Genomic DNA, 281,683 nt, shown 5'->3' on the forward strand with positions numbered 1-281,683 from the left:
AGTGGTGGCTGCGCCATCGTCCCTCTGGTTCTGGTAACTAAGGACTCTTTGGGTGTCCCGGGATGGAATGTTGGGGCTCCCTGTGTTCCGCCCCAGCCCAAGAGCCTCCCCAGCTCCTCCTGGGCAGGGAAAGGGTTCAGGGGGGCTGGGCTGCCTCCGGCCCCCACGGGCGGCTCCCAGGGGCTGGGGCTGCAAGTGCCTTTGGCTGGAAGCCTTGGGCCGTTCCCAGAGCTGGGACATCCTTGGCATGGGGGGACTTGGTGGGACGAGTCCCCCGCCTGCAGTGCTGGGCAGAAGGGTCCGGGCTGGGCAGGAGGGGTGGGCAGGGCAGGCGAGGTGGAGCTGTCGCACGGGCTGGAAGGGAGAGCTTGGATGCTGCAGCCCTTCCAGTCAGACGGGAGGGGGCTCAGAGCCCCTGCGGGAGGGTCAGGGGAACAGTTTCTTCCCCAAAGGGCTGTGGGGCATTGGAACAGGCTGCCCAGGGCAGTGCTGGAGTCACCATCCCTGGAGGGCTGGACAGACGGACATGAGGTTCTGAGGACATGGGGCAGTGCTAGGGGTGGGCTATGGTTGGACTCCATGAGCTCCAGGGGCTTTTCCAACCAAAATGATTCTATGATTCATGTTGTTCCTGATCATTCCACGATCATCTCTGTGTGCAGTTTGATTTCCCAGCCGGGCTGGGTGTGCAGGGTCTTTGGTTCCCACACGAGGGCTCTGTCCGCATTGGCAAAGGCCGCACGTCGGGTTTTCCAGCAGAGCCCATCCTGACCCAGCCCCGCCCGGGGAGAAAGTTTCATGGGCTTGTTCCTCGCCCTTGAGAGAAATGGGGAGAAACACCCGCACAGAGTGTTCCATGTGGTGCTGAGGGTCCCTGCCAGTCACTTGCCTGTGCGCACTCAGGAATTGCTTTGGGCTGCACATGTATTATATAATACATTTTGTGGTTTGCGTTGAGTTGTTTGCTTTGTTTGGGTTTTTTTGGGTTTTGTGTTTGGTGTTTTTTTCAGGTTCCTTTTGCAGGGGCCAGTGAGAACTTGATGACGTGAACCCAGACTTTTGGACTCAGTGCAGCACTTTTGTCCTGTGCTAAAACACATTGGCCTGGGAAAGGAAAAGAAAGACGGAAAGAAGAGAGAATGACAAAGATAAGGTGAAAAGAGCAAGGGGGTTGAGAGAGGGGGTGATGTGTCCCCCTGTAAGCAGCTGAAGCAAGGGATCAACCACAAGATCCAACACTCAATGAGCCAAATTGCACCTTGAAAATAAAATGTATGCTATATCTCTTCCTTTATTTTTTTAGGGGGAACATCTCTGGTTTTTGTTGCCACCTCTTTTTCCAGACAGGATTTTTAATGCTGCGTTTTGAGCATTTGCAGGAGCACGAAACCACGTGGACTCTCTCCAAATTTGCCCCTAGAAAGACCGAACAATCCCGTGGCCATGGCTGTGGCTGGATGCAGCGGGTTTGGCGCTTCCCGCACCAGCAGCTCTGCTCCTCTCGCCTCTGGGAGCAGCGCCGAGACAGACCCAAAGAGCTGCTGAAACAAAACCAACCCCAAATCAACCAGCCCCTGCACATCGCAAGTGAGTCACATCCTTGGTCTCTGCTGCTGGTTAAAAGCAGGTAGGAGATAGATAACTATCGATATATACATATATGTTAGTACATGTCATCACCGGCATGTCTCTGGCACCAGGAGGAGGAACCCGCTTTCCCCAATGGGTAAAGACCTTCAGACACCTCCCCTTCTCCCCCCAGGTCGCCTCAACATCTGGAAAGCAGCAGCCGTGGTTGAGAAGCAGCTCTCGGGGCTGGTGCAGCAGCGGAAGAGCAGAGCGCGAAGCGGGGGACGTGACAGCCGGGGCCGGCGACGCGTGTGGGGTTGGAGCTGTGACTGCAGCCACAGGAACCACCGCTGCCGCAGGTCTCTGAGCTCACTTTTGCTCCAGGGTGGGGACCAAAGGCACCTTTAAGTCTGACTCTTAATGCCACGAGGGCAGGGAGCGGCCGTGGCGCTGACCACCGTCTACGCCAGGCCAGAGGTGCCGCCGCGCTCGGCTCCCGGCGCCCGCGCGAAGCTTCCCGGTGAGTGACCGTGTCGGGTGCTGTTGCTCCGCTCATCCCGGCCCCGTGGGACTGGTGATGGGGGGGGTTGGAGGAGCGGGTGTCCCGGTGCTGCCAGACCCCTGCCCTGCAGGGAAGCACAGGGACAATGGACTTTCTGGGCCTTTTCCAGCGCTTTCCTGAGCCCACGGTGGCCAACACCCAATGTTTTGCTTGGAGTGGGATCGTTACCCATCTCCAGCCCGGCACAGAGCGATAGCACATGCAGATTCCTTTCCCATAGCCCAATTTTCTTGAAAAGGGAGCAAAACTACAGCCGACCCCCAAGGACACCCCTACCCCTTCACACAGGGCTTCATGTGCTCCACTATTTAGCAGCTCAAGAAGGCTGAGCAGGACCCGCACAGCGACCTGCACCCTCTCCCCATCTCTTCAAGCACCCCAAGGGCTTTGCTTTGGGTCCTTCCCACCCCCGGAGCCCCCCGGGTGCAGCACAAGGAGGAGAGCAGCCCAGCTCCCAGGCTGAGGCTTTGCAGCTTCGCTCGCTGCAGCTTCCCCGGCCAAGCAACCAAAGCAGTTGTGGCTTTTCTCAGCTCCACGGCTCCTACAGGCACTCGCAAGGTTTTCTCGCTAAGTTTCCTGAAACAAAGGGCATCGAAAACTGGTCAAAGAGCCCAGAAAAGCTGCTTCCTCCCTCACTGCCAGTTCTGGTCGCTGTTGCAGGTCCTTGGTACTGGGCGCTGCTGGGAGCCGGATGGGTCGGGACCGCGGTCCTGACACGTGTCGTGCTGTGGCTGCTGCAGGGACAGGGTGAGCGGCAGGGTCTGTCACCCCGGAACGGTGACAATCTCCCCCAAACCATTACAGCCCAGCCCCTGCCTGGGCCGGAGCGGATTCCTCCTGTATTTCTAGCAGGGAGCAGCTCCTGGGCCAGCTCTGCACAGCGATCCCCACGGGGCAGGAGGGGAAAAGCTGCCAGCGTGTCCTTCACGGGCTGATTTGTCTGGTTTTGGAGCCTGTCCTGATATAAGTCCCTTTCTCCACCCTGACGGTGGTTCAGAGACCCCAGGGGTCCCCCCGCAGAGTCCCGTCCCCAGGCAGCACCTTTCTCCGTCCCCCAGAGCTGCTTTGCACAAGGGGGTCACCCCAGCGCCTGCGTCCCCCGGTCCCAACACAGCAGCACCATGTGCGGGTCAGACCGTCCTCATTTCAGGTGGAAACGGCCCCGTCCTGAGCCAGGACATGGAGACCCCAGCCAGCAAATGTTCCTGGGAATCCTGCCTGGTCACCAGCAGCCGCCGGGACGTCCCGGAGTTCAAATGCTCCTTGAGCTGCTTCCAGCTGCAGCTCAGACAGCGGCTGTGTGAGCCAGGGAGCCACAACGTCACAGGTACCGTTCAGCATCACCCGCAGCTTCGGTGCTGGGGACCTCGCCTTGTTGCCCCTTTTCCATGTGGAAGGGGGACAACAAGGCCAGGAACATTGGGAAAACACCGCAGGACCCCCAAGTCATCCCAATTGCTGTCCCCATCCCCATCGCCCTCTCCCTGCCCCACCCTGCGCCCATCACCTTCCTCTATTGCTCCTCTTGCTTTTCCCCCATTACCAAGGGACATTTTTCCAGCACGGGCAGAGTCCACATTCCCCAAAACTGCACCTGGAAGGGCTCCAAGGGCAGGAAAAGCCTCAAGTGTCCCAAGGGGGTGCAAGAGCCCGGTGCCCCAGCCCTGCCCCTCGCCCGCGGTGCCCAGGGGCTGAAGCAGCACTCACACTCATCCTGTGCCGCAGGCGCCGCGGCGTGCCGGCTCTGTCCCGCCGGCTGGCGGCCGTTCGCAGCCAAGTGCTACTGGGTGTCCAGAGAAACCAGCACCTGGGAGGAGGCGGCGGAGAACTGCGGGTACCAGCGATCTCAGCTGGCGGTGCTGGAGAGCGCGGAGGAGAAGGTGAGTAACTGCGGCGGGAAGGGCCCGAGCGGCGCCTCTGCTTTGAGCTTCTTTTAAGCTTTTCTTCTGGCAAAAAGCCACGTTGTGGTTGAGGTTTCTCCTTCCTGGCTGGCAAAGCACCCGAGCCCACACGACCAGTGTGATGGGTCAGGATGAGGGACCTGGGGGTTCAGCTGGAGAACAGGAGCTGAGGGGAGACCTTCTGATCTCTGAACTGCCTGAAAGGAGCTTGGAGCCAGGGGGGTCGGGCTCTGCTCCCCAGGAACAAGCGCCAGGAGCAGAGGAAACGGCCTCAAGTTGCGCCAGGGGAGGTTGAGGTTGGATCTGGGAACAATTTCTTCCCCAAAGGGCTGTGGGGCATTGGAACAGGCTGCCCAGGGCAGTGCTGGAGTCACCATCCCTGGAGGGCTGGACAGACGGACATGAGGTTCTCAGGACATGGGGCAGTGCTAGCGGTGGGGGAACGGTGGGACTCAATGATCTTGCAAGTGTTTTCCAACCAAAATGATTCTATTATTTCAGGGGGGAAAAGAGCCTCAAAACATAAATCAGAACTCAGGTGAGGTTAAGGGAAAAGGGCAAATACATGTTGTCCCGTATACGAGATTCCGGGCTCCTCTGTCCCAGGCTGGTTGGGTTGAAGGGACCTCTGGAGATCATCCAGTCCAACCCACCTGCTAACACAGGGTCACCAGAGCAGATCACACAGATTCGTGTCCAGGCGGGTTTGAATGTCTCCAGCCCTGCCCGTCATCTCCAGACCACACTCCCATCTCTTCCAAAGCACCCACCAACCCCTCCAGCCCCCAGCCAGCACCCGCGATGTGCCGGGCCCATCCCGACCAGACCCTCATGGGCAGGATCAGGTCTCTTTGCCACGCGATCACCTCTGAGTCTCTTCTCCTCTCCCAGGCTTTCATCGGGGAGATGACCAGAACCAGCCCCGCAGCCTGGATGGGGCTGAGCATCGACCAGACGCGCGGGCAGGAGTGGAGCTGGTGGGACGGATCCGCGTTACAAGCAGCCCTGTGAGTGCCCCTCGCTCCGGTTCACGAGCAGGTTCCAACAGCCCCGGCCCAGGGGAAATGTTTCCCAGCGCGATGCTCAGCACAGACCCGGCTGCCCCCAAAATCCCCCTGGAGGCGGCAGCAACGCTCATAGGAGCAAAGAGAAACCAGAGCAACACGGGTTTGTTCTCTGCAGCCCAGCTGTGAAACAGGGAGAAGAGAGGGGAAAAAGCAATTAAACCCTTATTCCTATTATATAGCCAAATGCAAAGTGCAATAATGTGTAAATTGCAATCGATCTGACAGAGCTTATATTTGTTAGTACACACATAGGGGTGTGGGGAGGGGTAATTATCTTTTGGGGTGAGCACGGGATTACCGATAGTTCTGCTTTCCCAACAGCTGGAAAAACAAGAGGGTGGTACCATCAGCTGAGCTGGCAGCGGCTGTGCCGGTTCAGGTTGTGGGGGGAAAACACTGTGATGAGAGAACTGTTGTAACTGAACACACGGCGCGGGCGCACGGCGCCAGGCTGATGGCCGTCCCGGTGCTCCCCAGGTCGCCGGTGCTGGGTCCCGTCCAGGCGAAGGCTTGTGCCGCGATTCGGGGGGGTCAGCTGCGTTCCCACATCTGCATCGCTCCACTGCAATGGGTTTGCCAGAAACAAGCCACCGAGATTTAAGCCGGAGGAAATGACCAGGAGAACCAGGACAAACTCAGCGCTGGGTAATTCACCGAGACGCCAAAACACATCCCAGAGCAGCGGTTGGGGCTCCTGGCTGAGGTCGGGGTCTCCACTTTGTATTTCTGCCCATTGCCTCCAGATCCTCCAAACCCAGATAAAACCAAACCAAAACCAAAACCAAAACCAACACACGCAACACCGAGGACGGGAAAAGCAGCGGGACTGAGCTCCGCGGGGCAGCGGCAGAGCGGGGAGTTTTCCAAACCCCTCAAGTGTCCCCGAGTGTCCCCGCAGCTGCAAACGCTGGAAAGACACTTGTGGTCAAACCCCGAGCGAGGATTCTTTGGTCTCAGCTTTGTGTCAGCGTTGTGAGGCGTTTCTGCTTTTGTAACCTCAAACCAAAATGAATTTACACCATTGCTAACACGTCGTGGAGGGTTAATAGCAGCTTGTGGCTGATGCCCTCTGCCGAGGGGGAAATTTCAGGTGTGCTATTTTTGGAGGTTTGTTCTATAGGGAGATGCTCTGATCTCCTCCCCGTCACCCCGATGTGGCAGCCGTGGCTTGGACTTGCAGCCACCCCCATGTCCATGTCCCCTGTCCCCCTCCTCGGGTCAGCAAACTGGGGTCTGGGTGTTCGCGCTCCTTGGGTCTGGCCCAGGCGCTGCCTCGCAGCCGTTCACCTGCCGCGTGTTTACTTTTGGATTGCTTGATTTCTTCTTAATCCTCCCCCCTGGACAGAAAGGGATGGGTACAGTGTGCACGAGGGTGTGCACGAGGGTGTGCACGAGGGTGGGTGTGCACGAGGAGGCTTCTCTGGTACAGCAGGATGCTCCTTCCACCCCTCCCCGTGAGCAAACTTGCTTGGAAACACCACACGGAGCCAAATTAACGTCATAATTAATTGGTGCAGATCTGCTGAGCAATGCCAGTACCGCAGCCCCCACTGAGGGCCTGATCCTGGCCCGTGCCCACGTGTCTCTCCTGCTGTTGGCCCATTTTGTGCCCCCCCTGCCCCCTCAGAGCTGGGTGGCTTCTTTCTGGCAGATCCAGGGAGATCCCAAGCTGCACCTTTGACGCATGATGCTGTTCCCCTTCAGCACCCCACAGCTTCCTCCAGACCAACTGCTCAGCCAGAACCTGGGGCTGCAGGAAGATCCTGTGTCACAGCACGAGGGTCCCTGGGGTGCCCCCATCCCAACACCCATCGCACCCCAAGCGCTCACTGGTTCCAGTCCACACGGGAGCCGTTCAGCCAAGTCCAATCCTTCCCATGAGAGGAGCGGGAGACGCCGATCCAGAAGTAGCTGCTGGGTTTCCCAATGATTTTCTTTAGGAAATCCTGTGTCAGGGGAGAGGGCAGGTGGTGACACTGATGTGTCACTGATCGCCATCCCAAAACAGGCTCCAGCCTGTCCCCACGCAGCCCCGAGCCCCACCAGTGTCCCCCACACTGACACCGGCCAAGGCTCCGCAGAGGTTTGTGCACAGGGGTGGGTGCTGAGCCCCGGGACCCGTCCCACATCCCCGATGCCATCGGTCCCTTTACCAGCTCGTCCTCGTCCCTCGGCATCAGCAGCTCGGCCCCCCGACTTGCACAGTCCCCCCGGCTCTCGATCCACGAGCGCATCCCGTCAGCAGCCCAAAAGCACTTGGTCCCACTCGCCATCCAGCCCCCGGGGCAGATCTTGCACCCCCCAGCCTCTGAAAGACAGGCGGTGCCATCTTCAGCCACCAAGAAGCCACCTTGTCCCCTGCCCATCCAAAGAAGGACAAGTGTTTAAGTCCTGCTGGCTCCCCAGGAACACGGGGACGGCCTGAGCTTCACTTGCTTCTCCAGTTTGGGGGTGCTGCAGGGTTTTGGGAAAGCAGACAGTGTGGAGATGCGTTGTGGTTGGCGTTACCTTGCAGATTTGGCAAGCAAAGCTCTTTCCGCAGCTCTGAGCGGATCTTCTCCAGGGTGCTGTTGCCACCTCCTGCGTTCCCGCTCCCGTTTTTGCAGCTTTCTGGGTTCTCCGGCTGCTGGTGCAGAACTGCAAGGGACGGAGCGAGCAGGGGAGAGGGACGGGCTCCCCAGGCACGATACCACCCAGATCTACGTGCACTGGTCCCCGCGGGCTGCAGGGAAGCGTCTGGGCTGGATCCTCACACAAAGTGGGTGCTCGGAGTCCTCCAGCCCCCTCACCCTTCCTGTGGTCCCAGCTCAGCCCAGGCCTCGATCTGAGCATCTCATGGGGGTGGGAACCAGCCTGGGGGCCCCAACCCAGAGCAGACTCCCCGTTTTGGGTACGGGGTCCCCACCTCTGAGCTCAGCCCCGCGCCTGCAACCGCCTTCACCCGCTGTTGCTCTGCGCTGCCAACAGGATGTGGCCCCTGCACCCCTGCGCGAGATGGAGCATGAGATACGGAGCCATCAGCCCGGCCGGCTGCAGAGAGCCCGGGAGCCTCTGACCGCTGCGGAAATGGCCTCTAGTGCACAAACCAGCTGTGCCAGCCCCAGCTGTGCAGCCCAGAGGGGCCTGGCGCAAGGGTGAGGGGCTCTGCACCACCTTCCAACTACCCCTCGCAGCACAGCGTCATCACAGACAGCTGCAGTGCGCACAAAAGGCTTCCAGGAGATGCATTTTGGGGTTTCTCTCCAGATCTGAGCCCACAGAAATTCAAACCACCAGCCCCAGATCCTTGCTGGTCCCAGTTCCACCCCACAGCAGGGACAGCAGATCCCTACAAAGCCACCGACTCAGGGCTGGTACCCAAATCGCTCCCGCATCCTCAGAGCATCACCTGCGTTCTGCAGCTCTCGGAGCCACGAAGGGAGCTGAGCCTCATCCCTTTGCTCTTCCCTCCACACCCGTGTGCCAAACGCTTGGCAGATCCATCCCCAAAGTTCAAATCCACACCCGAGACCCTTCCCAGCACAAGATCCACTGGACCCCCTTCCCCTTTGGAGAAGGATCTCCTCACCAAGATCCACCACTGATCATAAAAAGCAGATTTGCCTCCTACACAAGCACCTGAGCCAGCACCCCCGGAGCAGGGACCCTCTCTTCGGATGGTCCCCTCTCCGGATTGTCCTTCGGTTGTCCCCGTGCCAACAAGCAGATCTACTCACATGAGCATCCCATCGCCACCAGGGCCACCCCGAGGACGAGGTTCCCGGTCCAGCCTGCGCAGAGAGCCGCTCGGTGCCACCGGGGACAGCTCGATGCTGCAAGGGAAAGGAGCTGTTTTAGAAAAGCCCTGTCCCAGCCCCGCATCCAGCCAGCCAGACCTGCAGCGCAGATTCGGGCTCTTTCCTCCCCAAAATCCCTCTGTGGTGCTGCCGCTGGTCGTTCTACAGGTTTGGTCAGTTGTCCATGTTTTGCCATTGCCTCCCTTCTCCCGACCCTGCTGGCGCTGGGGAAAAGATGCGCGTGATGAAGTTGTGTTGGTTCTACCCAGATATGCAAGAATTGGCAATTTCCTGGATGTTGTAAAGTCACTAGAAGCCAAGGGTAGAGGTGGACCAAGATGGGAGGGCAGGATGATGCTTCTGGCCAAAGCCAGAGCTCACCTGGACCAGCAAAGGTTCGTCATCTGCTTCGCAATAAAACAGCAAAGGAGGAACATCCGATTCCACCTTAACATCAGGTGGTGGGTCTGGCAGAGTCCTTTGAGCTCAAAAGGGGTGTGTTTGGGGCAAATCATGGAATTCTTGCAAAGAAAAGACATTGTGGGATGCTGCCTGAAGATGCCGTCACCACGCAGAGATCTCTTCCAGAGGGGAAAGAGCAGCAGTTAAATCTTGGCTGCAGGCAGAGCAGGCGCAGCAGGAAGGGTGAGGGAGGTGTAAGGGGACAACGTGGTGGCCGCGGGCAGGAAAGCAGCATTTCAAAGGTGCTGGTAGGACTCGGGCAACACTGACCCCATTTCAAATAAACCCTAAAACCATTTCCAGAGAAAACTACTGAAGGAATCACAAAGAGCAGACGGGATCCTCCATCGCTCCCCACAGCCACGGGCCCTTCCCTTCCCGCTTGGGGGGCAGGAGCCTCCCAGCACAACCACAGCCAGACAGTAAATATCCCCCAAAAAACCCCTCAATGCACTTACTGCCAGGCTGAGGAAGCGAATGCTCTTTCCTGCTGCACCTTCCAGACCTGATATTCAGGTCAGCATAGACAATTTCCTCGGCCATAGCGGGAGAGGCGGGAGGATCACCAGCGGTGCCTCTGGCTCCAACGGGGCCCATCCAGCCCTGAGAAAACTGGCTTTTTCTGCGGTTTTTCGCTCCTCTGGTTTATCTCCACAAGTTCCTCTCCAGGCCAGAGCTCTGCGGGGAGAAGTAAGAGCCTCTGAGCGCTCGGCAAGCGCAGCGAGGCTGCAAGAAAGCGCATGCGATGCGCTGGGCAGCCCGAAAACGAAACTTTACGCCCTTTGTGCTGAATTAAGCCAGGGAAAATGTGTTTGTCTCATCAAGGGAAGCAGCTCCTGACAACGTGAAGCCTTTTCTATTCAATGTTGAGCCATATTCTTCTAAGGTACCAAACTAGGCACCTTGAATAATTGAAAAAAGGCGCAAACAAACCCAAGATCCACAGTTCGGCAAATGGGCCGTTCCAGACTTTGCTCCGCTCTGTCCGAATGGGTCATTTTGCACGAGAAATAAGGTGTTGTGGCGAGAATGATCCGCGACCTCCCAGAACGTTCCTACCAGGATTGCGAGAATCGGGATTTTTATGAAATAAATAAAACCAGATCCATTCCACCCTTATCTCCTCCCTTCAGCTGCTCGAAAGGTGTTTTCTTGCCTCGGTCGCTGCTTCTCCCCACCCAAACCTATCCCAGCATCGCCACTTTTACCAATTTCCCTGCAATTTCACTGGTTTTCCAGCCTGGGTTTAAAGCACATCACCATTTTGCTGCTTTGCCAAAAAAACCCGGGAGACTCTGGAAACAAAGGGTTAGAAATGAGCCCTTTGGGGGGAAAGATGGAAAATGGCCCAAAAAGCTTAGGAAATCAAGCTGTTCCTCTTCGTTCCTTGTTTTCAAGGCATTTCCAAGAGACACTCAGCTGCTCCCTTTGGGACCCGGGACTGGAGCAACTGAAGGGCGGGGAAGGTCAAAAATGAAAACACAGCCCCAAACTTATAGAAAATATAAAGGTGGGAAGTGACACATTTACTGGTTTCTTTGGAAGATTTGCTCATCTTTTTCTGCACCGAGGAAGAAATCCCATGCGAGAATTTTTCAACCCCAATGAGATGAAAAAGCAAAGTGTCAGGACCTATTGAAACAGCCCCAAATTAGCTATTTATCCCTTTTTAGGGGAAAGGGGTTTCCAGCCTGGGCAATGTGAGCGCACGGAAGGGGCTCGATTGTGACCAGAGCAGGTAGAGAAAACCCTGCGGAGATATAATAGGAAATTTTATTTGAGAAATACCAAACACAGGAAGGGTTGCGGCTTCTCGACCAGCAACACACACTTTAGTGTAAAGGTCTGCAGGTTTTAAAGGCTTTTCTGCATCTAATCTGACTGCACAGAGGCAAAGCAACAGAAGCCGAGCTCCCAGAGATGCTGCAGAGCTGACAGCCTCGCTCAGCTACCTGTGCTGTGTCCCTTATGAAAAAGGGGGGGCTGCGGTTCACAGCATCAAAAGGTGCCATGAGAAGGGCAGCTTGTCACAGCTGCCACGTCCATCAGGTCATCTTGAGCTGCTGCAGCCCCAAAAGGCCGGAGCAACCCTGACCCGGGGGAAAAGGCGCCTCAAAAAGGGGGATGTGATCCTACGTCTCCCACTTTTCACCCACCGCAGCCTGAACCCGGCTCTGATGTGCGGGATTCTCTCTCTTTGAGCTGGACTCGCAGCCTGAATGGGGCAAAGGTCGAGAGGAAGTGAAATGATGTGAGTGCTACGGGAAGGGAAATAAAACCAAAACAAACAAATGTCATGGGGGAGAAAAATAAGAAAGAGGAATATCTGCCCATGGCAGAAGCCTCCACAAATAGGATTTTCCCAGCTAAGGAAGAAAAATGGGCTGAGACTGTCCCAACAGCATCCCCAGCGCTGCTGGAATCTGCCCCGACTGGAAAGCCCAAGGATGGACGGACTGGGAGCACTGGGAAGGGGCCGTCCCGCACAGCCACCGCTCGCAGGGGACGCAGGGAGGTCTGTTCACCCACCAGCAGGTGGGTTTGTCCCCAATGCCCACGGCTGCTTTCAGCTGCTGCTGGGGCTCCTGCGGCAGCAGCTTCTGGGGGGCGGCACACAAGCCCCCGTGCGCAGGAACACAAGGGCTGATGGGGAGAACAGTGGCTTTCAACAAGCACTTTGCGGAACAGAAGGGACACGCGTGATTATTTACCACGTTTTAATTACAAAAAATAGCAGAAAGGTCTGTATCGGTAACAGGTGCCACACAAGGTCACTTCACGTCCCAGCACAGGGTTGGGGACCTTGGCCAAGCTCCCTGCGCCCATGTCATCTGGCAGCAGCACCTCGAGCTCCATCACCACAGTGCAAAAGCAGACTCAGGGGAATTGTGAGAAAAGCAAGATGAGTGCTGCAGTGGGCCCAGGAGAAAGAAACCAGTTCCACGTGCAACCCCGGCTCCCAATCCACACAGCCAGATGTCACCATCCCCGGTGTCTGCCCCTCCTGCAGGTCCCTCTCCTTGAGACCGGGCAGCAAGTTGTTACTGAGACCTGGAGAAACCCAGAGCTGCAGCTGAGGGAAGAACAGCCCCAGGTCACGCTGTGCTGCTGGAAGAGGTGAAGCTGTGGAGGTCCCAGCATGGAGAAGGTCCTTTCTCCATCCTCTCTTTCACATGATGGCTTGGGGCTTGCTGCAGAGATACGGCCGGAGCCGTGAGCAGCTTGAACTCACAACACCATGGTCATTAAAAAACGCACACTCGCCTTGGTCATACACCAGGTACCTGCGACAAGAAGCACAGACAGCGCTGGCACCCTGGGGGAGCGGCTGTCCCCTCAGGCAGCAGGAGGGGACAAGGGCTGCCTGCACGGGACAGTCCCCACAGCCACGTCCCACCGCAGGACGGTCTCCCCACGGCCCTGGCTCGCAACGGGACTCACGTGTGGTTGAAGCTGCTGCCGCTCACCCACTGCAGCCGCCCGTCCCGTCTCCGCAGCCCAGGCCAGTGATCAATGTTGCCCGTGAGCTCTGTGTCCCCACAGGAGCAGCTGCAGCAGCAGTATGGAGGGGGACCCGGCCAGCTCCTGGTGGACACCAGCCACCTCTTCCCCGTGCACCTGCCCTTCGCCGCATCCCCCCTGCACCTGGACGAGCTCCACATCCCCGATGCCCTCAACCTGCCCTTCCTCGTGCGCCTCTGAGCCCAGCCCGGCCCTGGGCCACAGTGAGGGGGCTGAACCCCCAGGGCTGGGGAGGCCATGGAGGTTTGGGGGCAGCACTTTTGCGCATGTTGTTCTTCTGTTGAGCGATTCATTTATTGGAATCCAGGTGCATGTTGTGGCACAGCCGGGGCCCGTGGCAGTCTGCGCTGGGGCTTTTGGCCACATTTTAATCCTTTGAGGTTATTAAAAGTCTTTGCAGATAACTTTGGTGTCTGGGGTGGTTGTGCTATTTGCAGGCTGAGATGGGGGACCTTGAGGACCATTGCTGGGGTTTTTTGGAGCTATGGAATGGTTTGTGTTGGAGAAGACCTTTAAAGGTCATGTGGTTCCAACCCCTGCAAGTGGGAGATCTTTCACTAGATAATATTGCTCAAAGTCCCATCCAACCTGACTTAAAATGCTTCCAAGGTTGGGTTTCTACACGTCCTGTGGGCAACTTCTTCCAGGGTCCCACCACCTTCATTGTAAGACATGTCTCTGTTAAGTCCAGTCTGAACCTAAAATCCAGCCTAAATGCTCTTTCCCCTTTCCCCAAAGGGCAGGTGTCCCATAGAGGATTTGGAGGATAGTGAGGGTCCCACAGGGGCTGTGGCGAAGCACAGAGAAGTTATTGCGCAAGCCCTGAGGAGAAACATGTGGATGAGAAGCCCTTCCCCTGATGGGGGATCCCGAATGGGCAGACACCAGGCTGGGGCTGTTTCACTGCGCTCCCTCCCCCTCCCACACAGACACGGAGCAGTTCTGGACAAACAAGGTTTAATACAGAAACACAAGAGAAAAGGTCCCAGAGCTACTCTGACCCCCCACCCCAAACCCACCACCCCCTCCTCCCGCCCCCACTAACACCCCAAACACCCCCCTCCTCCCACACCTCCCCTGACCCACCCACCCCAAACCCACCACCCTCCTCCCACACCCTCCAACCCCCCAGACCCCCAAACACACTCGCACTCCTTCCACACACCCCAGACCCCCCACCCCCAAATACTGCACCCCTCGTCTCCCAACCCCCACCCCCGGTGTTCTCTGGTCTAATCCCCCCCTCCCACCCCCCTGCTCCCTGCCAGAGCCCTGCGCTTGCTGGGGGGCTCTGCCGAGGGGCTCTGCCCCCGCTTCTGCCCCCGCTGCTCCCCTGGCCTGGGGCTGCTGGCGGGAGTGTCCTGGGCCACCCCCAACACGTCCAGGGACCAGCCGAAGATCTCGAGGGTCTCCTCCAGTGGCACCTCTTGCAAAGCCGTGAGGTGTCCCACTGTGTCCCCAGGAGCTGTGTGGTGGGGGACAGCAGAGGTGCTGGGGGGGCTGGTGCTGCCCAGGGGGCTGGTGCTGCCTGGCAGTGTCCCCATGGTGGTGGCCGTGCCGGAGACGTTGAGTGGTCCCAGTGGCCCCTCGTGCCCATAGGTGGTGACAGACGTTGGCAGCAGGGGGGAGGCTGGGGCCACCAGAGTCTCGTGTCCTTGTGTGTCCCCAGTGTCCCCAGACGTGGGGCTGCTGCTGGCACCAGTCTGGCAGAGCTGCCCCATGGCCGGGGGGCATCCGAGGAGCTGCAGGGCCTCCTCCATCAGCTCCTCATCAGAAATGCCCAGGCTGGCTCCCAGGTCCCCAGGCTCCGCAGGGTCAGGAGCTGTGGGGCCACTGCTGGAACCGTCTTCAGTGACCCCCACGGCATCCCGGGAGACACCAAAGAGCCGATGGGCCTCTTCTAGCAGCATCTCCTCGGTGACATCCTGGAGAGCTGCTGGGTCCTCCTGGTCTTTCTTCTGGGGAGCAGTAGAGGAGCTGGTGGGGACGTTGCTGCTCCTCGGGGGGTTGTTCCTGCCCCCAGGTGTCCCCGCAGCGGTGGCCGTGCTGGAACTGTAGGGCTGTGCCCGTTGCCCCTGGATGTGCTGGTAGCCGGGGATGGGCGTCAGCATCAACACAGGGGCTGGGGCCACCGCTGTGCCCTGGTGGCCGTAGGGCATGGCACACTGGAACTGGAACACCCGGGGGTCGAACCAGCAGCCGCATGGTGCTCTCTGCAGCCCTGTGTGGCGGAGAGGGAGCCGTGCTGGGCCGGGGGGACCCTCCATGGGCACCCCCGAACCGGCCCCCAGCGCCGACGGCCCCGGTTCTGCCCAGCGCCGTATGTGCCGGGGACAGGGGTGGTGGGTGCTGGGAGTGCCCGGGGTCGGGGATGGCGAAGGGGCCAAAGGTGCCGGGGTGTCCGAGCAGACAGGGGTGCCGTACCTGCTGGTGGGGCCTGAGGGGCCGGGGGTGCCCCCCCCGCCGGGGGTGCCCAGGCTGCGGGGAAGGGCTGCTCCTGCCCGGGCAGTGGGCACAGGGGGGCTGAGCCTGCAAGAGAGACAGGAGCCATGGCCGGCGCTCACCTCCGCTCTTGCCCCCAGGAGCGTCCCGGGCTGCAGGGGTCGCGGTGGGTCCCTACCTGGGGGGCAGAAGCTCTGGGGGAGCACAATAGGCTGCAGGGGCTGCAGGAGCTGCATAACCGGGGGGGCCCGGGGGCCGCGCGCTGGGAGCCGCAGTGGTGGCTGCGCCATCGTCCCTCTGGTTCTGGTAACTAAGGATTCTTTGGGTGTCCCTGGATGGAATGTTGGGGCTCCCCGTGTTCCGCCCCAGCCCAAGAGCCTCCCCAGCTCCTCCTGGGCAGGGAAAGGGTTCAGGGGGGCTGCGCTGCCCTCGGCCCCCACGGGCGGCTCCCAGGGGCTGGGGCTGCAAGTGCCTTTGGCTGGAAGCCTTAGGCCGTTCCCAGAGCTGGGACATCCTTGGCATGGGGGGACTTGGTGGGACGAGTCCCCCGCCTGCAGTGCTGGGCAGGAGGGTCCGGGCTGGGCAGGAGGGGTGGGCAGGGCAGGCGAGGTGGAGCTGTCGCACGGGCTGGAAGGGAGAGCTTGGATGCTGCAGCCCTTCCAGTCAGACGGGAGGGGGCTCAGAGCCCCTGCGGGAGGGTCAGGGGAACAGTTTCTTCCCCAAAGGGCTGTGGGACATTGGAACAGGCTGCCCAGGGCAGTGCTGGAGTCACCATCCCTGGAGGGCTGGACAGACGGACATGAGGTTCTCAGGACATGGGGCAGTGCAGGGGTGGGCTATGGTTGGACTCCATGAGCTCCAGGGGCTTTTCCAACCAAAATGATTCTATGATTCATGTTGTTCCTGATCATTCCACGATCATCTCTGTGTGCAGTTTGATTTCCCAGCCGGGCTGGGTGTGCAGGGTCTTTGGTTCCCACACGAGGGCTCTGTCCGCATTGGCAAAGGCCGCACGTCGGGTTTTCCAGCAGAGCCCATCCTGACCCAGCCCCGCCCGGGGAGAAAGTTTCATGGGCTTGTTCCTCACCCTTGAGAGAAATGGGGAGAAACACCCGCACAGAGTGTTCCATGTGGTGCTGAGGGTCCCTGCCAGTCACTTGCCTGTGCGCACTCAGGAATTGCTTTGGGCTGCACATATATTATATAATACATTTTGTGGTTTGCGTTGAGTTGTTTGCTTTGTTTGGGTTTTTTTGGGTTTTGTGTTTGGTGTTTTTTTTCAGGTTCCTTTTGCAGGGGCCAGTGAGAACTTGATGACGTGAACCAGACTTTGGGACTCAATGCAGCACTTCTGTCCTGTGCTAAAACACATTGGCCTGGGAAAGGAAAAGAAAGACGGAAAGAAGAGAGAATGACAAAGATAAGGTGAAAAGAGCAAGGGGGATGAGAGAGGGGATGATGTGTCCCCCTGTAAGCAGCTGAAGCAGGGGATCAACCACAAGATCCAACACTCAATGAGCCAAATCACACCTTGAAAATAAAATGTATGCTATATCTCTTCCTTTATTTTTTTAGGAGGAACATCTCTGCTTTTTGTTGCCAATTCTTTTTCCAGAGAGGATTTTTAATGCTGCATTTTGAGCATTTGCAGGAGCACGAAACCACGTGGACTCTCTCCAAATTTGCCCCTAGAAAGACCGAACAATCCCATGGCCATGGCTGTGGCTGGATGCAGCGGGTTTGGCGCTTCCCGCACCAGCAGCTCTGCTCCTCTCGCCTCTGGGAGCAGCGCCGAGACAGACCCAAAGAGCTGCGGAAACAAAACCAACCCCAAATCAACCAGCCCCTGCACATCGCAAGTGAGTCACATCCTTGATCTCTGCTGCTGGTTAAAAGCAGGTAGGAGATAGATAACTATCGATATATACATATATATTAGTACATGTCATCACCGGCACGTCTCTGGCACCAGGAGGAGGAACCCGCTTTCCCCAATGGGTAAAGACCTTCAGACACCTCCCCTTCCCCCCCAGGTCGCTTCAACATCTGGAAAGCAGCAGCTGTGGTTGGGAAGCAGCTCTCGGGGCTGGTGCAGCAGCGGAAGAGCAGAGCGCGAAGCGGGGGACGTGACAGCCGGGGCCGGCGACGCGTGTGGGGTTGGAGCTGTGACTGCAGCCACAGGAACCGCCGCTGCCGCAGGTCTCTGAGCTCGCTTTTGCTCCAGAGTGGGGACCAAAGGCACCTTTAAGTCTGACTCTTAATGCCACGAGGGCAGGGAGCGGCCGTGGCGCTGACCACCGTCTACGCCAGGCCAGAGGTGCCGCCTCGCTCGGCTCCCGGCGCCCGCGCGAAGCTTCCCGGTGAGTGACCGTGTCGGGTGCTGTTGCTCCGCTCATCCCGGCCCCGTGGGACTGGTGATGGGGGGGGTTGGAGGAGCGGGTGTCCCGGTGCTGCCAGACCCCTGCCCTGCAGGGAAGCACAGGGACAATGGACTTTCTGGGCCTTTTCCAGCGCTTTCCTGAGCCCACGGTGGCCAACACCCAATGTTTCGCTTGGAGTGGGATCGTTACCCATCTCCAGCCCGGCACAGAGCGATAGCACATGCAGATTCCTTTCCCATAGCCCATTTCTCTTGAAAAGGGAGCAAAACTACAGCCGACCCCCAAGGACACACCTACCCCTTCACACAGGGCTTTGTGTTCTGGTCCCTTTTAGCAGCTCAACAAAACTGAGCAGGATGCGCACAGTGACCTGCGCCCTCTCCCCATCTCTTCAAGCACCCCAAGGGCTTTGCTTCGGGTCCTTCCCACCCCCGGAGCCCCCCGGGTGCAGTACAAGGAGGAGAGCAGCTCAGCTCCCAGGCTGAGGCTTTGCAGCTTCGCTCGCTGCAGCTTCCCCGGCCAAGCAAGCAAAGCAGTTGTGGCTTTTCTCAGCTCCACGGCTCCTACAGGCACTCGCAAGGGTTTCTCGCTAAGTTTCCTGAAACAAAGGGCATCAAAAACTGGTCAAAGAGCCCAGAAAAGCTGCTTCCTCCCTCACTGCCAGTTCTGGTCGCTGTTGCAGGTCCTTGGTACTGGGCGCTGCTGGGAGCCGGATGGGTCGGGACCGCGGTCCTGATGGGCGTCGTGCTGTGGCTGCTGCAGCGACAGGGTGAGCGGCAGGGTCTGTCACCCCGGAACGGTGACAATCTCCCCCAGACCATCACAGCCCAGCCCCTGCCTGGGCCGGAGCGGATTCCTCCTGTATTTCTAGCAGGGAGCAGCTCCTGGGCCAGCTCTGCACAGCGATCCCCACGGGGCAGGAGGGGAAAAGCTGCCAGCGTGTCCTTCACGGGCTGATTTGTCTGGTTTTGGAGCCTGTCCTGATATAAGTCCCTTTCTCCACCCTGACGGTGGTTCAGAGACCCCAGGGGTCCCCCCGCAGAGTCCCGTCCCCAGGCAGCACCTTTCTCCGTCCCCCAGAGCTGCTTTGCACAAGGGGGTCACCCAGCGCCTGCGTCCTCCGGTCCCAACACAGCAGCACCATGTGCGGGTCAGACCGTCCTCATTTCAGGTGGAAACGGCCCCGTCCTGAGCCAGGACATGGAGACCCCAGCCAGCAAATGCTCCTGGGAATCCTGCCTGGTCACCAGCAGCCGCCGGGACGTCCCGGAGTTCAAATGCTCCTTGAGCTGCTTCCAGCTGCAGCTCAGACAGCGGCTGTGTGAGCCAGGGAGCCACAACGTCACAGGTACCGTTCAGCATCACCCGCAGCTTCGGTGCTGGGGACCTCGCCTTGTTGCCCCTTTTCCATGTGGAAGGGGGACAACAAGGCCAGGAACATTGGGAAAACACCGCAGGACCCCCAAGTCATCCCAATTGCTGTCCCCATCCCCATCGCCCTCTCCCTGCCCCACCCTGCGCCCATCACCTTCCTCTATTGCTCCTCTTGCTTTTCCCCCATTACCAAGGGACATTTTTCCAGCACGAGCAGAGTCCACATTCCCCAAAACTGCACCTGGAAGGGCTCCAAGGGCAGGAAAAGCCTCAAGTGTCCCAAGGGGGTGCAAGAGCCCGGTGTCCCAGCCCTGCCCCTCGCCCGCGGTGCCCAGGGGCTGAAGCAGCACTCACACTCATCCTGTGCCGCAGGCGCCGCGGCGTGCCGGCTCTGTCCCGCCGGCTGGCGGCCGTTCGCAGCCAAGTGCTACTGGGTGTCCAGAGAAACCAGCACCTGGGAGGAGGCGGCGGAGAACTGCGAGTACCAGCGATCTCAGCTGGCGGTGCTGGAGAGCGCGGAGGAGAAGGTGAGTAACTGCGGCGGGAAGGGCCCGAGCGGCGCCTCTGCTTTGAGCTTCTTTTAAGCTTTTCTTCTGGCAAAAAGCCACGTTGTGGTTGAGGTTTCTCCTTCCTGGCTGGCAAAGCGCCCGAGCCCACACGACCAGTGTGATGGGTCAGGATGAGGGACCTGGGGGTTCAGCTGGAGAACAGGAGCTGAGGGGAGACCTTCTGATCTCTGAACTGCCTGAAAGGAGCTTGGAGCCAGGGGGGTCGGGCTCTGCTCCCCAGGAACAAGCGCCAGGAGCAGAGGAAACGGCCTCAAGTTGCGCCAGGGGAGGTTGAGGTTGGATCCAGGGAACAATTTCTTCCCCAAAGGGCTGTGGGGCATTGGAACAGGCTGCCCAGGGCAGTGCTGGAGTCACCATCCTGGAGGGCTGGACAGACGGACATGAGGTTCTCAGGACATGGGGCAGTGCCAGGGGTGGGGGAACGGTAGGACTCAATGATCTTGCAAGTGTTTTCCAACCAAAATGATTCTATTATTTCAGGGGGGAAAAGAGCCTCAAAACATAAATCAGAACTCAGGTGAGGTTAAGGGAAAAGCGCAAATACATGTTGTCCCGTATACGAGATTCCGGGCTCCTCTGTCCCAGGCTGGTTGGGTTGAAGGGACCTCTGGAGATCATCCAGTCCAACCCACCTGCTAACACAGGGTCACCAGAGCAGATCACACAGGGTCGTGTCCAGGCGGGTTTGAATGTCTCCAGCCCTGCCCGTCATCTCCAGACCACACTCCCATCTCTTCCAAAGCACCCACCAACCCCTCCAGCCCCCACTCAGCACCCGCGATGTGCCGGGTCCATCCCGACCAGACCCTCATGGGCAGGATCAGGTCTCTTGGCCATGCGATCACCTCTGAGTCTCTTCTCCTGTCCCAGGCTTTCATCGGGGAGATGACCAGAACCAGCCCCGCAGCCTGGATGGGGCTGAGCATCGACCAGACGCGCGGGCAGGAGTGGAGCTGGTGGGACGGATCCGCGTTACAAGCAGCCCTGTGAGTGCCCCTCGCTCCGGTTCACGAGCAGGTTCCAACAGCCCCGGCCCAGGGGAAATGTTTCCCAGCGCGATGCTCAGCACAGACCCGGCTGCCCCCAAAATCCCCCTGGAGGCGGCAGCAACGCTCATAGGAGCAAAGAGAAACCAGAGCAACACGGGTTTGTTCTCTGCAGCCCAGCTGTGAAACAGGGAGAAGAGAGGGGAAAAAGCAATTAAACCCTTATTCCTATTATATAGCCAAATGCAAAGTGCAATAATGTGTAAATTGCAATCGATCTGACAGAGCTTATATTTGTTAGTACACACATAGGGGTGTGGGGAGGGGTAATTATCTTTTGGGGTGAGCACGGGATTACCGATAGTTCTGCTTTCCCAACAGCTGGAAAAACAAGAGGGTGGTACCATCAGCTGAGCTGGCAGCGGCTGTGCCGGTTCAGGTTGTGGGGGGAAAACACTGTGATGAGAGAACTGTTGTAACTGAACACACGGCGCGGGCGCACGGCGCCAGGCTGATGGCCGTCCCGGTGCTCCCCAGGTCGCCGGTGCTGGGTCCCGTCCAGGCGAAGGCTTGTGCCGCAATTCGGGGCGATCAGCTGCGTTCCCACATCTGCAGCGCTCCACTGCAATGGGTTTGCCAGAAACAAGCCAACGAGATTTAAGCCGGAGGAAACGACCAGGAGAACCAGGACAAACTCAGCGCTGGGTAATTCACCGGGACGCCAAAACACAGTCCAGAGCAGCATCCTGGCTGAGGTCGGGGTCTCCACTTTGTATTTCTGCCCATTGCCTCCAGATCCTCCAAACCCAGATAAAACCAAACCAAAACCAAAACCAAAACCAACACACGCAACACCGAGGACGGGAAAAGCAGCGGGACTGAGCTCCGCGGGGCAGCGGCAGAGCGGGGAGTTTTCCAAACCCCTCGAGTGTCCCCGAGTGTCCCCGCAGCTGCAAACGCTGGAAAGACACTTGTGGTCAAACCCCGAGCGAGGATTCTTTGGTCTCAGCTTTGTGTCAGCGTTGTGAGGCGTTTCTGCTTTTGTAACCTCAAACCAAAATGAATTTACACCATTGCTAACACATCGTGGAGGGTTAATAGCAGCTTGTGGCTGATGCCCTCTGCCGAGGGGGAAATTTCAGGTGTGCTATTTTTGGAGGTTTGTTCTATAGGGAGATGCTCTGATCTCCTCCCCGTCACCCCGATGTGGCAGCCGTGGCTTGGACTTGCAGCCACCCCCATGTCCATGTCCCCTGTCCCCCTCCTCGGGTCAGCAAACTGGGGTCTGGGTGTTCGCGCTCCTTGGGTCTGGCCCAGGCGCTGCCTCGCAGCCGTTCACCTGCCGCGTGTTTACTTTTGGATTGCTTTATTTCTTCTTAATCCTCCCCCCTGGACAGAAAGGGATGGGTACAGTGTGCACGAGGGTGTGCACGAGGGTGTGCACGAGGGTGGGTGTGCACGAGGAGGCTTCTCTGGTACAGCAGGATGCTCCTTCCACCCCTCCCCGTGAGCAAACTTGCTTGGAAACACCACATGGAGCCAAATTAACGGCATAATTAATTGGTGCAGATCTGCTGAGCAATGCCAGTACCAAAGCCCCCACCAAGGGCCTGATCCTGGCCCGTTCCCAGGTGTCTCTCCTGCTGTTGGCCCATTTTGTGCCCCCCCGCCCCCTCAGAGCTGGGTGGCTTCTTTCTGGCAGATCCAGTGAGATCCCGAGCTGCAGGTATGAGACGTGATGCTGTTCCCCTTCAGCACCCCACAGTTTCCTCCAGACCAACGGCCCAGCCAGAACCTGGGGCTGCAGGAAGATCCTGTGTCACAGCACGAGGGTCCCTGGGGTGCCCCCATCCCGACACCCATCGCACCCCAAGCGCTCACCGTCTCCAGTCCATGTGGGAGCTGTTCAACCAAGTCCAGTCCTCCCCATCAGAGGAGCGGGAGAGGCTGATCCAGAAGCAGCTGCTGGGTTTCCCAATGATTTGGTTTAGGAAATTCTGTGTCGGGGGAGAGGGCAGGTGGTGACACTGATGTGTCACTGATCGCCATCCCAAAATAGGCTCCAGCCTGTCCCCACGCAGCCCCGAGCCCCACCAGTGTCCCCCACACTGACACCGGCCAAGGCTCCGCAGAGGTTTGTGCACAGGGGTGGGTGCTGAGCCTCTGACCGCTGCGGAAATGGCCTCTAGAGCACAAACCAGCTGTGCCAGCCCCAGCTGTGCAGCCCAGAGGGGCCTGGCGCAAGGGCGAGGGGCTCTGCACCACCTTCCCACTACCCCTCGCAGCACAGCGCCATCACAGACAGCTGCAGTGCGCACAAAAGGCTTCCAGGTGATGCATTTTGGGGTTTCTCTCCAGTTCTGAGCCCACAGAAATTCAAACCACCAGCCCCAGATCTTTGCTGGTCCCAGTTCCACCCCGCAGCAGGGACAGCAGATCCCTACAAAGCCACCGGCTCAGGGCTGGTACCCAAATCGCTCCCGCATCCTCAGAGCATCACCTGCGTTCTGCAGCTCTCGGAGCCACGAAGGGAGCTGAGCCTCATCCCTTTGCTCTTCCCTCCACACCCGTGTGCCAAACGCTTGGCAGATCCATCCCCAAAGTTCAAATCCACACCCGAGACCCTTCCCAGCACAAGATCCATTGGATCCCCTTCCCCTTTGGAGAAGGATCTCCTCACCAAGATCCACCAGACATCTGAGACTCCGTTCTAGCTGCTTAATGTGCTTCGGGGGTGCCGTGGGTCGGGGCAGCAACAGGTGCCACCAGCAACATCACACCCAGCACAAAACTCTTCCCAACAGGGCTGCGTGTGGCCCTGAGCTCGGCCACAGGGTGTCAAATCCTCACCCCGACACAGCTGAGAAGTTTCCAGTGGTTTTTGTCTCGCTGGCCAACCGAAAAAGCCAAATCTCCTCCACCCACCAGTTCTATGAAATTCTGATAAAAGCCACAGCTCATAAAAAGCAGATTTGCCTCCTACACAAGCACCTGAGCCAGCACCCCTGGAGCAGGGACCCTCTCTTCCGATGGTCCCCTCTCCGGATCGTCCTTTGGTTATCTCCATGCCAACAAGCAGATCTACTCACATGAGCATCCCATCGCCACCAGGGCCACCCAGAAGATGAGTTTCCCGGTCCAGCTGGCGCAGAGAGCTGCTCGGTGCCACCGGGGACAGCTCGATGCTGCAAGGGAAAGGAGCTGTTGGCAGAAAAGCCCTGTCCCAGCCCCGCATCCAGCCAGCCAGACCTGCAGCGCAGATTCGGGCTCTTTCCTCCCCAAAATCCCTCTGTGGTGCTGCCGCTGGTCGTTCTACAGGTTTGGTCAGTTGTCCATGTTTTGCCATTGCCTCCCTTCTCCCGACCCTGCTGGCGCTGGGGAAAAGATGCGCGTGATGAAGTTGTGTTGGTTCTACCCAGATATGCAAGAATTGGCAATTTCCTGGATGTTGTAAAGTCACTAGAAGCCAAGGGTAGAGGTGGACCAAGATGGGAGGGCAGGATGATGCTTCTGGCCAAAGCCAGAGCTGACCTGGACCAGCAAAGGTTCGTCATCTGCTTCGCAATAAAACAGCAAAGGAGGAACATCCGATTCCACCTTAACATCAGGTGGTGGGTCTGGCAGAGTCCTTTGAGCTCAAAAGGGGTGTGTTTGGGGCAAATCATGGAATTCTTGCAAAGAAAAAGACATTGTGGGATGCTGCCTGAAGATGCCGTCACCACGCAGAGATCTCTTCCAGAGGGGAAAGAGCAGCAGTTAAATCTTGGCTGCAGGCAGAGCAGGCGCAGCAGGAAGGGTGAGGGAGGTGTAAGGGGACAACGTGGTGGCCGCGGGCAGAAAAGCAGCATTTCAAAGGTGCTGGTAGGACTCGGGCAACACTGACCCCATTTCAAATAAACCCTAAAACCATTTCCAGAGAAAACTACTGAAGGAATCACAAAGAGCAGATGGGATCCTCCATCGCTCCCCACAGCCACGGGCCCTTCCCTTCCCGCTTGGGGGGCAGGAGCCTCCCAGCACAACCACAGCCAGAAAGTAAATATCCCCCAAAAAACCCCTCAATGCACTTACTGCCAGGCTGAGGAAGCGAATGCTCTTTCCTGCTGCACCTTCCAGACCTGATATTCAGGTCAGCATAGACAATTTCCTCGGCCATAGCGGGAGAGGCGGGAGGATCACCAGCGGTGCCTCTGGCTCCAACGGGGCCCATCCAGCCCTGAGAAAACTGGCTTTTTCTGCGGTTTTTCGCTCCTCTGGTTTATCTCCACAAGTTCCTCTCCAGGCCAGAGCTCTGCGGGGAGAAGTAAGAGCCTCTGAGCGCTCGGCAAGCGCAGCGAGGCTGCAAGAAAGCGCATGCGATGCGCTGGGCAGCCCGAAAACGAAACTTTACGCCCTTTGTGCTGAATTAAGCCAGGGAAAATGTGTTTGTCTCATCAAGGGAAGCAGCTCCTGACAACGTGAAGCCTTTTCTATTCAATGTTGAGCCATATTCTTCTAAGGTACCAAACTAGGCACCTTGAATAATTGAAAAAAGGCGCAAACAAACCCAAGATCCACAGTTCGGCAAATGGGCCGTTCCAGACTTTGCTCCGCTCTGTCCAAATGGGTCATTTTGCACGAGAAATAAGGTGTCGTGGCGAGAATGATGCGTGACCTCCCAGAACGTTCCTACCAGGATTGCGAGAATCGGGATTTTTATGAAATAAATAAAAAAACCAGATCCATTCCACCCTTATCTCCTCCCTTCAGCTGCTCGAAAGGTGTTTTCTTGCCTCGGTCACTGCTTCTCCCCACCCAAACCTATCCCAGCATCGCCACTTTTACCAATTTCCCTGCAATTTCACTGGTTTTCCAGCCTGGGTTTAAAGCACATCACCATTTTGCTGCTTTGCCAAAAAAACCCGGGAGACTCTGGAAACCAGGGGTTAGAAATGAGCCCTTTGAGGGGAAAGATGGAAAATGGCCCAAAAAGCTCAGGAAATCAAGCTGTTCCTCTTCGTTCCTTGTTTTCAAGGCATTTCCAAGAGACACTCAGCTGCTCCCTTTGGGACCCGGGACTGGAGCAACTGAGGGGCGGGGAAGGTGAAAAATGCCCGTCCCGCACAGCCACCGCTCGCAGGGGACGCAAGGAGGTCTGTTCACCCACCAGCAGGTGGGTTTGTCCCCAACGCCCACGGCTGCTTTCAGCTGCTGCTGGGGCTCCTGCGGCAGCAGCTTCTGGGGGGCGGCACACAAGCCCCCGTGCGCAGGAACACAAGGGCTGATGGGGAGAACAGTGGCTTTCAACAAGCACTTTGAGGAACAGAAGGGACACACGTGATTATTTACCAAGTTTTAATTTAAAAAATAGCAGCAAGGTCTGGATCAGTAACAGGTGCCACACGAGGTCACTTCACGTCCCAGTACAGGGTTGGGGAGATGGGCCGAGCTCCCTGAGCCCATCTCATCTGGCAGCAGCACCTCGAGCTCCATCACCACAGTGCAAAAGCAGATTCAGAGGAATTGTCAGAAAAGCAAGATGAGTGCTGCAGTGGGCCCAGAAGAAAGAAACCAGTTCCATGTGCAACCCCGGCTCCCAATCCACACAGCCAGATGTCACCATCCCCGGTGTCTGCCCCTCCTGCAGGTCCCTCTCCTTGAGACCGGGCAGCGAGTTGTTACTGAGACCTGGAGAAACCCAGAGCTGCAGCTGAGGGAAGAACATCCCCAGGTCACGCTGTGCTGCTGGAAGAGGTGAAGCTGTGGAGGTCCCAGCACGGAGAAGGTCCTTTCTCCATCCTCTCTTTCACATGATGGCTTGGGGCTTGCTGCAGAGATACAGCCGGAGCTGTGAGCAGCTTGAACTCACAACACCACGGCCATGAAAAAACGCACACTCGCCTTGTTCTTGCACCAGGTACCTGCGACAAGAAGCACAGACAGCGCTGGCACCCTGGGGGAGCGGCTGTCCCCTCAGGCAGCAGGAGGGGACAAGGGCTGCCTGCACGGGACAGTCCCCACAGCCACGTCCCACCGCAGGACGGTCTCCCCACGGCCCTGGCTCGCAACGGGACTCACGTGTGGTTGAAGCTGCTGCCATTCACCCACTGCAGCCGCCCGTCCCGTCTCCGCAGCCCAAGCCAGTAATCAATGTTGCCCCTGAGGCGTGAGAGAAACTCCTGGGCAGGAAAGAGAGAAGCCCAGAGTCAGGAGCTGCTGCCGCCCCAGCGAGTCCTTGTCCCAGCCCCACGCCAGGCCCTGGGACGGCAGCAGCTCCCACCCAACGGCTGCTCCGCCAAGCTCCAGAGCTTCTGCAGGAGCTCCCCAGCCCGGCTGGCCGGGTTGGTCCTGCTCTGCCGCAGCTCTGCGCCCAACCCGCACCCCCTGCACCCCACACACCCACAGCCGCCCCTCACTCACCATTTCCCACTCCCTCTCCAGCACAGCCAGCGAGGTCCCGAGCGAGGAGCACCGTTCCTGGCTCCACTCCCAGCTCCCCTCCTGCTCCCTGCTCGACAGGTAGTAGCAGACATTGCGGTACCCAACCCAGCCGTCAGGACAGCCCAGCACCGCAGCTGCTCTCGCTCCAGCTCTTCCTGCTGCAGAGAGAAGGGAGAAGCTCAGAGGATTCCGCTCCCCAGGGACCAGGGCACACGGCTCCGGGGGGCAGGGAAGGAGGCAGCCCCGGGCTCCCCCCGTGGGGATCCCCCCTTTGCTGCCAGGGACCCCCAGGGAGCAGACACCCCGGGGGAACAGCCCGGCTGGGCTGCCGGCGGCACACACGGCTCTGCACCCAGGGACGGACGGAGGCAGCCGCTGCTCCCTCACCTGACAGCACAGCAACAGCCACCAGCAAAACCAGGAGCAGAACCAGAACCAGGACACACGCTGCATGGCGCACGCACCGCCCGCCTGGAGGAGGAAAAGCCACCGGCAGTGAGGACGCTGCTGTCCCAGAGCAGGCACAGCCCCTGTGTCCCCGCCACCCCCCACACCAGCTGCCCAGGGAAGGCAGGAGGGACCCCCAGCCTGTTTCGCCCCCCAGACAGCTGGAAGAAGCCTCACACTTGCCAGCCCCAGTCCTGGTGGGGTGACACTGCCACAGGACACTGTCCCCTCCCGACAGGCCCCAGGGGCGGCCCTGCACTCACCCACACGTCCTCTGCCCGTCCCTTTGTCTGTCTGCCCAGGCAGCTCTGGCTGGCGGGACACCCATCCGCACTGGGGACCCAGGGGCTCGTCCACATTCCCATCTGTGTCACAGAACCTGTTCTGCTCCCCTTGTCCCACAGGCAAACGAGACGGGGAACCTCTTTCCTTGTAAGCAGTGGAATCTTCGACCCAAGGCATTATCTCCAGGGGAAAAAACTATTTGCAGCCAAGCCTGGATGCAGTTTTCTGACCACAGCCCCATGGACGCTGCAGGCTGGGGAGGAGCGGCTGGAAAGGAGCCGAAGGAAAAGGATGTTTGTGAGAACAAACAGAACAATGAGAGCAAACAGGAACAGTTTGAGTGAGCCAATGGAAACCGAAATCAGACACAGCTCTGGGAAAGCGACTCTGTCTTCTCAGCCTGCACACACCAACTCCTGCACAGGGGACAGGGGAAGCCACAAGCAGCCACTCCACTCTCACCCTAGCACCAGAGAAAGGTGGGAAACGGAGGAACATGGGGAGGGCAACCAGCCAGGCTGGAGCACCAGTCCCTCTGCAGAGCCCCGGCAGCACCAACAGGAATCACGGAGCTCAGGGCCCAGCCCTTGGCCCCCAGCCCTCCTCTCCTGCATCCCCCGCCCAGGCTGTGCTGGGACAGTCCCCCTTCCCACCGACGAGAGGTCCCTACCCGGCCCCAGCAGCTCCTCAGGCCGCTCCTGTCGCAGCCGCTGTCCCGCCGGTGAGAGATGGAGGCGCTGCCAGCTGCTGAACGGCCCAGCGCTCCGGCCTAAAAACCCAGCAGTCTGAACCCCGGCCAGTGCCGCATGCTAGGCCAAAGTTAGAAAGATCACGAGCAGCCTTTATGGCCAGACCCCGGCCACCCCACAACCGCCCCATGAGCACCAGGAGACACTGTGCAAGTACAACAGGAAGAGGTGACTACAGAAATTATGTCCTGTAACTCATTTTAATAAGAACCGCCTTTTCGGGGGAAGGTTATGAATACGTGTAGGCGTTCCTGTGGTTCTGTATCAAGAACGCTTCATGCCGAGGTCAGTTGTGCATGACTAGAGGAAAGTCCCTTCTTGCCCCCAGCACTGGATAAACGTCCCTTGTTTATAACCTCGCAGGTTGTAAATGAAATAAATAACTTATGCTTTTTCCATGAATAAACAGCATTTGGTTATATCCGTAAACATTAAACATGTTAGCACGAATCACAACTGCATTGCTCACAGTCCTTTTTGCACCCAGCACTGGATAAATGTACCTTCTTTATAACCTCGCAGGCTGTAGTTTTAAAGCCTTACAGGTTGTAAAGCTTTTTCTGTGCATCAGCACAACACTCTTATTTCCCTTTGCCAGTTTTTCCAGGTCGTTTCTCTGCTTGTCTGCAGCATTTTCCCCCGTTGTGCAGTTATGAAAATCCCTCATCAGTCTGTCAGTCCTCAGAGTATAAATGTGTATGAGCTTTGTTCATATGTGTTGTTTCTCAATAGATGCTTCAATGTGGTTGGGGTAATGGAATTTTACTGGAGATTTTGGTATTAAATAAATTGGGGGGGCGGGGGGGGTAGCAGCCCTAGAAATAGAGACTTTGCTTTTCAGGAGCCTGGAGCTGTGTGTGGGGGATAAAGGATCCGTCTGCCCCTCCCACGCAGTTTTGGCACAGACAAGCAGCAAGAATGCGGAAACTGGGTGACTGTATAAGGTTCAGGCAATTATCTGTGTGCTGGGTCACCTGAATGCTCTCAGTGAGCCGTATTGGCTGAGAAACTCACGGGAACAAGATTTGCCGTAGCTATTGCTCAGCCTCTGTCCTTGTCCTTGTTAACAGCACTGGGGAATCTGCCCCACTGGATCCAGAACTGTGGACGTCCCACAGGTCCTGCCCGTGCCGAGCGCGGGACGCTGCCGATCCACCCGCGTTTTGGCTGGGGAGGATATGTTTTTGCTGTGAGCGTGACCAAACGCTGTCACAGGATGCACAGGAAGAGAGGCTGTGGGATTTGAGGGGGTGACATCTGTGTGGCCCGAAACTGCCACTTAGAGCCCTTGAGCTGAGACCAAAGCAGCGGGAAAGAGGGAGCAGCCTGTGATCGCAGGTCCCTGCAGCCGCGGGACTGGAGGGGACCCGCTGGGGGGTTTCCAGGCTTGTGCCCCACACACCTCTGTACCCTCACTGCTGTTCGGCTCCGCCTGCAGCACAGTGATGAGCTAAAGCACATGTGAAATGCAGCTGAATGAGCTGATGCTAAACGGTGCGAAATGTCAGTTCTGGGCAAGGGTAATAACACTGCCAGGGACACAGCCAAAGAGAAGCCTAGTGACAGAAAGTATACATGATACATGGTAGGTGTGATTGAGTTTTAGGGAAAATATCAGCCAAATACAACTATAAGCATTGCAACGTGGACAGGGTAGAGCAGAGCCAGTGTGAGCAGCAAAGGAGTGCGACTGCCATAGCCGAGGTGCATTTTAATTAATGAGCTAGCACTAATCTCCACTTCTCTCAAGTAACAAGCGATAGGACGAGAGGCGTCAAGTTGCACCAAGGGAGGTTTAGATTGGATATGAGGAAAAATTTCCTCACGGAAAGGGTTGTCAGGCATTGGAACAGGCTGCGAGGGAAATGGCTGAGTCGCCATCCCTGCAGGTGTTTAAAAGGCACGTAAATGGGGTTCTCAGGGACGTGCTTTAGTGCCAGTGTTAGGTTAGTGGTTGGACTCGATGGTCTTGAGGGTCTCTTCCGTGTTTCTGTGCGTGGGGGTATTTAAACACAGTCTGGACACAGTCCTGGGCAACCGGCTCCACATGAGCACTGAGGTCTCGGCCCAGTGAGAAGGGTGGGGCGGTGGCCAAAGACGTGGTCACGGGCCCCCGAGCAGGGCCCTTTCTCCAGGGGGAGTCTCTTTCATTTTGGGGTTTGGACCACACGCCCCTTTCCCTGCACATCACGCTTTGCACATGGGATGGTTTGGCTTCTGCACACTCACTAACCCCAGCCAGGGAGCGGTGAAGCCCAGCGGGCTGACACAATGGACCCCGTGAGGAGTTAACTGAGAACACGGCCACCGCCTGTCCCCCCAGAAACAGAACCACAGGATCCCAGAATGTCAGGGGTTGAAGGGCCCTGGAAAGCCCATCCAGTGCAATCCCCCCATGGAGCAGGAACACCCAGATGAGGTTACACAGGAAGGTGTCCAGGCGGGTTGGAATGTCTGCACAGAAGGAGACTCCACAACCCCCCTGGGCAGCCTGGGCCAGGCTCTGACACCCTCACCCCAAACAAGTTGCTTCTCATCTTTAAGTGGAACCTCCTGTGTTCCAGTTTGCACCCATTGCCCCTTGTCCTATCACTGGTTGTCACCAGCAGAGCCTGGCTCCATCCTCCTGACACTGCCCCTTTCCATATTGATCCCCAGGAATCAGTCCCCCCTCAGTGTCCTCTTGTCCAGCTCCAGAGCCCCAGCTCCCTCAGCCTTTCCTCACACGGGAGATGCTCCACTCCCCCCAGCATCTTGGTGGCTGCGCTGGACTCTCTCCAGCAGTTCCCTGTCCTGCTGGGACTGAGGGGCCACAACTGGACACAAGATTCCAGGTGTGGTCTCCCCAGGGCAGAGCAGAGGGGCAGGAGAACCTCTCTGACCTACTGACCACCCCCTTCTAACCCACCCCAGGTACCATTGAACTTCTTGGCCCTCTCAGCTCCCGCGCCCACCGAACGCTCTGCCGGGGCCGGGACGCGAACCCGCGACCTCTCGATGCGCTCGGACGTGCGCGCCGCCACGCGCCCCTCGTCAGAACCCGCCGTGGCGCTGCCGGCGCCTGCGCGGGGAGGTCAGGGGGGCGGAAGTGTCGCAGGGCGCGCGCCGGCAGCATGGCGGGCGCCCGCTGCTTGCGGCTGTGCGGGCGCTGGCGGCCGGCGCTGCTGGGGCCCCCGCGGCGCCGCTTCTTGGCGGCCGCTTCCTCCGTGATGCCCCCGGCCCCGCCGGGCCCCGCGCCGCCCGTCCGAGTCGCCTTCAGCACGGGCCCGCCGTGGCAGCAGCGGAGCGCCGGGGGCCTGGCGGGGGGCGACGCGCTGGAGGGCGGCGGCGGCGAGGACGGGAGCGGCGGCAGCGGGGAGGACGGCGGCGGGGCCGGGCCCGTCATGACGGCGCTGACGCCGCTGCTCGTCCCAGAGCATTTCCCCAACGTGCCGCTCATCGCCGTGACCCGCAACCCCGTGTTCCCGCGATTCATCAAGATCATCGAGGTGAGGGGCCGGGGCTCTGACAGATACCAGGGGCGCTTTTCTCTTCAGAGCCACGCTCTGTGTCCTTACAGGTTTATTTTAATCGTAGAGGTTTGGGGGGGGGTAGCAAGGTGTGCAGCCTTCTGCTTTTTAGTGTTTATCTGGAGCATCTTTGTGATGAGGAGAGACTGAGAGAGCTGGGGCTGTTGAGCTGGAGCTGAGAGGGATCTGATCAATGGATCAGCATCTCAGGGTGGGTGTCAGAGGATGGACCAGACTCTGTTCAGTGTTGCCCAACGCCAGGGTGAGGGGCAACGAGCACAGACTGAAACACAGGAGGCTCCATGTGAACATGAGCAGAAACTTGTTTGCTGGGAGGTGCCAGAGCCTGGCCCAGGCTGCCCAGAGCGGGTGTGGAGTCTCCTGCTCTGAGACATTCAGACCCCCTGGACCCCCCTGTGTGATCTGCTCTGTGACCCTGCGTGAGCAAGTGGGGCTGGGGATGCTGTGATTTCTAACTATACATCCTCACCACATGGGAATGGTGGTTTCTTCTGGGATACGGACTTTGTGTTTCATGGGTGTTGCATCAGAATCACTAACGCTGCATCTAACGGGGAAGGTCAATGATTCACACAGAAGCTATTTCAGGGTCTGCTGGTTTCTCCGAGTTCTTTTGCTGAAGGTTGAGCAAATGTGTCCTTGGTTCGGCTCCATGGGGTTGTGTCGTAGCACCAAGAACAATATTTGTGAGAACTGCGAGGAGAAAGTACAAATTCAATACAGAGCGATGCTGCTGTGACAGGAGAGGTTGTGAGGGCTGGGGATGGGCATCGCAAAATTTCAGCATGATCTTTCTCCTCTACACCCCATATGTATTTTTAAGAGCCATAAATTTGCTCGTTGCTGTGTGACTTGAGCTCATAGGCCACAAATCCATATTCCTCCTGAAATGCAAGCATTTTGGAACAAGTACTCATATTTTTGCACCTTACTAGTATTTTATCAATCTGATTTTGGAGTAAATGTAACAAGAACTGAATCAATATTTTCCCGTTCACGTAGTGTTATTTATAATAATATCCGCTGTAGTATTTTTCTGCACGTCCAAATCTAATATGTGCCTCATCTATTGTCTTTATAGAAGTGTTGAGGGAAGGGGAAGGTTATATATTACTATGATCTTTAGGCACATGTTCAAGTCATTCATTTCAATGCATAGATCAACAGTGTCTTATATTAAAATAATTGTTAAATATTCTCTCTCATTCTGCAAATTAATTCTGCCATTTAATACTTTATTTCCTGACGATGTGAAGGCTCTACAGTGAATACAGAATTATTACTTTTCTTCTCTCTGTTAACGCCTGTGACGCTGGCAAGCATCGCTTTGCTAGACATTGTGCCAAATTACAACAGCCGTTGTTGTCCTAGGTGAAAAATAAGAAGCTGGTTGAGCTGCTGAGGAGGAAAGTTCGTCTTGCCCAGCCCTATGCTGGTGTTTTTCTGAAAAAGGATGATAAGTAAGTAATTTCTCTTGATCTTTTTGAAAATAAGTTATTTCCATTAATAGGCTGCGTTTGTACTAAAAGTTGTGATCTGAAGTTCCCTGCCCTGGATAATGTTACAGAAATTGTGTTTATTGTTGCGGTTATTATTTGGGAGGGAGATGAACCATCCAGGCAGGTGGGTGATTTGGAAAGGAGCTACGTGGTGGTTACAGTGGGGATAAAGTCGAGTATCTTTGCTCCCGAGTCCAGTTTAAAGTTCTGCAACCAGTGATCGTTTCTGTCCTTTTTAATGTTACCTGCTCTCTCAAGATGCTGAATATCTGCTCCTTTTTCCTCTCAATAGCAATGAATCGGACGTGGTAGAGGATCTGAACGAAATCTACCAAATAGGAACTTTTGTGCAGATTCACGAAATGCAGGACCTTGGAGACAAGTTGCGCATGATCGTCATGGGACACCGAAGGTGATTTCTTACTTGTCCTTCCGCTGCGTCTCACCAGACTTCTTTATAAACAGATGTATCCCTTTATTGTTTTCACCACGTATATTCATTTTCATACACAACTTGTGTATAACAACCTTTTGCTTTGTTACGACACATATCCTGATAGAGCTCTGGTGCTCCAGCCCCAGTATTCTGTGTAATATTACAGATCCAACAGGTTAACCCCACAAAGGAAGAGCTAGTGCATGTCATTCTTATATAGATTTTAATTTGATACAAGCAAACACTCATTAAGCTGAAGTATAGTGGTTTCTTTGTCATGTACAGCAAGGTTCTGAAATGATGAAAGTATTTCTCTGGAACTAATTCAAGCCAGTATTTTTGCTTTAAGAAAAAGAAATGTGATCCAGAACTATAATTATGTCTTGTCTTTATAATCTTGTCCAAGAACCAAACTGAAGAAAACAGGATTATTGTTGGGAATATGGGTGTAGCTATATCGTGCCAAGTATTTTGAGCTAAGACAATATAAAATCATGGTTTTAAATGTGTCAAGTAATGAATTTCCATTTGAAGGGAAAACAAAAGGACAGAAACATGGTGGGGAGACATTGAGGGTGGGTTTTGCTTTGAAGTGCATTATCAAAGTGCAATTTTGATTAGATTTTGGAAATGGGCAACTGTTGGTTTTGGTTCCCTTGGAACAGAAAGTTCCCTGGACCTTGGAAGGGTGGAGGATTCATCTGTATTGATTTGAGACACAGAGCGCTGGTCAGTCACTGGAGCCACACGGGACATCGGATGGGAGGAACGGGCTGTATTTACAGGGAAAAATATAGAAAAGGAAACTCTTTGATTGGCAGCCAAATGAACAAAATGTGGTGTCCTGCAAGCGTGGGTCCTCTCATTTCTAAATCCTTCCTTTATCTCTCCCCGAACACCTTCTAGACACCTTCTGTAGTTAATCCAGAGCTGTTTCCATGCTGCAACCCCACCCTCCAGAAAATGACTTTGCACTCTATTGACAAAGAGTCGTCAAAATGAGTCAAAAGTTGCCAGTGGCAGAGAGTTGGAGTAGTTGGGGAGCTGTTAGTTTTTAAAGATCACATGGAAAATAAGACCTACACCCTGCGCATAATGCAGTGATCGTGTGAGCGGGGAGTCTGCTACACCACAAGGGTTTTTGACTCCGTATTCACGGCCTAGTAAGACAGATTGGTCAAAGGCTGTTGCGGCTCCTGAGCGTTTGTGTAGCGCTGGTCTCTGTGGGGAAAATTTAAGGCAGTGGAGAGGGTGAGACTTTGATCCCGTTCTGGAGAACTGTAGGTCGTGCTCTGTACTGCGAACATCTGACATGGGGTTGGATGCACAGCAGGAAAAACTCAGAAAAGCTTAAAAACAGTAATGGGGAAACTGATTTTTTTGGAAGGTGTTCATGCCATGTCCCTTTTAGGGACTAATACTTGATTAATTGGTGTGGAATATACTGTGGGTTTCATCTCTTCCAAAATCATGATCTAGGAAATCTGTGTATCAAACCAGAATTTCAAATCTCTGTGTATGGAATGACTTCAAAATCTGTTCTACACATGGTATATAATATTTAGTATTACAGTGGATAGTGCAGCAGATGTGACTTAAAGCAGAGAGACTGCTGAGAATCAGAAAACTGAAAGAGCAGAACATTATATCCAGAATTAAAGTGCAAGAGCGAACTTGCTTTTCTGGAGAGACAAGAAGAGGGAATGAATCCACATCAGAGTTGTTGGTTCATGCAGCTCCTGAGCTATTAACAATGATGCCTGATTAATTGTTCTGTTCATGTGCTGCAGCATGTGGCTGAGAATTCAGACAGTCTGGTGTTATTTAGATTCTTTTAACCATTAGAAGTCTGGTTTTGTAGTTCTGCAACTGGTTAAACTAATAGAGTTTACGATAAAGGTGCTGTCAGCCGCCCTTGCCCTCTCATTAACCCACTAATTCAGTGGTTAAATTTGTTTGTATGACAACTTACTGTAAATTTATTTAGTAAGTCCTGTCAGTATCTAGCACTCATTTACTATGTTTTATTCAATCAAGCCTTATTTTGACAAAACAAACCGAAAGCTAAATCTTGTTGAAACACGTACAAGCAGTTACCTTTGTCAAAATTGGAAATTTAAGCTTACTCAAAATATAATTTAGACTTTCCTTTTTATGGCGAAGAGCTGAAATCACATGTAACAGAATTGATTTTAGCTGGTTTCTTTTGGCTTTCAGGATCCGTATAAACAAGCAGCTGGAAGTTGAGCCTGAGGAGCCCGAGAACAAGCAGAAGGTTCGAAGGAAACAGAAACGCTCCAAGAAAGAGGCTGAGGAGGAGCCTGGAGCAAAGGACCAAGCTGTGGAAGTGGTGCTGGATCCTGTCGCTGCGGCCGCGCAGGAGGTTCTCATGGTGGAAGTCGAGAACGTGGTTCATGAAGATTTTCAGATCACAGAAGAGGTTAAAGTGAGTGAATTAATCACGCAAACCTGGACGTGTTCTGTAGAGTGGCTTGAAATATCAGGCTCTAATTTCAGGCCTCAGAAACATCAGTTCGTGCTTCTCACAGCCACTGCATGAGGGGATTAGATGAAAAGAATTATTTTCCATTGCCACAGCTCAATTCGCTTCAAAACGTTGCTGAATGACGAGGCTGGGCTGTGCTTAAATCTGTGTAATATCCTCCATCAAACTGGGTGACTTGAGTGGTCGACCTGATCATATCTTGTGGCCAAAATCCAGTTGTTTTGTGTGTGCAGGACCCCAGCCTATTCCTCTTCTTGCCTTTCCTTGTCTCCTCAGCAATAACCGCCCCACCGCGCGGTACCGATCCCACACACCATCACAGCGGGGACCAGGGACTGCATTGCTGTGCTCCCGTGCCGGAGACGTCATGGAATGTCATATTTGTACTGAGGCCTTATTTGTCCCTTTCCAGTCTTTTCCTTGATTAAATCTTTGGTTTGTTTATAGGCTCTTACTGCAGAAATTGTCAAAACAATCCGGGACATCATTGCCTTGAACCCCTTGTACAGGTACGTATCCCACGTGTTCTCAGAGGTATTTCTATTCCACTTGTCTATTGTCGTAATGAAGAAGAGAGATTTGCTGGATTGGCAGCTGGAATTTTGGTTTGGGATGCAAACTTTGTCATCCCTGTTTGGAAACAGAGGGGGAGTTTTGAAAAGCTGATGTGAAACTCCGATCTGAGGTAGGATGATAAGTTCTATGGCAGGTGATGTGGGTCTAGGTGAATAAATACTGTTACTTATCACTGCAATGAGTATCACAGTTTGATCGTTGTAATATGAGCGCAGTATAGGTCTCTGCATTCTGGCACACAGAAATTTTCTGTAACTGTTAAGAGAGCATTTAATATATTTGGTTCTGTTTATCACACAGAATCCCAGAATGTCAGGGGTTGAAGGGCCCTGGAAAGCTCATCCAGTGCAATCCCCCCATGGAGCAGGAACACCCAGATGAGGTTACACAGGAAGGTGTCCAGGCGGGTTGGAATGTCTGCACAGAAGGAGACTCCACAACCCCCCTGGGCAGCCTGGGCCAGGCTCTGACACCCTCACCCCAACAAGTTTCTTCTCATCTTTAAGTGGAACCTCCTGTGTTCCAGTTTGCACCCATTGCCTCTTGTCCTGTCCCTGGTTGTCACCAGAAGAGCCTGGCTCCATCCTCCTGACACTGCCCCTTTCCATCTTGATCCCCAGGAATGAGTCCCCCCTCAGTGTCCTCTTGTCCAGCTCCAGAGCCCCAGCTCCCTCAGCCTTTCCTCACACGGGAGATGCTCCACTCCCTGCAGCATCTTGGTGGCTGCGCTGGACTCTCTGCAGCAGTTCCCTGTCCTGCTGGAACTGAGGGGCCACAACTGGACACAAGATTCCAGGTGTGGTCTCCCCAGGGCAGAGCAGAGGGGCAGGAGAACCTCTCTGACCTACTGACCACCCCCTTCTAACCCCCGCCAGGTCCCATTGGCTTCCTGGCCACAAGGGCCCAGTGCTGGCTCATGGTCACCGTGCTGGCTCATGGTCACCCTGCTGTCCCCAGGACCCCCAGCTCCCTTTCCCCTACGCTGCTCTCTAATAGCTCATTCCCCAACTTACACTGAACCTGGGGTTGTTCCTGCCCAGATTCAAGACTCTACACTTGCCCTTGTTCTATTTCATTACATTTTCCCTGCCCAGCTCTCCAGCCTGTCCAGGTCTCTGATGGCAGCACAGCTTCCAGTGTCAGCCACTCCTCCCAGCTTGGTGTCATCAGCAAACTTGTGACAGTCACTCTGTTCCCTTGTCCAAGTCATTGATGAATATATTGAATAAGTGATGTATATGTTTGTTACTGACTATTAGCTTAGACAAATTTTTAAAAATTACTTATTTAGCTATGAAACTGAGCTGTGTGTCATTTCTTTACTCTGTCATGACACGTAAATAACTCTATAAGGATGCTCCCTTAGGAATGTAAATGTTGACTGTGCATTTGGGGGTTTATCACCATTTTTCAGAGAGTCTGTGCTCCAGATGATGCAGGCTGGCCAGCGCGTGGTCGATAACCCCATCTACCTGAGCGACATGGGGGCAGCGCTGACAGGGGCAGAGTCGCAAGAGCTTCAAGACATCTTGGAAGAGACCAGTGTAAGATGAAGCTTTTAACTAAACCTGTGGGAACTGCGTTAAAAGTATGTTTGGTTTATGTCATGGTTTCTGTACCATCCTCAGTATGGAGGGGACTTCAGTACCGTGTTTGCTAGGTTACTATCACTAGGTTCCTGTTGAAGGATGTAGTAAGTCCTTAGTAACATGCCTTAAGGTTGGATGCTCTGCATCTTTGATGGCAGATCATTTTATTTTATGCATTGGTTGCATGTTGTGGAGTTGCTGTGTGGTTCATCTTTCCACATCTGCAGGTGCTGGAAAGTTCTCCCAGAAAACCTGTTGGAGCTTTTCATTCTCCCTTTCTCACTGGGAGTTGGCTGAAAACTCATTTCTATATTTTCCAGATTCCCAAACGACTTTACAAAGCCCTTTCCCTCCTAAAGAAGGAATATGAGCTGAGCAAACTTCAGCAGCGCCTTGGAAGGGAGGTGAGCTTTTCAAGTAACAAATACCTTGAACGTATTTGTATCATGTTGTGTGCTGTTAAATTGTGTCCAACTTGTAATTTCACGCAAGCAGGAAAATCCGTGAGGACTGCAGTTACCAAGCATCTGTGTGAAAATACAGCATAGTACTGTATATAGCACGTACTTTAAATAGCACACATTACTTTAAAAGAGTCTGCTCACCACTGCGAGCTGCGGTAGTTCCTGACTCTTGTACATTTTAATCAGAATACAGTAACTGCATCAAAATGGTAACTAAGTGTATAAAATACAGAGATTTGTGTATACTGAGTCAAAAGTTCCTGAGTTTATTAACTCCAAATAATTGGGGCTTTTAAAAATTCACGTTAAGTACAAAGTGCTTTTGGACCAGTGTAGGAATTGTTGGAGACTCTTAAGCAAATTAGTCACATGTGGTCTGTGGGACCAGATGAGGTGCAGCCAAGGATGCCGAGAGGGCTTATCTACGTCATTATTTTGTTGTCTCGGTCACCTTTAAAACACTGTGGTGATTGGGGAGGATCCTGGTAAGTGGAAAAGTAAATGCTAAGCCTGGCTTCAAGAAAGAGAAGCAGGCAGGCTGCAGACACTCCAGCCTGCCCTCAATGCCTGGAAGGTTATGGGGACAAACCTCCTGGGAGGTGGGTACAGGTGAATGAAGGTGATTTGGAAGAGCCAGAAGGGATTTTCCAGGAGCAAACTGTGCCTCATCAGCACGGTTGCCTTCTCTGCTAAGAATGACTATTGTATATGGCATTAGCAAGGCCTTTGTTGTGGCCAGTGATAGTGCTGTGACCAAATTGCAATGTCATGGACTGGAAGGATGTACAAGGTGGGTGAAAGAATTGGCTGGACTGAGCAAAAAGGGTTGTGATCAACACTATGAAGTCTGGCTTCACCGAGCTGCCGCTGGTGTCCGTCAGGGAGTCACCGAGAACCTCCTCAAGTTCTTAAACTTGAAATTCAGTCCTGCACCGGGGCTGGAATAACCCTGTGCAGCTGGGTGGAGCCAGATAGAAAATAGCTCTGCAGAGAAGGACTTTGAGGCCCTGATGGAAGCTGACCCTGAATGCGCGGTCTGTCCTTGTCAAGGAAGGCCAGCGACGTGCTGGGCTCTGTTTGCAGCTGTGGAGACAGCAGGTCAAGAGAAGTATTACAGTTATTCCCCTCTATTGGCACGAGGGGATCACATCTGGCTCGTTCTGCCCAGCTTTTCATCCCCCAGCACAAACAAAACATTGAAATACTGAACCATGGCCAGCGGGGGCCACCAAGATGTGGAGGGAGCTGGAGTATGTCATAGAGTCACTTATAGAACACGCTGCAAATGGTTTCTGAATAGTACAAATGATTTCTGAATAGTATTTTCACTTGCTGAGAAGTATTTGGAAGCATTTGATGTTTGACGGGTTGCAGCAGGAACAGAATAGTGACTGCGTTTGTTGCTGGGTTTAGGTTGAGGAGAAGATCAAGCAAACACACCGCAAATATCTTCTCCAAGAGCAACTGAAGATCATAAAGAAAGAGTTAGGACTGGAAAAAGAAGACAAGGATGCTATAGAAGAGAAATTCCGGGAGCGACTGAAGGAGCTGGTGGTGCCGAAACACGTCATGGATGTGATTGACGAGGAGCTGAACAAGTTGAGCTTGCTGGACAATCACTCCTCAGAGTTCAAGTGAGTTCACGGCTCTGTCCTCTGCGGTGAGTCGGAAGAATGAGGGAAATCAGTACAATTCTGTGGAGCTCTTGCCTTTAGAGTTTCTATTCTCCTTTTGTCATAGTTGCTTTCCCTGAGTGTAGCATACGATCACATCCCAGCTAGAGGATTGTTCTCCGAATCTCCTGTGTTTTACTGTAGTTTACCTCTTTTGACCACTTCAGCTCTTCTCTCGCAGCCTGTGTTGTGGATAAGAACTGTGCGGTTCGTTACCTCTTGGGAAACGTGCAGTGATTCCTTCAGCCCTTAATTTTGGCCCTTTTGTACTCGAGTGTTTTCATGTAAGAAAAGAGCAGCTGGTTGCTAACACATGATATTGGCTGGGCTGAGGTTGGCCCTGAAATTTTGGGGCAGGGCTGGGATTCTGAATAGCTTTTACCGCATAATCCATGACGTGGATTGTCAGAAACCGAGCTTGCTTTCAACGTTTCCGTCCAGACGGCGTGCGATCCAACAGAGCAGTCAGTGTGCTCACCAGCACTTTAACGTCCTGGGTCTTTGCTTCCAAACAAGACATCTTTTATGGGTAAAGACTGAGAGCAGACATGTCATTTGGATGAGGAACGTTTTGATAATCGTATCCTAGGAGGAGGAGGGAGAAAGCTGGGAAAGACACACTGGGCAGAGTTTTAGAACCAAGAGTGCTGCTTTCATGCCCTTGTGTTCTCAGCAGCAGTCTGTTTAAACTGATAATCTCTGCTGTTAACTTGAGCTCTGACACCCTTATCTCCTGGGTTTACATCTTCCTCTGTCATGTGGCACATCCAGCTGCTTTTCCTGCTCCAGGAATCTCTTCTTTGCATTGTCCTGGTCCGCTGGGGAGATGGAGAAAACCGTTTTTCTATCTTTAAGTTCCGCGACCTGATCCGAACAGTTGACAGTAGCGCTGAGGTTACAAACAACCCTTCAACACACAACACAACAGAAAATCATGCAGGGAGTTGGTGTGATCTCTGTGTGCAGGTTCTTTGCCTCAGGAAAGCAACACTTGTGAAAAAAAAGCTTTTATTTTCTTTTGTTTTTGTGGAGGAAAGGAGAAGGGAGTGAAGGCCATGACAAGACCACCCAGGTTATGATGTCCATTTCATGGTCTCCTTTCCATGAGAAGTTCATACCCCATGTGTTCGGATGAGGTGCGTTTGGAAGGCGTGAGCTGGTTGTGGTCGAATCACTCTGATTTCTGTCTCTCCGTCAGTGTTACACGGAACTATTTGGACTGGCTGACGTCCATCCCGTGGGGCAAGTGCAGCGAGGAGAACCTGGAGCTGACCAGAGCCCGAGCAGTTCTGGAGGAGGATCATTATGGGATGGATGACGTCAAGAAGCGAATTCTGGTAAGGCGGGAATAGGCAACGTGTCCCATGTCACACTCTGCTGGGCATCAGGCCTTCCGGTTGTTCCAGACTGCAACCGTCCGTTGAATTTGTGTTAATCCATGGATCAAACAGAAACCTGAATGAAAGAGCAGAATGTTCTGGTGACCAGAGAATCATTTTGCTTGGAAAAGACTGTCAAGATCATGACAGTCCAACCATTAACCCAACCCCAGCACTAACCCGTGTCCCTGGGAACCCGTGTTTAATAACTTGTGGCAATGAAGGTCAGATTCTGATTTCAAACAGCAATATCCTGTTCTGCTGCTTGATGCTGAGCGAGTGAATAAGTGTCCAAGGGAAGCAGTCTCTGGATTTTAATTAAATCATTCAGAGACTATGAAAATGATTCTGCTTGACTGGCAGAGCCACTGCCTTTCCAAAACATGCTGATCCTCTACTCACACCTCTCAAATTAGGAGGGGAAATGAGCTAAGATGCATGTTTGCCTCGCAGCGTTTACCTGTCCCCGGAGTTGTGCTGGATGCTGAAGGGTTTCTGGTCAGTGCAATCCAGTCCTTGTCTCAGACGGGGTAGTTTTCAGCGTTGCCTTGTTCCACGACTTCTGTTGCTTTAGCCTGAAGATGTCCTGCCTGTGCTCGCTGTTAGGGAGGTGTTGGAGCTATGAGTAAATGAGCAACAACTTGGTGTGGGAGCCACATTCCTTTCCAGGGGACAGGAACAGGCTCCTCCAGCACATTCCAGCTGTGAAAGACAATCCCAGTGCTGGCAGGATTTGTATCGTTCTGGGCAAGTGCATGAGAGAGGGGAGACAGGTGCAGATACCGACTTTGCATTAGCAAACCATGGGGAGAGCTTAGCAGGTTTGGTGAAGTGTTGAGCGTAGCCAGGCTTCAATTTGGCCGTTCCCTTCCCCAAACTGCAGTCAGGCAGGTTCTCCCGCTGCTCCCATGTGCTGTGCGAAGCAGAGATTGTGTTACCTCAGGGGCAGCACTGATGGTACTTAGGCCACCTCAGTAATTGTGCACAGAAGCCCTATTTATAACAGAACAATGTCATTTTATATAACAAATAGTAAATTCTGAGACATCTTGGGGTTTTGCTTTTATTCAATTGCCTTGTTCCCGAAAAAAGAGAAAGGTTTTGAAGTAGATTTGAAGCCAAAGGGGCTCCTTTCCCTAGCAGTGCCCAAGACTTGTGAGTAAACCCCACTATGTGATTTATGATTTTGAATGATTGATGGTAAGCCTGTTGTTGCACACTTGCAAGCAGAAATCCCCTTTTGAGTACCAGTCTCTTATGTTAATGCCCATTAGGCCCAGCCTTTATACAGCAACAGATTGAGTTGCCTCGTATGGGTCTGGGGCTTTGATTATCAATGGGATTAATTCCACGCAGCGAAGATTCCGCAGTTGTGGCGATGCAAGCGAGGTGGATGATTTTAGGGTACTGAGAAATACCTGTGCAGGTTTGAGCCTTAATTAATCATTCCTATCGTCCATGTATTGCTGCAGCATTCAGTGCTGTAGGTGGAAGAGATCAAGGCTCATCTTTGCTCAATAACCAGCTTGTTAGAGGCGAACCACGTCTCAGTGCCCGCATGCACAGTGATTTCACAGTATCACAGTATTTTGGGGATTGGAAGGGACCTCAAAAGATCATCCAGTGCAATCCCCCCATGGAGCAGGAACGCCCAGGTGAGGTTGCACAGGAAGGTGTCCAGGTGGGTTTTGAATGTCTGCACAGAAGGAGACTCCACAACCCCCCTGGGCAGCCTGGGCCAGGCTCTGCCACCCTCACTGAGAAGAAGTTTTTTCTCAAATTTAAGTGGAACCTCTTGTGTTCCAGTTTGAACCCATTACCCCTTGTCCTATCATTGTTTGCCACCGAGAAGAGCCTGGCTCCATCCTCGTGGCACTCACCCTTTATATATTTATAAACATTAATAAGGTCACCCCTCAGTCTCCTCTTCTCCCAACTAAAGAGCCCCAGCTCCCTCAGCCTTTCCTCACACGGGAGATGCTCCACTCCCTGCAGCATCTTGGTGGCTGCGCTGGACTCTCTCCAGCAGTTCCCTGTCCTGCTGGAACTGAGGGGCCACAACTGGACACGAGATTCCAGGTGTGGTCTCCCCAGGGCAGAGCAGAGGGGCAGGAGAACCTCTCTGACCTACTGACCACCCCCTTCTAACCCACCTCAGGTCCCATTGGCTTCCTGGCCACAAGGGCCCAGTGCTGGCTCATGGTCACCCTGCTGTCCCCAGGACCCCCAGGTCCCTTTCCCCTACACTGCTCTCTAATATGTAATTTCCCAACCTATACTGGAACCTGGGGTTGTTCCTGCCCAGATGCAGGACTCTACACTTGCCCTTGTTAAATTTCATCAGGTTATTCCCCGCCCAGCTCTCCAGCCTGTCCAGGTCTCTGATGGCAGCACAGCTTCCAGTGTCACCACTCCTCCCAGCTCGGTGTCACCAGCAAACTTGCTGATAGTCACTCTATTCCCTCTTCTAAATCATTAATGAATATATTGAATAATACCGGCCCCAGCACTGACCCCTGAGGCTCTGCACTAGATACTGGCCTCCACTGTAAGCGAACGAGCAGTTGAGATTTCATTTCTGAGCTCCCATCTTTTGATTTCTCCAGTGCTGAGGGTTATTTGAGGTTTACCCAGTGCAGGAATGTGAAGAGATATGAGTTTAATTTAGCAAAGAGGAACTGATGCGGTGGGAGATGCTCACAGGTAGGTGGGTGAACCAGGGAAGCCGGGAGAAGAACTGGAAGTCTGTCTGCCTGCTTCAGGACAGTGGAGAGAGGCAGACGGACGGACAGACAAACTGCTTCTCCCGGTGACATGAGTACAGAGCACAAAACCCAGTGTGTAAATAACCAGAGCGAAAAGAGCCGCACCAGCATCCTTACCCTCGCCCTCCCCAGCTCCTCCGAGGACCAGATCTGTGTACAGTGCCCATTTTGTCATTGTTGCTCCCCTGGTAACGGGGCCGTTTGGTGTTGCTGCGGTTCCCTCTGTTCACCGCGGGCGCTTCCTCCGTTCCGCAGGAGTTCATCGCGGTCAGCCAGCTGCGGGGATCCACCCAGGGCAAGATCCTGTGCTTCTATGGCCCCCCCGGGGTTGGCAAAACCAGCATTGCCCGCTCCATCGCCAGAGCCTTAAACAGAGAGTATTTCCGCTTCAGCGTCGGAGGGATGACCGATGTAGCAGAAATAAAAGGACACAGGTCAGTGTAAATTGAGTGATTTCTCTGTCCAGCAGTTTTTACGGGTGTTCTCAAAACAGGAGCTTCACTGAAGTTGGACAACGTGCTTGATTTTCGTGTGTGTTCTCCCAACCCTTGCGGCCGGGAGCTGGGATGCAGGAGGTGGAAAGGACAGCACAGGGCAGAGTTTGGAACATACCGGATTCGTGTCTCTGAGTGCAGTCGCTCCCTGTTTCTAGAGTTTGCTATGGGGAGATCACTGAAAAGCTGTGAGCCCCCCAAGAGCATCGCACTGATGCCAAATGCGAATGGTTTCTAGTAGTCAGGAAGCGCTGCCTGAGGAAAAGCTGGGAAGAGGGATATTCCCGGGGAGAACACAAGACATGGATACAAAAATCAGTATATCCAGCCCTGCCACAAGTTTATTTCCCTTCCACAAACACCTGAAAATAAAACTAACAGTGTTTTCAAACTAGTAAAAGCAACTGTTCTGGAGCGCGAGGTGAACCTGTGAGGTTCTGCCCTATATGATACAGAACCAGAGAGAAGTGTTTTATTAATACACACTTTTCGGAGTGTTCTTTTGGCGTTCACACCTTTTACCCTCTTCTTTGCTGCTCCATGTACCCGGATGCCAGTTCCCTCTGGCAGAAAAATCATTTTGCTGGTCGCAGTTTGTTCCTTCGATATCTTTTGATTTACACTCATCTTCCTTTTCTGTCCCTACCAAGTGAGGGAATGAAACGTTTCCTTTGCTAATGTTTCTTTACCCAAGAAACAAGAAGTCGCTACTCAAGCATCTCTGTTCTCAGCCTTAACTCTTTGCTTCGCTCTCATTTAAATGTGGCCAACATTCATGTCTGATTACTAGAAACAGACTTGATGGGTCTTGGTGCTTAGTGTGGTGATGGAGATGCTTTTGATGGGTGTAGAAGCAATGTAGACTTATTTACCAGCGGGATAAAGATATTCCATCAGCTGCATGTTGTGGTGTGCGATGTGTTTGCGCTTTACAATGGTTCCCTAAACAGAGTCTCTGCTAACACAGGAGGACGTATGTCGGAGCAATGCCAGGAAAGATCATCCAGTGCCTGAAGAAAACCAAGACAGAGAACCCACTTATTCTGATCGATGAGGTGATGCACTTGCTCTTTCTTCTAGTTTTTGCTCTTAAAAACATTCTTGACCCCAAAGGGAAAGGAGGAGCAGTAACTCTCCTAAAAATCCCAGGTTTTATATGTTTAAATGAGGCTGGGCTCTCAGTCTTTGGGTGGCAGTGGTACCTTAAACACTTTGTTTTCCTATAACAGACTTCAACTTTAATATTTCAGTTGTGCTGTTCTCGTTGAATTGCAGCTGTTTGGATCGTGAGGATCCTCATGCACATTCAGAGGCTTCAGTAGCTCTCCTGTTCCCTGCCTGCATGTGGGACATCATTGTGACAAAACCACTATTGCCCACGTGATTATTAGAGTCGCTTTCTCAGCCGGTCTAAAGCAAGATTATAAGGAATGAGATGTCTACAGTCAATTTTTTATCTGATTTGAGAATAAACAAGACAGGGCTACCAGCCTGCTGCTGTGTGGAGAAGCAAATAAGGACAGGATTTAATAGCAGGTGTTCAGAACACAACCTGTGTGTCCTGTCTGGGGAAGAGCAACAGCAGGTGTCTTGGGAATTATAGAATGGTTTGTGTTGAAGGACCTTCCCAGCTCCCCAGTGCCCCCCCTGCCATGACAGGGACATCTTCACCAGCTCAGGGTGCTCAGAGCCCCGTCCAGCCTGGCCTGGGATGTCTCAGGGATGGTTCATCCACCCCCTCTCTGGGAATGGTGTGGGACGCCGAGAAACTGCGTGGTGTAAACAATGAATATCTTGATGTGAAAGGTAATGAACCCCACGGGTCACGGCACTGAAGTGCTGTTGGTGAGGAGCCTTGGCCACTGTAGCAAACTGCGTGATGTCCATCTAGTCAATGCTGCTCTTTAGGGGGAAGAAGCAGTGGAGAGCAGCCCTGTTGTGCCCTCTTCTGAGGACGTGAGTAATGCTGATAGACAACAACCCTGGACGTTGTCTGGGGCAGCTGGCTCTAGGTGGCCCTGCTCGAACAGTGGGGTTGGACAAGGTGAGCTGCAGCAGTCCCTGCCAGCCAGCCAGCTGGAACCACACAGTCCTGCCACTGCGCAGTAAATACTCTGGTCTGTGACTGTCGCTTGGCTTAACTGAAGGAGTACCCACTAATCCATGATAACTCACGTGCTTTTGATTGTGTGCAAACTCCCTGAGACTTCCTGGTGCTTCTCTACAATCCTGAAAGTCCTGGGGCTCGTGTCCTGTGCAGTGGGACAGCGGGGACTGGGGTGGATACACAGAAAACTGACAGAGTGGTGAACAAACACATGAAGATTTTCAGATGGAGCCTTTAAAGAATCACAGGATCATTTCGTTTGGAAGAGACCCTCAAGATCATCAAGTCCAACCATAACCTGTAGCACTAAACCTTGTCCCTAAGAAGCTCATCTGTCTTTGCACGAGTCTATTGTGGTGAGAAACTTGTAAGAGTGTTTAAAGTTTTTCTCCCATAGGTGGATAAAATAGGAAGAGGATATCAAGGGGATCCATCCTCGGCCCTTCTGGAGCTGTTGGACCCAGAGCAGAACTCCAACTTCTTGGATCATTACCTCGATGTTCCTGTGGATTTATCAAAGGTATTTCTCTCGTAGCAGAGGTTGTAGAGCAGGAATGTGTGACTGTGTCACGGAGAGATGCCGACACTTCAGTCAGCTGGAAACTCAGACGGGTGGGATTGAGACACAAGCGGTGCAGGGCTGTTTGTGGCTTCAACCAACGCGTCGGTATATACTTAAAATAACCCGATCACCAGTGTATGTCCTACAGCCCCACTCCCTGCCGCGCAGGGACACGGTGTGCGCGCTCAGCTGGAAAAGGCACCTTTTCTGCTACATAATGACTGACGGGGTTGTTAATGAGCGAGCTGGCCTCGTGCTGCCATCCGCCTTTTTAAATGGGTTGTCTTCACACGCTGTCACACTTTTTCTGCACTTAACGTTAATTGCAGAATTGATGGATCAGAAATACATACTTTGGTTGCTTCGCTAACTTCCTAGAAGGCAGAAATAGTAAGATCTAGATCTCCTCAGACCAATAATTTCCTTGTCCATGTCAGACCATTCTTATATCAGTTTGTGCTGTGTGTTTCTAAACGTTTATTTTGAGGAGGGAACATCCCACTCCATAGTTCTACATCCAAAACTTCTCCTGTGATAAAAACTTGATTCCGCAGAGATGATGATCTCGCTCCAGCCTTTCAAACCGAGCTGAGAAAACTGTTGCTTGGAATAAAACAGCAGGTTAATGAATATGCTTAACATGATCTTGTAATACTGCCAGGTACTATTTATTTGTACTGCCAACGTAACGGAAACCATTCCAGAGCCGCTGCGGGACAGAATGGAGGTGATCAATGTGTCGGGATACGTAGCAGAAGAGAAACTGGCGATTGCAGAGGTAAGAGAAACCGCTTACCTCTCCAGCTGCAAACAATGAGACACGTGGCGTTTTGGACAGAGTTCCTGTGATTTGAATAAAGGAACTCGAGCTTTCCATAGGCTGTGGACTGCAGAGAAAGGCGTTGGGCTAAGCTCAGCTCAGCTAAGCCAGCTAATAGCAGCATGGAGCTGAGCGACCTGGAAGGCCGGGCTGTTGTCACAAGCGCTAACAGGCGCGGGGGTGATCTCTTTCAGAGGTACTTGGTCCCTCAAGCACGAGTTCTGTGTGGTTTGGATGAAACCAAGGCCAGAATCACCTCGGATGTCCTGAGAGTTCTGATCAAGCAGTACTGCCGGGAGAGCGGCGTGAGGAACCTGCAGAAGCAGGTGGAGAAGGTGAGGGGCGGTTGTGTGTGGCTGTGACCCCCGGGCTTCACCTGCTTGGCTTTTCTACAGAGGCAAATCACCGTCTTGCGCAGGTGCTGAGGAAATCCGCCTATAAAATCGTGAGTGGAGAAGCAGAGACGGTCCAGGTGACGCCTGAAAACCTGCAGGACTTTGTGGGGAAGCCCATCTTCACCGTGGATCGCATGTACGAAACCACCCCCCCGGGAGTGGTGATGGGTCTGGCCTGGACAGCCATGGGTGAGACAAATCGCTTTGGGGTTACTGGCTGCATTTCTTGTCTAATTTTCAAAAACTGTATGTGATAGTCAAACTGAATTTCTCCCTGAGTCCAGTGATGTTCTGCTGGCACCAGTAAAATTGACTCCTATCACCTTTTAGATCCCGGTTTCTTCCTCCCTGCAGAAGACACCCTTGCTTATTCCCTTCCCCAGGCTCAGTTTAGCTTCAAGCCCACAGGTTTTCTCTTTATGTTCCACATACACGAACCACACGCATTAGCAACAGCAAAGACCGAGAGCTTAAGGGTTTTCAGAGAGTTCCAGACCTTCTGTGCCTCCCTCAAAGCAGTAAATTGGGGTTTATGTGCAGCACAGTCTGGAAATACAGCCAGAGCACAGGATGTGAGCCCTGTGTGCTCCGATTGACCTCGCGTGGAATTGTAGTTGAGAGGGAAACGATGAGCATGGTGGGGATGGTGAAGAGATGTCTGACACTGCAGAGCTGGACTGGCTGGAGGGGTGTTCTGGTATGAGCTCACCTTGCTTTTTGGATACAAAGAGCCTGAAATCATTATAGAAACGGGTGGTTTCCACAAAACAGGGGTTGCAGCGGTATTGGTGAAGTCCAAATGGAGACTGTGCAGTGCTGTGGGGATTCCTCGCTCGCTTTCCTGAAGGAATTCAGAGAGCAGATCTCAACTCATGAGCCCCAATTCCAAATTCCTGACCTTCTGCATCACCAGAACCTTCTGGTTTGATGTGTCCTTTAACTTTCCTTAGGATATTGTTGTTCCTTTCTTTCTTAGGAGGTTCCACCCTGTTTGTTGAAACCTCCCTGCGGCGACCCAAAGACAAGGAGAGCAAGGACGGGTCCCTGGAGGTGACCGGGCAGCTGGGAGACGTCATGAAGGAGAGTGCCAGGATAGCCTACACGTTCGCAAGAGCCTTTCTGATGCACAAGGACCCCAGCAACGACTTCCTGGTGTCTTCCCACATCCACTTGCACGTGCCAGAGGTGACTGCAGAGTTCACAGAGATCCCTGGTTTGCTCCCCGAGACATGAAGCTGGAAAGCACTTGATTTTTAATATGTTGTGTAGAATGCCCTCTGGCAGTGGTAAAACCGCTGCATCTGGGCAGGAACAACCCCAGGTTCCAGTGTAAGTTGGGGAATGAGCTATTAGAGAGCAGCGTAGGGGAAAGGGACCTGGGGGTCCTGGGGACAGCAGGGTGACCATGAGCCAGCACTGGGCCCTTGTGGCCAGGAAGCCAATGGGACCTGGGGTGGGTTAGAAGGGGGTGGTCAGTAGGTCAGGGAGGTTCTCCTGCCCCTCTGCTCTGCCCTGGGGAGACCACACCTGGAATCTTGTGTCCAGTTGTGGCCCCTCAGTTCCAGCAGGACAGGGAACTGCTGGAGAGAGTCCAGCGCAGCCACCAAGATGCTGCAGGGAGTGGAGCATCTCCCGTGTGAGGAAAGGCTGAGGGAGCTGGGGCTCTGGAGCTGGACAAGAGGACACTGAGGGGGGACTCATTCCTGAGGATCAATATGGAAAGGGGGAGTGTCAGGAGGATGGAGCCAGGCTCTGCTGGTGACAACCAGTGACAGGACAAGGGGCAATGGGTGCAAACTGGAACACAGGAGGTTCCACTTAAATATGAGAAGAAACTTGTTGAGGGTGAGGGTGGCAGAGCCTGGCCCAGGCTGCCCAGGGGGGTTGTGGAGTCTCCTTCTGTGCAGACATTCCAACCCGCCTGGACACCTTCCTGTGTAACCTCATCTGGGTGTTCCTGCTCCATGGGGGGATTGCACTGGATGAGCTTCCCAGTGCCCTTCCAGCCCCTGACATTCTGGGATTCTGTGAAAATAGGACATTTTCCTCAGGGTCCTTTGAGAGTTCCCTTATGAGCCGTGTTTCTGTTCCTCTCTTCAGCATGTGGCAAGAATATGGAGGTTTGGATAATGCTGTAGGAAATCCCAGAATTTAGTGGTATCTGTTGGCCCTGTTTGCAGGTGGGGAAACCGCAGCGTAGAGATCAGGGGGCTGGAGAAAAGCAGCTACGAGGAAACCAAAGTTTAGGTCTCTGGAGCCTTCAGAAAGGTTTCATATCCCTGCCACAGGGCTGAAGATACCGCTGCCGGTCTCTGTGCTGCGGTTCCTTGGCCATACGGTGGCAGCAGTTGCATTTTTCCAGTGTTTGGGGCTGGAACACACACACACGGTGCTCAGAGGGGCTTTGTGCTGCGGAACAGGCTGTGGGCGGGTGTCGGCGAAGACAAATTCTGTATTGTGACTGTCCCCAAGCTTCAGTTCGGAACTCTCGCAGCTCTAACCCAGCCCAGTCTCCTGGCTGCAGCTTCTCCCGTGTCCAGCCACGTGCTCGGGTTTTGTGTTCGTTTTCTGGAGGATCAGAAACCAGCAGCCGTTATCTGTGCCTCGACTGCCCCCAAACATTAATTCTGTCCTTACCTAAAGGATCTGTGTGATCTCAGATAAATTCAGAATCACTAGTTTAGGCCTGGGTTTTGTTGGGCTTTCTAAACAGAGCGATCTTTTCTGCCTTGAATGATTTTCAGTGTTTTCCTGCACTATTTCATGACTCCTCGCTTGTGGCGCTGACCTGTGTCACCTGTTGGCTCAGCTCAGCACAAAGCTCCAAAGCATTCACGCTCTGGATTTTGCTCATGTTGCTTGTTCAGAGTCCGGAGCCTGATGAGGATCGTGGTGGCACCAGGCCAGAAAACAAATTGTAGACTTGTGGATTATTCTCCATGAACAAGGTGAAGACTGAGCCAGTTTGTAATAGATCAGCCAGTTCAAATAGCAGCGATGCTTTCGCAGAAACCTTTGAAACCCCCTGAAACTGGGGCCGTGTTAAAACAGCAATGACAAAGGTATTGTCTGTCTGCCTTTGCGGCTCTTGGAATGAGCTAAAGGCAGGTTTGTGCTGCTTTTTTAAACAGGGAGCAACACCCAAGGACGGACCAAGCGCGGGCTGCACCATCGTAACCGCTCTGCTGTCGCTGGCCATGAACTGCCCGGTGAGGCAGAACGTGGCCATGACGGGAGAGGTGTCGTTAACTGGAAAAATCCTTCCCGTGGGTGGAATCAAGGAGAAGACCATTGCGGTAAGAGCTCTGGTTGTGTCCATGGGGAGAGCCCTGGGCTGGCTCAGCGGGGACGGGGACACCCAGAGCGGTGGCTCCTGCAGCGATTCCTGAACCCCGTGGAGAATCTGCTGGGGCAACATGGGGACCTTGGCTGGGAGGAGGGAGGTGGGACCCCAGGGTTTGTGCCCCAACATCTGCTGGAATTCAGGCGGGGAGGGATCGTGGTCTGAGAATCTACTGGGCTGAAGTGCCTGTTTAAGGCGGACGGCCAGTGTAGATTTGATGGCATCGCCCTTCACGTTAAGGCTCTGCTCCCTAGTTCCAGCTTAACTTGTCTGACTTACAATTTCACAGAATCATTTTGGTTGGAAAAGACCTTTGAGATCATGGAGTCCAACCATAACCCACCCTGGCACTGCCCCATGTCCTGAGAACCTCATGTCCATCTGTCCAACCCTCCAGGGATGGTGGACTTGATCGTTGGACTTGATATTAAGGGTCTTTTCCAACCAAAATGAGTGATGATCCACCCTTAGTGACATTTGTAACACCCTCACTCTCCAAAGAACTGAGCAAAGCCAGATCATGCTCCTCAACAACTGGCTTTGCTTTCTTAAAATGGAGAGTGTGTTTCCAGTAATCGACGGATTTCTAGACTCAGACTCCACAATTCTCCCTGCAGGCGAAGAGGGCGGGTGTCACCTGCATCATCCTGCCATCAGAGAATAAGAAGGATTATTACGACCTCGCTGGGTTCATTACAGAAGGACTAGAAGTGCATTTTGTTGAGCACTACAAAGAGGTGTTTGAAATAGCGTTTCCAACGCTGGATTCCGCAGGGGGGTGACGTTCAACAACCCGACGGCTGGAAGCCAGTCGGTCCTTTAACGGGGTGACTTGGGGACAACCCTGAAGCGGGACATGGAGCTCTTGCTGCTGCGCAGCTGCTGAAATGAACTACAGCTTTGGTAGAATAAAGTATTTCTCACTGTTTAATATTGAATGATGACCCGAGTATTTCCAGTAAAATGAAGTTTGACCTAAGGACCATGCATCGTACCAGCTACTAGAGTGGAATTAGGTCATCTCTGAGAATTAAAGATTTTCAGTTATTTCACTGCAATCCTAAGGACCTGCTCATGGAAACAGCAACTACAAGGAGTGCGGGGGTTTTAACTCATGTAAAATGATGTTGGTAGTTGAGTGGCACTTGGAAACCTGCCCGTCTGCCCTGTGACCCTGTGCTCAGCTGGAGGGGAAACTGAAATTCTAGGCCAGTTCAGGTGCTGAGGGACGTGGTTCCCTCCAGGTTAAACCACAGCTCGCTACAACTTCAGGTGGAGGGAGAGCAGAGGTGGAGGAACCAGCCCTGTGCTCGGCATCCTGGGCTGGCTGCGCTGGGCGGTGAAAACAAAAGGAATTAAATGTCTTAGCGCAACTATTGTACCAATAGACACAGACCCGAGTATTTCATCTAATGGCAAATACTAGAAAAAAGAATTTATATAGGGGAAGAGTCCAAAATGTGTTTCCTTAGGGAGAGTACGGAATCACGCTGGTGAAATTCAGGGAGCTCTTACTAATGGGTGATCTGCTAACTGCTGAAAGTCAGGCAGGAATGGAGGGTGCGAGCGGAAACGCGCGAGCAAGAAAAGCCGCACAAGGCTGATGTGCTGTGGGGAAGGAGCGGAAAGTTGTTACTGTTTGCAACGGCAATTTCTGCCCGGACTTCTCTCCACCACCACCTGGCTGGAAGGAATCGCAGCCTTCACAGGCGCAGCTACTGCGGGGGCTTCCAACGCAACGCCGGTGCCGGGATGTGCCGCAGGGCATCGCCAGCACCTCCGGCTGCAGGTAAAATGAAACAGCAATGAGAACTCTGTTTCTCTAGTTTAGAGCCCCCTGAGCCCCTCAGGATGCCCGGGAGCGCCGCTCCTGCAGCCACCACACCGCTCTGTGAGAAAGGACTTTATTGAGCTACAGCCCGTACAGCTCAATCCTTCTTCGCCGCCGCTTTCCTCATGGCTGCCAGGACGTTGCTGAGCTCCTCCCGCTTGCGCTTGGCGCGGATGTGGGTGCCGACCTGCGGGCAGAGACATTGGTCAGTGTCCGTCCCGCGGGGGGCAGGTGTGATTTGGCCGCTGCCAAAAGCACTGCGGAATCCTGCGCTCAGAAAGCAGGACGGGAAGGTCCTGGTAAATACGGACTCGAGCCCCAGCCACCTCGACTGGCCCTTTCCCCAAAAATAAGACAGGGTCTTATATTAATCTTCACTCCAAAACTTATTAATTTTTTACATGTATAGATGCCCAGACACTATTTAAATTGGCTTTTTAATGAACTGAATCTAGGGCTTATTTTTTGAGTGGGGCTTATATTTTGAGCATCCTCAAAAGTCCCCCCAAAAATCACGCTAGGGCTTATTTTCAGGGTAGGGCTTATTTTGGGGAAAACAAATGACATCCCAGTAGTATTTCTACTCAGTTACCTGAGGAAAGGCAGAAGCTGCTTTCAGCTCTCACAACTGAACCCGTTTCAAGTCACTTCATTAATGTACCCAACCCTTTGGGTACATTTGGTACGGTACACATTTGGTACGTGTCGCTCCCTTTTCCCTGCACCACATTCACAAATACCGCAGGAACAGCTGAGGCTGCGTTACTGCAGCTCGGGGGCTTTTTGGCAAAGCACTTTACATCCATCTCCCACCCAACCCAAACAACATTCCCCCCGCTCCCTTGCACCAATAACTTCCCAAACAAGTGAAAAAAATAAGAGAATTCATTAAAAAGCAAAATATCTCAAGGGAAGGGGAGAAACCAGAAAGTTAACAACAGCAGGGTGTTTGCCGCCCTCGCTGCCATGTCAGATTGACTCACCCGCTTCTTGATGAACTTCAGGGCACGTTTGTCTTTGGAAACTTTCAGCAATTCCATGGCTCGTCTCTCGTAGGGCGCGAAGCCGCAGACTTCCCTGATCATGTCTCGCACAAACTTGGTGTGTTTTGTCAGGCGCTACAGGAAGAAGGAGGAAAAAAATATGGATTGTGAGAGCTAATTAACCCTGATCGGGCTGCCAAGAGTCACGGCAAATTCTGGGACCCAAAACCAGCTTCTGTTACCAGCACGTCTCAAGGAACTGTAGGGGAAAGGGACCTGGGGGTCCTGGGGACAGCAGGGTGACCATGAGCCAGCACTGGGCCCTTGTGGCCAGGAAGCCAATGGGACCTGGGGTGGGTTAGAAGGGGGTGGTCAGTAGGTCAGAGAGGTTCTCCTGCCCCTCTGCTCTGCCCTGGGGAGACCACACCTGGAATCTTGTGTCCAGCTGTGGCCCCTCAGTTCCAGCAGGACAGGGAACTGCTGCAGAGAGTCCAGCGCAGCCACCAAGATGCTGCAGGGAGTGGAGCATCTCCCGTGTGAGGAAAGGCTGAGGGAGCTGGGGCTCTGGAGCTGGACAAGAGGACACTGAGGGGGGACTCATTGCTGAGGATCAAGATGGAAAGGGGCAGTGTCAGGAGGATGGAGCCAGGCTCTGCTGGTGACAACCAGTGACAGGACAAGGGGCAATAGGTGCAAACTGGAACACAGGAGGTTCCACCTAAATATGAGAAGAAACTTGTTTGGGGTGCGGGTGCAGAGCCTGGCCCAGGCTGCCCAGGGGGGTTGTGGAGTCCCTCCAACACAAACCATTCTGCTCCCGTGACCGGGGATAGGGCGGATCGCGCCTTTTCCCGCGCTCTCCGGTTCCACACACACAACCGCAGAACAACGTTCCCACCCCTGAGCCTCAGGCCCCGTGCGGAACCCTCCGCAGCCCCCGGACCCTCCCCCGCCTCATACTCACCCCGCGGCGGCGGCACTGCCGGGGCTTGGACACGTTCTTGGTCACCTTGTAGCCCTTGTTGAGGCCCACGGCCATGGGGTAGCGGATCGCCATGTCTGCGGGCAGGGAGCGCTGGGCGCGGCCGCGGATGGAGCCGGATGGACGCGGAGCCCGGCGCTGCCTCAGCTGCCGCCCCGCTGATGGCTCCGAGCCGGAAAGAGGGAGTAGCGCGCGGAACGCTGGGACAACATCTCTTCCGGCTCGGCCGCGCCGAGCCGAGGGCGCTCTATCTCCCACCAAGACCATAGTAGCCGGGAAGAACGGCGCTCCCTGGCGGTGGGCGGTCCCCTCCCGGCCGCCGGAGCGGCCGAAGAGCTCGGCCCCGCGGGGGGAACCGTGTGCAGCCACCGCGGCCCATGGGGATCCCCGCGACACGGGGGTGACCCAGCGACCCCCGGAAGGGTCTGAGGGGGCCTCTGTTTTAGTATCAATGGGACAAATCAGGTCAAAGCCCGTGTGGCAGTTGTTGTGTGTGGGTGTCCCCCCCGCCAAGCAGCCGGTGGACCGCTCTGGCCATGCTGAGCTGACAGACACGCCCCTTGGCTGACAGACAGGGCCCCTGACCAATGAAACGCCTCGTCTGGAGAGACCGTCCAGGGCCACTCCCATAACTGGGCACAGCGCGGGTGAACTGAGCTATAAATGGGGCCAGGGATGGCTCTGGGGTTCGTGTCCTGGGGGCGGTGGGCCTGTGGTCACACTCTGTCCTTCTCGGAGAGTTTTCTGCCGGACACTTCTCGTTAAAACAGAGTCTGTTTGGAGCTCATCGCCTGTCTGGTTGATGTTTGCGCTGTCCCCGTGCGGGGTCGCTGTGGGGGGAGCTGCCCCCGGGGCCTGTTCGTCCCCAGCCGCGATTGTGGAAACAGGAACACGATTGCAGGAGATCCCGGGTTTGTGCGGCTCCGTGAACACGGAGCACATGTGAGTCCGGCATCAAACCGCCCAGGCACCAAACCCCCCGCAATTGCCGCCAACGCAGCTGAAGGTCCCATCACTGTGACTAAAACCTCTTACAGGTTTTATTTTCTCCCACAAATTTGAACTTCTGTATTGCTTGGCTATAACTTGGTCACGCGTGACAGACAAGACAAAAGAAACAGGTGAAGTTATTCTGTTAAAATGGAAGAGTTTGGGTTTTTTCTTCCCTGGACAAATCGGTACCTATGCCAAAGGACCGAGGCAGACGTGTTCAACCCATGAGCTGTATTCTGCTTTCAAAACCAATTCTATTTAATCTATTGAAACTGAAAATATAAATTCAAGTGAAAAATTTGAAATCTTGATTTTTTTGGAACAAATTTCAGAATTGTACGTTCTATGATTCTGTTCTAACTCTCTGGTTTTACATCCTGCTGTTGGGCACGCTGTAGAACTGCTGTTTGCGGTACCAGGGCTGTTGTCCCAGCGCACAAAGTCTGGTTGGGTCTCGTCACCCCACTCAGGACACAAATTCAGCCGCTGAGGAATATTCACCCCTTAGTTTGACAACTTTTACAGTCCAGCTCTAACGCTTCTCTCCACAGGAGGGCAGAACGCGGACACACATCTGCAGGGTGGGTTTGACTGTCCTGGACAGACAGACGGAACCGCCCAGCAGAGCCCCTGCAGACATGGGATCTTCTCCTCTCAGCCTGGCCCTTGCTGTGCTCCAACTGTGACACTTTCCTCTTTTCTACGGCATGTGCAAACATGTAGATTTTCAATTCCCAAACTCTCCTTGGGTTTCTCTTCATTTTATCTTCCTATTCTTCACCGAACACGCCCCCAAACACCGCCGAAAGAAAAGGTTCTTTTGGACTCTGCCTCCTATGATTGCCTCATAGAATCATTTTGGTTGGAAAAGACCCTCAGGATCATTGAGTCTACCCATAACCCACCCCTGGCACTGCCCCATGTCCCAAGAACCTCATGTCTGTCTGTCCAGCCCTCCAGGGCTGGTGACTCCAGCACTGCCCTGGGCAGCCTGTTCCAATGCCCCACAGCCCTTTGGGGAAGAAATTGTTCCCCAGATCCAACCTCAACCTCCCCTGGCGCAACTTGAGGCCGTTTCCTCTGCTCCTGGCGCTTGTTCCTGGGGAGCAGAGCCCGACCCCCCTGGCTCCAAGCTCCTTTCAGGCAGTTCGGAGATCAGAAGGTCTCCCCTCAGCTCCTGTTCTCCAGCTGAACCCCCAGGTCCCTCAGCCGCTCCATCACACTTGTGCTCCTTTACAAATCCCTATTAGAACATCCAGTTTTCCACTTTCCAGAGGCTTTTGTCCCATTCCAAAGGGGTAAACGCCTTCTCCCGCATTCCCAGCATTTAGTTTGCATCTCGACTGAATTTCCTCCTCTCTTTGAATTCTTCATTAAGTCCCCACACTTTTTGCCTTATTGCTTTCCCAGAGTCATTACAGGCAAAGACCCCATCAGGTGAGTGTGACAGGGAGGAAAGAAAGGGGAGAAAAGGTGAAGGAAACCACTGGAAGCCCCAGGGTGGGACTGGCCAGCTGTGCTGAGAAGGACCAAAACCAAACACAGAATTCCAGATGTGACGGGGCAAGTGCTGGGTAGAGATGCCAGATGTTTCTAGTGAGCGGCATGGGGCACCCTGTGAGCCAGCAGACCCGAGGGGCTGAGATGGGCTCAGCCTCGTGCTGAAATCCAGGCTGCTTTACATTCAGAGGCTGCTGTCTGGTGTTAATTAACAAAAGCACACGTAGCAATGGGTGCGGAAGCACTTCAGCACCGTTCCCACAAGTAGCCAGAGGCTTCTGCTTTGAGCTGAGACCTCGTTGCTCTCGGTGCGCTGGTTTGTTCTAGAAATGCCCCTTCCCCAGAGCATCCTGCCCGTCCCACCGGGGGCTCTGGAGCTCAAACACTCCTGCAAGTCTTGGTTCTGCGCTGAGTTCTGCCCCGTTCTCCACCAGCTCAACTTCATGTGTCCACACAGGATGTTTCCCAAGTGATGGAGCCTCAGTGTCTCCCAGGAAACAATTACAACAGCAACCAGCAAAATCCCTGCACGGGGTGCATTGTACGCAATATTTCTGCAAGCGAGGCCCTTGCAATGAGGGATGGAAATACCCCCCGTGCACCACGAAGAACAGGGCTCTGAAAGAGGATGTGGGGACAGCACAAGCGATAACATCTCCGTGCCAGCTAAGAACGGGCTGTGAGACACACAAACGGTGACGATGAGGAAGGGCACAGGCACGCAGGGCTGTGCTGGCACCGCCGGGCGCTTGGTTGGGTTTATAGAACTAGAATTATAGACTCATAGAACTGTTTGGGTGAAAGGGACCTTCCCAGCCCCCCAGTGCCCCCCCTGCCATGAGCAGGGACGTGTTCACCAGCTCAGGGTGCTCAGAGCCCCGTCCAGCCTGGCCTGGGATGCATTGGAAGCTGCCTTTAGATTGCTAATTCTAATGGTTTGTTGCTAATTAGAATGGTTTGTCACCAGGGTTCCATTCTGCTCTTTGGAGGAGCAGAACAGGGCTCGGGAAGATCTGGTTGGTGAGATGCTGGAGGAGCCCCTGATGTGTAACGGGGATGTCCAGGGAGCAATGGGAGCCAAACCGAGGTGGCTCTTCCTTGCTTCAGCTGCTTGGGAGGGGAGTGAAGATTCTGTGGTGTCCCCATTGCTCCTCTTTTAATTAAAACAACCCACAGGAATGACTCTTCTGCCTTCGGACGCTTTGTCTCTCTGCTACACGGTGTTGCCAAGCAAGTCTCAGCACGAGGGAACGTCCTGCATCATCTCAGCCCAGCTGGGCGAACTCCGGACTGTCTCTCAAAGCCCCGTTTTGAGGCCATCAGACTCTAACCGCTTTATTTGGTGGTGGTTTATTAGTTAGTTTAAGCATATTTTTAAACAAAACCCTGCTTTGCACACACAGTGCAGTTTTCACATGGGTCCTTGGTTCTTCCAGCTCAAGTCATTTGAACGTGACTTTAAAGAAATCTCCAGTCTCGGCAAGTAAAGTGGGGTCCAGACAATATCCCCGGGAGTCTTTGGGAACTTGCAAGACTTTCCGTAGCAAAATAAGAAGCCGGCAGCCTCTACCACTGAAAGCAGGAGAGGAACCGGCCGCCTAAATCCTCCTAAATCCTCCCAGCTCACCCCGCGAGCCGGGGCAGCAGCTGCTCCGCAAGAGCCGCGGGCTCCGCGCTGGAGCCGCTCGTGCGCGGGGACACGGACACGCACAGAGAAGCCACAGACCCGCTTTGCTGGGAGAGGAAAGGCAGACGCCGCTGCGGCCGTTCCCCTGTCGCTGTGTGATAAAGGGAAGGGTACGTGTTCCTCCGATGCCGTGTTGTGCTCCTCTCCCGGCACAGACGTGCTGCTGACACTGCGCCCGCGGCCCGGCACCTGTTCCCAGCCCACCCGCTCCGGGGGAACTGGAAACAACCGCTGCTTGTTCCCCGGAGCTTGTGCTGAGCAATGGTTTCCATCCACCTGGCCGGTCCGACCGCCTGCCCTGCCCGAGCCATCTGCAGCTGCCGGGCCAGGCAGCGGGTCCATCTGCTGGAGGATTTAACCCTCTGGGGTTTATAACGCTTGGATTTCAGTCTGGGCTAATCCAGCTCACCTCCGCTGCCGTGCAATGGAATGCCTTAATTTTGTATCCACTTGTGCAGTTATAGGTGCCTCAGCTTTGGTTTCCCTTGCAAGTTGTTCATCACTTCCAAGAGAAAAATATATGCGTGGGTGAGTTACATTTATTTCTGGTATTGAAATGCAAATTTCCTGCTTGCTTGTAGGGAATGACATGGAGGAGTGCCTCAGTTTCCCCTGGTGCATCACACGCTGCTTCTTCCCCGTGTCAATGCACCTTTCAGCAGGACTACAGGGACTCACCTTCCATCCAACGTGCTGCTACTGGGGGTGGAAACGGTTCAGCCTTATCAGGTGGGAAAGGCCATTTAAAACCCTACAGATTTCCCTCAGGAATAGCCAGTGTGGACAAATGCAACTGCCATTGGTGTTACTGCTGACTTTTACAGGGCAGCCCCAGGGTGACCTGTGCATCTCACAGAACCCCAGAACCCCAGGCTGGTTGGGTTGCAGGAGCTCTGCAGATCCCCAGCCCCACCTGCTCACGCAGGGTCACAGAGCAGATCACACAGGGGGGTCCAGGGGATCTGAATGTCTCAGAGCAGGAGACTCCACACCCGCTCTGGGCAGCCTGGGCCAGGCTCTGGCACCTCCCAGCACACAAGTTTCTGCTCATGTTCACATGGAGCCTCCTGTGTTTCAGTCTGTGCCCGTTGCCCCTCACCCTGGCGCTGGGCACCACTGAGCAGACCTCATTCACGTTTACAGATATATAAAGGAGGAGTGTCAGGAGGATGGAGCCAGGCTCTTCTGGTGACAACCAGTGACAGGACAAGGGGCAATGGGTGCAAACTGGAACACAAGAGGTTCCATTTAAATATGAGAAGAAACTTGTTGGGGTGAGGGTGGCAGAGCCTGGCCCAGGCTGCCCAGGGGGTTGTGGAGTCTCCTTCTGTGCAGACATTCCAACCCGCCTGGACACCTTCCTGTGTAACCTCATCTGGGTGTTCCTGCTCCATGGGGGGATTGCACTGGATGAGCTTTCCAGGGCCCTTCAACCCCTGACACTCTGTGACTCTGTGTGAGTCTGGTCCATTCTCTGACAACCCCTCTGAGATATTGATCCCATTGATCAGATCCCTCTCAGCTTCTCAACAGCCCCAGCTCTCTCAGTCTTTCCTCATCACAAAGATGCTCCAGACCCTTCAGCATCTTTATAGCCCTTGTTCGACTCCCTCCACTAATTCCTTGTCCTTACATTTACCTCAGCATCCCCTGGCGCATCTGCTGGGAGAAGCCAACTGGCACTATCAGTTGGACTCTGCCTTCCCAGCCCTGGTCCCACTAAGCCAGGGCACGTCCCTTCCCAGCCCCACGAGGGCTTTGACCGACACGTCCTGGTGGAAGTGAGAAGGGCTCCCCAGCACACAGGCTGCTCTTCATTTCTGCAATGACACCGTTCCAGAGGAGCAGCTGCGGGTGAGCTGCTCTCAGCTGTGCTGTCCCCTCACACCGTGTGCCACCAGACAGCTATGGAGCGTTTTTCCATGACCCATCTCATGATGCAGCATGTTTAGCGAAGGTTTCTGGCTCTGACACTTCCCACTCCTCGCTTTCATGGGTGGATTACCTGCCCACGCTTTATCCTTGGAGCTGGGGACATCTGCAGAGTCTGGGGCAGCGCTGTGACCTCCTGCAGCCTCTGAGATGCTCATGCCAAAGGGAGCCAGAAAAGCACCAAGAATAATCATAGAATCATAGAAAGAATCACAGAATGGTTTGTGTTGGAGGGACCTTCCCAGCCCCCTAGTGCCCCTCCTGCCATGACAGGGACATCTTCACCAGCTCAGGGTGCTCAGAGCCCCGTCCAGCCTGGCCTGGGATGTCTCAGGGATGGTTCATCCACCACCTCTCTGGCCAACCTGGGCCAGGCTCTCACCACCCTCCGGGCAACAATTTCATTATATCCATCCCAAATCTCCCTCCTTTAGTTTAAAACCATCACCCCTTGTCCTGTCACAACAGGCCCTGCTCAAAAGTCTGTCCCATCTTTCTTATTGGCCCCTTTTTAGTACTGCAAGGGTTGAGGGGACAGCAAAGGGGCGTCCTTCCCAAAGTGAGTGTTTTTGGAAGCCCCACCAACAGGCCAGGAATTGCAGGGACAACCAACAGGACTGTTTTCTGAGAAGAAGGGGGGTAATGGGGGCATCCACCTTCCAGGGAGGTGTGTGTGCCAGCAGGAGTCCTGTGGAAAGCAAATGTTGCTGTTGCTTTTACGTAAGAAGGCGTTTTTGACAAGAACGAATAGGAAAATTGCTCATGAACTGGCTAGACTGGCCAGTTGCTGACACCAAAGGAGAAATGTGCAGGGTGGGGAGGAGAAAACTATTTGAATGAAAAAGTAAACAGAATTCAAGAGATTTGTGTAAAGACAGCAAAGGCAAGGGGGGGAGCAGTTGGTGCAGGTTCTTCACAGAGGATTATTTTCTCCTCATGGGGATCCCGCAGGCAAAGGTGTCCTGAGGTTGGCCAAGCACCTTGGGCACCTGAGGTTCCCAGTTGCTGCACTCGAGCACTCCCAGCGCCTTGGCAACGCAAGGTGGATGTGTTTGTTCTGCTGTTCTCTGTTCTGTTATGTTCTTCTGCAGCCCCAGCCACTGGGAAACAGGGTGAGGTGGCCGCTGAACCGGAACCACCAGATGACGTGTCTTCAAAAAGTATTTGATTAGCAGGAGGGGTACAGTGGGTGGATGGTGATTTCTATTGTGCTTGCACGGATCTGCCGCTCCAAACCAGTTCACATGAGCACAGGAATGGGAAAGGGGACGCTCACATCCAGCTAGCAGCATGCTGGATCCCACCAGCGGTGGTTCATCTACACGATGTCGGCCACGCACGTGGTGTTCCCCTGTGGACACGTCACTGACTGAACTCTTTACTGCTTCTTATATTAAATTGTCGGTATAAGCTGCTGGTGGCTTGTCTGACCACTCAACCCCACGCCAACCTCTGTACGTTCCCCCAGACCTGAGGCCATTTGCAGATTCCTCGCGCTTCTCGGCCTCGCACGCCAAATGTGTTATGAAAATGCAAACCCAGCAACAGCTGCACACCGGCTTATCAGCCGCTTCACAGCATCACAGACCCACAGAATGTCAGGGGTTGGGAGGGGCCTGGAAAGCTCATCCAGTGCAATCCCCCCATGGAGCAGGAACACCCAGATGAGGTTACACAGGAAGGTGTCCAGGCGGGTTGGAATGTCTGCACAGAAGGAGACTCCACAACCCCCCTGGGCAGCCTGGGCCAGGCTCTGCCACCCTCACCCCAACAAGTTGCTTCTCATATTTCAGTGGAACCTCCTGTGTTCCAGTTTGCACCCATTGCCCCTTGTCCTGTCACTGGTTGTCACCAGCAGAGCCTGGCTCCATCCTCCTGACACTGCCCCTTTCCATCTTGATCCCCAGGAATGAGTCCCCCCTCAGTGTCCTCTTGTCCAGCTCCAGAGCCCCAGCTCCCTCAGCCTTTCCTCACCCGGGAGATGCTCCACTCCCTGCAGCATCTTGGTGGCTCTGCTTCTTTACTATCCAGCAGCTACCAGATTAATGTTGCTGGTTAAAGCTGAGCAGGCAGACTCCAGGGCTCACACGCCAGGCAGGTGTTTTCAGGTTGACCATGCTCCGAGACAACCACCAAAGGGGTGCAAGACCCAAACAGGCATCGGGAACATGTCCACGGGGGTTGCACACATCTGGATTACACCTGGGTGAGCATTGATGTTAATGGTGTGAGCAAATCCCCAGGGACTGATGAGACCTTGAATTATTTGTGATGACAACATCATAGACCCTTTCACCTCTCCACACTACTGAGAGTGACAGACGGACACCATGCTGGTGAACTGAGGCATTCTTTCCTGATGTGCTGAGGGGAACAGGCCTGGTCTCTTTGTTTCATGGCAGGAACTGTCAGCAAGTGAATTCGTGTCATTTATTAGTTCTCTGCAGTTTGGGAAGCTCAATACTTCGAACTCACCAGTTTATCTGGATCCCGTGGAGTTCTAGATAATCTTTTGCACTTGAGGGAGTTCAGAGGCTCAGTCAGCTTGGGAAGTCCTGCAATGGGTGGATCACCCACCGAGCAACAACGTCTCTCCAGCTCCCACTGTGTAACGGGCCCAGTCTGTTCAGTGGGTAAAACTGCATCCACGCTCTCCGCACTGCACCCCACAGCGCCGAGCTGAAGCGCATTTTACACCAAACATTTCTGCAGACACTGTAAACCACATTAAATCCTACAAAACCATAATAATCTCATACCCAGAAATGGAGTTTAGCAGCACTGGGGCAGCCTGCAAATATCTCCATCAACCTAAAGCTTCTCCTCGCTTGCTGTAGCTCGTGCTCATTTACTCCAGCCAAGCAAATCTCCTTTGTGGTGCCCAAAACACCTGATTTTGCACCTGCCCACCCCCAGTGCGCTGGTGGTAGAGAAAGAAGGGACGTGATGCTGCTGGCGTCCAGGACCCAGCGCAGGGCAGAGCGGGAGCGCAGGGGCTCTCCTGCTCTGTACAGTCCGCTGCCAAACTCAAGACAGCGAATGGCTTCTTGTCGCAGGTTCACCTGCTGTCCCCAGTGTTAGGGACATGCAGGGACAATTGCTGAGCCTCTGCTCCAGCACGTCACCGCTGTCACCAGCTGCGGACTGGAAAAACGTTTTCCATTGAGACAGATGCATTGACAGGACCTGAAAGCCGGGTCCAGCGAGCTGTTCTGTGAAGCTCAAGAAATACAGATATTAACAGAGTAATCTTCACGGTCATCTTCATTTTGTCTCAAGATCGTTATAAAACCTGATGAACCTTTGTAAAATGCTTTGGGTGGAGCGCGCTTTGGAATTGCAGAAAGCACTCTTTTAATCTCCTTTATTAAAGTAATATGCACAAGAGAGACTGGTCCCATGCATGTAGCTCTTCACAGCCCTGTCTTCTCCCCTCTCACGTTTACTGCGTGAACTTTACCTTTGGCAGCAGCTCTGTCCTGAGGAAGCTCAGCGCTCCCAGATGTCCACAGGATTGCTCATGTTACGGTGCGCCGTGGGCTAATGATCTTTTAAAGGGGAGCCAAGACTTTCTGCTTTCACCTTCCTTTGCTAAAAACGGAGCTGCTAACGCACTGGGCTTGGTTAGTCTGTTTGTTTAACAGAATAAAATTGAAGCCTTAACCAGGGAGCCCAGGACAGAGGCTGAGCCAGCGCGGCCTGACGTGGGGTACGTCCCAGGTTACGGCAGCTGCTGGAGGGAAGTACATAAATAGCCTCCTGGCGATGGGCGCCGAGCCAGCTGCAGTTCGGCTGCGGATTTGAAAATCAGGCGCCAAATGGTTGTTTTGAAAAAAAGAACCCACTGGGTTTGTTGCCGTGAGCGCGGCGAGCAGTGCCAGCTCGTACGTAACGGCAGCCGTGATTTCCAGAGCAGCGCTGCGATTGCTCCCGGCTGATAAAGCAGCTTTGTGAGCTCAGAGGAGCCGCAGCTCGGAGCGCGTCCACACCCTCCAAACTGCCGCACGGCGAAAGGATTCCGGGCTTGTTTGTGTTCCTGAACCTGAACTGCACCCAGAACCTGGGGCTGCCCTGAGTCTTTTATCTTGGGATCCCTGAAAGTATTACGAGAAAAGTCAAAACTCATTATGTTAGAGACTATTGGCCCAATGTTTCATTAAAGGTGATATGAATAATTCCTTCCTTGATCTTAGATTACTTTTGTTATTTACCTACATAAATAGCAACTAATTATGCAGGCGAACACCCATGGCTGCGTCTCCACAGGCTCCAGCGCAGCCGGACTAGAAGGAAATGGTGCTATTGTTCCTACCTGGCCACCTCATATGTTTTCAGTGGTGTTTTCATGGTATTTTATTACTATGAAATCTTTCTGTTTCTTCAGGAGAATTGCTGAGTGCTGGGGAAATGGTGAGGGGAAAACTCAGCTGCCGCCGCTGCGCTGGGGCTGTGCTGAATCACACTGTGACTCTTCCTTCCTTCCTTCTTTCAGCCTGATAAAGACTCTGAATTAACTGTAGAAACCTCTCCGCTGCTCTTGTATTACAAACGTGGCTCTTTTTTAGCTTATAAACAAATCAATGTGTGGAAAAGCGACAAAGCTTTTGCAAGTTGAGGAGTCCTGAGCGCTGACCCCGCGGCTTCTTCCTTTGCCACTTTTCTGTTGAGACGGGGAGGAAATGTGAGAGGTTTTAAAATCAAATTCTCATTTATTTCTGGTCATGTGTGACCAGGTCTGGCTCCAGCACGAGAAAAGAGCCACCGGGGCCCTCCTGACCATCACCGTCACTCGTGTTCTTGCTGTGAAGGAGCGAACAATCCCAAGTACAGCCCTGGGTTATCCCCTGGGTCTGGTTAACTCTTGGGGTACAGGCTGAATCCTGCCCCAGCAAGGAGGTAAATGCTGTAGCAGCATCTTATTGTTCAAGGCTTCTGCCAAACCTTGTATGCCTGGAATTAGAAATAAATACACCTTGTACACGTTACAGCATGGAGTCATCTTGAAAATAAATCCCTGTTCTACATACAATCCACTGTTTGCACAACTGTGCACTGTGTTGCTCTTTTCTACATGTCTCGTAGCAAACTTTCTCCTAGCGAATGAGGACAATCTCAGCCATGACACATGGCGTTTTCTCTGCTTGCTTTGGTGCTTTCTGACCCTGCGGGAAGCAGTTTTAGTCAATGAAAGCTGAAATTCTGGAGCAGAAATGTGTGAGGTGTGGATGCTTCTTCCAGCCTTGCAGTCATTGCTAGAAGTTTTTTAAGCACTGCTACTGAGCTGGATTGAATTTGGACTGACAGGAAGATGTTCTGTGCTGTGTGTTCAGTCCTTCCCCCTCCTGAAATCAATGAAAATATCTGAGACAATCAATTCAACCCCAACAGGCTGTTCAGAGTGAGATAAGGAACATAAGGCAGAGAAAGAAATAATCCTGGTAAAGGCATACAAATAATAACGTGTAAAATGAGAAAGGGGAGGGCATGGCAGCAGCTGCTGAGAAACAGAAGCAGTTGAGGGAAGAAATAGCAGAATTCCAGCATCCCCTGATCTGTGAAAATGTCAGAGTCATTATGAAATCCTGAACAGCATCAGAAAACTCGTTACACCCAACTGTACAGGAAACAGGTCAACGACGAGGAGATGCTCTGCAGCAAAGGGTACGTGAGGTTTTCCTTTGTGTTTATTACGTTCTGTAGGTGATCTCTTCATTTATCTGGCAGGGAAGCGCCCCAGTGCCAGGCAGAGCTATCGCTGCTGCGGTGTTCTCTGACATCCCAAAACTCTCTTATCCTGTGCAGACAGACAGATATGTTGCAAATACCTTTGAGGAAGAGCTCTGACACCGAGCCCAGGGCACTGCCAAGTTCCTGACTTTATTTCAGGGTGAAACCTGTACCTGCAGCAGCCTTTTTCTGTGCCCCGCTTCCACAGCGCAAACCTGGCGATGGGTGAGCCTTGGAGTTCGAACAGATGCTAATTCCACGACTGAAGCATCCATTGTACTGCCTGTAAAACACACTTGTCTTGTGGGCTCTGGGCTTTTGCACTTTCCCCCCCGCCCCTTGATACTTTCCTGTCCTCATCCCACCCCAAACTGCTCATTTATTTTCAGCAGAGATAGATACGTGTTCAGTTAACAAGGAGGGGAGACCAGCGGAGCAAAGTGTGCAAGTGTTCTGGTTACTGCTAAAGGGATTGCCTAAAAATTATAGAAAGTATTAGGGATTATTGTTGGGATGTATTTCAGTAAATTTGTTTAAAACCCCACAAATCTTACTGCAGCACAGCTGAGATCAGCACTATAAAAATAACTGGTAAAATATTAGGACCAAACAAACAAAGCACTGGAACAATCAAAGTGTTTAAGGCGTTATCTAAAAAATCTGACAGACAATAATGGGGGGGTTTGGGCTAAATTTTATGAGCAAAGGGGATTTACATCTGGATTACATTATCAATCAAAACTACGCAAAAGGTTTAGAAGAATTTCCAAAATATGACAGATGCGCAGAGCATCACGTCAAATCACGAGACAGGAGCTAAGCCAAAAATGCTTATACAGAGGCTTTCAGCATTCCTAGCGTTTTATTTTTTCTGGCTTCACATAAGAAAGCTTAGAACTGCTCTTCCACGAATTAGCTGGTGCTGGAAAGTGTGTGTTGAGGGGGAAATGTCGGTTCTAAGCGCCGCTCGCTGCCCACACGCATCCCCCGGCTCTGCTCGGGGAAAGGCTGCGATGTTTGCCATGACACCGCGCACAGGCGGGTCCGGCCGGAGGCTCCCGGGCTGGGCTGGAGCCGATCCAGCAGCAGTTGGGCTCCAGTTTGCAAACAGGCGCCAAAATTCAAAAAACGCCCCGTAACTTCAAATCCGGAGGCGGCCCCGGCCCGGCCCGGCCCCGGCCCCGGCGGGAGCGGCCTCCGGGCCCGCGCAGGCCGCGGCACCCTGGGACTTGTAGTCCGCTCTTCGCGCTGCTTTCTTCTGGAGAAATTCAACTCAAAACCTTAAGATCTGGAGTATTATTTCCCCCAAACTATATTTTTACTGAATATACCCCAACTTCTGACAGTTCTTGCTCATTAACCAGTTGAAACTCAATTCCTTATGTCCCAAAACTTCAGAGGCTGAAAAGCCCACACTTCCCTTGTGCCTTTTGGCTCCCAGGGAAGCCTGAGGAAAGAGACATTTTTTGCCTAAGAAGTTAAAAAAATACATCAATATCTGTTATTCATATACATAGGCAGCAAATTTAAAAAGCAGCATGAGCGTAACACAAAGAAGTGCTGTGCGGAGGGAGAGAAACAGTAAAGAGAGCAAGAAAATGCTGCTCACGAGGTCTGAAAAGAAACTTAAGCAGCCAGGCTGAACAAATAGATGTGAATGGGTTTATCCTCAAAATCGAAGCCACACAATCCTCATGTTGGAGGATCTGGGATCCTAATATCAACTACGCCTCAAACTGGAAAACTTGGGGGGGAAATAAAACGTTAGGAATGCTGAAAGCCTCTGTATAAGTCAAAATGACCTCGAATTGGGTTAGAAAGCTGAGTTTTGCACTGAGTTTTGTGTCATATTATCAGAGCTCACTGATAAAGACATGGCAGCTGTCACCGTCAAATAGGGAGGGTGTGTAAATGTGCACAGAAAAAGAGATCTATAGGCTTATTTTCTTTTTAGATATTATTAATAAACTCCCTCCAAGCGCCCACGGCTCTGGTGTGGAAAGCCCTGCCCTGGCGGAGGCGCAGGAGCAGCCCGGGCTGTCCCGGAGACACGGTGCCCAGGGCAGGACAGACGGACACTCTGTCATCTATGGAGGAACCCAGGGCAATTTTCATTATCAGATGCATATTTTTAAACAAGTGCATTCATGTGAAAACCTACTGTTTACATGGGGCAGATGCTAAAGATACGCAGTGGTTGCAAGAGGGATTTACAGTGATTTGCCAACCAGAGCAACGCGCATCTGGAATTCATGGATTTATTCCGAGGTTTTCCAGTTTGAGGCGTAGTTGATATTAGGATCTCAGATTCTCCAACATGAGGATTGTGTGGCTTCGATTTTGAGGATAAACCCATTCACACCTATTTGTTCAGCCTGGCTGCTTAAGTTTCTTTTCAGATCTCATGTGCAGCATTTTCTTGCTCTCTTTACTGTTTCTCTACCTACATCTGTCCTCCCTCCGCACAGCACTTCTTTGTATTACGCTCATGCTGCTCTTTAAATTTGCTGCCCATGTATATGAATAACAGATTTTGGTATTTTTGTTTAACTTCTTAAGCAGAAAATCTCTGTTCTTAGCCTTCCCTGGGAGCCAAAAGGCACAAGGGAAGTGTGGGCTTTTCAGCTTCTAAAGTTTTGGGACATAAGGAATTAGCTCATGGCCGTGGTAATGCAGTTTAAACTGCTAATGAGCAAAAACTGTCAGAAGTTGGGGTATATTCAGCAAAAATATAGTTTGGGGAAAATAGTACTCCAGATCTTCAGGAAAACTCAGTTTGTACAAAATTTGGCTGCATTCTTGAGCGGCCCGATCAGAGACTGGGAGACAAAGCAGCATCTCAATAAAACCTCGGGAGAAATGTCTAAAATCTACAGAACTGCAGTCCTAAGCGTTCACCTTTGGAAATGGCCGATCAGTATTTTTTCTGAGACTTTCCACCCCTAATTTAAGAAAACAGCAGGTCCCTGACCTACTAAACTTCAGTGTTAACAGCAAAGCACAGCAAATTCATGAACAGCACAAACCGGGGCTAGATATAAGCGAAGTGAACACATAACTAATGTGAAAACGTATCTTGTAAGAGAAATACTGCACAGGTTGTAGTGCAGTTGTGTCAATGAGCAGCACGGTGACAGTTCCCACCAGCCTGATGGTGACAGATGGTTCAGGTGGGTTTGCGGAACGTGGGGCGTTACGGACCGGTTACCTGCGCCCACCAGAGCCCGGGGCTGCCCTGACTGGGAGCGGCACCGAGAGCAGCTGCTGGCAGCTGGGGAGCCTGTGAGGAACAACCCTGGTGGGCAGCGCTGCTCCCTCCCGGGTTTATTTAAAACAACAACAAAAAAAATGCTTTTAACATGGGCTTATTGTTTCCTGAGCTTTACCAATGCTCACGACCGCCTAATTTTGTAGTTTAATAGACAGAACGAGCTACATTTTTGGCTGGAGAACAGGCTCTGGCCCCGCGCCACAAAATGGCGGGCGGGACTGCAGCTCCCAGCGCGCCCCGCGCCGCCGCCATCTTGGCGCCGAGACTTCATTTCCCAGGCGGCGCGGCGGCGGGGGAGGCGATGTCCGCCATCTTACCGCTCCCTCCTCCCTGGTGCGGCGGGATTGAATGAGCCCGCTGCCTGCCCGCCCGCCAACCGAGCGCCATGTCAGGCACCCCGAGCCGCGGCACCCCCGGCGGGACCCCGCTGTCGCCGACTCGCATCTCCCGCCTGCAGGAGAAGGAGGAGCTGCGGCAGCTCAATGACCGCCTGGCCGTTTACATCGACCGTGTGCGGGCGCTGGAGCTGGAGAATGACCGGCTGCTGCTGAAGATCTCCGAGAAGGAGGAGGTCACCACCCGGGAGGTACGGCCCGGGCGGCCTTCGCGCGGCTCTCCGGGGCGGGAGAGCGAGCGGCGGTCCGTTGGCCGCCGTTTTCCCGCTCGGTGCCGGGGCGGCTGCGCGGCCCGCCCGCCCTGTTCGCTGTTCCCGCGCTGTGGCGGCCCCGCGCGGCCTCGCGCTCGGCGGCGCCATTGGGGCCGCGCCGCGCCGGGTCTGCCCGGGCCCGGCCGGGGCTTGGGGGCTGAGGGCGAGCGCTGTGCGGAGCTTCGTGCGGGGGGCGGCTGTGGAGATCCAGCGCCTGCCTGGGGCTGTGCGGCCCCTCGGGGGCTGCCGGGGGCTCTGTGTGTGGGGCACAGGCTGCCGGTGACACGGGGAAGGCGGCTCAGGATCGTCCCCGAGTGAGAATTCGACACCCGCAGCGAGCGCGGTGGCGGGAGCGGCCCTGGGCGGGGGGGGGAGGGGGACGCGCTTGGGGCCCCGCGTTTCCCGCCGTGTTTCTGGCGGGTCGGGCTGGCAGCACCGGTAACACCAGCACCGGTAACACCGTTCGGTCGGTCCGATCCGCCGCGGGCCGGGGCTTTGCTGGAGTTTGGAGTCACCCCGTGCTGAGCACATGCGTCCTGTGAATTGTAGTAACACGAGCGTTACTTTGCGGTCTCTGTCCTGACGGCTGGCGCGATTAAATGAAACATTTGAAAGGGTTTAGACTAACTTTGCTTCCCACCAGAGGAAATCTTTCTTAGTCCCTGTAACTGCCAGGAATCAGATCCTTGCGGCGTGAGCTGCTCTGTGCTGACAGTCCCCGTCATGGAAGCGAATTGCTCCCCGTGATTTAGAGGCAAAACTGGCCGATCCTTTTTCCTAAGCCACGCTTTGCTTTTCCCTCTTCTGTTTTATCTACTTTTCCCCTTCTAGACAGTCCCACCCACCCTGTACCAGCCCGGGGTGAGGGGTCCCCAGGCCCCACCTCGGCCACGAAGTGAAACTTTGTGGGAAGCCTGTAGATAACAGCTTTACTGTAATGTGTGTGATGCAATGGATTGTTATCTGTGCAGGCTTATTTTTCCCCTCCCCTTTAAGGATCTGGTTTGATGATGCTGGGGGTGGCGGTTGGAGGGTTTGAATTAATTTAGTTGAAGCAGACCGGATAAAGTAGCGTCTTGTTTTGGGAGTATACAGCACCCAGGATTCAAATACCTTAAAGTCCCTTTGTACCACTTAATGATATGTTATAATTTCAACATTTTCAAAGAATAACTAGATATTTCTGAACGTAAAACATGACTACGTTGCTTGTCCTATGTAAAGTCATGCTGTAAACAAAATAATCATGTCTGGTTCAAGCAGCTTATAAGTTGTTTATTGCTGGAGGCTAGAAGTATGTGTTGTATATGTAGGAGGCAGAACGTAGATCTGTTGACAGTACACATTAGTAGAGTAAGAACAGGACAAGCAGAAAACATATAGATATAATCTCATTGAATTTTTAATATTAAATCTCATTATAGATTTTGAATATAAACCAACTCCTAGCAGCAGTTCTGGGTATTATCAGTTGTGGGTGTTATCAATTACTCTGATGCAGTAGTTGGAAAATAAACTTGATTATTTTGTTATAAATATTTTATTTACTTTGCCCTAGTGCTTTTCTTCTTTACTTTCCTTCCAGACTTTAAAAAAGTCGTAATTCTTCGACATTATTCTAACAAACTTTGTCAGGATTCCTCACACTCTTTGGCACATCAGAGCCAATGTGAGATACTTCAGCTGGTCTTTGGCCCAATTTCGTTAAATGTTTACCCCATTCCTTTAGGACAGCTTAATTACTCTTTACACGTGTCCAAAAAGGAGCATTTGTAGTCTTGTTGTTTTGATGCACGATAATGGACAGTGGTTTAGCACGGCGGGAGCAGTAAAACTTCAGGTGTCTGTCGGATTTTGCATTTATTGGAATGGGAGGATCCGGCCCTTTCACTGTCAGAACCAGTCTAGTAAACTGGATTTTCTGCTGACAATTCAGTTTTCTTGTTACACTGTTGGGATTGGTGTTCATAAAATGATTTGGCTTAGCATGAAACGAGACACTAATTAAAAATATACCCTCCAAACGCTACAAAAAATCCAGAACTCAAACAAAGCCCAAAGCAACTCTAATTTCTGTGTAGAAACACAGTCAAGCGTAGTCCAGTGATATTTGTCTACTGTGTTATATCTTTATACTAGCTCTACATGCTTAAAATAGACTATTTTCTTTTCCCAGTGTGTTCAAGATGAAAATTCCTCAACTATGTTTAAATATGACTCAGATTTTTTTGGTTGGCGGTCTAAATATTCTAATATTTGTGGCTTATCTATGGTAGTGACAGGGACCATCATCTGCCCGGTGGTGGATGGAATGATGCGCGTTGTGGGATGACAAGCTGGAGTGATGCTCAGCAGTGGGCTCTATGGTAACACCTGAGACTTTTGTCTGGAAAACAGGTGATGTGTCCATATCCAAGGTGTTTCTGATCATCTTTTCAAAGCTCTAGTTCAGGGGACTGTCTTCTAGATGAGGCAAGTTCTGCTGATGCTGTTCAGCCAAAGACTGTCACTGTTCTACCAGACACTAATCATCAGCTGGTGTTCCTTTTCCCCATTGTTTTCGTCACCAATCTGCAGAGGACACAAGAAAGCAGCCACTTTGTCCTCCCCTGTTGGACAATCTCCATAGTTTTATGGACCACAACTGCATCACGGCTTTGGAACAAAATAACTCCTGTTGCTCTTTTTGAGGAACACAAGGCTGCTGCCTTTTAACAGGAGAGAAAAGGAACTCAGCAGAAGTTGAGAGTCATTTCTAGTCCTCTTCTAATTACAACCCTTTTCCCCACTTTCCCTAACCCTGTCCAATGCTGTTCTGCCTTTATGTGTATGTAGTAGGCCTTTAGAGAAATAAATATGTATACAGTAAGCCTTGGGACAAATACAAATATTTTGCCTCTATAGCTGAGGGAACCTGTAGTTGACCTCATTCTCTCTCTGTTTGCTCTCTTGCAGGAATGTAGTAGTTTAGATTGACAGAAGAGAAATTTAGCTCATCCCTTTGTTTTTGTACCTCCCTAGTATGTGACTGATGCTGTTGCCACTGTGTTGGGGTCACTTTTACAATAATCCGGGAGGGGAAATACTGGAACGGCTGAGCAAGGAGTCCTAGAGCTCTCCTCCGTTCCCTTTCCATGAACTCCCTGGAGGGCTTGTGATTACAGGCTTCCAAAAAAGATGTTTTGATGGACACGGGAGTGGTTCCTACACTGTTCTGAGCACATCCCACTGTTCTCGCCCACAGAAATGAGAAGTAGGGAGAAAAAAAGAGGATCCCTGTGAGCCTCGGCTACTGCCAGCGATTGCTTGTGATAAAAGCAGCATCCACAGGGGGTTCCCTCTTCACCGATGGCTTCCGAGCTCTGCGGTGTGATTGTGGTGGCCACAATCTTGAATGGCAGAGCTGTCAGAACTGTCACCGTAACCTCACCACCGCTGCTGTGCTCTTCATGTGCACCGTGTGTGGTAACCAGAGCGACTGTCCTGACCAGGGTACCTGAGTCAGGTGTTGCCTGGTTGCCACCTGAAAAATGCACGTTCAGATGCTGCTGTGGATGGTGGGTCATTCAAGACTTGTAGCCTCCAAGACATGGGGTTAAATGGTCTTCTGGCACTATAGACATCACCTGGGAGGTGACAGTGGTGATGTGCAACTCGTCTTCATTGTGCTTGAGAACTTGACTGATGTCCTTGGTGAGTCTGGGATGCAGCTGACTGGTAGTCAGTCCATAGCTGGGTGAATAAGAACATACTGAACCACAACTGGTGGGAATTCACTTAGGTTTTGCACATTGAGATTGTTTCCTCGCCAAATTTGTCTGGACTCACTTGTGGCTGGATGGGGTATTGTTCTTGCCCAGCATGTAGGTTCACTGTCACCTTGGCATGTTCCCTATGTCTTTATTAAGTGACACCTTGTGGTTTTTCCCAAATGGTGGCTGTGGGAGGGTCTGCGTTTGTGTGTTGGTCCCTATTCTGCTTCACAGGGAGCTCTGACTGTTCCCAGCACAGGTTGGTAGGTTCAAGAGCATCCAGCAGTCCTGCTTTTCAGACTGTGCTATGGAAATGTTACTGTTTTCGTTCGCCACATGCTCTGCTTCCCTTGAAGGGTTTTGCCAGCAGAAGAGGAAAAATGTGAAAGCACATTTGTAGTGCAATTTGTAGGGTGTCCAGGTTGACCTCTGTGCAGGAGGAGTTAGGCTGGGTGTACGTTGCCATGCCGTGGGTCAGCCTGCAGCCTGTCTGCCGGTTCCTACTGAACTCCATTTGGAGCTTTTGGTTTTATTTCTTCCATCATCTTCAGATGGGAGAGGCTACATTTTCAGAGTGGATGGACCCATTTACTGCGCTATCTAGGAATGTTTTCTGCTTCCCAGGAGCTTGTACTCTGGACTTGTAGAGAAACTCCTGAGGCTCACTTGGCTGTATGACTGTTGTATTTGCTGTGATACTGTCAGGAGTGACCTGAAAGGTATCAAACATGACTTAGGTGGCTCTGGATGATTGTTAATGGCGTGGGGAAGGATGGTTTGAGGATGGCTGAGCAGATCCTGCAGAGCGACATTTGCACAGCTGCTGTTGGCAACAGCATTTTGGTTTCTCTGGCCATGGAATCGTCTTTCAGGACTGACTAGTGCTTCAAAGGGACAGGATCCACCTGAGGAGGGTAAATGTATCTTTGCCAAGAGGGCTGGTCAGCCCGCTAAGAAGAACTTTCAAGTGGGAATGGTGGGGGAGGGAGAAATTCTCAGGTAGGATCAGGTGAGGAAGTGGTGGATGGAGTAAGCAAGAAAAAGGCCTGGGGTTCTGTGCAGAGCAGAGAAAGCAATAGCAGAAGAATGAAATGGCAATGTTCCAAGCACAGGCATGTAAAGAAGGAACCTCCTGCAGGACAGCCCTGGGGGGGAGCTCTGCTGCCCTTCCTGGGGATCGTCACACTCTGGTGCCTCTGAAATGCCTGGGACATTAACGTATGCAGCATGGAGAACAAACGGGGAATGACAAGTCTGGGCAGTTACAGATCTGTGAGTGATTGGGATCAGGGATGGCTCACCCCACCAGAGTGAAGTGACAAACACATACAGGATTTTCAGGAAGGTGGGGACAGGGAGTTGCCGGGAGCTCTGCCTGGGGACACGGTACGAGCCGGCTGGAGCTCGTGGGTCGGGATTAGCGATGAACATGGGTCACACTGTGCCATGTGTCTGCTGCTGGCCTGATCAAGAAGAGGTAAATGAACCCGTTTCTGTCAGCTGGAAGAAGACTCATGCACTAGTCTTTGTGCTCTGCTGGACCTCATACTTACTAAATAATGAGGAACTGGTCAGGGATGCGAAGGTCAGGACAGTGAGCATGAGATGGTGAAGTTTGGGATCTTTAGAGGATGGAGCAGAGCAAAAAGCAGGACCCACAGTCAGGAGAATAAACTTCGGCGTCTCCTGGGCTCTTCTTGGAAGAATCTTCTGGGTTGCAGCCCTGGAGAGACAAAGTGTCCTTTAGAGCTGGGTTGATGTTCAAGGTTAACCTCAAAGCTCTGGAGTGGCCCATCCCAGTTGCCGGGAAATGGAGCAAAGGTGGGGTGATTGGGGAGATACGGGGAACTACAACCAATCTCACCTTTGTTCCTGGAAGGTAAATATCTCTGTGTGTCCTTTTTCTTCTTTATTTCTGCTTGGACCCTTATAGGAGCCTTTGGTGGACGATGTTCAAGCCTTTGAGGTATCCAGGCTTAGCCGAGTCTCCCCTTTCTGCTTGTTGACTTCAAACTCTTGTTCATGTGCTTGTTCCCTTGTCCACTGCTTCTCTTCCAAAAAGCCATACCGAGGTCTCTAAGAAACAAGGTGACTGCTGGTTTTTGGTACCTGGAGACAATTTTTGACACTATTTAAAAAAATTGTAGAAGCTGGGAGTGTATGTGAGTGGAAAATCCTTGTATGTTTGCCTCATTCTCTATACGTTTTCTCCTCAGCATTTGGTGCCAGCTGCTGTTGTCGCTGGCATTGCCTCCAAGGATGAGCGTCTGTTTTTCTCAGATGTGAGGAGCAGGATGCGGTGGGCTGTGGTAACCCAAGCAAAATGATGAGAAACAACCAACGAATGAAGGAATTTGAATTGCTAGATTGTACTGATAGACAACAACAAAAAATGGAAGGTGTTGTCAGGTTATCTCTTGCATCCAGTGTCTGGGAGTGTTTGAGGACAGGGAGACGCTGTCTGGTGTCACTGTGCTCAGAGTGTGATGGGACAGCACCAGAAATGGGCTCCACAGGTGCCAGATGCGTTTATTCAGCTTCCTTCTCTAGTTACTGTGGATTCTGGCTGTTGTTGCTATTGACTTTTTTGTTTTCTTGTCCGGAAGGGGCATGTGAGGCTTATCTTGGGAGGTTCTGGTTTGCTTTAACAGCACCATTTTAAGAATGTAGGGAAGTGTTGCTGTACTAGAGACCAGACTGAGTAGCAAATGTGAAGTGATGAACAAAGGGAGTTTGTAGAGCCAAAGATGATAGAGGCATCTTGGGGACTGTATTCTTGGGAGATTTTCAGAGACTCAGCAGATTCCCAGTTAAGTTCCTTCCACCAGATCAGAATTTGAGGGGTGACAGTTTCAGGGAACAGAAATACATGCCAGATTTTCTCTTGGTGCTGGGGTAGAACGGTGATTTCCATGAATAACCATCCTGGACTCTAAGTGTTGTCAAGCACACAACACCAGACTAGTTCAGCTGAGCCAGTACCACTTTGAGCCTTTGGTTCTCTCTTCACTGCTTGATAAGTGCTGAAAATAAACAAGATGTTACTTTTAATGATCTAGAAAGACCATCTTGAGTTGTTTGATAATAGGAAACCTTTTTCAGTCTTACTGTGTATCCATGTTCTCTTTGCATCTTGTTGGTAGAGTTATGGGGAGGATTGGTGTGAGTTGTGTTTTTGGTTTTGGAGTGTGTCGTTTGTGTTTTTATATATATCTTCAAATGATTGAGGGTGTCCCCGGTGCCCCCCTGTGCAGAGTGTCCTTATGTCTCAGTGATTTCTGTCCGCTCAGTGCATTAGCTTAAAATTCTACTGAAAATGGCTTTTTGAGCGACGCTTTGGGCTGTGAATCGGACCTGTGTGTTTCCTTCTCCTGTTAGTGGAACCGGAGCAGAGAAGAGGTTAACAAGCCACAGGAGAAAAATACTTAGTAAGCAACCACAACTGGTTATGCTGTGGATGAATCAGTCCTTTCTAATTAAGGAGCAAAGTCTCTGGTTCTCTTTTCACCAACAGGTTCTGAAACAGCTTTCATCGTGCAGTTTTTAGCACCATCCAGCTCTAGTCTCACTACACAGGAATTGCGTTAAGTGTTTATTCTCTGTTCAGAATATTGTTTGGGTGGTGTTAAGCTGTGAGTTGTCTGTAATGCTTCAAAAGCATAAACTGCTTACTGCCTGTTGTCAGTATCACACCAACACCGCCTTTTAGTGACAATATTCACCAAAACCTGGAGAAAAAGGCTTTTTTCCTTTCTGCCTTACCATGCAATTCCAGTTCATGCCCTGGAATACTGGGAAGAGATTTGTCCTTGTGTCAACTCTGACTTAGTGTGTCTGTGAACCCGCAGCAATACAGCCCCAAATTCCTGGTAGGTGTCCTAGGATGAGGATTTTGGCACATTTAAGAGCTGAAGGGATGCTGGGGATGCAGGACCTGATGGTGCAGAATCAGTGCTCACCCTTTGGGCAATTGTGTTTTGTATTGCAGTTTGCAAATACTGTATTGTCACTCAATGGTCATCCATAATGACAGGCTGTATGGCCTTAAAATCTCATTTGATTTTATTTTTCTTGGCATTGTGAACTGATAATACAGAGTTGTGTTGGCTTGTGCCATAGGCAAACTCTGGCTCTGAGCCATGGAGGGGGAAGAAAGAAACCAAACCAAACCCAAACCCCTGAACTGAAGTTGAATAAAGCATGAAAGAATTAATTCTTTAAAGAACAGAAGTAAGGTTGCATGGGAAGACAGCCAAGCTGTGTCTGGCATGTGTAATGCTTGTAAACTAAGACTTCTCATCCCTCTTACTGTCATGTTTTAGCTAATTTCAGAAGTTCTATGAGAATGTAGACTATCAGGAACTTAATTATATCCTGACTGCTGTTAATCAGTCTTTTTGAAGACCAGATGGTTGAGTCTGTCACTGGTGCTGCAATAGCAATGGCACAGTTTGCTTGCTTGTTTCTACATTTCACGCTTTGTTATGAAATTCCTCTTCCCACTGTCGGTACATTGTGCCTTTGGCTGTTCTCGCTCCCTGATTGCTCCGTTTTGAATTTACATCAGTAAGAGTTGTTCTGGTATCTTTTCACAGAAGCAATAGCGACAGTTGTACATGGTCCTGACATTGTAACTACCTGATACACAGGATCCCAGAATGTCAGGGGTTGGAAGGGACCTCAAAGCTCATCCAGTGCAATCCCCCCATGGAGCAGGAACACCCAGATGAGGTTACACAGGAAGGTGTCCAGGCGGGTTGGAATGTCTGCACAGAAGGAGACTCCGCAACCCCCCTGGGCAGCCTGGGCCAGGCTCTGCCACCCTCACCCCAAACAAGTTTCTTCTCATCTTTAGGTGGAACCTCCTGTGTCCCAGTTTGCACCCATTGCCCCTTGTGCTGTCACTAGTTGTCACCAGAAGAGCCTGGCTCCATCCTCCTGACACTCCCCCTTTCCATGTTGATCCCCAGGAATGAGTCCCCCCTCAGTGTCCTCTTGTCCAGCTCCAGAGCCCCAGCTCCCTCAGCCTTTCCTCACACGGGAGATGCTCCACTCCCTGCAGCATCTTGGTGGCTGCGCTGGACTCTCTGCAGCAGTTCCCTGTCCTGCTGGAACTGAGGGGCCACAACTGGACACAATAAAGGTGAAGGTGTGGAAGATTTGAGGTGCTCTGCTGCAGTTGGAACAGCTGAATATTCAGTATATTGGGTTGGGACAGGGAGATGTCTCTAGATCCTTATCCTGTGAGGTAGAAAGCAGGAGTGGAATCTCATCTCTGAACAGTTCACACTTCTCTAGTTCATGTAGTTTCAAATTCTTTCTAGTGTGAGAGCAGCAGAGTCAAATTTGGCCTCGGACCTGTATTCCACAAAATACGTCTCTCCCCATTTATCTTTAAGTGATACTGCTGCTTTGGGAGATTTTTGAAAGCAGTAACATTGGAAATGAGGGCGAGCACCAAACTGCTTCAGTTTCTCTCCTTGGCAGACTTGCACACTTCAAACATGGTCTGTTTGGTTATGTCCCACTGGCAATAAAAATTAAATCTTATCTTTGGGACTAGATCATGTCTAATTGTAGGTCCATATTAATTGAAAATGTTCAATATGGAATATTCTTAAACAACAGAAATAATACAATACATCCTTCTATTTTTCAAAGCAAACTGTGTGAATCCTGGTGCTGTGCTTCAGTTCTTTGGTTGTCTTTGGGATGTTCTCGTGTTTAAATACGTGTTTCCCCCTAGGTGAGTGGAATCAAGAGTCTCTATGAGTCTGAACTGGCTGATGCTCGCAGAGTTCTGGATGAAACCGCCAAAGAGAGGGCGAGATTACAGATCGAAATAGGAAAACTGAGAGCGGAACTTGAGGAGTTCAATAAAAGGTAAGGAGAGTCCTGCATCTTTTTTTGCTATTATAATGGACAATATTTGAGGTGGGAATGATACTATAGATGCTTTTTAAAATGCCTTAGTGTGTGTCTTCTGGAAGATTGCAGGTAAAGAAGATTGTTAAAGGGAAATTCCTCAGCTATTCAGAGCAGATAACCTAACCAGTATATCCGCAGATCTATTTGTGGATATAAGATTAATATACTGTGATTTGAGCAATTTGGACATCTGGAGGCTGAAATGATCAGTTGTCCCCACTCTTGTCCTCTGATACCTCTCTTGATGTGAGTGTGACACATGCAGCTGCTTGGTAAACTGGCTGGAGAAACTGATCTACCTCAAAATTGGCCCATCTAAGGAAGGTTAATTGTTTAAACATGGTCAGTTTTATTGTCTGCTTGTGGCACTGAGCAGTTTGGGAATATGGAAGCAGCGTTGGCTTCGAAACACTTGAAGCTACAATGTAAGTGTGCTGGAAAAAGAGCGTGTACTGATTGCATTTAAAAAGCTGCTGTTCCGTCTGCATGGAAGAGAACTGCCCTAAATAAACCAGCTACTGAAGCCAAACGTAATCCATTATCTCTATTCCCAATAGGAAGGTTTTGTAATCAAACACTGTTTAGTAGTTGAAACTTCTTTTAAAAATGAGTATATGTGGTGGCAAAATGATGTTTTTGCTTCTGATTTGAATTTTAGTACATATTTTAATCTATAAACTTCGGGAGTGTTAGTTTTTTCCTGAGCATGGCAGTATGTACATCACCCATATATGAACATTATTGGTCATAGAATGCTTTAAATCCAGCAGCGCCAGTACAGATGTGCTGTCAGTACAAGCCTTCTGTCTCACTTCTTTGTGTCTAAGAGGGGTGAAGCCGTTGATTCCAGTTCTTTATGCTTTTGATAGCGCAAAGAGATTCTACAAATATCTTGCTGTAGAATGTTGTGCACTTAAGTGATGGAGATGGTTGCTTCCCTCGGGTCATCTCCCTCACCTTTTGTTTGGACAATGGAGTTGCCCCTCACCAGTCACCACAATGACTGATTCATTCTGCCACACTAATTTAAAACATTTTTAAAAACTGTTCTGCCATAGACTAATATGAGGAAAATATACCTGGTGTTCACTCTATTCTGAGTGGAATTAAATTCTTCTTGGCTTGAAAGTCTATTCCACCTGTTTGCTTCTAATCCCTTGAGATGCTTGTAATGTACTTGGATTGTTCCCAGGGTGTCTAGCTTGGGTCGTATGGAAAATTACTCTTGTGATGTGGCCACATCTTAAATGCGATTCTTGCAGACGTGGTTTTTCCAAGTCCTGTCTGCCCGGTTCGCACGGTGTCCACTTGACGCCTGGCTCCTGACCGGAGCCTGTCCTGCCCACACCGACAGTCTGCGCACCAGCCGAGCTTGTTTCGGTGCTTTAAAAACTGTGTGTAGTGGGAAAGTAGGCAGGTTAGTGTGTGATTTTATGTTCACTGTGATTACCTTGGTCTTTTATTTTTTTCAAGTTCATGACAGACAAGAAAGATCACAGATATCGCCACTTTGTTGTTCACTTGGAAATAGGTTGTGTTACTGGGAGAGGAGATAATAGATTTCTGTCCCGAGACATATCTCCTCTGGTCTCTTGTGAGAGAATCCCAGAATGTCAAGGGTTGAAGGGCCCTGGAAAGCTCATCCAGTGCAATCCCCCCATGGAGCAGGAACACCCAGATGAGGTTACACAGGAAGGTGTCCAGGCGGGTTGGAACGTCTGCACAGAAGGAGACTCCACAACCCCCTGGGCAGCCTGGGCCAGGCTCTGCCACCCTCACCATGAAGAAGTTTCTTCTCAGATTTAAGTGGAACCTCCTGTTCCAGGGAGAAGAAAAGTCATAGTGCGAGTATGCAGAGAAAATATCGACTTGAAAGGATATCTAGGAAATGTTTCCTTAGCATTAGAGTGAACTGAATCTCAGTTGCAAAGCTTTTCCAGCCACAGGATCCAAATGTAGCCAACCTGCTGCTTCACCAGCTGCCTTCTCATTGTTTTCTCCTAAAGCCTGAGTCTGTGAGCTGAGAAGCCCTGGCCCGAAGGCACTGAGGATGCTCTGGGGAGGCCATGGGTGGGGCTGGGTGTGGTGACATCAGGCCTGGTTTGTGTCCAGAGGAGCCCAGGGCTTATCCTGCTCTTGGTTTGTTCTGAGCCTGCTTGCACAGCTCCATTGGGTTTGAGAAGCAGTAACAACCTTGGCACACAAGGATTTGTGACACAAATCCAAATCACAGCCCTTATATTAGCTACTATGAAGAAAATGAACTCTATTCAGCGAAAACCAGCACACTCTCCACTCCTTATTCCATACCAGTTACATCCTGCTCAGGTCCCATGTTATCTAATACATCCTCATTAACCACCACCCCCTTCCCATAATTTGCTACAACACACAGATATTGTTTCCTTAGTCTATGGACCACCCCTGTGAAATGTCTGTAAAATGTCCACTGAGTTAATTTAGCCCGTGACTTCAGGCTCCGTGCCCACTATGTCATTGAAGATATTAAACGGTGCTGGTCCCAGTATGGACCCCTGAGAGATACCACTTGTCACTGAGCTCCAGCTGCACTGTGAGCTTTGACCCTCGACCATCCTGCCAGTTCCTCACCAAGTGAGGCTTCCACCCAGCAAATCCATCTCTGTCCAGTTTAGAGAGAAGGGTGTTGTGGAGACCTTGTCAAAGGCCTTACACTAGTCCAGACAGGTGTCATCCATAGCCCACCCTTTGTCACTCCAGCAGAGTTCCTGGGTTCCTCCTTTCTACCCTTTTTAAAAATGGGTGCGATGTTTCCCTTTTCCAGTGACCAGGGACTCCACCGGCCTGCCAGGACTTCTCAAATATCACAGAGAGTGGCTTGGCAGCTACAGCAGCCAATTCCCTCAGGACTCGGGGCTGCATCTCATCAGGTCCTGTAGATTTATGCATGTTCAGGTTCCTCAGGTCGCAAACCTGATCTTCACTTTGCAGGGCAGTTTCATCATTGAGTATGAAACACTGGGGACGCTCGTGGGCCTCTTTGGGACGTGTGCACGCTCTGTTTCTCAGAACCATAACCCAAAATGATAGGTAACAGCAATTAAATGTGCTGTGCAGCCAGGAAATGAACAAATACTCTTTACACCTCGTGTGTAAAGCAGATTTGTCATCTCTTAGCTATCAGAGTTACTGTTATACCTTGTTTTTCCCTTGTCTGCCCATAACATATGTTCTTCTTTAGTAGGCAGTGCATTTACAACACATCGCTACAAGCTGTGAGTTTTAAGAGGCGTTTATGATGACTTTTATTAACTGTGTTTGCAGGTTACTGCGGGAGCCACCTGGTGGTACACTAATCCTAACAAAATGTGTGTAATAACAAAACACCTGTAGCTGTAACCAAGGCATGCACAAGATGTATGTGTATCCACATAAATACAATCAACTTTGTTTTTTCAGCTACAAGAAGAAAGATGCAGATTTGTCCGTGGCTCAGGGTCGCATTAAGGATCTTGAAGTGCTGTTCCACCGAAGTGAAGCGGAACTCAACACTGTCCTGAATGAGAAACGCAATCTGGAAGCAGAGGTGGCCGATCTGCGTGCCCAGCTTGCCAAGGTACGGCCGTGAACGCTTCCTTGCTTTAGTGTATTGTAAAATGAGTTATTTTTATTAGCAGTTTATAGTCTGAACATCATTGATCCAGCTTGCTTGCTGCTGAACCTTTGCCTGGCCCTCTTGGATATAAAATTAAATTATAAGAAATCTCTGTAAGGCAAAATGGTGGTTTAGAAATGGGAAACAGGGATCCAGACAAAATGAAATCTTCACCCTGAAAACTCTTTCCTAGGCTGAAGATGCTCATGCTGTGGCCAAGAAGCAGCTGGAGAAGGAAACGCTGATGCGCGTGGACCTGGAGAATCGGTGCCAGAGCTTGCAGGAAGATCTGGAGTTCAGGAAGAATGTGTTTGAGGAGGTATTGCCAACCTAGTCATCTCATCATAGTCTGAAGCTTTATGTACCTTTTATTCAGACTGACTATAAGCAATTACCGACTAGTTCAGTTGGGGAAAATCAGTGTTATCCTTGCTGTAAATGTAATAAAATAGCTAAAGGTTTTGAGAAAAGCTACATGGTGGCGGAACTGTCGTGAGAGCCAAGGGCTGTTGTTCTGGGGCAGGTGAGTTCACAGCTGACTGCTGGGGAAAGGAAAGTCGGGTCCAACAAGCACCAGTTTTGGTGGGTTTGGATGTGACCATAACCTGCTTGTATTGATGAGAACAGCGTGCAATCGCCCTGCTTTGTGCAGGGCTGCTTTTGTGCCTGTTTAGTTTGTTGGCTCGCAGAAGCACCAAGGAGAACCAGATTTTTTCATAAAGCAGATAGTGAGAATGCACGAGCGGGGACTGGGGGATTGGGAACGGGAAGCGTGACCTTCTCTCTGTACCAGACCAAAGCGTTATGGCAGTTTATTCCATCTTGTGGAAACCGACTCTGACCTTTGGTTCTCTGCAAGCTCTTTCAGTTAGCGGCTGCTGAGCCACTGCCACACGCTTCTGCCCTTATCTCACGTGTGCTAGTTGTGGTGTTTGGATCATCAAACCATTTCAGCCTGATCAGCTAGTAGAATGCTTAGGGGTTTTTGGTTGAGTTTAATTTTTGCCAGCTTAGCGGCTGAGTTACATCCTGCCGCGGAATGGGACGGTGAGTGTCTTCACCTGACTAGGTGAAGCTAAACAAGGCAGCAGAAGCTGATTTTGAAGTGGGGTGGTTCCTTTCGCCATCTCTGGAGCTCTTTGATCCTTGTATGGACCAATTCAACACACGAAGAAACAAAGGAATTGCTTTTCTTTAGAATTATTTTGGTTCATTGAAGGGTCTGGAGTCCCATTAGAGTTGGAACATTGCGATGGGGAGCGTGGCAAGTGAAACCTGCTTGTCCTCGTGGTGTTGAACTGCTCAATCAGCGCAGCCCTTCACCTGATACCCTGGGGACTATAGAGTTATTTCTGTGGCCTCGGAGGGGTCATTGCCTGCAGTTCTGAGGGGCTGCTGCTGGCTAGGTTTTGTGGCCTAAAAATCCACCACAGAAGGGAAATCTGCTTCCAGATCCCATCAGGACACACAGCTGCGAGTAGAGGGGCACATTTCCAAGAGTCTTGTTTTAGATGGAGAGCATTTCTGCACAGCAGCTTGTAAGGCTCTCTGAAGCAGTGTTACCCTGCGGTGACTGCAGTGCAGTGCAGAGCCAGCCCTGCTCCCTCGGCTGCTCTTCCTTCTGGCCCTGCTGCTCCCTTAGGCCTCCTCCCCATCCTCAGAACCACTCTGTTTTGTCCTGCCCCAAAGGGAGGAATTGTTCCCGTCTCAGTTCGGGCCTGGCCGGGTTTCCGCAGGGCTCAGCGTGAATAAGCACATGAGAACGTCACCTCGCTACTTTGGGACCGGTATTGTAGCCAAAGAGAACTCTTGCTTCTCTAAAAATGAACGTTTCTTAGTGCAAGCTCTGACCAGAAAAAGTTATATTTATGTCTTCAAGATGGCTTGGGTTGCTGCTTTATTACCAATATAATCAAAACCTAATGAGTAGAGGTCATCCACTATATAGAAAAAGAGATCTGCGTATGCTTTAAAGTGGAATTTGTAGATGCAGTTTTTCTCTGTAATGATTATTTTTCCAATACGTGTAATGGTCACAAAAGGGGTTCCTTTTCCTCTGAGTCCTTGTGGGGTGCTGTTGCAACGTAAGGATGTATGGTGAGAAGGAAAGGGTTTGACCTGCAGCACATGGAGTCTCTGTGTAAAATTCATGTTTTTTCTCCTCCTTTCCACCCACTTTGACTTTTGTAGCATAAATCAGCTCCTTATTTAAACCGTATATGAATATTTTTAAACCTGTTTTCAAGTAGGATCACTTTTCGTACCAAATGAGAGTGGTAACTTGCATCTGTTAGTACCTGTAGTAATTCTTAGCCTTAAATGCCTTTAGTATTGTAGCTTCTCTATACTAGAATTAGAGAATCACAGAATAGTTTGGGGTGACAGGACCTTCACAGCTCATCCAGTGCAACCACTGCCATGAGCAGGGACATCTTCACCCAGCTCAGGTACTAAATAATTAATGCTGAAATAGTTAATTGTTCTCTGACTGTCATTGCTTCTACTGTTTACCCTAATGGGGGAATTTTTTTTCTTGTTTTTTGTGTGTGTAGGAAATAAGGGAAACAAGAAAACGACACGAACACCGTCTGATCGAGGTGGACACTAGTCGCCAACAGGAGTATGAATCCAAAATGACTCAGGCACTGGAGGATCTGCGAAACCAGCATGATGAACAAGTCAAACTGTACAAAATGGAGCTGGAGCAAACCTACCAGGCCAAGGTAAGTCCTGCAGTCCCCAGATCTGTCTGACTGAGCTCCAGCTGGGGGATAAAACCATTTCCATCAGCCTCGCTATCTTCACAGCATCCCAGCCTGGTTGGGTTGCAGGATCTCTGTAGATCCCCTGGCCCAGCCCTGCAGGGTCACAGAGCAGATCACACAGCGGGGTCCAGGGGGTCTGAATGTCTCAGAGCAGGAGACTCCACACCCGCTCTGGGCAGCCTGGGCCAGGCTCTGGCACCTCCCAGCAAACAAGTTTCTGCTCATGTTCACATGGAGCCTCCTATGTTTCAGTCTGTGCCTGTTGCCCCTCACCCTGGCGTTGGGCACCACTGAACAGAGTCTGGTCCATCCTCTGACACCCACCCTGAGATACTGATCCCATTGATCAGATCCCTCTCAGCTTCTCTTCTCCAGCTCAACAGCCCCAGCTCCCTCAGTCTCTCCTCATCACAAAGGTGCTCCAGATAAACACTAAAAAGCAGAAGGCTGCACACCTTGCTACCCCCCCCAAACCTCTACGATTAAAATAAACCTGTAAGGACACAGCGCGTGGCTCTGAGGAGAAAAGCGCCCCTGGTATCTGTCAGAGCCCCGGCCCCTCACCTCGATGATCTTGATGAATCGCGGGAACACGGGGTTGCGGGTCACGGCGATGAGCGGCACGTTGGGGAAATGCTCTGGGACGAGCAGCGGCGTCAGCGCCGTCATGACGGGCCCGGCCCCGCCGCCGTCCTCCCCGCTGCCGCCGCTCCCGTCCTCGCCGCCGCCGCCCTCCAGCGCGTCGCCCCCCGCCAGGCCCCCGGCGCTCCGCTGCTGCCACGGCGGGCCCGTGCTGAAGGCGACTCGGACGGGCGGCGCGGGGCCCGGCGGGGCCAGGGGCATCACGGAGGAAGCGGCCGCCAAGAAGCGGCGCCGCGGGGGCCCCAGCAGTGATTATGCAATTCTTCTAATAAACTTCCCAGATTTCCGTTAAAATGATTAGAGATTAAATAGCTTCTATTTTTCACTGAAAGGATATTTGCAGAATATCCAACTCGGTGCAAGTGACGTGTATCAAACTTGCCTTCCAGCTGGAAAATGCCAAACTGTCCTCTGACCAAAACGACAAAGCGGCCGGTGCGGCACGAGAGGAGCTGAAAGAGGCTCGAATGAGAATAGAAGCTCTCAGCTACCAGCTCTCTGGCCTTCAGAAACAGGTAAAGGCACTACATTTGCTCTCATAACTAATCCAGAGCGCTGTGGTGTTTGGATGGATTGACATTTCCGCCCCTTTGCGTTCCCTGAGTTTTGCGGAGAGAAATCTTGACGTCCATTTGGGAGAGAGATGGATTTTTTAATGTTTTTACTGTACCCACATAGATGCCAACTGTGTTTTTCACAGGCCAGCGCTGCGGAAGATCGCATTCGCGAGCTGGAGGAAATGATGGCTGGCGAGCGGGAGAAGTTCAGGAAGATGCTGGATGCAAAGGAGAGGGAGATGACAGACATGAGGGACCAGATGCAGCAGCAACTGACCGAGTACCAGGAGCTGCTCGACGTTAAATTAGCACTGGACATGGAGATCAGCGCTTACCGAAAACTCCTGGAAGGAGAAGAGGAAAGGTACGTACAGAAAACGTTTTATTCTTAGGACTAGCAGGTGTTATTTCCAGTTCTTCTGCTTGTTTTTTTTTCCTGTTGGAGCAGGAATGCCCAGATTTTGTTTCCCTGCAGTCACATTGGCTCCACACCGCGATGTGTTGTGTGGAATGCTTGCAGGTGTTCTCATCCAAACATCATCTTTATTTTATTTTGGTTTTTATAATGTCTCAGAGTACAGTGGAATAAATCATTCTGTACTTGACATTCATCTTCTCTTTTTATTGAAGTGCTTAGACCTCTTTGTAAATGATGCGGCCCAAGAATATTGTGTTTAATAGTAGATACACTGAAGGGAAGGTTATGTGACCCATGTTGCTCTCCTTAGTGTGACTTTGCATGTCACATAATAATAGTACCAGAACATTTGAGGAATTTCTCAGGTCCCTGCTGCTTTCCTCTGGGCGGTCCTGCTGACACACACACAGAAGCTGCTTTCAGCCTTGGGTCACATCAGTCTGTGTCCAGGTTTTGATTGCGAGGTGACAATAAACCATGGCAGATGTACTGTTAACCTCCTCTTCCCCATTTCCCCCTACAGCCCCTCTGTCTCCCCTCTTCCCACTCAGGACAGGCGATTGGGAGGGAAAGGAGGACAGAGAGAGGAGAGTGGGAAAAATTAAAAATGTTTTAATAATGCTACTGATAAAGTAGAGGAAATAATACAAAATATACAAAACCAATCTTGAAAGTCCCAGCAACTGCTGGGTTGGCACCCGAAGTCCTGGACTGGACTCTGCAGCCAACCGGAGCTGGATTCAGTCTGTCACTGGCCTCAGTTCACAGGGATGACTCGCAGGGTCCTCTCCGAATGTCGACCAGAAGGAAAAAAGGATGAGATCCTCGTGATCTCCCACTTTTAGGGCAACGAAGATGATTAAGGGAGTGAAGCATCTCCCTTATGAGGAAAGGCTGAGGGAGCTGGGGCTCTGGAGCTGGACAAGAGGAGACTGGGGGGTGACCTCATTAATATGTATAAATATATAAAGGGGGAGTGTCAGGAGGATGGAGCCAGGCTCTTCTGGTGACAACCAGTGACAGGACAAGGGGCAATGGGTGCAAACTGGAACACAGGAGGTTCCACTTAAATTTGAGAAGAAACTTGTTGGGGTGAGGGTGGCAGAGCCTGGCCCAGGCTGCCCAGGGGGGTTGTGGAGTCTCCTTCTGTGCAGATGTTCCAACCCGCCTGGACACCTTCCTGTGTAACCTCATCTGGGTGTTCCTGCTCCATGGGGGGATTGCACTGGATGAGCTTTCCAGGGCCCTTCAACCCCTGACATTCTGGGATGCTGTGATTTTATATGAAGTATCACGTGAATGGGATGTTATACCCCGTTGGTCAGTTTCTGGTCACCTGTTTCTTCTTGCCCCTCTCAAGATGTCCATCCATCCTTAGCAATAACCTGGCATTCCATTGCTATGTTTACCAAAACATGTATCTGGTTTTCCAGGAAAATGCAACTAATATGAAAGCTTTAGCTGGCAGGGAAATTCACTAAAAGAGAAACTTGTTTTTAACAAAACCAGGACAGTCTGTTCACTACATGTATTGTAGCATTATTGCTTTGTTCGTCATTCCCTAGATGCATTCATTAAAATGCTGCTTCGTTGTTTTCAGGTTGAAACTCTCTCCGAGTCCGTCCTCCCGCGTCACGGTCTCTCGCGCTACCTCCAGCAGCAGCAGCAGCAGCACGTCCCTCATCCGCTCCTCCCGAGGCAAGAGAAAACGGCTGGAAACCGAGGAGCTTTCGGGCAGCGGAACCAGCGGGATCGGCACCGGGAGCATCAGCGGCAGCAGCAGCAGCAGCTTCCAAATGTCCCAACAAGCTTCAGCCACGGGGAGTATCAGCATAGAGGAGATTGACCTGGAGGGCAAGTATGTGCAGCTGAAGAACAACTCGGAGAAGGTGAGTGTGGGTGGAACTCCTAGAAAACGAGGAGCTCAGTCGCAATGTTTGTAGCACAAGGAGCGGGGCCGCTCAGAGCAGGAGCGGGGCCGCTCAGAGCAGGAGCGGGGCCGCTCAGAGCAGGAGCAGAGTCGCTCAGAGCAGGAGCAGAGTCGCTCAGAGCAGGAGCGGCGTCTCAATGTGCAGCGTCCTGCAATAATTCACAGGGGTGTTTGGAAGTTGAACGTGATAATGTGCTGGTGTGAGTGTAGTTTTTGCAGGGAATTTGTGCCAGATGTGTGCAGTTGCTCCTGTAAATGGCCTTGTTGGCTCTAGCAGAACTTTGCTGTGTGAAAAATTTAAATTTGGCTGAATGACCTTACAGGATTTACACTTCAGACTCTTAATGTGTGTAGAAAAACACTTAAGTTAGAATGCAGGTAGCTAACAACCATGTAAATGAAGTTATATTCACATTATTTTAATGACAAAGAGACCTCGAGGAAGCTCTGGTGCCTGTTTGTGCTGTTTGCTCACCCTAAATAACCTTGCGACTCTTTCTGCAGGATCAGTCTTTGGGTAACTGGAGACTGAAAAGACAAATTGGAGATGGAGAAGAGATTGCTTACAAATTTACTCCTAAGTATGTCCTCAGAGCTGGGCAGACTGTAACGGTAAGTTATAACTTACATTATTAGATATTATTAAGTATACAGTACGCCAACAAAGTGGTTTTATTTGCGCTTGGTACAGCCAGATTTGCCGTGTAACTCACTTTAGAGGGGCAGGATTTCAGTTGTAAAAGCTCAGAACACTAATTGAATTTCTATATTAGCACTGCAGTACTTAGGAGCATTTTGGGCACAGAGAACATTGAAGATAAAGGTATTTTGGGAGTGAATCATGGGCTCCAACTGCTCCAGCTCCTAATGAAACAGGAACATTTCAGAGCATTCACTCAGTCCAGTAGACTTGAAGACCAGACTAAGCGTCAACTGGAATAGGATAATTGCTGTTCTATAATTCTGTATTTTACTTTCAGTCTGTAACAGATTTTATTTCAGAAAAAAATGGCTTTTAATCAGTTCCACTATTTCTACTTATGTATCAATTGTTCAGATACATTTAAAAGATTAAATTGATACATTATAATTCCTATCTTGGCGTCATACAGTGTAATCATTGAGACAGTGGCAGGAGAAACCTGTGTATTCGGCAAAGAATTGACAAGCACAATATTAGTTTGTGTGGGGTGTTTTTTGTTGCTAGTGTTATTTTTTTGTAGTAGACTGAGAATATCTTCCGACAAGTAACAGTGTAGGTGAAAAGCAGGGTGGAAGCGCCATCGGAAATTCAGAAACAAAATGGGTATGTAGAGAGAAGTAGGAGAATTAAGGGGTTCTGTATATTGAAAAATAGAATGTGCGTGAATATCTACTCACAGCATGTGTTCCTCCCTAGATCTGGGGTGCGGACGCGGGCGTTTCTCACAGTCCCCCGTCCGTTCTGGTGTGGAAGAACCAGGGCAGCTGGGGCACCGGAGGGAACATCCGCACGTACCTGGTGAACGCCGAAGGAGAGGTGGGATGTGCCGGGAAACGGGGCCGCGTCACCTCCAACCGCTTCGCTTGGGAGGCAGAGGGGGCTGACAATGACAAAACCCCCGTTTTAACATCTCCATTATTTTCTCCTAAAATAAGACACTTTATAACACTGAAATCATTAAATATCTATATGTATCTCTGAGATTTTGGGGTAAATTTTGGAAAACTCTGATCGTCCTGATTACATCCATAGACTTTTTTCTGATTTTAGGAAAACACTTTGGTAGGAATTTGAGTGTGTATTTTCAGCAGAGACAAAATAACTATTGCTGGCAGTTCAAACTTAGATTATATAGTATCTACAATATTCTGGCGTGCAATGTAGGTATTAATGTAGGAAGATAACTGTTCTTTCGGTGTTATAATTACATATCCGTACCTGTTCCTACCTTTAGTATCCCTGCTTAGAAATGTATGTGTAGGGCAACTTTTTCCCCAAGGAGAAATTTGCACCTGTGTACAGAAATATTTTAGTAAGAAAGGAAGTTTTCTGCATTATTAGAATCCTTTTTAGTGCCTGGTTTGGAAGACCATCCTGACAATTGATATATGCAATTGATATAGAATATTTGGTGGAAATAAGGAATATTCTTAACGCTGTGTAATCGTATTGAGAAAGTTTAGTTCCTCACGTTACAATGTGTCTCAGCTCCTACCTGGTTTTCCTATGAGCTGGTATAAAATTGATTAATGACCACCTGAACCACGGCTGCTTCCTATCAAATCCTTTGGTAAGAAAAGAACATTCCTGACGCTAAATTACACTGCCATGCCTTTTAGTGGGTAAAAATAGGAACGCTGCTGTGGTTTGTGGGACATTACCCGTATTTGTGTGTGTAGCTCATGTAGAATGTATGATGTGTTGCTTTAAACCCTCCAAAATTTAACAGGGGTGTTGTATTATGAATGGGGTGGAGTCCAGTTGAGGCCTATATCCAGTGCAGAGCCTCAGGGGCAGTGCTGGGGCCCCTATTATTCAATATATTCATCAATGATTTGGACGAGGAATAGAGTGACTGTCACAAGTTTGCTGGTGACACCGAGCTGGGAGGAGTGGCTGACACTGGAAGCTGTGCTGCCATCAGAGACCTGGACAGGCTGGAGAGCTGGGCAGGGAAAATGTAATGAAATAGAACAAGGGCAAGTGTAGAGTCCTGCATCTGGGCAGGAACAGCCCCAGGTTCAGTGTAAGTTGGGGAATGAGCTATTAGAGAGCAGCGTAGGGGAAAGGGAGCTGGGGGTCCTGGGGACAGCAGGGTGACCATGAGCCAGCACTGGGCCCTTGTGGCCAGGAAGCCAATGGCACCTGGCGTGGGTTAGAAGGGGGTGGTCAGTAGGTCAGAGAGGTTCTCCTGCCCCTCTGCTCTGCCCTGGGGAGACCACACCTGGAATCTTGTGTCCAGCTGTGGCCCCTCAGCTCCAGCAGGACAGGGAACTGCTGCAGAGAGTCCAGCGCAGCCACCAAGATGCTGGAGGGAGTGGAGCATCTCCCGTGTGAGGAAAGGCTGAGGGAGCTGGGGCTCTGGAGCTGGACAAGAGGACACTGAGGGGGGACTCATTCCTGGGGATCAATATGGAAAGGGGGAGTGTCAGGAGGATGGAGCCAGGCTCTGCTGGTGACAACCAGTGACAGGACAAGGGGCAATGGGTTCAAACTGGAACAGAGGAGGTTCCACTTAAATCTGAGAAGCAACTTGTTGGGGGTGAGGGTGGCAGAGCCTGGCCCAGGCTGCCCAGGGGGGTTGTGGAGTCTCCTTCTGTGCAGACATTCCAACCCGCCTGGACACCTTCCTGTGTAACCTCATCTGGGTGTTCCTGCTCCATGGGGGGATTGCACTGGATGAGCTTTCCAGGGCCCTTCAACCCCTGACATTCTGGGATCTGTGTGTGTAGCTCATGTAAAATGCATGGTGCGTTGCTTTAAACCCTCCAAAATTTAACAGGGGTGTTATATTCATGATACAGCGAAAATGTAAATAGCTATAGACAATGACCATCCCCTTTTTGTTGTTTTGCGTAGGAAGTCGCAGTGCGGAGTGTTACTAAATCAGTAGTTATGCGAGAGAATGAAGAGGAAGAGGATGAAGCGGAGTTTGGAGAGGAAGATCTTTTCAACCAGCAGGTAATTCACGCAGCCCAGATGTTGAACTTGCACCTCGTTAGTTGGGTTAATTAGGCATCAGATTTAGGGGGGGTTCCCTTCAATAGCTTAAATAAACTGGTGTTTTCTTAATAACACCACCTATATGTTTTCATAACCCTTAGTTAACTACTGTGAAATAACCGACCAGCAGCATGAAAAGAGATTTCATACAGGTGTTAGAAAATATTTCACGTTTATTTCAAACTCAGCCAATTTGTTCCCATCTGTGGCCGTTTCCCACAGAACTCGTTCTGTGCAGGTTTGATAGTGAGTTCTTAAAGATTTGGTTTGGTGTCAGGAGGTTAAACAGCATATTGATTTGTAGTCTAAAGCTGCTGAAACAGAAACACTATTGACGCATCGTAGGAAACCACAACCCATGTCTTAATCCTGGCAGTAAGCTGTGATGTGTTCTCTATAATTGTGATGTTCCCAAATATAACTAAATTACCAAAAACCCAGCTTTTAAGGACTAGGCTGATAAGCAGAGTCCGGCCTTACAGTGGGTGCAGCCACTAAACACTGAGTTCAACCACGTCTGTCTCGTTTTAGGGGGATCCCAGAACAACCTCCCGAGGATGCGCAGTGATGTGAAGAAAGAAAAAAGAAACTATTATTTGCTATTTTTGTTTTTCCATTTTATTTCCTTTTATTTTTGCTATTTTTTTCCCCTCCAGAGCCACTGAAAACTATTTTTATATGCATCAGCGGATTTCTTTGACGTTTACTCCTTGGTACCTTTTTATAAAAAATGTCAAAAGAAAAAAAACCTTTCCTGAGCAAAACCGTTAGAATTTTTAATAGATTTCATTCTTTTTCCCTCTTTGAAACACTATCTGGGAATACAATGTTATCCCCCATATAGAGTTTAAAGTCTATATGCAGCAGAAAAGGAATTTTTAGCTACAGTGGGATGAGGCTCCTTGAGTTTATGGTAAATCTGTAATTGCACATAACCGGGATAACTTAGAAACAACCAAACCCTCGGCTCCATATCGTGATGTCGGAGGATGGAGAATGATGGGTTCTGCTTACTGAATATATATATATATATATGTGTATATACACTATATATATATATATATATACACCATCTTAATGTAAGGAAGTGTCAAAACCAGAGGTTTAACTGCTTTATTTTCAGGGAATTTTGACCTTATCACAAATGAGACCTTGTGAGATCCCGGCCGCAAATCGTAGGGGTAACGTTAATTAAGCATCACTATTTAATGCCTGTGACGCATTCGGCGTTGGACAGAATGAATGATTCGGATTTTAGATACAAAAAATACTTTTGGCGATGCTAAATATTGGGGATTTTAAAGATTATCCTTTTAAATGATGCAGCTTGTTCATAATTTTCTTAGATTCAAAGGGGTGTTGCCAGATACCTTAAGGAGCAGTTTTGCAAAATACCACAGGATTAATAACTTCTTTTTTTAATTAGTTGCTGTTATTCAGGACATAAACATTGCTCCGCAGTGTTCAGATGTTGGAAATCGAACGGTGAGCAAAGGGTGAATATCACTTTTTATAGCAAATGCTCCGAGTTGCATTTTGTACGATGTGTTTTGTAGCTGCTGCTGCCCCTTTAGCTTTAGGTTTCTTCTGCTGCATTTCTTTGGAGGTAACTGACTCCCCAAGGGTTTGGATTTATCTAGTAGTGCATCTTTAGCACTAGAAAAATACTTGACCGCTCCAAAGAACGTACAAAACAAAAGGTTTTTCCACTAGTTATTACAAAATATTCCCCAAAACGCGGATATTGTTTGATGGCAACACAGGATCCTGGTTTTACCTGCGCTCTGCTCTTGTTCCGATAGTTGAGACTCATCACACGAGCTACAAGGTTTGGATGTTTTCGGTGGCTTTTGGACATTATGTTCTCCGAACAGTATCGTGACTGACAGATATAACCTAGAGAGTCAGTTTAGTGGCTTTGACTGATGGCTTCGTAATGCAAGCAGGGTGGGAACAAAAGGGGCTTTTAAGCTTATTTTGCCATTTAAGAAGAAATCCAAGTTCCTGCTCTCCTCTGGGAGTGGGGTGAGAGAATTACTGAGGTTAAACTAATAGAGATTTAGATTTATGTTTCGGAAGATCCATTACAAAAAGCAGGATGACCATCCGGCTCTTTGGGCTGAGGGGAGAACTCTGGACCTACTTGGCCTTTTTCTGATGGAATTTTCCCACTCTGCTTGAGTAGAAGGTTAAATATGTAGTAAATCATGTCTCTCTCTCTCTCTGTAAAATGTATTTAGTGAAATTATGTTTCTCAGACATACCGTTACCAATTAACTTGTCTAAATTTGTTCTGCAAACGAATGCAATCAATGTAAAAGTACTTTTCCAATGCACCTTCCAACCACTGGGCAGCATTTCCCTTTGACCCACAGCTTCTCTAATAGACGTACATAACATTGAGGGCTTTTTGTGCTGCTTTTTTTTCCTAAATATCTGTATTGATGTTGGTTTATTTCTTTTTTTTTTTACATTGACCAGTTTTCAGATTGTTTCTTCAAGATCATCCTGTGAATTTAAGATTGTTCTGTGATCTTAAATACTAAAGCAGTGAGTGTGTAGTTAATTGGGCTGGGAAAGGCAGCTTGAACGAGGAAAATCCTCTTGCTACCTGAGCCAGAATTCTCCTTCACAGCTACTGTATGGGGAACCTCTTTGGAGCCTCGACGCTGGTGCTTGTGGTGCTGAGCACTGCGCCCTTCAGGAACCCTGCACAGTTTGTCCTTAGATTTGCAGCCGTGCCCTTTACCTTGGGAAACGGGCCGTTTTTCATTGTTTTAATACCACGCTGAGCTATATCCAGGTGTCGATATCAACCAGCGCTCGACGCTGACTGCAAATGCTCTCAATGGGGGCGACCCACAAATATGAAATAATTCCTAGCTGTAAATCACAACACGCAAACTACTGTATTCCGTGGACTCTTCTGTGTGTGTCTTCTCCAATCCCATCCTCTCCTCTCGCTTCTGACGCTGAGCTGATTGGAACAGCGCGACCCCTCTAAAGCTGCTCCCTTCTGGGAGGGTTTTTTGGCTTTAGTGACCCAAAAAGCATCATTTTCCTGTCCTTCAAGGATTTTTCTAATTTTATTTTCAGGAGAATTAAAGCTTTTTGTTTGAATAAAATCCAGCATCCCCTTGCCCTCTTTTCCTATTTGATCCAAATGTGAATCAGGTTTGTCAGCATTTCTACCCCTGCATCTGATATTGGGTGTAGAGCTTGATGGAGAAATAGATTTGACTTGGCAGGAGAAAAATTCTTTTAAGGTTTCTCTGATTAGAGAAATTAAGCGTTGGAGCTTTTATTAGTTACTTGAATGTAACTACCCACATGGATATTTATCCCCAAAAAAATCCTTATTTTGATGAAAACATCATGAAAACATGATGAAAACATCACCATGAAACCAGAGAAGTATGTAATGATCCAGACTTTTATCATTTCAAATGACTTTATTCTGGATGAAACAGTAAAGATGACCCCTAAAGATCCGCACTGGTTAAGAGGGGCAGTAACAGAATAACTACAGCTGGATAGTTAAGCCAATCTGTTTATTGTATAGATCAAAACAATATCATATAAAAGATGATATAAACACAGTACCTACTCCTGAGTTTGCAGCAGGTGGAGATGCTGGTGTTGCTGTTTGCAGAGACCCCGACGCTTCGTGCCGCTTCTCCTCCCTCTCTTTGTTCTTCCAGCCGTTGTGTTGCAGCGGCTCATTCCACGATCGCAGGGCTCCCATTCCTTTGCACGGCTTGATCCCCTTCTTCATTTCTCTAGATTGGCCCCGACAAACCCAACAGCTTGTAGCGACGGCTTGAGCGCCGTTTTGCCGCTAGATGCGTAGTTTGGCGTTTGTAGCAGGAACCCAAAGTCTCAGGAAGAGAACAAAGCTCTGCTCCCCGCCAGCCGCAGCGTCGGCCCAGACGAGCTCGTGTCGCTCGTGAGAACGGCGTCGTGGCGCGGAGCGGCCTGTACTGTGAACCATCGCTTGATGTGCGTCTTCATCCTTGAGCAACAGGACACCTCACCTTCAGTTCAGGGATCTTACTGGTTTTTATACGCCTTTTTGCTTCTTGTTTTTTAATGCTCATCCTGTACAAAAGCCCTTTAACTGCAGCCTGAACAGGGGTTGGTTAGAGCTTTGTACAAATCCTCTACGCCCCCTAGATTATTTGAGAATCGGTTTCGTGTGCATCGCATTTGACGCTGTTTGAAACACGCGTGCCGTGGGGTTTATTTCTCTCGCTGTCGAGTCGTTCTGTCTTCTCTCTGTATCTTCTTTCCAAAGTCTTATCTCTAAACAAAGGCATATCCAGATTGCTCCTGGATTTCATTGCCACTGTTGGGTCCAAACCCCGTGTGAGCAGCAAACAAAGCTTGGAAACCAGTGAGTGGAAGGTGAGGCAGCGATTGCATTTTTCGGAGCGTTCCTTTAGCTGAACGTCGAGCCAAATTCTATTGGAGAGTTTCTTTTCTCACTTAAAATGGCCTGGGAAACAGAATTTTAATTTGCCCTTCAATATGCTTAGCTTTAAACCAGTTTAAAATAATTTAAAAGTGGTTTTTTATACAAGACCATATTTACATGCAATTATTATTTGTAAACATAATGCCTTTCTTGAAATGCTAATGTCTAGAGAGTGAAAAAGATGCTTAAAAGGGAAAGACTTGGTTCAGAACAGCACAAGCAGTGAATTGACTTGGAGTTCAGGCACATAAAACATGTTCTAATTGGCTTTTAATTGCCGTGACTGTTCCACGGTGACGAGGTGGGTGTTGTTGTGTATTCCAGCTCGTTACACTAAAATTCCAAGCAATAAAGTATTTTTGAGTTGAAAACAAAACGCTTTCCATTGGGGCCCAATCTCAGTTCAACTCTGTTTTTTGTAATAGTGATGCCTTGTGACTTGAATTGTGATTGTTTTAATTATTATTATTATTAACACAATCTCTGGTCGGTTTAATCACCCACCTCCAGTCAGCTGCTGCAAATGAGGATTTTTGGAAGGCTCAAGTTTTTCAAATAATAACGGAAAAGGTTGCAAATTGAAATTCAAAATGATGAAAACATCACCATGAAACCAGAGAAGTATGTAATGATCTAGACTTTATCATTTCAAAGTGTTTTTCTTTTTAGAATATGCATGCCAAATGTCTTGTCTTTTTCAATGATTTGTAATATACATTTTATGACTGGAAACTTTTTGTACAACACACTCAAATAAATGTTTTGCATTTTGTTTCCTCCTTTCATTAAACCCGCAGGGGCTGGTTGAGGGGCTGGTCCTGGTGCCGTGTCCCATCGCAAGAAGTTCCTTTTCTTTGGGTTTCCTGTTGCAGAGAATCCACCATGGATGCCAGAAATTCTTCCACAATAAGTAGTTTATTCACAGGGCCCAGAGCAATCTGGTGCCTCCCCAGGAGGGACCCTCAGCAAGAACAAACACACAATTCTACCCCCAAAATCAAAGTGCCCACCCCGTGCATCGCTCCAGGCCAAGTGCACAGAGTCGGGGGTCCCGCTGTTTTTTGGATCTCTTTGTTATCACCAGTTAAAGCTCTGACCTTCAGCGGCTGTTTTGCAGCTGAAGGTGGAGAAAATGAGCACTTGAGGACAAGTTCTTGTCCTGTCCCTTCACCTCAAGGGATGCAGCTTCTACAGCTTGATGGCTCCAAGGCCTTTTTGACTTTACAAAGCACAAAAGTCAAAGTTTCGCAGCTGCCAAAAGTTACGCTGAGCAAACTTACGCTAAGTGAGTCCTATATTAACAATTTCTAACCATGTTCTACAAGAAGCTGTACACACAGCCATTCAATAAACTAAAGCTGTTTATTCCCTAACTTTAGAGAACAAGAGCAGATACGGAGCTGTGGCAGTGACCGATTCTTAGGAACCAGAAGTGGGCAGCAGTGTTGCTGTGTGTGGCTGTGTCCACCCGTAGCCCAGCGCCATTTCCAGTCCACTTCACTAGAAAATTGTTACCACAGGCACCTACCGCAGCGTTAGCACAAGCCGGTGGTAGTTCTGTGAGGTGTGGGAGTGGTTTCAAGTGGACAGACCCACGGACAGGCTTGGTTTAGAACCACAGAATGTCCTGAGCTGGAAGGACCCACAGGCTCATGGAGTCCAACTGCTGTCCCTGCACAGGACACCCCACAGGTCACCCCGTGTGTCTGAGGACGGTGTCCAGTCTCTTCTTGAACACTGTCAGGTTGGGCCGTGACACCTCCCTGGGAGCCTGTTCAGTGTCCAGCACCTCAGGGGAAGAACCTTTTCCTCATGTCCCACTGACCCTCCCCAGCACATCTGCTGCCGTTCCCTGGGCTCTGTCCCTGCTCACTGAAGAGAAGAGTTCACAATAAATACCGAGTCTCCTGGGTGTGCTCTAGCTAGTGAGGATGAGAGTAGTTTTGGCTTTAGCTCTGTTGTCAAGTCTCATTGTCTCACATTGTCCAAAAATCCCTCCATAGCGTTGTCTCTCATTTGCTTCTGCCAACTCTCATGGAATTCCTACATTCTCACTTAATGGGACATAATCACGGTGGAATTAATGCAGGTTTTAAGGTATGAGCCTCTTACCTGAGCCATCTACGGCACAGAGAAACATTGACCTTCCTCAAAGACAGAACCATTCACTCCAGAGAAAATTCCCTGTGGGGTTGCTCTGCAGGGAGACTCCACAACCCCCCTGGGCAGCCTGGGCCAGGCTCTGCCACCCTCACCTCAAACAAGTTGCTTCTCATATTTCAGTGGAACCTCCTGTGTTCCAGTTTGCACCCATTGCCCCTTGTCCTGTCCCTGGTTGTCACCAGCAGAGCCTGGCTCCATCCTCCTGACACTGCCCCTTTCCATATTGATCCCCAGGAATGAGTCCCCCCTCAGTGTCCTCTTGTCCAGCTCCAGAGCCCCAGCTCCCTCAGCCTTTCCTCACACGGGAGATGCTCCACTCCCTGCAGCATCTTGGTGGCTGCGCTGGACTCTCTCCAGCAGTTCCCTGTCCTGCTGGAACTGAGGGGCCACAACTGGACACAAGATTCCAGGTGTGGTCTCCCCAGGGCAGAGCAGAGGGGCAGGAGAACCTCTCTGACCTACTGACCACCCCCTTCTAACCCACCCCAGGTCCCATTGGCTTCCTGGCCACAAGGGCCCAGTGCTCACCCTGCTGTCCCCAGGACCCCCAGCTCCCTTTCCCCTACGCTGCTCTCTAATAGGTCATTCCCCAATTTACACTGGAACCTGGGGCTGTTCCTGCCCAGATTCAAGACTCTACACTTGCCCTTGTTCTATTTCATTACATTTTCCCTGCCCAGCTCTCCAGCCTGTCCAGGTCTCTGATGGCAGCACAGCTTCCAGTGTCACCACTGCTCCCAGCTCGGTGTCACCAGCAAACTTGTGACAGTCACTCTATTCCCTCGTCCCAATCATTGATGAATATATTGAATAACACCGGCCCCAGCACTGCCCCTGAGGCTCTGCACTGGATCCAGGCCTCAACTGGACTGTGCCCCATTGACCACGACTCTCTGGCTTCTTCCCTTCAGCCAGTTCGCAGTCACATAAACTCGGGACACGAGTCTCAGCCCGATGCCCGGCAGGACAGGCGGGACAGGCCCATCCGCAGGACCTTCGGGGGCCCGTCCCGCCCCCCAGCTCCGGCACCGCTAGGGCGGAATCAGCGGCCGCGGCCCCAGCACCGCCCCGGGCCCGTCCCGCCGGGCTGCGGGGAGCGGGGGGCGGCGGGCGGGGCGCGGTGCTCCCTGGGAGCCGTAGTCCCGGCAGCCGCCATTTCGCCGGCAGCGTGGGGGCCGCCGCCCGCCCTGACTTTGCGCCATGGAGAGCGGCTTCGGCTCCGACTTCGGCTCCGATTTCGGCTCCGGAGGTGGCGGGGGAGGGAAGCTGGACCCGGGGCTCATCATGGAGCAGGTCAAGGTGCAGATCGCCGTGGCCAACGCACAGGAGCTGCTGCAGGTCAGGAGGGGGCGGGCAGGGCGGTCGCGGTCCCGGTCCCGGTCCCGGTCCGTGCCGAGCGGCGGGCGCTGCCCCGCGGCCTGGGGGAGCTCGGCCGGGCCGCGGGGAAGGGAACGCGGCAGCGGCCGCTGCTCCTGGCCGGGCCCACGGCCGCTTTCCCGCCGCTCACGGCCCTTCTCTCCCGTCCCTTCTCCTCACGGCCCCTCTCTCGCTGTTCCCTCTCGTCCCCTCTCTCTCCCGCCCCTCACGGCCCCCACTCCTCACGGCCCCTCTCTCTGTTCCCTCATGTCCCCTCTGTCCCTTCTCCTCCCGTCCCCTCTCTCGCTGTCCCCTCACGGCCCCTTCCCCTCTCTCCCGTCCCCTCTCTCCCCGTCCCCTCTGTGAGTAACAAGGCAGGCAAATTATTTATACTCAGCCTTTTAAGTATAAAACAATTTAGAAGCAGTTCATGCAATATGCACGCAAAGGAGTGCAAGTCCCCTTGGGGTTTCCTGCTACATTGAGCATCTGCTGATCACCACACGCGAGTCACCACACACGTGTTAACATCCTTGAGACTGGGGAGCACCACCCTCAGTTCCTCTGAACAGTTACTTATGTAAACATAAATATACAAGTCCCCCCTCTCTCCCATCTCCTCTCTCTGTCCCCTCTCCTCACATCCCCTCTCTCTCCTGGTCCCTCTCTCTCTGTCCCCTCCTGGTCCCTCCTGTCCCGCTCTCCTTACATCTCCTCTCTCCATCCCTCTCCTCATGTCCCCTCTCTCTCCTGGTCCCGCTCTGTCCTCTCCTGGTCCCTCCCATCCCCCTCTCTCTCCCATCCCCTCTCTGTCCCCTCACCTCCCATCCCCTCTCTCTGTCCCCTCACCTCCCATCCCCTCTCTCTCCTGGTCCCTCCCGTCCCCCTCTCCTCACGTCCCCTCTCTTTGTCCCTCCCGTCCCCTCTCACAGCGTATGACCGACAAATGCTTTCGCAAGTGCATCGGGAAGCCCGGGGGTGCGCTGGACAACTCGGAGCAGGTGAGCGAGGTCGGGAGCAACGGGTTCCCCCGCGCTGCCCCGGGTGAGCGCTGAGGGCTCTCTGTGTCCCGCAGAAATGCATCGCCATGTGCATGGACCGCTACATGGACGCCTGGAACACGGTTTCACGAGCCTACAACTCCCGGCTGCAGCGGGAAAGAGCCAACATGTGAAGTGCCCTGGAGCAGGGAGGGACCATGTGGGGAAGGGACGAGCGGCCAGTCCAGGTGGCTGGGGCAGGGATCCTGCAGCCTTTGCAGCCCCCGCCATGGCAGAGCAATAAACCCTCGCTGAACCTTTTGCATCCATTGGCTTTTATTGGCACTGGCCCCAAGAGGGAGTGAATTTGCCAGCCGTGAGAGCCACTGTGAGCTGCTTGGTTTGCCTCATGCCCTTGCCAGTGGTCCAGACTGGCCAAGGTGCATAGGAGCACCTTTCCTCACACGGGAGATGCTCCACTCCCTCCAGCATCTTGGTGGCTGCACTGGACTCTCTCCAGCAGTTCCCTGTCCTGCTGGAACTGAGGGGCCACAACTGGACACAAGATTCCAGGTAGAATCCCTGGTGGAGGGGCAAGGAGCCTTGTGTGGAAGAGGGGGCCAAGCCAACACAGCCCCCTTGCCCAGGACACAAGCACGGACCCAGCCATCAGTAGCTACTCAGTCCCTTTTCATCAGTGGAAAGGTGCCGTAAGATGCTCCACGTGCCACACTTGGCTCTTTCTTGCCTTGTGTTTGTACAGCTGTATGCAGGGCTCACTTTTGGGCTCGTGGGCTCTTCCTCAGCTCAGGTGGTGTGGGGAGCAGGGCCGCTCTGATCAGGGTTGCAGCACAGCCTTGTCAACAGTTGGACAAGCGCAGCTGGGGATGAAGAGGGTTGGGAAGTACTTAGGTGACTTTCTTTATGGAATAAAACATGTTGTGTGACTGTGATATTCTGTAACTTCTGGTTTGGCTCTGGCACAGACGTTCCATCTTGGTGCCTACTTGCTAGGCATCAGTTTTTGGGGTAGGAGCACTTGTGCAACAGGGCGCTTGGGTCTGAGCTCTGTCTTGTTCTCAGCTCACACACCTCTCCTGGAAAGGCTGGTTATGCCGTGTACGCAGCAGCGTGCACACCAGCAGCAGGAGGAGAGCGTTGGAGATCAAAAGTGCCCATGCCCCTGTAGTGGGATATTTTTAAATCCCTTTCGAAGCTCTTCTGTATTTTATAAAACATTTCAGTTTGCTGGGGCAGGGCACAGACTGGATGGTGGCTCCGTACCTGCTAGGGCATTCAAAGGGATGTGGGCAAACCTGATTTCATTTAATCTCCCAATGTGGTGGCTCCTGTGAAGGGACTAAAGTGTTCTAATAGTGAACTATTAGGATTTCGCTGGATATTTGAGCAGGATGACTACTTGAAAATAAATGCTTTCCAGCCATGTTTGCTTAGGGGCTTTTTTTACTTTATGGCTGTGTGAATTTTGTGCAGTCCTGTTTCATCGATGGGAGCATCGCACAAGTGTTCCAGCCCGGTTTGGAACTGGGTCTGCCACCTTGGTGGTGCTGGAGCTGGGAAGGTGCTGATCTCAGTGCCAGCTGGGCTGGGCAAGAACAGACCTCTCGCTGCACCCAAATGCAGAACTTAAGTGCCCAAGACTAGGAAGGGGGTTGGGGTACGACCTACTCTTTAGTTTTGGTGATTGGATCTATGAGAAGATGTCTAAGTCCGCCTAAGGCTTAACATGTGAGCTCTGCAGCAGCTTTTTCTTGTGAACAGAGGTGTCTGTGTGCTTTACGCTGGTGAGTGGGACTGGACTTGCCCCTGAAGGAGCTGGATCCTTGGGCCACCAGCTCAACACTTGGGATTTTTCCCTCCTAGCTTAACCAGAAGTTGTCTGTGTGGCTGTGCCTTCATCTTTGTCAATTTAATCACCTGTTCCCTTATGCAAAGGGAGCTGGGGGGTTGTGGTGTGAGAAGCCTGTTCTGATTGTAATGCAGGTGAGGTCTATGCAGCCTTAAGTCCAAGTGGTTTAGTCCTGACTGCTCTTGTGATCAAGTGGTGAGCCAGGGGACGCGCTGAGCACCGAGTGGAAACACTTGTGTACCTGTTCCAAAAGCCATCGCACAACGTGACGGCTCCATCGAGGCAGTGAGGCCTGAGGCTTCTGGGCTGAGGTTCCCCTGTCTGTTGGCTTTGGGGTGACAGCTCACAGGCGGAGCTCAGCCAAGCTACATGAACCTCTGACAGGTTTTTCGGGCACCCCTCCAACTAGAAAGGCCACATTTTAATGCGTAGGATGTTTGGCCAGGTCTTAAGAAGGGACAGGCCTCATTTATTTATAGAAAATGTCTAGAATGGTACCTTTCTATGCAAAGCGGTTACCAAATGCCCTGGTGTCACAGCTGCAGTGGGTGACACAACACCGGCATTTGCTTAATACCTGCAGACCATCCTCACCCCTTTGCAGCATCAAAAGAAAAGTACAGTAGCTGAGGGGTTAGTGCATCCTCTGGCTATTACTCCTCTCATCCGTCGGCTTCCCTGAGTGGTGAAATTCAGCTTCAGAGCTTGAGGTGCTGCGCGATCCAGCCCTGGACGGCTGTGACTTTGGTGTAGACACCAGGGAAGTATGGCCGGGCGCAGCCATAGCCCCAGCTTGTGATTCCTGCCAGAAACCACCGCCCTGAGGGTTCTTGGCACGCCAGGGGTCCGCCCGCATCGCCCTGCGGAGAGAGGAGAAGGTCCCATGTCAAGCAGAGAGGTGGCCCAGCCCCTAGCTGTGAGATGTGTGGGACACGGGAATGTTTGCTGCCCTATTCCCACCCCCAGGAGCTGCTTCCAGTGATGTGCTGGGATGCACGAGCTGAGGTTGGGGGTCTGGAGCAGGGAAGAGCATGTTTGGAGGCACAACAGGGTAATGAAAGGGGCTGCCTGTGGTCTCTGCCGTGGCGTTGTCTCTCTGTGCATTTCCCTGACGTATCACGGGTTGGTGGGACGAGCAGAATGATGTGTATGGACTTAGGTAGCGGTAACAGCCGGTGGGGACGGGTGGACGCGCAGGGTAAGGGCGTCCACCCTGAGGGCTTTGCATGGGTTTGCTCCATCCCAGCTGCAGCATTTGCTGCTCTCACACTCACCGAGCAGCTGTCGACGGTGCCGTGCGGGAAGCCGGCACACAGCATCCTGCTGCTGATCTGCACGGGGTAGAACTTCTTGCAGGCCTGGTCTCCGATCACGTTCACTGCTGCTTTTTGCAGATGCTTTGACATGAGACCTGAGGACACAAGTGTCGCTGTGAGTTTGCTGCAGAGCCGCTCAGAAGCAACAGTGTGTGTAGGAGAGGGGTTTCTTGCCAAAGGGAGAGACCTGCACTGGGAAGGAGAACCAGGCCTGGCTTCTCCCCAGCAGAGCAAGCTCAGGAAGGTCCCTTTGGTGTGTGGTTTGTCAGGCTGCTTGGCTGACCTGATAAAATGGGATCAGGGTGGTCCGTGTGCTGCGGGAGCACAGCTGGAGCAGCTGCAAAGGGATGTGCAGCACTGTGATGCGACGGGGAAAGCTTGGGAGGGCTGCAGGAGGGCAGAGGTGTCACCGAGTGGAGGAACACAGGGCCTGGGAGGAGACTGGTGACACCAGGGCTTGCGCAGGATGGTGTCCCCTCCAGGGTCCAGCCTGCTGTGGGGAGCGCTTGGGGCAGCGGAGCGGGAATCAATGATATTTGAGCTCAAAGGGGATGGGGCACGTGCTGTGGCCATCACAGAATGTCCTGAGCAGGAAGGACCCACAGGATCATTGGTTCCAACTGCTGTCCCTGCACAGGACACCCCACAGGTCACCCCGTGTGTCTGAGGACGGTGTCCAGTCTCTTCTTGAACACTGTCAGGTTGGGGCCGTGACACCTCCCTGGGGAGCCTGTTCAGTGTCCAGCACCTCTGGGGGAAGAACCTTTTCCTCATGTCCAACCCGAACCTCAAGGATGTGGTGGGGCCCTCTCAGCCATTACCTCCTTCCTTCGTGGAGCCCCAGCCTGTGATGAAGCATCTGGCTCCTTCATGGAAGATGTGTGAACTGTCTGGGAGACATATGGGTCTGATGGTGCTGCTGAACTTGACGGGCGCGTTCAGCTCCAGCAGTGCCACGTCGTAGTCCAGGCTGTAGACGTTGTAAAAAGGGTGCTTGTAGATCCGGAATATTTTCTCCGTTTTGCCATCGATGCCGTTCAGGAAGGGTGTTCCTAGAAAGGCCACCCACATTTTGGGGTCACTGTAACTGCAGAAAGACAGCAAACCTGGCTGTTAGGAGCATGGCCTCACAAGGAGGGCTGTTCCTCCACTTGTGTGACTGGGATGCACCACGGCCACCCCTTGTGAGGCCAGGAACCCGTCTCCATCACCGCGCGGACATACCCGGGCTCTGCTCCACTCATTCGTCTTGGCACTTACCATCCGTAACAGGGAGCATGTGCTCCTCGTGGGGCACAGCATCCCAGCCACGGCGCTGGATGGGGAGGAAGGGTGAAGCCAAGAGCCACCTGGTTCACGAGCCCATCTCAGACTTACATATCGAAGCAGTGAGCTGCGGAGAGCAGCCAGCGGTCGGCGATGAGGACGGCCCCGCACTTGTGCTCCTTCCGCCGCAGCCAGAGGCTGACTTGCCAGGGCCACTCTCCTCGAGCCGCGGCGCTGCCACCCACGATCTTGCTGAAGGCCAGAGCACTCGTTAAGCCACAATCTGGGACAGAAGAAGAAGCACCATGGTTTTAATTTACTGTAAGTGGGAGGGATATCTGCCCTCCTTTCATAGCCCGACCCACAGTGGGGCCTTCCAGGGAGACACACACGGGCCAGTGGGATGTGATGGATTTTATTGACCCATAGGACTTGAGGGAACGGCAGCAGATGTGCTGGGGAGGGTCAGCTGGACATGAGGAAAAGGTTCTTCCCCAGAGGTGCTGAACACTGAACAGGCTCCCAGGGAGGTGTCACAGCCCCAACCTGACAGTGTTCAACAAGAGACTGGACACCATCCTCAGACACACAGGGTGACCTGCGGGGTGTCCTCTGCAGGGACAGCAGTTGGAACCAATGATCCTGTGGGTCCTTCCAGCTCAGGACGTTCTACAATTCTGTGATCTGACATAAGACTGGGCAAACATGGCATATTTGGGAACAAGTTTGGGAGCTTGTTACCACAGATCACACCTTCCAGGGATGTGGTACATGAGGAGGGGCCGTTACAGCATCTTCTGGGCTGCCACGTTGTGCAGAGCAGTCTGGCCAGCTCGCACCAGCAGAGTGACTGGCCAGGAGGCCCATGTGCTGGCAGACAGGTTCTAATGTTTATAGCACACGAGAGGAGGCCACGTGCCCTGGCAGAAACTTTGGACCCTCCTCGTCCAGCTTTATCTTATAGGCTCTGACAGATCAGGTAGGACCTGGAACACAAGGGGCTGGCCCAGGGCCCCAGTGCACAACGTGAGGCCCAGGGTGGCCCATGAGAAGTTGGTGGTTGCCCTGGGGAGGCTGGTGATATAGAATAAGGCTGCAGAGCAGCGCTCACCGCAGTTGCGCTCATCAAAGCCGTTGCCACAGTCGGCAATGCCGTCACATTCGGGATTTTCTTTTCCAATGCAGACGTTGCTGGAACACTTGAAGGTGAAGCTGGTACAAGGCACCACTGGAATGGAATAACCCAGAGTGAGCTCAGCACCTTCTCTGCTGGGGCTGGAGCTCTCCCACCAACATGTCAATAAATCTGTCATCAGTTTTACCTGGGGTTTGGGTGGGCTTGGCAGGCTCCGTGGTTTGCAGGGCTGTGGAGGGTTCTTCGGTGGCTGTTGTGGTTCTGTCGGTTGGACTGGCAGCTGTGGTGCTGGGCTGGTGGGTGACGGTGGCTGCAGCAGCCGTTCTAGCGAAGGTTGAACTGGAAACAGTGCCTGTGCCAGTACTGGGCAGCTGCGAGATGGTGTCCAGGATCCAGTCTCTGAGTTTGGTAATTCTGGAGTACACGCCGGGATTCAGGGGCTGGGCACAGCCGATTCCCCAGCTCACGATGCCGGCCAGATAGAACACTCCTGGGGTCACCTCGCAGGCCAAGGGTCCACCCGAATCTCCCTGAGGAAGAAGCAAGGCCATGGTTGCTCAGGCCAGGGCTGCGTGGAGCTGCCCCTCAGCCGCACCGGGGGACACAGCTGCCCCAAACTCTCTGTTCTCCAGCCCCGTGGGGCTGTTGCTGCCGGGCAGCGAGTGCGAAAGAGGCTGAACCTGGGGTCAGTGGCTCAGCCTGGCTCCACGGGTACAGGTGGCATTTGTCAGGAGAGTTAATAGGTCCTGACAGCTCCTTCCCCCAGTGCAGGGCAACAAAGATGCTGAAGGGAGTGGAGCATCTCCCGTGTGAGGAAAGGCTGAGGGAACTGGGGCTCTGGAGCTGGACAAGAGGACACTGAGGGGGGACTCATTCCTGGGGATCAATATGGAAAGGGGCAGTGTCAGGAGGATGGAGCCAGGCTCTGCTGGTGACAACCAGGGACAGGACAAGGGGCAATGGGTACAAACTGGGACACAGGAGGTTCCATTTTAATCTGAGAAGAAACTTGTTGGGGTGAGGGTGTCAGAGCCTGGCCCAGGCTGCCCAGGGGGGTTGTGGAGTCTCCTTCTGTGCAGACATTCCAACCTGCCTGGACACCTTCCTGTGTAACCTCATCTGGGTGTTCCTGCTCCATGGGGGGATTGCACTGGATGAGCTTTCCAGGGCCCTTCAACCCCTGACATTCTGAGATTCTCTGAACAACAACCACCACCACCTACCACCACCTGGCTGCCACAGGAGGAAACCGGCTCCATCCAGGAGTCTAGTCTGGCCCAACAGGACAGGGGGATATTGGTCTAAGTCGTGCTCAACTTGATGGAGCTTTTTTTACTTCTCTAAAGCCCCAGGGGTCAGTAGGCTGGGATTTTACAGCCTGGCCACAGCAACTCAGCAAATATTTCCCAAGGCTGTGCTGAGCAGATTATCCCGGCTTTCTGCAACAACACACAGAGGAGCAGAGAAACTGCAGGCTCTCACCTGGCAGGAGTCCACCTTGCCCTCCAGGAAGCCGGCACAGATCATTTGGTCAGTGAGCGAGAAGTTGTAGAGGAAATCGCAGGTCTCCTGGTCTATGATGCCCACAGAGGCTTTCTGCAGGATCTCAGGCCTGGTGGCTGCGTGAAAACCACAGGACGGGTGAGCACGGCAGAGGGGAGCGGGAACTATCGGCTTTTAGACTGACCCAACACGTATTGCAGGAAAACAGGCTCCAGTCCCACCCAGAATCTGAGTCCTGTAAGAGCCGCCCTGAGGCTCCTGGCTCACCCAAGGTGGTTCTGTCCCCGTGCACAGGACACATGGGCAGCAAGTTTCTGTTGTCCTGACAGCCAAAACCTCTATTTATAGAATTCTTTCTTGCCAAAAAGATACCTGTCCTCTACCTTCCAGGTTCCACATAGCCAGCTGTCTTGTGCACTACAAATCTGCTGCTGCAGGTGCTGGTGATAACGGCATTTTGGAAGAGGAGTCAGAGAAAAAGGACCAGATGTACTAAATTTATGAGCTTTGTTCTTACAGTTACGCAGGAAAAAATGTGAGAGAATAAAAATGATATAAAATAAAGGGATTGGACATTTAACCTGTAAAGATTTTAGCATAACAAAAATTGCTATATAAAGTTGTTCTAGCCAAAAGAAGAGAGTATGAGTTACCTAATAAATGTATTTGTAAGAAATATAATTCACCTCAGGTAACTCTTATTTTTAGAGGTTTCATTTAAAACCAAACAAACAACAACAACAAAAAAACCCAGACAACAAAACAAACTACTCAAGCAACATTTCTATTTCAACTGGGTTTGATTGACTTAAAGCATAATTTTGATAAATAACAAGGCAGTTGTATCTAGATCAGCCCCTGGTCACCTGTCAGAGGGGCAGCAGGACCTCTTTGGGAGCACACGTGCCACCCTCAGGTCTTCTCCCTGCAATCTTTGCATTTTCTAATTGCTTGGAACACCTTTGCAACCGAGTGCGGTTGCTGTGGCTGACACTGCCCTGCCAGAGCTGGATCAGGTCTCTGAGCTGAGCTTAACGGGGAGCCCAGCAGGTCGCTCCTGGTTCCTGCCAGACTGCTCTCTGTCTTCTTGTCTGCTGGTGGCTCCTAAGTAACTGTGGTTTAAGATGCCCTTATTCTTGCTAAGTCTTGTGTTTCTGCCGGTACCTGACTGTCCCCATTACCATCCCCATGCTGGATGATCCCCAGACTCAGGCTTTGCTGCTCCAGAACCAATTAACTGATAACGAAGGAGCACAAGTGTGATGGAGCGGCTGAGGGACCTGGGGGTTCAGCTGGAGAACAGGAGCTGAGGGGAGACCTTCTGATCTCTGAACTGCCTGAAAGGAGCTTGGAGCCAGGGGGGTCGGGCTCTGCTCCCCAGGAACAAGCGCCAGGAGCAGAGGAAACGGCCTCAAGTTGCGCCAGGGGAGGCTGAGGTTGGATGTGGGAACAATTTCTTCCCCAAAGGGCTGTGGGGCATTGGAACAGGCTGCCCAGGGCAGTGCTGGAGTCACCATCCCTGGAGGGCTGGACAGACGGACATGAGGTTCTTGGGACATGGGGCAGTGCCTGGGGTGGGTTATGGTTGGACTTGATGATCCTGAGGGCCTTTTCCAACCGAAATGACTCTATGACATCAGTGCTTACCGTTCCCCTCCTCGAGGAGACCCCACCCAGAAATGACGCATTTCTTGCCAACGGGAAACTCCTGCGCAGCCGTTGGGAGACAGATGGGCTGGATGTGTTTGGTGAAGACAAGAGGTGTCGCCAGCTCCAGCACAGCCACATCGTAGTCCAATATAATAGGGTTGTAGAGGGGATGCTGGATCACTCTGGTTACATTGACTTTCACCCCACTCTCCTCTGTTCCATTCAGTGATGTTGTTCCCATGTAGGCTTCAATCTCTTCTGAATGTGTCCTGCAAAACACAGAATCCTAAACACGCACGTTCACACACACACCCCCAGCACAAATTCTGACGTTGGAATTGCAAACAACTCTAAATGCCGAGTGTTTGAAACGTTACTTTAGCAAAGCAGAGCCCAGCACAAAGAGCAGCTCTGCTAGGTCAGGCCCAAAGAACCGTCTCCAGCGGCGGCACTAATCGGAGGGTCCTGAGGAGCAGGTAAACCTGCAGGAATCCTCCCCTCACCTCCAGGAATTTGTCATTTCAGGAGTGTCCTGGCACACAGATGCTGTCTCTATATTCAGTAGGTTTTGGTGGATTTGGGGGGTTTTATTTGGATTTTTCTCAAGTTGTGCTGTTTGTTTTGTTTTGTTTTAACCCCGTGTGAATTTTAAACGTTCAGTTCTATGACATTTCTGAACAACTGTTTCCTTTTCCTTGTTTTCCACCTGCTCTTGGTGGTTGTTTGATATCTTAGCAAAACAGTAAGAATGCATTTCCTAAACACTTTGTACCCTTTGTAACTGTATAGTCCCTATCACACGCTCCCCACCCCGCTTTCTCTTTCCCCAGCTCCAGTCTGATCCATCTTGTCGTGCTTGTTTCGGATGCTGATCCACATCCTTGTGTTCACCATTTTACGTTATTCTAGCTCTGCGTGCAACGTTTGAGAGGTCGTTGTGCTGTGAATTACCTGCAACACACTGGTAATCTCTGTTATTTTTCTAATAATTACTATTGATTTGCTCTTTGATTGCCGGTGCCCACAGAACTGCTGTTCTCGTGGCAAAATCCACAGTATTTCTGACCTTTTCTGGAGGTAAAAGCCGATGGAGACCCGTCCTCATGTGCAGACGGGTGGCTCTGCTGCTTTGCAATGCGCCTCACTTCACACGTGCCCACCTTGCATTTCACTCACTGCTTTATTGCTTTATTTAACACATAAGGCTGTTTTGAAACTCTTCGTAGTTAGTCCCTCACCCTTTCTGCCTTCAGGAGTTTTTATTCCTGACAAACATCACCCTCTGGCTACTCATTTCTTTATCTTGGTTATTTCTAAACCTGGACTTGGGGTGTCGCTGTTTAACTACTCAAAATCAAACTGATAATGGCATTTTGGAAGAGGAGTCAGAGACTGACCCAGCTGACCGTGGGTCTCTATTTCCCATCTTACAGCCAATTTCTAAGGTTAAATTTCTTGCAGCAACTCGTGGCACCTTTCCTTTTCCACCCATTAGAAGCGCTGCCCGTGCTCCCTGCCCAGGCTACTTTTACCTTTCCCTTCTCGTCCTGCCCTCCCCACAAAGCCCGTTTACTATGAATCTCTAGCAGAAACTAGAGATCTGCTGGCCGCGCGGCGCGGGTCGCGTCTCACTCGTTGAAGCAGTGGGCTGCCGACAGCAGCCAGCGCTCCCCGATCACCGTGGCTCCGCAGAAGTGCATCGAGTCTTCCCTCAGGCTGACTTGCCAGGGGATCTCTCCTCTGGAAGCGTCGGTTCCTCCCACAATCCTGCTGGGTTTAGAGAACCCGGGTCGTCCTCCGCACGCTGAACAAAAGCAAAAACGTGACTTGTGAGAATTCCTGGCACAAGATAAGGAGAGAATTTTGCTGCTTCTAACCGAACAATGTATTCATCAATGATTTGGATGAGGAATAGAGTGACTGTCACAAGTTTGCTGGTGACACCGAGCTGGGAGCAGTGGTGACACTGGAAGCTGTGCTGCCATCAGAGACCTGGACAGGCTGGAGAGCTGGGCAGGGAAAATGTAATGAAATAGAACAAGGGCAAGTGTAGAGTCTTGAATCTGGGCAGGAACAACCCCAGGTTCAGTGTAAGTTGGGGAATGACCTATTAGAGAGCAGCGTAGGGGAAAGGGAGCTGGGGGTCCTGGGGACAGCAGGGTGACCGTGAGCCAGCACTTTGCCAGGCTGCTCTGGGCTGAGCAAGGGCCACCAGATATTGCCACTTGTGCCTGGGCGATTAGCACTTCAGCTCCATGGTGGAACAAACACGACATTTGGACCCGTGTCAGCCCCTCTTCGTGCCATGCTGTGCCCACCCTGGGGGTGCTCGTACCTTGCGGTCCTGATGCTGTCACCGGTGCGCTGGCAGCTGGGGCTGGTGACGCGGTGGGGATGGTGCCGGTGGTGGTGGCGTTGAGGTCCGCAGAGCTGATCAGGTCACGGTTCGCACTGGAGTGTGGTAGGGGAACGGTGTCGATTGTGGAGGTGGGGGAGGCAGAAATGGCGTCCAAGATCCAGTCTCTGAGTTTGGTAACACGTGTGTAGACCCCGGGCCGCCTGGCTTCACCGCATCCGATGCCCCAGCTCACAATTCCCGCCAGGAAGAACTTGCCAGATGGTTCTTGGCAAACCAGGGGCCCGCCAGAGTCACCCTGCAAGAGAAGCCACATGGTGAGCTCGCCCTGGGGACACTCTGAGCTCGTCCTGGCCACCCTCAGCATCTCTGTGTCCCTGTGTCCCCCAGCTCAGCTCTGCTTATTGCCCAGCCTAGTGACGAGTGGAGCATCTCCTGTGCTGGCCCTTGGCTGCTCCTGTGTGCACACTGCGCTGCTATTAGCAGTACCCTGCTGCCCTTGAGACTCCAGAAGAGCACAAGGACATCCTCCAGAAAATCTAGGGTAAGCATTTCTCCTGGTTTAACCATTTGTTAAACTGCTGCTCTGAAAGGTGAAGCCCAGCAGCCACTAAGCAGCCAGACGATGGGTGTTCATTGTGTGATGCACAACCCAGGGGGACCATGCTAAGCTTTGCATGATGTTTTCTCGGTTTGGCCTGTGGTTCCCTGGTCAATTCTTTGGTACTGTGCAGCCATGTGAGTGTCACTGATGTAGGACATGAGGTGTCTGCGAAGCTGGCAGTGCCTTCTGGGGGCTGGGTTGCTCTAGGTGAGCAGTGAATAACCGGATGGGTCACGTTCATCATCCAGCCTCAGAGCCTCGGTGGTACAGAGACAGGAACCACTACCGCCAGAGAAGGGCGGTTTTGCTCAGCTGGTGGCTGTGGCCAAACCACAGGGTCACCATGGACATCAGAGTCCCCTCTCCCCACACATGGGATGTTCTCCAGCTGACCACTTGCAGTGCCAGGCTGGGTAAAGGCTGACGAGGCAAAGAAAACACCAAGTTGTTCACCAAAAACTGCTGTGTGTGTTTCAGTTTCCACTGCTGACCTTTGCCATCTGGATTTTGATCTGAGGACCTGCCAGGTACATTGGTAGCACCAGCCCTGGTTACAGCTCAGGAAGTGAAGGAGTTAAAGAGCCAAAAGAGCCCCTTACACAGCAGTGCCCTGCTCTGAGCACTAGAGAACATGTCCTCATTTTTGTCTTCTGCAGTCCTTGATCCCTGCTTGGGTCTGTGGCCTCGAACTTTGGGGGGAACCGTGACCATGGTGTCAGATGCTGCTTCTGGCAGCGCTGCTTGGTGCATACCGGGAGGGAACAGCCTCGTGTGCCGGCTTCCCTGGGCAGCGCTTACCTGGCAGGAGTCGATTTTCCCCTCCAGGTAGCCGGCGCACATCATCCTGTCCGTGAGGGCATGGCTGTAGAGGCTGGAGCACAGCGTCTGGTCCAGCAGCTCCACCGTCGCTTTCTGCAGGAACTCGGGTTTCACCACTAAACGAGAAGATGTGGCCGTGAGCTCCTCGCAGGGAACCTCGCACAGGACCCTCTGCCCGTGTTACTGCCACCCTGCCCGGCCAGAGCGTGACCTGGGTGCACGAGGAAGAGTGTGAGCAGCAGGTTCATCCTCCCCCTCTGCTCTGCCCTGATGAGGCCACATCCACAGTACTGGGACCAGTTCTGGGCTCCCCAGATTAAGAAGGACAAGGAATGACTGGATGGAGTCATAGCAAGGGCTATGAAGATGCTGACAGGTCTGGAGCATCTTTGTGATGAGGAGACACTGAGGGAGCTGGGGCTGTTGAGCTGGAGAAGCTGAGAGGGATCTGACCAATGGATCAATATCTCAGGGTGGGTGTCAGAGGATGGACCAGACTGTTCAGTGGTGCCCAACGCCAGGGTGAGGGGCAACGGGCACAGACTGAAACACAGGAGGCTCCATGTGCACGTGAGCAGAAACTTGTTTGCTGGGAGGTGCCAGAGCCTGGCCCAGGCTGCCCAGAGCGGGTGTGGAGTCTCCTGCTCTGAGACATTCAGACCCCCTGGACTCCCCTGTGTGATCTGCTCTGTGACCCTGCGTGAGCAGGTGGGGCTGGGGATCTGCAGAGATCCTGCAACCCAACCAGCCTGGGGTTCTGGGGTTCTGTGACCTGAGTTCCCTTCCCTCACGCCTCCTGCTCCACTCACACCCACCACACCGCCCTCCTCTGCCTCGCTGTGCTTACAGAAATCCCCTCTGAGGTAGCCCCAGCCGGAGATGAGACACTTCTTTCTGGTGGGGAAGTGATGCCCAGCGCTTGGCAGGCACACAGGCTGGATGTACTTGGTGAAGGTCACAGGTCTCTTCAGCTCCAGCACGGCCACATCATAGTCAGCCGTGTCGGTGTTGTAGGAGGGGTGCGGGATGATGCGTGAGATGCTCATTTTCACCGCCCCGCTGTCTGAGCGGAGGGAGGTGGTTCCTGTGTAAGCTGCCCACATGGCCGGGTCCTGAAACCTGGAGGAGAGAGGGTTGGGACCACGTGAGCCCAGAGCTGCAGCATTGCCTGCAAACCAGAGCCGCAGCATTGCCTGCAAACCAGAGCTGCAGTATTGCCTGCAAACCAGAGCCGCAGCATTGCTGGGCAAACCAGAGCCGCAGCATTGCCTGCAAACCAGAGCTGCAGTATTGCCTGCAAACCAGAGCCGCAGTATTGCTGGGCAAACCAGAGCTGCAGTATTGCCTGCAAACCAGAGCCGCAGCATCACCTGCAAACCAGAGCTGCAGTATTGCCTGCAAATCAGAGCCGCAGCATTGCTGGGCAAGCCAGAGCCACAGCATCACCTGCAAACCAGATCCACAGCATCGCCTGCAAACCAGAGCCACAGCATTGCTGGGCAAACCAGAGCCACAATATCACCTGCAAACCAGAGCCACAGCATTGCTGGGCAAACCAGAGCTGCAGTATTGCCTGCAAACCAGAGCCACAGTATCTCCTGCAAACCAAAGCTGCATTATTGCCTGCAAACCGGAGCCACAGCATCGCCTGCAAACCAGAGCCACAGCATCGCCTGCAAACCAAAGCTGCATTATTGCCTGCAAACCAGAGCCACAGCATTGCAGGTCAAACCAGAGCCACAGCATCACCTGCAAACTGGAGCTGCTGCTGAGCTGGTGCTGCCTCTGCCCATCCCACCCACTGCAACGGGAGATCCCGGAGGGAAACCAGGCGTGTTGGGGCAGGGCACAGTAGGGGCTGGAGCTGGAACATCCGGCAGCTTTTGGAAACGGGGAAGAGGGGGGCAAGCTGGTGTGGCTGGAGCTTACTCGGTAAAGCAGTGAGCGGCAGACACCAGCCACTTCTCGGTGAGGATGGCGGCACCGCAGAAGTGCTCGTTGTTCTCTCGCAGGCTGACTTGCCAGGGGAACTCCCCTCGCGAGGCGTCGGAGCCTCCGACGATCCGGCTGGCGGTCTGCATGGCGGGGCGGCTCCCGCAGTCTGCAACGGGAGACAGACGGACAATCAGGGTCCTGCTCGCTGCACCCCGGAAAACTGATCATGGGGTAAGGGAAAAGCAGCTTTGTGCGCAATCCCAGCACTCGTGCAAGCAGCAGGACATTGCCAGGGATGTCACAGGGCATCTCTTCTCTGCAGACATTCCAACTCGCCTGGACACCTTCCTGTGTAACCTCATCTGGGTGTTCCTGCTCCATGGGGGGATTGCACTGGATGAGCTTTCAGGGCCCTTCAACCCCTGACATTCTGGGATTCTGTGGTTTAACCCACAGGCTCGGAAAAGAGCACTGCAAAGCACTGGCCCATCAGAGCGCCCTCCCTGAGACTCTTCTAAAGCAAGAAATTCTGAAGGCAAATATCTCATCTGGTTTCACAAGCTCAGCCACTGCCCTGTGACCTGTGCCCAGCAGCCCGTGGCCATGTGGCGTTTGCCCCGCACGCCAGCCCACCGGGAAGGGGGACTTGTCGTGACCTTTTGCAGCTGGTGGTGGGACCAAGGTGTTTCTAGGGCACAACATCCTGATGCAGACACTGGCCTGACAAGTTGTGCCGTGTCCTCGGCTCACTTTGGTGCCCAGAAGCCCTGTCAGGGTGTGCAGCCGTGGTTTGTGGCCTGTCCCCTTGTCCAGGAGCCCGGCAGCGGGAGACTCACCGCAGCCCCGTTCATCAGAGGCATCAGCGCAATCTTTTCGGCCGTCGCATTCCGGGTTTTCTTTCCACACGCACTGGCTGTTGCGGCAGTTGAACATGTCTCCGGGGCAGCTCCCTGCGGACAGCAAGCCTTGAGTCTGTGCTCTGCAGCCCTCCCAGAAGCCATCCCCAGGGACAGCCCCGCGGTGTCCTTGTCCCTCTGCTCCCGGGCAGTGCCCGAGTCCCCGCGGGACAGAGCCGGGAGCAGAGCTGCAGCTCTTTCTGAGCTTGCAGGGGAAAGGGCTGCAGGGCCCTGGAGCACCAGCTCAGGAACAGGATGGGGAACAAATACCCCGGTACCCGCAGCAGGTCAGGCTGCACAGCACAGACACAGGAGCGGCACAGAGGGTCTGGCCGGACTCCTAGAATCACAGCATCATTTAGGTTGGAAGACACCCTTAAGATCATTGAGTCCAACCATAACCTGGCTCTAGCACTAAACCTTGTCCCTAAGAGCCTCATCTATACGTCTTACCTGATTTCAGTCCAGGTCTGTGGGGAGAAACCTCACTGGGACCTGCAACAAAGTGGGCGGAAGGGGGGTTAGTGAGGGTGTCCCGGTGCTGTGTGTTCCCGTGGACTGCGCAGTTCCCTGGCCAGGGCTGGCAGAGCCTTTGCTTCATCCGCTCCTCCTGCCCGGCCATTGCTTTCCCTGCCCCAAGGCCAGCGCTGAGCTCCTGGGCCGCTTCCTTCCCACAGCCCTTCCTCGGTTTGCTCCGCGGTGCCCGTGCACAGCGGGGGAGCAGCATCTGCAGCATCTGCAGCATCTGCAACATCCGCAACAGCTGCAACATCTGCAACATCTGCAGCCCTGTGTGTGTTTGGGGCAACCCCGGGTGCAGGGAGCAGTTCCCAGGAGCTGCAGCTTTGAGGAGGCTCCGGGGCTGAAGCGATGCCGGCTGTTGACTAGAGCCAAGGGGTGTCTGTGCACCCCTGTTTGGGCTGCACAAGGCTCCCAAAAACACAGGGACTCTGCTCATTGTTGCAGAGGGAGCTGTGGAGGAAACTACACCTGCATGTTTTCCAGGCACATTTGTTTTTAAATCTGCTGGATCTGGAATCTGTGGTCACAAGCGACTCCACAGTCGCTGAAGGAAAGGAGAATTTCTAAATCAGGTGGTTTCAGAGAGTAGTTCAAATATGATAAGTATCTACCTAAGCAGGAATTACTGCTGCAGCTCTGAGGACAGCCTAAGGTACAGAAACCCAGCAGTCCACCTCCTGAACCCTGATCTGTTTTCCCCCAGGCTGGTTACAGGTGCTACAATAAAAACAAAAGAAGCTGCAATTTATGCTTTGGGCTCTGTTGTTGCTGCAGGTCCCTGAAGCTGCTCTCTATTGAGCAACCGCCAAGATCTGGGCATGATTCTGCTGCTCTTTGGTGAACCTGGTGGCACCTGGGAGCCAGGCAGAGCATCTCTCGCGGGTTTGCTTGGGTGCCGGGCAGCACCTCCATTTCTAACGTTGCTGCTGGGTGTGAAGCCTTCACTGGACACCCAGAGCTGCAGCCCTGCGGTGGTTTGGCCGAGACACAGCTTGTGGCTTTCACAGCATCCCAGGCTGGTTGAGTTGCAGGATCTCTGCAGATCCCCAGCCCCACCTGCTCACGCAGGGTCACAGAGCAGATCACACAGGGGGGTCCAGGGGGTCTGAATGTCTCAGAGCAGGAGACTCCACACCCGCTCTGGGCAGCCTGGGCCAGGCTCTGGCACCTCCCAGCAAACAAGTTTCTGCTCATGTTCACATGGAGCCTCCTGTGTTTCAGTCTGTGCCCGTTGCCCCTCACCCTGGCGTTGGGCACCACTGAACAGAGTCTGGTCCATCCTCTGACACCCACCCTGAGATATTGATCCCATTGATCAGATCCCTCTCAGCTTCTCTTCTCCAGCTCAACAGCCCCAGCTATCTCAGTCTCTCCTCATCAGAAAGATGCTCCAGACCCCTCAGCATCTTTGTCACTCTCTGCTGGACTCCCTCCAGTCATTCCTTGTCCTTCTTAAACTGGGGAGCCCAGAACTGGTCCCAGTTCTGCAGATGTGGCCTCACCAGGGCAGAGCAGAGGGGGAGGATGAACCTCCCTGACCTGCTGCTCACACTCTTCCTCATACACCCCAGGTCCCGTTGGCCTCTTGGCCACAGGGCACATTGGTGACCCATGGTCACCCTGTTGTCCCCCAGAACTCCCAGGTCCTTCTCTGCAGAGCTGCTTTCAGCAGCTCAACCCCAACCCGTACTGGTGCCGGGGGTTGTTCCTCCCCAGCTGCAGGACTCTGCACTTGCCCTTGTACAGTGTTGGGTTTTCTTTTGCTGCTGCGACCTGTGGCGCCAGCAGCACGGGCACAGAGCACCCAGCTCTGCCTGGGCGAGGAACGCACCTGTAAGCGAAGCCGCGGAGATGGTCCCGTAGGCGGGCAGGGCCAGGCCCCGGTCGCGCAGCGCGGCCGCCAGCCCGTGCCTCAGCGCCTCCTCCTCCAGCGCCGAGCTCAGCGGCCGCGCGTCCCGCGGGGCGAAGCGCAGGCGGAAGCGGACGATCACGCTCGAGTTTCCGTTCCTGCTGGACAGCGGAGAATCAATGGCCGCGTTGGCTCCATGGTCAGTGCAAGCGACAGGCTCTTGCGAACTCAAGAGATGCAAAACTCATTCTTAAGAATTTAAGGTGCGAGTTTCTCTGGAGATGTGCTCTGGGTTGAAATCGTCATTTGCATTTTTTTCTTTAGCCCAAAGTTCAGCTTTGTTTGAACCAAGCAGTTTTCCTCTGCCTTTCTGACTATATTTCGAAATGGGGGAACCCAGAACATTGGTGTGATCCCAGAAGGAATTGCAGCCTTGACCAAAAAGCAGTTTGTCCCGGTTTGAATAAGAACACAGGAGTGAGCTCACCCTCACGGAGATTCCCAGGGCAGGAGCTGCCCACACTCACCTGTAGCCCAGGACGGTGCAGCCGGTGCAGCTCCAGTCCAGCTGCGAGTCCTGGACACTGGACAGGAACTGCAAAGCAAAGAATGACGGTCACAGACCGGGCAGAAGACCCCGGGGGGACGGGACTAGAGGATGCCTGGGGTTTTGCAGGGAGCTGAAGGTGGCATTTCCTCTTGTCTGTAGGCAGCAGGACCACTAGTGCCAGCTCATGTGTGGTCTTTTGCCTACCCTGGCTCGGGGCACGAGGCAGAACATCCCTTCTTTAGACCTTTCTAGCACCTCTCTTTCGCAAGGAACAGGCCTGAGCACACATTTCCCACCCTGCAAATGTCACTTAGGGCCCTGACACGACCTCTGAAGTGCAGCTCAGCCCTCTGCTGATGTTTAAGAAACCCCTGTTCTCCTCCTGCTCTCGGCACCCACACTCCGTGGAACGAGGAGAGTTGAGCCGGACCCAGCGGAACCGCCAGAGTCTCTTCCCGCCAAGCCCAGCAGAGCTCACCAGCCTCTCCAGCGCAGGCGTCAGCACCCTGTAGTAGTCGGAGGTCTCGGTCTGTAAGCTGCTGTTGAACGCGATGCCGCGCAGCTCCACTGTGTGCTCGAAGCTGGTCTCTGCCGCAGGGTGACAGGCTGAAGGGAGGGAAGGTGTCAGTCATGGCACAAAGGACACACGGACATTCGGGGCCGTGGCTGGACCCAGCTTTGCTCGCTGTCTGCTTTGGAACAGATCTCGTCGTGTCCTTTAGACCCACCCTGGTCTGAGCAGCCCCTGGTCACCCCGGCTGCCGTGGCGGTGCCGCTTGGCCATGCAATAGAGGAATTTTGCACCAAACTAATTTGAATGTGAAAATGGTGGATTTTTTTTCAAGCCTGAGACAGAAGTCCATGAACAGGTGGGTACAGCCTGGCAGTGCACTCCCGGACCGGCCCCATCCTGGCAGAACAGGCTGGGGAAAGGTGTATTGTTCACCAAAGGCAGCTCAGGAATTCGTATGGCACTGGTGAGACCTGTCGGGCTGGGGTCGACCCCAGAGTGCTGGTGTGAGGTGTCATCTGGCCATGAGACACCAGAGGCAGCAGGATGGGGGTGGGAGAGGCAAGGAGACGGTGTCACCCCCTGGAGAGTGTCCAGAGGAGGAACACGAAGCTGCTGAAGGTTTGGAGGGGAAGCCGGATGAGCAGCGGCTGCAGTCCCTGGGTTTGCTCAGCTGGAGCAGAGCAGCCTGAGGGCAGAGCCCATGGGCTGCAGGTTCCTCAGCAGGAGCAGGAGGGGCAGGGTGAGCTCTGCTCTGTGACAGTGACAGAGCCCAGGGAACGGCAGCAGATGTGCCAGGAGGGGCAGTGGGACATGAGGAAAAGGTTCTTCCCCAGAGGTGCTGGACACTGAACAGGCTCCCAGGGAGGTGTCACGGCCCAACCTGACAGTGTTCAAGAAGAGACTGGACACCGTCCTCAGACACACGGGGTGACCTGTGGGGTGTCCTGTGCAGGGACAGCAGTTGGAACCAATGATCCTGTGGGTCCCTCCAGCTCAGGACATTCTGTGATTCTATGAGTAAACCAGGCAATGGTTGGTGGCAGGAGGTGCTGGGGTAGCAAGACACAGCAATAAGAAATTTGGCAGTCACAGAGTGAGATTAGAGGGGAGGAACAGAGCACACGTGTCATGAGACACTTAAGATTAAGTGCTTCAAAATTTGATATTCAGAACAAGTTGGCTACAGCCCTTGCAGTCTGTGTGTGTGGGGAGGGCTGACCACATTTTGTCCTCAGCAGAAGGCTTTTGAGGATTTTTGCTACGAGGACTGTGAGCTGCACAGACCATTTCTCTTTTCTTTGAGCAGATAAGCTGAAAGAAGGTACCGGGCTGCACACTCACCCAGCAGGATCCCCAGGTAGAGCGCGGTCACGCTGCCCACCACGGCGGCAGCCGCCGTCACCTTCCAGCAGCTGGGCCTCGGTCCCCTGCTCTGGGTGCTCAGCACCGGCTTCATCTGCTCCATGTTTGCTGAGCAGCTCTACAGATGGCTTCTGCGATTAAAAAGAGGAGGAGGAGAAGAACCAGACTGAGATGAAGAGCAACATGCCAGCTTTGGTTACCCCAGGAGCTCCAACCAGTGCATTATCACAGGTGAAAGGATGGACACACACGGCATCCCCTGAATGTGCCTCAGGCTGCCGCCAGGAGATTTAACTAATAAATCCAGGTTATAAGACTGGAACACATCAACCATGGTGGCCTCTTCCTGCCTGGTTCCCCTTCCCTTTCTTCCTAGGAGGCCACTGCTGAGCACGGCCATGTCCCTTGTGAACATGAACCAGCCTAGTGCCTCCATCTCCGCGCTCTGCACGGGCACTTTTGGTGACACCAGCTCTGGGTGAGCGCTGAACCAGTGTCCCAGTGTCCCAGTGTCCCAGTGTCCCAGTGCCACAGGCCCTGCCCGGGGTCCGGTCAGGACAGCACACGGTACCTGCTCTCCAGCAGCAGCCCCGGGCTTGCTCAGCAGCAGGTCCTAACACCCATGACGAACTAGTAAGAGTGTAGACAGAAAAACAACATAAATGCCCTATTTTTGGCACTTTCGAGATCACGTTTGGAGTACTGAACATCTTCAGTGCATGAAAAGCATTAAGGTACTTGAACAAGTCTGGCAGGGACGAGGCTTGGCGCCTTGGCTTGTTCTTTCTGCCTCAGACATCACCCCTAGAGAAGATCCTAAAACCAGCCGGCATCACTCGTAGATGCTTTAGTGCCGCTCAGGAGTCCTGGGGCTGCAGTAGCAGGGGGAACAGTTAAGTTGGAAATTACATTTATCTCCAAGCAATCTTATAGGCCTGCCAAAACCAAGACTAGATTGCAGTCTCAGCCTTAAATACAAAACTCTGCAGTCCAAGGAGAGAGCTGTGGAGAGAGACCTGCTTGATCCTCCAGCTATTGACTATACCAGAGCAATTGGACTGAAAACTGCAAGAAGCTTTGGCTGCTTCTACTGGACCATTCTGACTTGGCTGCTGCAATCCTGACACTCGGCTACTTGTATCCCCATGGTATATGTTCTGTGGATTGAAACTGGCTAAGAAATAAACTTCACCCTGTAGCTGTTCACGGGGCAGGTTCCAGGGTGAAGTTTCACATGTTGCCCAATGCTACTCCATATTTTTGCAGGAATTGTGAAAGAAATATCAAATCACAGTCAGTAAATCCAGTGGGTGACAAAACTCCCTGCAGTGGAGCTCCCAGTGCATAGTGATGCAGAGCAATTTATCTGTGCTTTAATTACAGCTATGACACCATCCCGATGAGCGGTTTCTCCTTCCCTGTGCTCAGCACTGACGCTGGTGCTTCCAGTATTTCCCTTCGAATGGCTCAGACCTGCACAGGAACCAAAACCCCTTCACATGATCTTCACATATGGACCCAGTGGCCTCTGCCAGACTTGTTCCAGTACGCCGATGCTTTTTGTGCGCTGAAGATGCTCAGACGAGACACAGGACTCCAACTGTGATCTCCAAAGTGCCAAAAATAGGGCATTTATCTTGTTTTTCTGTCTGTATTCTTGCTTGTACAAACCACACTGTTGCTGGTTTGGTTTTCTTTTTGCACATCAACAACTGGATATTGATAGGAATGAAACAGGCTGGAATATCCTCCTTTTTCCCCAGCCGGTCCATCAGCCGTACTTCAGCCCTGTTAATTTTTGCAACAAGCCTAACGGGACAAGAAGGGGCTCTGGTTTCCTGCAGCCTTGAGATGTGTTCTATGAAATTACTGGGTTAATATTCCACACAGGCTGGCAGAAGACACACAGCCCTTCTCTCCAGACTGGTGCCCAAAAGTCCATCTAAGACAGTTTGGTTGGTCAGAGATGAAACACATCAAGTCCAACCTTCTCACCAGAGGTCCAGGGCTCCTCAACCTCGAGCTGCTTGGAAACTTCAGATTTACAGGTCACAGGAGAGTCTTGGCAAGTTCACCTCTCAGATTTACTCTGCCTGGATATCAACAGCTTCAAGAACATAAAACCCACTCAGATTTTCTTCCTCAGTCCCAAATTCTGTCAGCTCGTCTGGTCCCTTCCTATGGGTTCAGAAGATGCTGTGAGTGGCTGGGCTGCAAGAGCAATTTATTGACACTATAAATCAGGCTGTGGCTTCAGCAAACAGGGAACAGCCTTTTCTAATGCAAATCCACCCAGCAATGAAAGAGAAAGAGGGAGGAAAGCACCCAGGGAGCAGCAGTTTCAGAAGAGCTTTTCAGCCTTTTCCAAGAGGCGTCAGCAGCTCTTTGAACAGGAGCCTCTAGATAAGAGATTTTAAAAGGTCACTTCTTTGTGAGGCATCGGACAGGGAGAAGGGGAGAGGGAGGGAGAGGCTGTCCAAGATGCCTCTTTTTTTTTCTAGCAGACCTCCAAATATCCTTTTTCAGCGGTAACTGAGCCTGGCACAGATCGGCACGTTGTGCCTGGTGTTTGTTCGAACAGTATCTCCATTTGACAATTCAGCTCTGGCTGAGAGGAGGCAGGCAGAAACATTTGTTTTTCCAGTGGTCCTGGTGACCTGGATACATACAGATGAGTCCTGTGCCTTCCAACAGGTTTGGAGTCACCGGCTCTCTTGTGGGATGCTGAATAAGCTCAAAAATCTGGTCCAGATATGTTGACCAGTGGTCTTATACCAATGGGCTTTACAGGTAGGACAATCGCATCTGAGAAAAGGAAATAACAGACAAAACTGGCTGTGGCTGGGTGTTATTTTGATGGTACAAGTGAGTTGAACTCATCAGGGTCCCTCCTGCTCTTCTGCAGCTTCTCCTGTCGCTCCTCTGCCGTCCTCCACCACGAGGACATGGCCAAACCAATGGTCTGGTGAGCAGAGGAAAGAAGCAGGGAAGGAAACAGGGAAGGAACAGTGGTACCCGTGTCTTCAAAAGTCAACTTCGTTCACAGATAATGAATATGAGACAAAACCAAACGTCCCCAACTGGCAGAGCCCTGGAGACTTTGGGCTGCATTTCTACATTTTAGCATGTTTGGATGGTTTTCTCCAACACAACAATTATAATGGGCAGCCAAGGTGCTGCAACCATTTGAATAACCGTGTGTTAATAAAACATTTGCTTTATCCCACATTACGCTGGTACCGTAACAGGGTGCTCTGGCTCCCGGCACAGCAACACGGTGTCTGCTGGGGGTTGTAAAGCCACCTCCTGGCCTAAGGTCACACCTGTGAGTCCTCACCAGACAAAGCCTTTGCGAAACACGGCATTGGTATGAAAAACACGCGACTTGCTCGGGGCAGACAACAGCAAATCCACCTGCAGCCTCAGGAAGTAACGAGCATCTGGTCAAAGGTGAGTGAAGGACTTAAGGGTTTTATGACCGAGATAAGACCTATGGCGCTTCAGAGGAGGAATACGGCAGAGGCAGAATCACTTTGGGCTAGAAGGAGAAAGCCCAAAATGAAAAAGTAGACCCGTGTGCCTTGTTTGGTGGGTTCACCATTCAAAGATCACAGGTGCCAGAACAACAAACCACATCTGTGCCACCAAACCATGAGCTGGAGCAAGACAGAAGATGGTCACGTGCAGTAAGTGAAATCAGCAGCATGACCAGAGGAGATGAAGCAATGTGGGTGTGCAAACAGCTCTGCCGAGAACAGCAAACCCCAAATATCTCAGTTAAAATAGGGCTGAGCATTGTGATTTTTTTTCCCTTACAGCTGCGAGTTTGTGTGCAAATGGGGCTCAGCGACTCGGGGCAGCAGCTACTGGTGGGAGGTGGGATATTTTCCATGGGGAGTGGGTTTATCCCCAGTGGTGTTTGCTGGGTGGTGGTTGTGTCAGTCTGGAGAGGCCAAGACCCGTGAAGCTGTTCCCTCTCAGCGCTCGGGGACACCCCGGGGCTGCACCGAGTGGGGCCCGGAGAAGGGAGGGAGTGCTGGAATAGCACTGGTGCTTCCTGGGGCGTCCTCCCTTCAATCTCCCGACGAGATGCTGATGCACCATGATACGCCATGGTGATACGCCATGATGCGCCATGATGCGCCATGATGCGCCATGATGATACGCCATGATGATACGCCATGATACGCCATGATGCGCCATGATGATGCGCCATGATGCGCCATGATGCGCCATGATGATACGCCATGATGATACGCCATGATACACCATGATATGCCATCTGGAGCAGCCGGCCCCTTCCTGAGCAAAGACACAGCCCACACGCTCGGCGGACACGGTCACACCAGGTTTGGCTGGCGTGGCCTTTTTGTTTCGTGTGGCACAAGCGTCTCCTGACACCAGAATGGTTCCCTGAACCACCCAGCACTGAGTTTCTTTAGTCCTTTTGCTTTAACCCAGCTCCAGCTTCTGTAACTGGGCATGTGGAGCTGTGCATGTCCCCCCTTGCTGTTGTTAACGTTTAGGGGGGCTGTGCTGCATCTGAAGGCTACACCCGACTTCCCAGTATAAAAAAACCAGTCACTTTAGAGGCTGCGGACCCCGGGCTGAGGATTTGACACTTTCCACAGAATCACAGCATCCCCACCTGATTGGGTTGCAGGATCTCTGCAGATCCCCAGCCCCACCTGCTCACGCAGGGTCACAGAGCAGATCACACAGGTGGGTCCAGGGGGTCTGAATGTCTCAGAGCAGGAGACTCCACACCCGCTCTGGGCAGCCTGGGCCAGGCTCTGGCACCTCCCAGCAAACAAGTTTCTGCTCATGTGCACATGGAGCCTCCTGTGTTTCAGTCTGTGCCCGTTGCCCCTCACCCTGGTGCTGGGCACCACTGAACAGAGTCTGGTCCATCCTCTGACACCCACCCTGAGATATTGATCCCATTGATCAGATCCTCTCTGCTTCTCTTCCCCAGCTCAACAGCCCCAGCTCTCTCAGTGTCTCCTCATCACAAAGATGCTCCAGACCCCTCGGCATCTTTGTCACTCTCTGCTGGACTCCCTCCAGTCATCCCTTGTCCTTCTTAAACTGGGGAGCCCAGAACTGGTCCCAGTTCTGCAGATGTGGCCTCACCAGGGCAGAGCAGAGGGGGAGGATGAACCTCCCTGACCTGCTGGTCACGCTTCTACTCATGCACCCCAGGTCCCATTGGCTTCTTGGCCACAGGGCACATTGGTGACCCATGGTCACCCTGTTGTCCCCCAGAACTCCCAGGTCCTTCTCTGCAGAGCTGCTTTCAGCAGCTCAACCCCAACCCGTACTGGTGCCGGGGGTTGTTCCTCCCCAGCTGCAGGACCCTGCACTTGCCCTTGTTAAACTTTCCTATTGAGGTGGATGAGCAAAGAGCCCCCAGCACTGTCAGCAGGTGACCCACGTCCCTTCTGGCCCCATCCCAAGCGGCCGCTCGCTCTCGGCTCTGCTGGAGCTGCCCCGGTGCAGCCGCAGTCCTGCTCTCAGCAGACCCGTGACACTGCGCAGCCTTGTTTATTGTCCCTCTCGGACTTCAAATGTCTCTCAGTTTACAGGTAAGAGGATCCTCTCCCCGCCTGCCAGCTCCGCGGGCTCAGCTGGGACATGACAGACAGGCCGAGCTCCCACCGCTCCCATTATCCCAGTAACAAAGGCTCTAACATCATTTCCACTCTGTCTCGGGCTCTCACCGGGCAGATTTGTACCTGCAATTACTTTTTAAACTCTTAGCCATGGATTACACAATAAAATTAAAGCTGCCTTCCTCCCCCTAACTGCGCTGGCTTGAAAACCGGGTACAGATAGTAAATACTGAATACACACGGGAGTATCCAGTCAGCAAGGAAGTGCCATTTTTGTCCAGCGGCTTTTCACAATAGGAGCACTATATCATTTGATACTTTTCAGCTCATGAATGGCCAAGAAAAACTCACACGCTCAGCTCCTGGCATTTCCTTTAGCGCCAGCACCCTCCTCCTTGGGACACCGTGTCCCATCCAGCGCAAAGGACCCAGCACGGTCCCAATGGCACTGGTGACATAATGGGACTGGAGGTTCTTGGAGGAGCAGAGGTTAAGGCAGATGTCTTCATTTTGCAGACAATCACATTTTATTCTTTCTTACCAGCTTACACAAATTAGAAGCAAAGTGTAAATTACTTTGTTGCTTAAGTCTAGTTCCAGCTGTTACTACAGTTTGGCAGGTTGGCATTAACGTTCACGGGCACAAAACCTCCACGCTACCCTGAGTCCATCCAGCCTCCTGCCACGAATACTGTGTCCAAAGATGAGTTAACACAGAGAAAGCAGCCAGGGTGAAGGGGCAGCGGCGCCGGGAGCTCACAGCGCCTGGGCAATGGCAGTTTTGTCACTGACCCCAGAGGCTGCACAGTGAGAGTCCACGAGTGGGGCTGCGGAACCGCGGCACCCGCTGGACGGCAGAGCTGAGGCTGTGAGCACGGGCGGCCAGCACGGCGCGGCCTGGGGGATGCCGGCGCACACGGGCTGCTCGAATCCCACTTGGATCCCACTCAGATCCTGCTTGGATCCCATTCAGATCCCACTTGGATCCTGCTCAGATCCCACTCGGATCCCACTTGGATTCCACTCGGATCCTGCTCAGATCCCACTCAGAATCCACTCGGATCCTGCTCAGATCCTGCTCAGATCCCACTTGGATCCCACTCAGATCCTGCTTGGATCCCGCTCAGATCCCACTCGGATCCCACTTGGATTCCACTCGGATCCTGCTCAGATCCCACTCAGAATCCACTCGGATCCTGCTCAGATCCTGCTCAGATCCCACTTGGATCCCACTCAGATCCCACTCGGACTCTGCTCAGATCCCATTCAGATCCCACTCGGATCCTGCCCTTTTCAGATCCCACTCAGATCCCACTCAGACCCTGCCCTGTTCAGATCCCACTCAGATCCCACTCAGACCCTGCTCAGATCCTACTCGGACCCTGCTCAGATCCTGCCCAGATCCTGCTCAGATCCCACTCAGATCGTGCTCAGATCCCACTCAGACCCTGCTCAGATCCTACTCGGACCCTGCTCAGATCCTGCCCAGATCCCACTCAGATCGTGCTCAGATCCCACTCGGATCCTGCTCAGATCCCACTCGGACCCTGTTCAGATCCCACTCAGATCCCACTCGGACCCTGCTCAGATCCTTTTCAAATCCCACTCAGATCCCGCTCAGATCCTTTTCAAATCCTGCCCAGATCCCACTCAAATCCAGCTCAGATCCTGCTCGGATCCCACTGTGACCCTGCTCAGATCCTGCGCTGCTTTTCCTGGCACGTCCCCCCAGGACCGTCCCTGGGCAGAGCTCGGGGGATCTGACCCGAGCCGGCTCTGCTGAGCTGGAGCACAAGCGGGTGCGGAGCAGCTCTCAGCAGCCCCTTCGTCCTTCACCCGGGGACAAACCCCCATCCGGCTGCAGGAACGTTGCCTGAGCTCAAACGCTGGTGCCATTCCAAGGCCACCGAGGTTGTGACAAGATTCACCCCATGCCAGGGGCTGAACTGCTCTCAACCATCGCTGTGTCACTCACGGAGTTTGTACGGTGATAATGTTGCTTATTTTAGTGTTGCTTATTTTATTTTGGTAAAGCTGCATTTTTCATTTCTGATGAAGTAACCCTGAACTTCTTTCTTTCTAGAATATTTCATAATTTGTTACAGCTTTTAGATAACATGGACCTTTATCTGTGTTTGGTTTCCAGAGTGTTAAAGAAACTAAGACGTTCTTCCTTGACCAGGACTTCCAAAGAGAGCCCAGGGATCACCTTCCACCCAGGCTCATCCATTAGATGCACATTCGGTACAGTCAGACAGGCTGGCAGACCAAATGTCCTACAGAAATACACTATAACCTGCAGGACAGAACGGGCAGAAGTGTCAAACCTCCACAGATATTCAGTTGGGAGCCCATTTGTGTGGTTCCTTTGGTCTGACAATCGTGAACAAATCCCCTCCAGCATCACCAGCTGGTTTGTGCAAAGTGCTCCCAACCTGCCCCGAATCCTTTGGAAGCCGCATGGAATTGAAAAGACACTATAAACGCACTTCATGATGATCACATAAGGAAAATCATTTAGGCGTAAGTCACTGAAAAGGAAGCACTGAAGTTATTTGCGCCTATTACCTTAAATACAAGATTCGATGTTTCCCCCAAAGGCAATAAATCCAGCAACAAGCGAAGCAGTTTCCCCGAGCACAGAGGGGAAAATTCAGCGGGGAGGAGCAGTTTCAAATTCCCACTTGCTTGGAAATCCCGGAGTGAGGGCAGCAAACCCCGCTGGAAAAGTGAGGAGGAGGAGGAGGAGGAGGAGGAGGAGGCATCGCCCGAACCCCCGGAGCCCCGAACCCCGGAGCGATCGCTCTGCCCCGGGTGGCGGGTGCAGCTCCCGGGAACCTGCGTGGGTTCGTCCTCCCAGCCCAGCCCAGAGCCCCCGACACCGTGCGGGGAACGGGCGCAGGAACTCACCCGCTCCGCTTTCCCCGCTGCCGCCGGCGCGTTTCCCCGGCCCCGCCGCGGTGGCTCCGGCAGCGCAGCCTCCCCCGCTCTGCCCGGCGGCACCGGCCGCTCCGGCCCCGGGAGCCGCTGCAGGGGCGGGGGGCGGCACACGGGACTTTGCATACACAGCTTAAAGGCGCAGCCCGAGCGCCGGTACCGCTCACTCTGTTGTTGGTGTTCAAGCACGTTTCTCCCCCCACCCCCGAGCAGAGATGCCCCCAGCCCGCAGCAGTTTCTGCGGGTCGCTGGGCCACAAGTCCCGTTCTCTTCTCTCGGGTTTCACTAGCAGGGCACAAAGCAAAATTGCTGCCCGGTTCATGGCAGTTGCGCTGGATTCACCCCACTCACCAGAACCCGCAGCTCCGAATTCACCCCACTCACCACAACCTGCAGCCCCGAAGTCACCCCACTCACCAGAACCCACAGCCCCAAATTCACCCCACTCACCAGAACCCACAGCTCCGAATTCACCCCACTCAGCACAACCTGCAGCCCCAAATTCACCCCACTCACCAGAACCCGCAGCCCTAAATTCACCCCACTCACCAGAACCTGCAGCCCCAAATTCACCCCACTCACCAGAACCTGCAGCCCCCCGCAGGAAAGCCGTGTGGGTGATTAACAAGCACTGTCCCATGCACAGAAAATAGTGAAAGGGAGCACTCTTACAAAAACCCACTCATTTCCCAGTCAGACGTCCATAGGCTTTACAGTCCATACTCTGGTTATCATCAAAACAATCTCTGTGCGAGGAGAATGGCCCAAGGGCAGGCAGGGATCACCCAGCATCACGCACACCTGCAGCACAGCCAGACCTGGGCAGGGTTCCCTGCGCTGGAGCTGGTGTTTGAACCCACAGACGACCCTCCTGCTGCCTTGGAAGGACAAAAACCACGAAAAACTGAGAACTGGTTTTGCTTTCATTTGAATTTTCCGCCTGCCACTTGGCACAGTTCTCACCCAGTTACCGCTCCTGATCCTGAGCAGCTGCAGCACCAATGGCAAACTTCAGCAGTTCGTGTGCTTAAAGAGCAAAGCGAGGGAAGACAATAAGATTTTTAAGTGATAAAATGATCACAGAGGCTTCTCTGAAGTCGGTTTTGATAAGAGCATGTTCGTTCATTCCCAACACCTGCTGTCCCACACATGTCTCCAGACCAAGCAGCAACCACCAAAACCTCCTTTAGGTGCCTCCTGAGCACCAGAAACCACGACTGGCTGGTTAAAATTCCTCCTGAAGGTCCAATGAAACAGGAAAATGCAGCAATCTCTGAATACAAGCACATTGGGCTGTGAGTGGTGAATGTCGTGAGCAGCTCCTGTATTTACTGACATACGGCGTGTACCATCCATCTGTCCATCCTCGTGGAAGAGCTGAGCAGGAGCCTCATGTCCTCCAAGAAGTTCAGCAGATAAAGAAGAAGCTGCACGTGTCTTTGTGGGACTGGAAAAGGCAAAACTGCTGGACCAAACCCCGAAAGCAACAAGCAGGGGGGGATGTGGAGGGTAATTAAGATAATTAATAGTGATGGATCGAGGGGTAGAACAACAGGCCAGCTCCACGGTGGGAATTCAACAGAGCAGCAGTTTGGGGTCTCACCTGAGCCCATGGGAATATCCTCCTGTGTGGACCATTTAATTCTCTGTGCCAAGACCCAGAATTATTAAAGACAAAAAGACTCACACAAATGTTCTATGTGTTCCCAGCGCTGATTAAATAAAGAATGTTGCTTAACAATCATTGACTCTGCTGTTAAGTTTAGTTCTCCGTTTCAAGACAGTTACCATGAATGTGGCCACTGGCAACCACCCTTGCCAAGCTCAACGGGGCCACTCTGCCCATTGCGGGTTTGCCGCAATAAATAAATGCTGCACTAAAGCAATGTAATACTCGATATTTTAATGGAAATGTCTTACGCAAGAACCAGCGACAGCTGCAGCTCTTTCCAAGGAACAAAGCTCTGCTGGGAGCAGAACATTGAGCTTGTCCAAGAGCCCAGTCTGGGAGGTGACGCTGAAGAGAAGGGACCTGGACACCGAGAAAGTATTTATTTAAATAGAAAAACCTCAGAGCGAAGTATAAAACAGTGTATTAGCCTGAATACAGATCCCACAAAAAGAAAACCACCGCTGATTCGTACCTAATGTTGCGCTTAAAGGCTAAAGAAGTGCAGAGCGCAGTCTTCTCACTCTTCTGGTTCGGTAACTCTGTTCCACCTGCTCCACAGGTGCCTGGACCGCGATGCTGGAGCTCAGCGCTGCTGCGCCCTGTGGCGAGTCAAAAGCTCTCTCTTATTTCCTAGAACCATTTCAGTTGGAAGAAACCCTTGAGATCGAGTCCAACCACAGCCTGACTCTTGCACTAAACCACGTCCCTAAGAACCGCGTCTAAATGTCTTTTAGACCCCTCCGGGGTGTTACTTGCTATGTGTGATATCCAATCTTCATCCCCTTCTAAAATAGAAATAAAACAATTGACATGGTTTGGGGTATGTGGCAAGAGCTGCGGAACGTGGAGCTGTGGGTAGGACGCTCATGGGTGGCTCAGTTGTGGGTGGGATGGACATTGTCCCCATGGGCACAAGTCCCCAGGTGCTCCAGGAACCCCCCACCCCATCCTCTGAGACAATGAATGGACTTGAAACTGGGCAATTAAGTGAAGATCTTCACATGAATTGGAGCAATTGAGGCTGGAATTCCAGCACCTCAGACAAGGGCCGTGCAGAGACCAATTCCCGGGCTGAACTGCCCATCACACTTGGAGGACCATCCAGCTTTTCCTTCCAGAGGTGCCCTGGGGGCTCTTGCTGCAAAGCCCAGGGAGCTCTGCATAGATAAGGTGGTTTCGGTCAACACAAAGCGCTCCAGCCAACACAAACAGCTAAAGCAGATGCGGGAATGGTCACATAGGACAGATCCCAGTTGGGAGATGCTTTGAATGTAGTTAAGATAATCAATAGCGATGGATGGTGGGGTAGAACCACAGGCCAGCTCCACGGTGGGAATTCAGCAGAGCAGCAGCTTGGGGTCTCACCTGAGCCCACTAAACATCCTCCTGCGTGGACCATTTAATTCTCTGTGCCAAGACCCAGAATTACTACAAATAAAGACACGCAAACGTTCTGTCCGCATCTGTCCAACCAACACAGTAAGAGAAAAGTCACGTAACTTCTTCATTTTGCTAATTTAGTTCTAGCATACAGGTGTATGTTTAAATCTAGAATCCCGTGTCAACTAACATAGGATGAATCCCTTAGGATGAGCTTTGCGGCCAGACCGTGTCTCAACATTTACTGCCCTTTATTTAACACCAAACCAGTTTTTCTGGTTCTGAACCGTCTTTGTCTCCCTGGCGGCAGCTCCCCCTTGATTCCCCAGCAAACACCCCACCAGACAGACTCTCCTGCAAGCTTTTTCCCCTTTAAAATGTTGTTCTCTCTTTAATGAAGCCAGGTAACACAAGGAACGGCTCAGTTTTTGTCTCCCTGGCTGCATTGCATGTCGACAAGTGAAATGCAGAGCACACCGCAAAGCACGGGAACAAAGCACAGGGTGGAAACCTTCCTGTCTGCAGTTCGCACCACTCGTGGGTACATCCCTGCGATTCCCTAGGAATTAAACATTAATTAACCTATGAGGGACCGTCAGTAAGCACCTTCACCACCACATCAGTCAGAACTGATTGTACCGATACAACCATCGCATCAGGGTTATGGAAGGAGGAAAAAGAGACAATGTGGGGACACAAACCCCGTTTCTGGTGCTGAGTTTTGCACGTTAACAGAAAACTGGCAAAAGCCACCAGCAAATTGTAAGAGTTTCGCATGGAAAACAGGGGGAATCTGCTCCAGATCCTTCACAGCACATGAGACGTTTTATGGCACCCGGCGCAGACAACGAGAAGAGTGAACAATGGGATTTCAACGCCAAACCACCAGAATTCAGTTCAAAAATTAAGTATCTTTATTTTACAGTTTTAGAAAATTGGTACAGTTTTAAGCTAAAATGGGTGGAAGGAAAGTCAATTCCTGTTGGGTTTTAAAAGCAAAACAGAAGAAAAAGGAAACAGAAACACTGCAGTTTGAGTTGAGCGGTTGTTTTCCATTCTGTTCTCTTGCACCTGAAATTGGTTTGGTTACTCCATGGAAAATTCAAGATTCTGTTCCCTACCCCCCATTCATTTTGAAATAGGATTTTTCCCACATTTTTCTGGCAGGAAGAAGCAAACGGGCATTTGGTCACTGGAAACGCTCCCTATTACATGTATTTACATCTAGAAAAATAGAGATATCACGATAAGCTGTGCGGTCGGGTCCAAGGCTGATATCAAAACCACAAAGAGCTGTATAGACACAGGGTGGAAAGAACCCACCTGAACTGAGAACACAGGTATTGCAGTAAGACTTACGGGTTTGGAAAACCAGAAGTGTTTACCAAAAATGCCTTTTTCTACATGGAAACGACGTTGCTTTTTCTCCCGGTCTTTGCCACGGCTCTGTCCTATTGTCAGCACTGGAGGTGACATTCAGTTCTTCGTTATTACTTGCAAACAATAGCAACAACAAAATGGTACTTGTACCATAGATATGATGCTGATCTCATAGGCAGAAGTCACAACATTAGGATTTTTCTATCCATTTTGCATGTTATCACCTGGCAAATACTAAACCTTGAACAGTGGGTGTGAAGGGAGAAATTGCACAAAATTGGGTCCAAATTCAGCAACCCAGCGAACTCAAACTATGAAACTAGTGCCTGGGGTTAGTTAATTGACAATGTAAATAGACACAAGATACGAATCAGGGAATCGGAAGAGGATATTGATTTATCGGCATTTTCACACCATAAACTGGCCGACACATTTAGCTTTCGGTTTTATTTAATGAAGGGGCCAAGTGCATAGAAGATCTTAAACCAGCAAAAATACACCTTAGGTTTTGGAGCACAAGAAAATCTGTCCTTCAGCATCGTGTGAAATGAGCTTAAAGAGCTTATTCCTCATGCGTAACCACGTGGAGTTGAACGTCGCGAGAGCTAAAATAACCTGTAGAGTCGTTGGTAACACCAGCCTATGTACTATTATTCCAATATTACAAAGTTCTTCCACAAAGACATCAGACATTTACAATTGTTCGGATGTGACCTCCCAAGAACAAACTTCCTCGCTAAAAGCAGCTGCTGTTGAGCACCCGAGAAACAAGCGTCAAGCAAATAGGTGTCGTTGCATAAATCCTCTTTACACTGCTCTGCATTCTCGGCTCCAGCGTCCCGTCCGATCCACGGACAAAGCACCGATAATTCCATTTAGCAAAGTAACACCAACACATTTCCAACGGGACTTGGCATCGCTGGATGTTCCCAGTTCCCCCAGCACCGGCCAGATGGAGAAACTCAAGGAAAATGCTTAAAAATAACGAGTGGCCCATCTGCGGTAGGGGCTGCAAATCCCTATTTTCCATTAAACAATCATTTTTGCTTTCAAATGTTACCAGGCTGAAAGTACTGGAGCTCATACGTATTGTCAGTGACTTCTAGGATCAAAAAGGCTAAATTTTAGTGCTAAAACGTGCCCCGTGATGGAGGAAACACGCGATCTGGGCAGCGGGCCGGGCTGTGCTCACCGTGCTGGGCACAGAGTGGCTGCAGAGCAGCCAGGCAGAAAGGGACCTGGGGACTAATGGACAGGAAGCTCAACATGAGCCAACAGTGTGCCCAGGTGGCCAAGAAGGCCAATGGTGTCCTGTCCTGTAGCCAAAAGAGCGTGGTCAGCAGGACAAGGGCAGTGATCCTTCCCCTGTGCTCTGCATTGGGGAGGCCACACCTGGAGTATTGTGGTCAGTTCTGGGCCCCTCAGGTCAGGAAAGAGACTGAAGTGCTGGAGGGTCCAGAGAAGAGCAACAAGACTGGGGAAGGGACTTGAACACAAGCCCTATGGGGAGAGGCTGAGGGAGCTGGGCTTGTTTAGTCTGGAGAAGAGGAGGCTCAGAGCTGAGCTCAGCACTCTCCAGAACTACCTGAAGGGCAGTTCTGGCCAGGTGGGGATTGGGCTCTTCTCCCAGGCATCAGCAATAGGACAAGGGGCCATGGGCTTCAACTCTGCCAGGGGAAATTGAGGCTGGAGATGAGAAAGTAATTCTGTGCAGAGAGAGTGGTCAGGCATTGGAATGGCTGCCCAGGGAGGTGCTGGACTCACCGGCCCTGGAGGTTTTGAGACTGAGATTGGCCATGGCACTTAGTGCCATGATCTAGTCAATGGGCTGGAGTTGGACCAAGGCTTGGACTGGATGAGCTCTGAGGGCTTTTCCAACCCGGTCCATTCTGTGATTCTGTGTGATTCCCGGTTGTTTTTCAGGCAGCACTGGGAGTGGACAATGAAACAGAGATTTCTCTTTGCTGTCCCCAAGCTGCGCTGGCTCTGGGAAAGATTAAGAATCAAAAGGTTGTTGGAGGGAACAAGTGACAAGGAGGGAGCTGGAGACAAACAGGCCACAGGCACCAGCACAGCAGTCCCATTGCCATTAACTGCTAATTGGAAAAAGTGTTTGAATGACTCTGCTCCCCCCAGATGTCACCAGCTTCCCCATCCACGCTTGCATGCACAGCAGAGGAGCAGGTTGACAGCGTTTTCCTGAATAGAGCTACACTTTTAAGATTAAAAAAGCCATTTCTATCCTTTACAAACTCCTGGCTCAGCCCCCCCTGCAGTGCTGGTCCAGCTCTGGGTCCTCAGCACAGACACACATGGACCTGCTGGAGAGGGGCCAGAGGAGCCACAGGAATGACCCGAGGCTGGAACAGCTCTGCTGGGGACAGGGGAGAGAGCTGGGGTGTTCAGCTGAGAAGAGAAGCTCCGGGGAGACCTTAGTGCGGCCTTTCAGTGCTTAAAAGGGGCCCATAAGAAAGATGGGGACAGACTTTTGAGCAGGGCCTGTTATGACAGGACAAGGGGGGATGGTTTAAACTAAAGGAGGGAGATTCAGGTTGGACATGAGGAAGGAATTGTTGCCCTGAGGGTGGTGAGAGCCTGGCCCAGGTTGGCCAGAGAGGTGGTGGATGAACCATCCCTGGAGACATCCCAGGCCAGGCTGGACGGGGCTCTGAGCAGCCTGAGCTGGTGAAGATGTCCCTGTCATGGCAGGTGGAACTAGATGAGCTTTAAGGTCCTTTCAACCCAAATCATCCTACGATTCCATTCAGTGTTGGGTATCTGCCACTGCAGGGCGTCCTACCAGCTCAGCCACTGATTGTTTTTAGGAGCTACAACACACTTATTTATTTTGAGACCCCCTCTCTGCCTATTTTCAGCTAATCAATGTTTCATATAAACACCCAAAGAAAGTTCACAACACACAGGGCGTGTGTCAGCAATTCTCAACCCTACAAATCACCTCAGAGAGTTCCGAGATAAAGACCTGGGTGAAGTTTCCCACCTGGAGCTCAACTTGCACATCAACAGGCACAAAGATGTTGTGAGAAACTCGCTAGACTTGACGCCGCCTTCAGCTGAAGAAGGTGGCTCCAAATTACCATCCCAGGAGCATCCACACTCAGCCACCATCAACAGGACCACAACTGCAATATTGCCAACAGCCGCTGGGAAAACAGAACCCACACTGAAGCAAAAAGTCAAGCCTAGTCTGCTAGTTTCTGAAATTATAGATGATTCTGCACAATATACTAGTTGCCAATTCAAGAAAAAACAATTTAAGCACATGATTCATCATCTACCGCTAATCTGCAGGTGGTAAAACCTCATCGTTACTCCACATAATGGGAATATTTACCTGCCAAACCGAGGGCAAAGGTGGAACCTGGACAGAATTTCAGCATTTCAGATTTTTGGCTGTTTATCATACACGCCTTCAGGTTTTCTCTTTGCAGGAGCAGTTTTCGCCTCTCTGGAGGAAACGCTTCCACTGCCCTTCCGTTATTACTTTACCATTGGCACACAGCTTAAACTGAAAAGCCAAAGAGCTCGTTAGTGCGAATTATCATCATGTCCAACCAGCCAGCTGGGAAACCGGTCTGGATAAAACACCCAAAGATCCGACTCCCCTTGTTACTGATGTTTGCCAGACCTCTAATCACAGCTCCTGTTCTCTGGACTCTATAATAATAATAATAACAATAATGATAATAATAATAATATACTCATTTTCCTGAAGACGCAGCCCTTACACAGATTTTATTTTAAAACGTCAGAGATTATATTTGTCATGGAAAAAGGCACCATTTCTACAGGCTTTGGAGAAATATTCAGGTCTGCTGGTATATGTATAATTTAAACGCTTACTTGTGTCAAAATGCACTCGTCGCACATTCCTGCTCAGCCAGTTATTCACCCATGAACGGACTATAAGTAACAAGCCAAACGATGAAAGCTTATCAATGAACAAACCAATATTTTGTATAATTAAAGCTGCCATTAAAAAGAAATATGACGAGGCTAAACAGCCAGTGTAGTGCAAGAAACCAGCACAGACCTGGGTGGTTTTTTTGCTGGAAGGGATTGAACTGCCCAGGATCAGGGTCCGAACAGTCGCAGCCAAACTGGTGCACCAGGGTCAGCCCGTTTGTACAGTGCTGGAAGAGCCAGAGGGTGAAACGCCTTGAGGTTCACACACTTCACCCAGAGATATTGCATTGAGAAGCTACTGGGTTTGTTTTTCCTGCATTGATCTTTGTAGTTTAAAATTAGAAATTCACTTAAAAATAGATGGAAAAGCCCCAGGAACATGAGGTGAAGCACACGCTCCGATCAGACCCATCTAGGACGTAACAGGAACAAATCGACTGTTAAATGCCTACGAGTGGTAGGAATTCTTCTATTTTAATTGAGTTATAAACAATTTGAGAAAGAAACTGCTTCCTAACCCATGAGATATGAGAAGAAACGTTAAAATACACTTTCGAGTAGATAAAACCTAACGCTTCATCACCAGAAAGCCACTGGCTTTGATTATACAAAAAACTATTCCAAAGAACACAACTGAAAGATAATCAAGGCAGAAAAGCTTCGAGTGAGTCTCCAAACTGGTTTTCTTGCTGTTTGTCAAGTTCATTATTTAAACACAAGATTGTTTTCTTAATTTAATATACATACTTATACAACGGCTTAAATTAAGGCATAATCCAGCTGGCTGAAGTTTGCAGTAAAATGTCTCTGTTGCTTTTCCTTTGTAATAATTGGTTCAGATTGCTGCTGGAAAAAGTCCGTTAAAGAGGAGGTTTAAACCCAGATCTCTTTAGCACTACCATCTTCCCTTGGGGTGATCTGTAAATTAAATGTAGCGCAGGCCTTTGGACTCAAGAAGCCTTGCAAGAAACTCACCATTAAATCAATTGGTCGGACAGGGCTGGAGGCTTCAAGCAGGAGCTGCTGAAACTGCGAAGCCACAGGGCGGTTTTACAGAAAACCTTTCAGGTTCTGGAGAAAAAACCTGATCCATTGCAGGTGAAACAGAGAAGAACATGAGTTAGCACCCCAAAAGCACAGGGCAAACTTTGGAAAGACCCAGACAAAAGGACAACGGCCGATAGTTAACACACAGACATGAAAATGACGCAACTCAACGTGCCAACTGGAAACTCTTGGTTTAAAAGCATTTTGCCTCTGATTGCGTACACTGCGATTGAGAGTTTTGGGCTCTCAAATACTCCAAGGAGTATTTTGAATCATATTCTAGGATCCTAGAATACTTCCGTTTTCTCTTTCAGTTTGAATGTGGAGTGTTTGAGGCTTTCTGGGACTGCAATCCAAGTGAAAAAGAGATCCCGTTATAAAGCCAAACGTTCTTAGATGGAATCAATAAATAAGATGTAAATCACGCCATCCGTCTGTGTACTAAAGCTGACGCACAAAAGACTCAATCATGTTATACAGGAAAACACACAATTTCAGGAATATAAAGACCAGCTGCACCCTAAAGAGTTTGAAATTCACCAATTTAGTCCTTCACAATGTCACGGAGCAAGAGGTGCGATAATCAGGTAGATCAGAGCCTGATCCAGACCCCGCCAGGCCAAGCCTTGGCTGCTCTGGGACATGGACACACGACTGAAGCAGCTGATGAGCTACTGAGCAGCAAGTAGCTTCAAATCCCAACTGATTACAGCACCGTATGCGCTCCCTTGGGCAAGACGACACCAGATTGTTTCCTTCAGAATTAGGAACCGCGATTATATTCCTGAAACGAATGACATGCAGAAACTCAAACCCCCAAACATGATCTTTTACTGCTTTACTTTAAAATTGTCCCCAGAAAAATATTGCCTATTAAGCTTAGTATAGTGCTACTACCTATTTGGCTTGTATTTTATTTCTAAAACATTAAACATTCTTAAAATGCTTTTGCTTCCAGACAGTGTCCTGTGACCAACACTGGTTATTTTCAGACAACAGCCCCTAGAGTTCATACGAGTGCTTAGAAAGTTTCCCGTAGCTGCATGTTTTAAACTAGACTAGTAGCCAACCCAGGGACCTGGAAGTAAAAACAAAGACAAAAAGGTTAAAGAGATGCATTTAATGCACCACGGTGGTGTAAATCCTTTCAGAGGCTGGTAATTGAACCACCCTCTGCATTTCCTGAATGTCAGTTTGTACTAAAGCATTCCCTTGTATCAATGGCTTTGACAAGTAGGGAAAAGTAAAATATAATAAAAAGAGACAATAGGGAAAGTGCTAAAAGAAAACCAAACCTATCGTGTTTCTCTCAGCGAAGCATTGTAGCAAGAGTTCAATGCTTTTCCTCCACGTTAACCTACGCTATGCTAAAGCAGCAATACCCACACGAGCACAGAGTACTGTGTAAATAAAGACTCTTAATACTACCCCGGTCTAATGAAAATGGAACGGTCAAAGGCATTCGCTAATAAAATGATCACTGAAATCCGTACATCAGAACCCTCGTAGAGCACCATATTTCAGAAGGATGTTTGAAGGGTGTAGCTGTACCGAAGCTGGAGGCAGCACATTCGTTGTTGGATTTGATGATCAGACTCCCCGTGAGGTTCCTCACCGAATGCAAACACTACTAAACCAGTCCTAAATACATACTGGTTTTACATGGATATGTTTGTGAGGGGAAAGAAGGAGTTCTTATCGCATCGTTTATTTCGGCTGGTTTTGCTCTGCGTTTAGGCATTTGTTTTCAGCGTCGTCCTTATTCTGCCCAGCTGGCTCCTCGCTCGGTGCAATAGGAATTTCGGACTGGTCCGTGTTTGCGTTGGTATCGGTTGGTTCCTCCGTGGCCGTGGTGGGGCCGTGCGGCTCCTCCATGTGCAGGGTGGGGTTGGTGACCTGCTCGGTGTCCGGCGGGGGATCCGGGACGCTGCCGCTGTCTTTGGGGAGCTCGGGGCAGCTGACGGGCGCGATCACCAGGGGAGGCTGAGGTAGGTCCTTCTGCAAAGGGAAAATCACAGTCAGTGATGGAAAGCAAGAATTACCGCGTCGTTATCAGGAGTGATGGTCATTGAAGGTCCATCATCTCCGTTATCATTCTCCAGTACGCACACACGCAGACAATTATCCTGTCTTTGTTCCTGCTCTTTGCGCAGGAGCAAACAGCCTTTGGCCCTTGTCATTCCCCGGGTTCGCCCAGCTCTGCTGTCAATGTACAACTGGCAACATCACAGTTCAGATGATCTCAAATACTTTTCCAACAGTTAAATTCTGTTCTCCAGGGGAAAGTTGTGAAGGTTATCACAAGTAGTTGAATAACAATAAAACTCACTGCGGGGGGAACCCGTAGCTTGACAGATTCACCCTTGAAGTAATTATTCAAAATCTATAATAACGTATCATTATATAAATTATTCCTTTTGGAATAAAATCAGTTTCACTTGTATCACAGTAAAACAAAGTGATAACTTAGCATATTGAACTTGATTTCTACCTTCATAAGCAGTAGGCTATGCAAAAATACGAAGAACAAGATTTTAATTATATATTTCATATAATAGTATAAAACATTATATTAATAACATCACCACCATGAGTTTCAACAGAGATCAAACCAGGAAAACTATGGCAGAATCAAGAAGGACAGGTAAGGTCTACTTTACTTTCCAACAGCCAGTTTAAGTGGCCATAAACCTTTTAAAAATAAAATCTCACTGAAGGAAAAAGTAGGTAAAAAAAGCATTCAAGCAAAACAAAAATCTTGGGTTTTGTTTGATAATACTGCAATGTTTTACTCAACTTTAATTTTAGTTAGGTTTTTATAACATTAGTATTTCTCGAAGACACTCATATCAAACTGGTATTCACCGCAAAGCCGCTGCCCGTCCAGAACATGCCCAGCTCCTTTCTCCAGAGAGCCACGGCGAAGCTGGTGAGCAGCGTGCAGGGCACCAGGTAGAGGAGGGCGGGCTGGCCCATCTGCATCAGCGCCAGGGCCACGAAGGTCACGAGCAGCCCTATGCCATATGCTGGAGGGACAAACCAACAAAGCACAGTTATTCACAGAGAGATCTGCTCACGAACTACTAAATCCAGTTGGCGGCCGGTCATGAGTGGTGTCCCCAGGGCTCAGTTCTGTTTAATCTCTTTATCAATGATCTGGATGAGGGGATTGAGTGCACCCTCAGTGAGTTCAGAGGTGAATCCCAGAATGTGAGACATTGAAGGGACCTGGAAAGCTCATCCAGTGCAATCCCCCCACGGAGCAGGAACACCCAGATGAGGTTACACAGGAAGGTGTCCAGGCGGGTTGGAATGTCTGCACAGAAGGAGACTCCACAACCCCCCTGGGCAGCCTGGGCCAGGCTCTGCCACCCTCACCCCAACAAGTTTCTTCTCATATTTAAGTGGAATCTCCTCTGTTCCAGTTTGTACCCGTTGCCCCTTGTCCTGTCCCTGGTTGTCACCAGCAGAGCCTGGCTCCATCCTCCTGACACTGCCCCTTTCCATCTTGATCCCCAGGAATGAGTCCCCCCTCAGTGTCCTCTTGTCCAGCTCCAGAGCCCCAGCTCCCTCAGCCTTTCCTCACACGGGAGATGCTCCACTCCCTGCAGCATCTTGGTGGCTGCGCTGGACTCTCTCCAGCAGTTCCCTGTCCTGCTGGAACTGAGGGGCCACAACTGGACACAAGATTCCAGGTGTGGTCTCCCCAGGGCAGAGCAGAGGGGCAGGAGAACCTCTCTGACCTACTGACCACCCCCTTCTAACCCACCCCAGGTCCCATTGGCTTCCTGGCCACAAGGGCCCAGTGCTGGCTCATGCTCACCCTGCTGTCCCCAGGACCCCCAGGTCCCTTTCCCCTACGCTGCTCTCCAACAGGTCATTCCCCAACTTACACTGAACCTGGGGTTGTTCCTGCCCAGATTCAAGACTCTACACTTGCCCTTGTTCTATTTCATTACATTTTCCCTGCCCAGCTCTCCAGCCTGTCCAGGTCTCTGATGGCAGCACAGCTTCCAGTGTCACCACTCCTCCCAGCTCGATGTCACCAGCAAACTTGCTGACAGTCACTCTATTCCCTCGTCCCAATCATTGATGAATATATTGAATAATAGGGGCCCCAGCACTGACCCCTGAGGCTCTGCACTGGATACAGGCCTCAGTGGAAGAACAGGAGCTGAGGGGAGACCTTCTGGTCTCTGCAACTAAGCTGCTGTAAAGACAGTGTAGATCTAAGGGTTATAGTGAGACCAACCACGGTATCAAGAAGCTTCCCTTATATAAGGTAGCTCAGGAAAATGACACCAGAGAAGGTGGGGATGGAATGTCTAGCCCCGAAAGTACTTTGCTAAAATATTTCTGTTTAATAACAAAAGGAGGAGAAGACTTAAAAAACAAAACAAATGACGAAATACGTGATCTATGGTGCATTTTTAAAGAGAGCAATTCCTGTAGGTGAGGTTTGCAGGTGTCACACGTACCTATTGTGCAGGCTACAAAATAGACCCTGGACGACTGCACCTGGATATCGAATCTATGGCAATAGGCTACCAGTAAGCCTAGGAAAGGAAACAACAATTACAACAGGCTTTCAAATACATTAAGATATACAAACCTACCAAAGTATCTACGAACTTCTAAGATATTTTTTTCCAACACTTACTTGGGCACCCCAGTGTTTAAATAATCTGAGAGCATCACTCAAGAAGCTGCACAATATGTGATATGATAACACAAGCCTGGTACAACACAAGCACTCTAATAAAAAATTAACATCAAATATACAGATCCTAGATACAAAATGTTTTCCCTTCCCTGATAAACAGTTGTAAAAATACAGTGTTCACACCAAGAATAAGGGTAAGTTCATCCCTTTCAACTCCTTGTAAAGACAGCAGGAATTTATGGTTAATGACTCCGCCTGTTACAGTTTGGGGAGGGGACACAGACGGGGATGACACAGTTTGTATTTCCCAAAATGCAAGAAAATCAACCAATTATTTCCAGAAGGAACCTGAAAGCCAGCAGACACACACTCGTTTTCACCTGCCATGGTGCCAGAGATGCTTCTACATACAATGTGAAGTCAAACTGGAGAGAAGGTGCTAAAACTGGATGTTGTGTGACTAACAAAAATATGAAGTTTAGGCTGGTCAGTTATGTGTGTAAATGGACAAATAATATCCTCTGCCATCACACTATCAAAGATGTTTGATATTAAATTAGTTGCTAAATCAGCTCTTAAGATTTCCCTACATTTCTTGACATCACTGAATGTGAAACCGAGCGTTAAGATTAACGTGTGTTTAATTTCTTATGGAAAAAGAATGCAGGAAAAAAAAAGAACACAAAAGGCATAAACTAATATGACAGTGCAACACGGAAAATTCTGAACACACTCAACAAGAAATACCTGGAACTAAAATGTCTCCAAAGCCCAGGAGAGAAAAAGGCCTGTCGCACAGCGCCAGGGGCGAGGAGTTCAGCCGCGGGACCTTCAGGACCATCGGGAGCTTGGAATGAGACAGACATGGTCTTAGTTTTATAAATATTTTAACCTTTTACTTATTTATTTTATCAATATTTCAGCTGTTTACTCTATATACTGACACCATCTCCCAGAACTTGTTCCTGTTGTACTGAAACTGCAGATTTCAGATAGAGCAAATGTATCTTTTGTTATGTTAGAGATGCTTATGTTTAAAATATATTAGTGACAACGAACAAAATGTGTTTAAGACACAAGTGATGAAACACTTTCTAAAAACAAAGAGCCAAGCCAACTCCACGTGACAGACACCTCAAAACACTAAGGACAAGAATGTAAGTTAAAGAAATTAGCATGGATTGACGGAGTGACCACAGAAGTTTTCTCTCTTTAAGTAAAAATGGTGCTTCGTTAGCAATAAATCATATTTACAAGTGTAGCCACATGTTTTTGTGAAGCTGAGCTGAGCAGTTTCCTTCCACCGAAACCCTTTTAAAGATAAAGGACCCAAGTTGTTGTGATGAACCCCTAAAAATCTGCTTTGTCCCTTGTGTTTGGTGCAGATTATCCGAGAGCCCAGGTCTCCTTATTTCCACACTCAATTATTTTCGGGCTGGCATCTCCATTTCACCTTTGTGGACTTTGAATTTTAAAGAAGTTGAAGGTGCAATAGCTGAAAATTAGTGCCGTATTTCTGGATGACACTCAGTACCTTTTCGTGAGTGGCAGAATCGGACGGGCCTGCAGCCACCTCCACCATGATACTCTCCCCAGTCTAAAGCGAAAAATAAGAGAAAATTGTATATTAGCGCTTTGCTCAGCGGGTCTGGGACCATTTAGGAACACACAGAGAAACAGGTTATCACACAGCAGGCACTAGAGAAGTCATTTCCTTACCTTTGTTAGAAAAGGTGTGATAAATACAAAGAATACATCATATACAAAAAGGACCAGGAGGAGCAAGGTACAGCCCTGGAAGAAGAGACAAGATACTGGTATTTATATACTGTGCTTTAGTTAACAGCAAAGAACTCATAATCAGCAACTTAAAACTAAGAACTAACAAGGACTAAACCAAGTCACCTACGTAATTTTCATAATTCCCAAATATTTTAGATGGAGTAATTTGGTCTCACATGCACCAAGTATAAGAAAGTAATTCTTAGACACAAAATTACATGTTGGACCCTAAAAATCTGTATCATGTCAGATTGGAAATGGTGCTGTTTCCATTTGTTAGGAAATATTAAGGAGTTCTGCATTTTCTCTGAGGACACCAGGCGTAGCTTGAAACTGCATCCGTGTTACTTTGGCCAATCTGTACAGGTGAACAAAATTATAGGTGAGGAGAACTTGAAGCAGAGTTTGGAGAGCTGCCTATGGGGCAACTAAGTGACTAATATTCATTTTTATCTTAGGATAAAAAAAAAAGAGGAGAGTTTCTAGATCATGGAAGGAGGGGCTGGCCACTTGGGGAGAATACAAGGCTGATGTCAGAGGGTGTAGGGAGGCAACTAGGGAAGCTGAGGCCTCCTTAGAATTAAACCTGGCGAGAGGGGTCAAGGACAACAGGAAGAGCTTTTTCCCATCCGTGGCAGATAAAACTAACAGCAGAGGCAATGTAGGCCCACTGGGGAGCGAGGTGGGTGCCCTGGTGACAGAAGGCACAGAGAAGGCAGAGTTACTGAACGCCTTCTTTGTCTCTGTCTACTCAACCAGGAGCTGTCCTGAGCATCCCGCACCGCTGAGGCCCCAGAGGAGGGCAGGACAGTGGAGGAGTTTGGGTTGCTGAGGACTGGGTTAGGGAGCAGTTAGGCAATCTGGACATCCATAAATCCATGAGTCCGGATGGGATGCACCCACAGGTACTGAGGGAGCTGGCTGAGGTCATTGCTGGACCGCTCTCCATCATCTTTGCCAAGTCTTGGGAAATGGGAGAGGTGCCTGAGGACTGGAGGAAAGCAAATGCCACTCCAGTCTTCAAAAAGGGCAAGAAGGAGGACCCGGGGAACTCTAGACCAGTCAGCCTCACCTCCATCCTGGGAAACTGATGGAATGACTTCTCCTTGGTGCCATCTCAAGGCATATCAGGGATAAGAGGGACATTAGGGGCAGTCAACATGGCTTCACCAAGGGGAAGTCGTGCTTGACCAACCTCATTGACTTTTATGAGGACATAACGAGATGGATGGATGGTGGCAGAGCAGGGGACGTGATCTCCCTTGGCTTGAGTGAGGCACTGACACAGTCTCCCACAGCATCCTCACAGTGAACTGAAGGAGTGCGGGCTGGATGAGCGGGGAGTGAGGTGACTGCGAACTGGCTGTGATATTGAAGAAGTTCTCAAAGATTTGAAAAAACACCAGAATGATGCATCAATTGTGTGTCAAATTTGAAGAAACAAAACCAAACCACCCTCCAAGTGAATGTGGGGTTTGTGATTTACTAGCAGTCAAAACTCCACAGAACTTTACCAATCATAACAATCACATCCCACTTATTGGTCTATTTATACTCATCACATCACTCTCTCCCAAACTATATTTGAGCAAAAGTGCATTTCCAAGCCAATACCACCACTATAAGTGGCTCCTCTCTTCAACTATATACAGGCAAACATTTTTTTAAGTCTGTTTAACTCTCATACCTTAAATGTAGGCAGGCGAATCGTTTTCAACATGTAAAGACAGAAAGCGATCCCTAAAGCATCTTGCAGAACCCAGGCCCACCTAAAGGAAGAGGAGAGGAAAGTTTCTGCAGGAATGTCAGACCAAGCCTTGGCCTCACCAAGGACCTGCTTGGGAGAAAAACCTTTATTAAAAGTACTTGCTTGGAACTGACATTGTTGTCAGTGTGGATTTGTAAATGGGAAGTTGTGCTTGATTAACCTGATAATGTTGTACAATTAAAGAACTGGTTTGGTGGATGAGGGAAGAGCAGGAGGGATATTTATCTAGATGAAGGTTTTCCATTGAGGATCTCTCATAAGATCCTCCTAGAGAAGCTCATGAAGCGCAGGCTGGATGAGCGTGTTGGACTGAAAACTGGCTGAATGAGGTCAGTGGTACCACAATAAGACGTTCTGGGGTGCTCTGGTCTGTGTCTGTGTGTACGGCCCCATGTGCTGAGGGTACAGCTGGGGCTGTTTCTTGATTGTTTCCCAAGTCAGGTACAAAAGTACCAAGGCTCTTTACTCTTGATTGCTAGGACCAAAGAGAAGTAGGATTTGAGACACAAACCACTAAGGTTTCCTTAAAATCAATAAGGTCTAGATGTAGATGACATATTATGCTGCTGTAATCAATTCCTGAGCACTTGCTGATGGAGCTTTGGGCAGGGGACACTCGGGTTCGCTCCAGCTTTGAGGCAGAAAACGCGTTTCCTAGTGCTAAATATCCCAGGACAGAACAGCTCTATACTACTCCTGTCCCCCTGACCCCCGTGTCCCCGCAGTTCCGTGCGGGACCCCCGTGCGCAGCCGCATCGTGGGGGGCCGGGGGGCGCGGGCCGGTCAGTGGCCCTGGCAGGTCAGCGTCACCTTCCGGTGACGCCTTTGACACAGTCTCCCACAGCATCCTAGTTGCTAAGTTGCAGAGGTGTGGTCTAGACAATAGAGTAGTGAGGTGGGTTACAAACTGGCTTAAGGAGAGAAGCCAGAGAGTGGTAGTCAATGGTGTGGAGTCTAGTTGGAGACCAGTATCTAGTGGAGTACCTCAGGGGTCAGTACTGGGGCCAGTATTATTCAATATATTCATTAACGACTTAGACGAGGGAATAGAGTGTACTATCAGCAAGTTTGCTGATGACACCAAGCTGGGAGGAGTGGCTGACACGCCAGAAGGCTGTGCTGCCATCCAGCGAGACCTAGACAGGCTGGAGAGTTGGGCGGGGAATAACCTAATGAAATTTAACAAGGAAAAGTGTAGAGTCCTGCATCTGGGCAGGAACAACCCCAGGTTCCAGTATCGGTTGGGAAATTACATATTAGAGAGCAGTGTAGGGGAAAGGGACCTGGGGATCCTGGTGGACAACAGGATGACCATGAGCCAGCACTGTGCCCTTGTGGCCAGGAAGGCCAATGGCATCCTGGGATGTATTAGAAGGGGGGTGGTTAGTAGATCGAGAGAGGTCCTCCTTCCCCTCTACTCTGCCCTGGTGAGACCCCATCTGGAATATTGTGTCCAGTTCTGGGCCCCTCAGTTCAAGAAGGACAAGGAACTGCTGGAGAGGGTCCAGCGTAGGGCAACCAAGATGATTAAGGGAGTGGAGCATCTCCCTTATGAGGAAAGGCTGAGGGAGCTGGGGCTCTTTAGTTTGGAGAAGAGGAGACTGAGGGGTGACCTTATTAATGTTTATAAATATATTAAAGGTGAGTGCCACGAGGATGGAGCCAGGCTCTTCTCGTTGGCAAACAATGATAGGACAAGGGGCAATGGGATCAAGCTGGAACACAAGAGGTTCCACTTAAATTTGAGAAAAAACTTCTCAGTAAGGGTGACAGAGCCTGGAACAGGCTGCCCAGGGGGGTTGTGGAGTCTCCTTCTCTGGAGACATTCAAGACCCACCTGGACATGTTCCTGTGCAACCTCACTTAGGCGTTCCTGCTCCAGCAGGGGGATTGGACTAGATGATCTTTTGAGGTCCCTTCCAATCCAGAACATACTGTGATACTGTGATACTCTGTACTCCTCAGTCTGACACTTATTGCCCTAAAAAGTGTTTCAAAGTCGATGCTTCCTTGATTTATGAGTTCTATGAGTGAGGCACATTTGAGGCACAAACACGGCGTCTGTGGGACCAGGAGCAGAAATAAGATGGCATTTCAGTTCCAATATCAAATCCCTGCTAGAGGGGCCAAGAAGACGAACATATCCTGTATATATGGGGCAACTGGAGCATCTGGGAGTAAGGTAAGGGGTAAACAGCAACAACAACACAAACAACTCCCCCAAAACCAACCAGCCAACACCAAAATCAACAAAACCCTCTAACAAAAGGGGTAAGAACGTGCTATAATTAGGTACTGTGGCAATAATGGACATAGAGGATTATTTACTCATACCAGAGAAACTAAGGATTTGAGTCTTCACAGCTCTTATTTGCATGCAGACCATCACCTGAAGGAATAAGTCAGACAACTTGTGTCCAACTTTCCACAGCGCTTCTGAAAAGCTGCTTTAGGCCAAAGAGATCAGAACGGGGACTGGGACTCGGAGAAATTCGAGCTTAACAAGAGATGGTTTTCTGTAACTTAAACCAACAAGATGAAGTACATAAGGAACAAGCAGGAATTTCTGCCCAAGTTTTTAATTTCTTCCCTGTTGCTCCTAAATTCTGCATAAGTTCAGGCTTCTATGGATGTCAGTGACTTATATTGTAAAGCATATTACAATTTCTAACACAAAAAACTAAAATACACACTTACTGATCTTCGTTTCTGAAGATTCCCCAGACTACGCTGACAGAGATACAAAATACGGCCAAAACCAACATCCGGACCTGTGGACGCTTGTGAAAATAAGGCAAATTGTTGTCTGGGATTCTGAAAATGAAACACACCAAAGCTACAGTTGTCTATGTAGTTACCCTCCTCCTTTATAAACATTTTGAAGTATGAAACCACCCTGTAAATCCCACACTTACTCAACCCTATAAATAATTAATTTTGCCCATTAAATATTTAAAGGTTGCCACATACCTACACTTTCCCAAGGGGAATCTTCTTACAAAGGGAGAGAGACAACTGTAGAGACCAATGGAGGCAGCCAGGCAGAATATCCCTATGATAACGTAGACTGAGAAAGAAAAAATAGTAAGTCCTCGTAGGATACGAGTATGTTTGACCATAAGGGAACTCTTCCATTTACTCAGGAGTAAAATGAATTAATACAGATTGGGTGCATCTTTCATAACTTATAAAAAGACGGAAATCACGACGCATTAGACTCTTGTGTTTCTTGTCAATCGATTTGATAAGCGATCAGTAGAAACTTATCTTTATAAAGGTAAAAAAAGATAAATAGATCCTGTATCCCATAACTTAACGTCATATTGAACAATAATAAAAAGACAAGTATAGGTTTGAGGACACCTTTGAAAAAAATAAAAGGTGGAAGCCATTAAGTCTGTATCTGCTTAATAGGCTTTAATATTTGAAAGAAGCTCCATGACCCGGGTAACTCTAGACCAGTCAGCCTCACCTCTATCCCTGGGAAACTGATAGAACGACTTCTCCTTGGTGCCATCTCAAGGCATATCAGGGATAAGAGGGACAGTAGGGGCAGCCAACATGGCTTCACCAAGGGGAAGTCGTGCTTGACCAACTCATTGACTTTTATGAGGACATAACAAGATGGATGGATGGTGGCAGAGCGGTGGATGTGATCTCCCTTGACTTGAGTAAGGCACTGACACAGTCTCCCACAGCATCCTCACAGCTGAACTGGGGGAGTGCGGGCTGGATGAGCGGGGAGTGAGGTGACTGCGAACTGGCCAAAGGCAAGAAGCCAGAGAGTCGTGGTCAATGGGGCACAGTCCAGTTGAGGCCTGGATCCAGTGCAGAGCCTCAGGGGCAGTGCTGGGGCCGGTATTATTCAATATATTCATCAATGACTTGGACGAAGGAATAGAGTGACTGTCACAAGTTTGCTGGTGACCCCAAGCTGGGAGGAGTGGCTGACACTGTAAGTTGTGCTGCCATCAGAGACCTGGACAGGCTGGAGAGCTGAGCAGGGAAAATGTAATGAAATAGAACAAGGGCAAGTGTAGAGTCTTGAATCTGGGCAGGAACAACCCCAGGTTCAGTGTAAGTTGGGGAATGACCTGTTGGAGAGCAGCGTAGAGGAAAGGGACCTGGGGGTCCTGGGGACAGCAGGGTGAGCATGAGCCAGCACTGGGCCCTTGTGGCCAGGAAGCCAATGGGACCTGGGGTGGGTTAGAAGGGGGTGGTCAGTAGGTCAGAGAGGTTCTCCTGCCCCTCTGCTCTGCCCTGGGGAGACCACACCTGGAATCTTGTGTCCAGTTGTGGCCCCTCAGTTCCAGCAGGACAGGGAACTGCTGCAGAGAGTCCAGCGCAGCCACCAAGATGCTGCAGGGAGTGGAGCATCTCCCGTGTGAGGAAAGGCTGAGGGAGCTGGGGCTCTGGAGCTGGACAAGAGGACACTGAGGGGGGACTCATTCCTGGGGATCAAGATGGAAAGGGGCAGTGTCAGGAGGATGGAGCCAGGCTCTGCTGGTGACAACCAGTGACAGGACAAGGGGCAATGGGTGCAAACTGGAACACAGGAGGTTCCACTTCAATATGAGAAGAAACTTGTTGGGGTGAGGGTGGCAGAGCCTGGCCCAGGCTGCCCAGGGGGGTTGTGGAGTCTCCTTCTGTGCAGACATTCCAACCCGCCTGGACACCTTCCTGTGTAACCTCATCTGGGTGTTCCTGCTCCATGGGGGGATTGCACTGGATGAGCTTTCCAGATCCCTTCCAACCCCAGACATTCTGTGATCACCTAATACAACATCAGTAAAAGCAGGTATAGAAATCTACTCTACTGACAGGGTTTTAAATCTTATTGGAATGAAGAAACATGGCAGAAAACAGCCATTTCATAATTATTTCCAGAGTAAAAATGTTTCTTAAATGATGGCAACCTTGTGTGATTGAGTATGTATCAATACAAATCCAACTTGGAAAGTACCTAAGTGGTCATAGAAGAAATAAAGGAGGACCAGCATGGAGCAGCACATCACCACGAACACGCAGATCATGATCGGAGTCACATCAACTGTTTCATCATCGTGTTTCTCTGCCCCATCGTCACGTTTGTGCTTCATGTACCGCCTGAAAGAGGAACAGGGTAAAAATCAGTCCATTCCTTCTGCAAGGAAACATGAAAGGGCACCGAATCTCCAGCGAGAACTACACGGGGTTGGAAACATGACACAACACCAATGTCTGCAGCGATTTCCATTTGGGTCAGCAAGCTCCATGTTTTACGTGGATATATGAACACCAGATGGAACACAATGCATAAACCAGTAATTGCTGCGTTAATTTATCAATTTTTCATCCACTAAGAACTCAACAGAATCCTGAAAATTGCTACAGAATAATTTGCTGACTTTAGAAGAAATCCTGAAGTCAGGTTGTGTATATAAAGTAAAAACGTGTCCTGGTTTTGTTAAAAACAAGACCGGTTCTCTTTTAGTGATTTTTCTCTCAGCTCAGTTCTTTAGGTGGCTGTACTTCTCGGAGTTTTAGCTGCATATTTTTCCTCCGATGCTGATAAGAGATCAACAGAACGCTGAAGAAGCTCGTGTTTAGATTTATTACTATGGTAGCTAAAGAAGACTGATAAGTTTTCTCACCTTCCATTGTGAGAGGGGCGTGTTTGAGGAGGGGTGGATGAACAGGTGACTAGAACTGACCAACTAAGTATTCCATCCCATAAGCGTCACACCCCCTATATAAGAGGGTGATCACAGGGTCACACTCTCTTCACCCACGGCCGGCATCCAGAGAGGCCCCGTCTGTCTGTCTGTCTGTCTGTGATCCACAGGCCCTGCATCCTGCACCAGGTTCTGGTTTGCGTGACTTCCAGGGCCTGAGCTGCAGCTGCTGGAGCCGCCAGCCTCGCAGCCCCAGCTCTGCTGCTGAGTGACGCCAGCGCCACATCCAGCTCTTGAGAGCGGGTTTGTATAGTTTGTGTATGTATTCTCTATTTATTAGTAGCATTAGTAAAACCCTTTACAACTCTCCAACTTGAAGTCTAACTCTCTCTTCCTTTCCTCTTATCTTTCCAATCATCTTTCCGATCTAAAGGAAGGGTGACGGGAGGTGAGGGGATAACAGAGAGTGTCTGCCACGGTTTATTGCTGCCTTGCCTTAAACCGTGACAGATTTAATTGGTGGCCTGTACGGGGAAAAAAAAAGACCATACGGGGAGCAACGAGACCATATGGGGGAAATGAGACCGTACAGAGAGAGAGTATATGGGGATGAGATAAGAGAAACCGTGAAGAAATGTTAGAAATAAGTGTGGCACAGATGACCCCCACCCTCCAACTCCACTTACTGGCAAAACGTAGCCATAAAATTTCAATAAAAGACTCATAATAAACACAGGTACATTAACTATCAAATTGGTTTGGTTTGCACTATACGAGTAAAAACAATTTTTATAAAATCTTTTGATGGTGAATTTTTGCAAAAGCCCAAATAGGAAGCTCGTTACTATCCAGTTTTCCCCCTGAGCTTTTCAAATATTTGGCTTTATGACCAGGCAAAATACTAAAAATTACTCACTTTTTCACATCTCTGCTTCCTGCCCAGTAGCCTCCAATTGCAACGGTCCCCACGGCCATGACAAATATAATCACCATGTTATAGTCCAGCACGGGCTCGTTCGGTGCGTACATCGCGCCCTTCACCGAGCTGCCGAAACTCTGCGGGGGCAAGTACAAGCTATGAAGAACTTCCAAAAAGCCACCCCAGCAAAGCTTCAGTTATTTAGTTTTCACTAAGCAACCTCAGAATCAAGCTTTATTAGAAATACTTGAGAACAATCTATTAGCGACATTTATTTCCAGCACCAAGCTCCATTCTGATTTTATTCTGAGGATGACAAATAACCTCCTAAGAGAGCTGCAGGGTTTTTTTTCCAAAACATAATAATGCAATTTTCATGAGTATAACTCTCTACAGATTCAAAGCTTTTAAGATGGACTTCAAATAGTGTTGAACAGTGACTCGTTTAAATCAAAGCATTTAGTATCAAGTTTACCTTGCCAATATCTAACATATCAGTATAGCTGAGCAGAGCCACAGGGATGTCGATTTCTTCATATTGACTCCTGTTACCCCCAGGAGGAACCTGAAAGACAGTTCAGAGCAGGTAAGATGATATTCATTTCTGTAAATATTTCTATTGCAAAAGAGTTCAAGGTGCAAGTTCTGTGTCTGTTCATTTGGGAAAATTTTTAGAAAGGAACATAATGAGCAAAAACTGCAAGTGAGAAGGTACAGCCAAGTTGTTAAAGACTGTAACAGCAAAACACAGCAGCCAAGCTTCAAGCAGCATCAGGGTCGTGGTTTTACAACTCGTGTGCCTCTAGGATTGACTACGGTGTTCAAAACTGCTGATTTGCCAGAACAGGCGCTGGTGATGCTCCAAAGCACCCGGTTCGCTGTGCTCTGGATCTCACTGAAGGTGGGAGGATGAGTCAGGAAACCAACCTCCTCCTTCCATTCCAGTACTTCATGGCAGAAGATAATTCTGAGCCCTTGATTTGAATGTTACACAGGCTCTAAGCAGCACTCCTCCGACTTCAATGAGACCTGCTCTCCTTTAATTAATCCTTCATTTAGATATATTATTTCTACACGTATTGATACAATGTACGTACATGCACAAATACACACATATATACATTTATTTTAAAGAGGAGCATGAAATACCAACAATGAGCACTGAAGACAATATCCAACATTAGAGGAGTATCAGCAATATATAAAGACAGACAGAGACTCACCAGCCTCTCTCTGCTGACAATCAGCAGCCCACGAGCTCCGTTGATCTGCGCAAGCCTCACTTTCTCATAGAAGGTGCAATTCCCTCGCATCACCATGGGGATTTGGTTATTAAATCCCCCATCAGGTACATCAGAAGGAGAACACAAAACGGACGCCGTTTGATCCTGCAGTTGTAGGAGTGACTGAAACAAAATAAATTAGTTAAATACACATATATACATGTAAAATAAAATGATATCAGAAGTTAAGAGCAGAAACCACAGTTTCTAAAGGGTAATTTTGAACTTTCAAGTAATGGAGTGACAGAATATTCTCAGAGAAACGGGAAAGCTGAAACATTGCTGCTTTTCCTATTGCACAAGGTCCTGCCTCATGTCACCTGTTGTACAGAATTCTACTGGTAATAAAATTTGGGTTATGATCCACACTTGCATGTTTTCTTCAGCACTGTGTCTGTTCTGAAGGGATGTAGGAGTACAGCAAAGCGTTATCATTGCTGGGGTGGCTCAGATGATTTGGGGTATAAACAGCAAGAAACACAAGCACAGGCTGAATTAAACTACAAAAGCATAGGCAATAAATTTCCATTTTAGAAGCAACCATACCCAGTTGGCTGAGATTTTGCATCCTAAGCACCCAGATATTGGATTGTAAGCTGCTTCTCTCACTGCCTGTGGTTCAGAGATGTTGCAGACCTGCCCCAGTTCCTGAGACCCAAAGACATCTGCTCTGGGATGTTTGCACAGGAACAGCCCAAAGACACTTCAAGGTTTTAGAAATAACACCAGCAGAAATTGCTCCTTGCGAAATCTTTGCCCAGTTCTATTTGAAAGTCACCTGAAAAGTGCAGTTATCTACCAAATAACAGATTGTTGGTGTGAGCTGTGCTAACACAAGCAGGTCCCATCCCCACTCTTGCTGAGGGTTTGAGAAGCGCCAAGGTAAAGTTTTAATCTGAAAAGCTGACACATGTAACACTTTGTGTTAGAAATCCACAGGTATGTGATACGATGCCAAATACGTGGTTGTTGTTTTAGGAGGGAAAGGTGAGGGTCAAGCTGCCAGTAGCTCCAAGTTTATTCTGAAAATTGCTGTCTCCAACCTGTCTCCTACTTTAGAGACAGGAAAATGTCTCCACACACGCTTCCTGGTTGTCCGAGTTTCAGGAAAGCTTATCAGCTCTAATGGAGCGGAACACAAACGCCAAGTGAGCTCAGGCTGGTGCACTGTATCCCCTCAGTAAACTGAATGGCTGGAGTACTGGAGGGAAGGAGAAGGACCAAGAATGTGATGAAAGGGAGAGGCAGAGGGAGAGCAGAGAAAGGAAACAGGGAGAGCCAAGGGATACAGCACAGGCAGCCCCAGTGCTCCGGGGAATCAGAGAATGTCAGCTGTAAGAGACCCTCAGGATCATTGAGTCCAACCATAACCCAACTCTGACACTAAACTGTGTCCCTGAGAACCTCATCTAAAATGCCTCTTAAAACCCTCCAGGGATGGTGACTCCAGCACTGCCCTGGGCAGCCTGTTCCAATGCCCCACAGCCCTTTGGGGAAGAAATTGTTCCCCAGATCCAACCTCAGCCTCCCCTGGTGCAACTTGAGGCCGTTTCCTCTGCTCCTGGCGCTTGTTCCTGGGGAGCAGAGCCCGACCCCCCTGGCTCCAAGCTCCTTTCAGGCAGTTCAGAGATCAGAAGGTCTCCCCTCAGCTCCTGTTCTCCAGCTGAACCCCCAGGTCCCTCAGCCGCTCCACCACACTTGTGCTCCAGCCCCTCACCAGCTCCGTTCCCTTCTCTTCACTCTCTCTAGTCCCTCAATGTCCTTACGAGGGACCCAACTGAACACAGGATTCACAGTGGGAGCAGAATCTGTTCAATGCTTCAGTTCAGTGCAAGTTTTTCTGGACTATATTGGCTCCTGCAGAGCCACTTAAATATGTCCCCAGTGAACTTTCACGAGGCAAAGGCAGCTGCAGGATCTGAGCTGGATTATCTAGGTGATCTGCAGTGGCAATAAACCCACCATGGGTAATTAAAACTTGACTACACACTGATAGGCAACATTAATAATTCTGTGTAGCACTCAGCTGGTAGATTAAGGAATGCAATGAACGAAATGAACAGAGTGTCAGCCCACAATTAGTAGCTGGGAAAGAACTAAAGGTCACAGTTCAGCATATTCTATAGCAAGGCCATGTGGTATATCTTTTTGTAGGATCGAAAAACTCCTTTCCATCCACCTGGACACCTTCCTGTGTAACCTCATCTGGGTGTTCCTGCTCCATGGGGGGATTGCACTGGATGAGCTTTCCAGGGCCCTTCAACCCCTGACATTCTGGGATTCTGTGATGTTAAGTGCCATTTTCATGTTGGTCTGAACCACAAATAGTTATTCCCTCTGCAGGCTGCTTGGAAAGGAATATTCCCACCATAGCGGGTGATCTTAACATAGAAAAATATCTTCTCTGTAGAGCAAACAAAGTAGTTGCTTCAAATTCTGCTCATCCAAGTTAGAAATCAGAAGTTTCCTCATAATTTTTAATACATTCTTCTGCCACTGCTTGGCAAAGTACTTACAGCTTTACCCAGATCATGTGGCAAATGAGCCCACTGGGAGTTGAAGAGGATACAATAGTCTTTTCCTTTGCTGCTCCCCTTCTCTGACAGGACGTGCACCATCCCGTACTCGCAGCACACCTGAAAACACAACAAAAATGTCACCACAGGAATTTTAGGTCCCATGAAATGGCCGTAGTGAGAGGTGTAACTTGCTGGTGACTCGCCTGCTTCGTATTTTAAAGAAAAACAAAAGGATTCTACCACATTTCAATATCTATGCAGGGAGTATGGTGGAATTTGTTATTATTGCCATCATATTTCAAATAAAGGCTTTGGATGCATTAAGCATATTTGCTTCTGCAGCAGTTACACCAGTTTAAGGCATCTTCTCGATTGTGATACACTGTCTGCAGTCCGTTGACTCGGGTAAGCAATCTAACCACCCCTAGACACTAGAAGTTCTCTTTTTAACACAGATATTTTCAGCTTCCCATTGCAAAACAGCAATACTTAGCAAATATCATAATTTCCTCACTATTTTGGTTATGTCAGACCATATCAGGCCATTTTCCAAGAATACTGAAAGACCAAGGGGCCAGCACAGGGTGACAGCTCATCGCAAGCAAACACCTATTACAGAGTTATTCACAATCTTGTCATTCTTCACGACATTTACATATTTTCTTCCTTCCATCCGTGCAGCGACACAATTTTGTGAGTACCAGATATATTCCTCATCTTCCAGCCAAAAAGCCCCACCAGAAATGCTACAATACCGTCTACAGAACCTGCAAAAGTCAATATTTTGGTGGAGTTGATGCCGACATCTGCTTGCGCACCAAGGAAGACAACACAACAAGTATGTGCTGCTAGTGATGGTTTTATTTAATTAGTGCTGACTTCAGTCTCACATTAACTGAACTAAAATAACTGTAAATCCTCCCTGCCCTCAGAAATGGTTGAAGAAACACAAAGTGTATCATGGGCTCTGCTGTTCTTGCAGTCTAAGAGTTCTGATACAAATCCTCCTCATTTCTAAGTGACAAAGGGGTCCCTAGCGTTGCTTCTCTCTGACAAGGGGGGTCTCCTCCTTGCTGGAACAACAAGACACACAGAATTTCATTACAACATCATCCAAGTCACTATTAATTTCTACAGGACACTTACATGCTCCGCAGGGCAGCACCAACGAAGTTGCAGGCACTATCTCCACTAATTGCTCATATATATATATTTTTTTTCCTTTTAAAATTTGATTATACAGATCCAGACCTATGGTTCTTTTTGAAGGAGCATCTTGTTATACTTTAATTACTGCTTCAGAGCCTCACAGTATCTTACTGAGCAACTTCATTGTCTCAGTAATGCTGTCTGGCAACAGATTATAAAAAGATGATGCTGAGAGCAAATGCCAATTATATATGAGCTATTAGATAGGAAAAAACTGACCCCATATTAAATGTAGTATCTATAATACTATATAAACTATATAACTATATAAAATACTATTTTAGCTCAGTGATTTTGGAATCCAGTGCTCAGGAAAACCAAACATTGTTAATGTAACTGGATAAGGTGTGTATTCCAAGACCATTATTGTACAGGGAGGTTTCTCATTTTATAGGCTTTTAAGTGAGAAGTCTCCAGAATCCTTACCAGCAATCAGCACTTCGAAATCTGTTTTAAAAAGATAATATCTGAAGCACATGCAATAAGTGACCTGGCCTTAACGAGCCGCACATTCGGGTTCTGGTGGAATGCTGCCCATGCTTTAGTGACTCCGGGACACAGGAGGAGCAGAGACCATCAGTTCACCCACAGCAGCAGCCTCAGGAAAAAATCAAATCCAAAAAAAACCCCAAACAAGCAAAAAAAACCCCAACCCAACTACCTTATCTTCCTACCACCCCCCTTCATGTCCTACTGCCCTCTACACATGGACCCAACTCCTCCTTTCCCACTTTTCCTCCTCCCTCTCCTGTCCAGTACCCTTAATCAAGACTGAAGACCTATTTAATTGTTCAGATTTAGTTTTCCCCGAGCAAAGCACTTTGGGCCAACCAGACCTGATAAAACCTTGTACTGGAGAGAAACACAACGCAATATCCCTAAGCATCAATGCTACTGAATTAGAAAGTTGTGACAGACTAATCCGTCAACGTCTAGTTTAATATTCACAGCCTAAATAGATGAATGATTTGATAATTGCCTAGTTACAAATACACCTTCCACATTTGTTTCCGCAGGTAGCAGCTGAGAAACAAGGTACTAAAGATGAGCGGAGGCAGCAGCAAACACATCTTAACACATTTGTTCAGAAACCCACTAAAAGAATCGCTGGTTCTCATTTCTTCCTCTGTATCTCAAACCTTAAACCACAGAAGTGACCATAGGGGAGGCTCAGGGTAAAAAGATGCTCTTTGAAACACTTGAAAGAATCATCCTTTAAACAAGCGATGTCCACGCTGCCTGGAGGATGAATGCTGCCATTCTACTGCAGAGCAGCAAAGAAACATCAACTAAAAATATACAGGAGGTAAGGATTTTTATATTTAGCTCTTTTGTATATAACTGGTCTACGATAACTTATACATCACCTTTTCCCTTTTTTTTTTAGAACATTAGTGTTCATTCAGTGTCCTAAAATCTATGAGATTTGTCCTGAGCGTGCTGGGCTGGTTACACCGTTTGTTTCAGTGCAAATTAAAGTCACTTGCAAGTTGACAAGATACAAATATTTGTGGAAGAAGGAGATACTACAGTGCATATGTGTGAGGAAAAAATGTGTTTAGCAAAAAACTCCAACTATTTTGCCATGGTGGACTTTTAAACTCATATCTCGGCTATCCAACCATAACACCTAAAACCCCTGCAGCAAAAGCGAGAAGTAGTGAAAAATAATCCATTGTTATTAGCTTGAATTTTGCTTTCAAGAGTAACAAGTCACAGAGATCCCAATGCAGACACAGAGAAAAGACAAGAACAAAAGTGTTTCCTGCTTATTGCTACAGGATCTGACTGGGCTTAAAATAAACATTTTTAAAAAATAATAATAAAAAACCCACAAAAAAACCCCAAACACAACAAACCAACACTGAGTAGCTCGGTTTTGCATATTACGTGTCCAGCTGCCTCCCAAATCTTCAGGCAGTTTTGCAGGAGCTGGCGACCTGTAATTGAACAGCTTTATGCGTATATAGAAACAATTGATCTGTATGGTTAAAAGTTTTACACTTACAAGATCTAAACTACACATCTTTAAAGCACGAGAACAAGCGCAGGGTGTGTTGCTACGTTTCCATTTAGATAACGTTACTGGAAGTCAGTAATAAACCCAAACGGCACAGCAAAGACACTAATACATGATCGTGCTTTCTGAGCAACTTAATGGATCTTCTTGAAAGAAATATTAAGGGAATAAAAGGTTCTTAATGTGAAGTGCTCTAAACATTCGAGAAGCTCTGTGCTTTCCCGTGCCAAGAGCCAAGTAAAAATCAAGGATGAGAGGAATTAAAAGGGATATGAGCAGGGCTAAAAGCAGAAGAGGTCGCAGAGAGTCCATGGAGAATGGAGTCCGTGGGGAGCGAGGATTCACAGACGTTTTACCAAGCCATGATCACTGTGAATCACAGCTCTGAAGTCTGTTAACAGTCACAAATTTGTGCTTATCCTCCCACCGCAGCAGAGCCATTGAGGTTTCTTGGTTCGGTACCACAGGGCTTGGATGCTTCCAGTTGGGTTTTTATTTATGCCACGAGGTATCAAACAACACGAGTCAGTTCAAAGCAGCTGATGCGCTGGGATGGTGGCAGCACTTGGGATGGTTCTTATTCCTCGAGATGACTCGGTGTCCTGGATTAACCCAGCAGGAGTCATAATCTCCTACACAATGTTCCTACAGCCCCAAGGGCTCTTTTTTCAAGTGTTTGGATGCCCAGACCAGCCTTTTTCAAACACTGACAGAAAAACAGTCGTGACAATAAGGTGTTTTATGATACTCCCTTCTTACAGTACATATTATTTAGAAAGCACCATAACAAAGCGCAATAGGGATGGGCTTCCTTGCCTCAAACAGAAGTAACTTCTCCTAGTTAAGTAGTGAATTATCTGTTTTCCCTATATGAATAAGGACTATTTGTATTTAAACACTGTCACCAGCCAGGCACCCATGTCCAACACCAGTGCCATGTCACAAGCAAAGCTGCAAAGCTGCTAGAATCACAGCTTTATCTTGTATGATTAACACAAACCCAGGTATTTTATATAAAGCTGCAAAACAAGGAAAAGGTTTTCATAGAAGTGTAAAGTTTTAGGGCAACTGAGCCCATCTAATCCTTTGTGGCATGAGGAGAATACGCTTGTTTGCTCCGAACCTCAGCAGACACTTCCACGGTTTATTTAATGCACTAAAAGAGCAGAACGCTGCCCATTTTTTTGCTGAGTTTGGGGTTTTTTTCCTGTCATGTTGAAGAATTAATGCAGCTCAGAAACAAGTACTGGGGCTTGCAAGTTAAACGATGGAAGAAGGTTGGAGAAGAGGAATTCAGCTCACCCACGGTTCAAAAAACCAATCTGGTCACTCCTTGTTTGTCCCTCCCGGCCTGTCCCCAAACTCACCTGGATGCCCCAATTTTTGCCCCTTTCATTAGCTCTGTACCAGCTAATTTGGCCACCTGAATCTCCAAAAGGTTTACCTGGGGTGTGTTGTTTCCCCACAAAGTGCACTGATCAGTTTGGAGACCAAAAGGGCAAAACAGCAAATTTGCACACAAAGAAACCCCCCTTCAAAAAACACTGTACAGCGGAGAGAGCTTCAAATTCACAATGCAACAATTCCATGAGACTAAATTGTCAAGCATCACCTTAATCCAGAATTTCAGACAGCCTCTTCACCTTGTTGGACCCACATCATATTACAGAATGGTCCGATTTTAAACACAGAAACCATCACCTCAGTTCAATATTCTGCTGAAAGCTACTACAGTAAAGACCAAATCCAACAAGATCATGTTGCTATAATATATTCAAAAGCCCATCTGCTGTTGTTCAGGACAAGTGAGAGGCAGCAATGCCAGGAAGGAATGGCCAGAATGAAAGTTAAATGAAAAGCCAGGACTCCAGCACCAAAACAAGTTCTAAGTGCAGATTGTACTTGGATCTAGAAGATCACAACCAGTGTTTAGATGAGAACTTGAAGCCGTGCTTCACTAGCTGAGCTGTTCCTGCTCCCTCTATATATCAGTTTAGAAACAAATGTGGCCACCACTAAAAAGAAATCTTATTATCCTATCTCAAGGAGGGAAACATCCCTCAGTCCTGGTGTATCACGGTTGTACGCGTGCAGCAGAGCACCTGCTCCGCCTGAAGCCGAGGATGATGATGCACCACCCAAAAACACACTGACAAGAGATGCAGAAGCATTTCATATACAAGGCATTCAAACAAATCTTACACGAGCCAGCCTGGCTAACAGAAACATACGAGCAGCATACAGTAAATCCAGTTTGCTGCTGCAGCAGGGCTGTTTCAGCGCAGGCCAGCCCGCTCCAAGCTTGCTCAAGTGCGTTAACACTGTTCTGCTGCACAAACACACCGAGTGAGTGACTTACAGAATGAAGCATCCACCAGTGGACGGTCCCTCCACACCAATGTGCTTGATTTCTCCAAACCGACAGATCAAACCGACCCCACACCAGTCCCTGACCCACTCGGACATTTACCAGCCCCTTGAAGCATTAACAGAGATGCCAAAAGGGACAGGGCGCGTGGGGAATAAGGAAGAGATGATGTAGGAAAAGAAAAAAGGACATGATGCAGAAATAACAAAGAAGTAAACTGGCAACCAGGTCATTGTGTAACTAAAGATCACTGGCAGGAATCAGTAAGGGGACAGGTATGGAAGAGGGCAAAAATTACACTGTTGTGTTACAATGTTACACCAATAAGACTTAAGACTAGATTATACCCTCCAAATTACCTAATAGATACCCTGGCATTGGGCACCACTGAACAGAGTCTGGTCCATCTTCTGACACCCACCCTGAGATATTGATCCCATTGATCAGATCCCTCTCAGCTTCTCCAGCTCAACAGCCCCAGCTCCCTCAGTCTCTCCTCATCACAAAGATGCTCCAGAGCCCTCAGCAACCTTGTCACTCTCTGCTGGACTCTCTCACACAGTCCCAGGATGTCAGGGGTTGAAGGGCCCTGGAAAGCTCATCCAGTGCAATCCCCCCATGGAGCAGGAACACCCAGATGAGGTTACACAGGAAGGTGTCCAGGCGGGTTGGAATGTCTGCAGAGAAGGAGACTCCACAACCCCCTGGGCAGCCTGGGCCAGGCTCTGACACCCTCACCCCAACAAGTTTCTTCTCATATTTAAGCGGAACCTCCAGTTTGTCCCCATTGCCCCTTGTCCTGTCACTGGTTGTCACCAGAAGAGCCTGGCTCCATCAAAAACCCAAACAAACTCAAATATCCACACACATAAACCCCGCTGAACGGGGTCGGTCTCCCCACGGCCGCGCTGCCCCCGGCTCCTCCCGCCCCGGGGCTGCGGCACCGCCGGCCGCGCTCGGCCCCGCTCCGGGAAACCCGCCCGAGCGAGCGCACAGGCCCGCCGGGCACCGGGGCAGCGCCGCGTCCGCCTTTCCCGCGATCCCCCAGCGCTTCCCCGCCCAGGAGCTCCCGGCCCCTCACCTGCGGCAGGAGACACAGGAGCAGCCAGAGGCGGGGCCGGCCCCGCTCCGCAGCCATCCCGCGCCCGCCGCGCCGTCGCCCGCTTTGTTTCCGAGCGGGGCCGGAGCCGGGTCCTTCCTGCACCGGGTAACCCAGCGACCCGCCCCCGGAGGTCCCGCCCCGCGCTTCCTGCGCCGCTAAATGAGCTTCGCCGCGGTGCGAACGTCACTTCTGGTGAGCGGCCGAATGAAATGGCGAGCGGCGGTGGAGGCGGCGGCGGCGCGGGCAAGATGGCGGTGAGGAGCGCGGCGCGCGCGGCGCGGGCTCCCGTGAGGCGGCGACCGCACCCGAGCGGCTGCCCCGGGGGCGGCGGCGGGGCCGCCCGGTGCCCGCTCAGCGCTGTCTGTCAGCCCGGGTCCCGCTGTGCCGCGGGGCGGCTGCCGCGGCCGCGTTACACCACGAGTGTTACGGAGTATATGGGCTCCTCGCTGTGGTAAAGCCCGTGGGGAGCTGGAGCGGGCTGAGAGAAGGGAGGGGAGCTGGAGCACAGGTGTGATGTGTGGGGGCTTAATGCAGAATTCAAGGCGAGGAGGAAATTCAGCCGAGATGCAAAGTAAATGCTGGGAATGCGGGAAAAGCCGTTTACCCCTTTGGGATGGGACAAAAGCCTCTGGAGAGTGGAAAACTGGGTTTTCTAACAGGGTCTTGTGCAGGAGCACAAGTGTGATGGGGCTGAGGGACCTGGGGGTTCAGCTGGAGAACAGGAGCTGAGGGGAGACCTTCTGATCTCTGAACTGCCTGAAAGGAGCTTGGAGCCAGGGGGGTCGGGCTCTGCTCCCCAGGAACAAGCGCCAGGAGCAGAGGAAACGGCCTCAAGTTGCACCAGGGGAGGTTGAGGTTGGATGTGGGAACAATTTCTTCCCCAAAGGGCTGTGGGGCATTGGAACAGGCTGCCCAGGGCAGTGCTGGAGTCACCATCCCTGGAGGGCTGGACAGACGGACATGAGGTTCTCAGGACACGGGGCAGTGCCAGGGGTGGGTTATGGTTGGACTCGATGAGCTTGAGGGTCTTTTCCAACCAAAATGATTCTATGATTCTGTAAATGTAACTGGGGGCAGGCAAAGGTTCTTTCCAGTTCACATCACCTCTGCTCCTCTCCCTCAGGACAAGGAGAAGAAGAAGAAGGAGAGTATTTTGGATCTCTCCAAATACATCGACAAAACAATCCGGGTGAAGTTCCAGGGAGGCAGAGAAGGTGAGCGGGCGGATGAGGCGCGGGCCTCTGCCACATGAAGCTTTTTTGACATATTTCCTTGCTCTTTGCTTGTCGCCTCTTGTCTCCTCTGTGGTCACGTTGCTTTTCAGCAAAGACGATGAGTAGCGGGAGCTTTTATTTGTTACTATTCACTGTTACCGGTGCGAGACTTATCTCCTTTATCTTTTCCATTTTACCTTTATGTTCTATCTGTGCACCTTTCATCTTTTTTTATTAGTTATCTTCAACTGTCTTGTTTCTTTTGTCTGTTTTTTTCACATTGCAAGAAACTGCACAGAAACATTTATAGGTGTTATGATTAATACATCTGTCATCTCTTAATGTTCTCAATGTACTTGAAGTTCATAGATTATTTCAATATATTTCACTATGGTTCCTCATCACTTCAGAGGCTCTTATGTCACTTTCCCCTCCACTTACTTGTATTAGTTGAGATTTTCTTCTAAAAAATTCATGCTAATTCCTTTACGATCTTCATATAACACCTGGGATTGTATCAGCCTCTGATTTGGGCTCTTAGCGGTGACAGCAATGCTGGTAATCAATAAGTACGTTTCAAACGGGGAGATCATTCTGTGTGGTCTTGCAGTTTATTTAGGACCAGTCGTGTGGAGTCACGTTCAATTTTAGGCCAAAACGCTTGTCTGTCTGCAGTGAATTCTTATGCAGGCAGTGCCGATGCTAAAGAGAAGTTCTAGGAGGGCAGCTAGAAGTTGAGTTTCCCGTGGAAAACACTTCAAAATATTATAGTCTTGATTTATTTTCTGCCACACTCCTTTGCTAAGGGTATTTATTTGCTTTTGGTGGTTTTTCTTTTTCATGGTGTGACCTGGGTTCATTTCTTATGCTGAAATATTCTTAAAATGCCCTGAAATTGGCCGAAAATAAAAGCGTTAAAGTTTCAAAGAATTAGTTGAAAAACCAGAACGTTTCGATTGGCGCAACACAAACCAGGTTCTCGTGTATTCGCACGTTGCTGAAGATGCGGTCGGTCTCTCCGGCCTCCTCGCTCGACGGAGGGACCAGAGCTGCAAAACCCAGCGTGTCCTTCACCCGCCTTTGGTCTCTAATCACTGCGTTGTGTGTTGTCTCCAACAGCAAGTGGTGTCTTGAAAGGATTTGACCCCCTGCTGAACCTTGTGCTCGACGGTACCATTGAATACATGCGAGGTAAGTCGTATGTTACCTCTGTAAAGCTGTTTTCATTTTCTTTTTCTCCCCGACACTAATTTTCTTCAGAGAAATCTTACAGCTCACGGAGCGAATAACCAGAAATCGCAGGTTGGCATCATCCGAAGTGGGACGTGTTTGTGATAACTAAGTTGTAAATAGAGGGATAAGGTACCAGAAGTTGGATGAAGCACGTTCCCTGTGTTAGAACATTCTCGGTTGTTCTTGCTTGAGCTCCTCTGTGACTCATTTGGGGCCCTCGTCCTCTAACGCTGGAATAAAGCGGCGTCTCCCTTCAGGTCAGGCTGTGCCCTTTGTTTGCTCAAAGCGGGAGAAGCATCTCAGCGAGAACCCGTATCTTACTGTCTTTAGTGTAAACGCCCTTAGAGGGAGTTTTTAAAGATGAGTATAATGCGTTTTTATTAGATATATTGACCTCCCGAGGGGGTAGAATTGGCTGTTGTCTGTCTGTCTGTCCCCACCCACAGCCCAGTTGGGAGCGCTGAAGTCAGGGGCTTCTTCTGATTTACCTTGATCCCAAAATGTTTGTCTGTAATGGCGCTTGAAATGGGATCAGGAGCTTTTTTAATCACTTGTGTTGTGCTTTTGGTCGAGATGAATGGAAGAGCCTTTGAATTCCTTAAAATACATGTGTTCTGCTTTTTATACAAAGCAAATTCTCTATTGCTCACTGTGGCATGTGCTACTTTGACAATTAGTGAATCAGTAATGTCTTGAGGACATCACATACCGCTGCTGCATCGCTTCTATCGTCCTTGTGTTCCATAAAACAATGCAGACGCCTGGAAAAAAAACCCTTTTGAAGCTGATGGAGTTTGGTTTCTTTTCCCCATCTTGCCGTGGTAACTGTGGATCTCTGCTTTTCAGATCCGGACGATCAGTACAAACTAACAGAAGACACGCGTCAGCTGGGCCTGGTGGTCTGCAGAGGGACTTCTGTGGTTCTCATTTGCCCGCAGGACGGAATGGAAGCCATTCCAAACCCCTTCATTCAGCAGCAAGACGGCTAATGCTTGATTCTTTTATTGTCTCTGAAGACTTCAAGGGTGCGAATCATTGGAGAAAATGGGTGCGTGAGCAGCCTCCTGGTGTGGGGAGGAGCTCGAATGTGTATTTGTTAGTGTGAAACAATGGGCAACTTTTCTTTTTGTGGCTTTCTGTGAATGAGGAGAGGATGGGGTGTGTGAGGAGAGGATGGGGTGCTGAAGAAGTAATCTCCGAGTTATATTTTCTTTTACCCAAATATATGTGCAACTACATTGGTTAGCGGAGGGAACACCCTGTCATGGGATTGTCAGAGACCCTCTTGATCTTGTGAGTTTTGAAACAACCCCATAAAATTAGTAAAGAAGGCCCTGAACATTGGTTATGTTATTTACATTTATAAATATATGAACAAAATCTAAATTAACCTAGAGCCTGAATACATGAGAACATGTGTTTCTTCCTCTGAGACGTCAGTGTCTTCCTGCTGGTTGGTCTCTCTTGCAGGAAAATCTCTTGCCGTGTACAGGACTTTGTCACCTTTTCAAGCCACGTAGCCGAGCAAATCTGTCCTAGCAGCTGTTCCAGATCTCGCGGGCTGTGGTTTGTGTATCAGAAGGCTCCCAAATTCCTACAGAAACACTGGACTGACTTCTAGGCTGATCCTCAACTGAGCGACATGAACCTCACGGACGCGTCTGTTCGATACTTGGAATTTTAGGGCAAGAATATATAAGATCCTAATGTTTGGTTGTAGGCAGCGCCTGGCAATACTGCGTATTTTTATATTGTAGCTGTCCACATGTGGTTCTGTTTGTTATAACTTGATTTGTAAGTAAATATTTTTTATTTCTTTTATACTGCAGAAATAGCAAGAATTGAGGAATTTTGAGTGAATAAATACAAATGAATCTGTTTGTAAATGTCTGGTTTTTAGTCTGAAAAAGCGCTTTACAGCTGCTGTCCCAGCTCTCCACAGTTGTAAATGGAAATTTCTTCAGGAGGTGCTTTGCAGAGCTGTCTGTGTGGTCGTGCTCCTTCCTACATTTGTTTTCTGATGCTCCAAAACTTGTTCTTCAGGCAATCACACCATTGAGAGGGACTCCTTATCTCACAGAACCCCAGAATGTCAGGGGTTGAAGGGCCCTGGAAAGCTCATCCAGTGCAATCCCCCCATGGAGCAGGAACACCCAGATGAGGTTACACAGGAAGGTGTAACCCCCTTCTAACCCACCCCAGGTCCCATTGGCTCCCTGGCCACAAGGGCCCAGTGCTGGCTCATGGTCACCCTGCTGTCCCCAGGACCCCCAGGTCCCTTTCCCCTACGCTGCTCTCTAATAGCTCATTCCCCAACTTACACTGAACCTGGGGTTGTTCCTGCCCAGATTCAAGACTCTACACTTGTCCTTGTTCTATTTCATTACATTTTCCCTGCCCAGCTCTCCAGCCTGTCCAGGTCTCTGATGGCAGCACAGCTTCCAGTGTCAGCCACTGCTCCCAGCTTGGTGCCACCAGCAAACTTGTGACAGTCACTCTATTCCCTCATCCCAATCATTGATGAATATATTGAATAACACCGGCCCCAGCACTGCCCCTGAGGCTCTGCACTGGATCCAGGCCTCAGCTGGACTGTGTCCCACTGACCACGACTCTGGCTTCTTCCCTTCAGCCAGTTCGCAGCCACCTCACTCCCCGCTCATCCAGATCAAGTGTTTGGAGCAGAATTTGCTCGTCATCAGCCCAAGTCGAGCCTTGAACTGCCCTTCTCTGCAGCGCAGACTCCCAAGTTGAGTTTGGGAGTCAAGTCCCTGAAAATAATATGAAACTAATAGTAGAATTTTAAATGTGTGTATGCTTTTCTATTGGATTCATTCCTGTGACTCCAGAAACCACCTGTAACAGCAGTTTTGCAGAATCCTCTCCCAGAAATGCCCTTTCCAGGGAAAAAAGAGAGCTTTGTGATCCTGATTGTGGAATATTCTCCACTGAGAAATGGGACCGAGTCGTGCTGGGCTGAGTTCTTGGTGACAAGGGGCACTAGTTCAAGGCCACTGTGCAAATCTCTCCACTTCACACCTTAGTCTGAACACCCAGAAGTTCAGTGTGTGGAATCAGCTGTTGCTTGTACCCCGACTGTATTTATTGAGCGCACCGAGGTTGAAGGTGACAATACGTGATGGTTTGAACGGGGACTCACTCCTTCCCCATCTCTTACTCAAGTATAAAGTTAAATACGTACAACTTCTTGATAATCAGTCAGTGCTTAGGAAAGCTTTGGTTGTTTCCCCTCGTAGTCCAGGCTCTTTGCTTGGCCAATAGCTCCTCTAATTCACCGTGGCCTTACCCAGCTAAGATGATGCCAATTAAATCTGCATTTTTTGGTTGTACAGCTCTGCTTTCAGCAGCGGGAGGGACTGAAGAGCGAAGCGGGAGGGTAGAAAACATCCTCTATTTTTAGGACAAGTCTGGCTTATCTTGTATTTATCCCAGCTGGGGGGATAATGTTTCCAGAGACCTCCCGTGAGTAAAGGCCGCCTAAGGGCTGAGTTAATTTTAACTGCATGGCGGTCTCGAGCATGGAGCCGGCGCAGGAGCCAGAGGAGCCGGGGCCTCACACAGAAGCGGCCGCAGACACGGTTCTTGAGGTTGGACAGAGACTGTTCCAGGTCAGCCGCAGCGTCCTCGCGCTGCACAGCCCCTATTTCCGAGCCATGTTTTTTGGGGGGGCGAGGGAGAGCTCCCAACACCACATCGTGATCAGAGGGGTGGACGCGGTGCCTTTCCAGGCGCTGCTCGAGTTCGCTCGCACGGCCCGAGTGCCGATTGGCCAAGAAAACGTCGTCAGCTTACTGGAAACAGCTGATTTTTTTCAGTTCGAGAGGGTGAAGCTGTTGTGCGAGAAGTTTCTGGAGCGGGAGCTGCACGTTTCCAACTGCCTGGGGCTGCTGGGCTACGCGCAGCGGTTCGGCGCCACGGGGCTGTACCGGGCGGCGCTGGACGTGGCTCTCACGCACTGGGGGGACGTGATGTGCCAGGAGGAGTTTAAGGCCCTACCCAAAGAGACGCTGGCGTGTCTCCTGAGAAGCGACGAGCTCTTCGTTTCGCGAGAAGACGTGGTTTTCGACAGCATCATGAGGTGGATCATGGAGGACCCAGCGACGAGAGAGGAGGACTTTGTGGATTTGGTGGGCGAAGTCAGGGTGGCTTTTCTGAGTTTGTCCTTCCTCGATGTCCTGGTGAAGCGCAGCAAGCGCGCAGGACAGACGGACACCTTTTCCAGACTCATAAAGAAGTTAGACAGCTGTCCTCCGCCCAGCTGGCGGCACACGGAGCTGTGTCCTCGTGCTGGCCGGAGTTACGACACCTTGTACGTCCTGGGAGGAAAGCACGACAAGGACCAGCAAGAATTGTTCCTCTTTCAACCTAAAACGGAGAGCTGGCAGGCTTGCTCTCCGCTGCAGCGCAGGAACCTCACGCAGTACGCGGTGGCAGCAGTAGGTAACCGCTAGAGAAGCGTGACTGGGCAAACGTGAACAGACGTGGAGGCTTAGAGACCCAAATACAGGAGTTCAGCCGCTTCTGTAAAACCACATGTCCAGCGTTGCTAAAACCTTGTTCATATTTGCGTTCAGTACTCGTTCAAAGAACAGTTTTGCTTTCCTTAGTCTTGGGAGAATGTTAGTCAAGGCTCAATATTTCTTTTCATATAGCAGAAGCAATTGAACTTACATCAGCTTTATCAGAAGCGAGTCTAATGACTTTGCTTTAAGCAGCGTATTTTTTCAGCCTTCCCTTTCCTGTTGGTTTTGACAGATGGTGACTTCTGATTTATAGTTGCTATTAAGCTGAACTTAGCCATGGATGTTGTGAAAGCCTCATGCTTGGAGACTTCCAAGACAGCACAATACTGTGGCTTCCCTTGTTTAGTGTTGGCGATACTCCCATTTCAAGGGGCAGCTGGGACATGAGATGCCCAGAGGTTCTTTCCAACCAAGTGTGTCCATGAGTGGGAGCAGCCTTGGAAGGATTTACTGCATCGCGTAGGCCCAGCCTATCTGTGCAGACGAGGAGTAAAGTCCTGCAAACCCATCGGAAGAGCAGTAATTACCTCTGCTCATCTTGTACCTCATTGGTATGGCCAGGGGAGGAATGAGAACTGTAGTTCTCAGGAGCAATTCTCAGCCTTCGTGTAACTGCTGTTTGAGCCAGCACTGGGCCCTTGTGGCCAGGAAGCCAATGGGACCTGGGGTGGGTTAGAAGGGGGTGGTCAGTAGGTCAGAGAGGTTCTCCTGCCCCTCTGCTCTGCCCTGGGGAGACCACACCTGGAATCTCGTGTCCAGCTGTGGCCCCTCAGGTCCAGCAGGACAGGGAACTGCTGCAGAGAGTCCAGCGCAGCCACCAAGATGCTGCAGGGAGTGGAGCATCTCCCGTGTGAGGAAAGGCTGAGGGAGCTGGGGCTCTGGAGCTGGACAAGAGGACACTGAGGGGGGACTCATTCCTGGGGATCAAGATGGAAAGGGGCAGTGTCAGGAGGATGGAGCCAGGCTCTGCTGGTGACAACCAGTGACAGGACAAGGGGCAATGGGTGCAAACTGGAACACAAGAGGTTCCACCTAAATATGAGAAGAAACTTGTTGGGGTGAGGGTGGCAGAGCCTGGCCCAGGCTGCCCAGGGGGTTGTGGAGTCTCCTTCTGTGCAGACATTCCAACCCGCCTGGACACCTTCCTGTGTAACCTCATCTGGGTGTTCCTGCTCCATGGGGGGATTGCACTGGATGAGCTTTCCAGGGCCCTTCAACCCCTGACACTCTGTGATTCTGTGTGATTCTGTGTTTTCTCTGCTGTCTTTCCAGGAAGTTTCCTTTTCGTGACGGGAGGATATTTCCGGGATGAGTTTGTGTGGTACAGCGTGGACTGGGTGCTCATCTACAGCTGTGTGGACAACAGCTGGCTGGAGGGGCCGGCCATGAAGAAGTCCCGCAACAGCCACTGTGCGGTGGGAGCGGGTCTGTACCTGTACGTGCTCGGGGGGAGCACGGACGACGGGATCGTCCCGGCCGTGGAGCGCATGGCGCTGCTGGACTCGGAGTGGGAGAGCATGAGTCCCATGGCTCAGCCCGTGGAAAGGGGAGATGCCGTCAGCGTGGGGACCAGGATCTACGTGGTCTGCGGCCTGGATGAAAACGGACACGTCTATGACGGAGTGCAAAGGCTGAACATAGAGACGGACAGCTGGGATGTTATCTCGCTCTCTCCACTTCCAAGGTAAGAAAGAATCTTCTGGGGCCTTTCTTTGAAACGTTCTAGTGTTGGTCCTGCGCCAAGGAGAGGTTGGGCTGGAGAAATGCAGAGCTCCTGTCACACCAACACTCCCGTGGTTCTCTCTTGTTATAAGGATCAAGGTCATAGTGAGTATAGACGAGGTTCTCAGGGACGTGGTTTAGTGCCGGTGTCAGGTTATGGTTGGACTCAACGATCTTAAGAGTCTCTTCCAACCTAAATGATTCTATGAATATTTCAGGGCCCAGATCTTTCTGTTGATTCTGATGCAGGTTTCTTCCCCCGCAGGTACGATCTCTGCATCACGTCGCTGAACGGTGCTCTGTACACCATCGGCGGGGGAGCTTTCCGACTGGACGTGGAGACAGACGAATGGACCCCGGTGGATGAGGAATGCTTGACCCACAAGTTCTTCATGGGGTGCAGCACTGCGAACGGACGCATTTATCTCCTTGGACAGAGGAAGGGGAACGGTGCCCTCCCCGTTGTAGTCCTGTTTGATCCCTACCTGGACATGTGCCAAGTCATAGAGAACAAGCTCCCTTGTCCCCTTCCTATTCACGGCTGCGTCTCTGTGCGCAGGTTTGACACGTGGGCCTAAGCGATGCCAGATCCAGCATAACCAAGAAAAGGTCATCTGCTCTACAGCTGATGGGAGTTGGATTGCGTCAAATTTGGTCCGTGAAATGTTTAAATTTTGAAAATAGATCTCTTCCTTTGTGACTTTGATTCCACCCGGCAAATCAACTTGAAGCAAAAGCCAGTGAAACCTTGGTGTCTACATGACGGTCATTATTGGAAATAGCGGCCAGCGTGGTTATGGTACAAAAACTCCTCAGGGCTGCTGTGAAATAAAGGGCTGCTCTGACCCTTAAGCTCTGTGCTCCTCTGTCCTTTGACCAGCTGGGAGAGACAAGTAAGTCATTGCTTCAGTGTTGGAAAATACTGTAGGAGTCAAATAATACATCAAATGTGTGTCATGGGAATCCACAGCGGGATCTATGAGCTCTCGGTGCTTGTGTTGCAAGGTCCCACTTGGACTCTCTCCAGAGGGATCCACAGGTGAGGTGGGACTGAGGGTGGGCTTGTCTTCTCACACCCCTGGGGACAGGTGATGCCACAGGCACCGGAGAGAGGGACGGCAGGGCAAATACCGCATCGTATTTGCGTGGTATTTGGATGCCACATGCCACAAAAAGCAGAGAGATTCAGTATTCAGTCCTCTGGACACCTTGTAGTGGTCAGGAAGCAGGTGAGGATTATCCTGGAGCAACCCTGTGAGATGCTGGTGGCAGCCAGCACACTGACCTTTCAGAGATGCATCACGAACGGGGCAGCAGGGACGCAGAGCAAGAGGTGCCAAAGCTGCAGGTGGTGCTTTCTGCAGAGCCCTTCAAGTCTTCCCAGGCAGCTCCAGGTGACAGTCGGTATTTGTGGTGCCAGAGCCGCTGTGACACCCCCACCCTGGTGAGGACGGGGTGCGGACAGACGAGGCTTCGGGACTCAGCGTGCAAGTAGCAGCAAGACATAAAACTCATTCCTCATTCGAGATTCCCAGCTTGACAGCTCATCAATCACACTCCCCGCTCTCGCTTGATCCCACGACTTCAGATCAGTCGGAACAACGTCACTTGTTCTGACCTGCCTGGCGGGATGAGATGTCCTAGTACATGAAAGTAGCTCAGTGGGTGTTGAGGAGGTGGCTGCAGTTACACTGCTGCACAGACAAGTCCCCACCTGGTGACAATAACACCAGAGGCTTCTCTCTTGTGACCTCTTTCTTGCAGCTTTTCCTTCCCAGGCTGCAAAGCCCTCCCCTGTTATTCAGCTCTGACACCGCAGAGGGTGCGGATGGAGGTCCCAGGTGACACTGGCCACAGCCATGAAGATCTTCTGGCACCCTCAGGGTCACGACAGTCTCAGTTTTGGCTCCTCCAGCTTGCTCAGCAACATCCCATAAGCCTATTCGTGTTTTGAACCATCACATATACTGAGCACTAAGTCGATAAACTGCTCCCGGAACCATTCTGAAGGGCAAACACTCAGCTCAGCACTTCAGGAGCCCGTCTCATGTGCATGTTCCATCTTCCTTCGCAATCCACTTCACCTGTGTTTTATCACCCCGTCCCTCAGTTCCATGAGCTCTCCTGCCGCTGCTCAGTCACTCTGCACCATCAGGAGCAGAGGAAATGGCCTCAAGTTGCGCCAGGGGAGGTTGAGGTTGGATCTGGGAACAATTTCTTCCCCAAAGGGCTGTGGGGCATTGGAACAGGCTGCCCAGGGCAGTGCTGGAGTCACCATCCCTGGAGGGCTGGACAGACGGACATGAGGTTCTCAGGACAAGGGGCAGTGCCAGGGGTGGGGGAACGATTAGACTCAAGGGTCTTGAGGCTCTTTTCCAACCAAAATGGTTCTGTGATTCTATCACTATCACCATAAGTAACTTCCATTATCAGCCAGTTTTGCCATCTGCCTTTCCCTCCTGCTTTTTGGGGCACCTGCAACAATTCATAGAATCATAGATCCATAGGATCGTTTTGGTTGGAGATCACAGCCGTGAAATAAATCCCTGTTGTTCTCTCGTGGGAACCTGAGCTGGATTTATTGAAGTCTGCAGCGAGGGACCTCTCTGGGTGCCTTTGTGAAGCTGAGCAGGCAGCAGGTTCTCTCCTCTCCACCTGCTCACTGACTCTCTGGGGTAACCCCAGCAGAGTGAGACATAATTTCCTCTTTGCTATAATATTATGTTCATATGTGTGTCCACAAATGTATTTTTTACACTTTCTCTACCATCATTTATTGCACTTCCCACCGGTCTGGATGTCAGATTGCAGCTGGCTGTAGCTCCTCACATTCTCACTCGGAACTAAATTGTTCTGATAACAAGATGATTTGAAACAAACCCCGATACTCCACAGTTGGTAGTTTGACTCCTAGTATGAGTTTCCTCTGGGCACTGGAGTGAAGCACCAGGGTTGCAGGTTTGCTGTTACTCAGTGTTTGCTGTGTCACATCTTCTCACCCATCAGCTTGAGCTGGGTCCTCTTGGGATGGCACCTCAGGTGTGGGACCCTCTGTCCAAGCCGGGAAGCCATATGCAGGCAGCTCAATGAAATTTTTGGCTCTAGCCTGATCTTGTCTCCATGTTCTTGCTATCTGCCTTGATTATCTATGATTCCTGCAATCTTTCCAATGTTTCAGAGCTTGGTATTACCTTCCAAGTTGTTTCTCAAGATATTTCTTGGCTTGATTTATTGCACGTTCACATCAGTCTGCCCACGTTACAGGTCCTTTCCACTTCCCTTGTTTAGACATGACTTCAGGTTTTTGAACAGGGCCTTGCTGGTTCCTAGGGACACCCTCACCCGCGGTATCGTGCTTGTTGTGCATGTGTGAATGAGAAAAGCAACGTCTTTCAAAGTGTCCAAGTAAACGTTCCCTTGGGTGTACATGTCTAAATGAAAAGATATGGTGGATGCACATAGAACCATAGAACATCCTGAGCTGGAAGGACCCACAGGATCATTGGTTCCAACTGCTGTCCCTGCACAGGACACCCCACAGGTCACCCCGTGTGTCTGAGGACGGTGTCCAGTCTCTTGTTGAACACTGTCAGGTTGGGCTGTGACACCTCCCTGGGAGCCTGTTCAGTGTCCAGCACCTCTGGGGAAGAACCTTTTCCTCATGTCCAGCTGACCCTGTGGTGCCCAGTGCTCCATCTACTCTGCTGGGTGTCCCAGCAGACAAGTGACAAGTTGTGCTGTGGGTTTCCTACAACAGCTTCTCTGTGCTGGGGCTGTGATGGGATGGAGCGGGTGGAGGGAGCAGATACACCAAATTCATAAATACTATCACAGCACTCAGCAGCTTTCCACCACCGGAGCAGACATGGAGAAGACGGAGCCATGTGGGGAGGGGGCTGGTTACAAGCAGAGCTTCTTTAAGGCTTTCAAGTTGATGGCAAGAAAAGGAAATCTGGCAGTTGACGTGCCCAGGTAACTCACCACTGTCGCGCTCAGCCCCTCAGCCAAAAGCAGGACTTGGTTGTTTTTAATCAAGTCCAACAGCTCTCCTGAATCCTTGCTGCAGCACAGGCTGGTTGGGTTGCAGGAGATCTGCAGATCCCCAGCCCCACCTGCTCACGCAGGGTCACAGAGCAGATCACACAGTGGGGTCCAGGGGGTCTGAATGTCTCAGAGCAGGAGACTCCACACCCGCTCTGGGCAGCCTGGGCCAGGCTCTGGCACCTCCCAGCAAACAAGTTTCTGCTCATGTTCACATGGAGCCTCCTGTGTTTCAGTCTGTGCCCGTTGCCCCTCACCCTGGCATTGGGCACCACTGAACAGAGTCTGGTCCATCCTCTGACACCCACCCTGAGATACTGATTCATTGATCAGATCCCTCTCAGCTTCTCTTCTCCAGCTCAACAGCCCCAGCTCTCTAGTTCTTTCACAAGAACCAGATTTGCCTCCTAATGAGCTTATCTCAGCCATCAGAGCAACAAAAAAGCCCTGAGGGACAAAATTCAGCAGGCACCAACACGTGTCTGCATTGTGCAGTCGCTGGGAAGCATCCAGCTCTTCAGGTGAGAGGTGGTGTGTTCCTACAACAGGGATCTTCCCCAGCCTCCTAAAACCTCATGAGAAAGAAAAATAGACATTAATTTCTTTCTCCCTACCCTTGCAAGTCCAAAGCATCTCCCCAGTGCTGCAGTCCCGGACTTTTCCCCACCCTGGTGGTACCGAGCAACCTGGTGTGCCCTGGGGTCTGGTGTGGGGTGTCCCCAAGTGTCCCTTGTTCCAACGCAGCTTTACCTGGTAGGAGACAAATCATGCGGCTGCAGATCTGCCCTGGCTGGGTGTCCTGGGTACGTGACATCCTCTCCCTGCGCTGCGTGTGCACTGGCCTTGACAACGGCACCGACTCACACATCCACCTATATACTCCAACAAATCCAGGTTAACTCTTGCTAGTTAAAGTAGAAAATAGTCCAGACAATCAAATCTCTCAAAAGTAATTTATAAAGAAAGTTTCCATTCAGTAGTACAAAACGATACATAACCATCCCTCCGGAACACGTCACCCGCAGAGGAGCAGCGAGGCTGTAGACTCGGATTAAAGGCACATGGCAGGATACAGAAGATACACTCCAAACCTCAAATTAGCTCCAGGTTTCAGAGACAAACTGTCTTCAGCAAATAAGAATTTAAAGGACGATGCAGGAGCAGAGGCTCTCGTCCCAGAGCGCGTTACTGCCCTGGGACCAGCCCCTCTGAAACCATCCCAAGTATTTTGCCTGAAACCTGAGATGAACACATACCAGCTCAGATCAAAGCTCCCAGTCTCAGCTCACCGGAGTGGAGCCCTGAAAACCCTCTGGTCCTTCTACGCTGTCACCTGCCTTTTAAATCTTAGACACGTGCACAACCTCCTCAAATCAGGCATTTCCTTGGTCCATGTTCCTCCCAGTCAGCGCTGGCCCTCGCTGGGCACAACCAGGGAAGCGTCCGCATGGCCCTGGCAGTGGGTCCCCGCACTCCCCACAGCCGATCTGTCAGCGCTTTGATTTCATAGAATAACTGATCAGTAGAACAGGAACGTGTCACGCTAATTTAACTCTTTTAAGGGATTACAGCATCCAAATCTAAGATAGGACATAAGACACAGGACATGTGGACAAATGGAACCAGAACTGCATCATAACTTCATGGAGTACTGCTTTAAACCTGCCATTCCTGATGCGTCCAGGCAAAGGTCCTCGAGTTCGAAGGCTGCGTTAAAGCAATATTCCATAAGGTTCAGCAGATCTCTTCTGGATCCTTTTTCCTCTGAGGACAGAGGAAATGTTCTCCCTTCTTGCCACACGTTCACTCTGTAACCGTTTCCCACTGTGCCAATCACACCAGGTGAAAACAGGAGCACTAATCACTGTTGTATTCTAGATTATCTAGTTCCTCACCACCTCCCGCTGACCACACTTCCCTCCGAGGCAGGTTTGAAGGATTAACTGACACCTGAGCTGGATTTCCCGGCTCTTCCAGCTCTGATTTGGGTGGGTGGGTTCTCTCCAGCCTTTGGAGTTCCCACCTCTGTGGCAATAATGCTGACAACAGAAGGGACAGAGATCCACATCGGTACAAAACTGTGACATGGCACACAGCAGTATCTCCTTTGAGAAGAAAACATATTCTCCTATGTCTTGCCAAAGCTTTCATTCCACTATATTCAGTTGTAATTTTCCGAGTGTATGGGCTATGTCTTCTCAAAAGAGGTGTCCTCGTATTGAGTGTCACACTTACCAACGGGCCAGGGCCCCCAGAGGCCGATCAAGGCTAAACAGATTCCTATCAAACAACATGAGGTGGTTAAGACCTGACACTGCCAGACTTTATCCACTTCTTTGTTTTTTAAAGTATTTCTCAAGATTAACGCATTTAACAGGAACTATGGGACAGTCTAATACAAGTCAAACCACTTTGATCCCTTTCTATCCGCTTCAAGGCTACAACCTATAGTAAGATTTTATTGAAGAAAGGCCAAAAACTTCCTTCCGATATCACCAACTATGAACACTTCTGTGTAAAGGAAGCAGGAATTCAGCTATGATACTGCAAACGCACTCCGTTTTATCTACACAATGAGCAAAACTGTTTCTAAAGACGGTGGGCTGGCTCCGTCGCAGCCCAGCCCGGCCGCAGGTGAGCAGTGGCTACCGGTCCTTGACGTGGCCGTTGCTGAGGTGGGTTCTGTTGTTCAGCGGCTCAGACCCGTTGCGCTGGATGTAATTGTTGCTTGTGACGTTGCTGAAATACGCCACCCCGTTTTTCTCCTTTTCCTTAATCTTTTCTCTTTCTTCATCCTTGTCGCTTTCTTCGGTGTCGCTCCTCATGTCCTTCTCCATCTACGGGAAAATGGAAATAAGAAGCAATACAAACACAGAGCCAGCTGAGCGCCAGGCTGAACATCCACCTGCTGCCCCAGCCTCTGCCTTTGGCACACGGTTCTACCATGTCACAGCATCCCAGGCCGGTTGGGTTGCAGGAGCTCTGCAGATCCCCAGCCCCACCTGCTCACGCAGGGTCACAGAGCAGATCACACAGGGGGGTCCAGGGGGTCTGAATGTCTCAGAGCAGGAGACTCCACACCCGCTCTGGGCAGCCTGGGCCAGGCTCTGGCACCTCCCAGCAAACAAGTTTCTGCTCATGTTCACATGGAGCCTCCTGTGTTTCAGTCTGTGCCCGTTGCCCCTCACCCTGGCGTTGGGCACCACTGAACAGAGTCTGGTCCATCCTCTGACACCCACCCTGAGATATTGATCCATTGATCAGATCCCTCTCAGCTTCTCTTCTCCAGCTCAGCAGCCCCAGCTCCCTCAGTCTCTCCTCATCATAAAGATGCTCCAAACCCCTCAGCACCCTTTGGCTTTGCATCACCCTTGGAAACAGATTCTCTCCATCTCTTTGATTTCAGTGCAATCCCAGCTGTGACCCTGATAAACATCAGGAATTGCTGTATGGGTTGGGAAACAGCACCAAACCGCAGGTGTCCAGGACTGAGGACAATTGTGTAAGACCGAGGAGAAACACCTCGCCGCTTGAAAAGAAGGATGGGGAGGGGGAGCGGTTAATCAAGCTCTTTTACATCTGCCAAAGGGGACAAAAAGGGACAAACTTCTGCCCATGTGTGGCCCACGGGGCTGCAGGTTGAGCCCTTGGGGCAGTCTGACAGCATCACTTTCCAATAAACTCAACACTAAGCCTCTCAACTCCGACTACATTCAGTCTTACGTTCAGGTTTTGCCTCTTGCTATTGACTGAGAGATCTGTAGCCCACTTTGGTAAATATTTAATTCATTGCCTTAAAAGGAAGACAAAGAATAAAAAACGTGATAAAACAACAGTTTAGAAAAAGCAGGCGAGCACTTGCCGGCTTCGCAGGCTGTTTCTAGTCTGCAATAAAAGACGCCAAAATTGGGGACAAATTCACAGTGTCACACTCCCTGTTGGAAAGAGGGTTCTGAGGGAAAGCAGCAAATCCGTCTGTGACCCGAGCTCTGGAAAGTGCTCAGGGCTGTGTCAGACGCTGCACGGACACCTCTGGTCTCCGTTTACTCTGTTTGCTCTGGGATAGCTCATGAATCACGTTAAAAAGTCTGTTTGGTCCGATGCCCTTTCTAGAGATCACTACACCCAAATGCAGACAGGATTTGCAAGAACCCGAACTCGCACTGAATTCAAACTGCCTCCAAGGACAACACGGGCAGGACATGCTGTCGTATCTTCTGTCCACAACCTGCACCTCACGTTGTTCTGGAATTGTCCGTTCAGGAACTACGCAGGAGTCTTGTTCTGCAGCAGAAGGACAAATACTAATAATGGATATTCCTGTTTATCCCTTCATGGCCATGGAATGTGGCCGAGGCCCTAAAACCCACGAGGTTCCCAAAGGAACCATCCAGCTGTGTGAATTACTGCGATGTAGCAGGGAATGAAACTCATTACTTCAGGATCTGGGCTGAGTTCTAATCACTGGGGATTAGGGGACGTCACGTGAGAAGGTGACACAGATAATCCTGTAGCCAGAGAGGAAAACTGTGGAGATCAGAAAATCCTGTGAGAAGAACGTGAACTTCTGACTGGAGCGAGAACTTCATGGCTCTCAAAATGGGGAGAATGTCCTGTATACTTGCTTTGGGCTAATTACCATTGAAACCATCTGGTTAGGATGATTTTTGTTTGCCGTTGACTGCTCAATATGGAAAGAACTCAAATATATTTTTGCGTCAAATGTGGCAGATGATTTTTAGACAAAATAGGAACAATTTCGGATATGCTTCAGTATTTTTCTCCCTGCTGGTTCATTTCTTTCTAATAAGGCTGTTTATTAACTCATCATTTTTGCACTGTAATAACCTCAATGCTAATTCAGCCCACAGTGGATTAGGAAAACAACAAAAGGGCGTCTTCAGTTGCATCTTCATTTTCTCCTCTGTGAAGTTTCTGTTTCCTAATTTGCAAGTAATTTGCTGTCTGCTACCTCAAGGGACGGCAGATAAAGAAAACGGGGACGATATGCATGAAGATGAGCCTTTAATTCTTGTTCTCAGTTCCTGTAAGACAGAATTCTCCAGTTGGATACTAATAAAACAGCTGATCCTGGGCTAGGAGGTCACATCCCACAAGGCGCTGATTGTTATTCCTGGACTGTGTCCTCGGCATGTGGCCGATCCAATGCCTCTAGGACACGTCTTTGATTTTGGGATGAATTTCAGGCTGAGCAGCTGTTTGGTGCCACAGCAAATATTACAGGCTACGGTCAGAAAGAGGGGGACGCATTTCACTGAAGCTGACAGGGCCGCATCTCCAACATTCATCCAGGGTTGCTCTGTGACTGGTGGAGATGAGCAGCATTACCTGGGGGCAGTTTTGAACTGGTTACGCTTTGGACACGTCTGTTTGCCTCTATTGCTACGAAAAGAGTCCGGACAGCTGGTTCAGACAGAACTATGTGCTCTGGAGAAGTCTACAGCACCGCAAGACAAACCAGACAAAACATATAAACGATCTGGGTGCTGAGGCAGAGCGAACTCAAAGCAAGTTTGCTGAAGAGACAAAACTGGGAGGAGTGGTTGATATGGCACAGGATCAGACCTGGACAGGCTGGGGAACTGGGCAAACTGGAACCCTGTGAGATTCAACAAGGGGAGTGTGAGGAGGAACAACCGCAGGCACCAGGACGTGCCGGGGGCTCAGCAGCTTCTCTGAGAAAAACCTGGAGGTTCTGGCAGACGCCCAGTTGAACAGGAGCCAGAAATGTGCCCTTGCCCCTCCTGGGCTGTGTCGGGAGGAGCGTTGGCAGCAAGTCGAGGGATCCTTCCCCTCTGCTCGGCACTGATGAGGTCACATTGGGAGTGCTGGGTCCAGTTCTGGGCTCCTCAGCACAACAGAGACATGGACACACTGGAGAGAGTCCCGTAAAGATGATGGAGGAACCGGAGCATCTCACATTGGAGAAAAGCTGAGAGATCTGGGATGTTCAGCCTGGGGAGGGGAAGGCTCAGGGGATGTTGGGAAAGTGCCAGAGCCTTCTCGGCAGTGCCCAGTGACAGGACAAGAGGCAATGGACACAAACTGAAACACAAGAAGCTCCCTTTGAACACCAGGAAACAGTTTTTTACTGTGAGGGTGACCGAGCATGGCACAGGGCGCATGGATTTTTTGTGAGATATTGAAAAGCCGTCTGGACATGGTCCTGGGCAACTCGCTCTAGGTGACATTGACTGAGCCAGGAAGATGGATAAGACTTTCAGAGGTGCTTTCTATCCTCAGCCATTCTGTGATTCTGTGATCTTGGTAACACCGTAATTAAAAATCCTGCACTAGAAGGGAAGTATTTTTGCACTGGCCTCCCCAGTCATGACGACTTTTGCTGCCTTGATTTCTTAGTTTTGTTACAAATGGAAGTCATACAGGGCCAAGTGCTGGATGACCCAGATGTCACTCACTTTGTTCATGGAAATCTCCACTGGCCTCCAATCCACATTTTTCTTGAATACAAGCATCAGAACTGAACCAAACATCGTAGTGACTTTAAAAACTTACTCTTTTTTGCCCACTTTCCCTAATAATATTGAGTCTTCCTTTCACCTCACTGTTACGAACGTACGTGTATGATTTCACTGGGGCAAGAAGGAATCCATCCCAGATGAAGCCCTGCGCTCCTGAGCACTGTGGGTGGGCCCTCCCTCCCCATGTCACACACAGGGGACAACAAACTGGTCCATACCGTGCCCTGCAGGATGAACTTGTAGACCATACGAATAATCAGGCAGGACCAGAAGACATGGAGCAGCTGCAGAATGATCAGGAGAGTATTCACGAAGTAGTATCCGAAGAAGGGTTGGAATATCTCCATGGAGTAATAGTAGGTGTTATAGAGCACTCTGCAAAAGAGAGCGGAGGGAAAACATGTTAATAAGGCTGTAATTAAGCCCCAGAAAGTTTCAGATCAGGCACTTTCTTCTTATATAGAATCGATGTGAGCCAGGTCTCAGTTCCCCACCAGAAACAAGCGGGGCAGAGCCACAGGGTGAGGGCTGCTGCTCTGCAGTGCGCTGCAGCACTTTAGGAACTCCAAGGCTCACCCTCCTTTACCCCAAGGCAGGTGCAACAGCCACGTGGCACTGCAGCCCATGCAAAGGGCACAAACACACGCTCAAGGATCGAAAAGCAAAGGCTACAGCTAAAGATTCGGCCCCCAGCTGAATTAGGCTGCCTCTCAGAAGGCAGCTTTGCCATTTCCCTTGACTGCAGCAGACTCACGTGTAGGGGAAAACGAGCAGGCGGCTGATGAGGAAAACAGCGGAGAAGATCATAAAGAGGCTGTCGCAAGTTTTTTTCCACTTCATATAGTTGAATATCTTAGTTGGCTGGAAGGAGAAAGAACAATAAAACAGCAGGTCAAGACCGTGCATCTGCACATGCTCCAGGAAACTAATGAGCCAGATACGGGACAATCTGTGTGTGGGTAATCCTGCCTCTTCCTAGGCTGGGTCTGATCAGTCCTGAGTGAAACACCGTAATGCCCGGCCCGTGCTGAGCCAGATGAAACGCACCCTTTGGCTGGAGAACAGCGCTGCTCTCCAGGCTCTGCCTGGCACGTCCGCTGCGAGCTCACCTCTAGGAAGCAATCGGAGGCATCGTGAATCACCAGCACCAGCGTCCCGATGCGGATGTAATTGGCACAGTATGAGAAACTGATGAGGAAGATGGTTGCAGCATGATGGACTATCTGCTCCTTGAAGTCCTGAAGGGGACAGCAGAGAACAAAATACATAAATACAGCACAGAATAAAATGTATCATGTCCTTCTGCCCGTTTCAAGTGTGCTTCCTGCAGGTAGCAAGGAAAGCTCTCTTCCCAATGACTAAGAAACCTCGCACTATAAGGTCTTACCCTTATAACTCTTTTACCAAACACATTCTAGAAATGCAGACAACCAAGAGACCCAGGAATGAAGAGTTTATGGTACAAACTGAGGATCTCACAGCAAAGAACACTCTCTCCCTCCACCAGTAATGGTCCCATGATGGTGCAAATCAGATGACAGAAGAGCCAATGATTCAGTACAAACTCAACACAAAGCTTCCTTTCTGTCACAAAGCGGTGCCCGTATCCATCTCCGTGCCTGTTCGCACAATCATCGCAGACCCTCAGGATCACTGGTGGAGACTCACAACTACCCTGTACTTATAAGAACATACTTGCAGCCTCAATGCCCGAGTGTGCCGGTGTAACCACGCAGCACTGTCTGCTGGGGCACAGGCACCAGGGACACAGGCAGCTTAACTGGCAGAGAATCATCTCTTTTCCTGCCTACAAGCCTAGGAGAGTCTCAGAAGAACAATTTTAAAGTTTCGATTCAAAGTTTGGATTGAGAACATTGCAGTAGTTTGCACCTTTCTGTGTCGTGTTTTGTGTTCTCCACTTCCCAGAGAGGGAAGGCGGTGGCTGGGAATGGCAATTCCTGCGATCAGCAAGGACAGAGTCCCCCAGAACCTCAGACTCTCAGGGATCACCCTCCTGAACCCCAGGCTGGGTGGGTTGCAGGAGCTCTGCAGATCCCCAGCCCCAGCTGCTCACGCAGGGTCACAGAGCAGATCACACAGGGGGGCCCAGGGGGTCTGAATGTCTCAGAGGAGACTCCACACCCGCTCTGGGCAGCCTGGGCCAGGCTCTGGCACCTCCCAGCAAACAAGTTTCTGCTCATGTTCACATGGAGCCTCCTGTGTTTCAGTCTGTGCCTGTTGCCCCTCACCCTGGTGCTGGGCACCACTGAACAGAGTCTGGTCCATCCTCTGACACCCACCCTGAGATATTGATCTCATTGATCAGATCCCTCTCAGCTTCTCCAGCTCAACAGCCCCAGCTCTCTCAGCCTCCCTCTCTCTCCTGAGCGTTCACCTCGGGTCCTGTTTCGCTCGGCTATTCCCTGAGGTGCCACTCACCTTCCTCTTCACGTCGAAGGGCAGCGTGAAGACCAGGGACCAGTAGAAGGAGAGTTCCAGCAGGTAGTACCAGAACAGGGAGGGCTGGAGAGGCTATGAGAGAGGAAGAGACGGGGAAATACCCATCAGATCAAGCAGAGCAAGGGCTGGAAGCGAAGGCTCCTTCCTCATCAGAAGAATATCAGCCAACCAAACCAACACTTCACGGGGAAACACTTCAAGTGAACAATGTGGTTACTCACTGAATCCCAGTGAGAAAAGTAATCTGCATTCTTCTGGGTAATTTCTTTGGGGTTTCACAGCTGGAAAACTAGAGGTTTAGATGCACTCCTAAACCTCACCCTGTCCGATAAGAGAAAATTACTATGACTAAAGCAGCTTTGCAACTAACATTTCCAAAGAATCACAGAGCACGGTGCTCCCAAATCCCCATCTATCTGGGCTTTCTCTACCCAAAGTGTTGATTTGTGGCCTGCATAGATTTTAGTTTGTTTTCCTTCACAGCACCAGTGACTGGCCACAAGCAGCACAGCTGGATGCACTGGTGCCACCGGGGGATGTTAACATCTGCCAGAGGTTATCCAAACAGGAGGTCTGGATCAGAAGGGACTTCTGTCCGCAAATATAAGATTATTTGGGATAACTGGCTTTCCTTTTGTCGTTGTCTGTAGGACAAGGCATGGTTTAGTAGAAATTATATTTACTCCATTCTTTTTTCCTGCCCACACACAGGTCTGTCCTTGCCCTTTCTTGCTCTTTGCTGGTGGGACATCACCAGCTCCGGTTTGGGTCTTTTCTGTTTGTTAGAGCTGCTGGACGGTGCGTGTTGCGTTCACACGGCCAGGTTTTGGTAGCAGGGCCGCTGCAGGGACGGCTGCTCCAAGAAGGTGCCAGAAGCTGCCCTGTGTCCAACCAAGCCAGGTCCAGACGGCTCCAAGACGGACCTGCCAAAGCTGAGCTCATCAGCTGGGATAATTTATTTAACAAGTAGTAAAAACTGCTGTGTAACAGCCGTCCCTTCCAACCTGGGATTCCACAATTCTTCAGTTCAGCTGAAATACGTGGCGTTCAGAGCACGTCCTCTGTTCTACACTCCACTGAGGTCTTTGCTACTTCTCCTCAGGCAACATGTTCTTCTCCGGGCTGCGTCTCCTCTACAAACTACACAGCCTGGAGTATTCCCATTTTCCAGGCTCTTGGCTCACCTGGTCAGAACTCCCACTTGCCCTCTATTTGTGCAGCCTCCTCCTGCTTTCCTGACTCATCCTCAACTGCCTTTAGCTCACACCAGATACAAAGACACTTTCCCTTGATGAGCATCTGGCTTTGAATTCTTAGGGCTTATGGGTCCAGATTTAATTCAGTGCCCTCTCTTTCGTCACCATATAACCAGATTTTCAAAAGATATTGAAAGACGATGATTTAAACCAGCAGTTTTCCCTCTTGCATGACTCACCTGTTGTGGATACCCCGTCCAGCACTCTCTGTGGTCCCAAAGCCAAGGCTTCTGGAAAGAAAATGCAACATGAATGTGAGAATGCCAGAGGAATTCTTCTCTTATCAACTTACTCCTTTAGCTCATTACCACTACAGCCTTAGTTGTGTTTTATTGCAGGCAGAGCTGGTTGCGCTGTCCGGAATTCACTTGACAAGAAATTTCCGCTACAAGAACCTGCGGTTGCTTGTGATGTTGCCAATTTGCGGCTATTGCGCTGACATTTCACACGGTGTCCAGCCCAATTCCAAATCAAATCGCTCAGGGACAATTTCTACCAACTTGTTGCAGCCCTCTACAAGCCTGGGGCAGTGGTTTTGAATATATTCAAATATTCTTACAACTATTTCATTAAGAATCTCTGTGCTTTGAAGAAAAATGTAGGAAGAAAGCTGAAAATTTGTGTGTCAGGGACATGTTTTTTCCTCTACTGGTGAGGATCGTCCTACAGTCTAAGTAATGAACCTCTGAAGATATCTGACTTGGTTCACACTTCATATCGAATTGGTAGTTTAGAACTTGGCAGATCAGAAACTTTCACAGACGTACGGCAACTGAAGTCCCCAAAAGTTCTTCCCGCATGGAGCATCCCTTGGGTAGGAAAATCAATAACTAAAGTCATTAAATTGCAGTCCACGCTCCAAAGGAAGGCTGAGTTTTTACAACACACAAACAGGCCCTGCAGCCTCCACTTCAGGTCAGTGTTCCAGCTCCTGCCTCCCAGAAATGTGTTTTCACACAATCCCAATTTTCTTCTGCTTTGGCAGAAGAGGAAACCTCTTGGTTTTGAGCTGGAGTTTTTAAAACAAGCACAGGCCAGGATGTCTGTGGTTTGATACGCGTGTTGTGCAGAGGATACACACCGAGACGGTGAGAAAAGCTCTATGAGAAGGTCAGAAAGGACACGTATGACAACAAAACCTGCCGGTTTTGCAGGTGCTGGCAGGTGGAACAGCAGGTGGCACTGCCGGTGTACTCACGTCGTACAGGACAGCCAGGCCAGTGAAGAACGCCGTGATGTAAAACAGAAACCTCCAGCTGCAAAGAAACAAACCAAAGGATGTTAGAACCCCATTCATTAACCACCAACCTGCAATTCAGCATTTCAATGACACTCATTCAAAGAATCTCACTACTAAGGCAAAGACGTACATGAATATGGTCAAAGTTTGCGTGGATCATAACAGGAGCGGCTCTTCTGCTTTAGGGATGGCAGGAAACAAGAATCCCAGAGCATCATCCCAAACCTTCTCAGGCCTGGCAGGTACACGGCTGGAACTCAAACAGCGCCAACCTCTCTCCCAGGCTTTTGCAGATCAGGCACGCTAAATTCATTATCACGGAAAGTAATTAATTACTGCCAGGTTTGGTCTCAGTAATGATTTACCCACATTAAACCCACATGGCAGCACATGTGAGCTGTTGGCCCAGTTCGGTGGACAGAGGCAGGTCACGCTAAATATACACACGTACGGTGAGGAATGAGGGGGTTTCACCCCATCATAAAAACACAGAGAATCTTTAAAGGAGTAAAACTGTCGAAACCAGTCCTTTAATTCCCAAAAATCTCCAGAACACATCAGAAGTAAATATGTTTTGAGACTCCACTTGCCAACGAAACCCACAGGAGCTCTAAGAGAGACATTAACTGCACAAAGCTGCTGTTTCACATCCAAGGACATTCTGCAAGTGGTACCGGGGCAGGTGGAAGGACAAGATCCTCGGTGAGCTGAGCCAGAAAAGCCTTTGCTGTTTACTGGTGCTGTTCACTGCAAGTCAGCTGAGCGCCGGCACAATTTAAGATTTCATCTTGATGGATAAAGCACGGCTGCTTTACCATTCCTTGCCCAGGGATTTGGGAAATATTTATAACTACAACTAGCTGGAATATTATAAATAAATAACACCAATAATTATTTTCTTTTTCAATTAGGGTTTTTAGGCAGGGGGTTTGAATTAGAGGTTGATCACCTTGTGCTCCAATTAGCGCGCAGCTCAAAGTCGATGCCCACCCGAGAGATAGACACTTTTAGACCGATGAACAGCACTGCAGCTATTTAATGATTTATTTCATCCCTGTGGCTTCCCTGGAAGAAACTATTTCCTTACAGAAAGCAGCCACTCATTTCAACCACGCTCAGCAGAATCCTCCTTTAGTGTGGAATGGTTAGTCAGGACTAACGCTCATGGAACAGTCTGACGTGAGATTCATTTTGTGCCTCCACATAATACCGAGGATTTCCACGAGGTTGTTTCCTTTCACACCGGCCCCTTTTTCTGGCTCTAGGAACGAGTTTTGACTGGCAGGACGCTGAAGCCAACGGACAGCAGAGCACATGCAGCTCTGCCTGCGGCTTCTGAAAGCAACGGCGTGCAGAACAGCTGCAGAAAAGGTGCAGCTGAAGAAGTCAGCAAAGCAAAGAGAAGTCATGGGAAAGGCAACAGAAAGGCTGATTATTCTGGAGGCACCCAAACAGCAGCAAAGCGGCAAGATGCAAAACAGGAGAGAGTTTGTCAGGGACAACTGTGTTTCAACGTCAGTCTGATCAAGTCAGAAACAGAGGCCCTATAAGGAATAAAGGTGAGCTGGGAGTCAAAGGAGACTTGGGAGAGAAAACAAAGGGGGAAAGCAAGGGATGTTTCAGTAACGGAGAAGCAGCAGAGCATTGCAGAAGAAGCAGGTGGGACACGGAACACCCAGGATGCTCCCTGCACTGGGTGGATGCAGACTGGGAGGCAGTGAATGAGCTGGGATGTTCTCTGCACTGGGCGGACACTGGGATGCAATGAGCTGGGATATTCTCTGCACTGGGCGGACACTGGGATGTACTGAACTGGGATGTTCTCTGCACTGGGAGGACATTGGGATGTTCTCTGCAGTGGGCAGACACTGGGATGCAATGAGCTGGGATGTTCTCTGCACTGCGTGGACATTGGGATGCACTGAGCTGGGATGCTCTCTGCACTGGGTGGATACTGGGATGCAATGAACTGGGATGCTCTCTGCACTGGGCGGACACTGGGATGTACTGAGCTGGGATGCTCTCTGCACTGGGCGGACACTGGGATGCGCTGAGCTGGGATGCTCTCTGCACTGGGCGGACACTGGGATGCGCTGAGCTGGGATGCTCTCTGCACTGGGCAGACACTGGGATGTACTGAGCTGGGATGCTCTCTGCACTGGGCGGACACTGGGATGTACTGAGCTGGGATGCTCTCTGCACTGGGCGGACACTGGGATGCGCTGAGCTGGGATGCTCTCTGCCCTGGGCGGACACTGGGATGCGCTGAGCTGGGATGCTCTCTGCACTGGGCAGACACTGGGATGTACTGAGCTGGGATGCTCTCTGCACTGGGCGGACACTGGGATGTACTGAGCTGGGATGCTCTCTGCACTGGGCGGACACTGGGATGCGCTGAGCTGCCCGCGGAGCTCAGCTCTGCTGAGCAGCCCCCACTGCTCACGGTTTGTGCTCCTGCTCACCAGGCCTCGCAGAACTTCTTGGACAGGCTGGGCCGGTCTGCGTTCCTGCGGCACCGGAACCATCTCTCCACCTTCCTGACGGGCAGGTCGCTCTGTTTGGCTAAACCGATCAGCTCGCCCTGGAAAAGAGGGGAGGCAGGAGGGCTCAGAGCCAGGTTTGGAGATCAGAAGGGGCAGCTCGTCTGACCCAGCACAGAGCCCAGCTGGAGGCTCTGGGGAAGCCCAGATCTGTCCAGGCCAAGGCATCTTTCAGAAAGCTGTCCATTCCTAAAGACCTCGGATAGCAGCAAATCTTTCCCTTCCCCCTGTCATCAACTGGATTGCTGTTGAATATAGAAACTTTACATTTTTTACACTAACTTCTCCAGTTTCAACTGTCAAACTCTGGTCTTGTTTCCTCACAGGAGTTTGTTGTCGAACCACTTAAAGTCCCTTAAATCTGTCACTTCAAAAAATATTTGCTGCAGCTTAAACAACTTTTAAAGATCTGCACCAAATCTTGTCCTGCCTTTCAGCATTCTGATGTATTATCAGCCACAACTTGACTGACATCACAAGCAGAGGCAACACCATTTTCTCACTGGATATTCTTCCTGTTGTACTAAACCTATTACGAGTATTTTTTTCATTAGATTACCCACAGAAATCCTGCAATTACCTTGTCCTTAAGCTCTTAAGAGTTTGGCATGTGAAAAAATATTATGTTCTATATTCCCTCTGGAAGTGTCATCATGGATAGCTTTATATTTTAAGTAAAACAATAGCTTTTCACAGAATGCATTAATGGTATCATGTAAGAGTGACTTACATAGTCCAAGCACATCGTACAAAAGTATGTCCATCACCAATTTTCAGACATGCTTCTTTCTACTCTTACTCAGTGACTTTTTGTGGTGGAGACAAATGGAGACACTAATTTATATCTCCAGTTGCTCCATGGAGTGGAATTCCTCCCAAAGAGAAGGATGCTGCGAACAGTAAGATCTCATTGTGCAGTGGACAAGTAAAAGGTGGTGTGTGAGAGCTCACGGGAGAGGGAAGAAGCTGCGAGGCTGCCCGAGGTGGAACCAGTGAACGGAGAGCGAGGCAGCAGCTCTGTCCTCACTCCACGTCCCAGCGCTCTCAGGGGTCTCGTGGTGAGAATAAGCTCCAGAAACACAGATTTGCCGAGATAAAAGTGCCCCCCAAAAGTGCCACCCAGTGCAATGTGGATGCAGGTAAAGCTGTGGGGAAAACCTGCTTCAAAGCCAGGCCTTGGGTTAAACCTCTGCGACAGGAGTTTGGTGAGCAGGGACAGAGCCCAGGGAACGGCAGCAGATGTGCTGGGGAGGGTCAGTGGGACATGAGGAAAAGGTTCTTCCCCTGAGGTGCTGGACACTGAACAGGCTCCCAGGGAGGTGTCACGGCCCAACCTGACAGTGTTCAAGAAGAGACTGGACACCGTCCTCAGACACACGGGGTGACCCGTTGGGTGTCCTGTGCAGGGACAGCAGTTGGACTCCATGATCCTGTGGGTCTTTCTGGCTCAGGACACACTGATTCTACTGAGAAACATGTGGATTTCAGAGATAAACAGCCAAGAGGAAGGTCAGGGACAACCACATAAGCAAGTATTCCTGAGAACCCTGCTGTGCAGAAAGGCTGGCTGCGTGACCCAGGTGAATCCCTGCATTTTTATTTTGGCCTCCATTCTTTGACTTTTAACCTGGTACTGAACATCCTGGGGGTCCATGTGCCCCACTGCCATGTGAACCGCGCTGCAACAGCCTCGTCAAGACAGCGACGTGTTTGCGCCAGGACTGCGCCTCGGGGCTGGAACCCCAGCCCTCTGCTCGCACGCCCTTGCTAAGGGTTAAAAGCCATTGCTGCAGGGCAAGGGCGCCTGCAAAAAGGAGCTGAAAGGACATCTGATTCCTTTCCCCACCACAGGGGCCATATCCAGGGACTTCACTGACAAGCTTCAATCCTAACACTGCCTGACAATTCACGATCCTGCCAATGCTGCTTCCCTCAGCAGCAGGTGTTATAACCCTGGCTTATCCTGCCAAGCTCTTCAAGTTCACTCATGGGAAAACTACCCACCATTTGTGTTGGCAGCTTGCTGACACTCCTTACCATCTCTTGATGATGGACATGAATTCACTTGGCTTCCTGGAGGGCCAATCTCAAACCCATAGATTGCACAACAGAACGACTCACCCCAGAAGCAGCAGCACTGAGCAATCCACACCTGCTGAGCTGCAAGAACAAGCAGCGGGGGAGTTCAGGACCACTGACATGACAGGGATTTGCGAGGATATGAAAAGAAGCCACCACAGAACGGCTGGGTTGGAAGGGACCTCTGGAGGTCCAACCCCAATGCTCAAACAGAATGACCCAGAGTTGGTTGCCCAGGACCATGTCTTCTGAATATCTCCAAGGATGGAGATTCTTCAACCTCTCTGGGCAACCTGTTCCAGTGCCTGGTCACCCTCACAGTAAGAAAGTGTTTCCTGATTTTCAGATAGAGCCTCCCGTGTTCCAGTTTGTGCCGTGTATAAAGCAAACACAAGAGGGAATACGATTTGTCATTATTTCCTTTGGGAGAAGAGTTTCCTGTCCATAGAAGTTTGGGATTGAAGTGCTTTGAATGCCACCTACAGAAAGCTGCTGCTGTCACATCTTCAGAAGCAGAACAGCCGGTGGCATTTGCAGAGTGATCTCTGTGGCTGGTGGCCCATGCTACAGCGGTTCCTCCTGCTTTGTGGAGCTTCTAGATACGAGGGGCATTACCCGACTTCAGCATTCCAAATGTGATTTTATTTGGCTGAAGACACAAGCGCTAAATCCAAAGGAAAGCGAAGGAAGGACTCACCTCTTTAGGGTTCTTGCAGCACGTAGTGTAGAATGTTTCAAGCACAGGGTTGGGCTGAGCTTTTGGTCTCTGCTTGTCTCTCACACCCAGTTTGCTGCTGAGGGGCAGGGCTACGGCTCTGCGGAAGAAAAGATAAAGGTCCAGCCAAAGATAGAACAGCGATTTCTGATATTGCAGCACTGCTAGAACATGATGTAGTACATAACAGCTGCCTCCCACGTTTGAAATCTAAGCACAAGTGTCATGTCAAGTAGATAAGACAGATAAGCTGAGAAGAAAAAACCCCACAAACTTAGAGCAGAAACAGCGAGGCCTGTGTTCTGCTGTCCTGAGCTCTGTGCTGTGATGTCCACAATTACACGAGGCTGGGAAATGCTGTTTCCTGCTCCATCGACACCTGAACCCACCGCGCTTGGGCATGCGGGACTGCGGCGCAAAGCTCGGGGCTGCAGATCAGCGCTCCCCGGCTCGCCCGCAGCTCCTGCAGAGAACCGCAGCGATGATAGAGCCTAAACATTGGTCACCGCTTGATCCAGAACACTGAACACGCATGGCGATCGCTTGAGCTCAGGACTTGGCTCGGGATCAAGAGGGAGGATCAAGATTTGTGCAGAAGAGCGCAGTCAGCGCAGAAGAGAAGTGCTGCTGGAGCACGGGGGACTCGGTCTCCTGGAATAACTTACCGCTGGTTTTCCTAATGTGCATCAAACGGGTTGTAAAATAAGCACATAGCAACTAGAAAGCTGGGCACGAGGAACCGATGCTTACGCTAGCTGAGCAGCTTCAGACTTTCACAGTGAAACAGCGCAAATTAAATAATCCGCATAATGAGAAAAAGTTAGCAAGGGGTAACAGAATCAGGCACAGAATGGCTGTGTCCAACAGTTCCCCTCTGCTCCAAACACGCTTCTCTCCCTCGGCAATAGGAACAGCCTCATCCGTGGTGTGAACTGAGGTCCCGCACGGACACGGCATAAATGGGAAGTTTGGTAAACCTGTGTTTAAAACACCGCCCAAATTAACTGCGTTCTCCTTGACTTTCTGAAGAATTAGTTTTTCTTTAGTATCCTTATTATTATCTTTATCCTTATTACTGAGTTTCTTAGTAATCACTACCCTTTACACACTGCCACTGGCACGCAGTCCGTCTCATTGGGAAAAAGAGCTTTTCTGCACTGCTGCTGAACACCAAACATGCAAAATCTCTGGGAAACCTCATCTCTGCATTTTGGAGTAGAAGTTTATTGCTTAAGGCACCACCAGCTTCCCCTGGGCCAGCAATGGGGAGTGAGGGCTGAGGGGTCAGGGTGGTTACGAGCTGCGAACACCACAGAGAGGACGCGAGTGCAGAGACCCACGTCTGCTCTGCCCGGCCCGTCCTCATGTCAGGCAGGTCCTCTGACCAGTTAGCCCTAACGATTTGGACACTGAATGAGTTTCCCCTTCCCTTTTCCCTTTTCCTTTCCTTTCCTTTCCCTTTCCCTTTCCCTTTCCTTCCCCTTCCTTTCCTTTCCCTCTCCCTTTCCTTCCCCTTCCTTTTCTTTCCCTTTCCTTTCCCTCTCTCTTTCCTTCCCCTTCCTTTCCTTTCCCTTCCCTTTCCCTTCCTTTCCTTTCCCTCTCCCTTTCCTTCCCCTTCCTTTTCTTTCCCTTCCCTTTCCCTTCCTTTCCTTTCCCTTTCCTTCCCCTTCCCCTTACTTTCCCTTTCCTTCCCCTTCCTTTCCTTTCCCTTCCTTTCCTTTCCCTTCCCTTCCTTTCCTTCCTCTTCCCTTCCCCTTCCCTTTCCCTTCCCTTCCCCTTCCCCTCCCTTTCCTTTCCTTCCCTTTCCTTCCCTTTCCTTCTCCCTTTCCTTCCCCTTCCTTTCCTCTCCTTTCCCTTTCCCTTTTCCTTTCCTTTCCCTTTCCCTTTCTCTTTCCCTTTCCCCTTTCCTTCCCTTCCCCTATTTTAACTTCACAGCCACAATGCCACAGCAGCTGCCCCACCATGTATTCACGATCAAACATCCTGCCAAAAGGGCCATTTTGAAATTTTCTTTAAGAACCCATTTCTTAATTTAACAGCTATCAAAAGCAACTTCATAAACGGACTAAGGAACGCAGTAACTTCTATTATACAAAGGCATAAACCACAGGATGGCTACACATTTTGCTCACTCGCTTAACACCCGGTTTCCACCTACACTAGGTCTCGGTTCCTGTGTTAAGCGCTTCCTTGAAGCGGGCCTGATGTTTCTGTTTTAAAGGTCATTCGATACAAGCTCCTCTGAAGAGGAAGATGGAACCACGTTCTGTTGTTGAAGAAGAACCTTACTGCAGCTTCTTGTCAGTCCACAGCAGGACTGAATGGACTGAAAACTTGCAGACAGATGGAAAGGAAAGGGAATGTTTCTGGCAGGTGTCGGGGCAGCGTGCCAACTGTTTTTTTATTGAAAAACCATTTAAATTACCCTGACAGATTCCTTAATTTTGTTTAATCCCTGTCTTCTCTCCCTTTCCTGCTGGTTTGTTATGATCATGGCATAAAACCTTAGCAGAACAGCAACAACCCAGTTGCAGCTGATGAAGATGGGGTGTAATTAAGCAAAGTTACAATTGCTTTGTTGTTGAGGTTTTGAGTTGGATTAGGGGACCGATCCTACTTTTATGACTGTCATTGAGAAATCAAGGCCTGAAATTCTTCCTAAGGGCCGTGGGTACACGCTGGATGTGTGCTATGACTCAGTTTTGAGTTAAATGCTGTTCCAAGCGCAGCCCTACGAGGCTGCTGCTCGTACTGATTGCGACACCCCAGGTTCCTCGGCTCGGCGCAGGGACGGGCTCGGCGCGGCAGTTTATCAGCTCTCGGGAAGATGGAAGGAGAAAGTCTGAGGACTAAACTGCACCATGTTCCACAGGTAAGTGAGACACAGCCAGTGAGACGATTCTCATCTCAAGCCTAATTCACCATCAGCGACCTTCCCTCATCCACAGTCTGCACGGGAAAGGTCACACTAAGGTGTTTTATTCACTGATTCACAAACCATCTTGTGTGAAGCCTGCTGAAATTAAACACATTAATCACAGAATCCCAGAATGTCAGGGGTTGAAGGGCCCTGGAAAGCTCATCCAGTGCAATCCCCCCATGGAGCAGGAACACCCAGATGAGGTTACACAGGAAGGTGTCCAGGCGGGTTGGAATGTCTGCACAGAAGGAGACTCCACAACCCCCTGGGCAGCCTGGGCCAGGCTCTGCCACCCTCACCCCCAACAAGTTGCTTCTCCAATTTCAGTGGAACCTCCTGTGTTCCAGTTTGCACCCATTGCCCCTTGTCCAGTCACTGGTTGTCACCAGCAGAGCCTGGCTCCATCCTCCTGACACTGTCCCTTTCCATCTTGATCCCCAGGAATGAGTCCCCCCTCAGTGTCCTCTTGTCCAGCTCCAGAGCCCCAGCTCCCTCAGCCTTTCCTCACACGGGAGATGCTCCACTCCCTCCAGCATCTTGGTGGCTGCGCTGGACTCTCTCCAGCAGTTCCCTGAACGGGCATAAATTGATGCTCCCCCACCTTGCCCAGGTGGGCTACAATGCCCTCTGCACAGGCTTTTAGAGTTGGCGTGAGAATACAATAATTCAACTTGGAGTGTACGGTTTTTGTTCTTTCACACCAATGTATTGGAATTTATCAGGGTGCCACTCAGCAAATATCTTCTAGTAGTAAGAAAGGCAGAACCAGTGACCAGAACGTCTCTTCTTTGAACCGCACAGTCTCTTTTAGCCTCGCGCTCCTCTCCCTGTGCTCCTGCTGACGGGAAAACGCTTCACGTGGAGGTTAAACCGACGGTTCCGTTTGATACAAGATCTCCCATCGCCACAGTGCTGCTGTCCTAAATAAGCCCGTTCACAGTTTTCAGTTAAACACTACAAAGTGTCCCATAGATCTGGACAAAAAACTTGCCTGGAAATTTTTCAGATCTTCCCTGATTCTTGATCAATAACAAAAGTCTTGGGGCAGAAGGAATTTCAGAAAGATACACTGCAAAATAAACTACTTGCAAAGGGTGTTCTCCTGTGTCTCTGAGTTCAAGTATCTGTTCCCTGCAGATCGGCAGCATCTCTTTAACATACAACACATGGCTCATGTATCATCACAACCTCCTATGACACCAAATCTTTCTGACTCAAATCCTCCTCTAGTGCAACTTGGGAACTATTTGATTCAAACTCCCTGACAATGGCTTTCAGTTCCCCGATATCCAAACATCGCCGCTCGGGTCCAAATCAGATTATTAAATAAGATGTAATCTCTGATTTTTAACTTTCTATGTTACTATCCCTCAAAACACTTCAGTTTCCACATTTTCCTAACCACATGGCAAGAAGCGCTTTGCAATAGGAGCTGTGGTTCCTTCACAATCATAGCGCTCCAAGAACCTGATTTTTTATGGAAAAGGGTCTCAAATGTTATAGAACTAGAAGAGAAGCTGAAATCCCTACGTGCAGGTGTATGTAAGGGAGAAGAAGTTCTGCTGAAGTATCCAGGTGCTTAAAATCAGGCTAAAAGTCCAGGGGGTAGGACATATCTCCTAGTTACAAACACAACTGGGAAACACCGGCGTCCAGGTCCCCTGTATTCGGGACATCACTATGTATCTGCTCCACACAAGCAGCAGCGGGACCCAGATTTCTGCTCCCCAGCCCCTAACGCCCCGTTTTCCCACCTTCCCCCGTGCAAACCGGCTCACGGAAAAGTTGCTTCACCGCAGCGTGAGCTGATTCTTCCCCCCCAGGGCTTCACCCACAACGTCCTGGGCCCTCCCAGCCCCACCCGGGCTGCACGTCCTCTTCCCACGGACACCCCCACAGAAGCTGCTTGCCCAGGGATGGCACCGGCCAGTTCCCCAGTGAGGTCAGGGAGAGGAAAACCCATGTGTGAGAAATGGGGCTTTCCCCAGGTTTAATCAAACCAAGAAGACGGAACCATGGGGCAAGCACAGCGGCTGATGTGGCTGCTCAATGCGGAACCGCAGAAAATCATCGGGGCTTCTCTTAGTAATCTCATAGAGTTCTGAGACAGGTAAATGGCAGGAACACACTGCAGCATTTCTGAAATCTCAGAGCAAACCAGCATATCTAGACCAAAAAACGCTTTGCCTGTGACGCACAGTTGCAAGTAACAGGTGAGGGCAAAATAAAGCTAAAGCCACCAAAACTAAACTTGTAAATGAGTCACATACGCTCATTTTGACTCACAGACTAGACATACAAAGCTACAAAGTAAAGGCCACCTACAGAGAATAAGACACAGACCCTTTCAAGGCTGCAAGTCTCAAACTTTGAGCAAAGTATTTTAAGCAGGGCAAGCGCCGCTGTACACACCAGGGGATGGAGCAACAGAGGATTTGATTCATCCCTCCCACTCGCCAGGGAAAGCTTTTCCTTCTCCAGGCTGAACTGAATGTGAACGGGTAATGACAGAATGAGAAACCACCGCGCTGAAATAAATGACTGCAGAGTTAGGACAAACAAGAACACAGCGCAGAACACTGGCTTGTAATTAGCACAGGTAAGATAGTGGGATGATGACAGGTTTCCTGGACCTGTAAAATGGGCTTGTGATATTATCTTTTCCTAAGGGTGTGACAAGAAGCTTTTATTTAATGAAGTCTGTGAATCAAAACAGCTTGAAAATTAATGCGTAGGATCAGGCCCGTGGAAACTCTCCCAGCTGAGGCAGCACTTGGATGGGAGAGGAAAACATCTTAAAGCAGATGGGAAAGACGTTTAGATTGACTAGAAGCGCAGTGGCGGGACGAAGGGGAATAAAGGGACAGAGCAAGAGAACCAATGCTGACAGGGAGCCCTGGGGTTGTGTCCATCTGGGTTTTGAGCATCTCCAGAGATGGAGCCTCCACCACCCCTCTGTGGAACCTCTGACCACCCTCACAGTGCAAAAAGTGGGTTTTTTACATTCAGATGGAGCATCACGCGGTTCTGCTTGTGGCCGCTGCCTCTTGTCCTGTCACAAGGCACCACAGAGAAGAGTTTGGCTCCTTCCTCCTGATCACGTCTTGTATTTGGTAGCCCAAACCTGGACGGTCCTCGTCATGGCAGGACATGGGGATTAACCTCCAGCTTCACAAGCAAACGTGTCCAACCCCCGACCAGCAGCGCAGAGAGGACCGTACCACAGTTCTGCACCAGCCAGGTCTGCAGACCAGCAAAGAAGAAACGTGAGTCACTGGTGTTTCAATGGTTACTCACGGCACCTGGTTCCCACTTCAGTGGAGGCAACGAGACACCGTGTCCCCAGGAAAGTGCAGCATGGAATTTAAGGCATACACACTAAATGTGTGGTTCACAAAGAAGAGATTTGCATTCCCATTTCGCATCATCATAAAGTGATTATTTAAAGAATCATTCATGCACCTGTGTTTCTGTAAAAAGACTGGCTATGCTTTTTTTTTTACTAAAAACATCTCTCGGTCATTTCAAGTTCTATAAACTCCTCCAAGCTGGGCCCGTATCACAGAGAATCTGGAGAAGAAACATTCTTCTGGCCTACAGAGGTCTGCTTCCGTTTCCTTGTGCAGCCACTTTTTAAAAGAAATACGACAAAACCATTTTAATTGCCTTTTTCCCCCTCTTTCTAAGCTTAAAACCACTGCAGAGTGGACTAAACTATTTCAAAATATGATCTCTTTGATCAGCAACCAGGAACAGGTTTTTTCCATCTAGCAAAGACCACTTCAGAGAGCACTCAAGACCACCAATGGGGACTTACCTGGCAGTCTCGGCAATGCTGACACATGGTCAGTCTGAGTTATCCACCAGCAAATCACGCCGTATTCTATTGCAGACCACACTAATGATTGATTAAACCACAGAAAGCAACAGCATCTTGGAACCTCTATGAAACTTGGGGTGGAAGAGCCCTGCAGCGTTTCTAGCTGTGCCTTTGCCACAACCCCCATGTTTTCTGCGTCGAATGTACAAACCCCGCAATGGCTCTGGCCAGGACGCGGTGGGGACAGGTGACACTCGAAGCCAAGCGGTGGACGGTGACACGTTCCTGCGGATTGCGGAGCTCGGATGACTCAGCCCAATCTAACACATCTTACCCAAGCTCATCTGCCAGGTGCAATACCCCAGATCCCCATTAACCGAGATAAGGGAGTTCAAATACGGTTTCCGCCGCACTCAACCCAGAAACGGCAAGTAACGCGCAACAAAACAGCGCGTCTGCCTTTGGAAGCACAAGCCTCACCCAGGGCTTACCTGGTTTAAGTGTAGGAAGTCACATTGCTTATAATTAGACATTAAGGATTTGTGCTCTGTATTCGACATATTATACAACTTTTGGCAGCACACAGGGCTGGAAAGACAGAGCTGAAAAATGTAGCTCAGCAGACGCTAAGAGCTGGAGGTTCTGTGCACCTCTTCAGTCATACAGAGAATAAATCATAGAATCATAGAATTGGTTTGGTTGGAAGACACCCTTAAGATCATGGAGTCCAACTGTAGCTTAAATCCAACACTCAGCCATGTGTCTAAGAGCTCCATCTATATGCTGCAATAAGGTCTCCCTCCAGTTTAGCTGGAGAAGAGAAGCTCAACCTCAACTCTCTCAGCCTGTCCTCCCAGCAGAGCTGTTCCAGCCTTGGATCATTTGTGTTATTAATTACTATATTAATTGATTAATATACTGCAAGCCCATGTTCCATGTCCTTGACTGGCCTTGTCTTTCAAATCAGAGAATCATTTCGGTTGGAAAAGCCCCTCACGGTCAGAGTCCAACCTTAACCCACCCCTGGCACTGCCCCATGTCCTGAGAACCTCATGTCCGTCTGTCCAGCCCTCCAGGGATGGTGACTCCAGCACTGCCCTGGGCAGCCTGTTCCAATGCCCCACAGCCCTTTGGGGAAGAATTTGTTCCCCAGATCCAACCTCAGCCTCCTCTGGTGCAACTTGAGGCTGTTTCATCCTATTGTTTGCCAGCATTATCCCTAAAAATCCCCAAGCAGTACTAAATCACTTACCTTTCAAAAGCGTAGCGAACGGCAACCAAGACGACGGCGAAGGGGATGCTGAGCAGCAGGTCGCGAGGCTGGGGGTAGCGCGTGTCCTCGGTCTCCTGCATGTCCTCCCAGGTGATCCCGGGAGGCAGCCAGAACTCGTGCTGCCACAGCCACTGGTACAGAGCTCGTGCCATCCTGGAAGGCAGAGAGAGCAGAATGAACCCCGGGCAGCCTCGCAGACGGCAAACCTGTCGGCACAAGCAGAGGAAGGATTACGGAAGGATTACACCCTCGCTGAGGTTGCATCTGGCTGGGAAAGCACAAGAGGTGTGGGACGCGCCAGTGCCCATGGAACCCTCAACCGGCTCGCAGATTTTTATCCAGCGCCCGGCGACTGCCGAGTCCTGGCACAGCACCGAAAAGGGCGAAAACGGAGAGAAGTGCCTCAGAATTCAAGAGAACACGAATGTCATTCTCAGCAAGACATATCGGGATGTTTTAAGTTTAATTTACAGGCTTCTTTCTACAGAACTAATGGTTTGGTGCCATGAGAATGCAGCAAGTCCAGCTGTCCTTTCACATGTATATAGCCTTATTTTTTACTCCTTGATGTTTTGTATTTATTTGTTTCTGTTTACTCATTGCAATTCCACTGTGTGCATACGTATGCATTATAATTAATATTATTCCAAGACTGGACCTTTAAAAGTACGGAAAAAGATACATCTTCTGCTTTAGATGATTAAAGAAAGTACTTTCAGGTAAGAAATTTTGTGCTAAGTGGTAAACTGGGTTCTTAATGTAACTTTAAAGACTGTGCCTGAGGGTGGGATTTACATACATGATCAGAGCATGAAAGAGAGTGCAATAGGTGTAACGAAGCATTTAACAGGAAAATACTGTTGTTGGTTAATTCTGTCTCGTACACGAATTGGAGCTGCGCTGCCCTGCAGTGCAGGCTGCTCATTCTTGCTGGAAACAACACATTTCATATTACGAAACCAAGGGGAAAAGCTCATTATTGAAGTGCCTGATCTGAGTATCATAAAGCATCTCACCCTGGCCCATTTTCTGCCAGAATTGCCTAACCAATTGCAAATGAATCATCCATTGATTTTGAAGATATCTGTAATGCAGGAGTAGGTTATTTGGTAGTTAAACTGAAGATCTGCCTCATTTCAGAATTTCGCAGAGTCTGAGGGATACCGTCTCTTCTTGATTTGGACTTTACTATTCATCTCAACGTGTCTTTCGATCTGACTACAACAGGGAGGAACGGGGCCCTATTTCTTCAAACTTGACTCTCATTTCTCCTGGAACATGCATAGACAATTCAGTACAACGACAAAGCTGATTACAAATAGAGATGTAATTGACACCAAAAGGATGCAAACTTCCTGATCATTTCAGATACACAAAGCAGGAAAACACTTTTACCCAAAGCAAAAGGAAGACCATCTTACTGAAAATGCATTATCCTCCTCCTGTATTGCCCGATTGCAGCTTTCGACACCAAAACCCACAACAGAAAAACACCTCCTAAAAATCAGGAGCCTGCTACACTGCAGAACTGCAACCAGAAGAAGCGGCAGTAGGGCTAATGTCCAACTTCACTAGGACCGAAAAGAACACCCATGTCTTTTACCAGCCTTCAGTTTGACAATAATCACAGTATCTTCTTTCTGGTGCAGCTCCTGGGACTCTGGGAACGGTGGGTTTGCTCCCACTCGCGGCTGTTCCCCACTCCTTCCGCCAGCTCTCCTTCCAGCCCAACGTCTGGACAAAACCCATCGGAACATCAAAAGAAGATAAACAGACTTTATAGACTCTTGGGTTTCTGTTTTAAGAGCCTGACAATTATGATGCAACGATTTCTAAGTCGCCTGCCAAATCTCGAGTCTCCACAGCCCCTTGGGGCCTACAGTACAACCTAAATTCCCCATGGAGGCTGTTTGAAGGTGGGAACACCTGCCACGCGCCGTCTGTCCCCTTGTCCTCTGGTTAAAACCAGGTCCCTTTGGTCTCGTCTTTGGTGATTCAGCAAAGGCACCTGAAGCCGGGACGGCAGGAGAGCAGGCAGCCCAGGCACATGCACCCACACTAGAGAATTCTTTTCAGACTACTCAGTAAATGCACTGTTAACCAGTGTAGCTCCATTTGGGTGACACAGACATAACCCATGGGACTGGCTGGGGAATCTCAGAGCTTCAGTGACCAATGTTTTCAGGGCATCCCCGACTCTTCCGCAGGCTGCATGAACACAGTTCTGCCCAAAACTGCACAGTTATAGAGCAGAAAGTATCACAGTATCACAGTATGTTTGGGATTGGAAGGGACCTCAAAAGATCATCTAGTCCAATCCCCCTGTGTATATGTAGAAGCAAATTGTGTAAGTATAGGCTTAGCCTGCGATACACTCAACACAGGCACTATGAACAGGGTTCCAAAATAGACAGGGACTGGATAATGGCTCAGAAAAGACAGATAACCCAAGCAAAGTGTCTGAATTACAAATTGCTTCACAAAGCTTGAAAGACACCAACCTCCAAAGTGCTGGGAAACTTTCTCAGCTGTTAGAAATCTCAGCTCTAGTCGGGAAAAGCATCAGGACGTCAGGAATACCGAGGAGAGCTACAGAGAGAAATTACACCTTGTTCATCCTTCAGCAAACATTTCTCAGTTCCAGAGGGTTCCCCTACCATACAGACACAATCACAGAGTCACAGAATGTCAGGGGTTGGGAGGGACCTGGAAAGCTCATCCAGTGCAATCCCCCCATGGAGCAGGAACACCCAGATGAGGTTACACAGGAAGGTGTCCAGGCGGGTTGGAATGTCTGCACAGAAGGAGACTCCACAACCCCCCTGGGCAGCCTGGGCCAGGCTCTGCCACCCTCACCCCAAACAAGTTTCTTCTCATATTAAAGTGGAACCTCCTGTGTTCCAGTTTGCACCCATTGCCCCTTGTCCTGTCACTGGTTGTCACCAGCAGAGCCTGGCTCCATCCTCCTGACACTGCCCCTTTCCATATTGATCCCCAGGAATGAGTCCCCCCTCAGTGTCCTCTTGTCCAGCTCCAGAGCCCCAGCTCCCTCAGCCTTTCCTCACACGGGAGATGCTCCACTCCCTCCAGCATCTTGGTGGCTGCGCTGGACTCTCTGCAGCAGTTCCCTGTCCTGCTGGAACTGAGGGGCCACAACTGGACACGAGATTCCAGGTGTGGTCTCCCCAGGGCAGAGCAGAGGGGCAGGAGAACCTCTCTGACCTACTGACCACTCCCTTCTAACCCACCCCAGGTACCATTGGCTTCCTGACCACAAGGGCCCAGTGCTGGCTCATGGTCACCCTGCTGTCCCCAGGACCCCCAGCTCCCTTTCCCCTACACTGCTCTCTAATAGGTCGTTCCCCAGCTTACACTGGACAGCAGTAAAATCTACCGCAGGAGCCTCCTTTGCAATGACACAACTCAGGATTCACCATCCAGAACTCAATATCTCTGGCAGGAACACAAAAAGATGCAACCTGTGCAGCTCGGTGGCGAGCACAGCAAATAAGTCTTCCAATTTGCTTAGGGGGAATATTCTTCAAAGTCCTAAGGAAGTAAACAGCCATTATCTAATCTATTCCCATGTGCAAACTATAGATAGTCAGGATCACCTTCCTGGAAGATTTCTTTATCTCTAGATATCTTTACAGGTCGCAAACATTCAGGAAAGTGGACAGTAGGAAGCAACGTAATTATCTTTTGCAATTTACACGGGCCAAGTTCTGAAGCCGAAGACAAGTGTGTCAAAAATGCCCTTTGAGCACCCATGGAAAAGCACAAGCAGGACTGTTTCTCACTGAAAAGTTCCTTATGCCTCACCAAGCACCCCACGCTATTATAATTTTGTAATAACATACAGGACAAAGCCCTGAATACAGGTGTAACAGAGACAGCCGCTCACACAGAGAGTTCAGCAAGAACAAAGGGAAACCCCACCATTGCAAAACACCCTCCCCTACCTGACACCAAACTGATCAGCGACAGGATTGCACAGACAGCAAAATAATAAATGCTGGAAGAACGGCATTAGGTTTGTTGTAGAAAACACACGTAAGGAAGAAATAAAGAAGAAATATTCTGAGAAGTATCAAGGCTACACCATGGGACAGGCAGCGCTTCAGCACTTATGGAGCCCATAGTGTGACAAGATCAGGTGCTCAATACACGGGGTGTATCAAGAAGCTGGAGCCAATTTGAAATCCCTACTGCTTCCATCTTTTGCAAACACCCTGTATAAATCCACAAAGCTCCTCTAAGTTGACTTTCAATTGGACTTTGTGCAGCCCTGTTCACTGCATTGACTTGGCTAAACCTTGCCTTTCCTGACTATTTTTTTAAACTTGGTGGTTTTATCTGAATCTTTAGAGCTCAAAGGAGGGAAGCATGGAAGAAAAATGGCTATGCTGGCCAGCAGGAATGTGGCTGCAATGCCTGGACCACAGAGCAGGAACGCTGCTGTCCGCAAACCCCTCAGGGACATCGTGACACATGGTTTCACCTTCAGAGGAGAACAGTTAGAGAAGCAGCACGGTATCCAGCAAGAAAGGGAACTGCTTGTTCCCCAGGTAAACGGCTAAACATCTGGAATATGGTGTCCAGTTGTGGCCCCTCAGTCCCAGCAGGACAGGGAACTGCTGCAGAGAGTCCAGCGCAGCCACCAAGATGCTGCAGGGAGTGGAGCATCTCCCGTGTGAGGAAAGGCTGAGGGAGCTGGGGCTCTGGAGCTGGACAAGAGGACACTGAGGGGGGACTCATTCCTGGGGATCAAGATGGAAAGGGGGAGTGTCAGGAGGATGGAGCCAGGCTCTGCTGGTGACAACCTGTGACAGGACAAGGGGCAATGGGTGCAAACTGGAACACAGGAGGTTCCACTTAAATATGAGAAGCAACTTGTTGGGGTGAGGGTGGCAGAGCCTGGCCCAGGCTGCCCAGGGGGGCTGTGGAGTCTCCTTCTGTGCAGACATTCCAACCCGCCTGGACACCTTCCTGTGTAACCTCATCTGGGTGTTCCTGCTCCATGGGGGGATTGCACTGGGTGAGCTTTCCAGGTCCCTTCCAGCCCCTGACATTCTAGTATTCTGTTACCCTGAAAACATAACCACTGTTTACATCTTGAAAGAGCTATTCTGCTGCTTTGCCTTCAGAATCTATTCCCAAGCTGAACGTTAATGTATAGGGACAAAAATACTCATGTAAATTTATTATGTGAATAGAGGAGATAAGGATGGAGGATAAATGAGACAGAAATATTTATGGGTGTTTGTAAGGACCTCAGGCTGCAGAAGGGCTTGGGCCTTTCTCCCAGGGCATGGCCAGGGGGGTGACAGGTCTGTGTAACACCGGGAGATGCCACAGGATAAAAGGAGATAAAGCTACTGGAGAGCGTACACCAGACAGGACTGCATTAGCCACTGTTACTGCTTATACTGTTAACATAATATAAAGATCCATAACAAAAGATAAGATTACAGCTGAGTTTTCAATTTGCTTTTAAAGAAAGAATCACAGAATCCCAGAATGTCAGGGGTTGAAGGGCCCTGGAAAGCTCATCCAGTGCAATCCCCCCATGGAGCAGGAACACCCAGATGAGGTTACACAGGAAGGTGTCCAGGCGGGTTGGAATGTCTGCACAGAAGGAGACTCCACAACCCCCCTGGGCAGCCTGGACCAGGCTCTGACACCCTCACCATCAACAAGTTGCTTCTCAAATTTCAGTGGAACCTCCTGTGTTCCAGTTTGCACCCATTGCCCCTTGTCCTGTCACAGGTTGTCACCAGCAGAGCCTGGCTCCATCCTCCTGACACTCCCCCTTTATATATTTATAAATAAATATATGAACGTTTTGGTTTTGTTTTAAACTTACACTGGAGTTTTTCATTTGCCTTTTGACTAATCTTGACTATTCCTTCTCACCACCCTCCTCCCCTGCCTTAACCTCAGTGCAGCAGATCCTGGTAACATAACCTCTGGTCTTTGCTGTCAGAATTCTGAACCAAATAGCACTGAAATTCCAACTTCTTTCCAAATTCCAACATAGAACTCACCAGGTTGTTTCCTCCTCCCCTCTACCTCATGAAGCCGTTCATTTTAGGAATAGCCAAGAACTCACTGGGATACTTTCAGCATTTTGCTACGACAGGCAAAAATAATCCCTTTAATAAGGCACCAATCTGAATTAGAGGTGTCTCATGGACTAGAAAGCGGTTCCTAAACCCTCTGGTGGGTACGAGATAACCACGATAAAGAATTTTAATGCCACTTGTTTTTGCGCTAACACTGGGATTCACCACAAACCCGTTGTTCTTACTGTTTATAGAACAATATTATCTCTCATGGATCATTGTCCAGGCTGAACAAGTTCGATGCTTTTAATCCTGTGTTGTATAGGGCAAATACAAGTAGCTATAGCCAGAGAAATGGAAAACCTTTCCTTGCACGTTCCTGTTTCTGACTAGAAGCTGTTTCCGAACAGGATCTCTGAGTATTGAGCATCAACACCCGCATTTTTTAATCCCAATTTCTGCTGTTGGTCGCTGTGCTGTTCGAGGTCACCTCACTCCTCTCATTCTGGCTACCAAGGTTTTCCCAGTTCTTAATTACACCAGAGACGGTCCATTGTCTGCAAGTGGATTATATGGGTTTGAGGTGCCAGGGGTACAGACATCCCCGTGGTGCCTCTGGGGCAAGTTCGTTAGCTCTGCCAGGTCTCATTAACTTACCTGCAGCACCGCGCTAACGACCTCGCTCCAGAACCAGCACAGCTATTCCTGCAGAGACCTTCCTGGTGCAGCCAGTTTTCCCAGGGTTAATTAACCTCCAGTGCCACGGGGGAAATGATTAATGAATGTGGCAGCACAGCGCTGTAAGGAGCCAGTCGCACTGCTGCTCCATGCAAGCTGCTTTATTTTCTCCACTGGGCTACGGCTGAAATAATTAAAACCAAAGAAATGTCTTTGGAGATCAAAATGCTTGTCCCATATTGCTGTGAAGCAGTTGGGGTCAAAAAACAGAGTCCTCTGCGTGTTTATAAAGGTTCCCTACCCTTTCAAATTGAAGAGCCATTGTGTTCTAGCCCTACTTTGCTCCATACTGAATTTGGGTTACGACTGCATATTATGCATGCGAACCTTTAACTGATTTTGCATAAGAATTCAATTATTCAAGAATTCCGTGGGCAAATCAGCAGTTTCTTACCTATTTGATGTTTCCCATACCCTGATCTCTTCCACTTTACCTACAACTACCTGTTGCAGCTGCAAAAGTGAGAAGCTCAGACGTGAATTTTACTGAACCTTTCTTATGCAGAAGTAAATAATTTTAACAAAGAAAGCTCAGATTAACACGACATGGGCTCTTTTTTAAACACCTGTATTATATTTAATCTCTTAATCTCAGTTTCCAGTGCTTTGTTTTTAAAAAACCCTTCACACTAAAGATCACGATACTGCAACTGTAGATTTTCCTTCATGTATTTTTTCTAACATATTTTGAGTATTGCCACTAAAGATTGAATAAAATTTATAGATTAAAAAAACCCTTTGCACCCAAATTCTTAACGACATGTACCATTATTGTCAGCACGCTGAGACGGAGGTTAATCAGCTGGTTCCAGTCTCCCGCCTGAAGGGAAAACACGAACCTTTTCAAGTTCCAATTCAGCTTTGATATGTTCATTTCCATTTCCTGGTCCCGTTCGCCACCCTGGCGTCACCCGCTCGCTCACGTCCCCTTATCTCTGACAACATCACCCTTGCCCGACAGCCTCCTCTTCCCCATCCTCCTGTTGCTTCTTCATCATTTTAAGGCTTTTTAAATTATCAAGTTAATTTAACCACAGGTGGGACTCATCTGAAATGTATCAATTAAGAACATTTCCTAAGAATGTCCATCAACGGCCAAAAAAGGGAAAAAAAAAAGCATTAAGTATTTCCTTATAGTTGCAGCCCATGAGTCTCCTATTGACCTATTGCAGCCTATTGAGCTACTGCAGCCTATTGAGCTACTGCAGCCTATTGACCGTCACTCCCTCCGCCAAAGGAACTTCCTACAAAACCCAGCACCCCCTACACCTCCATTACTTTAAACTCCTTTTACAGATTATCTTAAACCTGCTCGCTCCAGCCTTAACTGACGCAGAATCTCCAACCACATGGCCATATTCTGGTACAAATCCTGAATGTGAATCTCTTCTTATCCGCGGCCAGTTCTGCTTTATTTCTCCTCTATTCCCTACCTTTCTCACCTATTTCTCTTACTTTTCTCAACGTCCTTGTCTTTCCCCTAAAACCACAACTTCCAGCAGGATCTCCCCTTTGTTTTCACATGAAATAAGAATTGTTTTCAGCTCTGAGTAGTAGTGAAAGAAACAAACCCACAATCTCCTTCCCTTTGTAATCACCAACACCACGTTCTCCGGTTCCCTCTCCTCACTCAGATTTTGTTCTCTACATTCTTCAGAAGCCGGTTGAAAATTTGAAATTATTTGTGCAGTTTTGTTTGTCCATCAACGACTCTCAACTTTCTGGCTTTCAGATCACAGAATGGACTGGGCTGGAAAAGCCCTCAGAGCTCATCCAGTCCAAGCCTTGGTCCAACTCCAGCCCATTGACTAGATCATGGCACTAAGTGCCATGGCCAATCTCAGTTTCAAAACCTCCAGGGCCGGTGAGTCCAGCACCTCCCTGGGCAGCCATTCCAATGCCTGACCACTCTCTGCACAGAATTGCTTTCTCATCTCCAGCCTCAATTTCCCCTGGCAGAGTTGAAGCCCATGGCCCCTTGTCCTATTGCTGATGCCTGGGAGAAGAGCCCAATCCCCACCTGGCTACAACTGCCCTTCAGGTAGTTCTGGAGAGTGCTGAGCTCAGCTCTGAGCCTCCTCTTCTCCAGACTAAACAAGCCCAGCTCCCTCAGCCTCTCCCCATAGGGCTTGTGTTCAAGTCCCTTCCCCAGTCTTGTTGCTCTTCTCTGGACCCGCTCCAGCACTTCAGCCTCGTTCTCCTCATTAGATCTACCAGCCAACATTTCCTACGAAATTATTTCACATCTGCTGCCCACCAAGGACTAAATTAACTTTGGAATTCTTCAACTTTTTTGAGGAACGTATGTTGCTCACTTGCTCCAAGAGCAGCTCGATTCTACACTTTAAAAGCAGAAAGGCAACATTTGAGTCTACAGCCCAATAAGAAAACATCATCTTTTTCAGCTCACCGAGAGAGCTGGGTTGATCTGCCTTGGTGAAAAGCTGAGAAGTCTGGGAACCAACATTAACCTTGTCTCAAACTTTGGTCATGCTCGGTTCAAAGGCAACAATTTTCATACACCCCTTCTTCTGGGAGACCCCTGTCCCAGCACAAAAAGCAGAAAATACCCAAACAAACATTAGAAGTTGCAAATCAAAGTCCAGCAAGCAAGCTTGCTTACCTAGATCTCCGGCAAACATCTTCCTTACCCAGCACAAATGACTTACTAACATCCGTACCTTGTGCTCCGCTTGCCCGCTCCCGCGTCGCCAGGCTGCTCCGACCGCCGCCAGCGCGGGCTCCGGGCTGGTGACACTCACCCACGTCAGGATGCAAATCACACAGCTCTTCTCATGGGGTTTGCCCAGCAAAAAACAAGTACTGGTTCAACCAGTTAAAACATAAGGGCAGAAAAGGCACCGAGTAAGGCCGGCTTCGCTGTGTCTTCAGTCAGCAGGTACGCAGAGCAGTGGGCCCACATTCTTCTTAGTCTTCCTCTTGCTGCTGATCACAGGATCCCAGAATGTCAGGGGTTGAAGGGCCCTGGAAAGCTCATCCAGTGCAATCCCCCCATGGAGCAGGAACACCCAGATGAGGTTACACAGGAAGGTGTCCAGGCGGGTTGGAATGTCTGCACAGAAGGAGACTCCACAACCCCCCTGGCAGCCTGGGCCAGGCTCTGCCACCCTCACCCCAACAAGTTTCTTCTCATACTTAAATGGAATCTCCTATGTTCCAGTTTGTACCCATTGCCCCTTGTCCTGTCACTGGTTGTCACCAGAAGAGCCTGGCTCCATCCTCCTGACACTCCCCCTTTCCATATTGATCCCCAGGAATGAGTCCCCCCTCAGTGTCCTCTTGTCCAGCTCCAGAGCCCCAGCTCCCTCAGCCTTTCCTCACACGGGAGATGCTCCACTCCCTGCAGCATCTTGGTGGCTGCGCTGGACTCTCTCCAGCAGTTCCCTGTCCTGCTGGAACTGAGGGGCCACAACTGGACACAAGATTCCAGGTGTGGTCTCCCCAGGGCAGAGCAGAGGGGCAGGAGAACCTCTCTGACCTACTGACCACCCCCTTCTAACCCACCCCAGGTCCCATGGGCTTCCTGGCCACAAGGGCCCAGTGCTGGCTCATGGTCACCCTGCTGGCCCCAGGACCCCCAGGTCCCTTTCCCCTACGCTGCTCTCTAATAGGTCATTCCCCAGCTTACACTGAACCTGGGGTTGTTCCTGCCCAGACTCAAGACTCTACACTTGCTCCTGTTATATTTCATTAAATTTTTCCCCACCCAGCTCTCCAGCCTGTCCAGGTCTCTGGATGGCAGCACAGTCTTCTGATGCACTTACAGAAGCTCTTCTGGTTGCCCTTCACATCCCTCACTCCAGCGGAGCTTTGTGTTTCCTATGCTCAGACACTCCTGTATTCCTCCTGGCCAATCATCCCCACCTTCCCGATACTTCCATCCCGTGTTGGAGCTCGATCCACAGTTCCATGTTCATCCCTGCTGCTCTCCTACCTTCCCTAATTGCCTTCACGCATGTCGGGATACACCAAACTGGTGTTTGCATGATGTCCTGGAACATCAACCAGCTCTTTGGGCTCCTCTCCCTGCCAGGACAGTCTTCCATGACATCTCACCAAGCAGATCCCAAACCTACTCTCTGGAAATTTAACAAAAACTCAAGAACTTACATGCACATTTGGAAATACCGTGGCTGTTTCTGCCATATTCCTCTTTCAGGAACCTGGAGATGTTTCCCTACTATAGCTGAAGAAACCTGGGTTGAACTGCAGCGCCTGTTGCCGGATTAGTCCCAAAAATGAGGTGTTGTGTTAAGTTACCGGTGCAAAAAGCAGCAGAGATAAAAGCACAAGACCTCTGCAGACTCTGTCCGGCATTCACCCCGTGGCTGCGCTGTTAATGAGGTAACATTCCTTCATTACTTCCAGGGCAGGGTGAGGTAATATAAACCTTGTCCTGACACTTGGGAACATTGAGTTTTCTGCTCTCAAATGCTAACTCTACAAACAAACAAAAAATTTCAACAACAAAACCACTGGAGACCACAAGATGATGGTTTTGATAAGGCACAAGAACTCCATGTTCTGCTGTTACTGTGTAAAACACTACAGAGCATGCTGCATCTTAGTAAAAACATCCAACCTGACCAGTGTCCAAGTACAGCAACTGAGGCATCCAAATACCAGAACATCTCCACAAAATACATAAGGACGCATATTCCCAGATCTACTTGTGTTTCTTGAGAGAGCACAAATATAAAACGCAAGAAGGAGGGACCTACAAAATCCAAACGAGCTACTCAGCAACTTCTTTGGACTTTTTCCTTCATTCTTCTACTGCTTGTGATCTCCTCCAGCCTCTCTGCAGAAATAGCAACCACCACTTGATAGAGCTGGGGAAGAAAATCCAGTTACTGGCTTCAGGCCACAGTGAGTCAAGAATTCAGGTTGGAAAATCAGACAAACAAATCAAGAGGGAGGGAACTTCCAGCTGAACCGCTCAGCTCTCCTTCCTCCGAATTCATTGGTACCGAACACAGCAAGAGTTGGGCAGTGTTGGCAAGACATTCTCCTTCAAACTGAGCTACAAGATGGGAAAACTGCTGAAGAGTCTCCAAGTAGAAATGCTGTTTATCCCCAAAGACACTACCAACAAGCAGTTTGTATACCACTGAAGCATTTCCACAGATTTTGGAAGGAGAAAGGGACAAAAGGGAATCACACACTGTGAGAATACACACTGAACAAACCTGAAAACTTTAAGCATGAGGAGCAATAACTTTGTGAGGTCTTGAAAACTCTTCCAGAGGCCAGTTCTGGCCCTACAACCTGTGCACAGAGGTTCAGATGCTTGAGAAACAGAAAATATTTGCCTGGACCTTTTGATACAAGACACACCCCAGACATCTTTTCTGCTGTCAAATGAGATTGTCATAGAATCACAGAATAGTTTGGGTTGAACGGACCTTAAAACTCATCTAGTTCCACCTCCCCTGCCATGACAGGGACATCTTCACCACCTCAGGCTGCTCAGAGCCCTGTCCAGCCTGCCCTGGGATGTCTCCAGGGATGGTTCATCTACCACCTCTCTGGCCAACCTGGGCCAGGCTCTCACCACCCTGAGGGCAACAATTCCTTCCTCATGTCCAGCCTGAATCTCCCTCCTTTAGTTTAAACCATCACCCCTTGTCCTGTCACAACAGGCGCTGCTTAAAAGTCTGTCCTCTTTCTTATCAGCCCCTTTTAACTCCGTAAAGGCCACACTAAGGTCTCCCTGGAGTTTCTCCAGCTGAACACCCCAACTCTCTCCCCTGTCCCCAGCAGAGCTGTTCCAGCCTCGGGTCATTCCTGTGGCTCCTCTGGCCCCTCTCCAGCAGGTCCCTGTGTGTCTGTGCTGAGGACCCAGAGCTGGACCAGCACTGCAGGGGGGTCTCACCAGAGCGGGGTGGAGGGGCAGGATCCCCCCAAACCTGCTGCCCACAGGGCTGGGGATGCAGCCCAGGATGTGATCACCTTTTTGAGCTGCCATCACATGTTGCCAAGTCACGTTGAGCTTCTCATCAACCAACATCCCCAAGTCTTTCTCCTCAGGGCTTCTCTCAATCCATTCTCCACCCAGCCTGCATTTGTTCTTGGGATTATCCCATTTCATGCTTGGGATTATCCCATTTCACGCTTGGGATTTCAACTGATGATCACTATCCCTGTTACAAAAGAATACATATAAAGCCTCAAAAATCTTAACTCTAACTTAAAAACTGGGATATATTACAAGCCGGTAGTAGGTTTCCAAGTCATACTGAGGTCACATTAAAATACCACACAGCTCTCAAGAAAGCCTCATTATCTGGTTCTTCGTTACCTGGTTCTTCAGCCCTTTCAAAGCATAAATACTCCAAAATCATCGCATGGCTCTGGTCCCTCCTAATCTGTCCTCTAAGAATCACCCTTCGCAAGCCCTTCTGTTCCCTTCCAGGACAGCTCTTCCTCTCCTGCCCTGCAGCCTCTGGCCTTAATTCTGCCATTTATCACAGCTTTTAATCTCCGTTGCATGTAGAATTCCTACGTCCCTGCAGTCCAAAGCCCTAATTTGTACAGTCAACCCCTACAATGAATCAAGCGCTCCATCATCCTTACCCTTATCTCTCCCAGAAATGGATCATTTCCCCAAAGATGCGCTTTCCAACCCACGACACCAGCAACCCTGAGCATTCACCTACACGAAGATGTGTCTGACTTCTCTGCCACAGATCCGGCAAAAATAAACCATCCAAGTGGAATGGGATCATCTCGACTGCCAACGCAGAGTAGAAAAACGCTTTTCTAGCAGCTGGGATGGATTTGTGTGCATGGATTTGAGGGAGACATCCCATATCCCGGCCTCGCACACCTACATATTGCAGAGCACAACTTTTCACACAATCCTCGCTCTCCTCCCTTGTGCGCGAAACACACGGGCTTTAATTACTTTGTTTGCGCTGGCTTTGAATTTCGGTATCAACAGCTCCATCAGTTTCCCAGGTATTTGTTCCCACAAACTCCCCAGGCTGTTCCAAAGCTTAGAGGAAAAATAAAAGACGACATTTAATTAGTCTAAAATTAAGATGTTTTAAAATTATACTCATATACCTCTAAAACCAGTACGTGCTCTCATTATTTTTCATTTCAAAACTTAAAACCTTATCTGAGAACAACATCTACATTGCCAACATTACCGCAAAAATACATTAAAACATTGAGAAAGGAACAGCAACCAACAGAAAGCTGTCTACAGGATTAAAAGGATTGTGACTCACTTTCCACAATCATCACTGCTTAATGAGTAATGCAATCAGCATAGGAGGAGGGCTGTTTAAAAAGATTTGAATATGAATTATTCTTGATTAGCACAGGTAATTGAAGAGCCCTGTATGAATGGCTTATAAAGCAGAAAGTAAAACTCAAGCTCTTCCACCGGGCACCGTCTTTCTCTGTTCTTTGCTGGAACAGCATCTACCACCAAGAGAATCCATCTCCAACCGAGCTTTACCCATCACAGAAACAAATCACGATGAGACGGTGCATTATCTGTCGTGATGCTGAACCCCGCGGCCACACCGCATTATTTATCTGGTGACTGTGGCGTTACGGGACGGTTTCTTAATTTGATGTACATTTTAACAAGCAATCCTGCTGAATGCAGACTGTTCATTGCAGACTGCGGTCTTCTCCGTCTTCTAATTAACATGGACCCTCGTTAAGCTGCAGATTCCACCTCCTGCTCTGCTAACGAGGAGTCCCCGCTGCAGGGACAGTGACAGGTAACTCAATCACAGCATTCACCCCACACTGGGCCAGTCGCTCTACAACACATATATTAATTTACCTTCAGCCGCAGGGACAGTCACAGGCACCCAGATCCCGCTGCACAAAGCCCCGATGCGTGCTCAGCGCTTGTGTTTAAAATACAGATACTCAGGGTCACTTTCTCCTGGCTTCGATTCACCACAAATAACTTGCCAAGAGAACAAAATCACATAGAAATTATTATTGCAGGATATCTGCCTCCATGCTTTGACTTCAGCATCACCTCTAAACAGGAACATTTCTCAGATCTTTGCTTTGAAAATACGAAACACCAACTCTGATACAACATCTTTCGGACCCTCCAGAAGGAAGATGTCTCTCTTATATGTATGAAGAAAGGCAGACGAAAAATAAGAAAGCCCAAAAAGAGTAAAAAGAACACTGCTTATTAAAAGAAAAATAACCTGGATACAACCTCTACTTTACCTCTTTCGGAATTGTTTTTTCCCTTATCTATTTCGATTCAAAGCTTTGGCGCTGTTGGGTCGGAAGGCGAACGCCGTCCCGTGCCCACAGCCATCCGTGCAACGGTCTCACAAAGCAGAATGTTTGAAGAACTCCTTGATTTTGGGAACTGACTTTTAAAATAATGAAACTCGTTGTTACCAAAATCAATAAAAGTCTTGAAGTCGGTGGAATTACAGCAGCTCTTTGACCATATTTCCTGGTTTTTCAAAGAAAAGTGACTCTTGAATGAATGAAAATTAAAGCACATTGGGGTGGGGAATGTGCGTTGGATTCTTGGCACTGCTGTGTAATTAGGGCCAAACATGCTGAGGTGAACTGCTCAGCAAACATGGATACACCACAGAAATTACCCACGACAAAACAGACAATCTTCAGTGGGTGTTCAGAACCAGGAAAATGATGACATTTGATTTCTCTTAAGAAAAACCTGCCATGGAAATTAAATAAACCTTCAATATTTGGAACAGTTTCTTCCCCAAAGGGCTGTGGGGCATTGAACAGGCTGCCCAGGGCAGTGCTGGAGTCACCATCCCTGGAGGGCTGGACAGACGGACATGAGGTTCTCAGGACATGGGGCAGGGACAGGGGTGGGTTATGGTTGGACCCAACGATCTTGAGGGGCTTTTCCAACCAAAATGATTCTCTGATTTGAAAGACAAGGGCGGTCAAGGACATGGAACATGAACTTGCAATATATTAAAGAATTAATATATTAATTAATAACACCAATGATCCGAGGCTGGAATAGCTCTGCTGTGGGACAGGCTGAGACAGTTGGGGGGTTCAGCTGGAGAAGAAAAGCTCCAGGGAGGCCTTAGTGCGGCCTTTCTGAACTTAAAAGGGGCCCATAAGAAAGATGGGGACAGACCTTTGAGCAGGGCCTGTTGTGATACGAAAAGGGGTGATGGTTTTAAACTAAAGGAGGGAGATTCAGGCTGGACATGAGGAAGGAATTGTTGCCCTCAGGGTGGTGAGAGCCTGGCCCAGGTTGGCCAGAGAGGTGGTGGATGAACCATCCCTGGAGACATCCCAGGCCAGGCTGGACGGGGCTCTGAGCACCCTGAGCTGGTGAAGATGTCCCTGTCATGGCAGGGGGGGCACTGGGGAGCTGGGAAGGTCCATTCAACCCAAACTTTTCTATGATTCTGTGATATCTTTTCTAGTAGGAAATAGTTACACTATTCTGGCTTTCTAAAGAACAATCTACTTTTAAATAAGTTCTTGTATGAGATAAAGACTCTTGGCTTCCCGTTGCATTGAAAGCATGGGGAAGAAATCTGGAACAGACGTTAGAAATACAAACAGGAGATAAACCACAGAGCACAATAAGCAATCCTGACCCGGAAATCTTATTACACTTTTGTTCTCATCAACAGGTTCTAAACTCACAGCTAAAGTAGAGTCAGTTCAAAACTGTGCTTCCCTCTTTTAGTTGGATTTCAGTGTGTACTTGTTACATCACAGCAATGTTTGGATGCACCAAAGGGTGCAGATTTTTTAAAAGTGATTTCCCAGATAATGCTGTGAGATACAGACTCATTTGTCAACATTTTAGAGAACAAGTACAAGTTAGTTACAGCCCACACTACAGAAAAATCACAGACTATTTGTTTCCACTTGTGCATTTAAACCCTTTGAGATTCTGCAATCTCATTTCTTGTCCATGTGCCTCCACCTGAACAAAGTCAAGGACTGCAGCACAGCGAGAGAAGCAGCACACGTGGTTCCTTTAGGATTCTATCAATGGGTGGAGAGATTCCCCTACAATCCCTACAATGAAACTGCTGCTCTTTCCTGCCTAGAAAGATTCCCCTGCTGAGACGGGTTCCTCGTAACTCAGAGCCAGATTAAACCAAAACTGCCAGAGAGTAGAGCCCAGCCTGGCCCATTCCTGACAGCGCTGCCACGTCACTGCCGCCCCATACTCCATACAAGGATTTGTGGGGCTTCACAGACAACAAACCCCTTTTATTCTTTTAACTTGGGTTGATTTTACCCCACGCCAGTTCCTCAGTGCAATTCACTACCTGGTTCAGAACCCTTTGCGCAGGTATGAGAGAAAAGCGCGAGTGGCTCGGGGCAGGAAAACGTGTTGCTTCTCTCTATAGAAATGCAGCTTGAGCTGCTCAAACTGTTGTGTTGCAGAGAACACCTCCAGCGAGCTCCAAATGTCCAACTGCAGCACTGTACCTGGAAATGTCTGGATTCATGGCACCGAGTTCTTACTGGCCTCTGCACACGAACCTGGAAAAGAAAAAAACCAATGTAAACCAAAAAATTCATTATATATCATATATCATCTATGCAGCCCAAAGCAATTCCTGAGTGCACATAGGCAACTAACTTGCAGGGACCCTCAGCGCCACATCAAACACTCTGTGCTGGTGTTTCTCTCCTATTTCTCTTAAGGGCAAGTAACAAGCTCATGAAACTTTCCCCTATTCATCTTAGACCTGAAAAAGCAGCGTGCAGCCACATTCTCGCTGGGTTCTGCTCTCTCCCAGAGAAACAGGCTGAATTAAGATCTGAAGATTCCCTGAGAGATCGTTAATTTAGAGCAACTGCTTCCAAAGTCTGACAGATCATCGGAACCTGGACACGTGGTGACCCGGTGGCCCCGGAGCGGTTGGTGGATCCCTCGATCTGCTGCAATCGGTGCCCACAAACCAAACCTGCGGATCCCAGGTTGTGTGCGGGGATCTCTGGAAAGAAACGTCCCAGGGCTGGAGCTGCCTGGGGAGACAATGAGCCAAAGCTCCGACACCGGCCCGGACGCTACAGCCCCACCAGCTGCAGCGAATTGACCAGAATCACCACCCACCAGCAGAAATAATGGGTTTGCAGGTTGATTTTTGTGTATCCAGCCCATATTTGCTGCTTCCTACAATGCGACAATGCTGAAATGTGTGATCTACAGAGGCTTTCAGTGCCCTCCCTGGCCTGGGAAGTGTTATTCTCTGCTGTAAGCATTTCAGAGAACAAAACACTGTCTCAATCTGTGAACCCAAAAGCAATTTTTTTTCCCCAAAAAGCTCTGCAGGGAAGAGTTGAGAATATTATAGAAGCTGGTGTGAAAATACAGAAAAAAATTATTAGAAAAACAGTATTAATTTTCTTGAGATACATCCCAAAGGACAGAAAACCATCAGACTTTCTTGACACACTTTTGCTCCTTGAGCCCTGTTGGGCTCATGAATATAACGACAGATATTCATCAGCTGCCTTCAGAAAACTTCTCAATCGCAGGAAGGACCGAAAGAGTTGGGTTTGTGTTTACTGGACACTGCTGGCTCTATAAAAATTGGCTGTTGCTGTGATATCGACTCTTCAGAGCTCCTGCTCTCCATTTAAGTTCTGCATCCAAAGGGATGTCAGATGCCTTCAAAGCCACAATAAAAGTGCCTTCCATCCAGCTGGTGGCCTCAGGAAGAGAAGAAAAGGAACTCCCTCCAGTGGAGAAGGTTTAAAAAGAAGCCAACATCAGCTCTATCTAGTACATACTAGAAATGGAACTTTGGTGACATTTGCATGAGCCCAAAACCTCAGGGCTTCAGGATTCCGACAAGTCGGTGTCCCAGGTATGAATAGACACTTCAGACACCCCCCGCACCACCGCTGGTCTCTCGGTTCAGCTGGGTCTCCCTTGACGTTGTCTGAGAACACGGGAAAAGGGCATCAGCTCAAACTACTCATTTTAATTTTGATTAGAGCTGAAATACAGCACCAACTCCTCCAGCACGGTCCGCTGAGCTGGCAGCAGGAATCTGGTCTTTGCCACATGTAAATGGAGGAGCTGAGTCTCTCTTAATTACCTGGTGACAGACTGCAAAAATAAACCCAGTTTCTGTGGGTTTAGGTGGGCTAGAGCAGGACAAGGTGACAACCATTTTTCATTGCAGGTGTTTGTTCTCCTCCCTGCCTGGAAGCTGCTGTCAGCCTGAGAAATCTCTGCTCTGCTTTATCTCCTCAGCAGAACTCTAGCAGGAGATGGGAGTCAGATGATGAAAATTAATATTTGATAGGAATTTCACCAGTTTGCAAGAGCAGAGAACCCAGAGCAGGTGCTCCCTGCCCAGCAGCATTGATCCGAGGGAAAAAGCACTTTTGGCTTCGCATCAGATGCATTTTTTGATTTTGCCAGCGTCTTTGCTGCCCCGAACCCAAGTCCATTATCTCCCAACATTGAACCTTCGCTTAACAACGTAACTGCTTGCTTTTTAAAAAAAAAAAAAACACAAACAAACAAAACTAAAACCAAAAAAACCCAATAATAACCTCACCAGCACCACCCCCAAACACCACCCAAAACATAACAGAAATGAGGAAAAAGCTTCTCTGCAATTTTAAGCTTCCAGAAGTCTCCTGACTATTGATAAACCTGAGCCTGCAGATCTATCAGTCCTGGCCTCACATCTCACGAGCAACTGGCTCCTTTGGGGAACCAACATCACCCCTCGTCTGGCTTTTGCAAAACCTCTCTTCACATTACACTTGCAAAACAAGGAAATACCTTTAAATGCTGATAAATGATGCAGATAAATAAGCAAGCACTTTCAAATCCAGCTGGCTAAAATTCAGGTGTCTGACTCCACACTGAAGTCCCAGAAACACCTCCCGCTCTGGTACCGACTTTAGTCTGAGCTCCCAGCGCTTCCTAAAACCAACCATCCGACCCGGCTTTAAACCATTCCACAAGCAGAATTCGCCATCAAGCATTTGCTTGGGGTATTTTGGAAACTTTAAGCTAAGGTGATTTGGATTTTTTTTCTTTTTGTCCTTATACTACTTGAATTTTGACCATTACACAAATATTTGTAAGAATCACAAATATATTCTTTCAGCCTCGTGGCTGGCTTTGCCATCCTTTTCTCTGGGAACAGTTTCCACCACCAGCAAGAAAATCTTCCCGCTATTTCACCCTTTTTCAGGGTTAAGAACTCGGAGCTGCCACAGGACAGAATGGGCCCCTCACAGAGTCCCGAACGGCGGCCGCTCTGACCTTCCCGCTCACAGACAGCTCAGTATCACCTTTATATCTGCACACACAGCTCAGTATCACCTTTATATCTGCACACACAGCTCACTATCGCCTTGATTTCTGCACACACAGCTCGGTATCACCTTTATTTCTGTACTGATTCCACACGATCTGCCCGCGCACGGAAACTCCTGTGGAAGCTTCTCCTCCCCCAGCCCGGGGCCGCCCCCAGAGCCCCCTCGGCCTTTCCCCGCCGGGTCCCTCGGCAGGTGGGAACCGGCTCCTCGCAGCTCTTCCCTCAGATCCCTCCGGCCGAGGGGCCGGTCCCCGAACCCCCTTTGCCCCCCGGTCCCTGCGGACCGAGCGGAGCCGCGGCCCCTCGGCAGCGCGGGCTCCCCCGCCACACCCGGGCAGCCCCTTCCCCGGCCCCGCGGGTTCCCCCCGTTACTTCACCCGCTCGCCTCCAGCCTCCCCCGCCGGGGCGGCGCCCACCCGCTGTCCGCCGAGCCCCCGCCGCTGTGCGCGCCCCGGGCGGAGCGAGGAGGAGGCGGCGGGCGGGGCGGGGCGGGCCCGCGCGCTGCTGCTCCCCCGGGCCGCGCTCCCCTCGCCCGACCCCGCCCGCCGGCCGCGACCCCGGAGCGCGGGGCGGGAAACCCCTGTGGGGGCGCCGGGTGCTGTCGGGGGCGGGCACGGAGGCGTTGGGGGCACCCGCAGGTGCTGGTGACCCTGAAGTGCTTCACCCCGTCTGGGCCCCGCCAGGAGCGTGGAGCACACAGGGTGTAATGGCATCAAAGGAAAACTTGGCCTGTTTGCCCTCACAGAATCACAAAATCCCAGAGTGTCAGGGGTTGAAGGGCCCTGGAAAGCTCATCCAGTGCAATCCCCCCATGGAGCAGGAACACCCAGATGAGGTTACACAGGAAGGTGTCCAGGCGGGTTGGAATGTCTGCACAGAAGGAGACTCCACAACCCCCTGGGCAGCCTGGGCCAGGCTCTGCCACCCTCACCCCAACAAGTTTCTTCTCAAATTTAAGTGGAACCTCCTGTGTTCCAGTTTGCACCCATTGCCCCTTGTCCTGTCACTGGTTGTCACCAGCAGAGCCTGGCTCCATCCTCCTGACACTGCCCCTTTCCATATTGATCCCCAGGAATGAGTCCCCCCTCAGTGTCCTCTTGTCCAGCTCCAGAGCCCCAGCTCCCTCAGCCTTTCCTCACCCGGGAGATGCTCCACTCCCTGCAGCATCTTGGTGGCTGCGCTGGACTCTCTGCAGCAGTTCCCTGTCCTGCTGGAACTGAGGGGCCACAACTGGACACAAGATTCCAGGTGTGGTCTCCCCAGGGCAGAGCAGAGGGGCAGGAGAACCTCTCTGACCTACTGACCACCCCCTTCTAACCCACCCCAGGTCTCATCGGCTTCCTGGCCACAAGGGCCCAGTGCTGGCTCATGGTCACCCTGCTGTCCCCAGGACCCCCAGCTCCCTTTCCCCTATGCTGCTCTCCAACAGGTCATTCCCAAGCTATACTTCCCCCAGAGGGTACGAATGTCTCCTGGAAGAGAAGGGCTGGAAGGGACGGCCGTGCTGCGACACGCGTGATATGATGTATGATAAATGACAGGGCAGCACTAATACACACAGAGTCCCGGCAGAATAATGTCACCAAAGCCCTGATTTTCTGCCGTGTGTCACCGCAAGGAAATACTGCCATTTGCACAGTGCCATTTATAGCTGCCAAAGTGAGAATGGAATGCTAATGAACTAGATCACTGCTTATTTTACACGCACCTTTCCTGAGCGCAAATACAAAGATAAAGAAGGCATACGGGGAATGTTCATCACGAGATCCTTGCTCCTGTTTCAGGCTGATGGAAGAGACGCCTCCAGCCACCCTGCCCCAGTGAACCAGCTTCTCCTTTTCTTCTCGTGCATGTGTCCCCCCTTTTGTTTTTCTTGTAGCCTCTGCTTTTACTTCCATTAATCTCCTAAAGCTCTTTACCCCAAATCTGCTGATTTCATGCCTGAGCTCCTGCTCTATCACTTGTGTAAAAATACATTCAAAATACATGTATGAATGCATGCACACACAATTATACTCTAAAATCCAACCGTCATGCATCAAGCAGGACCCAGAGAAGCCTGTAAAACTTGAGTGGATGGTGCTGGAACCCATTTCTGCAACTCCACATTTCATCTTTTGCCAACAGTGAATGTATTTGGTTTAACCCAGCGTTTCCTTCACAAGTGAAGAAAAAACAGAAAACAGAAAAAAAAAGGTTGTCCTTCAGCAAATTGCAGCTGCTCTTTACATGGAAAAACAGGGGTTAAAGTACTACATGTTTTATTCAGTCAAAACAAGGAGAAAGAGCTAATACTGTGGACCTCAGCTTTGCAATCACTGCAGTACAGCTGTGCAGATTTTAAGGCCAAACAATAAGATGATCTATTCTGTCCTCCTGTGTTATACAGGCCAAAAAAACCTCCACCCCATCATCCTTGCTTTGGAGTCCGGGGAGTGCGGATCGTGTGTGCTGTTGTTGTTTGCCAGTGCGCTCTAATGCATTCTTGGAGCACTAAGACTATTTTCTCATCTTACTAAAATGCCGTCCATCAGCTCTTTACTGGCAGACTTCTCTAACGCTGTAGTCAGCACGGTTACGGTGAGCATGGTTATAAATACCTGTGGTGATAGAAATGTTAGCAATTTTAAAACAAGTACAGCGATGTGTTATGGTTTTCTCGCTTGCAGATTTTAGCCCACATGCTCCGCAATACACAATCAAGATCGAAGGAGATTGAGGGCTTGAAAGCAGTTTCTGGTCCAGGAGCCAGGTTGCCACAAACAGATTAGTGTCTGGGCAAATGAACTGGTGAATTTATTTACAGGAGGCGTTTGCAGGGCCCTGGGGTTCTGATCATAGAATTGTTTCAGTTGGAAGAGTCCAGGACCATCGAGTCCAACCATATCCCAACGCTGGCACTGAAAGGAATCCTTCAGGAATCTGTCAGGGATCCCTGGCCGTTGTGTGGCATGGCTGAAACCAGCTGAAAACAGTGCTTGACCTGCAGCGGCTCTGTTTATAGAGCCAGCTTTTCTGGGCCTGGCCCAAAGCCCAGTGACGTCAATGAAAAACTCCCACTGACTTCCAAAGGATTTGGATTGGGCCTTCCAGGAGCAAAAATCTGATTGTTTCAGCGTGCGCAGAAGGTGAAACAAAAACATCTGAGAGCGCTGGAGCAAAGGGAGGGTCCGTGTGCAGGGTGGTTTTGTCTTTGCGTTTAGTTTCTCCCTTGGGCTGGCTGTGACTCTCAGCTGTAACGTGAGTCCTCAGAGCGGGCCTGGTGCAGGGGGATGTGACCGTGCAGGTTGTATAAATCACAGTGAATTTTTAATTATGAGTGCTGAACCCTGTCCCTCGCTCCCACTGCAGGGACTGCTCCCTTGAAGCCATATAAGGTACCAGGTTTTGGGGATATGTATCTCAAAACACCCAAAGAGGACTGAAACACAAAGATGGACACAGCGTCTCTAAATATCAGGCTTCTTCAAGTATTTTCATGGAATAATTAGGATCCGAGGTACTTGAAAATCACTTATCATTTCAGAACATAGGCTGCTGAACGCCTGGTGGGTTAGTATTTATATTGCAATATCTTTATGAGTCAGAAAAACGGGGTTTTTAGAATGTAGTCATTTAGCCCCTGCAAGCAGGATGAGGTTGTGTGCAGATGTCAGACAAGTCCTCTAGTTACAGTCTGCGAAAGAGGGACCCTCTGCACTCCTGTTCAGCAAGTGCAAATCCAGCTCTGCCCGGGCCTGGGCTCAGTTTGGGCACGATTGCCCGGGCCGGGCTGGGTCAGGATGGGCTCTGCTGGAAAACCCGACGTGCGGCCTTTGCCAATGCGGACAGAGCCCTCGTGTGGGAACCAAAGATCCTGCACACCCAGCCCGGCTGGGAAATCAAACTGCACACAGAAATGATCGTGGAACGATCAGGAACAACATGAATTATAGAATCATTTTGGTTGGAAAAGACCATCAAGCTCATCGAGTCCAACCATAACCCCCTCCTGGCACTGCCCCATGTCCTGAGAACCTCATGTCCGTCTGTCCAGCCCTCCAGGGATGGTGACTCCAGCACTGCCCTGGGCAGCCTGTTCCAATCCCCCACAGCCCTTTGGGGAAGAAATTATTCCCCAGATCCAACCTCAACCTCCCCTGGCGCAACTTGAGGCCGTTTCCTCTGCTCCTGGCGCTTGTTCCTGGGGAGCAGAGCCCGATTCCCCTGGCTCCAAGCTCCTTTCAGGCAGTTCAGAGATCAGAAGGTCTCCCCTCAGCTCCTGTTCTCCAGCTGAACCCCCAGGTCCCTCAGCCGCTCCATCACACTTGTGCTCCAGCCCCTCACCAGCTCCGTTCCCTTCTCTCAACTCGCTCCAGCACCTCAAGCTCTTTCTTGGCCTGAGGGGCCCAAAACTGCCCCCAGGATTCGAAGTTTGGCCTCCCCAGGTCCCAGCACAGGGACGGTCGCTGCCCTGGGCCTCCTGGCCACACCAGTGCTGGTACCAGCCAGGATGCCTCTTGGCCACCTGGGCACACGCTGGCTCATGTTCAGCCGCTGCCACCAACACCCCCAGGGCCTTTTCCACCGGGCAGTTTCCAGCCACGTGCTGGGACGCTGAGACATGCAGAGCTGGGTGTGCACCAGGCGGGTGATGGTGGGGGAACACTCCTGCGTGACGGGGCACACGGTGCTGGACGGAGCTGCTGGCGACTGCAGCCTTATGGTCCATCTTTCCACCACCAAATCTCACCTCAGTTACAGTGTGGAAAATAGTGGAATCCTTACATTTAAGTTCAAGTCACACTGAGTCGTGACTCCTGTGACACTTCATCCTACCATCTTCTCCAAGCACCTCTCAATCCTAAGGATCCCAAAGCCATTATAATTCAAAACCAGGACACATCATATCCATACAATTAGTTCATCTATTCCTGAAATACATCCTGTTTCTGAAGAAATGGGGACCCTGTCCTCAGTAGATATTGCCGTTCCTCAGATCCTGAGAGAGGATGCCGTGAGACCGTGTGTAACTGGAACTGCACAGCTAGTGCAGGGAAGAGCTTGCGATTATTTACCACTGACACCTGCCGAGGTGCTGTTGAGAACATGCCTGTCCTTTTGAACGTGCCTTTCAGATTATCACTTTGTGTCTCTTTGTTAAAGCAGAGCTGGCAATTTGGAAGGAGTTATCAGTAGCAGACAAACTCAGTTCGGCATGTGGTTGTGATCAGGCAATGTGTGTGCCAGTGGATAGATGCTACAGCTTCATTTATGCTTCTTGAGAGGAGGCCAAACCGTTATTAGCTGCACCAAACCTCCCTTTCTTCTCGAAATGCTCTTGTTCTAAATTGGTGACATTACTCATACCAACAGGCTAAGGAGTCTGAAAGTCCCTGTGTCACCAGCTGAGTCAGGTCATTCAAAAGAAATCCTCACGTATTCACAGAAAGCAGATATTAGTAACTCTGTTCCAATTCTGCTGGCCACCCACCCTTTACAGACTATGAATTCTGGCCCCACTTGGACGCCTCCACGTCTCCTTGCTCACAACACCCAACTGGACACAGTGTCAGTGTTGGGGTCATTATGGTAATGGGCATTTACATAATTACGGCGTACCAGGAATCCGGCTCTATTTGCAGTTCAACAAAATATAATACAATAATATAACACACTGCAGAGCTAAAGGTCTCAGATCCTGTTTCTCCAAAGGCCATTTGAGCCTGGACATCCCAAGAGCAAGAGCTTAGTTTAACTTCCAGCACCTTGACAAGTGACAAGTGACAACACAGACATTGTTCTGCCGTGTTCCCATGCACTGGCAGCACTGGCTCACGTACGGCACGTGTTGTGGTCACACTGACAAATCTTTGGTTCAGCGACTTGCACCTAGATCCTTGACTTATTTTTATATTCTCACAAAGTATAATAAGCAACACAAACACACCAAGAAAAACTCTTTCATGTGCCCTCCTAGACGTAACGTGCTCAGAGTGCTTTGAGCAGGTCTGTGCCACCTTGGCCGCCTTGAAATACAGAACAGCCAGTGGGATTTAGAGAATGTCTTGATTAGGAAGAGATTACATACAGCTGCACACCTTCTATGTCCCTTTATCTCTCCATCCAGCAATGGCTGCTCCTGTAAAAACAGGGTCTTCTATGAATCTCCTGGAACATCAGCTCCCTTTTGAGCCTCAACACCATCCCAAGAGACTCCACTATCCCCTAGGAAGATGAAGTGCAGCTCCCTGTCACCACCATTACATGGATATTTTTGGTAACCTGCTTTCCCATTCCCCACTTAGATCATCCTCAACTCTTGCTGCGGTTCAGTTTCTTCACTTGTTCTCAGCCTGATGCAGAAGTGTTTTACGGGGACACTGAGAACCTGTGGCGGGAGCCAGACGATGCCCATGGACACAGCGCCAGTTCCTTTCCCACCGCCGTCTCCACGCCAGCCCACTGGCACCGTGTCTGCCCTCGCTGTGCCATGGGGTTTCTCTGACATTTGGGATGATAGAGGGGCCTGGACACACCATGAGACACAGCCCATCCCAGCGTTTATTGTGTCCACTTACCCGCTTTGCTGCCGTTTCACTCGCACATTTTTTTGGCGTCTATCAGCCCAGCTTGGTTGTCCTTGGGTGTCCTTCCAGCCCCGAGGATCCAGAGAAAGTGGCTTATTGCCTGGTGCCAAAGTTTAGCAGCTTGTGCTCAAGTTCAGCAGCTTGTGCTCAAGTTCAGCAGCTTGTGCTCAGGTTCAGCTTGGCGAGTGTAACAGCACAAAGGGAGGCGCAGATGCCGTGACGCTCCGGCCACCGCGCAGCCCCCTCCCCAGCCCCCGGCTCGGCAGGGACGCACACGGGAGCAGCTTTGTTCCTATTTTAAGTCCAGACCAAAGCAGCCAAGAGCCGTTTTGTGTCCCCTGCGCAGCCTGGCAGGATTCATGTTACAGACCTCAAAGGCCGCTGCTGCGGGGGATTACAGACAGAAACGGGGATCGCTGTCCTTCTTGACAGGGCTCCTAAAGTAGACGACCTGTGGCTAATATTAGGCACTGCAACTGCAGCAAGCAATCCAGAGGCCGCTCTGTCCTGCTCGGCTCTTCTCACTCCTGCTGTCATCTCTGCCTGCAGCACCATTTTGGGGTGAATGGCAGGACCCCGACATTCACGTCTCTGGGCACTTGAGGGTCCCTTGCTGAGGTCCCTGCTCCTGCAGCCCTGCTCCCCACACCTTGGAGAGAGGGAAGTGTCCTGAGAGAGCCCAGCAGTGCTGGCGCATCCCCGCCTGCCCGTGCAGAAACCTCAGGGCGATGTGCTGAATAGGTGACTTGATTTTCAACAAAATAAAGTCATTCATTCACACTCATTCTCTCTTGAATTTTATTCACTGGTTCTCTGATGCTCATATGCAGGTGCTGCAATGGATGTGTGCAAGTAGCTCAGCCAGGGCCACTTGGGATAACACCAAGTACAGGGAACACGGCTGCTGAGTCCTCGCCACGTCTCTCAGATCTTTATGAGTAGGTGGCCATGTGCTGCTTTTTGCACACACTTTTCATACCCACCACGAGGCTCTTCCTCCAGAGAGCACCAGGGGTTTCACCAGGCTTTGCCATGGCTGGGAGACCTTGCTGCCCCCAGAGAGCCGCAGGGCCTGAAAAGACTGAAATGTTCAAGTTGGAAGAGCCCTACAATGGTCACTTGGAATCCGGCATTGGACTCCGGAGCTGGGCCAGGAGTTCCCTGCCCAGCCAAGCTGCTATTCTGCCGCTCGCTTGACGTCCCGCCAGGGGAACTGCTGGCTCCTGAGATTTTCCACGGGGCTTCTTGAAGCCTGAGCAGCACTGGCTGACTCCTGAGCCCTGGGCGATGGGCAGCAGCCACCCAGTGCAACCTCTGCTCTGTTTGGTGGCCCCTGACCCTCCCCCAGGGGCTCTGAGCCCCCTCCTGTCTGACTGGAAGGGCTGCAGCATCCAAGCTCTCCCTTCCAGCCCGTGCGACAGCTCCACCTCGCCTGCCCTGCCCACCCCTCCTGCCCAGCCCGGACCCTCCTGCCCAGCACTGCAGGCGGGGGACTCGTCCCTCCAAGTCCCCCCATGCCAAGGATGTCCCAGCTCTGGGAACGGCCCAAGGCTTCCAGCCAAAGGCACTTGCAGCCCCAGCCCCTGGGAGCCGCCCGTGGGGGCCAGGGGCAGCCCAGCCCCCCTGAACCCTTTCCCTGCCCAGGAGGAGCTGGGGAGGCTCTTGGGCTGGGGCGGAACACGGGGAGCCCCAACATTCCATCCCGGGACACCACAAAGAGTCCTTAGTTACCAGAACCAGAGGGACGATGGCGCAGCCACCACTGCGGCTCCCAGCGCGTGGCCCTCGGGCCCTCCCGGTTTTTCAGCTCCTGCAGCCCCTGCAGCCGATTGTGCTCCCCCAGAGCTTCTGCCCCCCAGGTAGGGAGCCACCGCGACCCCTGCAGCCCGGGACGCTCCTGGGGGCAAGAGCGGAGGTGAGCGCCGGCCATGGCTCCTGTCTCTCTTGCAGGCTCAGCCCCCCTGTGCCCACTGCCCGGGCAGGAGCAGCCCTTCCCCGCAGCCTGGGCACCCCCGGCGGGGGGGCCACCCCCGGCCCCCCAGGCCCCACCAGCAGGTACGGCACCCCTGTCTGCTCGGACACCCCGGCACCTTCGGCCCCTTCGCCATCCCCGACCCCGGGCACTCCCAGCACCCACCACCCCTGTCCCCGGCACATACGGCGCTGAGCAGAACCGGGGCCGTCGGCGCTGGGGGCCGGCTCGGGGGTGCCCATGGAGGGTCCCCCCGGCCCAGCACGGCTCCCTCTCCCCCACACAGGGCTGCAGAGAGCACCGTGCGGCTGCTGGTTCGACCCCCGGGTGTTCCAGTTCCAGTGGGCCATGCCCTACGGCCACCAGGGCACAGCGGTGGCCCCAGCCCCTGTGTTGATGCTGACGCCCATCCCCGGCTACCAGCACATCCAGGGCCAACGGGCACAGCCCTACAGTTCCAGCACGGCCACCGCTGCGGGGACACCTGGGGGCAGGAACAACCCCCGGAGGAGCAGCAACGTCCCCACCAGCTCCTCTGCTGCTCCCCGACACCAAGCCCAGGAAGACCCAGCAGCTCTCCAGGATGTCACCGAGGAGATGCTGCTAGAAGAGGCCCATCGGCTCTTTGGTGTCTCCCGGGATGCCGTGGGGGTCACTGAAGACGGTTCCAGCAGTGGCCCCACAGCTCCTGACCCTGTGGAGCCTGGGGACCTGGGAGCCAGCCTGGGCATTTCTGACGAGGAGCTGATGGAGGAGGCCCTGCAGCTCCTCGGATGCCCCCCGGCCCTGGGGCAGCTCTGCCAGACTGGTGCCAGCAGCAGCACCACCTATGGGGACACTGGGGACACACAAGGACACGAGACTCTGGTGGCCCCAGCCTCCCCCCTGCTGCCAACGTCCGTCACCACCTATGGGCACGAGGGGCCACTGGGACCACTCAACGTCTCCGGCAGGGCCACCACCATGGGGACACTGCCAGGCAGCACCAGCCCCCTGGGCAGCATCAGCCCCCCCAGCACCTCTGCTGCCCCCCCCCACACAGCTCCTGGGGACACAGTGGGACACCTCACGGCTTTGCAAGAGGTGCCACTGGAGGAGACCCTCGAGATCTTCGGCTGGTCCCTGGACGTGCTGGGGGTGGCCCAGGACACTCCCGCCAGCAGCCCCAGGCCAGGGGAGCAGCGGGGGCAGAAGCGGGGGCAGAGCCCCTCGGCAGAGCCCCCCAGCAAGCGCAGGGCTCTGGCAGGGAGCAGGGGGGTGGGAGGGGGGGATTAGACCAGAGAACACCGGGGGTGGAGGTTGGGAGACGAGGGTGCAGTATTTGGGGGTGGGGGGTCTGGGATGTGTGGGAGGAGTGCGAGTGTGTTTGAGGGTCTCGGGGGTTGGAGGGTGTGGGAGGAGGGTGGTGGGTTTGGGGTGGGGGGTCAGAGTAGCTCTGGGACCTTTTCTCTTGTGTTTCTGTATTAAACCTTGTTTGTCCAGAACTGCTCCGTGTCTGTGTGGGAGGGGGAGGGAGCGCAGTGAAACAGCCCCAGCCTGGTGTCTGCCCATTCGGGATCCCCCATCAGGGGAAGGGCTTCTCATCCACAGATTTCTCCTCAGGGCTTGCACAGTAACTTCTCTGTGCGTCGCCACAGCCCCTGTGGGACCCTCACTATTCTCCAAATCCTCTATGGGCCACCTGCCCTTTGGGGAAAGGGGAAAGAGCATTTAGGCTGGATTTTAGATTCAGACCGGACTTAACAGAGACATGTCTTACAATGAAGGTGGTGGGACCCTGGAAGAGGTTGCCCACAGGACGTGTAGAAACCCAACCTTGGAAGCATTTTAGGTCAGGTTGGATGGGACTTTGAGCAATATTATCTAGTGAAAGATCTCCCACTTGCAGGGGTTGGACCTTTAAAGACCTTTAAAGGTGTTCTCCAACACAAACCATTCCATAGCTCGCCTTGGTGTACGACCAAGGCGAGTGTGCGTTTCTTAGTCGCCATGGTGTTATGATTTCAAGCTGCTTACGGCTCCGGCCGTATCTCTGCAGCAAGCCCCAAGCCATCATGTGAAAGAGAGGATGGAGAAAGGACCTTCTCCATGCTGGGACCTCCACAGCTTCACCTCTTCCAGCAGCACAGCGTGACCTGGGGCTGTTCTTCCCTCAGCTGCAGCTCTGGGTTTCTCCAGGTCTCAGTAACAACTCGCTGCCCGGTCTCAAGGAGAGGGACCTGCAGGAGGGGCAGACACCGGGGATGGTGACATCTGGCTGTGTGGATTGGGAGCCGGGGTTGCACATGGAACTGGTTTCTTTCTCCTGGGCCCACTGCAGCACTCATCTTGCTTTTCTCACAATTCCCCTGAATCTGCTTTTGCACTGTGGTGATGGAGCTCGAGGTGCTGCTGCCAGATGAGATGGGCGCAGGGAGCTCGGCCCATCTCCCCAACCCTGTGCTGGGACGTGAAGTGACCTCGTGTGGCACCTGTTACCGATACAGACCTTTCTGCTATTTTTTGTAATTAAAACATGGTAAATAATCACGCGTGTCCCTTCTGTTCCTCAAAGTGCTTGTTGAAAGCCACTGTTGTCCCCATCAGCCCTTGTGTTCCTGTGCACGGGGGCTTGTGTGCCGCCCCCCAGAAGCTGCTGCCGCAGGAGCCCCAGCAGCAGCTGAAAGCAGCCGTGGGCGTTGGGGACAAACCCACCTGCTGGTGGGTGAACAGACCTCCCTGCGGGGCCGGGGGCAGCGCGGAGGAAGCGGCCGCCAAGAGGTGGCGCCGCGGGGTCGCAGCAGCACCGGCCGCCACAGCAGCGGGCAACCGCCATGCTGCCACGGCGGGTTCTGCCGGGACGCGGGTGTCGGCGCGAACGTCCGAGCGCATCGATAGGTCGCGGGTTCGCGTCCCGGCCCCGGCAGAGCGCTCGATGGGCGCGGGAGCTGAGGAGGCCGAGAAGTTCAATGGTACCTGGGGTGGGTTAGAAGGGGGTGGTCAGTAGGTCAGAGAGGTTCTCCTGCCCCTCTGCTCTGCCCTGGGGAGACCACACCTGGAATCTTGTGTCCAGCTGTGGCCCCTCAGTTCCAGCAGGACAGGGAACTGCTGCAGAGAGTCCAGCGCAGCCACCAAGATGCTGGAGGGAGTGGAGCATCTCCCGTGTGAGGAAAGGCTGAGGGAGCTGGGGCTCTGGAGCTGGACAAGAGGACACTGAGGGGGGACTCATTCCTGGGGATCAATATGGAAAGGGGCAGTGTCAGGAGGATGGAGCCAGGCTCTGCTGGTGACAACCAGTGACAGGACAAGGGGCAATGGGTGCAAACTGGAACACAGGAGGTTCCACCTAAATATGAGAAGCAACTTGTTTGGGGTGAGGGTGTCAGAGCCTGGCCCAGGCTGCCCAGGGGGTTGTGGAGTCTCCTTCTGTGCAGACATTCCAACCCGCCTGGACACCTTCCTGTGTAACCTCATCTGGGTGTTCCTGCTCCATGGGGGGATTGCACTGGATGAGCTTTCCAGGGCCCTTCAACCCCTGACATTCTGGGATCCTGTGGTTCTGTTTCTGGGGGGACAGGCGTGATGTGCAGGGAAAGGGGCGCGTGGTCCAAACCCCAAAATGAAAGAGACTCCCCCTGGAGAAAGGGCCCTGCTCGGGGGCCCGTGACCACGTCTTTGGCCACCGCCCCACCCTTCTCACTGGGCCGAGACCTCAGTGCTCATGTGGAGCCGGTTGCCCAGGACTGTGTCCAGACTGTGTTTAAATACCCCCACGCACAGAAACACGGAAGAGACCCTCAAGACCATCGAGTCCAACCGCTAACCTAACACTGGCACTAAACCATGTGCCTAAGAACCCCATTTACGTGCCTTTTAAACACCTGCAGGGATGGCGACTCAGCCATTTCCCTCGCAGCCTGTTCCAATGCCTGACAACCCTTTCCGTGAGGAAATTTTTCCTCATATCCAATCTAAACCTCCCTTGGTGCAACTTGAGGCCTCTCGTCCTATCACATGTTACTTGGGAGAAGTGGAGATTAGTGCTAGCTCACTAATTAAAATGCACCTCGGCTATGGCAGTCGCACTCCTTTGCTGCTCACACTGGCTCTGCTCTACCCTGTCCACGTTGCAATCCTTATAGTTGTATTTGGCAGATATTTTCCCTAAAACTCAATCACACCTACCATGTATCATGTATACTTTCTGTCACTAGGCTTCTCTTTGGCTGTGTCCCTGGCAGTGTTATTACCCTTGCCCAGAACTGACATTTCGCACCGTTTAGCATCAGCTCATTCAGCTGCATTTCACATGTGCTTTAGCTCATCACTGTGCTGCAGGCGGAGCCGAACAGCAGTGAGGGTACAGAGGTGTGTGGGGCACAAGCCCGGAAACCCCCCAGCGGGTCCCCTCCAGTCCCGCGGCTGCAGGGACCTGCGATCACAGGCTGCTCCCTCCTTCCCGCTGCTTTGGTCTCAGCTCAAGGGCTCTAAGTGGCAGTTTCGAGCCACACAGATGTCACCCCCTCAAATCCCACAGCCTCTCTTCCTGTGCATCCTGTGACAGCGTTTGGTCACGCTCACAGCAAAAACATATCCTCCCCAGCCAAAACGCGGGTGGATCGGCAGCGTCCCGCGCTCGGCACGGGCAGGACCTGTGAGACGTCCACAGCTCTGGATCCAGTGGGGCAGATTCCCCAGTGCTGTTAACAAGGACAAGGACAGAGGCTGAGCAATAGCTACGGCAAATCTTGCTCCTGTGAGTTTCTCAGCCAACACGGCTCACTGAGAGCATTCAGTTGGCCCAGCACACAGATAATTGCCTGAACCTTATACAGTCACCCAGTTTCCGCATTCTTGCTGCTTGTCTGTGACAAAACTGCGTGGGGGGGGCAGACGGATCCTTTATCCCCCACACATAGCTCCAGGCTCCTGAAAAGCAAAGTCCCTATTTCTAGGGCTGCTACCCCACCCCCCCGCCACCCCAATTTATTTAATACCAAAATCTCCAGTAAAATTCCATTACCCCAACCACATTGAAGCATCTATTGAGAAACAACACATATGAACAAAGCTCATACACATTTATACTCTGAGGACTGACAGACTGATGAAGGATTTTCATAACTGCACAACGGGGGGAAATGCTGCAGACAAGCAGAGAAACGACCTGGAAAAACTGGCAAAGGGAAATAAGAGTGTTGTGCTGATGCACGGAAAAAGCTTTACAACCTGTAAGGCTATAAAACTACGACCTTTGAGGCTATAAAGAAGGTACGTTTATCCAGTGCTGGGTGCAAAAAGGACTGTGAGCAATGCAGTTGTGATTCGTGCTAACATGTTTAATGTTTACAGATATAACCAAATGCTGTTCATTCATGGAAAAAGCATAAGTTATTTATTTCATTTACAACCTGCGAGGTTATAAACAAGGGACGTTTATCCAGTGCTGGGGGCAAGAAGGGACTTTCCTCTAGTCATGCACAACTGACCTCGGCATGAAGCGTGCTTGATACAGAGCCACAGGAACACCTACACGTATTCATAACCTTTCCCCGAAAAGGCGGTTCTTATTAAAATGAGTTACAGGAAATAATTTCTATAGTCGCCTCTTCCTGTTGTGCTTGCACAGTGTCTCCTGGTGGTCATGGGGCGGTTGTGGGGTGGCCGGGGTCTGGCCATGAAGGCTGCTTGTGATCTTTCTAACTTTGGCCTAGCACGCGGCACTGGCCGGGGTTCAGACTACTGGGTTTTTAGAACTGGGTTGCAGTCCGTTCTCGTTATCTCGCCCACTCAAGGACGCTCCGGGGTGCAGCAAAACTTACCTTTGCAGAGTAAGGCTCCAAGCTAGACACTTGCTATGTCATTAACCATTTAACTGTTCTTTTCCTCTGTTAGCGTGGCCTCTGAGAACTCCCTCGGAGGGATTAAAAAGAGGTTTCTGCCCAAAATAGCACCTTAAAAATGCAACAGCATCGCTCAGGTTGGCTCTCAGCTGCCTCTCCTCATTCTCACCTGATTCAGCTGATTGGCCGGAGCGCTGGGCCGTTCAGCAGCTGGCACCGCCTCCATCTCTCACCGGCGGGACAGCGGCTGCGACAGGAGCGGCCTGAGGAGCTGCTGGGGGCAGGTAGGGACCTCCCGTCGGTGGGAAGGGGGAGGGTCCCAGCACAGCCTGGGCGGGGGGTGCAGGAGAGGGGGGCTGGGGGCCAAGGGCTGGGGGCCAAGGGCTGGGCCCTGAGCTTCGTGATTCCTGTTGGTGCTGCCGGGGCTCTGCAGAGGGATTGGTGCTCCAGCCTGGCTGGTTGCCCTCCCCATGTTCCTCCGTTTCCCACCTTTCTCTGGTGCTGGGATGGGAGTGGAGTGACTGCTTGTGGCTTCCCCTGTCCCCTGTGCAGGAGTTGGTGTGTGCAGGCTGAGAAGACAGAGTCGCTTTCCCAGAGCTGTGTCTGATTTCGGTTTCCATTGGCTCACTCAAACTGTTCCTGTTTGCTCTCACTGTTCTGTTTGCTCTCACAAACATCCTTTTCCTTCGGCTCCTTTCCAGCCGCTCCTCCCCAGCCTGCAGCGTCCATGGGGTTGCTGTGACCCAAGTGCAGGACCCGGTACTTGGCCTTGCTGAACCTCAGACAACTGGCCCCAGCCCATCGATCCAGATCCCTCTGTAGAGCCTCCTGCCCTCCAGCAGATCAGCTCTGCAGCCAACGTGGTGTCACCTCTGAACTCAGAGGGTGCACTCGATCCCCCATCCAGATCACTGATAAAGAGATTAAACAGAACTGGCCCCAATACTGAGCCCTGTGGACACCACTCATGACCGGCCACCAACTGGATTTGGCTCCATTCACCACAGCTCTTTGGCCCGGCCCTCCAGCCAGTTCTTTACCCATTGCAGATACACCATCCAGGCCATGAGCTGCAGCTTCTCCAGGAGATGCTGTGGGATATGGTGTGAAAGGCTTTACTGAAGTCTTGGTTGTCTTGTACGTGCTGAGTGAAGCCACTTGGGGCAATCTGCTCCAAGATCTTCCCTGGCACCGAGGTCAGACTGACAGGCCTGTAATTCCCCGGATCCTCCTTCTGACTCTTCTTGTTGTTGGGTGTCACATTTGCCAACTGCCAGTGAACTAGGACCTCCCCAGTTGGCCAGGACTGTGGTAAAGGTGGCTTGGTGAGCACCTGCGCCAACTCCCTCAGAACCCTCAGGTGGATCCGATCTGACCCCAGAGATTTGTGTGTGTCTAAGCAGTGTGGGAGGTCACCAACCATTTCCCCTTGTGTTATTTGGAGCTGCTTGCACAAGCCCACGGGAGCAGCTCTGGGTTACTCGTCCTGTCCTCTTGGGCAAGTGGAGCCTGTTTTGCAGTTTGCTGGTGTTGGCATTTTCATGGGCAGGACAGTGAGCTTGGGCTTCAGCAGCTGAAGTGAGTGCTGGTTTCTGTTTTGATGTATGAGCGCAGGGCTATGTCAGATAAGTGGGGAAGAGTAGAAATTGCAGGCCTGTATTAGTTCCTTGCAGATCTGCCTTGCTCCCTGCCCTGACTTCAGTCTTTCTGCTGATCACCCCCTGAGCAGCTTTGCTCAGGCCCCTTTCCTGCCATCACCCCCAGGATAACTGAGCTTCCAGTCCCTTGTTGACTCCAAAGGCTCAAAGTCTCACCCCAGCTTGGGGTGCTGGGGCTGGTGGTGTGATGAGCAGAGGAGGGCTCAGCAGATGTGTTGGGGGGACCCTGGACCCCTGTTCCCATGGCCGGGCCCCTGCTGGTGGTGGAGTGGGGGATGAGCGGTGGGAAGGGGATGGTCCCAGCACAGCCTGGGCAGGGGGGTGCAGGGTGGGAAGGGTTGGGGGCCAAGGGCTGGGCCCTGAGCTCACTGTCTCCCTGTTTGTGTCCCCAGGTGCTGGCAACTGGTTCTAGTGTCACCGTCAGAGCAGGGACAGGGTGGGTTGTGCGGACAGCACCTCGCTGGCCCTGGTTATCATCACAGGACAGTGGCTGATACTTGAAATCAGCTGTGCCAGCTGTCTGGTAACAGAAATAAACATCCTGTTCTACTGTGTTCTCATCATGTTCTCTGCGCTCTCCCAGTATGAAGGTAACAGTTGTGGTCAGAAAACTACATCTGGGCCTGGCTGGAAATCATTTTTGCTAGTGCAGATAACGGCTTGGGTCAAAGATTCCACTGCTTACAAGGAAAGAGGTTCCCCGTCTCGTTTGCCTGTGGGACAAGGGGAGCAGAACAGGTTCTGTGACACAGATGGGAATGTGGACGAGCCCCTGGGTCCCCAGTGCGGATGGGTGTCCCGCCAGCCAGAGCTGCCTGGGCAGACAGACAAAGGGACGGGCAGAGGACGTGTGGGTGAGTGCAGGGCCGCCCCTGGGGCCTGTCGGGAGGGGACAGTGTCCTGTGGCAGTGTCACCCCACCAGGACTGGGGCTGGCAAGTGTGAGGCTTCTTCCAGCTGTCTGGGGGGCGAAACAGGCTGGGGGTCCCTCCTTGCCTTCCCTGGGCAGCTGGTGTGGGGGTGGCGGGGACACAGGGGCTGTGCCTGCTCTGGGACAGCAGCGTCCTCACTGCCGGTGGCTTTTCCTCCTCCAGGCGGGCGGTGCGTGCGCCATGCAGCGTGTGTCCTGGTTCTGGTTCTGCTCCTGGTTTTGCTGGTGGCTGTTGCTGTGCTGTCAGGTGAGGGAGCAGCGGCTGCCTCCGTGCGTCCCTGGGTGCAGAGCCGTGTGTGCCGCCGGCAGCCCAGCCGGGCTGTTCCCCCGGGATGTCTGCTACCTGGGGGTCCCTGGCAGCAAAGGGGGGATCCCCGCGGGGGGAGCCCGGGGCTGCCTCCTTCCCTGCCCCCCGGAGCTGTGTGCCCTGGTCCCTGGGGAGCGGAATCCTCTGAGCTTCTCCCTTCTCTCTGCAGCAGGAAGAGCTGGAGCGAGAGCGGCTGCGGTGCTGGGCTGTCCTGACGGCTGGGTTGGGTACCGCAATGTCTGCTACTACCTGTCGAGCAGGGAGCAGGAGGGGAGCTGGGAGTGGAGCCAGGAACGGTGCTCCTCGCTCGGGGCCTCGCTGGCTGTGCTGGAGAGGGAGTGGGAAATGGTGAGTGAGGGGCGGCTGTGGGTGTGTGGGGTGCAGGGGGTGCGGGTTGGTTGCTCTTAACAAAGACAAGGACAGAGGCTGAGCAATAGCTACAGCAAATCTTGTTCCTGTGAGTTTCTCAGCCAACACGGCTCACTGAGAGCATTCAGTTGACTCAGCACACAAATAATTGCCTGAACCTTATACAGTCACCCAGTTTCCACATTCTTGCTGCTTGTCTGTGACAAAACTGCGTGAGAGGGGCAGACGGATCCTTTATCCCCCACACATAGCTCCAGGCTCCTGAAAACCAAAACCTCTATTTCTAGGGCTGCTACCCCACCCCCCCGCCACCCCAATTTATTTAATACCAAAATCTCCAGTAAAATTCCATTACCCCAACCACATTGAAGCATCTATTGAGAAACAACACATATGAACAAAGCTCATACACATTTATACTCTGAGGACTGACAGACTGATGAGGGATTTTCATAACTGCACAACGGGGGAAAATGCTGCAGACAAGCAGAGAAACGACCTGGAAAAACTGGCAAAGGGAAATAAGAGTGTTGTGCTGACACACGGAAAAAGCTTTACAACCTGTAAGGCTATAAAACTACGACCTTTGAGGCTATAAAGAAGGTACGTTTATCCAGTGCTGGGTGCAAAAAGGACTGTGAGCAGTGCAGTTGTGATTCGTGCTAACATGTTTAATGTTTACAGATATAACCAAATGCTGTTCATTCATGGAAAAAGCATAAGTTATTTATTTCATTTACAACCTGCGAGGTTATAAACAAGGGACGTTTATCCAGTGCTGGGGGCAAGAAGGGACTTTCCTCTAGTCATGCACAACTGACCTCGGCATGAAGCGTGCTTGATACAGAGCCACAGGAACACCTACACGTATTCATAACCTTTCCCCGAAAAGGCGGTTCTTATTAAAATGAGTTACAGGAAATAATTTCTATAGTCGCCTCTTCCTGTTGTGCTTGCACAGTGTCTCCTGGTGGTCATGGGGCGGTTGTGGGGTGGCCGGGGTCTGGCCATGAAGGCTGCTTGTGATCTTTCTAACCTTGGCCTAGCATGCGGCACTGGCCGGGGTTCAGACTGCTGGGTTTTTAGAACTGGGTTGCAGTCCGTTCTCGTTATCTCGCCCACTCAAGGACGCTGCCGGGTGCAGCAAAACTTACCTTTCCAGAGTTGGCTGTTTTTTAGTAAGGCTCCGTTTCTTAACGTAACAGGTTACACAAGGCTCTAAGCTACACACTTGCTGTGTGATTAACCATTTAACTGTTCTTCCCCTTTGCCAGCGCGGCCTCTGAGAACTCCCCCGGAGGGGCTAAAAAGAAGTTCCCGCCGAAAATAGCGCCTTTAGACACGAAACAGCATCGCTCCGATTGGCTCTCTCGCCCGCCGCTCCTCATTCTCACCTGCTGATTGGCCGGAGCGCTGGGCCGTTCAGCAGCTGGCACCGCCTCCATCTCTCACCGGCGGGACAGCGGCTGCGACAGGAGCGGCCTGAGGAGCTGCTGGGGCCGGGTAGGGACCTCCCGTCGGTGGGAAGGGGGAGGGTCCCAGCACAGCCTGGGCGGGGGATGCAGGAGAGGGGGGCTGGGGGCCAAGGGCTGGGCCCTGAGCTTCGTGATTCCTGTTGGTGCTGCCGGGGCTCTGCAGAGGGACTGGTGCTCCAGCCTGGCTGGTTGCCCTCCCCATGTTCCTCCGTTTCCCACCTTTCTCTGGTGCTGGGGTGGGAGTGGAGTGGCTGCTTGTGGCTTCCCCTGTCCCCTGTGCAGGAGTTGGTGTGTGCAGGCTGAGAAGACAGAGTCGCTTTCCCAGAGCTGTGTCTGATTTCGGTTTCCATTGGCTCACTCAAACTGTTCCTGTTTGCTCTCATTGTTCTGTTTGTTCTCACAAACATCCTTTTCCTCCAGCTCCTTTCCAGCCGCTCCTCCCCAGCCTGCAGCGTCCATGGGGTTGTGGTCAGAAAACTGCATCCAGGCTTGGCTGGAAATAGTTTTTGCCCCTGGAGATAATGCCTTGGGTCGAAGATTCCACTGCTTACAAGGAAAGAGGTTCCCCGTCTCGTTTGCCTGTGGGACAAGGGGAGCAGAACAGGTTCTGTGACACAGATGGGAATGTGGACAAGTCCCTGGGTCCCCAGTGCGGATGGGTGTCCCACCAGCCAGAGCTGCCTGGGCAGACAGACAAAGGGACGGGCAGAGGACGTGTGGGTGAGTGCAGGGCCGCCCATGTGGCCTGTCGGGAGGGGACAGTGTCCTGTGGCAGTGTCACCCCACCAGGACTGGGGCTGGCAAGTGTGAGGCTTCTTCCAGCTGTCTGGGGGGCGAAACAGGCTGGGGGTCCCTCCTGCCTTCCCTGGGCAGCTGGTGTGGGGGTGGCGGGGACACAGGGGCTGTGCCTGCTCTGGGACAGCAGCGTCCTCACTGCCGGTGGCTTTTCCTCCTCCAGGCGGGCGGTGCGTGCGCCATGCAGCGTGTGTCCTGGTTCTGGTTCTGCTCCTGGTTTTGCTGGTGGCTGTTGCTGTGCTGTCAGGTGAGGGAGCAGCGGCTGCCTCCGTCCGTCCCTGGGTGCAGAGCCGTGTGTGCCGCCGGCAGCCCAGCCGGGCTGTTCCCCTGGGGTGTCTGCTCCCTGGGGGTCCCTGGCAGCAAAGGGGGGATCCCCGCGGGGGGAGCCCGGGGCTGCCTCCTTCCCTGTCCCCCGGAGCCGTGTGCCCTGGTCCCTGGGGAGCGGAATCCTCTGAGCTTCTCCCTTCTCTCTGCAGCAGGAAGAGCTGGAGCAAGAGCGGCTGCGGTGCTGGGCTGTCCTGACGGCTGGGTTGGGTACCGCAATGTCTGCTACTACCTGTCGAGCAGGGAGCAGGAGGGGAGCTGGGAGTGGAGCCAGGAACGGTGCTCCTCGCTCGGGACCTCGCTGGCTGTGCTGGAGAGGGAGTGGGAAATGGTGAGTGAGGGGCGGCTGTGGGTGTGTGGGGTGCAGGGGGTGCGGGTTGGGCGCAGAGCTGCGGCAGAGCAGGACCAACCCGGCCAGCCGGGCTGGGGAGCTCCTGCAGAAGCTCTGGAGCTTGGCGGAGCAGCCGTTGGGTGGGAGCTGCTGCCGTCCCAGGGCCTGGCTGGGGCTGGGACAGGGACTCGCTGGGGCGGCAGCAGCTCCTGACTCTGGGCTTCTCTCTTTCCTGCCCAGGAGTTTCTCTCACGCCTCAGGGGCAACATTGATTACTGGCTTGGGCTGCGGAGACGGGACGGGCGGCTGCAGTGGGTGAGCGGCAGCAGCTTAAACCACACGTGAGTCCCGTTGCGAGCCAGGGCTGTGGGGAGACCGTCCTGCGGTGGGACGTGGCTGTGGGGACGGTCCCCTGCAGGCAGCCCTTGTCCGCTCCTGCTGCCTGAGGGGACAGCCGCTCCCCCAGGGTGCCAGCGCTGTCTGTGCTTCTTGTCGCAGGTACCTGGTGTACGACCAAGGCGAGTGTGCGTTTTTGAATGGCCGTGGTGTTGTGAGTTCAAGCTGCTCTCAGCTCCGGCCGTATCTCTGCAGCAAGCCCCAAGCCGTCATGTGAAAGAGAGGATGGAGAAAGGACCTTCTCCGTGCTGGGACCTTCACAGGTGCTGCTGCCAGATGAGATGGGCGCAGGGAGCTTGGCCCATCTCCCCAACCCTGTGCTGGAACGTGAAGTGACCTTGTGTGGCACCTGTTACTGATACAGACCCTGTTGCTGTTTTTTTGCTCTTTTTTTAAATTAAAACTTGGTAAATAATCACGCGTGTCCCTTCTGTTCCTCAAAGTGCTTGTTGAAAGCCACTGTTGTCCCCATCAGCCCTTGTGTTCCTGCGCACGGGGGCTTGTGTGCCGCCCCCCAGAAGCTGCTGCCGCAGGAGCCCCAGCAGCAGCTGAAAGCAGCCGTGGGCGTTGGGGACAAACCCACCTGCTGGTGGGTGAACAGACCTCCCTGCGTCCCCTGCGAGCAGTGGCTGTGCGGGACGGCCCCTTCCCAGTGCTCCCAGTCCGTCCATCCTTGGGCTTTCCAGTCGAGGCAGATTCCAGCAGGGCTGGGGATGCTGTTGGGACAGTCTCAGCCCATTTTTCTTCCTTAGCTGGGAAAACCCTATTTGTGGAGGCTTCTGCCATGGGCAGAGGTTCCTCTTTCTTATTTTTCTTCCCCATTTGTTTGTTTTGTTTTTATTTCCCTTCCCGTAGCACTCACATCATTTCACTTCCTCTCGACCTTTGCCCCATTCAGGCTGCGAGTCCAGCTCAAAGAGAGAGAATCCCGCACATCAGAGCCGGGTTCAGGCTGCGGTGGGTGAAAAGTGGGAGACGTAGGATCACATCCCCCTTTTTGAGGCGCCTTTTCCCCCGGGTCAGGGTTGCTCTGGCCTTTTGGGGCTGCAGCAGCTCAAGATGACCTGATGGACGTGGCAGCTGTGACAAGCTGCCCTTCTCATGGCACCTTTTGATGCTGTGAACCGCAGCCCCCCCTTTTTCATAAGGGACACAGCACAGGTAGCTCAGCGAGGCTGTCAGCTCTGCAGCATCTCTGGGAGCTCGGCTTCTGTTGCTTTGCCTCTGTGCAGTCAGATTAGATGCAGAAAAGCCTTTAAAACCTGCAGACCTTTAAACTAAAGTGTGTGTTGCTGGTCGAGAAGCCGCAACCCTTCCTGTGTTTGGTGTTTCTCAAATAAAATTTCCTAATATATCTCCGCAGGGTTTTCTCTACCTGCTCTGCTCACAATCGAGCCCCTTCCGTGTGCTCACACTGCCCAGGCTGGAATCCACTTTCCCCTAAAAAGGGCTAAATACCTAATTTGGGGCTGTTTCAATAGGTCCTGACAGTTTGTTTTTTCCTCTCATTGGGGTTGAAAAATCCTCGCATGGGATTTCTTCCTCGGTGCAGAAAAAGATGAGCGAATCTTCCAAAGAAACCAGTAAACGTGTCACTTCCCACCTTTATATTTTCTATAAGTTTGGGGCTGTGTTTTCATTTTTGACCTTCCCCGCCCTTCAGTTGCTCCAGTCCCGGGTCCCAAAGGGAGCAGCTGAGTGTCTCTTGGAAATGCCTTGGAAACAAGGAACGAAGAGGAACAGCTTGATTTCCTGAGCTTTTTGGGCCATTTTCCATCTTTCCCCTCAAAGGGCTCATTTCTAACCCCTGGTTTCCAGAGTCTCCCGGGTTTTTTTGGCAAAGCAGCAAAATGGTGATGTGCTTTAAACCCAGGCTGGAAAACCAGTGAAATTGCAGGGAAATTGGTAAAAGTGGCGATGCTGGGATAGGTTTGGGTGGGGAGAAGCAGTGACCGAGGCAAGAAAACACCTTTCGAGCAGCTGAAGGGAGGAGATAAGGGTGGAATGGATCTGGTTTTATTTATTTCATAAAAATCCCGATTCTCGCAATCCTGGTAGGAATGTTCTGGGAGGTCGCGGATCATTCTCGCCACGACACCTTATTTCTCGTGCAAAATGACCCATTTGGACAGAGCGGAGCAAAGTCTGGAACGGCCCATTTGCCGAACTGTGGATCTTGGGTTTGTTTGCGCCTTTTTTCAATTATTCAGGGTGTCTTGTTTGGTACCTTAGAAGAATATGGCTCAACATTGAATAGAAAAGGCTTCAAGTTGTCAGGAGCTGCTTCCCTTGATGAGACAAACACATTTTCCCTGGCTTAATTCAGCACAAAGGGCGTAAAGTTTCGTTTTCGGGCTGCCCAGCGCATCGCATGCGCTTTCTTGCAGCCTCGCTGCGCTTGCCGAGCGCTCAGAGGCTCTTACTTCTCCCCGCAGAGCTCTGGCCTGGAGAGGAACTTGTGGAGATAAACCAGAGGAGCGAAAAACCGCAGAAAAAGCCAGTTTTCTCAGGGCTGGATGGGCCCCGTTGGAGCCAGAGGCACCGCTGGTGATCCTCCCGCCTCTCCTGCTATGGCCGAGGAAATTGTCTATGCTGACCTGAATATCAGGTCTGGAAGGTGCAGCAGGAAAGTGCATTCGCTTCCTCAGCCTGGCAGTAAGTGCATTGAGGGGTTTTTTGGGGGATATTTACTGTCTGGCTGTGGTTGTGCTGGGAGGCTCCTGCCCCCCAAGCGGGAAGGGAAGGGCCCGTGGCTGTGGGGAGCGATGGAGGATCCCGTCTGCTCTTTGTGATTCCTTCAGTAGTTTTCTCTGGAAATGGTTTTAGGGTTTATTTGAAATGGGGTCAGTGTTGCCTGAGTCCTACCAGCACCTTTGAAATGCTGCTTTTCTGCCCGCGGCCACCACGTTGTCCCCTTACACCTCCCTCACCCTTCCTGCTGCGCCTGCTCTGCCTGCAGCCAAGATTTAACTGCTGCTCTTTCCCCTCTGGAAGAGATCTCTGCGTGGTGACGGCATCTTCAGGCAGCATCCCACAATGTCTTTTCTTTGCAAGAATTCCACGATTTGCCCCAAACACACCCCTTTTGAGCTCAAAGGACTCTGCCAGACCCACCACCTGATGTTAAGGTGGAATCGGATGTTCCTCCTTTGCTGTTTTATTGCGAAGCAGATGACGAACCTTTGCTGGTCCAGGTGAGCTCTGGCTTTGGCCAGAAGCATCATCCTGCCCTCCCATCTTGGTCCACCTCTACCCTTGGCTTCTAGTGACTTTACAACATCCAGGAAATTGCCAATTCTTGCATATCTGGGTAGAACCAACACAACTTCATCACGCGCATCTTTTCCCCAGCGCCAGCAGGGTCGGGAGGAGGGTGGCAATGGCAAAACATGGACAACCGACCAAAGCTGTAGAACGACCAGCAGCAGCACCACAGAGGGATTTTGGGGAGGAAAGAGCCCGAATCTGCGCTGCAGGTCTGGCTGGCTGGATGCGGGGCTGGGACAGGGCTTTTCTGCCAACAGCTCCTTTCCCTTGCAGCATCGAGCTGTCCCCGGTGGCACCGAGCGGCTCTCTGCGCCGGCTGGACCGGGAACCTCGTCCTCGGGGTGGCCCTGGTGGCGATGGGATGCTCGTGTGAGTAGATCTGCTTGTTGGCACAGGGACAACCAAAGGACGATCCGAAGAGGGGACCATCGGAAGACAGGGTCCCTGCTCCGGGGGTGCTGGCTCAGGTGCTTGTGTAGGAGGCAAATCTGCTTTTTATGGGCTGTGGCTTTTATCAGAATTTCATAGAGCTGGTGGGGGGAGAAGACTTGGCTATTTTGGTTGGCCAGCGAGACGAAAACCACTGGAAACTTCTCAGCTGTGTCGGGGTGAGGATTTGACACCCTGTGGCCGAGCTCAGGGTCACACGCAGCCCTGTTGGAATGAGTTCTGTGCTGGGTGTGATGTTGCTGGTGGCACCTGTTGCTGCCCCGACCCACGGCACCCCCGAAGCACAACAAGCAGCTGGAACGGAGTCTCAGATGTCTGGTGGATCTTGGTGAGGAGATCCTTCTCCAAAGGGGAAGGGGATCCAATGGATCTTGTGCTGGGAAGGGTCTCAGGTGTGGATTTGAACTTTGGGGATGGATCTGCCAAGTGTTTGGCACACGGGTGTGGAGGGAAGAGCAAAGGGATGAGGCTCAGCTCCCTTCGTGGCTCCGAGAGCTGCAGAATGCAGGTGATGCTCTGAGGATGCGGGAGCGATTTGGGTACCAGCCCTGAGCCGGTGGCTTTGTAGGGATCTGCTGTCGCTGCTGTGCGGTGCAACTGGGACCAGCAACGATATGGGGCTGGTGGTTTGAACTTACGTCGGCCCAGAATTAGGGAGAAACCCCAAAATGCATCTCCTGGAAGCCTTTTGTGTGCACTGCAGCTGTCTGTGATGGCGCTGTGCTGCGAGGGGTAGTCGGAAGGTGGTGCAGAGCCCCTCGCCCTTGCGCCAGGCCCCTCTGGGCTGCACAGCTGGGGCTGGCACAGCTGGTTTGTGCACTAGAGGCCATTTCCGCAGCGGTCAGAGGCTCCCGGGCTCTCTGCAGCCGGCCGGGCTGATGGCTCCGTATCTCATGCTCCATCTCGCGCAGGGGTGCAGGGGCCACATCCTGTTGGCAGCGCAGAGCAGCAGCGGGTGAAGGCGGTTGCAGGCGCGGGGCTGAGCTCAGAGGTGGGGACCCCGTACCCAAAACGGGGAGTCTGCTCTGGGTTGGGGCCCCCAGGCTGGTTCCCACCCCCATGAGATGCTCAGATCGAGGCCTGGGCTGAGCTGAGACCACAGGAAGGGTGAGGGGGCTGGAGGGCTCCGAGCACCCACTTTGTGTGAGGATCCAGCCCAGACGCTTCCCTGCAGCCCGCGGGGACCAGTGCACGTAGATCTGGGTGGTATCGTGCCTGGGGAGCCCGTCCCTCTCCCCTGCTCGCTCCGTCCCTTGCAGTTCTGCACCAGCAGCCGGAGAACCCAGAAAGCTGCAAAAACGGGAGCGGGAACGCAGGAGGTGGCAACAGCACCCTGGAGAAGATCCGCTCAGAGCTGCGGAAAGAGCTTTGCTTGCCAAATCTGCAAGGTAACGCCAACCACAACGCATCTCCACACTGTCTGCTTTCCCAAAACCCTGCAGCACCCCCAAACTGGAGAAGCCAGTGAAGCTCAGGCCGTCCCCGTGTTCCTGGGGAGCCAGCAGGACTTAAACCCTTGTCCTTCTTTGGATGGGCAGGGGACAAGGTGGCTTCTTGGTGGCTGAAGATGGCACCGCCTGTCTTTCAGAGGCTGGGGGGTGCAAGATCTGCCCCGGGGGCTGGATGGCGAGTGGGACCAAGTGCTTTTGGGCTGATGAAAGGATGCGCTCGTGGAGCGAGAGCCGGGGGGACTGTGCGAGTCGGGGGGCCGAGCTGCTGATGCCGAGGGACGAGGACGAGCTGGTAAAGGGACCGATGGCATCGGGGATGTGGGACGGGTCCCGGGGCTCAGCACCCACCCCTGTGCACAAACCTCTGCGGAGCCTTGGCCGGTGTCAGTGTGGGGGACACTGGTGGGGCTCGGGGCTGCGTGGGGACAGGCTGGAGCCTGTTTTGGGATGGCGATCAGTGACACATCAGTGTCACCACCTGCCCTCTCCCCCGACACAGGATTTCCTAAAGAAAATCATTGGGAAACCCAGCAGCTACTTCTGGATCGGCCTCTCCCGCTCCTCTGATGGGGAGGACTGGACTTGGCTGAACAGCTCCCTCATGAACCAGAGACGGTGAGCGCTTGGGGTGCGATGGGTGTCGGGATGGGGGCACCCCAGGGACCCTCGTGCTGTGACACAGGATCTTCCTGCAGCCCCAGGTTCTGGCTGGGCCGTTGGTCTGGAGGAAACTGTGGGGTGCTGAAGGGGAACAGCATCACGCGTCAAAGCTGCAGCTCGGGATCTCACTGGATCTGCCAGAAAGAAGCCGCCCAGCTCTGAGGGGGCGGGGGGGCACAAAATGGGCCAACAGCAGGAGAGACACGTGGGAACGGGCCAGGATCAGGCCCTCGGTGGGGGCTGCGGTACTGGCATTGCTCAGCAGATCTGCACCAATTAATTATGACGTTACTTTGGCTCCGTGTGGTGTTTCCAAGCAAGTTTGCTCACGGGGAGGGGTGGAAGGAGCATCCTGCTGTACCAGAGAAGCCTCCTCGTGCACACCCGCCCTCGTGCACACCCTCGTGCACACTGTACCCATCCTTTTCTGTCCAGGGGGGAGGATTAAGAAGAAATAAAGCAATCCAAAAGTAAACACGCGGCAGGTGAACGGCTGCGAGGCAGCGCCTGGGCCAGACCCAAGGAGCGCGAACACCCAGACCCCAGTTTGCTGACCCGAGGAGGGGGACAGGGAACATGGACATGGGGGTGGCTGCAAGTCCAAGCCACGGCTGCCACATCGGGGTGACGGGGAGGAGATCAGAGCATCTGCCTATAGAATAAACCTCCAACAATAGCGCAAACCTCCCAAAGCAGTTTTCCCAGCTCAGAGCGAGCGGCGAAGCTCGGCGGGACTGCACCGTGTGCTGTGCGGTCTGAACTGGGTGCCTGGGGGTGGGTGGGCTGGGAGCACTGGGAAGGGCCGTTTGCAGCAGCCCTGGTGTCACGCAGCCCCCTCGTTGCTCTCGGGGGACACGGGGAGGTTTGTTCGCCCTCCAGTCAGCTCGGGTTCGTCCCCAGCAGCCCCACGGCTGCTTTCGGCTGCTTCTGGGGGGATCAGGACTTGGGGTGCCCCAGAGCCCCGTAACGCAGCCTTGGGTGAGGGAACACACCCCTGTGGGACACTGGGACATCCCGAGCTCCTCCCGCCTGCAGATTCCTCCCACAATCAAAACAGGAGGTTTGTGCCGAAGAGAGAGAAGAGAAAGAAGAAGAGAAAGAAGAGGAAGAGGAAGAAGAAGAGGAAGAGGAAGAGAAGAGAAACCAGCATCTTTATCAGGTACAAGCCCCCTCCCCAGTACCACTTGTGTTTTCTTGATTTCTCTCCAGTTGTGATGTGGGTGGGGGAAATGTGGTATCACCATCCCACTGTTGAGCCTATAAATAGTTGTGTTTGCTGCCTTTGGCCCCAGCAGTGGTTTGGTGACGTGTTTGCAGGCCGTTCTTCACGCTGACTGTGGAACGGAACCGTGTACTTCACAAGGGGAAGAGGCCTTGGCTGGGGAACCGGCAGATATTCATGTGTGGGGAGGGCAGGTCAATCTGTCGCCTGGAAATCCCGTGTGTCACTGTCATGGCTGGTGGGGACAGAAATGCTGACGATGGGCGGCGAGAGCTGCGTGCGGGGATGTTTTTGAGCCGATGCCGTCTCCACTGCCCACACTGCCCTGCGTTTTGTTTTCCTGCTGGAATTTATAGCAGCCGCTGGTTTAATCCAGAAAATGAGCGTGAGCGTATTTACTAAGGTCGGTGCGGAGGAGCTGGGGGAAGGAAAAAGCTGCGAAGGGGGAAGGTCCATCTCTGGCTCCATCCCCTCTCTCCCCCGGGCGGAGGACACAGCGGCACCGCCTGCAGCTCCCGCTGGGGCCGGAGGGAGCCGGGGAAGGTCAGTAGCTTTAAATCCTGCAGTTCAATTGTCTTATAGCCGACCTGCTTTGTTTTGATGCTGTCGCAGCGTTTCCTCTGGTCTTTATTTCCACTCGGAGGCCACTCTGAAGCCGAGGGTTCCCCTGTGTTTCTATTTGTGGCTGGAGACAAGAGACGCCCACCCATTGCCACCTGGGCAGGACAACCCAAGGGAGCCCAACCCGCCCCACCTGCTGCTGGGGCATCGCGCCGTGGGCTGAAACGCTGGGAGTGGGTTGTAATGGAGCTGAGAGCTGAAATTTGGGGCTTCCAGACATTTGCCCCCCCCGGCCTCTCCCTGGGACCAAGCGGTGAATTCTGGAGCAGGAGCCGGGGTAAAAACCTGAAGGAAAGAGGTTTGGGCTTGAGCCTAATTCTTTGTTATGTCGAGAGGAATTCTTGGCTCGGTAAATATGTACAATGTTTTACTGAAATCATGTTACTGCTGCTCGTGCCCTTATCTGGCCTCATTCCTTGGAGTGGTGCATTACAACATGGAAGAAAAACAGGTTTTCGAGGTCTTTAGTCATCACATCAGCAGCGGAACCGCAATCGGTGCTGAATCACATCCCGGCAACCACGGGACTTGCTCCTGCTGTACCCACAGCGTCCAGCTGTTGGGAGCAATTAAGCACGACTTTTCTTGCTTGAGCTGAAGCGCTTGGACCAGAGTCTGTGGGTCCGTGGGATGCAGATGCTGGCGGGGGTTGAGGGATGAACCCTCCCGGGATCACACAGCCGACACTATTCCCTCCTTTGTGGAGGGGACGTGGGTTTTGTTCTTCGTGGGGCATTTTTTGTGCTGGGAAGGGTGTTCCTGCTCCCTGCGGCGCTGTTTCCCGTCTGGGAGATGCTCAGCCGCCGACCTGAGGCCAACAGCAACCCCTTTGAGTTTTCCTTTTGCTCTTTGATGCAGGTTTGATGTCCGGGGAAAGGGACAATGTGCCTATATCAACCAGGACGGGATCAGCAGCGACTGGTGCTCCCAGACGAAATTCTCTCTCTGCAGCCACCGGCAAAACCGGCCCAGCGCCATTCGGAAGGATTCAGAAACTCTCCCCAATTTCACCTGAAATGTCCCTCTGGGCAGAGGGGATCAACCACAAGCTGCTATTAACCCTCCACGACGTGTTAGCAATGGTGTAAATTCATTTTGGTTTCAGGTTACAAAAGCAGAAACGCCTCACAACGCTGACACAAAGCTGAGACCAAAGAATCCTCGCTCGGGCTTTGACACTGGAGGGGTTTGGAAAACTCCCCGCTCTGCCGCTGCCCCGCGGAGCTCAGTCCCGCTGCTTTTCCCGTCCTCGGTGTTGTGTGTGTTGGTTTTGGTTTTGGTTTTGGTTTGGTTTTATCTGGGTTTGGAGGATCTGGAGGCAATGGGCAGAAATACAAAGTGGAGACCCCGACCTCAGCCAGGAGCCCCAACCGCTGCTCTGGGATGTGTTTGGCGTCCCGGTGAATTACCCAGCGCTGAGTTTGTCCTGGTTCTCCTGGTCATTTCCTCCGGCTTAAATCTCGGTGGCTTGTTTCTGGCAAACCCATTGCAGTGGAGCGCTGCAGATGTGGGAACGCAGCTGACCGCCCCGAATCGCGGCACAAGCCTTCGCCTGGACGGGACCCAGCACCGGCGACCTGGGGAGCACCGGGACGGCCATCAGCCTGGCGCCGTGCGCCCGCGCCGTGTGTTCAGTTACAACAGTTCTCTCATCACAGTGTTTTCCCCCCACAACCTGAACCGGCACAGCCGCTGCCAGCTCAGCTGATGGTACCACCCTCTTGTTTTTCCAGCTGTTGGGAAAGCAGAACTATCAGTAATCCTGTGCTCACCCCAGAAGATAATTACCCCTCCCCACACCCCCTTGTGTGTACTAACAAATATAAGCTCTGTCAGATCGGTTGCAATTTACACATTATTGCACTTTGCATTTGGCTATATAATAGGAATAAGGGTTTAATTGCTTTTTCCCCTCTCTTCTCCCTGTTTTGCAGCTGGGCTGCGGAGAACAAACCCGTGTTGCTCTGGTTTCTCTTTGCTCCTATGAGTGTTGCTGCCGCCTCCAGGGGGATTTTGGGGGCAGCCGGGTCTGTGCTGAGCATCGCGCTGGGAAACATTTCCCCTGAGCCGGGGCTGTTGGAACCTGCTCGTGAACCGGAGCGAGGGGCACTCACAGGGCTGCTTGTAACGCGGATCCGTCCCACCAGCTCCACTCCTGCCCGCGCGTCTGGTCGATGCTCAGCCCCATCCAGGCTCCGGGGCTGGTTCTGGTCATCTCCCCCATGAAAGCCTGGGAGAGGAGAAGAGACTCAGAGGTGATCGCATGGCCAAGAGACCTGATCCTGCCCATAAGGGTCTGGTCGGGATGGGCCCGGCACATCGCGGGTGCTGACTGGGGGCTGGAGGGGTTGGTGGGTGCTTTGGAAGAGATGGGAGTGTGGTCTGGAGATGACGGGCAGGGCTGGAGACATTCAAACCCGCCTGGACACGACCCGGTGTGATCTGCTCTGGTGACCCTGTGTTAGCAGGTGGGTTGGACTGGATGATCTCCAGAGGTCCCTTCAACCCAACCAGCCTGGGACTCTGTGTGGATGATTCGGTGAAGCAGGTTTTTTTTGGGGTGGCAGAGGAGCCTGGAATCTCATAGATGGGGCAACATGTATTTGCCCTTTTCCCTTAACCTCACCTGAGCTCTGATTTATGTTTTGAGGCTCTTTTTCCGCCTGAAATAATAGAATCATTTTGGTTGGAAAACACTTGCAAGACCATTGAGTCCTACCGTTCCTCCACCGCTAGCACTGCCCCATGTCCTGAGAACCTCATGTCCGTCTGTCCAGCCCTCCAGGGATGGTGACTCCAGCACTGCCCTGGGCAGCCTGTTCCAATGCCCCACAGCCCTTTGGGGAAGAAACTGTTCCCCTGACCCTCCCCCAGGGGCTCTGAGCCCCCTCCTGTCTGACTGGAAGGGCTGCAGCATCCAAGCTCTCCCTTCCAGCCCGTGCGACAGCTCCACCTCGCCTGCCCTGCCCACCCCTCCTGCCCAGCCCGGACCCTCCTGCCCAGCACTGCAGGCGGGGGACTCGTCCCTCCAAGTCCCCCCATGCCAAGGATGTCCCAGCTCTGGGAACGGCCCAAGGCTTCCAGCCAAAGGCACTTGCAGCCCCAGCCCCTGGGAGCCGCCCGTGGGGGCCGGGGGCAGCCCAGCCCCCCTGAACCCTTTCCCTGCCCAGGAGGAGCTGGGGAGGCTCTTGGGCTGGGGCGGAACACGGGGAGCCCCAACATTCCATCCTGGGACACCCAAAGAGTCCTTAGTTACCAGAACCAGAGGGACGATGGCGCAGCCACCACTGCGGCTCCCAACGCGTGGCACCCGGGCCCCCCCGGTTTTTCAGCTCCTGCAGCCCCTGCAGCCGATTGTGCTCCCCCAGAGCTTCTGCCCCCCAGGTAGGGACCCACCGCGACCCCTGCAGCCCGGGACGCTCCTGGGGGCAAGAGCGGAGGTGAGCGCCGGCCATGGCTCCTGTCTCTCTTGCAGGCTCAGCCCCCCTGTGCCCACTGCCCGGGCAGGAGCAGCCCTTCCCCGCAGCCTGGGCACCCCCGGCGGGGGGGGCACCCCCGGCCCCCCAGGCCCCACCAGCAGGTACGGCACTCCTGTCTGCTCGGACACCCCGGCACCTTCGGCCCCTTCGCCATCCCCGACCCCGGGCACTCCCAGCACCCACCACCCCTGTCCCCGGCACATACGGCACTGGGCAGAACCGGGGCTGTCGGCGCTGGGGGTCGGCTCGAGGGTGCCCATGGAGGGTCCCCCCGGCCCAGCACGGCTCCCTCTCCCCCACACAGGGCTGCAGAGAGCACCGTGCGGCTGCTGGTTCGACCCCCGGGTGTTCCAGTTCCAGTGGGCCATGCCCTACGGCCACCAGGGCACAGCGGTGGCCCCAGCCCCTGTGTTGATGCTGACGCCCATCCCCGGCTACCAGCACATCCAGGGGCAATGGGCACAGCCCTACAGTTCCAGCACGGCCACCGCTGCGGGGACACCTGGGGGCAGGAACAACCCCCCGAGGAGCAGCAACGTCCCCACCAGCTCCTCTGCTGCTCCCCGACACCAAGCCCAAGAAGACCCAGCAGCTCTCCAGGATGTCACCGAGGAGATGCTGCTAGAAGAGGCCCATCGGCTCTTTGGTGTCTCCCGGGATGCCATGGGGGTCACTGAAGACGGTTCCAGCAGCGGCCCCACAGCTCCTGACCCTGCGGAGCCTGGGGACCTGGGAGCCAGCCTGGGCATTTCTGACGAGGAGCTGATGGAGGAGGCCCTGCAGCTCCTCGGATGCCCCCCGGCCCTGGGGCAGCTCTGCCAGACTGGTGCCAGCAGCAGCCCCACGTCTGGGGACACTGGGGACACACAAGGACACGAGACTCTGGTGGCCCCAGCCTCCCCCCTGCTGCCAACGTCCGTCACCACCTATGGGCACGAGGGGCCACTGGGACCACTCAACGTCTCCGGCACGGCCACCACCATGGGGACACTGCCAGGCAGCACCAGCCCCCTGGGCAGCACCAGCCCCCCCAGCACCTCTGCTGCCCCCCACCACACAGCTCCTGGGGACACGGTGGGACACCTCACGGCTTTGCAAGAGGTGCCACTGGAGGAGACCCTCGAGATCTTCGGCTGGTCCCTGGACGTGCTGGGGGTGGCCCAGGACACTCCCGCCAGCAGCCCCAGGCCAGGGGAGCAGCGGGGGCAGAAGCGGGGGCAGAGCCCCTCGGCAGAGCCCCCCAGCAAGCGCAGGGCTCTGGCAGGGAGCAGGGGGGTGGGAGGGGGGGATTAGACCAGAGAACACCGGGGGTGGGGGTTGGGAGACGAGGGGTGCAGTATTTGGGGGTGGGGGGTCTGGGGTGTGTTGAAGGAGTGCGAGTGTGTTTGGGGGTCTGGGGGGTTGGAGGGTGTGGGAGGAGGGTGGTGGGTTTGGGGTGGGTGGGTCAGGGGAGGTGTGGGGGGAGGGGGGTGTTTGGGGTGTTAGTGGGGGCGGGAGGAGGGGGTGGTGGGTTTGGGGTGGAGGGTCAGAGTAGCTCTGGGGCCTTTTCTCTTGTGTTTCTGTATTAAACCTTGTTTGTCCAGAACTGCTCCGTGTCTGTGTGGGAGGGGGAGGGAGCGCAGTGAAACAGCCCCAGCCTGGTGTCTGCCCATTCGGGATCCCCCAGCAGGGGAAGGGCTTCTCATCCACAGATTTCTCCTCAGGGCTTGCGCAATAACTTCTCTGTGCTTCGCCACAGCCCCTGTGGGACCCTCACTATCCTCCAAATCCTCTATGGGCCACCTGCCCTTTGGGGAAAGGGGAAAGAGCATTTAGGCTGGATTTTAGATTCAGACCGGCCTTAACAGAGACATGTCTTACAATGAAGGTGGTGGGACCCTGGAAGAGGTTGCCACAGGACGTGTAGAAACCCAACCTTGGAAGCATTTTAAGTCAGGTTGGATGGGACTTTGAGCAATATTATCTAGTGAAAGATCTCCCACTTGCAGGGGTTGGACCTTTAAAGACCTTTAAAGGTCTTCTCCAACACAAACCATTCCATAGCTCCAAAAAACCCCAGCAATGGTACTCAAGGTCCCCCATCTCAGCCTGCAAATAGCACAACCACCCCAGACACCAAAGTTATCTGCAAAGACTTTTAATAACCTCAAAGGATTAAAATGTGGCCAAAAGCCCCAGCGCAGACTGCCATGGGCCCCGGCTGTGCCACAACATGCAGCTGGATTTCAATAAATAAATCGCTCAACAGAAGAACAACATGCACAAAAGTGCTGCCCCCAAACCTCCATGGCCTCCCCAGCCCTGGGGGTTCAGCCCCCTCACTGTGGCCCAGGGCCGGGCTGGGCTCAGAGGTGGACGAGGAAGGGCAGGTTGAGGGCATCGGGGATGTGGAGCTCGTCCAGGTGCAGGGGGGATGTGGCGAAGGGCAGGTGCACGGGGAAGAGGTGGCTGGTGTCCACCAGGAGCTGGCCGAGTCCCCCTCCATACTGCTGCTGCAGCTGCTCCTGTGGGGACACAGAGCTCACGGGCAACATTGATCACTGGCTTGGGCTGCGGAGACGGGACGGGCGGCTGCAGTGGGTGAGCGGCAGCAGCTTCAACCACACGTGAGTCCCGTTGCGAGCCAGGGCCGTGGGGAGACCGTCCTGCGGTGGGACGTGGCTGTGGGGACTGTCCCGTGCAGGCAGCCCTTGTCCCCTCCTGCTGCCTGAGGGGACAGCCGCTCCCCCAGGGTGCCAGCGCTGTCTGTGCTTCTTGTCGCAGGTACCTGGTGTACGACCAAGGCGAGTGTGTGTTTCTAAATGGCCTTGGTGTTGTGAGTTCAAGCTGCTCACGGCTCCGGCCGTATCTCTGCAGCAAGCCCCAAGCCATCATGTGAAAGAGAGGATGGAGAAAGGACCTTCTCCATGCTGGGACCTCCACAGCTTCACCTCTTCCAGCAGCACAGCGTGACCTGGGGCTGTTCTTCCCTCAGCTGCAGCTCTGGGTTTCTCCAGGTCTCAGTAACAACTCGCTGCCCGGTCTCAAGGAGAGGGACCTGCAGGAGGGGCAGACACCGGGGATGGTGACATCTGGCTGTGTGGATTGGGAGCCGGGGTTGCACATGGAACTGGTTTCTTTCTCCTGGGCCCACTGCAGCACTCATCTTGCTTTTCTCACAATTCCCCTGAATCTGCTTTTGCACTGTGGTGATGGAGCTCGAGGTGCTGCTGCCAGATGAGATGGGCGCAGGGAGCTCGGCCCATCTCCCCAACCCTGTGCTGGGACGTGAAGTGACCTCGTGTGGCACCTGTTACCGATACAGACCTTGCTACTATTTTCTGTAATTAAAAATTGGTAAATAATCACGTGTGTCCCTTCTGTTCCTCAAAGTACTTGTTGAAAGCCACTGTTGTCCCCATCAGCCCTTGTGTTCCTGCGCACGGGGGCTTGTGTGCCGCCCCCCAGAAGCTGCTGCCGCAGGAGCCCCAGCAGCAGCTGAAAGCAGCCGTGGGCGTTGGGGACAAACCCACCTGCTGGTGGGTGAACAGACCTCCCTGCGTCCCCTGCGAGCGGTGGCTGTGCGGGACGGCCCCTTCCCAGTGCTCCCAGTCCGTCCATCCTTGGGCTTTCCAGTCGGGGCAGATTCCAGCAGCGCTGGGGATGCTGTTGGGACAGTCTCAGCCCATTTTTCTTCCTTAGCTGGGAAAACCCTATTTGTGGAGGCTTCTGCCATGGGCAGAGGTTCCACTTTCTTATTTTCCTTCCCCATGACATTTGTTTGTTTTGGTTTTATTTCCCTTCCCGTAGCACTCACATCACTTCACTTCCTCTCGACCTTTGCCCCATTCAGGCTGCGAGTCCAGCTCAAAGAGAGAGAATCCCGCACATCAGAGCCGGGTTCAGGCTGCGGTGGGTGAAAAGTGGGAGACGTAGGATCACATCCCCCTTTTTGAGGCGCCTTTTCCCCCGGGTCAGGGTTGCTCTGGCCTTTTGGGGCTGCAGCAGCTCAAGATGACCTGATGGACGTGGCAGCTGTGACAAGCTGCCCTTCTCATGGCACCTTTTGATGCTGTGAACCGCAGCCCCCCCTTTTTCATAAGGGACACAGCACAGGTAGCTCAGCGAGGCTGTCAGCTCTGCAGCATCTCTGGGAGCTCGGCTTTTGTTGCTTTGCCTCTGTGCAGTCAGATTAGATGCAGAAAAGCCTTTAAAACCTGCAGACCTTTACACTAAAGTGTGTGTTGCTGGTCGAGGAGCCGCAACCCTTCCTGTGTTTGGTGTTTCTCAAATAAAATTTCCTAATGTATCTCCACAGGGTTTTCTCTACCTGCTCTGCTCACAATCGAGCCCCTTCTGTGTGCTCACATTGCCCAGGCTGGAAACCACTTTCCCCTGAAAAGGGCTAAATACCTAATTTGGGGCTGTTTCAATAGGTCCTGACAGTTTGTTTTTTCCTCTCATTGGGGTTGAAAAATCCTTGCATGGGATTTCTTCCTCGGTGCAGAAAAAGATGAGCGAATCTTCCAAAGAAACCAGTAAACGTGTCATTTCCCACCTTTATATTTTCTATAAGTTCGGGGCTGTGTTTTCATTTTTGACCTTCCCCGCCCTTCAGTTGCTCCAGTCCTGGGTCCCAAAGGGAGCAGCTGAGTGTCTCTTGGAAATGCCTTGAAAACAAGGAACGAAGAGGAACAGCTTGATTTCCTGAGCTTTTTGGGCCATTTTCCATCTTTCCCCTCAAAGGGCTCATTTCTAACCCCTGGTTTCCAGAGTCTCCCGGGTTTTTTTGGCAAAGCAGCAAAATGGTGATGTGCTTTAAACCCAGGCTGGAAAACCAGTGAAATTGCAGGGAAATTGGTAAAAGTGGCGATGCTGGGATAGGTTTGGGTGGGGAGAAGCAGTGACCGAGGCAAGAAAACACCTTTCGAGCAGCTGAAGGGAGGAGATAAGGGTGGAATGGATCTGGTTTTATTTATTTCATAAAAATCCCGATTCTCGCAATCCTGGTAGGAACGTTCTGGGAGGTCGCGGATCATTCTCGCCACGACACCTTATTTCTCGTGCAAAATGACCCATTTGGACAGAGCGGAGCAAAGTCTGGAACGGCCCATTTGCCAAACTGCGGATCTTGGGCTTGTTTGCGCCTTTTTCAATTATTCAAGGTGTCTTGTTTGATACCTTAGAAGAATATGGCTCAACGTTGAATAGAAAAAGCTTCACGTTGTCAGGAGCTGCTTCCCTTGATGAGACAAACACATTTTCCCTGGCTTAATTCAGCACAAAGGGCGTAAAGTTTCGTTTTCGGGCTGCCCAGCGCATCGCATGCGCTTTCTTGCAGCCTCGCTGCGCTTGCCGAGCGCTCAGAGGCTCTTACTTCTCCCCGCAGAGCTCTGGCCTGGAGAGGAACTTGTGGAGATAAACCAGAGGAGCGAAAAACCGCAGAAAAAGCCAGTTTTCTCAGGGCTGGATGGGCCCCGTTGGAGCCAGAGGCACCGCTGGTGATCCTCCCGCCTCTCCTGCTATGGCCGAGGAAATTGTCTATGCTGACCTGAATATCAGGTCTGGAAGGTGCAGCAGGAAAGTGCATTCGCTTCCTCAGCCTGGCAGTAAGTGCATTGAGGGGTTTTTTGGGGGATATTTACTTTCTGGCTGTGGTTGTGCTGGGAGGCTCCTGCCCCCCAAGCGGGAAGGGAAGGGCCCGTGGCTGTGGGGAGCGATGGAGGATCCCGTCTGCTCTTTGTGATTCCTTCAGTAGTTTTCTCTGGAAATGGTTTTAGGGTTTATTTGAAATGGGGTCAGTGTTGCCCGAGTCCTACCAGCACCTTTGAAATGCTGCTTTTCTGCCCGCGGCCACCACGTTGTCCCCTTACACCTCCCTCACCCTTCCTGCTGCGCCTGCTCTGCCTGCAGCCAAGATTTAACTGCTGCTCTTTCCCCTCTGGAAGAGATCTCTGCGTGGTGACGGCATCTTCAGGCAGCATCCCACAATGTCTTTTCTTTGCAAGAATTCCATGATTTGCCCCAAACACACCCCTTTTGAGCTCAAAGGACTCTGCCAGACCCACCACCTGATGTTAAGGTGGAATCGGATGTTCCTCCTTTGCTGTTTTATTGCGAAGCAGATGACGAACCTTTGCTGGTCCAGATGAGCTCTGGCTTTGGCCAGAAGCACCATCCTGCCCTCCCATCTTGGTCCACCTCTACCCTTGGCTTCTAGTGACTTTACAACATCCAGGAAATTGCCAATTCTTGCATATCTGGGTAGAACCAACACAACTTCATCACGCGCATCTTTTCCCCAGCGCCAGCAGGGTCGGGAGGAGGGTGGCAATGGCAAAACATGGACAACCGACCAAAGCTGTAGAACGACCAGCAGCAGCACCACAGAGGGATTTTGGGGAGGAAAGAGCCCGAATCTGCGCTGCAGGTCTGGCTGGCTGGATGCGGGGCTGGGACAGGGCTTTTCTGCCAAGAGCTCCTTTCCCTTGCAGCATCGAGCTGTCCCCGGTGGCACCGAGCGGCTCTCTGCGCCGGCTGGACCGGGAAACTCATCTTCTGGGTGGCCCTGGTGGCGATGGGATGCTCGTGTGAGTAGATCTGCTTGTTGGCACGGGGACAACCAAAGGACAATCCGGAGAGGGGACCATCGGAAGACAGGGTCCCTGCTCCGGGGGTGCTGGCTCAGGTGCTTGTGTAGGAGGCAAATCTGCTTTTTATGAGCTGTGGCTTTTATTAGAATTTCATAGAGCTGGTGGAGGGAGGAGATTTGTCTATTTTGGTTGGTCAGCGAGACGAAAACCACTGGAAAATTCTCAGCTGTGTCGGGGTGAGGATTTGACACCCTGTGGCCGAGCTCAGGGTCACACGCAGCCCTGTTGGAAAGAGTTTTGTGCTGGGGGTGATGTTGCTGGTGGCACCTGTTGCTGCCCCGACCCACGGCACCCCCGAAGCACAACAAGCAGCTGGAACGGAGTCTCAGATGTCTGGTGGGTCTTGGTGAGGAGATCCTTCTCCAAAGGGGAAGGGGATCCAATGGATCTTGTGCTGGGAAGGGTCTCAGGTGTGGATTTGAACTTTGGGGATGGATCTGCCAAGCGTTTGGCACACGGGTGTGGAGGGAAGAGCAAAGGGATGAGGCTCAGCTCCCTTCGTGGCTCCGACAGCTGCAGAATGCAGGTGATGCTCTGGGGATGCGGGAGCGATTTGGGTACCAGCCCTGAGCCGGTGGCTTTGTAGGGATCTGCTGTCCCTGCTTCGGGGTGGAACTGGGACCAGCAAAGATCTGGGAATGGTGGTTTGAACTTCGGCCCAGAATTAGGGAGAAACCCCAAAATGCATCACCTGGAAGCCTTTTGTGTGCACTGCAGCTGTCTGTGATGGGGCTGTGCTGCGAGGGGTAGTCGGAAGGTGGTGCAGAGCCCCTCACCCTTGCGCCAGGCCCCTCTGGGCTGCACAGCTGGGGCTGGCACAGCTGGTTTGTGCTCTAGAGGCCATTTCCGCAGCGGTCAGAGGCTCCCGGGCTCTCTGCAGCCGGCCGGGCTGATGGCTCCGTATCTCATGCTCCATCTCGCGCAGGGGTGCAGGGGCCACATCCTGTTGGCAGCGCAGAGCAGCAGCGGGTGAAGGCGGTTGCAGGCGCGGGGCTGAGCTCAGAGGTGGGGACCCCGTACGCAAAACGGGGAGTCTGCTCTGGGTTGGGGCCCCCAGGCTGGTTCCCACCCCCATGAGATGCTCAGATCGAGGCCTGGGCTGAGCTGGGACCACAGGAAGGGTGAGGGGGCTGGAGGGCTCCGAGCACCCACTTTGTGTGAGGATCCAGCCCAGACGCTTCCCTGCAGCCCGCGGGGACCAGTGCACGTAGATCTGGGTGGTATCGTGCCTGGGGAGCCCGTCCCTCTCCCCTGCTCACTCCGTCCCTTGCAGTTCTGCACCAGCAGCCGGAGAACCCAGAAAGCTGCAAAAACGGGAGCGGGAACGCAGGAGGTGGCAACAGCACCCTGGAGAAGATCCGCTCAGAGCTGCGGAAAGAGCTTTGCTTGCCAAATCTGCAAGGTAACGCCAACCACAACGCATCTCCACACTGTCTGCTTTCCCAAAACCCTGCAGCACCCCCAAACTGGAGAAGCCAGTGAAGCTCAGGCCGTCCCCGTGTTCCTGGGGAGCCAGCAGGACTTAAACCCTTGTCCTTCTTTGGATGGGCAGGGGACAAGGTGGCTTCTTGGTGGCTGAAGATGGCACCGCCTGTCTTTCAGAGGCTGGGGGGTGCAAGATCTGCCCCGGGGGCTGGATGGCGAGTGGGACCAAGTGCTTTTGGGCTGCTGACGGGATGCGCTCGTGGAGCGAGAGCCGGGGGGACTGTGCGAGTCGGGGGGCCGAGCTGCTGATGCCGAGGGACGAGGACGAGCTGGTAAAGGGACCGATGGCATCGGGGATGTGGGACGGGTCCCGGGGCTCAGCACCCACCCCTGTGCACAAACCTCTGCGGAGCCTTGGCCGGTGTCAGTGTGGGGGACACTGGTGGGGCTCGGGGCTGCGTGGGGACAGGCTGGAGCCTGTTTTGGGATGGCGATCAGTGACACATCAGTGTCACCACCTGCCCTCTCCCCCGACACAGGATTTCCTAAAACAAGTCATTGGGAAACCCAGCAGCTACTTCTGGATCGGCCTCTCCCGCCCCTCTCATGGGAAGCACTGGACTTGGCTGAACGGCTCCCGCATGGACTGGAGACGGTGAGCGCTTGGGGTGCGATGGGTGTCGGGATGGGGGCACCCCAGGGACCCTCGTGCTGTGACACAGGATCTTCCTGCAGCCCCAGGTTCTGGCTGAGCCGTTTGTTTGGAGGAAGCTGTGGGGTGCTGAAGGGGAACAGCATCACGTCTCAAAGCTGCAGCTCGGGATCTCACTGGATCTGCCAGAAAGAAGCCACCCAGCTCTGAGGGGGCGGGGGGGCACAAAATGGGCCAACAGCAGGAGAGACACGTGGGCACGGGCCAGGATCAGGCCCTCGGTGGGGGCTGCGGTACTTGCATTGCTCAGCAGATCTGCACCAATTAATTATGACGTTAATTTGGCTCCGTGTGGTGTTCCCAAGCAAGTTTGCTCACGGGGAGGGGTGGAAGGAGCATCCTGCTGTACCAGAGAAGCCTCCTCGTGCACACCCGCCCTCGTGCACACCCTCGTGCACACCCTCGTGCACACTGTACCCATCCCTTTCTGTCCAGGGGGGAGGATTAAGAAGAAATCAAGCAATCCAAAAGTAAACACGCGGCAGGTGAACGGCTGCGAGGCAGCACCTGGGCCAGACCCAAGGAGCGCGAACACCCAGACCCCAGTTTGCTGACCCGAGGAGGGGGACAGGGGACATGGACATGGGGGTGGCTGCAAGTCTAAGCCACGGCTGCCACATCGGGGTGACGGGGAGGAGATCAGAGCATCTCCCTATAGAATAAACCTCCAAAAATAGCGCAAACCTCCCAAAGCAGTTTTCCCAGCTCAGAGCGAGCGGCGAAGCTCGGCGGGACTGCCCCGTATGCTGTGCGGTCTGAACTGGGTGCCTGGGGGTGGGTGGGCTGGGAGCACTGGGAAGGGCCGTTTGCAGCAGCCCTGGTGTCACGCAGCCCCCTCGTTGCTCTCGGGGGACACGGGGAGGTTTGTTCGCCCTCCAGTCAGCTCGGGTTCGTCCCCAGCAGCCCCACGGCTGCTTTCGGCTGCTTCTGGGGGGATCAGGACTTGGGGGGCCCCCAGAGCCCCGTAACGCAGCCTTGGGTGAGGGAACACACCCCTGTGGGACACTGGGACATCCCGAGCTCCTCCCGCCTGCAGATTCCTCCCACAATCAAAACAGGAGGTTTGTGTCGAAGAGAGAGAAGAGAAAGAAGAAGAAGAGGAAGAGGAAGAGGAAGAGGAAGAGGAAGAGGAAGAGAAGAGAAACCAGCATCTTTATCAGGTACAAGCCCCCTCCCCAGCACCACTTGTGTTTTCTTGATTTCTCTCCAATTGTGATGTGGGTGGGGGAAATGTGGTATCACCATCCCACTGTTGAGCCTATAAATAGTTGTGTTTGCTGCCTTTGGCCCCAGCAGTGGTTTGGTGACGTGTTTGCAGGCCGTTCTTCACGCTGACTGTGGAACGGAACCGTGTACTTCACAAGGGGAAGAGGCCTTGGCTGGGGAACCGGCAGATATTCATGTGTGGGGAGGGCAGGTCGATCTGTCGCCTGGAAATCCCGTGTGTCACTGTCATGGCTGGTGGGGACAGAAATGCTGACGATGGGCGGCGAGAGCTGCGTGCGGGGATGTTTTTGAGCCGATGCCGTCTCCACTGCCCACACTGCCCTGCGTTTTGTTTTCCTGATGGAATTTACAGCAGCTGCTGGTTTAATCCAGAAAATGAGCGTGAGCGTATTTACTAAGGTCGGTGCGGAGGAGCTGGGGGAAGGAAAAAGCTGCGAAGGGGGAAGGTCCATCTCTGGCTCCATCCCCTCTCTCCCCCGGGCGGAGGACACAGCGGCACCGCCTGCAGCTCCCGCTGGGGCCGGAGGGAGCCGGGGAAGGTCAGTAGCTTTAAATCCTGCAGTTCAATTGTCTTATAGCCGACCTGCTTTGTTTTGATGCTGTCGCAGCGTTTCCTCTGGTCTTTATTTCCACTCGGAGGCCACTCTGAAGCCGAGGGTTCCCCTGTGTTTCTATTTGTGGCCGGAGACAAGAGACGCCCACCCGTTGCCACCTGGGCAGGACAACCCAAGGGAGCCCAACCCGCCCCACCTGCTGCTGGGGCATCGCGCCGTGGGCTGAAACGCTGGGAGTGGGTTGTAATGGAGCTGAGAGCTGAAATTTGGGGCTTCCAGACATTTGCCCCCCCCGGCCTCTCCCTGGGACCAAGCGGTGAATTCTGGAGCAGGAGCCGGGGTAAAAACCTGAAGGAAAGAGGTTTGGGCTTGAGCCTAATTCTTTGTTATGTCGAGAGGAATTCTTGGCTCCATAAGTATGTACAATGTTTTACTGAAATCGTGTTACTGCGGCTCATGGCCTTATCTGGCCTCATTCCTTGGAGTGGTGCATTACAACATGGAAGAAAAACAGTTTTTCGAGGTCTTTAGTCATCACATCAGCAGCAGAACCGCAATCGGTGCTGAATCACGTCCAGGCAACCACGGGACTTGCTCCTGCTGTACCCACAGCGTCCAGCCCTGGGGCCTCTCGTAGCTTTGCCCCCATTCTGCAGGTGCTGGTGGAGCCTGACCTGGGTTTGGAACGCAGAGCTTCCCGGGTCTCCCTTTGGGAGACAGAGGAGGGTGGGAGACGTTCACTGAGAAAACGAACCAGAAACGGCGATAAGAAACGGCTCCTAAGGGGCGGTGCTGCCCAGAGGAGTGGTGACCGCAGGGAGCACTGGAAGGGGCGGCTCTCAGCACCGGCTCGGTATCGGTTCTCAGACGCTTCTGCTTGTTTCGATTTGCTGGATTCTGGCTCCCGTCCTACGGGTCGGGGATACGATTGGGTTGGGGAGCAGAGAGCGTCCCTGCGTGGGTTCAAACCCTCAGCTGGCTGGAGGCTGCGGGCGCGGAGGGGAAACGCAGTTATTTCTCCATGTGGAGAAAAGAACTGGCAGTGGAAGTTGGTTTCCCTTTTCTCTTATCTCATCTCTTATCTCTTATCTCATCTCTTATCTCTCTCTCCTCTCCCAGCAGCTCCTGGAAGCTGGAAACTGAAGCTGCTTTGGACCAAGAAGCCGGCACAGAAAAGCCCATTTTCCGCTCAGCATGCACAGGGTGAGCTGGGGCCTGTGGAGCAGTGACATTTCCTTTCTGTTTTCCCAGTTAAAGGGTTTTTCTCTTGCTGCAGCACCATCCCGGTGCTGTTGGACAGGGGACTCACTCCTGTTTGCTGCGGGGATTCTTTGTCCCTCGGGCACCAGACAAAAGTGCCTTTATTTCCATGAGCCACTGGCCATAGTTTCCTCCTACTGAGGTCACGACCTAGAACAACGTTCTCCTTTAATATTTGAGACAGGCTTTTTTGGAAACAAAAGCATGTTATTTCCCACAAGTATTTGGGGTTATTTCCTGTTGATTTGGTTTCTCCGCTGTTCCTCACTTGGTGCTTTTGCTCCTCTTGCCCCATCACCTGCTGTTTGCGCCCACACTCACCGCTGCAGCGGGAATCATTTGGTGCTGGGGAGAGCAGCGAAATGCTGCGTCACTTAAACCCTGTTCGAGATCAAGTGTTTGAGGATTAAAACCAAATCCAATTCTTACCTTTGCAAACTGGTGGAGGTGGTTCTCACCTGGAAAATATTGGCTGCAGACAGAGGAAGATCCAAAGGGCAGGTGGAGATAATATAAATGTGTTTACAGTGCTGACATTAAACAGGAACAGATGGCAGGGCTGGTTTTAATAAACACAGAAGCTCTTTGTTCTGGGAGCTGCAGCTTCAGGGCTCGTTCACAACAGCATCTCCAGCTTTTCTTGTTGCATGTTTTTCTGTTTGAGGTTTTATCTTGTGAATATTCTGTATATATCTCCTGGGGTTTTGCTGTTCTGAGGAGAGAGCTCAATGTCACTGTGGGTTGGTTGGTGGTGGTTGTATTATTATCGTTATTATGATTTTGTTAATTGTTTCTTTCAGTGACGGCAGGAGTGCCCTGGCAAAGCCCCGGACGGAGCAGGACCGGCGGAGCTGAGGGACACGCTCGTCCCCAGAGGGTCCATCTGTCCCCTCCGCAGCACCAGGGATGGCAGGAGCTCTTAGTGATGCAGGTACCTGAGCACCAGCCCCTTTCCCAGAGGCTTTAAAGCCGCCCTGGAGACGAGCGGCTGGTTTCTGTGCTGGGGACGCGGCTCAGATGGGTTTGAAGGACCATCCAGCAGCACGTGGGGTGACCTGAGGGTCCTGGTGCTGAAAACACCTTGTAGCTGAAGAAATGGGGACAGAATTGAGACGAAACCTCCCCAGGGCAAACAGGGCTGGCAGGAGCTGGTAAAATCAAGGCTGGTTTGGAGAAACAAAGTGGATCATGGTTTTTTGAAGGCAGAAATCGTGTTTTTCTTCCTGCTGTGCATGTAAACCAGCTGCAGGAGAAATTATGCTTTTCCCTTTTGCTGTCCCATGAGGAAATCAGCCACCATTAGTAATTTCCTACTGAATAATTTCACAGCATCGGCAGTAACTCTTTACATTCTATGGGCTTCTTGCTTTGGCACAGGCGAAGACCCGACGGCTGTAACGATGCTGCCGCAGCAGAGAGCAGAGCAAAGGACCGGTGAGCACCAGCCCTGCCACGGGGACCTTGGGAGGTTGTGGTTGGGCCGAGTGTGACGCGGGCAGCTAAAATTTGGGTTAAAATACCTGGGGAGAGGGGCAGGAGGATGCAAGTAAAGCTATTTGCAAGCTGCGGGAGGCACAGGGTGGCCCAAACGGTGGGTCTGGGGGATGGTGCCCATCTCTTGTGATTGTGGTGGGATGGAGAGGATTCAGTGAGGTCAAACAGCCCTAAAAATCCTTGAGACCTTTGAAAGCACTGGGACGCACCCCTGAACTGAGCCTACACCCCACTGTACCCCCACGTGCTTTGTGGCCGGATTTCAAGGCGCTGAAGGCCCCTGAGCGGGGAACACAAGAGCTGCGGGAGCTGGGGCTGCTCTTTGTGATCTTCCATGTGGTTTGTACCCAGGTTTTAGCCTTAAGTGCATTAAGGATCAAAAGGTCCCCATCGGGGTCACCGTGGTCGTAGCCGCGTTGCTCCTCACCATCATCGCGCTGGCGGGTAAGTGGCTGAGGGTGGAGGTGCCGACCCCCAAAGTCTTCTCCTCCCCTGGAGAAAACCCACCGGCTTGAGTCACCAGGATGTGTTCTGCTCCTTTCCAGTTAAGAAATGCCCGTCCTGCCCCTCTCACGTCCTTCCCAGCTGCCTAGACAACGGCATTGCATACAGGGAAAAGTGCTTTTACTTCATTGAGGACGAAGCGGAGTGGAACAGGAGTCGGATCGCGTGCGTTTCTCTGGGGGCGCATTTGGCCACCATCGACAGCTGGGAGGAGCTGGTAAACAGGAAATTCCTGAGAACCGGTGTTTCCAAGTCGATTTGGGGTTCCCATGGAGGGTGTGACATGAACATAGATCACTGATGTTGATTTTTTCCCACCCTAGCATTTCCTCTTGCGCTATGGGCGCTCCTTGCACTACTGGTTGGGTCTCCAAAGGGAAGAGTCTGGACCTTGGAAATGGGTCAACGGGTCTCTCTTCAACAACTGGTACATCCCATCTTCTTCTGGAGAGCAAAACCATGTCCTGGGCTGGGCTGGGGACTGAATGCCAGAACACACATATATATTATATATATATATAAATTTAATGAGTTGAGAGCAATTAAGCACGACTTTTCTTGCTTGAGCTGAAGCGCTTGGACCAGAGTCTGTGGGTCCGTGGGATGCAGATGCTGGCGGGGGTTGAGGGATGAACCCTCCCGGGGTCACACAGCCGACACTATTCCCTCCTTTGTGGAGGGGACGTGGGTTTTGTTCTTCGTGGGGCATTTTTTGTGCTGGGAAGGGTGTTCCTGCTCCCTGCGGCGCTGTTTCCCGTCTGGGAGATGCTCAGCCGCCGACCTGAGGCCAACAGCAACCCCTTTGAGTTTTCCCTTTGCTCTTTGATGCAGGTTTGATGTCCGGGGAAAGGGACAATGTGCCTATATCAACCAGGACGGGATCAGCAGCGACTGGTGCTCCCAGACGAAATTCTCTCTCTGCAGCCACCGGCAAAACCCGCCCAGCGCCATTCGGAAGGATTCAGAAACTCTCCCCAATTTCACCTGAAATGTCCCCCTGGGCAAAGGGGATCAACCACAAGCTGCTATTAACCCTCCACGACGTGTTAGCAATGGTGTAAATTCATTTTGGTTTCAGGTTACAAAAGCAGAAACGCCTCACAACGCTGACACAAAGCTGAAACCAAAGAATCCTCGCTCGGGCTTTGGCCACAAGTGCCTTTCCAGCGTTTGCAGCTGCGGGGACACTCGGGGACACTGGAGGGGTTTGGAAAACTCCCCGCTCTGCCGCTGCCCCGCGGAGCTCAGTCCCGCTGCTTTTCCCGTCCTTGGTGTTGCGTGTGTTGGTTTTGGTTTTGGTTTGGTTTGGTTTTATCTGGGTTTGGAGGATCTGGAGGCAATGGGCAGAAATACAAAGTGGAGACCCCGACCTCAGCCAGGAGCCCCAACCGCTGCTCTGGGATGTGTTTGGTGTCCTGGTGAATTACTCAGCGCTGAGTTTGTCCTGGTTCTCCTGGTCATTTCCTCCGGCTTAAATCTCGGTGGCTTGTTTCTGGCAGACCCATTGCAGTGGAGCGCTGCAGATGTGGGAACGCAGCTGACCGCCCCGAATCGCGGCACAAGCCTTCGCCTGGACGGGACCCAGCACCGGCGACCTGGGGAGCACCGGGACGGCCATCAGCCTGGCGCCGTGCGCCCGCGCCGTGTGTTCAGTTACAATAGTTCTCTCATCACAGTGTTTTCCCCCCACAACCTGAACCGGCACAGCCGCTGCCAGCTCAGCTGATGGTACCACCCTCTTGTTTTTCCAGCTGTTGGGAAAGCAGAACTATCGGTAATCCCGTGCTCACCCCAGAAGATAATTACCCCTCCCCACACCCCCTTGTGTGTACTAACAAATATTAGCTCTGTCAGATCGATTGCAATTTACACATTATTGCACTTTGCATTTGGCTATATAATAGGAATAAGGGTTTAATTGCTTTTTCCCCTCTCTTCTCCCTGTTTCGCAGCTGGGCTGCGGAGAACAAACCCGTGTTGCTCTGGTTTCTATTCGCTCCTACGAGCGTTGCTGCCGCCTCCAGGGGGATTTTGGGGGCAGCCGGGTCTGTGCTGAGCATCGCGCTGGGAAACATTTCCCCTGGGCCGGGGCTGTTGGAACCTGCTCGTGAACCGGAGCGAGGGGCACTCACAGGGCTGCTTGTAACGCGGATCCGTCCCACCAGCTCCACTCCTGCCCGCGCGTCTGGTCGATGCTCAGCCCCATCCAGGCTGCGGGGCTGGTTCTGGTCATCTCCCCGATGAAAGCCTGGGACAGGAGAAGAGACTCAGAGGTGATCGCATGGCCAAGAGACCTGATCCTGCCCATGAGGGTCTGGTCGGGATGGGCCCGGCACATCGCGGGTGCTGACTGGGGGCTGGAGGGGTTGGTGAGTGCTTTGGAAGAGATGGGAGTGTGGTCTGGAGATGACGGGCAGGGCTGGAGACATTCAAACCCGCCTGGACACAACCCTGTGTGATCTGCTCTGGTGACCCTGTGTTAGCAGGTGGGTTGGACTGGATGATCTCCAGAGGTCCCTTCAACCCAACCAGCCTGGGACTCTGTGTGGATGATTCGGTGAAGCAGGTTTTTTTTGGGGTGACAGAGGAGCCTGGAATGTCATATATGGGGCAACATGTATTTGCCCTTTTCCCTTAACCTCACTTGAGTTCTGATTTATGTTTTGAGGCTCTTTTTCGCCCTGAAATAATAGAATCATTTTGGTTGGAAAACACTTGCAAGACCATTGAGTCCTACCGTTCCCCCACCGCTAGCACTGCCCCATGTCCTGAGAACCTCATGTCCGTCTGTCCAGCCCTCCAGGGATGGTGACTCCAGCACTGCCCTGGGCAGCCTGTTCCAATGCCCCACAGCCCTTTGGGGAAGAAATTGTTCCCACATCCAACCTCAACCTCCCCTGGCGCAACTTGAGGCCATTTCCTCTGCTCCTGGCGCTTGTTCCTGGGGAGCAGAGCCCGACCCCCCTGGCTCCAAGCTCCTTTCAGGCAGTTCAGAGATCAGAAGGTCTCCTCTCAGCTCCTGTTCTCCAACTGAACCCCCAGGTCCCTCATCCTGACCCATCACACTGGTTGTGTGGGCTCGGGCGCTTTGCCAGCCAGGAAGGAGAAACCTCAACCACAACGTGGCTTTTTGCCAGAAGAAAAGCTTAAAAGAAGCTCAAAGCAGAGGCGCCGCTCGGGCCCTTCCCGCCGCAGTTACTCACCTTCTCCTCCGCGCTCTCCAGCACCGCCAGCTGAGATCGCTGGTACCCGCAGTTCTCCGCCGCCTCCTCCCAGGTGCTGGTTTCTCTGGACACCCAGTAGCACTTGGCTGCGAACGGCCGCCAGCCGGCGGGACAGAGCCGGCACGCTGCGGCGCCTGCGGCACAGGATGAGTGTGAGCGCTGCTTCAGCCCCTGGGCACCGCGGGCGAGGGGCAGGGCTGGGGCACCGGGCTCTTGCACCCCCTTGGGACACTTGAGGCTTTTCCTGCCCTTGGAGCCCTTCCAGGTGCAGTTTTGGGGAATGTGGACTCTGCCCGTGCTGGAAAAATGTCCCTTGGTAATGGGGGAAAAGCAAGAGGAGCAATAGAGGAAGGTGATGGGCGCAGGGTGGGGCAGGGAGAGGGCGATGGGGATGGGGACAGCAATTGGGATGACTTGGGGGTCCTGCGGTGTTTTCCCAATGTTCCTGGCCCTGTTGTCCCCCTTCCACATGAAAAGGGGCAACAAGACGAGGTCTCCAGCACCGAAGCTGTGGGTGATGCTGAACGGTACCTGTGACGTTGTGGCTCCCTGGCTCACACAGCCGCTGTCTGAGCTGCAGCTGGAAGCAACTCAAGAAGCATTTGAACTCCGGGATGTCCCGGCGGCTGCTGGTGACCAGGCAGGATTCCCAGGAGCATTTGCTGGCTGGGGTCTCCATGTCCTGGCTCAGGACGGGGCCGTTTCCACCTGAAATGAGGACGGTCTGACCCGCACATGGTGCTGCTGTGTTGGGACCGGAGGACGCAGCCGCTGGGGTGACCCCCTTGTGCAAAGCAGCTCTTGGGGACGGAGAAAGGTGCTGCCTGGGGACGGGACTCTGCGGGGGGACCCCTGGGGTCTCTGAACCACCGTCAGGGTGGAGAAAGGGACTTATATCAGGACAGGCTCCAAAACCAGACAAATCAGCCCGTGAAGGACACGCTGGCAGCTTTTCCCCTCCTGCCCCGTGGGGATCGCTGTGCAGAGCTGGCCCAGGAGCTGCTCCCTGCTAGAAATACAGGAGGAATCCGCTCCGGCCCAGGCAGGGGCTGGGCTGTGATGGTTTGGGGGAGATTGTCACCGTTCCGGGGTGACAGACCCTGCCGCTCACCCTGTTGCTGCAGCAGCCACAGCACGACACCCGTCAGGACCGCGGTCCCGACCCATCCGGCTCCCAGCAGCGCCCAGTACCAAGGACCTGCAACAGCGACCAGAACTGGCAGTGAGGGAGGAAGCAGCTTTTCTGGGCTCTTTGCCCAGTTTTCAATGCCCTTTGTTTCAGGAAACTGAGCGAGAAACCCTTGCGAGTGCCTGTAGGAGCCGTGGAGCTGAGAAAAGCCACAACTGCTTTGCTTGCTTGGCCGGGGAAGCTGCAGCGAGCGAAGCTGCAAAGCCTCAGCCTGGGAGCTGGGCTGCTCTCCTCCTTGTGCTGCACCCGGGGGGCTCCGGGGGTGGGAAGGACCCAAAGCAAAGCCCTTGGGGTGCTTGAAGAGATGGGGAGAGGGCGCAGGTCACTGTGCGGGTCCTGCTCAGCCTTGTTGAGCTGCTAAAAGGGACCAGAACACAAAGCCCTGTGTGAAGGGGTAGGGGTGTCCTTGGGGGTCGGCTGTAGTTTTGCTCCCTTTTCAAGAAAAATGGGCTATGGGAAAGGAATCTGCATGTGCTATCGCTCTGTGCCGGGCTGGAGATGGGTAACGATCCCACTCCAAGCAAAACATTGGGTGTTGGCCACCGTGGGCTCAGGAAAGCGCTGGAAAAGGCCCAGAAAGTCCATTGTCCCTGTGCTTCCCTGCAGGGCAGGGGTCTGGCAGCACCGGGACACCCGCTCCTCCAACCCCCCCCATCACCAGTCCCACGGGGCCAGGATGAGCGGAGCAACAGCACCCGACACGGTCACTCACCGGGAAGCTTCGCGCGGGCGCCGGGAGCCGAGCGCGGCGGCACCTCTGGCCTGGCGTAGACGGTGGTCAGCGCCACGGCCGCTCCCTGCCCTCGTGGCATTAAGAGTCAGACTTAAAGGTGCCTTTGGTCCCCACCCTGGAGCAAAAGCGAGCTCAGAGACCTGCGGCAGCGGCGGTTCCTGTGGCTGCAGTCACAGCTCCAACCCCACACGCGTCGCCGGCCCCGGCTGTCACGTCCCCCGCTTCGCGCTCTGCTCTTCCGCTGCTGCACCAGCCCCGAGAGCTGCTTCCCAACCACAGCTGCTGCTTTCCAGATGTTGAGGCGACCTGGGAGGAGAAGGGGAAGTGTCTGAAGGTCTTTACCCATTGGGGAAAGTGGGTTCCTCCTCCTGGTGCCAGAGACATGCAGAGATGACATGTACTAATATATATGTATATATCGATAGTTATCTATCTCCTACCTGCTTTTAACCAGCAGCAGAGATCAAGGATGTGACTCACTTGCGATGTGCAGGGGCTGGTTGATTTGGGGTTGGTTTTGTTTCCGCAGCTCTTTGGGTCTGTCTCGGCGCTGCTCCCAGAGGCGAGAGGAGCAGAGCTGCTGGTGCGGGAAGCGCCAAACCCGCTGCATCCAGCCACAGCCACGGCCATGGGATTGTTCGGTCTTTCTAGGGGCAAATTTGGAGAGAGTCCACGTGGTTTCGTGCTCCTGCAAATGCTCAAAATGCAGCATTAAAAATCCTCTCTGGAAAAAGAGTTGGCAACAAAAACCAGAGATGTTCCCCCTAAAAAAATAAAGGAAGAGGTATAGCATACATTTTATTTTCAAGGTGCGATTTGGCTCATTGAGTGTTGGATCTTGTGGTTGATCCCTTGCTTCAGCTGCTTACAGGGGAACACATCACCCCCTCTCTCAACCCCCTTGCTCTTTTCACCTTATCTTTGTCATTCTCTCTTCTTTCTGTCTTTCTTTTCCTTTCCCAGGCCAATGTGTTTTAGCACAGGACAGAAGTGCTGCATTGAGTCCAAAAGTCTGGGTTCACGTCATCAAGTTCTCACTGGCCCCTGCAAAAGGAACCTGAAAAGAAACACCAAACACAAAACCCAAAAAAACCCAAACAAAGCAAACAACTCAACGCAAACCACAAAATGTATTATATAATATATGTGCAGCCCAAAGCAATTCCTGAGTGCGCACAGGCAAGTGACTGGCAGGGACCCTCAGCACCACATGGAACACTCTGTGCGGGTGTTTCTCCCCATTTCTCTCAAGGGCGAGGAACAAGCCCATGAAACTTTCTCCCCGGGCCGGGCTGGGTCAGGATGGGCTCTGCTGGAAAACCCGACGTGCGGCCTTTGCCAATGCGGACAGAGCCCTCGTGTGGGAACCAAAGACCCTGCACACCCAGCCCGGCTGGGAAATCAAACTGCACACAGAGATGATCGTGGAATGATCAGGAACAACATGAATCATAGAATCATTTTGGTTGGAAAAGCCCCTGGAGCTCATGGAGTCCAACCATAGCCCACCCCTGGCACTGCCCCGTGTCCTGAGAACCTCATGTCCGTCTGTCCAGCCCTCCAGGGATGGTGACTCCAGCATTGCCCTGGGCAGCCTGTTCCAATGCCCCACAGCCCTTTGGGGAAGAAACTGTTCCCCTGACTCTCCCCCAGGGGCTCTGAGCCCCCTCCCGTCTGACTGGAAGGGCTGCAGCATCCAAGCTCTTCCTTCCAGCCCGTGCGACAGCTCCACCTCGCCTGCCCTGCCCACCCCTCCTGCCCAGCCCGGACCCTCCTGCCCAGCACTGCAGGCGGGGGACTCGTCCCACCAAGTCCCCCCATGCCAAGGATGTCCCAGCTCTGGGAACGGCCCAAGGCTTCCAGCCAAAGGCACTTGCAGCCCCAGCCCCTGGGAGCCGCCCGTGGGGGCCGGGGGCAGCCCAGCCCCCCTGAACCCTTTCCCTGCCCAGGAGGAGCTGGGGAGGCTCTTGGGCTGGGGCGGAACACGGGGAGACCCAACATTCCACCCTGGGACACCCAAAGAGTCCTTAGTTACCAGAACCAGAGGGACGATGGCGCAGCCACCACTGCGGCTCCCAGCGCGCGGCGCCTGGGCCCTCCCGGTTTTTCAGCTCCCTCTCCCCCACACAGGGCTGCAGAGAGCACCGTGCGGCTGCTGGTTCGACCCCCGGGTGTTCCAGTTCCAGTGGGTCATGCCCTACGGCCACCAGGGCACAGCGGTGGCCCCAGCCCCTGTGTTGATGCTGACGCCCATCCCCGGCTACCAGCACATCCAGGGGCAACGGGCACAGCCCTGCAGTTCCAGCACGGCCACCGCTGCGGGGACACCTGGGGGCAGGAACAACCCCCGGAGGAGCAGCAACGTCCCCACCAGCTCCTCTGCTGCTCCCCGACACCAAGCCCAGGAAGCCCCAGCAGCTCTCCAGGATGTCACCGAGGAGATGCTGCTAGAAGAGGCCCATCGGCTCTTTGGTGTCTCCCGGGATGCCGTGGGGGTCACCGAAGACGGTTCCAGCAGCGGCTCCACAACTCCTGACCCTGCGGAGCCTGGGGACCTGGGAGCCAGCCTGGGCATTTCTGACGAGGAGCTGATGGAGGAGGCCCTGCAGCTCCTCGGATGCCCCCCGGCCCTGGGGCAGCTCTGCCAGACTGGTGCCAGCAGCAGCACCACGTATGGGGACACTGGGGACACACAAGGACACGAGACTCTGGTGGCCCCAGCCTCCCCGCTGCTGCCAACGTCCGTCACCACCTATGGGCACGAGGGGCCACTGGGACCACTCAACGTCTCCGGCACGGCCACCACCATGGGGACACTGCCAGGCAGCACCAGCCCCCTGGGCAGCACCAGCCCCCCCAGCACCTCTGCTGTCCCCCCCCACACAGCTTCTGGGGACACGGTGGGACACCTCACGGCTTTGCAAGAGGTGCCACTGGAGGAGGCCCTCGAGATCTTCGGCTGGTCCCTGGACGTGCTGGGGGTGGCCCAGGACACTCCCGCCAGCAGCCCCAGGCCAGGGGAGCAGCGGGGGCAGAAGCGGGGGCAGAGCCCCTCGGCAGAGCCCCCCAGCAAGCGCAGGGCTCTGGCAGGGAGCAGGGGGGTGGGAGGGGGGGATTAGACCAGAGAACACCGGGGGTGGGGGTTGGGAGACGAGGGTGCAGTATTTGGGGGTGGGGGGTCTGGGGTGTGTGGGAGGAGTGCGAGTGTGTTTGGGGGAGGGAGCGCAGTGAAACAGCCCCAGCCTGGTGTCTGCCCATTCGGGATCCCCCATCAGGGGAAGGGCTTCTCATCCACAGATTTCTCCTCAGGGCTTGTACAATAACTTCTCTGCGCTTCGCCACAGCCCCTGTGGGACCCTCACTATCCTCCAAATCCTCTATGGGCCACCTGCCCTTTGGGGAAAGGGGAAAGAGCATTTAGGCTGGATTTTAGATTCAGACCGGACTTAACAGAGAAATGTCTTACAATGAAGGTGGTGAGACCCTGGAAGAGGTTGCCCACAGGACGTGTAGAAACCCAACCTTGGAAGCATTTTAAGTCAGGTTGGATGGGACTTTGAGCAATATTATCTAGTGAAAGATCTCCCACTTGCAGGGGTTGGAACCAGGTGACCTTTAAAGGTGTTCTCCAACACAAACCATTCCATAGCTCCAAAAAACCCCAGCAATGGTCCTCAAGGTCCTCCATCTCAGCCTGCAAATAGCACAACCACCCCAGACACCAAAGTTATCTGCAAAGACTTTTAATAACCTCAAAGGATTAAAATGTGGCCAAAAGCCCCAGCGCAGACTGCTACGGGCCCCGGCTGTGCCACAACATGCACCTGGATTCCAATAAATAAATCGCTCAACAGAAGAACAACATGCACAAAAGTGCTGCCCCCAAACCTCCATGGCCTCCCCAGCCCTGGGGGTTCAGCCCCCTCACTGTGGCCCAGGGCCGGGCCGGGCTCAGAGGCGCACGAGGAAGGGCAGGTTGAGGGCATCGGGGATGTGGAGCTCGTCCAGGTGCAGGGGGGATGCGGCGAAGGGCAGGTGCACGGGGAAGAGGTGGCTGGTGTCCACCAGGAGCTGGCCGGGTCCCCCTCCATACTGCTGCTGCAGCTGCTCCTGTGGGGACACAGAGCTCACGGGCAACATTGATCACGGGCTTGGGCTGCGGAGACGGGACGGGCGGCTGCAGTGGGTGAGCGGCAGCAGCTTCAACCACACGTGAGTCCCGTTGCGAGCCAGGGCCGTGGGGAGACCGTCCTGCGGTGGGATGTGGCTGTGGGGACTGTCCCGTGCAGGCAGCCCTTGTCCCCTCCTGCTGCCTGAGGGGACAGCCGCTCCCCCAGGGTGCCAGCGCTGTCTGTGCTTCTTGTCGCAGGTACCTGGTGTACGACCAAGGCGAGTGTGCGTTTTTTCATGGCCGTGGTGTTGTGAGTTCAAGCTGCTTACGGCTCCGGCCGTATCTCTGCAGCAAGCCCCAAGCCATCATGTGAAAGAGAGGACGGAGAAAGGACCTTCTCCATGCTGGGACCTCCACAGCTTCACCTCTTCCAGCAGCACAGCGTGACCTGGGGCTGTTCTTCCCTCAGCTGCAGCTCTGGGTTTCTCCAGGTCTCAGTAACAACTCGCTGCCCGGTCTCAAGGAGAGGGACCTGCAGGAGGGGCAGACACCGGGGATGGTGACATCTGGCTGTGTGGATTGGGAGCCGGGGTTGCACATGGAACTGGTTTCTTTCTCCTGGGCCCACTGCAGGGCTCATCTTGCTTTTCTCACAATTCCCCTGAATCTGCTTTTGCACTGTGGTGATGGAGCTCGAGGTGCTGCTGCCAGATGAGATGGGCGCAGGGAGCTCGGCCCATCTCCCCAACCCTGTGCTGGGACGTGAAGTGACCTCGCGTGGCACCTGTTACCGATACAGACCTTGCTACTATTTTCTGTAATTAAAAATTGGTAAATAATCACGTGTGTCCCTTCTGTTCCTCAAAGTGCTTGTTGAAAGCCACTGTTGTCCCCATCAGCCCTTGTGTTCCTGCGCACGGGGGCTTGTGTGCC

General features: G+C 51.8%; 10 protein-coding genes across 15 annotated transcripts; 6 read left to right on the forward strand and 4 right to left on the reverse strand.

Annotated features, from left to right (window-relative positions):
* The first annotated feature begins 33,417 nt into the window (after window positions 1–33,417).
* Window positions 33,418–53,573, forward strand: LONP1 (lon peptidase 1, mitochondrial). Its single transcript, XM_080359296.1, has 17 exons — window positions 33,418–33,502; window positions 33,834–33,953; window positions 36,195–36,423; window positions 36,931–36,992; window positions 38,474–38,603; window positions 38,969–39,052; window positions 40,526–40,746; window positions 41,984–42,122; window positions 45,185–45,363; window positions 46,391–46,478; window positions 47,928–48,050; window positions 48,754–48,870; window positions 49,107–49,247; window positions 49,331–49,496; window positions 50,284–50,492; window positions 52,439–52,603; window positions 53,268–53,573. Exons 2-17 carry the CDS (start codon window positions 33,904–33,906, stop codon window positions 53,430–53,432), a joined length of 2,268 nt encoding a protein of 755 aa, XP_080215422.1. The 5' UTR covers window positions 33,418–33,502; window positions 33,834–33,903; the 3' UTR covers window positions 53,433–53,573.
* Window positions 53,574–54,538: 965 nt separating this feature from the next.
* RPL36 (ribosomal protein L36) lies at window positions 54,539–56,626 on the reverse strand. Its single transcript, XM_080359298.1, has 3 exons — window positions 56,429–56,626; window positions 55,465–55,599; window positions 54,539–54,668 (listed from the first exon to the last, which is right to left on the reverse strand). The coding sequence occupies exons 1-3, from the start codon at window positions 56,519–56,521 to the stop codon at window positions 54,579–54,581; spliced, it is 318 nt and encodes a 105-aa protein (XP_080215424.1). The 5' UTR covers window positions 56,522–56,626; the 3' UTR covers window positions 54,539–54,578.
* Window positions 56,627–71,914: 15,288 nt separating this feature from the next.
* On the forward strand, window positions 71,915–100,780 carry LMNB2 (lamin B2). 2 transcript variants are annotated; one of them, XM_080359336.1, is made up of 12 exons: window positions 71,915–72,142; window positions 81,701–81,837; window positions 85,321–85,477; window positions 85,710–85,835; window positions 88,069–88,239; window positions 89,313–89,438; window positions 89,624–89,844; window positions 91,499–91,787; window positions 92,333–92,440; window positions 93,228–93,354; window positions 95,395–95,492; window positions 96,066–100,780. In XM_080359336.1, exons 1-12 carry the CDS (start codon window positions 71,942–71,944, stop codon window positions 96,105–96,107), a joined length of 1,803 nt encoding a protein of 600 aa, XP_080215462.1. In that variant the 5' UTR covers window positions 71,915–71,941; the 3' UTR covers window positions 96,108–100,780. The 2 variants fall into 2 exon arrangements, with proteins under 2 accessions (XP_080215462.1, XP_080215463.1); XM_080359337.1 differs by having other exon boundaries at window positions 93,228–93,347; window positions 95,391–95,492.
* Window positions 100,781–103,324: 2,544 nt separating this feature from the next.
* On the forward strand, window positions 103,325–104,818 carry TIMM13 (translocase of inner mitochondrial membrane 13). The gene is made up of 3 exons (XM_080359383.1): window positions 103,325–103,509; window positions 104,460–104,528; window positions 104,603–104,818. The coding sequence occupies exons 1-3, from the start codon at window positions 103,372–103,374 to the stop codon at window positions 104,699–104,701; spliced, it is 306 nt and encodes a 101-aa protein (XP_080215509.1). The 5' UTR covers window positions 103,325–103,371; the 3' UTR covers window positions 104,702–104,818.
* A 2,257-nt stretch (window positions 104,819–107,075) lies between these two features.
* Window positions 107,076–124,757, reverse strand: TMPRSS9 (transmembrane serine protease 9; the record flags this gene model as incomplete). Its single annotated transcript, XM_080359404.1, has 19 exons — window positions 107,076–107,237; window positions 107,652–107,788; window positions 108,515–108,780; window positions 109,071–109,242; window positions 110,071–110,187; window positions 110,282–110,624; window positions 111,577–111,713; window positions 113,245–113,516; window positions 114,880–115,051; window positions 115,583–115,901; window positions 117,006–117,142; window positions 117,874–118,145; window positions 118,956–119,127; window positions 119,798–119,911; window positions 120,311–120,352; window positions 122,211–122,389; window positions 122,756–122,823; window positions 123,257–123,384; window positions 124,634–124,757. 19 exons carry the CDS (start codon window positions 124,755–124,757, stop codon window positions 107,076–107,078), a joined length of 3,333 nt encoding a protein of 1,110 aa, XP_080215530.1.
* A 19,011-nt stretch (window positions 124,758–143,768) lies between these two features.
* Window positions 143,769–168,006, reverse strand: SPPL2B (signal peptide peptidase like 2B). Of its 2 annotated transcripts, none has more exons than XM_080359270.1 (15): window positions 167,876–168,006; window positions 161,195–161,314; window positions 158,619–158,801; window positions 157,871–157,960; window positions 157,393–157,532; window positions 155,786–155,928; window positions 153,793–153,889; window positions 153,520–153,636; window positions 150,742–150,823; window positions 148,992–149,066; window positions 148,807–148,869; window positions 148,020–148,119; window positions 147,088–147,165; window positions 145,475–145,635; window positions 143,769–144,607 (listed from the first exon to the last, which is right to left on the reverse strand). In XM_080359270.1, the coding sequence occupies exons 1-15, from the start codon at window positions 167,930–167,932 to the stop codon at window positions 144,317–144,319; spliced, it is 1,797 nt and encodes a 598-aa protein (XP_080215396.1). In that variant the 5' UTR covers window positions 167,933–168,006; the 3' UTR covers window positions 143,769–144,316. The 2 variants fall into 2 exon arrangements, with proteins under 2 accessions (XP_080215396.1, XP_080215397.1); XM_080359271.1 differs by lacking the exon at window positions 167,876–168,006 and adding an exon at window positions 164,266–164,349.
* LSM7 (LSM7 homolog, U6 small nuclear RNA and mRNA degradation associated) lies at window positions 167,975–172,229 on the forward strand. 3 transcript variants are annotated; one of them, XR_013923307.1, is made up of 5 exons: window positions 167,975–168,150; window positions 168,974–169,110; window positions 170,230–170,301; window positions 171,190–171,391; window positions 171,814–172,229. XR_013923307.1 is itself a non-coding variant. In XM_080359272.1 (4 exons), the coding sequence occupies exons 1-4, from the start codon at window positions 168,056–168,058 to the stop codon at window positions 171,330–171,332; spliced, it is 447 nt and encodes a 148-aa protein (XP_080215398.1). In that variant the 5' UTR covers window positions 167,975–168,055; the 3' UTR covers window positions 171,333–172,229. The 3 variants fall into 3 exon arrangements, 2 of the variants coding, with proteins under 2 accessions (XP_080215398.1, XP_080215399.1); XM_080359272.1 differs by having other exon boundaries at window positions 171,190–172,229; XM_080359273.1 differs by having other exon boundaries at window positions 169,020–169,110; window positions 171,190–172,229.
* A 1,653-nt stretch (window positions 172,230–173,882) lies between these two features.
* Window positions 173,883–177,187, forward strand: LOC308049722 (kelch-like protein 23; the record flags this gene model as incomplete). The annotated part of the gene is made up of 3 exons (XM_080359523.1): window positions 173,883–174,804; window positions 176,160–176,571; window positions 176,875–177,187. 3 exons carry the CDS (start codon window positions 173,883–173,885, stop codon window positions 177,185–177,187), a joined length of 1,647 nt encoding a protein of 548 aa, XP_080215649.1.
* Window positions 177,188–183,295: 6,108 nt separating this feature from the next.
* CERS4 (ceramide synthase 4) lies at window positions 183,296–205,608 on the reverse strand (the record flags this gene model as incomplete). Its single annotated transcript, XM_080359055.1, has 10 exons — window positions 183,296–183,487; window positions 187,372–187,528; window positions 187,908–188,014; window positions 188,263–188,391; window positions 189,593–189,685; window positions 191,049–191,099; window positions 192,068–192,125; window positions 194,572–194,690; window positions 197,426–197,543; window positions 205,436–205,608. 10 exons carry the CDS (start codon window positions 205,606–205,608, stop codon window positions 183,296–183,298), a joined length of 1,197 nt encoding a protein of 398 aa, XP_080215181.1.
* Window positions 205,609–244,512: 38,904 nt separating this feature from the next.
* Window positions 244,513–246,937, forward strand: LOC308049629 (C-type lectin domain family 2 member E-like). Of its 2 annotated transcripts, none has more exons than XM_080359384.1 (6): window positions 244,513–244,717; window positions 245,110–245,409; window positions 245,648–245,731; window positions 245,961–246,139; window positions 246,380–246,480; window positions 246,638–246,937. In XM_080359384.1, the coding sequence occupies exons 2-6, from the start codon at window positions 245,211–245,213 to the stop codon at window positions 246,750–246,752; spliced, it is 678 nt and encodes a 225-aa protein (XP_080215510.1). In that variant the 5' UTR covers window positions 244,513–244,717; window positions 245,110–245,210; the 3' UTR covers window positions 246,753–246,937. The 2 variants fall into 2 exon arrangements, with proteins under 2 accessions (XP_080215510.1, XP_080215511.1); XM_080359385.1 differs by having other exon boundaries at window positions 245,964–246,139.
* Window positions 246,938–281,683: the final 34,746 nt, after the last annotated feature.

Source organism: Nesoenas mayeri, assembly GCF_963082525.1.
Source record: "Nesoenas mayeri genome assembly, chromosome: 25".
NCBI lineage: Eukaryota > Metazoa > Chordata > Aves > Columbiformes > Columbidae > Nesoenas > Nesoenas mayeri.

Bases quoted from the DNA above. Each gene is read 5' to 3' on its own strand.
- LONP1 (XM_080359296.1), top strand. From the start codon at position 33,904: ATGCAGGACCTTGGAGACAAGTTGCGCATGATCGTCATGGGACACCGA. The intron at 39,053-40,525 runs GTGAGCTTTTCA...TGCTGGGTTTAG, and splicing joins AGCAGCGCCTTGGAAGGGAG to GTTGAGGAGAAGATCAAGCA. The intron at 48,051-48,753 runs GTATTTCTCTCG...TAATACTGCCAG, and splicing joins TTCCTGTGGATTTATCAAAG to GTACTATTTATTTGTACTGC.
- RPL36 (XM_080359298.1), bottom strand. From the start codon at position 56,521: ATGGCGATCCGCTACCCCATGGCCGTGGGCCTCAACAAGGGCTACAAG. The intron at 55,600-56,428 runs GTGAGTATGAGG...TTCTTCCTGTAG, and splicing joins GGCAGTGCCGCCGCCGCGGG to CGCCTGACAAAACACACCAA. The intron at 54,669-55,464 runs GTGAGTCAATCT...CTCTGCCCGCAG, and splicing joins TGAAGTTCATCAAGAAGCGG to GTCGGCACCCACATCCGCGC.
- LMNB2 (XM_080359336.1), top strand. From the start codon at position 71,942: ATGTCAGGCACCCCGAGCCGCGGCACCCCCGGCGGGACCCCGCTGTCG. The intron at 81,838-85,320 runs GTAAGGAGAGTC...TTGTTTTTTCAG, and splicing joins CTTGAGGAGTTCAATAAAAG to CTACAAGAAGAAAGATGCAG. The intron at 91,788-92,332 runs GTGAGTGTGGGT...CTCTTTCTGCAG, and splicing joins TGAAGAACAACTCGGAGAAG to GATCAGTCTTTGGGTAACTG.
- TIMM13 (XM_080359383.1), top strand. From the start codon at position 103,372: ATGGAGAGCGGCTTCGGCTCCGACTTCGGCTCCGATTTCGGCTCCGGA. The intron at 103,510-104,459 runs GTCAGGAGGGGG...CCCCTCTCACAG, and splicing joins ACGCACAGGAGCTGCTGCAG to CGTATGACCGACAAATGCTT. The intron at 104,529-104,602 runs GTGAGCGAGGTC...TGTGTCCCGCAG, and splicing joins CGCTGGACAACTCGGAGCAG to AAATGCATCGCCATGTGCAT.
- SPPL2B (XM_080359270.1), bottom strand. From the start codon at position 167,932: ATGGCTGCGGAGCGGGGCCGGCCCCGCCTCTGGCTGCTCCTGTGTCTC. The intron at 158,802-161,194 runs GTAAGTACTTTG...ATTTTGTTTCAG, and splicing joins CACATGATCTGGGTAAAGCT to TCACTCCTACAACTGCAGGA. The intron at 150,824-153,519 runs GTAAGTGTGTAT...CTCTTCCTTTAG, and splicing joins ATCTTCAGAAACGAAGATCA to GTGGGCCTGGGTTCTGCAAG.
- LSM7 (XM_080359272.1), top strand. From the start codon at position 168,056: ATGAGCTTCGCCGCGGTGCGAACGTCACTTCTGGTGAGCGGCCGAATG. The intron at 169,111-170,229 runs GTGAGCGGGCGG...TGTCTCCAACAG, and splicing joins GTTCCAGGGAGGCAGAGAAG to CAAGTGGTGTCTTGAAAGGA. The intron at 170,302-171,189 runs GTAAGTCGTATG...TCTGCTTTTCAG, and splicing joins TACCATTGAATACATGCGAG to ATCCGGACGATCAGTACAAA.
- LOC308049629 (XM_080359384.1), top strand. From the start codon at position 245,211: ATGCCTTGGGTCGAAGATTCCACTGCTTACAAGGAAAGAGGTTCCCCG. The intron at 245,410-245,647 runs GTGAGTGCAGGG...TTCCTCCTCCAG, and splicing joins GACGGGCAGAGGACGTGTGG to GCGGGCGGTGCGTGCGCCAT. The intron at 246,140-246,379 runs GTGAGTGAGGGG...TTTCCTGCCCAG, and splicing joins TGGAGAGGGAGTGGGAAATG to GAGTTTCTCTCACGCCTCAG.